This window comes from Ascaphus truei, chromosome 6 (genome assembly GCF_040206685.1).
Source record: "Ascaphus truei isolate aAscTru1 chromosome 6, aAscTru1.hap1, whole genome shotgun sequence".
Lineage (NCBI taxonomy): Eukaryota > Metazoa > Chordata > Amphibia > Anura > Ascaphidae > Ascaphus > Ascaphus truei.
Window position 1 is genome coordinate 124,728,603 of NC_134488.1, and position 288,358 is coordinate 125,016,960.

The following is a 288,358-nucleotide window of genomic DNA, read 5'->3' on the forward strand; positions in this document are numbered from 1 at the left end:
CATTACAGAGGAAAATAAATGAAGAATACAAGGTGTGAGAGGTCTTCCAGCATCTAAAGGGGATTTATGATAGAAAAAGAGAAAAAGGTCGATTCAAGCTCTAGGAAAGGCAATGTCGATGGACAAATGTAGTCCAATGAGGTAGCATAGAAATATACTGGGTAAAGTCTATAGAGGAATAAGTGCAGATATACTTATCCAGCCACCAGTATTAGAACACTTACCGGAGAAATTCCTGGGAGATTCTGGGACAGTCTCACAGTAAATGCCTCAACATTGCCTCAACGTTTCTGTAAAATTCTTAATGGCCTATCGGATTAACACAGCAGGGGGTCCCTGCAGTCCCATTCAGTTTGCAAGGACCACCCTGCTGTGTTAATCCTATGGGCCATTAAGAATCTCATAGAAATGTTGAGGCATTTACTGTGAGGCTGTCCCAGAATCTACCCAGGCAGAGTTCTAATACTGGTTGCTGCATCTGTATCTGTGGTATGTTGAAATAAACCAATTAAAGTGGATAACGGAGATAATGGATCAACATATTAAGGGAGCAAAGTAAAGCTCAAGAGGAAAAACCGGTATAGGTAATGGCTATAGAGGAAGATGAAATACCTCTAAATCACGACCGGATTGGGAATTTCCTCCTCTGTTTGTAGTCCTCAGTGGTGAGGAGTGGTGTCAGCTACTCCGTGTGATCACCGTCTCCGATCCAGCTGGCTGTTTAGTTCTGCCCTCGGCTTGTATCGAGGGGCGGGTGTGCAGACCACAGAACTGTATGACCTCAGCGCGTCCCTCCAATCAGGTTTAAGCTACAGCGAAACAGCAGGATTTTTTGAGATTTTTCTTGGATCTCGCTGTCCCACCAATCTCCTGCTGTTTCGATTTATGATAGAAGACTGCTTAGTAAACATTGGCCTAGATCAACAGAACTCCTTTATTTACTTAACGATGCGCCAACTGGAGTTAATAAATCGGCAAGTGCTAACGGAGATCTTCGAATCTACAAATCTGTGCTAGTAAGGTCACACTTCAACTTGGAGTAAATCACATCCAGACATTTACAAAGCTTCACATTATAGGACATTTCCCAAGCCAAGTCCAGTCTGTTTTTCGCCCAAAACACGCCACGGTAACTACCCTGCTAAAAGTTTGCAATGATATGCAATATGGAATGGAACAGGGACAACTCACTGGTTCAATATTCCAAGATTTTGCCAAGGCTTTTGATACTGTTGATCATGTTATCTTGCTAAACAAACTCCAGTGCTCTGGAATAGGGAAGCATGCTTTAATACTGGTTTCATTCCTACCTATCAGGTAGATCCCAACATGTGTCAATCTCGGGCACTAAATCCAACCCCTTGGATATCACCTGAAGTGTCCAGCAAGGCTCTGTTCTGGGCCCCCTACTCTTCTCAGTATTCATTAATGATCTTCCTACAGCTTGTTAGGAAGCTTCAATACACATGTATGTGGATGACACAATCTTATATGCACACAGCCCTAGCCTCCCCGTCCTTGAACACATACTTCAATCTGACTTTCTGAGACTTGAAAATTGGATTTCCCAAAACAAACTGTTTTTAAACACTGACAGGACTGTAACAATGGTATTTGGGACCAATGTTACATTTCTAAAGCTTCCAATGAATAAGCTCCAGATCAGAACCAAGTCTAATACTATCCTAGACCCTGTTACTAGTTTCAAATATTTCGGCATATTGTTTGACTCCCATTTAACATTTGGGTTGCACATTGATACCCTGATACCCAAAACATATGCCAAACAAGGTGTACTATATAGGATCACATCTTTCCTAAGTCTGCTGGTCAGAAAGAGCATAGCACTTGATGCCAATTATAGACTTTAGGGACATAGGGGGCTATGCACTAAGCAGTGATAAGTCGTTTTAAGAGCGCAAAGTGCTCATAGAACGTGAAGTTCCGCCGAGCGCTATTCACTAAGCCGCGCAAACAGGCACTTTGCGCTCTAAAACTGACTTTTTCCTAGAAATTTTTCAAAGTCCAACTTTGCTCGTATGATGAGCTGTTTGCGCTGAATCCTGCCCTTCTGCGGGGTTCACCAAGCAACGCAAACTTATCGTACGTGAAAGTTGCCCTGAATAAAGCTCACCAGCTAAAGGCAGGTGATAAAAAAAGCAGGACATAGAAAAAATTCTTTGTTTACCTTTTTGCAGGCGCAAAACACATATAATAGGCCGGTGGGTGTCCCCGGTTGACCCCGCGGGGGTCCCCAAGGGAGGCTGGGGGTCGCACGGGTGTCCCCGGCTGACCCCGCGGCCGTCCCGGGTCCCCGCAGGCCTGAGGTACCAATGTTGTGCCTACAAAAATACTAAACATTATTTCTAACTAAATACACCCCCCTAACACATACAGTACAATAATGTGCAAAATAACTATTATCCAGATATGGATAATAGATTATTTGCCCATTATTAAACACTGCATTAGCATACCTAAATAAAGTCAATAAAAACAGTAGCCAGCTAATCCAATGAATACAAGCAGTAACAACATCAACAATGAATTAATTAAACCATTAACCAATGAAACCAATTAATTCCTAAACCAACTCAAAATTAATAGTAACACTAACCAATCAAACCAATGAATTACTACAACATTAATGAATGTAAACATTAAAAGACAAAGAAATAAATTCAAACAATATTTGAAATAACCATAAAATGCATTAGCTAACATAATACAACATTAACTACAAACGAACACCAATCGCAAACATTTTATTACCATTAAGCAGGAAAAAAACAAACAATCACATCCACATAAGAAATTGAAATTAAAAAAACCAACAGCAATGCCAAGCCACAAATGCCCCTCAGTAAGGGAAGTTAAAATGTGGTATTCATTACCCATGGAGACTGTGATGGCAGATACAATAGATTTGTTCAAAAAAAGATTGGACATCTTTTTAGATGGGAAAGGTATACAAGGATATACCAAATAAGTATACATGGGAAGGATGTTGATCCAGCGATTAATCCGATTTCCAATTCTTGGAGTCAGGAAGGAATTATTTTTTCCCCTTAATGGGGTTTTTTGTTTGCCTTCCTCTGGATCAATAAGTAAGTATAGATATAGGATAAGTATCTGTTGTCTAAATTTAGCATAGGTTGAACTTGATGGACCTACATCTTTTTTCAACCTCATCTACTATTAACTATGTAACTATGTAAATATTGTCATAATAATTTATTAATTTATACCCTAAAGTGGTACAGATTAATATATTATCAGTAAATGTGCCTCCCCCAAAAAATCAAAAAACACATCCAAAGAATAAACCTGTAAAAAGAGACATTTACTGTCGCTGCCGAGTTTATTCTAACATTTGCCCGGTCTCGGCCGCGACAGATACCGCGCGCGCGCCGGGTTGTCCCGCACGCGCGTCGAAGCCTCGGAGGATCGGTCCGCCGATCGAGGCATCCCGCTCCCCTCTCCGGGTCCACCGGGTCCCCCGGAGCCCCCCACCGCCATCCCCCACATCTCAGGACACCAGGGCTCCCTTCGGGGAGCCCTGGGCACGCACGCCATGCGCGCAAGCTCCCGATGAAGCGTGACCGCGCATCGGTGACGCGCGGCACGCCGAGGGAATTTAATAACAAAGCCGGGAAACCTCGCGGCTTGCGGCTCTAGCCGCATTAGAATAAAGTGTGTCGCCACTGTACAAACATTCAATATATTACTTACCATTAGAAGCGGTGGCCCTCCGACTCCCGGGGTAACAGGAAGCTCACGTACCTTGAAGGCCTCCAACAGCATCCGATGCCATCCACCATGAAGATCCGGATCAGGTACCCAAATCTTCTTTTTTCTTTCTTTAATCACCTTCTTCTATCTTCACCTGTCACCATTTCTTGATCTTCTTTATCTTCTATCTTCATCTGTTAATCCAAAAAACCCCATGGTAAATACCAACCGATGTTGTCTCGTCGTCTTCTTGGGCTCAAATGAGGCGTCACTGCCTTAAATAGGGCTTGTGACGTCACATTTAGCCTCAAAAGGGTTAACAGCCACCTGATTGGCTGTTCAAACCATGTTCCGACTTTAATTTTTTTTTTTACATGACGTCACTTAAAGGGAATGATGCCAGCCAATCAGAATGGCTGTGCTTCATTTGCCTTTAAGATGACGTGACGAAACTGGCGTCACATGGTATTTCAGCCAATCAGATCGTGGGAACCAATTCCACACTCTGATTGGCTGAAATACCATGTGACGCCGGCCATCTTGGATTTAGTGAAGTCATCTTAAATGGTCACCGCTTCTAACGGTAAGTAATATATTGAATGTTTGTAAATGTCTCTTTTTACAGGTTTCTTCATTGGATGTGTTTTTTGATTTTTTGGGGGGGAGGCACATTGACTGATAATATATTAATCTGTGCCACTTTAGGTTACAGATTAATACATTATTATGACAATATTTGGGGGGCATTTGTGGCTTGGTATTGCTGTTGGTTTTTTTAATTTCAATTTCTTATGTGGATGTGATTGTTTGTTTTTTCCCTGCTTAATGGTAATAAAATGTTTGCGATTGGTGTTCGTTTGTAGTTAATGTTGTACAGTATTATGTTAGCTAATATGTTTTATGGTTATTTCAGATATCGTTTGAATTTATTTCTTTGTCTTTTAATGTTTACATTCATTAATGTTGTAGTAATTCATTGGTTTGATTGGTTAGTGTTACTATTAATTTTGAGTTGGTTTAGGAATTAATTGGTTTCATTGGTTAATGGTTTAATTAATTCATTGTTGATGTTGTTACTGCTTGTATTCATTGGATTAGCTGGCTACTGTTTTTATTTTCTTTATTTAGGTATGCTAATGCAGTGTTTAATAATGGGCAAATAATCTATTATCCATATCTGGATAATAGTTATTTTGAACATTATTGTACTGTATGTGTTAGGGCGGAGGGGGGGGGGGGTCGTGTATTGATGTTTGTTCAATCTTTTTTTAATATACATGTGTTTCATAGTGTAGATGTGCAGGGGGTCTCCGGAGCTGAACCGCAATGTTTCAGGTGTGAGGAACCCCTACTTCAGGAGATAGAGGCCCCGTTATGGGGTGCTGGTATCCCCTGCACTTTCAAGAGTCCGCGCCACGTGACTGGGACATTGAAATTCTGCAGGGGATACCGGCACCCCATAACGGGGCCTGTATCTCCTGAAGTAGGGTGTCCTCGGACCTGAAACCAATGCTGTTCAGCTCCGGAGACCCCCTGCTCATGTACACTATTATTGAAATGTATTTATTTAGTGCACGATCGCCTGTAACAGCCTTGCATGGAGATGGCAAATCTCCATGCAAATGTTACATGCAGCTTTTTTTTCTATCAGCTAGCGTATGGGAAGTTTCAGTGCACTAGCAGAGGGAAAAAACATTGCACGCACGATAAGCCAGTTTTGGGTACGTCCGGTAGAAAATGGGCTGAGGGCCTTAGTGAATCGCGCCACTGGCTTCATTTTTTATTGGACGTGATAATTTTTTTCAGCTCGGCGCGAAAGCACGGAGCTTAGTGCATAGCTCCCATAGTATTGGCACGGCACCCCAAACTTGATACCCTCTACAACTCAATATGCCGCTTTGTCCTCCACTGCAATTACAACACAAATCACTGCGAAATGCTCAAATAACTAGATTGGTTATTACTTGAGTCTGGACGCAAAGTTCAACTCTCCTGTCTTGCCTTCAAATACTTTCTGGACATGCTACCCGCCTATCTGAATAAACTCCACACTCCTACCACATGCAGCACTTATCATCTGAGATGTGATTTCAAAAGATAGTTCATGGTCCCAAGGTTCAGCCTCCTCTTACCGTTCACCCCATAACTGGAATAATCTACCGGAGAATCTCACAACCGCCACCAGTCTAAGTTCTTTTAAAACTGAAGCTGTCTCACATTTTAATCTGTTTGCAACTGTTACATACACCTATAATATATATTATCTCTAACTGTGCATGCAATGTCTTGTATATAATGTATACCCTGTTCACTTAATGTAACTATGTATTTGTAACCTTGTATTTGTCATCATAACTCTGTGCCCATGACATACTTGAAAACGAAAGGTAACTCTCAATGGGGGCTATGCACTAAGCTGTGATAAGATAATAAAAAATGCACAAATGCGCACCAGGGATTAGTGGAAGGTAATTTATTAAAAATACACAAAAACTGAGGGGATCCAACCCCACCTCAGAACAGCTGTGGAGCTGGACGGCTAAGTACTACCAAGGAGAACACCTGATGGTGACTAAACCCTAAGCTGCACAGTATACAAATACAGTAAAATTTATATAAAAAACATGAAAGAAAAAAACAAACATGAAAACAACCTATCAACAGATTTGTATAGAAACCGCCATAGGGTTATGCACTGGCAAGGGGAAACGGACACTCACACTGAGACAGTCAGCAGACTCGCGGTGGCTGCACAGGATCCGGATCTCGGCACCGCGGAGATGGATAAAACCGCTGCTGTCTCCTGCAGGCTCCGTCTCAGCTTACCAGCATACACGCGCAGGATGACCTGTCGTGACCTCTACGCGTTTCGTACCAAGTACTTCGTCAGGAGGTCACGTACAGCGTCATCCGCGCGTATATATAGACGGCAACTGATTGAAGAAACCAGCCCCCTCAGAGAAACACCCTTACTTTGCCTAATTGCTACGCTGATTGAAACACCTTGAAATAAGGTTACTAGGCAACAGGGTGTATGGCAACTCATGTGGGGGATGTGTGCAATTATAAATTAATCATTGCACTCACCCCTATGAAAAAATACAGGAATAAGACCGCTAACAACATAAATGATATACTATGTAAACAAATCATGCTGAAACCTGTATATGAATAAAAGAAAAAAGAACAAATGATTAAATAAAAACAAATAAATATAAAAACATACATAAATGTTAATGCAAATAAATGTTAATAAATTCATTTTATTAAAATCATTTTATTAAAAACGGAATACCTTATCTTAAAAAAGGAGTCAATTCAATTAATTAATTGAAACCATAAGGATGTCTGGTATGCATTTCATAAATCCAAAATTGCTCCAGTTTCAATAAATGATTATCTCTATTTCCCTGTCTACTACCTAGTGATACACTTTCAAGTCCCTTAAATTTAATACAACCAGGTTCACTGTTATGCACTTCTTTAAAGTGTTTCAAAAGCGGAGTTAATGGCATACCCTTTGCTATTATTTTTGGTATGTTTTTAACATTTCTCAGGTGCTCTAACATGCGCATTTTAAACGGTCTTTTTGTCTTACCAATGTACTGTAAATTACAGCTACACTGTAAGGCATAGACCACATGCGTTGTCTGACAATTAATGAAACTTGTAATATTGTAGACCTTGTTAGTAACTCCTGATGTAACTGTTTTCCCTTGACAGATATGGTTACACGCTTTACACTTTCCGCATTTGTACATGCCTTTAACTCCTATGCGAGTTTTAATATCTCCAGATACGATGGCCTCTCTGGAGACTTGACTTGGAGCCAAAATGTGTTTAAGGTTAGGTGCTCGTTTGAACACTATCCCTGGTTTGGACTTTAGTTGGGGACCCAAAATGGGATCAGCTTTTAATATCCCCCAATGTTTTTGCAGAATTTTTCTAACATTGTAATGGGTATCACTAAATTGAGTAATAAATGCTGGGATTTGATTTTGTCTCTTCTCACTTTTTTTATGATGATATTTCATCAAAGATTTCCTAGGAATCCTTTCTAGTTTTTTGAGCGAAGAGTTTACTAAATCGCTATCATATTCTTTGTCTGGAATCTTTTCTTTAAAAAGAAAGATTGTTCTTCATAATCCACAGCCTTAGAATCATTTCTCTTTAACCTGAGAAATTGATTAAAGGGAATATTTTGGACCCATCTCTTATCGTGACAACTAAATGGGTCTAAATATGAATTTACATTTGTAGCCTTAAAATGCGTTTTAGTATGTACAGTTTTGGCCTCAATGTAAATCTCTAAATAGAGATAATGAATGCTTACTGAGCTATTTTCACCACTAAATTTTAAATTAAAATCATTATTGTTCAGATTTGTGACAAACTCAAGATAGGAATCTTCTGTCCCCTCCCACACAATAATAATATCATCGATGTATCTCCTCCACAGCTTAAGCTGCGGAGGAGTACATCTAAAGATCACAAGAGACTCCCACTGTCCCATATACAAATTGGCGAATGACGGGGCAAATGTTGTGCCCATCGCCGTCCCCAAGATTTGCAAAAAATAAAGGGAATCTAACAAAAAATAATTGTGACTGAGGATGAACTCAATTGAGGATAAAATGAATTCAACCTGTGTAATGGGAAGTGTTTGTGGGGTCAATAAAAAGTGTCTAATTGCTTCTACCCCTTTTTTGTGAGGGATACTGGTGTATAGTGATTGAACATCTAATGTGGCTAATCTATAATTATCTTCCCAAACGAAACCATCAAACAATTGTAAAACCATATTGGTATCTTTAAGGTGAGATGGTAGTGAGGTGACCATTGGTTGTAGAAAAAAATCAATATAGGTGGATAAATTAGAAGTGAGGGAATTAATCCCGGAAATAATATGACGTCCGGGTGGGGAAGTGAGAGATTTGTGTATCTTGGGGATATAATAAAATATTGGAACAGTGGGAGTCTCCGTGAACAAATATTGATACTCCAACTTAGAAATAATACCAAATTCCAGAGCTCCATACAAATGCGTTTTAATGAGACTCAAAAATTCCTTTGTGGGGTCCCTCTTTAATGTGACATATGAGATGGGGTCCTGTAAAAGGCGACGAGCTTCCTTAAAATAGTCCTCAGTATTCAAGAGGACTATTCCGCCTCCCTTATCAGCTGACCTTAATACAATGTCAGGATTGGACTTTAGTTGTTTAATACTTTTTTGTTCATCCCAAGTTAAATTGGAATATAATCCTAGTTGTTTTTTCTTACAAATATCTCTGAAATCCTGTTCAACCAGTTTTCCAAATAATTCTATATTGTGTCCTCTTGAGGCATATGGGAAAAATACAGAATTTGGTTTGAAACCAGTATGTGTGTAACTTCCAAAGTTGACAAAGTCAGGATCACTCTCTTTCAGTAGTGCTTCTAGATCTTCAATAATAGCCATCTGATCAACTGTAATATCAATTGCCTCATTGTGAGAAACTTGATCTGATGTAGCCTTATTGCTACTATAATGACGCTGTAAAGTAATTTTTCTTAAATATTTTTGAAAATCAATATAGAGATCAAATTCATTTGATTCTCTAGAAGGGGCAAATATAAAGCCCTTCTTAAGCACTTGAAAGAGATCTTTATCTATAATCAATGAAGATAAGTTAAAGATCCCATTACTGGTTAGTGTCAATGGCTCAGGGATCCCCTCTTTGTGGGCGGGCTTTCTCCCTCCTCTCTTACCTCGTCTGAGTAACCCCTTTTTCGATTCATTTTTTGCAGGGGTTTTGAGGGGGGATTGTCTAGATCCCAACTTGGTCTGTTGGGCTTTTTTTTGATCGATTTCTGAAAAAAACAATCATTATTATCTTCATTTATATCACTTTCATTACCGTCAGCTCTATCTTTTAATTGATGAAACTTATTTGAAACTGGTAATTGAAATGCAATGCTTTTGTCCCCTCTACTGGCATATTGGTTTTTCCTTTGATGTTTATATTTATGTTTTACATCCTTGGATTTACTATTTTTGCCTACCATTGACCAGTTGTCACGTCGACTCCTCTCTCTATATTTATGTTGATTAGAGGGTCTATTATTAGAGTGATCTCTTTTGATATTTTCATTTACTGGTCTATGTAGATCTTTGTTAGATCTTTGAATATTCTCTACATAATGAGATTTCTTCAAATTTTTGGGTTTTTTAGGTATTGCACCCGCTGACATAGGCTTTTTATTATTTTTTTGGACCTCTTTTTTGGATTGTTCTAAACTTGCAGATTTCTTTGAAATCTGTTAACAGACATTTCTGACTGTTTTGACAACTTGATCTGACTTTTTGTCTTTCCAGTCCTTTTGCCTATTTTCCAAATAGTCAACCTTATCTCTAAGGAACTTTTTATTTTTCCTTATCATTATGCCTTTCTCATGTTTTCTCAATTCCCACCATATCTTCAACTAATTTGGGCAACCCTTCTAGTGTTGGTAAACCCCAATTTATGCTGCGTGATTCACTAAGCAGTGAGAACAGCGGTTTATCAGCCTAAAAAGACATGTTCAGGTCTGTGAAAAAAATCCACCTGATCAGGCAAACAACGGCGCGTTTGACGGATTTTTTTCACAGTTACCTAACAAGGGTGCCCACTACCATACTTTAGCACAGTGTTTACAAGTACCATATGTGACAGTGCCGCTGAGGTCACTACATGGCATTATATCCCTATACTGTGGACCTCAGGAGGTTACCTAAGGTCAGCTTCACACAGCACTGTGCTCACACCCATTATTACTGAGGAGGATTCTCTCTGACTGCACATTGAGACCTACTGGTGCACATTATATTTGTTTCACAGTGCACCAGTCACTACTAGTCACACAACTGCCATTCATGGTCTATGCATACATTGCCTAATGTGACTTGTAGATACAGTACCCTACGGAGTACACCCTACTTATTCACCTTTACAGAGGTCTATATCAGGATTTTTGGTTTAGTTTCCTGTGTGATACTTGATACATACAGGACACATATACCATGGTGATCTCGAGCCCCATGGCTGTCAGCATCATGATCCTATGACCTCCAGTACGTCATTTTAACACCCATTATTTTATATACGTGTTGTATTAAATAAAGTTTATGTTTTAAATCATACACTTATCACCAGAGGGTGAATTTGAGTGCTACACTGGGTTCTTCTCTACCCTTTCTACTTATTCAGTGTATACCCAGAGCACCGTTCACCGTTCATTTTCTATGAGGCAGCAGCAGGGGCTCCCCTATTACCTTTTCTGGGGTGGTAGCCTCCATGCTTTCTTAGTGGTGCAGCGCCTCCATCTTCTATACTCCCAGAGATATGGGATAGGACCTGTACAGAAGAATGAACCCTGGTCCCAGGGTGATTGCTCCAGATTCAAACAACAGTCTTTGTATAAAAGTACTGTCTCTTTATTGGTCAGATCAGCGACTCCAAATGTAGTGGCGACCAGCAGCCACAACAACAAAAGCAAAGTCCCGCCACTTACTCCACTCTCCTCCCTTTAATGTCTTTCCACCTCTCCTTCCCTCCAAGTCTCTCCTCCGACAGGATGGTCTGGGCTAGGGCGTCAATACCCCACAGCCCACCTCCGAGGTTATCCTCGCGGTGGGGAATGGATTCTCCCCATCACCCCAGACCTAGGGTGAGGGGCATTGGTCCACCTGGTCTATCGTGCTATCAGCTCTACTCAAAGTGGCTGAGTCTCTCCTCTCTCGGCTCCTGCACGACTGCAAAGGTGAGATCGCACTGTCTCCTCCAACTCCTCGGACAGAACAGACAGTCACTCACAGAAGCTGGCTGCTAAATAGACTCAGCCCCACCCCTCATGATGTCAGCAGAGCCTCCCCTCCGTCTCATGCCTGCAGCAGAGTCAGAGGCCTGCATCTACCACTCAGGGCAGGGCTTGGAAGGGGGAAAATCCATGATGACTACTGGTGCCTGTCCTTAACAGGACTTACCACAGTAGGAGGAAGATACGTATAGCCTGTGCTGTTTACAGGGGGCTACATTAGCAAATATAGTTATGAAGTCTGCTTTATAATTGTGAAGTCTGCTTTGTATTTAGCAAATATTTGATGTATTTTGTATATTAACTTTTTCGTTTGCTATTCTAGCCTCTTGGTTCATAAATAAATGAATATGTCATCATGCAAAGAAGTACCAACACTTTTCTAATGATAGGTTATGTACTATATTGCTATTCTCTTAGTTTAACATCTTGTTCCATTACTATCAGCATGTATAGGGGTTAAATTATCCCCATTAATACATCTGCATTCAATTTTCTAATTAGCCTTTTTGTTATTTGATTGGTCAACCTGACTATAAATATGTGTTCCACACCTATGCTATTAACCCCTGAAGAAGTCTCTGTCCGAGATGAAACGCATAGGGACTGATTCATGATATACTGTCTAGTTTTTTATTATTCATAAGCCACTCCGACATATGGGACTTTTATTGTCTGGTACTCAATACCCCCGATATCCTTGCGGGGATCGCCGCAGCTTATCCGGAAAGCCCAGTGATGTTACAAGCTCTCGCAAGACTGCTACAAGGAGCTCATTGCGGTGATGAAGGGCTGGAAGTAGAGAGACACTGCTCACTTGCTCCAGCATATGGAGTAGAACTGCAGTGTTGCTGTGTTCCGTCTCATCGGACGGTGTTACTGGAGCGGCTGTATCCTGCACCTGGGCTGGCGATTGAGTATAACTCATGAATGCTTTTATTTCCCTTCTGTTTGTGAGTGTGCATTTTTACACATCCTACCCCATATCATTTGTAAACCTTAATACGCTATGAGTGCGCCTGTTTTTTGTTTGTTTTTTCTGTAGATATACATATATATGTATGTGTATATATATGTGTGTATATATATAAAAATGCACACTCACAAACAGAAGGGAAAAAAAGCATTCATGAGTTATATATATATATATATAATAATCAAAAAATAAATAGATGATACCGTTCTGTGGCTAACAAAATGCTTTTATTTGTGCGAGCTTTCGAGATACACTGATCTCTTCTTCCGGCGATGTTACAATGAATAAAGCAAGCAAAAGCTATACTATAAACAGTGTCTATTGGAATGTTATCTGTGCCGGTCCTTCCCCCGGTGTGGATGTGTTTTATGGCTGGAGGTGTCAAAAGGTTCCTGAAAGCAAGTGATGAAAGAGTGTGTATGTGTATCAGTGTGAATTAACATGAATGGAGAGCCCACAGTATATACAGTGCTTTACAAAAGGTGTGTGTGGAGTTGGAGCGGATATAAATGGTGTGGGTGGGTGTGGAAATGTGAGAGTTAGTAGCATAACTAAAAGTGTGTGTGGATACTATGTGGTCCCTATTGGTGTATAGGGATGGAAAAACAAGGAGTATAAGTATGTGTGAGAGACAGCTGTGTGTGCATACATATAGCACAGTATGTACAGACATGGCCTATAGCGCTCATGGGAAGAGAGTTCACTTGTGTCAGTTGTAGTTATGCTACTAACTCTCACATTTCCACACCCACCCACAGCATTTATATCCGCTCCCACTCCACACACACCTTTTGTAAAGCACTGTATATACTGTGGGCTCTCCATTCATGTTAATTCACACTGATACACATACACACTCTTTCATCACTTGCTTTCAGGAACCTTTTGACACCTCCAGCCATAAAACACATCCACACCGGGGGAAGGACCAGCACTGATAACATTCCAATAGACACTGTTTATAGTATAGCTTTTGCTTTCTTCATTCATTGTAACATCGCCGGAAGAAGAGATCAGTGTATCTCGAAAGTGTGCACAAATAAAAGCATTTCGTTAGCCACAGAACGGTATCATCTATTTATTTTTTGATTATTGAAGCTCGGCTAACACGGTACTGATACCTCTACATGTATATATATATATATATATATATATATATATATATATATATATATATATATATATACACAGATAAAATAGTGACAGTGCTTGTAAATACTAATAAATGTGTGTGAGATACACTAATATAAAGAGGTGCAATGGGTGTAGACAATAAGTGAAGGTGTTGTAAATAAACTGTGGTACTCACAATTCTTAGGAATTTCCTTGCAACTTAATGTCCACGGTTTAAAATCCAAATGTGTATAACAATAGCAGTGGCAGTTCTGCAGCTTTTAGGAGAAATGCACCACAGCCACGATAAATCTAAAAGCAAGGGAAGAGAAAAAGTGCGCGCCACGTAGCGGGATTCTGAGTATAACATTTATTACAAAATAAAAACCTTTGAAAAGGCACACTCGCAAGTGTAGTGAGGAAAAGCGTATTTGGAGAGAGAATATCACGATGGAATGGTGGTGGTGAGAACCAGTCATCTTACAACATCAAACATGGTCATCCACAATGTCCAGTCACCTGGACAAACACCAACAGACACCAAGCACAGTCCCAGCAAATGAACACACGGCAGGCAGAATCAGAGAAGGTGAGCAGTATCTCACAAGATCACCTAACGGTCAGCTGCGACGTTTGTCTGAGCTGCGTATCTCAAGCTGGGATTCCAAAAGAGATGGAGGACAGCACCAAGGAGGCGGCAGGACACATGGAAGTGACTTTTCATTAGGCCCGATAGGCCTGAGAGAGCAGCAAATTCATATGGGGAGGAAATTTTTGTCGCCCCAAAATTTTGCCGCCCTATGACCGGGCCTAATGGGAAATCCCTAAACTGGATCCTGGGATGAGGAAGTTCTGTTTAAGTATAAAGAGTCACCCCTTGTTACCTCAGCACCAGAGGATTGGGTGTGAAGTGAGCAAAGTGATGTATTGAGTCCTTGTCCTACCACTGTAAGAAAGGATGATCCCCCGCAACTGGGACCCTGGAAAGCTATAGGTAGGGAAGGTTACCAAGAGCATGCTTACGTATGGTCTTCTCTAAATGCAACCAAACTAAATGCCAAAAGCAAGGTGCCTCGTCAGGACTGTAGGTATGCTGTGGATGAAGTGTTGTAACAAAAAATGTGAAAAAAGACTGTTCATTGAAAAACTACAAAATTCCTGGTGTCCATCTGTACCATCTGCATATATGCCTATCTAGCGTGGACCCGCACCGCTGATGAAGGTAATGCACCATAAGTAACCCACAATACAGACAATTTGTAACCTCCCTTATAGCCGGACAGGGAGGGTTACAAATGATGCACCAACGTGGGGCTGGGCAAGTATAAGGAAAATGTGCTGTTTTTTGCTCATTTTGGAACGAAGATATTTGTTTTTATGTACTGTAAATACAATGTGCATTTTTATCAAAATTACTATTAAAATGGCCGATGGCAAAGGGTGGCTACACAAATTCCTGCACAAACAAAATGGCTCCCCTACATGAAACAAGAGGGGCAGCGACATAGTGAAGAAAGGTTTATAAAAATGGCAGCTAGTGGCAGCATGCATACGGGGATTGTGTAGTTAAAATGGCGAGCCCTTGCAAACGGGACGCTGAAGATGTGTTATTAACTATTAAAGAGTCCCAAAGAAAAAACACAGTAAACTGATGTGTAATAATTTTCCAGTTCAGAAAATTGCAAGATTAAACTTGTTCTAAGTAAATAAATGACAGCATGGACTGTGAGCACACAGTGTGTAAGGTGCAAGGCAGTGGGCAACCAGCCAAGTAAAGAGAGTGCCATGAGCAACCCTGCTAAGTGAAATTTGTGCAGTCAGCAAACCGGCTAAAGGACATAGACGCGATGAGCAACCAGCTAATTAGTGACTACATTAGGTGCATAGAGACTGCGAGTGGTGATATTGTGTGCTCAGTCTATGAGAGACAATGGAGTGGCAAAATTGTGGTGAGCTCTAACTCTCTGCTACCAAGAAGATTTTTGCCTGATATCAGAGGGGACTGAGTTCCTGCCAAGTAAACAGGATCGAGATTTCCCGCCGAAACGAACAGTTTGTTTTTAAGTGTGCTAGGATGCAAATATCTGCAAAGGTCCGTGGAGCATGGCGCCAATCTTTAGCTCCGCCTCTCAGACATTCCAACGACTGTCTGCTACAAGTGAGGGAGCCAATCAGCGTGCCTATATCTTTGTAAGGGGAGGAGATGAGAACAGCGTCCCCTTCCCTCTGGAGCGAATGGTGGGAAGTGGAAAAAAGCCGCCCCCAAGCAAGGGGACAGATACCGAGAGTGATTCCTATCTAGTGACCTGTGTTGGAAGCATTACCCAAAAGTCGTTATGTTACGAAAGGCAACTCTGTATAGATACGCTTTCCTACCAAAATGGCCATTGTCAGCATGCCTGAACCACGCAAAGCAACAATTCACCACTATCGGGTCCCTGTGGGGTTCTAGCGGTGTCTATGCTTGGAAAGAATACGTGCAGGTCATCTGTGAGACCCGTGGAAAGCCAAGAGAGGAGCTGACCCAGTTGGCTAACTGTCCGCAATGTAAGACACATTACCTACAGTCCACAGAACGGTGGGATCTGTGTTCAAGCCCTGCACTTCTGAAGGAGGATGCAGTGGAGACGGAGGTCTCCACCACTGTGGTTGATGATCATGCGCCCCCCAAGATGGATCGTGTGCCTGGGCCTGAAGAAAGGGCTGTGGCAGCGGAGGTCGTTACTCCAGACGTGGTCATCAAGGAGTCATCCTTCCCTTCGCCAGAGGATTCAGAAGAAGAGGTTGTGATCTGGTGCACGGGACCAATGCTGGATAGTGTGGGACCGGCTGGAGCTTTGCTGTCTGCAGATCGGCCCTAGAAAAAGATAACAGAGGTGAGCCTCTGGAAAAGGGGGGTTGAATCAACACCTGAGACATCCCCAGTTGCTGCTATAGCGCCTTGCTGTGTGCCAGATGCTGAGCCTACCACAGATATTTGCCATTAATGTGGTGGCACCCGAGAGTGGTGCACTCAGAAACGTCCCACCCTGAGCAGCGAGGAATTTGCCCTGATATGGCCGCCGAGTGTGCGCCAATGGCAGAGGGTATCGCCGTGTCTAGAAATCAGTTGAATATTGTGGGGCCCGTACATTGTGAGCCTATGATTAAAGTCACAGATATGACCAATTATGCCCAAAGAGTAGACTAAACACTAAAGACTATACATTTGCTCTTTTAGATAGTTATCTACCAATGACCAGGCAGCTTAGTTCCTCCTCTTTCTTGCCCCGAGACTGGGGGGAAGAGGGGGCGGAGAAGGGTGGCAAAAGTCAAGAGCAGGAGGATTCTGGGAGACAGTTGCAGGGAGTAGAGATCAGGGAAGGATCTAAATTGTGAGTATTTAGGTTAGGTAGAAGCCCTCATTAGTGTTTTCCATAGTAGGGATGTTTCCCTTACAGTGAGGCCCTTAGTGAAGGAAGCCAAAGAACTGTATGTCTCCACAGAGGGGGTTGCTCTGGCTAAGGTCCTAAGACCAAATCTGAAGCCAGGAATAACAGGAATTGCACAGTGCCCTAAGCAGGATCCTGGGATGAGGAAGTGCTGTATAAGTATGAAGAGTCACCCCATGTTACCTCTGCATGGATGGGGTGTAAAGTGAGGTACAGAGAAGTGAGTCCCTGTCTTACCACAGTAAGAAAGGGTGCCCCCTGCTGGTACCCTGGGAATATATAGGTAGGATAGGTTACCAAGAGCATGCTTACGTATGGTCTACCCTAAATACAACCAAACTGAATGCCAAAAGCAATGTGCCTCATCAGGACTGCAGGTATGCAGCGGAGGAAGTGTTGTAAAATGTGAATAAAGATTGTTTTTTTTTTAACTAAAAATTGTCTGGTGCCCATATGTACCATCTACATATATGCCCAGCCTGCGCGGACCAGCATTCCTGATGAAGGTAATGCACCATAAGTAACCTACAACACGGACAATTTGTAACCTCCCTTATAGACGGGCAGGGAGGGTTGGACTATTGTTAGTTCAAACGAAAAAAAGGTATCACCTAATACTGAAGTACTCATTTACTCTGCACTATCGCAACTGGACTAATATTTCTACATAATATATTATATTAATATATTAAATCTAAAATTTAATAATCACTGTTTTAGGCTCTGAATTTTGCATGTTTTTTGAAGAGAGTAACTGCATTTTCTTATACATTTTGCTACAATAGATTTTTGTGTGTTAATAACATTTTTTTCTTAGTAAATGGGGACCATGGATCCCAAGTGATAAAACGTTTCTTTATCCTTGGTGGTGGCAGCGATATCAGTTTATATTTGGGATGGATGGAGGGGAGATATTACTCATTTGAGGGACCGTGCAGGGGGAAAAGTGTGTCAACTAGATAGTTACGTATACAAGTCATGTGCTTGTCACGTATACAAGTCATGTGCTCACAGGTGTGCCGTTCGTGACAATCATCCATCTCTAACTAGGACCAGTCTTGTACAGTATCTCAGTGTTGGTCCCTAGTTAGAAACAAGATGCTGCTAATCCCGATACCAGTGCTTTGAACCATCCTTTTTTTTTTTTATGACAAGGAATGTATTCTGGTTCTTGTTCATCGAGGTTTTTAATCCAGATCTTGTATTTCTTTGAGCCTAGCAAGTACAATATCTCTGTTTTCAGAGGAGCATTGAACCTGGCAAAAAACAAAAGCCCGGGGGGAGAAGCACTGTGCAGTAATTATGTGTTCTCTATCTATGGTAGGTGTAGTCTCTATCTGCACATGTTGTAATATACTGTGGATCGTGCAATAATCCAAAGACAGGTTGAAAACAACAGACTAGTTTGTCAAACACGTTCTGACTTGAAGAATATGCTGAAATTAGCAAAAATGTTAACAAGGTTTATTAAATGAGTGAATTGTTTGGGTTACCGGCCACTTCTGTACTTGTGTCAGTATATAAAGTGGGTCAGTCAAAATGATCTGTTCTGCTGTGCACCGTATGCCATCTGTACATGTGTTATTTAATAGGGTGCGAATTTGTTGTGATTCTTGTTACGGGACAAACATAGAGGAAATTATAGGGGCAAATTGGCATTATTTGGTCTTTGGCGCAGGAAATTTGTGCACTAATCTAATATTTCTTTATCTGCGCTAACAGCGTCAAAATGAGATATTTTTCTATTTTATGATGCACAGAAATACACTGCAGTAGGCGTAAAGATGCAAATGGTAAATACGACGACGATATAGATTTGATAAGCCTAAGGCATCAACCTAATGACTGAAATGGTATCAGACCCAACTGGACTAGTACCCAAGGTGAAGCACAGAAAATCCTACCCTATGTAAACATATGCTAGAAAGGGAGGGATACAAATGTATTTGTGCTCACATGTATACACTTACATAAATATTTTCATATAATTACTGATCATTATATTGACTCTGAAGGAACTTCCCACTGGCGAAACGCGTGGGATTGACTTTGTGAGGCCACCATACTTTTCAGTCTCTGAGCAGAGAGACACAGCGAGGTTTGCAACATGTGCTGTGGAGACACACAGCACAAGAACAGCAGAGACACCAGGACGCTCCGGTAAAGAAACACCTGGAAGGCACCAACTCCTGTATACATCCAACGGGAAACACGCACAGACAGTCAGACACAGCTGATACCCTGGAACGCTCCGAGCGACAGACACCAAAGATGCTCTGTGTGGCTGCGATTCTCCTCCCTGCACCCGATGGAGGGAACATATTCAGAGACAATATATATATATATATATATATATATATATTAAACAGTATTATACTTTATTTCTTTGTAAAGGTGCATTATAAAAATATTTATTATAAATTATGTGATGCAGATATATAAATGAGAATTAATAAGATCACCACATCTGATTCTCTAAAGGCTAAAAAGGATGAACCCAAAAGTGAGTATGATACGCACCTGATGAATAATATTGTCCCATTGTTTGCAATAACACACTATTTTTCTTTTTTCTCCTTTTTCTTTCTTTCTGTTCTTCCCTGGATATATGCGCCACAAGACTTCCCTTTTCATCAAATCATCAAAAGGACTTTAAACACCTAGAGCTGCAATTTTTTCGGGACATTACAAGACGTTTCATTATTATATATTATATGATTGATATGTTTTGCTGTGTTAACACGCTAAGATTGTATTGAACTATCTACATTTTTCCACAAATGTATTTGTGCTCATATATATACATTTACATAAACATTTTTATACAATCACTGATCATTATGTTGCCGCCGAAGGACTTAATCATCGTGTGTTATATTTTGTTTTCATTCTGCCCATAATAAAATCAATGTTTTTTTGACTGTCCTGTACAGGGTAACACCCAGGGGAAAGTTGTGAAATAGACATTTGTTCCAGATATTTCCTGATAAGTCATTCCCTTTACCCTGAACAACGCCCATAGATCCACATCGTATAAAATACTGCAGATCAGAGTAGAAGTCTCTCACTGAAAGAAGGAATTATCCAGGTATATCATCTATACAGGTATGTACCGTACTTTTGATGCAATGTATGCCAATCTGCAATGGGAACAAGGCAATATTACCTGATATATAAACTGGTAATTGTAGTTAATCAGGTAATTATTACTGGTTATTAACAGCTGCATGTGTATGATGTGAGCTAATTACTTGATAATGTTCGAGCTGGTGAAGAAGTTAAGTTTGATAATAGAGTCAATGACATCACACCAATCCTATGGTGTAGAAGGTATAGAATCGCTACTGTGTATGAAGGGTCATGGGTTCGATTACTGCATGGTACGCTAAAATGATTAGTGTAGGAGGGAGGGGTGTGTGTGCCTCAATTAGTAATAAAGCATGGAATGTTATATATTAAAAAAAACCCTGGGAGATGTGGGCCGCGCACGTGGACGCAGCCTGATGAAGCAGGGAGAGAGCTGCAGATGCTGGGTAAGTCTTTGCGCAGCAGCCATTTCACGATCCCGATTAACGGTGGACCCCGAACGCTGTGCTATAATGGGGTTCAGGTGTGCGCGTGCGAAGCGGGATAAGCTCACAGGAACCAAATAGCACAGATATATAATAATGGGTTTTACTGAACATATGTCACGGCAGCCTGTACCACACAGTGTGTATGTGTATGTGTACCTCTGCAAGTGGCACTAGAGAACTGGAGTAGCCAGTCAGGCACCCAACGTGTACCAATATTCACAGAAGGTAGCGCTACCTCACATTCGGGTGGGATTGCTGGGACAGACACCAGGGGTTATTGGTGCCACAGCACTCTCAGTTCTTTGGAGGAACCACTAAGTGTTGGGGTCACTGCACTATATGGTGTCACGTAGTATTGTGTGTTATATGTGTAGTATTGTGTGTTATATGTGTAGTATTGTGTGTTATATGTGTAGTATTGTTACAGTAAAGATCAGTTATATATATATATATATATTGTTGTGTTATTGCTAAAGGCTGTTGTATCGGTTCCTGTGAGGGGTTATCCCGCCAACGCAGGGACCCCTCATAGGTGGAGCCGCTGTGCCAAGGAGATAGAGCTCACTCCAGGCTCCCAGAAGTGGAGGCTTAGGTCTCCTGTGAGCATGCAGGTACAGCAGCACGTGTAGTTGTTCGCATATTTCCCTTAGGCATAGGGAAAGGGGGCTATATATATATATATTACTGTGGTGTCCTTTTCCTGGACGCCCCACTCTCATAAGGGCTCATAAATTGCATGGACTCAAGCCCCCATCTCATAGACAGAGGTATAGTAAGATAAGAGGGGTTACATGCATATCTGAATAACTGGCCTGGGTATACTCGTGTGTGTATACAGATATTATAAAGTGTGCGCTGGCATCTGCTATAGGATAAGATAAAGAGAGTTGTTATAATACTTGTTAATATGTTACAGCTTAGGGAGAAAATAGACAAATTACACATTTTCAGTCAGTTATCAGTGAGTCCCCTAATAACGATTGTGAATTGGCAGGTCGATAACTAAATTGTAATGAAATTCTAGTCATCATTGAGTTTAGCCAAAGATTTTTTAGGTCTTCCAAATCAGTTTATTCAACAGAAAAAACACCCATTCCTTTTGATTTTTAATTAAAAACATCACCATCACAAATACAATTTCTATGACACAATAGTAACAAAAGACAAAGACGTTTCACTTAAAATACGAGTGCTCGGAGCACACACACTTTTTTATATACAAAGTCTACCTGAAATAGAAAAAAATGCATTAAAACCGTTTATAAGAAATGTTGCTTGTCTGTTATAACTTGATTGACTGAATAAGTTTATACAATTGCTTGATATTTCATTTACTGACTTTGTTAATTGCAAATACATGTGTGTGCATTACTGTTACCCAAGAGAATTGCTTTTGTGCAGGAATCACAAACGGTCTTTGAAGTAGATATCTGCACCTGGATACACATTCCATTGAGATGCAAGAAGTGAGAGAATTTGACAAACAAAAGGTTTATTTACTCCACACCCTGATAAAAAAAAATCTTTTGTTTATTATCTATAACTTCAACACACAATACTTGTGTTTTCTGAATTAAGATTTAGACCCCAGGAGAAACAGATGCTATGTTATCAATCAGATCAAACTTCGGTATTGTTGACCTGTCCAACATTTATTGCCATCATTTAATAGATCAGGTATTACTAGGTTTTCCATCAACTTCAAAGAAACACACACATCATTTAGTTTGAGTATCGTTTCCCAACCAATCAGAAATTGCCCTACATGTTGATCAGTGGGTATAGAAACACATTTAAACCTCAGAAAGTCTATTAGTTACTTTGGAGAGAAGCGATTTGGAGGGAGAGCAGAAAGAGCTATTGGAATTCCAATATACATAATTTAAGGTAATTATGATCATAATTCTTGTGCACTTGTAAATCTGTACATATACCTGTATCTTTGTTTTATATAAATGTATCGTTAGATAGGATGAACTGTATTGTATTGTTTTGTAACGCCTGTAATAAGTACTGTTTATTTGTACAATTGTGTATAATCTTTTTTCAATAAATTAATTTTATAAACTCTTGTGTTTCTGTCTGGCGAGTTGATCCCTGGTATTAGTCCTGGTCTCCCGCGACACTATATATTTAGGGAACTTCTGTTAGGGAGAAATTAGACAAACGACACATTTTTTCAGTCAATTATCAAGGAGCCTCCCTGATAACGATCGGCAATTGGCAAGTCGATAACTAAATTCTAATAATATTCTACTCATCACAGACTTTAGCCAGAATTCTATAAGGTCATCAAAATGAGTTTATTCAACAGAAAAAGCACCCATTCCTTTTATACACAAAGTCCACCGGAAATAGACAAACATGCAGTAAAACAGTTTATAAGAAATGTTGCTTGGCTGTTATAACGTGATTGACGGACTGTGTCAGTTTATACAATTGTTTGATATTTCATTTACTGACTGTGTTAATTGCAAATACATATGTGTATATTACCCACAAATCAGTTCTCTCTCTGTATCTGTATCCCTACTCCTAATGTATATTCTCCCTTTATCTCATCCTAGCCAACTGATCAACCTGGGACTTATAATTAAAGATGGAATTTAGGTTAACCCTCCTGGTGCTGACATTGGGTAAGTATATAATTTTCCATATTACCAAGGACTCCATGTCATTGTATTTTATCGCTTCTCACCTACAGTATATGTATTCATGTTATACAAAGACAGATCCTGTAATCCCATGCAGCACTTACTGGTATCACTCTTTGTATCGTTGCCAGTGTACAACACACTATGCTATTATAGACACTCTTCCCATCCCTGTAAGATTACCTACAAAGATGAGGACAGATATATACAGTACTGTATATAAATGCTGCTAGTATTTTTTTTATGTACTTCATAAACTGGAGGTACTGTAAGGAGCTTCACTCCCCTTACTATCCTTCCCTTTGCTGGTCCACAGCAATTATTACACCCACAGAAACCTTTAATCCCAGGATTAATACTGAATTTTATACTCTGTTTAGAGAAAGGAGTGTGCCTAATAATTTATTTTAATACCAGGTCCTGTAACGATTACAATGAGAAAAATGTGTAAAAATCCGTAACCCTTCCATTATCAGATGGGATTCCAACTGATTACTTTTGTGGATCCAACTAGCAGCAATGCGGATAGACGTTGTGCTACAATGTAATGCATTACTGGGCCCCATCACAGAAAAGAGGTTAAAGCAGCATTCCACCCAGCAGGGGGTCATCCAGAGCTGAACTGCGCTAATTTCAGCTCCTGGGACCCCTTAATTCCAGAGATACAAACTCTGAAGACGCTATCGGTGCTGCATGATTGAGAGTTAAACCTCCACATTGTTTACCCAGCTGGATTGTTAGTATCTCAGGAATCAGGGGGTCTCCAGAGCTGAAATTAACATAGTTCTGCTCTGGAGACTCCCTGTTTCCCACATAGACGATTTAAAAAAAAAACTATGAGGAAAAACATCTTTAACTCACTGCTATTTTTTTTTTTGGAAACTTCAAACCATCATTTTGCAAATTGCCAGAAGGATAAAGCAAAGCAGAAACCTACACAAACAAAGATAAGGAACGCATTCAAAGTATATATCGCTGCGTGATAATCTCCAGCAGTGATTAAATCAGTGCCTCAGACAGATTGCTGCAGTACTACAATGTGATTACGTACTGTATGGATCCCAATGTAATCTCTAGTTTAGGTTCTGTATAAAATGTAACATTTCCATGTTTGCACAGTTGATGCTGTGAGGCAGGCAGCAGACATGGATCCTAACACTCCTATTAGCTAACACCTGGCGGTTTAATTGGCCCACATAAGAGTTAAGGTAAAAATAGTGGAGATGCAGAAACTAGTACATGGTATTGTTATATGAAATAATTGGTTGTTTTTACTCCCTATGATCAATCTCCATATTGCTTTGTGATACGGAGAAAGTGCTAATACAAAATACCTTGATCCATTGCTGATAAGTGAAGCACATTCTGATTTGAAGTTCAACTGAACGGCGATTCAATGTAAAAAGCATTACAGCTAGTCCTGCAGATTGATACAATGTAATTTTAAATGTATATATTTTGTAGCTTAACACTATTAGGCCGTGATTATACCAAAATTTGTGCGCGACGCCGCGCTCTTGAAAAACCAATAGAAGCGCTCATACCTGTTGTGGCGTGTACGCCGCGTGGAACTGCAGAGTGGATGACTCCTGGCGCGAGCCTCAGATTTGTTCTTGGCTGGCGACGGCCGCGTCACGTGAGCGGTTCCAGCCAATGAGAGCTAACCGCTCACGGCCACGCCTCCCTGTCTCATCTCCTGTCTTCTCCACCGGCTCCCTGGAATAATCACGATGCCGCTGGGTGGCAGCGTGAGGGTGACGTCACTGGATCGCCTGCCGCTGAGCTGCATCTGGTATAATTGAGGCCTTAGTGTCACTGTACTGGGACTTCACTGCATGTAACTGCCAGTCATTCCATGCCGACTGGCAACAATAAGAGAATTAATTTCAACACTTCTCCTGCGTATAACAGAAAAGACCCAGCGATCGGCCTAACTATATCAGTCAGATAAGAACCTGTGACAATGTTCTTTGCCTTGGGTCAAACTGCAGAGTAGGTTTTCAGCTAATTGGTAAATACTAATGCACTGTGCCCACTCTTACACTATGCAGAACAATAGCTACCAAACGCTTCAGTGCTAAAGGGGCCGCTGATTCAGCGCTTCTGTCAACCAGCATTGAAAAGGTTGCTTTATAGCGGTATTTCATGATAATAGTAATATATTTATAAATCTAATACAAAGAGTGGGACACAGACACAAATGCATAAAGATTTACAACATTAATTGCAAACATTTCTCCTTTTTTGCAGGTCTGCCATTCCTGATGGTGAATGGACAAACAACCCAAACACCAAGTAAGCATATAATGTATAGTGAATAAGTGTATTTACACCATACCAATGCTGCACACACTAGAATTCATGTCAGTGTGTAACACCCAAATTAGCCATTATGGCTGCGGGGTCACCAATGGAAAGTCGCAATGTCATCTTCCAATGATGTTGCAGCTTTCTTTTGGCAGGTGTTGCAGAATGACACATGCTAATAGGGGCACAAAATGACACTCGGGGTGGGAGGACAGAATGACACAGTGAGGGCGAGGCAGAGGATGATGGGACAGAGAATGGCACACAGGAGAAGGGGCACCTGAATGACCCACAGTCCCAAATAGAGGTGGATATACAGATAATGAATATAACGCTATTATAAAACATAAGAGGATAAGACTACCACGTGTATAAGAAAATATAGCACAATGTACATTTTTGACTGAAGAGCTCACAATCAAAACATTCACTTGCATTTCATAGTTGGAACGTTGTAGACATAAAGAAATGTAGAAATATAATAAATGGAGCTAGTATATAAGTGTGTTGCAAAAATCTTTGGCACTGAAAGGGTGAGTCCAAAGATTAGCTTGTTAATGTCCCCATCATGAATGGTTTGACCAGACTATCTTGGGATCGTAATCACCAGGCAGAACACAGGTGTGCAACGACCAACACAAGGGTGACTTAGGCCTCGGTCCCGCTGCGCTCGTTGGCGCGGGCGGCGGGTCGCGAGTTCCCCACCAGCAGGGGAATCCTCGCGAGCTGGTCCCGGTCCCCACTGGCTGCACAGAGCACTACACGCTGTAGCGCGTCAGCCGCTGGAGACACCAGAGAATGGTGTTTTCTAGCTTTGACGCGTGACGTGTGTGGCTGTGAGCCAATGGGGAGGGGAGGCTGCGGGAGGAGGAGAGGCTTCGGGGAGCGGGGAGGAGTGTGGAGTGAAAGCAGGTGAGTGCCTTTCTCTGTGTGTGTGTCTGAGTGCCTGTGTGTGTGTATGTGTCTGAGTGCGTGAGTGCCTGTCTGTGTGTGTGTGTGCCCGAGTGCCTGCCTCTGTCTGTGTGTGTGTGTGTGTGTATGAGTGCGTGAGTGCCTGCCTGTGTGTGTGTGTGTGTGTGTGCGCGTGTATGAATGAGTGCCTGCGTGTGTGTGTTTAAACTTACCTTCCAGCTCCAGCCCGAGTCCGTGGAGGGAGGGGGGGGGAGAGTAGCGGGTCCCTCCGCTCAAGCCACGCCCCCCCTCCCTGTCAAACCGCCCACCTCCCGCTCCGGCTCCCGCTCCCTACAGACCGCAGATCGCGGTCTGTGTATCTCAGCGCACCGCCTGTCAGCAGCGCAGGTGCGCTGACTCTGGGAGCGGGGCCTTAGCCTTAGGGGGCTTCTAACTAGCTAGTTGCAGGGCCTGCAGAAGCAATCTTACTATGGTTGCCAATAGTCCATAGAAAAGTACTTAATCCCTGGTAGGCTCTGTGGGGAGGAGCGCCAACTGCCTAAGCCAGTTGCCTCCAATAGAGTCCTTGGTCCTGAAAACATTTGGACTTCTCCACAGTCCATAAGTTCAGTCACAGGGTTCTCTTGTCACAATGAGACCAACTCTGAGAACTCTTGGAGTCCAGATCGATGTCGGCTTGTACAGAGCCCCGGTCTCCATACTGAATAATGGAGAGCAGTGTGCTGACCAATAAACAATGTTCTTTTCATCGCCCAGCCAATCCTGAGTGAGGAGGGAGTCGGGAACGGGCCTATCCAATGAGGTGGTGGAGCCAAGTGCCAAAAGACAGCCCAAAAAGGCGTAGACCGGGAGAGTGGGAAATTGGAAGTGACTAATAAAAATAGCGTAGACGGGAATAGGACCTGACTGCCAATCCCTGATGACAGTTCCAAGCACACTGCAGTGCCTGGCGCTTACCCACAGTGGAAGAACACAGTCGGCACTTCCCCAGGAGGCGGCCACGTCTCTCCCAACATTCCAATTGTCCTGTGCATACAGTGCCTGGCCCCTGTTCATAAACATCCATTGTGTCAGTGTATGCCTGATACACAGCCATTGTTTGTGACCTAGGCATAAAATGAGCTCAACATGAGCTATACTAAGTAATAACAAAAACAACAATAATTAAATGGTTACACAGTAACCTAGGACTGTGTTCCGTCTTCCAGGAAATAATATTAACCCTTACAGCAGGGTAGCCCTGATTACATTGGCAGGCCAAGGTAGCACCCAGTCTTAACCTTTATTGTGTGTGCCATGCTGCCCCTGCCATCACATACACCATTCAAGTTTCAATATTCTGCTTTTACAGCTACCCCAGCAGATTGTGGAGAGAACAGGATATTCAATGAATGTGGCAGCGCCTGCCCTGCAAACTGCACCCACTATGACCCACCCCCCGTTTGTACCAAGCAATGTGTGCGGGGCTGCTTCTGCAAAGAAGGTCTTGTAGAGGATGGTTCAGGTGGCTGCATCCCACTGAAAATGTGTGCATCCTGCACAGGGAACACCACGTTCACCACGTGCGGCACCGCGTGTCCTAGTAACTGCACTAACTATATGGATGAAGATAGGATTTGTACCCTGCAGTGCGTTATTGGCTGTGTCTGTAAACCGGGCTATGTGCATCTGTCTGGGAAAACAGGGCCGTGTGTGAGTCCCTGTGACTGCCCAAAAACAGTCAAATATATTAAGCAATAGAGCATTGGAGGAAACACCCTGTTGTAAATTTGTACTTTCAATGGGAACTACCTGCCAGCAGACTCCAGGTCACCTGTTTGGTTAACCTGGAGTCTGCTGGTCAAACGTGCCAGCAACGTATTCCTTTGCTCTGCCTCTGTGGTAGCAAAGGGTTTAAGATCCAGGCCAGTTTGTCAATCTTACTCTATTACACCAATGCTGACAACAGACAATTAAATATATAAGTACAAGACTAAAACTGAAATATTTTTATTATTATTATACAAATGAGCAGACATCAGTTGGAAAGTATGATGTGTTATAATAACCCTACAGTATGCCATATCTTTAACCCTACAGTATGCCATAGCGTTAACCCTACAGTATGCCATAGCGTTAACTTTACAGTATGCCATAGCGTTAACTTTACAGTATGCCATAGCGTTAACTTTACAGTATGCCATAGCGTTAACCCTACAGTATGCCATAGCGTTAACCCTACAGTATGCCATATCTTTAACCCTACAGTATGCCATAGCGTTAACTTTACAGTATGCCATAGCATTAAAACTACAGTATGCCAAAGCGTTAACCCTACAGTATGCCATAGCTTTAACCCTACAGTATGCCATAGCGTTAACTTTACAGTATGCCATAGCGTTAAAACTACAGTATGCCAAAGCGTTAAGCCTACAGTATGCCATATCTTTAACCCTACAGTATGCCATAGCTTTAACCCTACAGTATGCCATAGCTTTAACCCTACAGTATGCCATAGCGTTAACTTTACAGTATGCCATAGCGTTAAAACTACAGTATGCCAAAGCGTTAAGCCTACAGTATGCCATATCTTTAACCCTACAGTATGCCATAGCTTTAACCCTACAGTATGCCATAGCTTTAACCCTACAGTATGCCATAGCGTTAACTTTACAGTATGCCATAGCGTTAACCCTACAGTATGCCATAGCGTTAAAACTACAGTATGCCAAAGTGTTAACCCTACAGTATGCCATAGCGTTAACCCTACAGTATGCAATAGCTTTAACCCTACAGTAGGCCATAGCTTTAACCCTACAGTATGCCATAGCTTTAACCCTACAGTATGCCATATCGTTAACCCTACAGTATGCCATAGCGTTAACCCTACAGTATGCCATAGCTTTAACCCTACAGTATGCCTTAGCTTTAACCCTACAGTATGTCTTAGCGTTAACCCTACAGTATGCCATAGCGTTAAGCCTACAGTATGCCATAGCTTTAACCCTACAGTATGCCATAGCATTAACCCTACAGTATGCCATATCTTTAACCCTACAGTATGCCATAGCGTTAACCCTACAGTATGCCATAGCGTTAACCCTACAGTATGCCATAGCTTTAACCCTACAGTATGCCATAGCTTTAACCCTACAGAGGGACAAAGGTCTTTGCATCAGGAGAACAAGTTCATTCAATGCTGTTTCCTTTTACTTTTACCATAAGACATGGTAGGATCTATAGCACTGTTTTCCTACAAAGTAATAGGAACTGTGACTGGTTGATCCTGTTCCCCACTGTAATCTCCTGTATTCCTACAGTATGTAGCAGATAAAACCTGCAGGGACAAAGAGGCTCACATTTTCCTTTTCAGTGGAAGTCTTAAAGCCTTCAAATTCCAGTTCAGTTGTTTTGTTAATGCATTGAAGTGTTTTACCAGGTCTTCTTGTAATTATTCTCTCGTAAACTAACCTTTTTAAGGAGTTTTAGAGACATTTTCACTTGACAGGGACTTTACATTAAATCACTGTATTGTTTGTAGTGTCTGTAATGTTGATGCACAATGATCTGCATACTATCGCCCTTCAGTCTTTTATATACATGTATACTGAATAAAAGTATGTTTCTTCACTGTGTGTCATCACTGATTCTCACAATCACAATTTCCACGACAATAAAAAATGTGCCGTCCTTTTGTGTACACAGTACACTGCAGAAGATCTACATCTAGTACATATATTACATATATTTCGGTACTTGTATTAAAGACAGTGTATATATATTACATAAATATCTAGTACAACTCACTGGTGCAATATTCCTAGATTTTGCAAAGGCTTTTGATACTGTTGAGCATGTTATCTTGCTAAACAAACTCCAGTGCTCTGGAATAGGGAAGCATGCTTTAAACTGGTTTCATTCCTACCTATCAGGTAGATGTCAACGTGTCTATTTTAGGCTCTAACTCCAACCCCTTGGATATCACGGTTTCCCGCAAAGGCTCTGTTCTGAGGCCCCTACTCTTCTCAGTGTTCCTCAATGATCTTCTTCAATCTTGTAAGGGAGCGTCAATACACATGTACAGTATGTGGATGACGCAATATTATATGCACACAGCCATAGCCTCTCTAACTTTGGATACCGACTTCAATCTGATTTTTTTGAGACTTGAAAATTCGATTTCCAAAATAAACTGTTTTAAAACACTGGCAAGTCTGTAACAATAGTATTTGGGACCAAGGCTAAATTTCTAAAGCTTCAAATGAAAGATCTTCAGATCAAAACCAACTCTAATACTATCCTAGGCCCTGTTACTTGTTTTAAATATTTAGGCATATGGTTTGACACTCATCCTTCTCGTACCATGCACCTCACACAACTGGAACAATCTACCAGAGACTCACATCCGCCATCAGTCTAAGTTTTTTCAAAACTAAGTCTGTCTCACATTTTAGTCTGGTCTGTAACTGTTACATACGCCTATAACATATATTATCTTTAACTGTGCATGCAATGTCTTGTATATAATGTATGTATCACCCTACCCCCTGATATTAGGGTATTATGGTGCTGTGGGGCTCACCTGTTCCCAGGAGGCTGAATCTCCGCAATGTAGTAGGGAGCTTGGGGTACAGTATTGCTTGGGGTGGTGCAGCGCCTCCATCCTGTAAGGGCTCTGCCATAGGCAGGGGTTAATCACCACAGGAACTCTCATACAGGATAGGACCAAGGAATCACTCTGGAGTGCAGCAACTATTCAACCAGGTTTATTGGGGTAACCGCAGATACATCATATCCATCTCATGCAAGTGAGGTACATCCCCTGGACTTATCTTAACCGAAGATGATGCCAATTCGCAGCTTCCATGGGCTTCCATCTGCATACATCCTGGCCCAGGGGTATCCTCCCTTCCCTGGGCAGGACAGGACTAGACCTCCCAGGAGCTTGGGGCACCCAGGCTAGTCTGGACATCCTCACCCCCTAAGGGGCAAGGCAAGAATGCAGAACTCCCCAAATTAGCACAGGAGTCCCCTTTTATACCAGGGGTGTGACCATCTCCTAAGCCCCGGCAACTGGGCAGGACCACCAGAGCAAGCCCACCCCCCTGGCATGGGACTCCAACTGTTTTCGGGCATGTGCCTGGAAACTGCAACCATATAACTTAAGGGGGGTGAGGTTCACATGCTAGGAGAGGGGCTTAACAATAGCAATGCCTGCTGTTACCAGGACTTATAATACTAGGGCAGAGAAATATATAGCCAGGGGCTATATGGTTACATTCTCCCCATGCTGAAAATCCTCATCTGCCCCGAATGAGGCAACATTATATAACCCCATACCATCATATTTTATATAATGAAAAATACAATAAGGCAGGATACAAATACACAACAATAAGGAAGGTAGCTTCAATCGAAGAAGCTTGACCACATCTTATTTAACATGTTACTTCCATTAAGAAGAACCAAAAACATAGCAGCATATATATTTTTTTCAGGCACTCAATAGTAGTGAGCAGGGTCTGGATTTTTGATCAATTTGCCTGCTTGGTCAGGTACTGTCACAGAATAGTTATACCTAGTGGGGAAAATGGGAGAGGGGGAAGGAAAGGTAGAACCCTGTGCTCAGCTAATGGTCTGAAAATAAGGTTGTGTTTTATGATGCTTCTACCGGGATATAATTAAGTAATAATCCCAGAAGGACAGAGCATTACTGGCCAATAATGACCTGGCTGGAAGAGTTGAAGGCCTGAGGCGAAGCCGAGGGACTTTAACCCAGCCAGGGCATTATTGGCCTTCAGGGATTATTACTATTATAGGCTAAATGTAGACTTTTTTCATAAATAATAGACACTTTTGTATAGTTATACAGATTTTTTTATTAAAATAAAATGGTCAATACATGAAACCACCTCTATATACACTTACACTGCAGCTATCTATATCCACACACTGCCGCCCCCTCTGTGTACACACACACACAAACTACTGCTACACACACGCACACACACAACAGCACACCACACACAACACAGCACCTCTACACTCCCCCCTTCTCCTCCCCCCTCCTCCTCCCCCTCCTCTCCAATTCAACTGAATCTGCTCAGAAAATCTCAGTCAGCTCGGGAGGGGGAGGAGTCAACCCATGGGTGATACTTTCTGACCAATTCCCTGCCCTGTCTCAGAGCTGTTACTTCATTCTGACCAAGCCCCTGCCCTGTCTCAGCTGTTCTGAAAGCTGATTGGCTGGAAATAAGCACATTGAAAACTACACATTGCAAGCTGCGTAAATTCCGGGCATTACTGATTGGAGTATTCGGGGACACAAGCAGAGGTCGGAGGCAGGCGGCAGATAGCGTGGTCGGGGTCACAAGCAATGGTCGGATGCAGGCGGCAGATAGCGTGGTCGGGGTCACAAGCAATGGTCGGAGGCAGGCAGCAGATATCGTGGTCGGGGTCACCTCTGTCGGCAACGAGGAAATAGCAACAGGACTGGGTCTGAGGAACAGGGCAACAGTAAATAGCAACAGCAGCAAAAGCAGCAGCAGTGAATGCAGGAACCTAGCAAGTGCTGGAGAAACCAGTATAAACAGGCAAGGGAGGAACAGGCAAGGGAGGAACAGGCAAGGGAGGAACATGAAAGGGAGGTTTATATAGGTCTGGTTGGAGGCATGGTACAGGTGCAAGGGTGTCAGGTTTCAGAATCAGGAAGCAAGAGCAGCAGCAGTCCCGGTGGATGTTCATGGGTACTGCAGGCTAGATGTAAAGGGGGTTTAAGGCTGCACACCACAATATAAATAAATACATACAGTTTACCGGTGCTGCTGGTTCAAGGAAGTACCTGCCAGGCAAATTCCAATGTACACTGAGGAAAAAAGAGAGATCCAGCGCTCCACGGATTTCAAGATAAATGAATTTATTGTGGCACAATAAATTAATTTATCTTGAAATCCGTGGAGCGCTGGATCTCTCTTTTTTCCTTACTGCAGGCTAGAACCTTACAGTATATTGTACATGTAAAAATAAACGTTATTATCCAGTGGGTGATTATTCAGATTCTTCTTCCAATAATTATGATGACACAGGATTCTTTGCAGTTTCAAATATATCATTTATTTTTGAGGCATTTTACAATAACAAACTTCATCTAGTACAGGTATTTACAGGTTAACAATGGAGAGGAAACTTGAGCATTATATTTTCTGTTCTGCTGTGATGCATTCTCTAAGAAATGGATTCCTATAGTAATTCCTAGCTATTACTTTAACCTATTACAATTAAGCAGTGATAAGATTAGGAAGCCGAGAACTGCCAACTGTATAATAACAAAAAGAATGTGTAAACAAAAGCCTGGCCGTACAGACCATATTCTTATCTAAACCTTGGGCAGACTTCATCTTGTCTCCAAAATGTACTAAAAACCATTCACATATTCTAAGTTGCTACAAATGATTACAGAATAATGTGGAGAAACAAATAAATACAAACAGACAACATGGATTCTGAATCACTTGAATTCTGTTTTCAAAACCCCCTTAAAAAGAAATAAAAGATTTTTCTGGGACATGTGATTCGGCCATTATGTTTTTGGTAATAAAAATGTTAGTGACATAATTAATCTAATATAATAATGCTAAAAAAAAAAAATTAATACAGCATTGATACAAATAGCTATACAATAGAATAGATAATAAAATGTAACTTATCCCAATCCCTTTCTGTATTGTCATATGGCAGATCCTTGGTGTTATAGAGTTACTTCTTTTAGACACTAATTAGTTGTTTTTACTTGTGTCAGCTCTGTATCTGATAAAACCAAAACACTCACATTGACCTTCTCCGCTAACATCCCTATGTCTTGTTTACCGTTCCACTTGTACATTTTGTAACAGTGGCAATGATAGAGTGTAAGCTCTTCTGCAACTAGAGAATAGTTGTACTGTGATTGAAACAATGTAAAAATAATGGTGTTTAACTTTAAAATTAGCCATTTTTTCTGGTATTCGTGGGACTCAGCAATAAGGCACTGGATAATTCCAATTGAGGACTTTCATTTACAATACTAGTGTAATTGAATAGCAAACATTACTACTGTTCCTACTATAAAATCTATGATTGGGTGTATCATACAATTTAACACACTAGTGGCTGTTGGACTATATCCAAAAAGGCTCTCAAACCAGGATAATTTTGCATCTTTATGTAATTCGGTGATCATATCAATTATTTTCTCCCTGTCATGCAAAACGTTAATTCTGGAGATATTTTTTGCAAACGACCTTCCAATCTCAATGGGACATTGCAATTAGTTAACCATTGTTTCAGTTGTTTTGTGTGATTTATAAGGAGAAATACCAAGTGAGAACCGTGTTTTTATGGACTGCACTTGAAATGCGGTGTATGTTGTACAATTAACATATTTGGAAATAACCAACCAATCTCTAGGGTTAATTTTCCAAGTAACCTATGTGTATTTCACCTCCCTTGGTCCTGGTGTAAGTGTGTCTAACTTAATTTGCACCGGAGCTCCTTCTGTAAATGTTGATTCTGCCAAAGTAACACTATAGTAAGAGTGAGCATCATTGCCTAGAATATGTACTGCACCGACACACTTTATTCGAGCAAATACCCAGTATGTACCTGGCAGATACCTGGAATCCGCCGCTCCTCACCTCTGACAAGCCCCGTTGCGTTTGCCTTCCCAGCCTGGGTTCATGCCTGGCTGACGGGCGGCTGATCTGTTAAATGATAATGATTAGGATTTAATAGGCTGCAATGCTTCGCGTGTCTACCAGATGGCATAAATTCATGAATTGTAATGCAGTATATATATATATTGTGCAGTATTGCAGCCAGCGGGAATAAAATGCTTCAATCCCTGCCTGGAAAATAACCCAATGCACTCGGGCAGAAAACAGTCACAAACCTCAATACACCCGGGTATACCCGAATTCGTGGGACTAGCCGAGCTCGAATAAAGTGTGTCGCCAGTGTAGGTTTATTGTACAGTAGATTGTGTTCTGGGCTAGTGCAAGAGTTTTCAGCAACCTACTGTTGTTATTTTCCTCTGTAGTTTGTGTCAGTTTCTTTGGCCTGGGACATAGTAAATTCAAGCTCGCTGAGCCACGCTGAGCAGATGCACAAACACCCTGCATCTGTCATCAGTGCGGTTATAGTTTCCCCTTCCGCATGCATGCTGATGCGTGCGGAGGCTCTGAAACTTTGCCGAGACAGGCAAGTTTCAAATTTGCCGCTCGGGGAAGCAGAGGAGCGGTCACGGGACCACTCCCATCCAATGGGAGCGGGGGACTAGCTCCGCCTCCTGACACCCCTTCGCTCCGCCTCTGCCCCGCCTCCGTCCCGCCTCCGCCCCCAGAGCGCGCTCACTGCCTCGCCTGCAATGACAGAAAAAAGCACAATTTTCAGCAGGCGAGGCAGAGCAGGAGCGCGCCTCAATGAGCTTCAATTTACTATGTCCCAGGCCTTTGGCTGCTGTTACATTTTGACACTACAAGCAGGGTCAAGCTTAGGGCAGTTTATAGAGCAGATCACTATGTTAGAACTCATGATCCCCCTCTCTGCTCCTCTGGGCCTCTGTTTGAGGAATGGGAGAATGCTCTGCAGAGGGGTCTCCACCTGTAGCAGGTCCCTGAGACCCTGCAGGGAGATGTGGCTGTAACATTCCTTGCTGGAGAAGATGGCAGGGATATCCTGGTGCTTCCCCCTGAGCAGTAGGGGGAATTGTACCTTTAAAGCATATTATATTGTGTTGCCTAAGAGAAAACCATAATGTGTCTTCATTAACTAAACAGGAGAAAGAAAGAAACCCAGAGGAGGAAGGAATAATATGGAATTTATTATTTAAAAAAAACTAACACACATTGTATTTATTCAAAGCTGTTTTTATTCATTTCCAATTAGTATGTCTCATGACATCCACACAGCTGCCCATAAGAGAATTAACATTCTTTAGCAGGGACACAATCACCGTTGCGGTTAGATAGGAACATATCCTTGCAGAAACAGCCTGGAACACACATCCGAATGCAAGATTCAGGTTCTTTGTTGCGGTTGGCACAGTTTTTAGGGCAGGGGCTGCCACACTTCTTATACTCTCTGTGCTTTCCTTCACATCCTAACTCTGCCAGCAAAAAGGAAAACAGAGATAAGGAAGATAGAAAACAGAATACCTGTCACCAACATAACATATATACCACAGGCAAATGTAGGACATATCCCTCCCCAATACAGATATACATTATAGGCTTTATTTACTAAGCAATGCTACTCTATAAGTATAGACTGGCCTTCATCACCCATTCACATGAAAGGGGCCATAAGGTGTCTTCTAGCATGCAAAGTGGCTTATGGAGTGGCACTCCACAGTTATTATGGCCCAATATCCTGGACTCCAACATACAGTGGCGGCCGCCTTTACTCTAAAGCGGCTGCCACCACGGGAATTTTTAACCCGCGGATGGCGCGCGGCTCTTTTCGGCTCTTTTCGGCCGGTTTTCCCGCGCCTCGGGTGCTTTCAATGATAAGCGCCATGAGCGCTTATCTGTTGAAGCGGCCGCCGCGCGGGAAACTCCGTTCAAATCGGAGAAAAGCCCCGCATTTAACCCTGGCAAGCTTTAGAATAAAGCTGGCCGGGACAGTACATTACAGACACAGGGATGGAGACGGAGATGGAGATCATCTAAAAAGTTAATATCAGTTTTTGATTACCTGGGAGGATTAACGCGGCGGGTCCCATTCCCAAGCAGGGACCCCGCAGGGATAATCCACCAGGGCCACTTACTTTTTGGGCATTGTGCGTGACTGTGGTGCGTTCCAGCGACTATACGCGATCGCTGCACCGAAAACAGCAAGAGTGGCTACATCTGCATTGTAAGAGAAAAGGGTGGAGTACTAGCCACAGGGCCTGCGGTGCCTTTCCACCAAACTACCCCTTGCAGTGCACTCTCCTACGTGAATAAACTAGTATATTACATCTGGACTGGTCGTGTGGTAGTGGTACCGAGAATTGTTTAATTAAACATATTATGACCCCTAATTTGTGTATTGCTTGTTGGGTTATAAATAAAAACAATACTTTAATAAACTCAATCTGTAAGAGACGTGTTCAGAGGTACGCAATGGAGACTGTTTTAAGGTGAAATTAAAATAAGGCTTTATTGCGCCTGTCACTTTAAACACAGCAAACATGTAAATCAGCAAACAAAATCCGCTCCACTTTGGAGTATATATACTGTACACTTGTAGTCCAGCTCTCTTTACTGTAACTGCATGGTTACGATTCACCGGCCCAAATCATAAGGACATTATATATATATTTATATATATATATATAAAAAGACATAGATAACAGTCTTATAAGAAAAGTCTTATCTGTCTCGTAGTTGTTGGAGGAAGGCTTCTCTCTTTCCTAGGTTACTGCCTTTTCCTCAGGTTATCTCAGCATTCTGGTGTAGAAGTCTTGTGAGCTCCAGACATCTGTGATCCCTCTGTCAGTCTCATCTGTGAGACTCAGGAACCTCTGCTCTGTCTGTTTACTTGGTCAGCCCAGTTGTGGACTAAGGAATCTCTCTTCCTGTCTCAAAGGCAGGCTTTTCTAACCAACCTCTAATCAGCCAGGTGGTGTTGGTTAATTGACTACCAGCAGTTAACCGCAACACGGCTGGATTAGAGGCACTTTTTTGAACAGGGACAAATCCCCTGTTACACAATCACTAAAATAAAGTTGGGCAATAATTCCTATGCACAAACAAACATGAACAATGGTGTATTTATAATATAAACACCTTAGAGGGATTGTAAGCCCCTCTTAACATATAACCTCCTTGTAATTAAATATTGATCATTATAGCAGTACAGTCTCTACATAGAGATTGCTATTGAGGGTTAATATACCCTCCGTATGGTTAAGTGTTTATCAATACAGTGTTACAGTTCCTTCGTGAAGATGGCTGTTTGGAGGTATGTACAGTATGGACAGATGGTCTGAGTGACCCGCGTCCTCAATATGTCTACAGTATATCTAATATTCGCATATCACTAAAAACCTGATTACCTAATAGACATATGGTTAGATGAGCCCCATGTAGTAAATGGCGACATATCTCAGTTTAAATATATGTTGAGCTGGTATTATTATCTACTAGTATATGTTCACTAGGAGCTAGGTGACTATATCCTAGTACTATTAGGCGCTTGTCGCAAAGTATCTCAACATGTTGTATATACAGTAGTTGAAATGTACTTGTTAAAATGTACTATTAAACCGAGGTATGTCAACATTTACTACATGGGGCTCATCTAACCATATGTCTGTTAGGTTATCAGGTTCTGAGTGATATGCCAATATTAGATATACTGTAGATATATTGAGGACGCGGGTCACGCAGACCATCTGCCCATACATATCTTCACGAAGGGACTGTAACACTGTATTGATCAACACTTAACCATAACGAGGGTATATTAACCCTCAATAGCAATCTCTACTTAGAGACTGTACTGCTATAGTGATCAATATTTAATTACAAGGAGGTTTTATGTTAAGAGGGGCTTACAATCCCTTTAAGGTTTTTAAATTCTAAATATACCATTGTTCATGTTTGTATGTGCATAGGTTTTATTGCCCCGCTTTATTTTAGTGATTGAGTTTATTAAAGTATTGTTTTTTTTGTAACCCAACAAGCAATACACAAATTAGGGGTCATGTTGCAGGGTACATGCAACCACACACGCGGGTTCTCTTGATAAAGCTTATTTGCCAAACAGACCTTATAGCAGTAATCTCTTCAGTATTTCACTCCTGTCTCCTGACCAGCTAGCCTGCATGTGTGTACAGAGGCGGCACATTTTATTTGAGTGCGGCTAGCTTCGCAAGCCTGGGGATGCCCCGGAATGCTAGCCGCACTCCCTCGGCGTGCCGCGCGTCATCGACGCGCGGTCACGAGTCATCGGGAGCCTGCGCCCCCTGCACGCTCGTCTAGGGCTCCCCGAGGGAGCCCTGGTGTCCCGCGATGTGGGGGACGGTGGCAGGGGGTTCCGGGGGACCCGGCGGACCCGGCAGCGGGAGGGAGAAAGCCCGATCGGAGGGCGCTCCTCCGTGTCTTCGGCGCACGCCCGGCATCCTCTGGCGCGCGCCAGGTTACTGCTGCGGCCGAGAACGGGCAAATGCTCGAATAAACTCGGCCGCAGCAGTACATCCTGGGGTTTTTTAAACACCTTGATTATGCAGCTGGGGTCAGACTAATTAAGCAGCCCTTCTCAACTGAAACTTAACCTCCTCACTGCTACACTGCAAGGCTAAACATAGGTTTGCCAGGAATATGGCTGGTGACGTTTATTCACCCTGTCACATTCCTCTCCTGTTAGTGTGTGGCTGGGGCCACGCACGGCTGAAGCCCGACCATCCACCCCTTCTCTAGAAAAGAAGTCAGCATTTGCATTTTCTTTTCCAGGCCTGTGCTGAATCTCAAATGAGAAGGGTTGGAGGGCCATATACCACCTGGTCAATCTAGCATTGGAGTCCTTCATACTATTTAACCACTTCAATGGAGCATAGTCCGTCACCAGAGTAAAATGGACTCCTGCCAGGGAATGCCTCAAAGCCTCCATTGTCACTCCTTATCAATCACTGAGTAGTTTTTTCCCTGGGGAACAATTTCCTACTCAGAAAAAGGATCAGATGTTCAACTCCCTCAAACTGTTGTGACAACACTGCCCCTAGCCCTATCTCTGATGCATCGGTTTGCACTACAAAAGGCCTGTCTGGCTTCTAAGGACGGGACCCTCTGATAGACACCTTTTTATGTCCTCAAAGGCTCTCTGACACTCCCTTGACCATACCACTTGTGTAGAGGCACACTTTTTTGTGAGGTCCGTTAATGGGGCTGCAACTTCCGAGTAGTTGGGGATGAACCGCCAATAGTATCCTCCTAAACCCAGCAGAGAGCGTACCTGCGTTTTTGTTTGGGGGGTCGGAACTTCTTTCAGGGCAGCTACTGTACCTTGTCGGCTAGTGGCCTTACTTTTCCATCTCCCACTGCATACCCCAAGTATTTGGTTTCCGCCTTACCTAAGGCACATTTCTTAGGGTTGGCTATGAGCGCTGCCTCTCTTAGAGATTTGAGGACCGCTTTCAGCCTATTTAGATGGTTTACTATACATGACAATGTCATCTAGGTAGGCTGTGGCATAAGCCCTATGGGGTCTCAGGATAAAGTGCATCTCTGAAATGTGGCTGTGGCTTCATGCAGTCCAAATGGCATTGTCATAAACTAGTATAAACCCATGGGAGTGGCAAAGACTGTTTTGCACTTGGACTTTTCCTCTAAAGGTATTTGCCAGTATCCTTTTGTTAAGTCCAGCGTGGATATATATTCCGCGTTACCAAGGGCGTCAATTAACTCGTTCACCCTTGGCATCGGATATGCGTCAAACTTGGATACCGCATTGACCTTTCGGAGGTCCACACAAAATCTTACCTTACCATCGGGTTTAGGGATCATAACTAGTGGACTACACCACTCACTGCATGATTCCTCAATCACTCCTAAGTGTAACATTTCTTGTACCTCCTTCTCTACCAGGGCCCTACGACTTTCAGGCAACCTATAAGGACGGGAACGTACTTTTACCCCGGGTGCTGTCTCGATCACATGTGAAATTAAAATAGTTTGCCCTGGCAAATCAGAAAAAACATCATGGAATTGTGTAATTATTTCTAACAAGTCCCCTTTTTGTTCAGAGGACAACTGTCTACCCATTGGGATTTTAGTGTCACCCACAATGTTCTCCCATGGGGGCTGAGGACCCAAGTCCGTTTCCTCCTCCGCAAGGTGGATGAATAGAGACCGCTGCATCTTCCAGGGTTTCAGCAAGTTGACATGGTAAATTTGTTTACCCTTCCTGGACCCTGGTTGAGCGATCTCATAATCCACATCACCCGTGCGGTGGAGTACTTTGAATGGGCCCTGCCATTTGGCTAGGAGTTTGCTCTCACAACTGGGTAACAACAACATCACCTGATCTCCTGGGTGAAACACTCTCATACGAACATTTTGATTGTAATGTCTCTCCTGACTGTCCTGGGCTGATCTAAGATTCTCCCTAGCAAAATGGCCGACCACATCTAGGCGCTTCCTAAAGTCAAATACATATTGCAGGGTATTCTTAGAAGGGGACCGCTGTTCCTCCCAGGACTCCTTTGGGAGGTCTAGGATACTCCGGGGTTGGCGGCCATACAGCAGTTCAAATGGAGAGAATCCCGTGGAGGCCTGGGGAACTTCCCGCACTGCAAACAGCAGAAAAGGGAGAAGTTCATTCCAGGTTCTCTTCCCTGAATCTACAAATTTTCTCAGCATCCCTTTTAGAGTTCGGTTAAATCTTTCCACCAATCCGTCAGTCTGTGGATGGTAGACCGATGTCCGAACCGACTTGACCTCTAGTAATTTTAAGACATCCTGCATTAGTTTAGCCATAAAATTTGTACCTTGGTCTGTCAACAAAACCTGGGGAAGTCCAACACGTGAGAACAGCTTCAACAACTCGTTGGCCTCTTGCTTCGCCATTGCTGTTCTCAGGGGGAACGCCTCAGGATATCTTGTTGCATAGTCAACTATTACAAGAATAAACCTGTGTCCTTTAGCAGAAGGTTCTAGAGGTCCTACCAAGTCTACCCCAATCCCCTCAAAGGGAACTGACACCAAGGGTAGAGGTACCAAAGGGGCTGGTTTTTGTCCCTTCGGACTAGTTAGCTGGCAATCCGGACATGCCGCACATAACTTTGCAATATCACTATGCATCCCTGGCCAATAGAATCGGGACAAAATACGATCCAATGTTTTATCCCTGCCCAGGCGACCACCCCAAGGGACAGTATGGGGTAGAGTGAACACAGATTTAACAAACACCTTGGGAACCAATATCTGCCTGGTGACCTCCCCTGTTTGTGTCTGCCTATTCACCATATACAGGATATCATTCGATAATTCAAAATGGGGGAATACTATCACCCCCTGTGCATTCAATATCTGCTCATCAATTTTGACTACTTTATCATACTGTCTAACAAGGATTGGGTTTTCCCTTTGCCTCTGGCGAAAATCAGGGAGGTATAGGTCTGGTAAATCTCCAGGGCCCATATCCCCCTCCCTCTGGCCATCCCCAGTCATCACTTGTGACTTCTGGCTACTAGAATGGTCACCGTGAGACTCAGATTTCTGCAACCAGTCCTGTTTGTCGGAGCGTCTTTGCTTCCGAGTCTTTTGAACCCGGTGTCTACTGGGAAAAAGGTCTGCCGAGAAGGGGAACAGTTTGCCTGGGTTCTCCTGAGCCATAGAATAAGGCTCCTCGTGAGAGACTGGAGCCATTTGGTCCAAAAAGAAAGGCCAGTCCCGGCCGAGCACAATGGGGGCATGGAACCAAGGAGTGACTCCTACTTTGAGGTAGGCCTCCTGACCTTATACCTGTAGCCGGATTTTGGCCGTCGGATACCGTTTTACATCGCCGTGTATACATTCTATACTCCATGGGGAGTCAAAAGAACACACGTTAGGCGGTAACAGTTCCTGGAAGACCAGAGCTTTCCCAGAGCCCAAATCTACAAGGGTCTGGACATTTTTCCCCCAACCTGGGCTGGAAGTAGCCAGGGCTTGTAACTTTCTCCAGTGAAGGCCGAGGCGACGGTCCTGCTGAAGGAACAATTCATCTGTGGACAGTCCACATGCCGGTGGCCTTGTTCTCCGCAGGCGGAACATGGAGAGGGTTCCCTCGCAGGAGGGTGCCGCGGATAGCACTCCGCTGGACCGGATACTGGAGACCAGGCATCTGGTGGGTCCTGAGATACAAGAAAAGATGGGGGAGCACAGTTTCAAGAAAAGGGCGGTTAGTGGTGTGTCCTAATTGGACTAGTAATTGATATAGTGAGAGACACCTCTATTGAGGCGACAATCTATTGAGCGGACTCCATCTAAGAGTAATGCACATACAGTAATGTGTGTATGTAAGTAGGATGATACAAGGATAATAGAAATATGTACAAAAGACTTACACGGCCTTGTGTAAGTTCTTGCACATCAAGGTATCTTTGGATGGGTTGTCTTCTTTGCAGGGTCTGTTCTTTTACGGTCGTGACTTCTCTCCTTGCTGTCCCTTCCGCTTTCCTCGTTGAATGAGTATCTCCCTCCATGGGGTTTTTATCTCATGGAAACGAAAAAATGATTAGTTCAATATAAATATACAGCAATTTTAATATGGCGAGGGTGATTGAACAATCAACCATTGCTATGCAATGGTATACTTAAACACTCACACGGGCCAATGTGAGCGTTCTCCTATCATGGTATCTTGATATTTCCCGTTTAGGAGGTCAACACAGGGCTTCAGATGATGTTGTCTATAAGTATCTGGCTTCTACATAGAAATAAAAACAAGGGGAGTGGCTTCTTTGTTTTACATTCATTTGTCTTGTACATGTACAGTCCATTGTTTTTTATCCTTAATAAAGTTCTATACCCCTTGGACCTTAGTGTCCTATAGTCGACCCTCATTCCTCCACTTAATCATAAGGGGACCTCACCAGGAACATCAGGAATACCAGAAGGGAAAAAGAAACCCCTACAAGTGTGTACTCACACTGGCCCGTGTGAGTATTTTGCTATATCGCTTTTACTCCCATTCACTCTAAATATCAGGCTATATACATATGTATATCTGCCAGATACTTATAGACAACATCATCTGAAGCCCTGTGTTAACCTCTTAAACGGGAAATATCAAGATACCATGATAGGAGAACGCTCACATTGGCCCGTGTGAGTGTTTAAGTATACCATTGCATAGCAACGGTTGATTGTTCAATCACCCTCGCCATATTAAAATTGCTGTATATTTATATTGAACTAATCATTTTTTCGTTTCCATGAGATAAAAACCCCCTGGAGGGAGAAACTCATTCAACGAGGAAAGCGGAAGGGACAACAAGGAGAGAAGTCACGACCATAAAAGAACAGACCCGGCAAAGAAGACAACCCATCCAGAGATACCTTGATGTGCTAGAACTTACACAAGGCTGTGTAAGTCTTTTGTACATATTTCTATTATCCTTGTACCATCCTACTTACATACACACATTACTGTATGTGCATTACTCTTAGATGTAGTCCGCTCAATAGATTGTCGCCTCAATAGAGGTGTCTCTCACTATATCAATTACTAGTCCAATTAGGACACACCACTAACCACCCTTTTCCTGAAACTGTGCTCCCCCATCTTTTCTTGTATCTCATTGCCAACAAGGGTCCTGGATAGATCCTGCTGGGGTTCCGAGTCACAGGAGGACATCTTAAGAACATTGTACTCAGGCTGTATTACATTACTTTTCTTTGTACACCTTATACACGTCATGCGGAGATAGCGCCCGGGTACTTTTTCGAACAAAATTCCCATCTGGTGGGTCCTGTGGGTGACGTCCTCGGAAGTTCCTCTCATTTGGCGACCAGCCGACATCAGGAAGGGGATGAGGATCTCGGTGGTGCCCGGCGTTTTGACGTCTTCCTTGTTGGAAGGACTGCTCCTTTCGTGGCACTTGGCGGTTGCGTATGGAGGGGCCGTAGTTTCCCCGTTGTTCCAATCTCCCTCTTTGGGTATCCGCAAGTGCTGGTGAAGTTGGATCCATCGGGTCCAAGGCACTCGCCTGATCCTCAGCCCCAAGGAAGTTCTCAACGAGTCGGAACGCCAAAGCTAGGGTTTCAGCAGCATGGCGTTTTACCCACGAGCGTACAGAAGGGGGTATTATCTGTAGGAATTGTTCCAAAACCACTTGCACAAGATTTGCCTCCTTAGTGCGCTCCTTGGGTTTTATCCAGCGAGTACACAAGTCCAATAACCGCTGAGCGAGGACCCGGGGTCTCATCTTAGCGGTGTACTTCAGGTTCTCATCTTAGCGGTGTACTTCAGGTTCTGGAACTGCTGCCGGTAGGTCTCTGGGGTCAGACCAAAGCGATCCAGTATGGCGGCTTTTACTTGTTGGTAGTCCATTGCCTGATCTGCTGGGAGGCCCTGATATGAGGCCTGGGCTTCTCCTATGAGGAGCGGGGCCAAAGCAGTTGCCCAGCAATCTGCAGCCCAGCCCTGAGCTTCGGCAACCCTTTCAAATGTCAGTAGAAAAGCCTCTGGATCCTCGTTGAGAGCCATTTTCCTCAGGAGGACCGGGGGTTTGTTCGCAAGTTCAGGACTTGCAGACCCCTGGAATTGGGTCAGCAGCTTGGCCATGCACTCATCCTGTGCTGCCTGCTGCAGGGTTAGGCACTGGGTTTGCTGCTGCAATAGTAGTTGGGCCTGCTCCTGCATTAACAGTCCCTGCTGTTTGGTCTGCTCCTGCATTAATAGTCCCTGCTGTCTAGTCTGCTCGCACAGAAACTCTTTTAAAAATTCTTCCATTTTTCTCATTTTTGTGTGTTTTTGTGGCCCTTCAACTGCAAGGGCCTCTCAAAATCCTGGCACTTCTGACACCATATGTTGCAGGGTACATGCAACCACACACGCGGGTTCTCTTGATAAGGCTTATTTATTGAGCCTTAAAAACATACAGCACACAAAAACAAAATAGCTTCTCTTCAGCATACAAAAACAAAATAGCTTCTCTTCAGCAGACAAAAACAAAATAGCTTCTCTTCAGCATAGTAAACAAGGCAGCTTCTCTTCAGCATGCAGGACACAGACAGTTCATCACATATGTACTTTGACAAACAGACCTTATAGCAGTAATCTCTTCAGTATTTCACCCCTGTCTCCTGACCAGCTAGCCTGCATGTGTGTACATCCCGGGGGATTTAAAACACATTGATTATGCCCCTGGGGTCAGACTAATTAAGCAGCCCTTCTCAACTGAAATGTAACCTTCTCATTGCTGCACTGCAAGCCTAAACATGGGTTTGCCAAGTATATGGCTGGTGACGTTTATTCACCCTGTCACAAGTTATAATATGTTTAATTAAACAATTCTCAGTACCACTACCACACGACCAGTCCAGTTGTAATATACTAGTTTATTCACGTAGGAGAGTGCACTGTAAGGGGTACTTTGGTGGAAAGGCACCGCAGGCCCTACGGCTAGAACTCCACCCTTTTCTCACTCAAATTAATTTAATTACCCTAGTGCACCCCTATTTATGGTAATAGGTAGAGCTGATGAGTTCATACATCTGTATTGTACTTCATATAAGGTTCTTGGTGTAAGAATAAAGTGTATGTCTTTGGTAACTTATATTGCAGTTACATACTGTACATATTTTTTAGGGACTGGATCTTTTCCAGACAGATACAGTATCTGAGGAAACACTTTCCAACACAAATCCACCATTGGACTGACCCACGTTGGTGCCTGTACACTCATGGTGCTTCCTTTCACCAGGTCTCCTCCTCTTCCATTTACCAGCCCTGGAGCAGCTATCAGCTCTGATCTGCCGTACGTGCTTTGTGAGAATCTTCTCAATTCCTCAAGAGAAACAGGCATGGCTACCTGGTCCCTCTAAATAGCAGGATTATCCCTTAGGTTATTAGTTTATAAATTACTAAAAGGATCGCCTGTATTGTTTGGGGGGAAATGGGTAATGGAAAAGTGAGACAAATCTCATGAAATGCAAAGGGCAGATAGGAGCTGAAGCGGTTCTCTTCCTTGCGGCCAGCGGTCCTCATAAGTGCTGGTGAAGCATCGGTGAATGGAGAGAGGAGACTCGGCGAGGAGGTGCACTGTGGGAGTATTAACACAAAGGTGAGTCAGCCACAGCCTACAATTGGAAGCAGTGGGCATTGTTAGATGTGCTTGTGATGAAAGAAATCCCATTGTGAGCGCATATATTTATTTTAAACCTGATTTATTCATTGAAGGTGCTACAACATGAGAAGCTGTGTAATTTGCAGTTGAAAAGCAAGACATTAATTGTATATGTTTGTATTGATGTTACGTATGTTCTTCTTTAGATCAGAAACAACCCCGGAACACAGAGTGCTTCACATGTGGGGGGTGGATTAAATTGCTTAGAACAAGTGATGGGACAGGCAGAGCCACACTCATTATAAACTCTGTGATCACCAACACATTCTGTTAAGAAGTAAGGCAAACCCAGTGATGAGGTGTCCGGGTATGGAAGACACAACCCCCCACTCCTTATCGCAGTTAAGATAAAACTGGAAGGAAAGCCAATCTTATTTGTGCACTGAGCTCTTACATACAGTATGGTGAATACCGGCACACTGGTTCCAAGTCCTGACACTATGTCCAGACATTATGTCCTAATACTATACATGCACAGAATATAGAGAAAACTATGCCACTTTGGAACCTTGACAGGCTGCATGGACCCTGCTTCTCCTCTATACCTATAGTATGTTCCGCTATAGATTGCATCTTACTGTATGAACCTTTCGGTCCACAATACCAACTAAATAATTCAATCCTGCACCAGTATTTGTATATTACCTGTGCAAATAGGACACTGGTTCTTATCCACACAAATAGAGGTTCCGTTATAAAGCAGCACAAATCCGTCATTACAGAAGCATCCAGCATTGCAGGTTTTGGTACAAACAGGGGGTTCTTCGTAATTATCACAAGACAAAGGGCAAGAGGGCCCACACTTCTCATAATGCATGTTCCGTGCGCAACCTGTTAGGTGTTAATAAAAAGGAAATGTTAGACACACTATAAATTCACTCACTGGAAACATGATACAGAGCATTTATCTATCCGAAAGTCTTCCCATACCCTCCAATACTAGAGGGTCCTGTAGTACAGTAAGGGCTATACTGTAGTTACTTAGCTGTGCGATTCCATAAGGGACTGTCCCCTCCAGTGCCACAAGATACCTTATTGGTCCATTCACTTGATTGGATGGTAAGTTTCTTCCTTAAACAGAAGAGGGTCTATATACTAAAGTCTCCCAGCTGCAAAAATAGGGCAAAGACAATGAAAACAGAGCCATATTTATCATGGAAAAGGAATCCCACTGAAAGTAATGAGATTTTCCTGTATAAATCTGGTCCAATTATTTTGCATAGATGTTTCCCCAGTTTTGGAACTGGGAATCTTTAGTAAATAACTTTGAAGGTATATTATGGAATAGCACCACTTAGCGAATATGGGACAAAATATGTTACAGTCCTCTCCAGCAATGTAGAGGGTTATTAACTCAATTATCCCGACTGTTACCACAAAACTGACACCAGATTTATCAAAGAAAACAATGCATTCAATAGTATTCCTTTTATTTAATGAATATGGTGTTTTCTGCCCTGGTTTTGCCAGTCTTTAGTAAATAGACCCTATGGTATTCCGTCATAGCGAGCTATTTACTTAGAGTGGGGTTTAGCGTTAGCACCTACAGGCCAAGGCATGTTCTGCTGTAAATAGTGCAGAGGTGTAAATTTTACAAATAGACAACTAAATGCAATCTTACATGTATTTGTTAAAATCACAATATAGCCGTGATAGGATTAAAGTGAGTGGGCCGTACAGCCACCAAGGAGTTAATCTTTTTAAGAGAGCAGTTCTAGTTCCGTTTCTTGTGGTTTCCCCATGGAATGTCGCGGGTCCATGACTCGGGTGACAATAACACCATTAAGGAAAGTGTTTCCATGCCCACGGGAACGCCACGTGATGTAACCGCATCACGTGACCTCCGTTGCTATGGCAACGAGAAGTGACGTCACAACGTTACGCAGCGTCACGTTGTCATGGCAACGGACATCACTTGATGTGGTTATGTCACGTGGTGTTGCCGTTGGCATGGCAACGTTTCGTCATTTGACGCCACGCTGCCATATTGACTGAGATGAAAGCAGGGAAAAGATGCTGGTAGCTGGTACATGCCGCCCGACTCCCGCCGCATGAAGGTTAGAACCGGTTATTAAAATTTTAGAATCCCACCACTGAAAATAATAATCTTCCATTACTTTGAATTAGTACAAGTACATTAAAGCTGGTAAAATATCTAGCACTCTGCACTCAATTAACACAATGACACTATACCTATGAGACTAGTGAGGCACTAACGCCAGCTCCGAGCTTTCTGCAGCCGGACAGAATAGTGCAAACGCCAATAACCACTCGGCTTTTTTTCTTTAGTAAATCACACGTTTCAATGAACGTTCTCACGCAGGACATACAAACACGGAAGAAAATACGGAACACGGTATTAGTGTTTTAGTAATCGAACGGTACAATACAGCCAAAAGAACTTTGGAATTAAAAATGTATGAAAAATATATTTTTAAAATAGCTTAAAACTCTTTGGAATTAAAGAACCTTGGTAATTAAAAGTAAATATATGAAAAAATATATTCTAAAATAGCTTAAAAATCCTTAAATAAAATCCTTAGATAAAATTTAAATGGAATTGTGTGTTTTTTTTGTGAACAGAAGCAGAATACGTGCTATATGTGGATGACTAACAGGGTGTGTTTATATAGCCTGTTGTTGGTCTGAGGTAAAAAGGGGATAATGGGGCTGGTTAGCAGAGTTTAATGCGCAGTCTTTCCTTCACGGAATGCTGCTAAAAACAATAGCTTTCTCACCCTCCTGGTGGGGGCAGTACGTGAGTTGCTTCTCTCCCGGGGGCCCAAATAGGAAGAAAAGGGCCGAACTCGGTGAGTGAGCAAAATAGAATTTATTAGGTACAGAAAACAAAGTAACACTCACGGTACAGCTTTAAAACAGCCCAGCATCAGCCTGATCGTCCGGTGATATTCCTCTCACCAGTACAGCTCCCGTGGTCGCGTCCGACGGCGGGACCGGAAGAGGAGGTCTTACCGGATGTCAGCAGGCTGGCTGGGTCCTTCAATCAATGGGCTCCGGCAGGGAACAACTAGTTTCGCAATAATGCTTCGTCAGGAACCTGACGAAGCATTATTGCGAAACTAGTTGTTCCCTGCCGGAGCCCATTGATTGAAGGACCCAGCCAGCCTGCTGACATCCGGTAAGACCTCCTCTTCCGGTCCCGCCGTCGGACGCGACCACGGGAGCTGTACTGGTGAGAGGAATATCACCGGACGATCAGGCTGATGCTGGGCTGTTTTAAAGCTGTACCGTGAGTGTTACTTTGTTTTCTGTACCTAATAAATTCTATTTTGCTCACTCACCGAGTTCGGCCCTTTTCTTCCTATTTGGGCCCCCGGGAGAGAAGCAACTCACGTACTGCCCCCACCAGGAGGGTGAGAAAGCTATTGTTTTTAGCAGCATTCCGTGAAGGAAAGACTGCGCATTAAACTCTGCTAACCAGCCCCATTATCCCCTTTTTACCTCAGACCAACAACAGGCTATATAAACACACCCTGTTAGTCATCCACATATAGCACGTATTCTGCTTCTGTTCACAAAAAAACCACACAATTCCATTTAAATTTTATCTAAGGATTTTATTTAAGGATTTTTAAGCTATTTTAGAATATATTTTTTCATATATTTACTTTTAATTACCAAGGTTCTTTAATTCCAAAGAGTTTTAAGCTATTTTAAAAATATATTTTTCATACATTTTTAATTCCAAAGTTCTTTTGGCTGTATTGTACCGTTCGATTACTAAAACACTAATACCGTGTTCCATATCTTCCTATCCTCTTATCTCTACGTTTGAGCAAAATCCCGTGCGCTGACCAACCCTCCACCTCCACTGCAACTACAAGAAGATTCCGGGCTTTATCTTCTCTACTGGTCCAGCTGCAGAAAACAACAAGGGCAAGTATACACTACCCTTTCTTTGGTTACACACTACCACACAGGCAACATCACAAGCCTATACAAATAGGGAGCGCCCCAACCTCTTTTCTTTTTGTCACGGAAGAAAATACATCAGAATAAGCTTGATACATGTTAATCGGTGGACACACAAGGTATTCTGGGATTTCTGTGTTTGTTTTGTAGATGTAGCCAGGTCCCCCTCTGTCTGTTAACCTCCCTCACCTTGCTGGCGATTGCGGGTGCCGCCGAGCCCAATGTCATGGAAGAAAATACGACCAAATAAGCTCATACAGTACATGTTTATCGGCGAACGCAAAAGGTATTTTAGGATTTCTTGTTTGCTTGTAGGATTTTGCCCTTTGTATGTATATTTGTATATCTTTTTTTATATAGCGCTATCCATGTACATAGGGCGTCACAGCAGTAATACACGTAATATAATAGCAATAAGCGCTTCATACATAGGGACAAATAAGTCCTGGCCCTGATGAGCTTTTAAAAAGAAAAATTAACAATATAAAATAAAATATAGTGTTACAGATTTAGCAGAGGTTATTACCCCCGTTAACATGATAACATGTGGGTTCTCAGCCTTGCAGAGAACCGCTCGCTCACCCAGGGATAGTGGCAACTTATGCATGGTGAGTATCACCTCTTGGCTCCCTCCACCTTGCTCACTCCGCATGAGCCCAGCTCGGTCATCTGTGAGCAGAGTATCAGTGTGCTGCCGCAATAACCCGGGCTGGCCCCTACCTGCTATCCTCTCTGGTGTACACCCCTCTCCGCCTGGTCCTCTTTTCAGCCTGCCTCCCTCTCCCATCTCTGGCCTGCACCTCTCTCCTCCTGCAACTCAGCAGTCTCAGCGCTCTCAGGGCTGCACTTCCACCGGACTTACATACTCATCCTCCAGGTGCCGGTCCCTCTGTCCTCCTCACTGAGCTCAATGTGGGAGGTTTAGGTCTCCCAGGGAGGCACCAGCAGGAGAGACCACAGTCACAGATAGGTGCGTGTTTGTCTATGCTTGCATCCATTGTCATTTGGGACTGTGTGTCATTCTGCGCCCCTTCCCCTCTGTGTCATCGTCCCCCAACGTGGGACCATTTTGTGCTCCCACCATGTGACATTCTGCTCTGGCAGCAAAAAGAAAGCTGCAACATCGTAGGAAGATGACATTGTGACTTTCCTTTGGTGATCCCGCAGCCATATTAGCTGATTTTCCTGTTACACACTGACACATGAATTCTAGTGTTTGCAGCATTGGTATGGTGTAAATACACTTATACACTATACAGTATATGCTTACTTGGTGGTTGCGTTAGTTGTCCATTCACTGGCAGAAATGGCAGACCTGCAAAACAGGGGAAATGTTTGCAATTAATGTTGTAAATCTTTGTGCATTTGTGTCTGTGTCCCACTCTTTAGATTAGATTTATAAATATATTACTATTATCATGAAATTCCGCTCTATGAAGTAACCTTTTCTATGCTGGTTGATAGAAGCGCTGAATCAGCGGCCCCTTTAGCCCTGAAGCGTTTAGTAGCTATTGTTCTGCAGAGTGTATATCTGTAAGAGTGGGTACAGTGCATTAGTATTTACCAATCCAGTAAAAAACCTAGTCAACATAGAGCAAAAAACCTAGTCCACAGTTTAAGACCCAATGCAAAGAACATTGTCACAGGTTCTTATCTGACTGATGTAGCTAGGCCAATCATTGGGTCTTTTCTGTTATATGTATGAGGAGTGTTACAATTAATTCTCTTAGTATTGGCAGTCGGCATGGAATGACTGGCAGGTATTGTACATGCAGTGAAGTCCCAGTGCAGTGACACTAATAGTATTAAGCTACAATATAAATGTTTCAAATTACATTGTATCAATCTGCAGGAATAGCTGTAATGCTTTTTATATTTAATCGCTGTTCAGATCAACTTCAAAATCAGAATGTGCATCACATCTCCAATGGATCAAAGTACAGTATTTTGCTTTGTATTAGCACTTTGTTCATATCACAAAGCAATATGGAGGTTAGTCATAGGGAGTAAATGCAACCAATTATTTCATATAACAATACCATGTATTAGTTTCTGAATCTCTCACTATTATACCTTAACTCTTATGTGGGCCAATTAAACTGGCAGGTGTTAGCTAATAGGAGTGTTAGGATCCATGTCTGCTGCCTGCCTCACAGCATCAAATGTGCAAACATGGAAATGTTACATTTTATACAGAACCTAAACTAGAGATTACATTGGGATCCATACAGTATGCAATCACATTGTAGTACTGCAGCAATCTGTCTGAGGCACTGATTTAATCACTGCTGGAGATTATCACGTCAGCTATTCAGTAAGCCTCGATAAGTGGGCGATAAACGCATGAATTGCCAACAATTTCAGCCGTCATAAACAAATCGCCGGCGAGCGGCAACAAGCCACTTATCGGCAGGTTCTGAAACTCATGCAATTCTAGAGCCGCGATTAGGTTATCGAGGCCTATTGAGGCTAATCGTGGCTCTAGAATAGAGAGTTTATCCAAAATCCTCACGCCAGGAAAAGTTAGCATGAGGCCGGTGAGAAGCTGCAGAGAGGATACAGGACTTAGAAAAAAAATGCTTTTTTTTCTGAATCGGATTGATACCGGGGGGCTAAGGCAATTAAATGGTTAACCCCTCCCGCTACCCACCAAAGGTCAAATACCCCCTTCACCCACCCCTGCTACCTACAAAAAATACTAATTCCCACCTACTCTACCCCCACATGATTGATGCCAGAGGCCGCAGGGGTCCACAGGTTGTCCCCTTGGGTGTTAATGGGCCCTTGGGTGGTCCCCGTGGGTGTCCAGGGGTCCTCAGGTGGCCCGGCGGATGTCTGTGGGCCCTCGGTTGGTCCCCACGGTGTCTGTGTGTCCTCCGGTAATCCATGTGGGTGTCTGTGGGCTCTCAGGTGGTCCCGTTGGTGTCTGGGGGCCCTCAGGTGGTCCACGCGGGTGTCCGGGGTGCCTCGGGTTGACCCTGCATGTCCCCATTGGCCTGCGGTACAAATCCTGTGGCAAGTTTTTTTGCAATACATAGAAATAAATACACCCCCTCCCAGCCCCCCCGAACACATACAGTACAGTAAGGGGAACAATAACTATTATCCAGATATGGATAATAGTGTATTTGCCCATTCTAAAATAAAACATTCAGACAGACAGCATAAATAAACCTTTCTACTTACCCCTGCCATCATGAAGGGCGTGCTCGTCAGCATACTGCAGGTCCATGTCCTCCGATGCCTGCAAGAATACATGAAAACATGCATACTAATGGCCCCTAACGCCTTAATCACCTTAGAGGTTAATAACCACTATAGTAAGAGGTTAAACCACCCTCCCCCGCTACCCACTTGAGAGGCCGAACCACCCACCCCAGGACCACTATACCCACCCTGTAACCATTTATTGGCATAGTAGTACATAATACCCATATAAAATGGGTATGATAAGCCACTAGAGCAGTCAATGGTCACCCTAATAAAAAAGCATGAAGGTCACAAATACACAATAATAAAAGATATACACAAGCAACTAAACACCCCAATTAAATAAATAAAAGCACTAGCCAACCAATGAAAAAAAATAAAAGCCCTAGCCAACCAATTAAATACATAAAGCACTAGCCAACCAATCAATTTAATAAATAAAAGCACTAACCAACAAAATAATTAATGTATTTAAACCAGTAGCCAACAAATAAATAATTAATTTTAAACGCTAACCTATCCTAAAATGTTCTAAAAACAAGCCATCCAAAATCCAAATAATTGAATCCAAACAATATAAACAAATAGAAAAAATTACAATCAATTCAAAACAAGCATTTTCCAAAAATATATTGGCTGTTACTGTAGTTATCTGTACCCTGAAGGGGCACAGATTAATACATTATCAGTCAATGGGCAATCACAAACATAAACAGTCAATGGGCAATCACAAACATAAAAATAAATAAATACAATGAAAAAACCTGAAAAAAAGACATCTACATACATTCAATATTTTACTTACCTTTAGAAGTCTTCACCCTCCGAATCCCATATCTGCAATCTCTTGTACCGCAACGCCAACCACCTTGAGGACCAGCATCAGGTAAAAAAAAATCTTCTTTCTTTTGTCTTCTATCACCGTCTTCTTTCTTCATCTGTGATTATTTTTATCTTTTCTTTAATCTTCCCTTCATCTTTAAATCCAAAGCCCCATGGCAAATCCAGAACAGGATGCTCTCTCGTCGGCATCTTGAGGTAAAATGAGATGTACAGGCCTTATATAGGGCCTGTGACGTTAGATTTTATGGTCAGATGGTACAGCTCCAATTCAATTGGATGCCGTTTCATGTGCCCGCCTCTTTTTTTTTTTAAGGTTGTGATGTCATCTTCAAGGGAGGTACGTCACATCCTTAAAACCACATGACTATATCACGTGGTATTACAGCCAATTGGATTAAAGATAATCCCATTGGTTGCTGTACCATGTGATAGGTTACATTAGTTCAAAAGGATGAGACGTCACTTTAAGGGATGATGTCACATCCTTTTGAACTAATGTGACCTATCACATAGTACAGCAACCAATGGGATTGTCTTCAATCCCATTGGCTGTAATACCATGTGATATAGCCATGTGGTTTTAAGGATGTTACGTACCTCCCTTGAAAATGACGTCACATCCTTTAAAAAAAAAAAAAGTCGGGCACATGATACAGTATCCAATCAGATTGGAGCTGGACCATCTGATCATAAAATATGACATCACAGGGCATATGTAAGGCCTGTACATCTCATTTTACCTTAAGAAGCTGACGAGAGAACACCCCGTTCTGGATTTACCATTGGGTTTTGGATTGACAGATGAAGATAGAAGAATAAAGAAAAGATAAAAATAATGACAGATGAAGAAAGAAGATGGTGATAGGAGATAAAAGAAAGAATATTTTTTTTACCTGATGCTGGTCTTCAAAGTGGATGGCGTTGGATTGCGGGTGATGATGTCGCGGTACGAGAGATTGCAGATACAACGGGATTCGGAGGGTAAAGACTTCTAAAGGTAAGTAAAATATTGAATGTATGTAATTGTCTTTTTTTCAGGTTTTTTCTTTTTATTTATTTATTTTTATGTTTGTGATTGCCCATTGACTGATAATGTATTAATCTTTGCCCCTTTAGGGCAGTGACAGCCAATGCATTTTTTTTGGCAAATGCTTGTTTTGAATTGATGGTAATTGTTCTATTTGTTTTTATTGTTTGGATTCAAATGTTTGGATTTTGGATGGCTTGTTTTTAGCACATTTTAGGATTTGTTGGCATATAAAATTAATTACTTGTTCTGATGGCAACTGGTTTAAATTCATTAACTGTTTTGTTGGCTAGTGTTTAAAATGTATTAATTGATTTGTAGGTTAGTGCTTTTATTTATTAAATAGAATGGTTGGCTAGTGCAGCGGTGCGCAAAGTGATGGGTGCGCCCCCCAGGGGAGCACGAGATTCTCTGCGGGGGTGAAGGGGTTTACAGAGGCCCCACACGCTTCCCGAAGGCATTTCAATTAATGCCGGGGGAACTGCAGGGCCTCTGTAAACTTTACTAACCTAGATTCAGATGCCCCTGGTTATGAATCGCCATGGCAACGCAGCATCAAATAACACAGCGGGGTCATGTGACGTCACATTGCCATGACGTCATGACGCCAGGACTTATGAATCAAGTTACCTTGATTTGAGGGGGGTTGGGGGGGGGGCGAGGAGAGGGGGAATGCCATCAGGGGGGTGCAGGGGTAAAAACTTTGCACCCCCCTGGGCTAGTGCTTTAATTTATGTATTTAATTGGTTGGCTAGTGCTTTTATTTATTTAATTGGTTGGCTAGTGCTTTAATTTTTTTAATTGGGGAGTTTAGATGCTTGTGTATATCTTTTATTATGGTGTATTTTTAGCCTTCATGCTTTTTTATTAGGGTGACCTTTGACTGCTCTAGTGGCTTATCATGCCCATATTATATGGGTATGATGTACCACTATGCCAATCAATGGGTACAAGGTGGGTATAGTGGTCCTGGGGTGGGTGGTTGGGCCTTCCTGGTGGGTAGCGGGGGAGGGTGTGTTAACCCCTTAATTACTTTAGCTGTTATTAACCGCTACGGTGATTAAGTGATTAGGGGCCATCAGATTGTATTTTTTCATGTATTCTTGCTGGCATCGGAGGACATGGACCTGCAGTATGCTGACGAGGGTGCACTTAATGATGGCAGGGGTAAGTAGAAAGGTTTATTTACTTTATTTATGCTGGCTGTCTAATGTTTTATTTTAGAATGGGCAAATGCAGTATTATCTATATCTGGATAATAGTTATTTTGCCCATTACGGTATTGTATGTGTTGGGAGGGGGTATTTATTTCTATGTATTGCAAAAAAAAGATTTGCCACAGGATTGGTGCCGATGGCCAGCAGGGACCCGCAGGGACAACCCGAGGGCCCACAGACACCACCTGAGGACCCCCACAGGGATCACCTGAGGACCTCCGGACACCCCTTGGGATCACCCAAGGGCCCACAGACACCGGTGAGGACCACCTGGGAACCCCCAGAGACTACCCAAGGGCCCCCAGACACCCACGTGGACCACCTGAGGACCCCCAGACACACGCAAAGACCACCCGAGAGCCCCCAGATACCCATGGGGACCACCCGAGGGCCCCCATGCACCCGTGGGGACCACCTGAGGGGCTACAGACACCCACAGGGACCACCTGAGGACCCCTGACACTGGTGGGGTCCACCCAAGGGCACACAGACACCTGCAGGGAACACCTGTCGACCCTGGGCACCCGCAAGGACCACTAAGGGCCCACAGACACCCACTGGGAACACCTTAGGGCCCCCGGACACCTGCAGCCTCTGGTATCAATCATGTGGGGGTAGAGGAGGTGGGTATTAGTGTTGTTGTGTTTTTAATGTTTATTGTGGGTAGCAGCTGCTTTAATATACATTTTAATATTAGGGTAGTTGAGCAGGGGATCTCCGGAGCAGAACAGCATTTGAGGTCCGGGGACCCCCTGCTTCCAGAGATAAAGGCCCCGTTATGAAGTGCCGGTATCTCCTATGCATTTTAATGTACCGCGTCACGTGACAGTAGGAATAAAATGCATAGGAGATACTGTCACCCCATAACGGGGCCTGTATCTCGGGAAACAGGGAGTCCCCGGACCTGAAATCAACGCGCTTCTACTCCGGAGACCCCCTGCTCATCTACACTAGTATTACATTTTTTATTAAAATAAAAATTAATTTCGGGCGAGATTTGCGCAGGGAGAGGCGGTTCTCTCTGTGCAGCTCTCTCTGCTGCTGAAAGAAATCACCGGGTAAGGCCTTTTCAGAGAGACGATCATCACGCCGCCGGCTACTCACCCGTTTTGTGAATTTTGCTATCACATTTAATCGAGGATTTCTGAATACCGTGATAGCAACGCTCAAAAAACAGGCGTTTTAAATGGCCCGGCCCTTTTCTTTATGAACTCTTATAGCATAGGCCCCTTTGGGTCTCTAGAATCAAGGGGTCCAATGAGATGAAATTATCGCAGTTCAGCTCTGGAAACCCACCTGCTTCATATGTATTTTTTAAAGCAGTGGTTAGAATGCGGCTTTAATCTATTTTCTGTGATGGGGCCCAGTAATGCATTACATTGTAGCACATCGTCTATCCGCATTGCTGCTAGTTGGATCCACAAAAGTAATGAGTTGGAATCGCATCTGATAATGGAAGTGTTACGGATTTTTACACATTTTCCTCATTGTAATACTTATATGACCTTGTATTAGAATAAATATGTAGTCACTCTTCTTTGTTTAAACAGAGTATAAAATTCAGTAGATGAAAGAAATCCAGTAAGAAAAAACGCGTCAGAGTACCTGCCAGGACTACTCATGTATCTGTTTTTTAATCAATAAATCTTTTTCTACAAGTCCTGTGTTAACCACGTCTTTTCGGAAGCTGCGCTCCAGTTTTTTCCTACCGGATTTCTTTCACCTAGCTATGTGCGTGCTTGGATGCACGCCACGCTGAAGATCTCCTGGATTCTTACTACAACCTCCTGCACTGTGCTCCCATGCAGGGGGAACTACACAAGCCAAGCCACACGGTGCCCAGCTGATTTCCCCGGCGTTCCAGTCATCACGACGTCACACGTCAGTGTAGGAGACGCAGATGGAACACATACCGGAGGAGCTGGCGGCAAACGGTCAGCTCATTGAGGACTTCCTTCATCTCTATTGGGCTTCTCTCAACCATCAGTACAGAGCTACGCAGCTTACACCGCGCTGTTCCCCTCCTCCCCCCAGGTTCCACTACCACTCAATCGTGAGTATATGTCAGGCACACTCTTAGTGCTATACGTGCATAGCCAGCTGCCCTGATCATTTAAATGTTTATGTAACACTGGAGGACGTGAGGAGGGGTTACATATTCATATTTACATTACTTTATGGACTTACATTCCTCTCTTTAAGGATCTTCAAGCACCAAATGTACAAATGCATATGTATTCATTGAGCACCAATATTCTCTAGGGCAGACCTTAGGCCTGGATTCAAACTTTCGTATAAAATTCAGTATTAATCCCGGGATTAAAGGTTTCTGTGGCTGTAGTAATTGCTGTGGGCCAGCAAAGGGAAGGAGAATAAGTGGAGTGAAGCTGCTTACCTTCAGATTATGAAGTTTGTGAATACAATACTAGCAGCATTATATATCTGTCCTCATCTTGATAGATCATTTTATAGGGATGGGAAGGGTGACTATAATAGCATAATGTGTTGTACACTAGCAAGGATACAAAGAGGGATAGCAGTAATTGCTGCATGGGATTACAGGATCTGTGTTTCTATACCATGAATAAATATAGGTGAGAAGTGATGAAATACAATGACATGGGGTCCTTAGTAATATAAAAATATATATACTCACCCAATGTCAGCACCAGGAGGGTTACCCTAAATTCCATCTTTAATTATTCGTCCCAGGTTGATCAGTTGGCTAGGATGAGATAAAGGGAGAAAGTACATTAGGAGTAGGGATACAGATACAGAGAGAACTGATTTGTGGGTAATACACACACACATTTGCAATTAACAAATTCGGTAAATTAAACATCAAACAATTGTATAAACTTACACAGTCAGGCAATAAAGTTATAACAGCCAAGCAACATTTCCTACAAACTGTTTTACTGCATGTTTGTCTATTTCCGGTGGACTTTGTGTATAAAAGGAATGTTTTATTTTTTTTTCTGTTGAATAAACTCATTTTGATGACCTCATAGAATTCTGGCTAAAGTCTGTGGTGAGTAGAATATCATTAGAATGTAGCTATCGACTTGCCAATTGCCGATAGTTATGAGGGAGGCTCCTCGATAATTGACTGAAATACATGTGTCATTTGTCTATTTTCTCCTTAACAGAAGTTCCCTAAATATATAGTGTCCCCGGAGACCAAGACTAATGTCAAGGATCAACTCGTCAGACAGAAACAAATTGTTTATAAAATTAATTTATTGGAAAAAGATTATCCACAATTCTACAAATAAACAGACACTCATACTTACAACTGGGGAAACTGTTGATACCTTGCAGACCTCCTTGCAGAGATATCTCCTGTCCTTATTCCTGCACAATGCCTATAGGGACTGGTTTTCAGACCTAGGACAAGCACTGGAGCTCTGAATCTGCAGATGGAAATCACCACCAGAACTGGAGCTTAAGCTACTAACGGTCTCCCTCCCCACCTTTTTATACTCTTAACCCACAACTTTGAAACATTCCGGGCCACGTGCTGTCTTCATGCCAAACCCCTGACTGGTGGGTAGAAATGCAACATCAAAAAGAGAAACGTACAAACTGCTCAAGGGAAAGGTCATAGACACGTTTGCAACATTTCTCCTGCAAAACAAATGAACCCCTGGTCCATGAGGTGCTGGAACCAGGCTTACAATACAGATATACATACATACAGTATATAACATAATACCAATGTATTATTAACAGGTAGTGGTAATGGCAGACTTGACCATTATTAGCAGCAGTCATATTTACACCTACCATCACATATAGCTCATTGAAAGATCAACATATCTCATTTTCCTCTCTCTAATTCCCTTTATATAAGCTCTATCATGTTGCCAAGTACTATAACAACTCTCTTTATCATGATCCCGTAACAGATGCCAAATACTAGTCCTTATTATATACCATCTAAAATACATTTACCTGCTCCCAGCACACAGTGTGTAATATATACTGTATCTTTGTACACACATGAGGGTACTGTTGAAATGGACTGCGCGGGTCCCTGGAGATTAATTATTAGTAGTATTCAGAATCAATTTTGTCTGTGATGTCGTGTCCCAGAATCCATTTCTATGTGAAAGAATGTGTTCTTTGTAAGAATGAGTTTCGCTGACAGTAGATTTTCACTCTGTGCTTATGGCTCAATGCCCAGAATTATAGTGATAAGAATAAGACATATTCTGTTGTTGTTCAGAATTATAGTGATATGATGTACCCTGGCGTACCTTGTTGTTGTACTTAGCTGTTTTAAAGCAGTTTTTACGTACTTTTAGTGACCTTTTAAGATGCAAGGTTTAGAATAGGGAGTTGTCATTATAATCTGCCTAGTAACCAGTTAGACTTACCAGAACTCCCTCCTACTGTCTCTGTACGTTCTCCCTCCCTACCTACCAATTAGATTGTAAGCTCCTCGGGGCAGGGACTCCTCTTCCTTAATGTTACTTTTATGTCTAAAGCACTTATCCCCATGACCTGTTATTTATATTATCTGTTATTTATTTGATTACCACATGTATTACTACTGTGAAGCGCTATGTACATTAATGGCGCTATATAAATAAAGACATACAATACAATACAATACTATGAAAATGAAAAGTGTATATAAAGCCTGCTTGGAACCTCCCCTTGTAAACTCTCATTTACTTTTTTGTATGATCATACTGTATGCTATATATATCAATAAATTACTCAATGTAAAAGAACCTGTGTTGACTCTTGTTCGTGTGCATAGAAGCTGTCATCCACAGTACCCAGGCCAGTTATGCAAGTATACTGATTTTTTTTAAGTTGCCTTCATTGATCAGGCCCATTTAGATGCAAGGTAGTAAGGTGAAGAAACAGAGCACAATCGCAAATCGGAAAAAGGAAGCAAAGAGGTGAACAAACAAAAATAGCATTTATTAAAGTATCATGGACAAAAGGGAAAAACCCACCACCTAAGCATTTCACACTTACATGCACTTTATCAAGGTTGCATACAGCAATTTATTAGAAATACGTATTGCTTGTATAGTATCTGAACTGGTTACAGTATGTCTGGGTATACTGTAGTACTCAGAACTTATTAAAATAATCACATATTCATGAATCATGATATACTGTACTTTATATGGTTATTGGTTTGCAGCAAACAAATGTGTAACTAGTTTTTACCTCATACCTTTCTTAACAGATATACTGTAACTAGTTGTAATTAGCTGTTGTTATCACACACATGTAACAGGCAGTGGTATTTACTAGTGGCGGTGGATTCTTCACAGGCCTTGAAACTTGGCAAATTTTACCCTTTTCTCTCAAACGCTATTGCCATTGCCTCGGCTCTCAGTGGAACCAAGGCCTACTTATCAGCTCTAATAATACAACACAATAGTATGAGAATTAAGTTGCCAGACATTATCGTTTTTATCGAAGTTTGACAATACTGGAACAATTTGATGACAAAATCCAGAAATGAATGGTGTTTCAAATGTTGTTTTCCCCATTTTTCAGTCTGTGTTATGAATCTTTATCCTATTAGGTTTACTCACCCAATCCAGTTTGCAAAAAAAGTTTGTTTGTTTCTATCCAAAAGTTCGCAACATGTCAATTGATGCTAAAAAATGAATAGGCACTGCATGCATTTTCGCTTAATTTCACTTACAAAACATTTTTTAAGTTGCTTGACTGCTATTTCACCACTTTGAACAAGTGAAATAGTGAATTTTCAACAATTTGTGACAATTAGCTAGACCATTTGGCTCCAACATTGAAGTTCAATATTTGCGGTTTCACCAAATTTTCTAAAGTTCATTCTTGTAATAGCTTACTGTTACCAGCAAAAAGTATCCACGCTACAACACTTAACTGAAAAATTGCCAAGATGCTATCAGTGTCAGTATCTATTAGATGGGTGGTGGGGGCTTTCCTACAGTGACCTGGAGCAAGATCCTCACATCTGGAGGAAGATGCTGACATAAGATTGCTGACGGTGTTGCTGCCAGATGTAAAGGTGATTCCACTTGAGATAGTGTTGCAGTGCAATCGATCCCAGGTGGCACCAACTCCTGCTCTCGTACTGCTGCATCGCAGAGGATGCAGTAGGACACCAAAGAGTCACTCACAATGGCATGGTAAATCAACGAATTCTCACACGAGGGGGTGGTTCCTCTGGGTGCACTAAAAAGTGATGCTGGTGGCTCGGGGAGACAGATGGAATGCCAACCTGGGGCCCACTACCATGACATCTGAGAGGGGAACTGCCATGCTCTTCCACCTCACCTTCCCCAGGACACTCCTCACTAAAAGAGCCACCAGCATTATCAATGTCACCCTTACCTTCTTCAGCTACCACTTGTGCACCTGACCCGGTTTGACTTCCAGGAGTCGCGTTACTTAAGGAAGTACTCTCCCAACTTCTGTTCTACTAATTACTAAATACAGAAGAGAGAGGTCCAGGAATGTACAGGGGTCATAACACAGGTCAGGCAATCACAGCAACAGGCAACACTCAGAATGCAGCAAGCACAGTACATAAACCAAAGTTTATAATCAGCAACAAGCAGAGGGCTGACAGTATAAAAAGGAACAAGAACCTATAGGAAGGCAGCAGGATAAGTGATGTCCCACGTAAGCTGGGAGGCGATAGGAGGAAGCTAAATGGCATCAGGTGAGAGACACCTGATTTCAGTCCTGACATGACCTGCCGGGCGGGGTTCACGTGCAGGGGGTGCTCAACGTGAGGCGACTGCTTTGCCAATGGGGTTGTTCACCCTGTGACATAACAGAAGTGAGATTGCGCAATCTGCCGATTACTGCCGCGTCTGTGCTCGTCCCTGGTGTTTGTGTGTGACATGGCTGGGGGGCGGGGTTTAGCCGTGATCCTGACACAACTCCCTGAAAGGAATCCCCATGCGACCTCTCAAGTCGGGTCAGCTCTACGTCACTAGTACAAGTACCGATTGAGGGAATTTACGCTTCTACACTATTGGAAACCGGTTCACAGGTAACCATCATTTACCAGTCCTTCCATGATCTCCAGCTACAAAATCCACCTCTGCAATCAGCGGAGAAAATTATGTTATGGGGCCTCAGCAGCCAGGACTATCCTATAGATGAAGTGATCAAGGTACGACTGAACATACCCCCACTTAACACTAATATGACACCCCATGGAGGTAGAAGAACTGGTGTGTCCAGAACCCAGGGAACACCTGAATTCTCCCATCATTTTGGGGACCAATGCCGATGTGGTGTGCTAGCTACTTAGAGCTTTCCTTAAAGATACAGGGGAAATGCTTTTGTCTTCTCAGAAGATCCATCCCGCCTCATGGAAGAGTGCCACGAATTACGGCCTGAGAGCGCTTTGGACAGTTCTTCAATCAGGAAAAGTGGGTGGCAGAGATTTTGCCAGGGGGAGTGCGGCCCTTGATGGCAGAGGCCAGCTATCCTAGCGATGATGGAAGCGATTAGTACTTCTCTCTGGAGTCAACACCAGAGGAGGATAAGAAAATAGGATGTAAGGTGGTAACGGAAGTAAAGGAATGGAAATCTAGGTCTCCTTGCCGATTTGCCGTGTCCATCCAGATTATTTCTCTTCACCCTGTCCAGCTTAACTTCAATCAAGAACTGGGTAAAATATATACCCCGTAACTGAAGTGAAATCTCTGGTTCACATGAATGCTGCTTCAGTGCAGAAAGTTTCTTTTGAACTACAGTTCTATTTCAGAGGATCATCCTTACCGGCAGTGGAAGAAACGTCTTAGTGATAAACTGGATGAGCAGAAAGAAGTGTTCTCCACCTGTGAGATGGATGTGGGTGGTACTAAAAGTGCCCAACATACAATTCGGTTCAATGACACCACTCCCTTTCGCGAAGACCTAGGCGAATAGCTCCAAGAGATTTGGAGGATGTTAGTGACATCCTGAAAGAAATGAAAGCCGCTGGCATTGCAGCTGACTCACGTAGTCATTATGCATAACCCATTGTGGTGGTGTGGAAGAAAAATGACTCTGTGCGTCTATACGTGGACTATCACACTCTGAATCGCCGAACGGTTCCAGATCAATACACACTACCCCGAATTGAGGAGATCCTCAGTGTACTATCAGGCAGTCGATGGTTTAGTGTTCTAGATCTACATTCTAGATATTACCAGGTTCCTATGAGTCCAGTCAACCAAGAGAAAATGGCGTTCATCTGTCATTTAGGGTTCTATCAGTTCACCCGGATGTGTAAAAGTATCTGTGGAGCCCCCACCACTTTTCAACGGTTGATGGAGAAGAACATCAGTGACATGAATCCCAGAGAATGTCTAGTCTATTTGGATGACATTATAATCTTTGGGCGGATGCTGGAGGAGCATGAGGAATGCATCCTGAAGGTTCTGGATCGATTGCAACAGGAGGGTTTGAAGTTGTCTCATGACAAGAGCAAATTCTGCTGAACCTCAGTCACCCACGTGGGCCATATTGTGTCCAGGGAAGGGGTGGCAACCAACCCTACCTAGGTGGAAGCAGTAGTGAACGGCTTCGCCCTGAGAACTTCGATCCTTCTTAGGGTTCTGCGGCTACTATATAAGATTTGTAGAAGGATATGCTTGTATCGCCAAAGCAGTGAAAGCCTGCTAAAGATCTATTCTGATGATCAGCGTTGGACAGCTATGGATCAGAAAACACTGTATGGCGAGAACTGGACTCTCACCTGCGAGGAGGCCTTCTTGAAACTAAAGAAAAGTCTTACCGAAGCTCCTGTGTTGGCCTATGCAGATCAAGATCAACCGTATGTGTTGCATGTGGATGCCTGTTTTGATGGGCTTGGAGCAGTACTTCATCAAAAATATCCTACGGTGCTCCACCCAGTTGTTTATGTGAGTCACAGCTTGATACTAAGTGAATATAATTACCCTGTCCATAAATAGGAATTTCTGACGTTAAAGTGGGCCATCTTTGATAAGCTGCACAACTACCTCTACGGTTTCCTTCGAAGTAAGAACGGACAATAATCCTCTTACATACATCCCGACATCCGCCAAATTAGATGCCACTGGTCACAGGCTGCACTATGCAACTACAGCTTCACTTTAAAATGCAAGCCTGGGCCCAAGAACATTGGGTCCGATGCTCTGTCCAGGATGCCTGGATTAAACCCAGCGCCTGAAGATGAAGAATGGGAAGAGATTCCTGGTCCAGGGATTCATGCCATGTGTTCTACTGCGGCCATACTGGAAGGAAAGGTAGCCTTCTCTGAACTTCGAGTTGTGGATTCTCTGGGATGTCAATCCAATGCGCTTCCGGCTGAATATTGTTATCCTGAGTCAATGTCAATAACCAAAGGGTCTGTAATGAGGTGGAAAGACATAATTGAAGCTCAGTTAAGAGATCCAGTGGCCGGGCCCCTGCGTCGGGCAGTACAGAAACAGAATTCCACCTTGATCAAGAATGCTCCTGTGGATACGGTTGCCCTCCTTATGAGAGAGTTGGACAAATTTCAAATAAACAATGGCCTACTCTATCGAGTTTTTCCGTATCATAACCACCATGACAGGAGACAGCTGCTTCTCCCCAGAAGACTGCAATATATGCTCCTGAGATCTTTGCATGACGACAATGGCATTTGGGAGTGGAAAAGACCATCGGACTACTAAAATACCGGTTCAACTGGCTGAAAAAGGAGGGAATCTGTGGAGCGGCATTGCCGGAAATGTCTGAGATGTGTTCTGATCCAATGGACTTAGAGTGAACTGTATGTCCAATGGACTTAGGGTGTATGGACATTCTGTGTATAGAGCCAGATTTCTGGGGCATTGGAAATGTTCTAGTAATAAAATTTTCTACTATGTAAGATGAAGAGACCGTAAGGTTTCGAAACGCGTTGGATTAAAGGATCGAATTGTTTTATGCAGATGCACTTACCAGAACTCCCTCCTACTGTCTCTGTACGTTCTCCCTACCTACCAATTAGACTGTAAGCTCCTCGGAGCAGGGACTCCTCTTCCTTAATGTCTAAAGCACTTATTCCCATGATCTGTTATTTATATTATCTGTTATTTATTGGATTACCACATGTATTACTGCTGTGAAGCACTATGTACATTAATAGCGCTATATAAATAAAGACATACAATACAATACAATGTACTCTGGACTCTATTCCACACTATTGCTGGCTCACTTTGTGATTGAAAAGATCGCGACGCGCTGTCGCTTCTGAGTGACGTCACGAATCTGGAAGCGCCGGATCGGTGAGCTGAGAAGCGTGTATCCAGCTGTTGCAGAAATTGTCTGATACAAGGACATTACTCGTGTACATCACGAGCTCGTTGGACTTTTCACCACTGTGTTTGAGACCATCCAGGCTCCACCTTGGGATCGAGAGGTCGTGACACGGGAAGCTGCGTGTATCTCCGCTGATGACATCTCCACTGGCGTCCTGAATGGTGCATGGGTAACATTAACCCTTGACATGCCTGTTTAATTTTGTTTTAATGAACGCACAATACTTACCCTTATTTGTTGGTTATTAATATATCTTTTAATGCACTATGAGCGTTGTGCGCTGTGTTTTTTGTGTATTTGGGCCATTAGTTTGTTTGCAAAAATGTCAGAGAAATGTTGCAGCATTACTGGGAGATTACCCCAGATTTTCAAAGGCAAGTGTTCGGATACTCGTTGCTGCATCTGTATGTATAGATGTAGGATAAAGAATCTGGTCTAAATTTAGCATAGGTTGAACTTGATGGATGTACGTCTTTTTTCAACCTCATCTACTATCTAACTATGTAACTATGTAACAGACCATTATACCCGATACGCACAAGCTTTCCCCACTAAAGATCAAAAGGCTTTAACTGTGACTAAAGTACTATAGGAGAAAAACTTTATTCATTATGGCTTACCCAGAGCTAACTTATACAAGAACTGTTGAAATTATTCAAGATTTAGAAATCACGTACCACTCCCTATCATCCTGAAGGAGATGCTCTACTTGAACGGTTCAATAGGACACTGCTTGATATGCTAGGTACATTGAAAGAGCCTGAAAAAAATAGTTGGAGCAAGCATGTTGAACATCTGGTTCATGCTTACAACTGCACCCGACATGAGTCCACAGAGTTCTCACCTTATTTTATGATGTTCGGAAGGGAAGCTGGATAGTCGGTCGACATTCGATTAGGAATATCTACTGATGGAGTACCCAATGTGGCGCATTACCAATATATTCGAAGATTGAAAAATAATCTTCATCAAGCATATCAGCTGGCAGAAGAAACAACTGCTAAATTGAATCAAAATAATAAGAAGCGATATGATTGCAAGGTATGCTATCGTGAACTTCGACCTGGAGATAAGGTGCTTTTGAGAAATCTAGGAATACCGGAAAGGCACAAGCTGGCTGATAGATGGAGGGACAGTCCCTTTGAAGTGGAATCTCAGATGCCTGAGCTCCCTGTCTACCGTATCAAAGATTCTGAGGGTAGGATAAAAGTCTGGCATTGGAATCACCTGTTGCCTATTCAACAAGTGGATGAAGATAATGGGGTTGACCCTTCTATCGAGATGTCACAAGTAGGAAGGGAAGCCCCCAAAGGGATTACAGCTTGCTCGTCTAATGAGAGTCTAGATTCAGAGGAAAATGGCTCCAAGATTGGAGAAGAAGGGAGTCAGCAATTTGAAAATGAAGAATGGTGGTTAATATCTGAAGATGAGTCTGGCACTGGTTCTGACAACCATACGTCTTCTCCAGCCATTTCAACAAACAGGCCTCTTAATCCTAGGAGTCCGATTTTCCCGCTTAAAGAAGACTGTTCTGAAACAGAGCAAAGCTCTATGAGATGGCCAGGGCCTCAAGCCACTGGAAGCCTCTCCGACCAAGATGAAAGTCAAGAGATGTTTGATTCATTAGATAGGCCAGTTCAAGAACTATGGATGTCAGAGCATAAAGCACCCTCTAATTAGGATTGCTTATCATTCAGTAGGGCAACCCCATTATGAGTCTCAGCAGTCGTCAAAGCAGCAGTTTGCTTCGACCATTTCTGTATTAAGTGAAGTGTTCAATGCTATTTTAGTGTTCTGCTATGTATGTTATGTATGTTATGTATTGTTGCCTCGCGCGGTGGCCAGAGTTTTTTTCCAGGGGGAGAGTATAGCAGGGTATTCCTCCTGACCACTGGGGCATTTATACAGCTCCTCAGACTGACTCTGAGGAAGCAGGGATAGACTTAAAGAAACTCTATGTCCTTGAACTCTGACACTGAGCAGGGAATGAAACGTGCCTATGCCATGTGGTCAGAGCTGCCAGAGCACATGAGGTGCTAGGACTGTCCTGGGAGCCAGTAAGGCTGCCTGGGATTAGGCTAGTGTTGCTCCCCTTGGCCTCAGCTAGTTCCCTAGTCACATTAGCCTGAGTATTGTAGGGAAGGCCATAGTTAGAGACCCTTTCACATTAGTGACAATCCGGTGACTAAGTGGAGTGGGACGGACTCCAGTGAAGGCCTCCTCACTCTTCACAGACCACATGTGCGGCTGCCGGTGGTGAGGAGAGAAGGGAGTTGTGTCTGAAGCCCCCATCGTGAGGCCTACATTGCACGAGTTGCACAAAGGGAGGTAGACAATGTGCACCAACAAAACTAAGTGGGGTAGCACTACCATCCACACACTATTGCACCTCGTGGGTGACCTGTGTTTTCCCAGGATGCTTGGGAAAAGGGAAGGGGGATTGACATTGCAAGTGCATTATTATTGTGTTGTGTATGGTTGTTACTATATGTGTTTATGCCCCATTGGTAAATTAGGTTATGGTTTACACTATTGTGTGCGTGGTTATTCACCCCAAGTATATTGTCCTGTGAGAGGTCATCCTGTCCATGGTGGGATCCTCACAGGTGGAGGCGCTGCACCTTGTACCCCAAACTCCCTATGAGCTGAGGCTGAGGCCTTCTGCAAACCTACAGGTTAGTACCATAACACCCAATTACCTAGAAATCTCCCTAAGGCCTCGGACATGGTGACATTCACAGCGCTGAGCAGCGCTGACGCTCATGCTCTCCTGCTCAAGCAGGAGCTTTTTTGTGTCCCTGAATGAGTGTCAGCGTGCACGCTTGTGAGCCGGGTGGGAGCCGGGAGGGAGGCGGGGCAGTAGGCGGGCTAGCGCGCCACATCACGGCGCCGACGTCACTGACTGCCATTGGCTTTTGGCGGTCACGGGACCGGTTCTGCGCTTCCCTCAGTAGGAAAACTTAAATGTCTCTGTCGGCTGCAATTCCACAAGCCTCCGCACGCCTGCGGAAGCGTGCGGAAGCGCCATCTAAAGCCATGCTCAATAGGGATGATGTTTCCCCTCAGCGTGGCTCAGCGCGGGTCAGAACGGTCTTTTTGACCATGGCCCTGGCCTAAGGGGGATAGGGGTGTTACATAAGCATCAAGCAAACTTGTTGCAAACTTTTAGATAGAAGCAAACAAACATTTATGCGAACTGGATTGAACGAGTAAACCTAATAGGATAAAGATTCAGAACACAGACTGAAATACACGGAAAACAACATTTGAAACGCTATTCATTTCTGGATTTTGTCATCAAATTGTTCCAGTATTGTCAAACTGTTAAAAACGATAATGTCTGGCAACTTAATTCTCATACTATTGTGTTGTATTGTAAGAGGTGATAAATAGGCCTTGTTTCCACTGAGAGCCGAGGCAACGGCAATAGAGGCAATAACGTTCAAAGAAAAGGGTAAAACTTGCCAAGTTCTCTTAGGCCTGTGAAAAATCCGCCCGTTTCTAGTAATTACCCCGCCTGTTACATGTGTGTGATAAGAACTGCTAATTACAACTAGTTACATTGTCCATTAAGCAAGGTGTATGAGGTTAACAACTAGTGGCACATTTGTTTGATGCAAACCAATATCCATATAAAGTATATCATGAATATGTGATTATTTTAATACGTTCGGAGAACTACAGTATACCCAGACATACTGTAACCAGTTCAGATACTATACAAGCAATATGTATTGCTAATAAATTGCTGTATGCAACCTTGATAAAGCACATGTAAACAACAGACGACAGTGAAGCCCAATGCTACATCCAACATGGCAAAAATACACAGTAAAATACCTATATATTCTCTTCAAAAAGGGTCATTTAGTTTAACCCTTTGGCCAAAGCGTTGTAAGCTTACGAGCCACAGAAGGCAGACACCCGTTCACAAGTCCTAACACTACCAGATAAAATACTAATATACCTCTATTAGGATTAAAATTCTCATTTACCTCTATTAGGAGGGAGAAAGACCACATTGGATCTATATCCAGTAGATTGTGTGATTTTGTTAAAGCGCATGTAAGCCTGAAATGCGTAGGTGGTGAGTTTTGATCTCTTTTGTCCATGAGACTTGTATTGCTTCCTTTTTCCTATGTGCGGTTGTGCTCCGTTTCTTTACCTTACTACCTTGCTTCTAAATGGGCCTGATGAATGATGGCGACTTGAAAAATCAGTATACTTGCATAACTGGCCAGGGTACTGAGGCTGTAAGCTTCTTTGCACACAGACTAGAGCCAACACAGGTTCTTTTATCTTGAGTATTTTATTGATCTATATAGCATACAGTATGATCATACAAGAAAGTCAATGAGACTCTGCAAGGGGAGGGCCCAAGCAGGCTTTATATACACTTTACATTTTCATTGTCTAACATTGGTTACTACTCCTTATTCTTAACCTATCATCTTAAATATAACTAAAAGTAAGCAAAAACTGCTTTAAAACCACTCAAGGTACAAACTCAAACAACAAGGTACGTCAGGGTACATCTTAACATTATAATTCTGAACAACAACAGAATACGTCTTATTCTTATCACTATAATTCTGGGCATTGAGCCATAGGCACAGAGTAAAAATCTACTGTCAGCGAAACTCATCCTTACAAAGAACACATTCTTCCACACTGAAATGGTTCTGGGACATGACATGACATGACAGACAAAATGCATTCTGAATACTGCTAATAATTCATCTCCAGAGACTTCCCCCCAGTCCATTTCAACAGTAACCTCATGTGTGTATATAGATATATATCACACACTGTGCTGGAAGCTGGTATATGTATTTTAGATTGTATATATTAAGGACTAGTATTTGGCATCTGTTACGGATCATGATAAAGAGATGGCAACATGATACAGCTTATATGAAGGTAATTACCTGTAAATTACACTTTGGTATCATGTTATATATGTATATACAGTATATCTGTATTGTAAACCTGGTTTCAGCACCTCAGGGACCAGGGGTTAATTTGTTTTGCAGGAGAAATGTTGCAAAAGGGTCTATGACCTTTCCCTGTAGCAGTTTGTATGTTTCTATTTTTATTGTTGCATTTCTGCCCACTAGTCTGGGGCTGAGCATGTAGATAGCACCTGGCCCTGAATGTTTAAAAATGGTTGTGGGTTACGGGTATAAAAAGGTGGGGAGGGAGACCAACTAGATAGCTCAAGCTCCACTTCTGGTGGTGATTTCCAGCTGCAGATTCAGAGCTCCAGTGCTGGTCCAAGGTCTGAAAACCAGTCTCTGTAGGCACTGCGCAGGAAGAAGGACAGGGGAAATCTCTGCAAGGAGGTCTGCAGCACACCCCCAGTTTTCCCCAGTTGTAAGTATGTGTGTCTGTTTATTTGTACAATTGTGGATAATCTTTTTCCAATAAATTAATTTTGTAAACTCTTGTGTTTGTCTGGCAAGTTGATCCCTGGTATTAGTCCTGGTCTCCCGTGACACTATATATTTATGGATTTTCATTTAGTAAGAAAATAGACAAATTACACATTTTTTCAGTCAATTATCGAGGCGCCTCCCTGATAACTATCGGGATTGGCAAGTCGATAACTACATTCTAATGATATTATACTCAACACTGACTTTAGCCAGAATTCTATGAGGTCATCAAAATGAGTTTATTCACCAGAAAAATAACATTCTTTTATACACAAAGTCCACCGGAAAACGACAAACATGCAGTAAAACAGTTTGTAAGAAATGTTGCCTGGCTATTATAACTTGACTGACGGACTGTGTCAGTTTATACAATTGCCTGATATTTAATTGTCCGACTTTGCTAATTGCAAATACTGTACGTGTGTGTATATTACCCACAAATCAGTTCTCTCTCTGTATCTGAAACCCTACTCCTAATGTAAATTATCCCTTTATCTCATCCTAGCCAACTGATCAACCTGGGACTTATAATTAAAGATGGAATTTAGGTTAACCCTCCTGGTGCTGACATTGGGTGAGTATATTTTTTTTTATATAATAAATGAGGGGATTAAGGGAGAGAGAGGAGAGCAGTCTATGCTAGGTTGGTGGTGCCACGGTTATAGGTATAACGAACAGCAGAAACTTGCCAAGGCAAGTGAAAAAGACTCCTATTAGAGACAGCACAAGCCAAAATAATTATGTGTGAAAAAATTAAAACGTAACCTTTAATGGGTATAATAGTTAAAATGGGGTTGGAAACAACACAATAACAAACAGCACATAAACGAATGATCACTAAACCAGTGATACAGAATAAAACACTATTAAATTAATACTCTCTTCTGGTCTATGGTTATGAGTGTGTGTATATATACTAAACATGGACCAGGAAATGGTGGAAAAATAGGGCCATCTAGCTGCTAGATCACAATGTCCAATTTAGGACCACTATTATTAGTAATGCGCATGTACTAGTAAATGTATTCAGCCTACTGTAGTGTAATAATGAATGCATAACATATATACATGCTGAACCAGTAGTCGTAGCATATGATTGGCATTTGATGCTGCGCAGCACCTTTAGCTCTTAAAACCAAAGTTCAAAAGGCCTCTTGATGATACATCTGGCAATCAAACTATTAGTGCCAAATATGTCTCCAAGACCCTTGGTTATGCAGTCATTGAGCATGCATAGCTGAACATATAAGTGTGTGCATATAGTACAACGGATAGTGCGGTCAGTTTTTGTAACTTTGGGTTTCAACTATAGCCCAAATAAAGGGGAGTAGATTGCAATACTTACCTGAATTGTATGAGCTAATCACCCCTTTGTGATTTTATTCACACCAATTGAGCCACTAAGTGACCTCAAAGCTACTAAACTGCGTTGTTGTTCTATTTTTTACAATTCTCTTTCAGGGGGCTAATTGTGTACTGACTAGGACTAAACGAGCAATCTACTCTCATTACCTGTTTACTATAAGCTGTTGAATCATCAGAAATAATATACTTCCCATTGGAGAATTCATTCCGCTCAGCTATGTAATTATAAGTGGTGTTCATCAATACATCAAGCTGAGTTGGATCACTCTGTGATATCACTGCGCACTTAATAATAAGAGCTAAAGGTGCTGCACACCATTAAATTCCAATCATATGCTATGACTACTGGTTCAGCATGTGTATATACTGTATGTTATGCATTCATTATTACACTAGGCTGAATGCATTTACTAGTACAGTACATGCGCATTACTGATAATAGTGCTCCTAAATTGGATATTGTGATCTAGCAGCTAGCTGGCCCTATTTTCCCACCTTGCCTATACAGTATACCCCCATTTCCTGGTCCAAGTTTACTGTATATACTCATAAAAATAGACCAGAGGAGAGTACTAATTTAATAGTTTTTTATTCTGTATCACTGGTTCAGTGATCATTCGTTTGTGCTGTTTGTTATTGTGTTGTGTCCAACCTAATTTGAACTATTATACCATTAAAGGTTATGTTTTAATTTTTCCACACATCATTGTTTTGGCTTGTGCTCTCTCTAATAGGGGTATTATTTTTTTTATATTACCAAGGACCCCATGTCATTGTATTTTATCACTTCTCACCTATATTTATTCATGGTATACAAACACAGATCCTGTAATCCCATACAGCAATTACTGCTATCCCTCTTTGTATCCTTGCTAGTGTACAACACATTATGCTATTATAGACACTCTTCCTATCCCTGTGAAATGACTGTCAAGATGACAGTATATATATATATATATATATATATATATATATATATATATATTGCTGCTAGTATTTTATTCACATAGTTCATAATCTGAAGGTAAGGAGCTTCACTCTTCGTATTCATGTTCGATTTTTGCTTTTACAGCAGTTACACCTAAAGGATCCTTTCATCCCGGGATTAATGCTAAATTATATACTCTGTTTAGACAAAGCAGTGTGCCTAATTATTTATTCTAATACCAGGTTCTATAAGGATTACAATGAGGAAAATGTGTAAAAATCCGTAACCCTTCCATTATCAGATGGGCTTGTAACGATGTGCTACAATGTAATGTTGGGCCCCATCACAGAAAAGAGATTAAAGCTTTCATCCCAACCACTGCTTTAAAAAGTACATATGAAGCAGGGGGTCTCCAGAGCTGAACCGCGATCATTTAATCTCCAGGGACCCTTTGATTCTAGAGACACAATCTCTGGAGGTGCTTCATGATTGAGATTTAAACCTCCATATTGTTTACCGATCTGGGGATGCTACTGGGAGGTTACAATCTCGGGAAGCAGGAGGTCTCCAGAGCTGAAATTAACATGGTTCTGCTCTGGAGACCCACAGCTTCTCACTTAGAAGAAGAAAAAAACCGTACGAGGAACCACACACTTAACTGAGTGTTATTATTTATTGCAAAGCTCAAACCATCATTTAGATAATTGTCACAGGAATAAAGCATAAAGCAAAACAGAAACCTACACTATCAGATAAGGAACGCATCTAAAGTATATATAGCTGCGTGATAATCTCCAGCAGTGATTAAATCAGTGCCTCAGACAGATTGCTGCAGTACTACAATGTGATTACACACTGTATGGATCCCAATTTAATCTCTAGTTTAGGTTCTGTATAAAATGTAACATTTCCATGTTTGCACATTTGCTGCTGTGAGGCAGGCAGCAGACATGGATCCTAACACTCCTATTAGCTAACACCGGGCGGTTTAATTACCCACATAAGAGTTAAGGTAAAAATAGTGGAGATGCAGAAACTAATTCATGGTATTGTTATATGAAATAATTGGTTGTTTTTACTCCCTATGACCAATTTCCATATTGCTTTGTGATACGGAGAAAGTGCTAATACAAAGTAAAATACTGTACTTTGATCCATTGGAGATGTGATGCACATTCTGATTTTGAAGTTGATCTGAACAGCGATTAAATATAAAAAGCATTACAGCTATTCCTGCAGATTGATACAATGTAATTTGAAACATTTATATTGTAGCTTAATACTATTAGTGTCACTGCACTGGGACTTCACTGCATGTACCTGCCAGTCATTCCATGCAGACTGCCAATACTAAGAGAATGAATTGTAACACTCCTCCTACATATAACAGAAAAGACAAAATGATCGGCCTAGCTACATCAGACAGATAAGAACCTGAGACAATGTTCTTTGCATTGGGTCTTTAACTGTAGACTATTTTTTTTGCTCTATGTTGACTAGGTTTTTACCTGATTGGTAAATACTAATGCACTGTGCCCACTCTTACAGATATACGCTGTGCAGAACAATAGCTATTAAACGCTTCCGTGGTAAAGGGGCGGCTGATTCAGCGCTTCTATCAACCAGCATAGAAAAGGTTGCTTCGTAGATGGGTATTTAATGATAATAGTCATGTATTTATAAATCTAATACAAAGAGTAGGACGCAGACACAAATGCACAAAGATTTACAACACTAATTGCAAACATTTCTCCTGTTTTGCAGGTCTGCCATTCCTGCCGGTGAAAGGAAAAATAATCCAACCACCAAGTAAGCATATACTGTATAGTGAATAAGTGTATTTACACCATACCAATGCTGCAAACACTAGAATTCATGTGTCAGTGTGTAATACCCAAATCAGCTAATATGGCTTCTGGATCACCAATGGAAAGTCACAATGTCATCTTCCTACGATGTTGCAGCTTTCTTTTGGCTACCAGAGTAGAATGACACATGGTGAGAGCACTAAATTGTCCCACGTTGGGAAACGATGACACACAGGGGGAGAGGAAGGGGGCTCAGAATAACACAAAGTCACAATTCACAGTGGATGCACACAAAGACAAACACACACCTGTCTGTGACTGTGGTCACTCCTGCTGGGGCCTCCCTGGGAGACCTAAACCTCCCACATTGAGCTCAGTGAGGAGCACAGAGGGACCGGCACATGGAGGATGGGGGTGTAAGACCAGGGGAAGAGCAGCCCTGAGAGGGCTGAGACTGCTGATTTGCAGGAGGAGACAGGTGAGGGCCAGAGATGGGAGAGGAAGGCAGGCTAAAAAGAGGAGCAGGCCGGAGAGAGGTGTACACCAGAGAGGAGAGCAGGTAGGGGGCCAACCTGGGCTATTGAGGCAGCTCACTATTTGCTCACAAATGGCCAAGCTGGGCTCATGCGGAGTGAGCAAGTAGGAGGGAGGGAGCCAAGAGGTGATACTCACCATGCAAAGCTGCCACTTGACTCCAGAAAATAAGGGGAGCAGTGGCTGTACCAAATGACAAAAAAAATTCTACATATAGAGCAGTACCGTACGGATATCAATGAAAAAAATGTTCCTAACACTTTGGACGTAAAATCAAGACTTTTCAAAACTGTGGCAATGGTGTAAAGATGTGGATAATCCGATGTGCTCCAAAGAAAAGAAAAACAACATTAGTGTAGATCGAAAAGCAAACAATTTACTCTCACACAGACCCTTAGATTCAAGGCTTACATCAAGGTTGAAAAAGCCAAGCAGTGAGAATGATACCCCAAGATCGCGTTTGCGCTCTCCGGCGTCCTTTTACGTCACTTCCAGTTCCTATTCTTGCTGTTCGGCGGGGGCAGCTTGAAGCTGCTGATCTCCAAATCATGGGCATTCACTGATCGACTCCAAACACTCAACCCGTTTCGCTAGAATCGCTTCGTCAGGAGTATTGGTCACCACCCACATCGAACGGGCTTATTGACCCTTTAGTCTAATTGGAGCCCACCATTCGCCCATTAATCTGTCTATCACTATGATGCATCACTTAGTTAATAATGACAATAATCCGTATTGATAACATTGATGTGTGAGAGTATAGCATATAAAATATTACACATATTTATACAAACATATATTGGTCCATAATTGAAACCACACTGGAGAGGGAGAGACCACAACGTAGAACTCACTAAGATCTGTGGTCCCCCTAGGGCTCAATGTGGAAATAGACTTAGGTGTATTTCTCCAATAATTTTCACCAGCGATAATAATGGTACCTCTGATGCTTTTTGGCGTTCAGCTCTGATTGAACTGACCATACACATTAGATTCAAGTCAGAAATCTGGAGATGGCTGTTCAAGTGTATGCTGGCACACTGTTCCAGGAACAGTATTACAATTTATAATATCCATCATTTTGAGGGTTTTAAGAGTGAGCTGATCTGTGTTTTATTATCTGATACACTGTGATGTGGATTACTGGTGATAGGAACTATTTTCATTTGTTTATTTGAATTTGCCTATTACCTACATTCAGTGTTGTATAATACTATTTTTGTATTTCTTCACTTTTTATATGCTACTGGAGTTCAATTTACAGAACCCCCTTCCGTCTCCCTCTAGTTTAAAACCACATGTTTTTGTGCTAAATGTATAATATTTACTGGTAGACGTGAGTGTAGGCAATTTTTGGAATTATCTCCTGTGTAGCTATATACTGTATGTATGTTTATGGACCAATTAGGTCTTTTTATGAATATGTTTGTATAAATATGTGTAATATTTAATATGCTATACTCTCACACATCAATGTTATCAATATGGATTATTGTCATTATTAACTAAGTGATGCATCAAAGAGATAGACAAATCAATGGGCGAATGGTGGGCCCAATTAGACTAAAGGATATAAAAGCCCATTAGATGTGGGTGGTGACCAATACTCCTGATGAAGCGATTCTAGCAAAACGCGTTGAGTGTTTGGAGTCCATCAGTGAATGCCCAGAATTTGGAGATCAGCAGCTTCAAGCTTCCCCCCCCCCCCGCCGGACAGCAGGAACCGGAAGTGACATAACAGGACGCGGGAGGATGTGGATGCGCCTGATGCAGCCAGGGCGACTGGTGAGACTGCCGCACACCCGGCTCTTGGGGTATCATTCTATACTTCTATATTTTTCAACCTTGATGTAAGCCTTGAATCTAGGGGTATGTGTGAGAGTAAATCATTTGCTTTTCGATCTACACTATTGTTGTTTTTCTTTTCTTCGGAGCACATCGGATTACCCACATCTTTACACTATTGCCACAGTTTTGAAAATGTTTGATTTAACGCCCAAAGTGTGAGTAGGAACTTTGGAACATTACTGCCATTTTTTTCACTGATATCACTACTTTTCTGCTCTATGTACGTTTTATATTTTTGTCATTTGGTACAGCCACTGCTCTCCTGATTTTTTGGAATCTATTGTTTGGAGAAGACTTGTGGGACAGTCTTAAGAAGGGTCGAGTAGAGGATTACATTTATTCCCGATTTATTTTTTATCACTTCAATCACCTATAATGTTTTGAATTCACTTTATTATCACTGAGTTGCAAATTCACTTGAGTGTATAGAGCGCAGCCATTTGTTTTTTGTGCTATAAATTGCCACTTTCCCTGGGTGAGTGAGCAGGTCTCTGCAAGGCTGAGATAACCCACGTGTTATCATGTTAACGGGGGTAATAATCTGTAACACTATATTTTATTTTATATTGTTAATTTTTCTTTTTAAAAGCTCATCAGGGCCAGGACTTATTTGTCCCTATGTATGAAGCGCTTATTCCAATTATGTTATGTGTATTTCTTCTGTGACGCGCTATGTACATGGATGGCCCAATATAAATAAAACATACATACAAACATACATACAAAGGGCAAAATCCTACAAAATAAACATAGAAATCCTAGAATAACCTGTGCGTCCATCGATAAACATGGACTGTATGACGTTGATTTGGGTGTATTTTCTTCCGTGTTTGTATGTCCTGCGTGAGAACTTTCATTGAAACATTATGTGATTTACTAAAGAGAAAAAGCCGTATGGTTATTGGCGTTTCCACTATTCTGTCCGGCCGTAGAAAGCTCTGAGCTGGAGTTAGTGCGTCACTATTCTCAAAGGTATAGTACCATTATGTCATTAGCTTCATTTGAGCGCAGAGTGCTAGATATTTTACCAACTTTAATGAAATAGTATTAATTCAAAGTACTGTAATGGAAGATTATTCTATCTCTCTCATCTATCTCCTCTTACCCACCCCCCTCTCCCCCCCTCCCCCCAAGAGGGAGATCTGGCTGTTACTGGTGTATGGGCACACCTGTTGTCTGTCAGGAAGCCTGAGGTTCCACGTTTTATATGGGGAAAGGCAAGGAAACTCATCTGGTGCAGCACCTCCATCCTGTAGGAATCCAGGGGCAGAGAGTGACCCCACAGGAACCTCTTTCCAGTAAATTAGACCAGGAGGCAGGGAACGTTGTACCATTTATTGGCAGGCTAGCAGATTCTCCCACGCAAAAGAGGTACTTTGTTACACCCTACAGATGGACACTTCCCTCACATCTTGTGATTACTTTGTCCCTGACTAGGCCCCCCCAAAGGCTTGAGGCTAGTAGTTACCACCTAATGGGGTCAGGTAGAACCACCTCGCTCACTAGGCCCTAGGCTACATATGAGAAGAAAGAATGTAGTCCAGATAAGAAATCAAAGATGATAACAAAGTGTTAATAAAAATTAACTCCCTTTTAAAAGTTCCTGCAATTATATTCATGCACTTGCAATTTGAGAATAACTTGTACTGTAGTTCTCTTTCTCTCCGGAGTATCAGCAGTTAATCAAGACAGGCTAGACCTCCAGTATATACAGAGTATGCAAAGGAAACAAAAGAGAAAAAGATCATGGCACAATAAATTACAAAAGACTTGTCAGTACAATATTGCACTTACAGCCAGTATGATCAAAATAGCTTCACAGCGTGTGGTACTAGACTCTCCACTTCAGCAATAATTCTGCTCACATTCTAAGCTATGCAGAGTCCACAGTCCCCTTCCGCTGTATGCCTGCTGTATCCACCACCTGCCTCTGATTTTGTTGAGGGGAGACACTGCACCTTTGCTACTCCCCGGACCTTGCGCATGGTCAGGGTTGCGGGAGGAGATATTCAAACAGCGGTGCCTACTCACACTCGTACACGGGTGTTCACGGATCAACAGCCTCAGCAGAGGGGAATCCTCACCATACATCACCCATCACAGGGAGCTACGGAGGCTTAGTAAGTCCAGATCTAACATGTTTCGCTACTGCTTTATCAGAGATATAGCTAGGGGTAATGTGTTGTAGGTTGAAATACTGTTCCTGATTGTTTGAAAGTCTTTATAGCTGATTTCAAATGTCTTTGCACCCCCAGATTCAGCTGATTACTCCAAAAAAAGCACAGGTGCCTTAATTAATGACTAAACATCAAACAATTGGAATACATAAAACATTTAAAACAATCACATCTAAAATATAAATACATTAAATAGATAAAACTTGCAGGAATCCATAGGTGGCATTAAATCAGACCTTAAAAATAGATTGATAAATCATGAGCTGTTATGCACTGATGTATTGTACTATATGTTGTGTCTTTTTGTATGTTGCGCTGGCCTTTCCGTTTATGTTTGTTAAATCAAAAATAGTTCTATCTATAGATATACATGTAGCGCTCTTTCCCCCACCCCCTTGGAGATATAGCGGCTATGGTGCATGTGGTGCGTTACCTGCAGCTCACAGGAGGCCTGAACCTCCGCTACTGGGAGCCTGGGATGTACCTGATCCGGTTGATGACAGCCTCCACCTGCGCGGGTTCCTAACAATGTGGGATAACTCCGTGCAGGACAATATAATAAACACACACTAGTAGAATATAACAGATTTTACTGAACACAATATAATACTACCACCCCACAATATATACACATACACTAAGTGAGTGTCCCCACAGTACAAAGGGTGCTTGGCACCAATACCCTGATGTCCTTTTACTCAATATCAAGGCCCACCCAAAAGCTGTGAGCCATTGGTGCACTTTAGTTGAGGTATCTGCCGGGTACTCCAATTCCCGGAGCAGCCGATTAACAACAGGGATCCTGGAGATCCAGCACCGTCGCAGTCAGCTAATCCTGTGCCTAGGGTGGGTGGTGATGGTCCCACCAATAAAATAGTATTTAAATCATGTATGCCTGGATCGGGTCCCAGACTGCAGGCTATGCTTCACAACGTGGCGTCTTCACTGGCACTGTAAACTAACTATGTACAGCTAATGGAGAAATGTCCCTAGCTAGGGGTTTCCCTGAAGCAGCCACAATCTAATTGGGTGATTGGGAACTATCTTGGACCTAAAGGTGTTAATATGACCTAATCTGGGTGCCACTGACACCCAGATCTTATCGTCCCTGTCTCAGTCCTGGCTCCAACTGAACTAACTGTCAACTTGCACTTCAAGCACTCCCAAAGTTCCAATCTCCCCTCTGGAGATTCTACCAGCCCTATTGTATTATATGTCTTTATTTATATAGCGCCATTAATGTACATAGCGCTTCACAGCAGTAATATACGTGGTAATCAAATAAATAACAGATAATATAAATTTCCTGGAACCAGGGTCACGAATGATGTATGATTAGTTCCAGTAAGCGTAACTCGTGTCTCACCTCTTCCAAAGCACAAACAAGTCCTTTTCTCTTTCTTAATTTTATTGAGGGAAAATCACAGGGAGATAGGTGCTTGTAGATGTAATGTAGATAGAGAGTGCTTCTCTGTTTGAAGTGCAGTGTATCAATGATGAGACAGTGTAAAACAAAAAGGCCTTGCTGGGGCAAATAGGCAGCTACTCACTCAGAGTCCAGGGTAAAAGGAAGTGCCAGTGTATTCTGGGTAGCAAGATAGCCTGGGGACAGACCATCTGTCAGCAAGGCAGAGGGGGAGAGGGCAGACTAACCCATTCTGACAGAAAGGCTGAGGTTGCTGTAGCAACTCACTGGCATAATGGAGAGGCAGGGATCGCAACACTGTGTCTAACACACAAGCACTGTGAGTGCACAGAGCAAAATACATGCAGCTGGAATTAGAACCTGACAAGCAGAAACTGCAAAGGAAAGGGGGTGGGGGGGTGAAACAGAAATGTGGTTCTTGTTCCATGACAATAAATAATAGATCATGGGAATAAGTGCTTTAGACATAAAAGTAACATTAAGGAAGAGGAGTCCCTGCCCCGAGGAGCTTACAGTCTAATTGGTAGGTAGGGAGAACGTACAGAGACAGTAGGAGGGAGTTCTGGTAAGTGCGTCTGCAGGGGGCCAAGCTATATGTATCATGTGTTCAGAATATCCACAGTGCTATTCATATGCTTCTTTAAGCAAGTGTGTCTTAAGGTGGGTCTTAAAGGTGGATAGAGGGTGCAAGTCGGGTACTGAGGGGAAGGGCATTCCAGAGGTGTGGGGCAGTCAGTGAAAAAGGTTTAAGGCGGGAGAGCGCTTTAGATACAAAGGAGGTAGAAAGAAGACATCCTTGAGAAGAATACAAGAGTCTGGATGGTGCATAACGAGAAATTAGGGCTGAGATGTAAGGAGGGGCAGAAGAGTGTAAAGCTTTAAAAGTGAGGAGAAGAATGGAGTGGGAGATGCGGGATTTGATTGGAAGCCAGGAGAGGGATTTCAGGAGGGGAGAGGCTGAGACAGATCTAGGAAAGAGTAGAGTGATTCTGGCAGCAGCGTTTAGGATAGATTGTAGGGGAGACAGGTGAGAGGCAGGAAGGCCGGACAGGAGGAGGTTACAGTAATCAAGACGGGAGAGAATGAGGGCCTGAGTCAGAGTTTTAGCAGTCAAGCAACAGAGGAAAGGGCGTATCTTAGTTATATTGCGGAGGAAAAAGCGACAGGTTTTAGAAATGTTTTGAATGTGAGGGGCGAATGTGAGAGAGGAGTCGAGTGTGACCCCTAGACAGCGTGCTTGGGCTACTGGGTGAATGATCGTAGTTCCAACAGTAATGTGGAAGGAGGTAGTAGGGCCAGGTTTGGGAGGAAGTATGAGGAGCTCTGTTTTAGCCATGTTGAGTTTTAGTCGGCGGAGGGCCATCCAGGATGATATAGCAGAGAGACATTCAGAAACTTTGGTTTGTACAGCAGGTGTAAGATCGGGTGTTGAAAAGTATATTTGTGTGTCGTCAGCATAGAGGTGATAATTAAACCAAAAAGATGTTATTAGGTCACCTAGAGAGAGTGTGTACAGAGAAAAAAGAATAGGTCCCAGGACAGAGCCCTGGGGTACCCCCACAGAGAGATCAATAGAGGAGGAGGTGTTAGCAGAAGAGACACTGAAAGTACGATGGGAGAGGTAGGATGAGATCCAGGATATAGCTTTGTTCCGAATACCAAGAGTATGGAGAATGTGAAGGAGAAGAGGGTGGTCCACGGTGTCAAATGCTGCAGAGAGGTCGAGTAATATGAGCAGAGTGTAATGACCTTTGTCTTTGGCAGCATGGAGGTCGTCAGTTATTTTAGTGAGGGCTGTTTCCGTGGAGTGAGCAGTGCGGAAGCCAGATTGTAGAGGGTCTAGGAGAAAATGGGTGTTGAGAAAATGGAGCAAGCGAGAGAATACAAGACGTTCAAGGAGTTTAGAGGCAAAAGGCAGGAGGGAGACAGGTCGATAGTTAGAAAGACAGGTAGGGTCAAGCTTGCTGTTTTTGAGTAATGGCATGACTGTTGCATGTTTGAAGGAGGATGGAAAGGTTCCAGAGCAGAGGGAGGAGTTAAAAATGTGTGTGAGCATAGGGATTATAGTAGGAGCAAGAGGTTTTAGGAGATGGGAGGGAATGGGGTCAAGAGGGCAAGTGGTAGAGGGAGAAGAGGCGATCAACAGCGACACATCCTCCTCTGAGACAGTGGAAAAAGAGTCAAGGAAGGCAGGAGGAGAGTTAGGAAGAGGTGTAGGATGGGAGGACGAAACAGAGGGGATGTTCTGACGTATGGATTCCACCTTTTCCTTAAAATAGTCGGCAAAGTCCTGAGCGGAGATGGAGGAAGGAGAGGCAGCTGAGGGTGGTTTGAGTAGAGTATCAAAGACAGAGAACAGTCGGCTTGGGTTAGACTTGTGCATGTTGATTAGTGAAGAAAGTAGGCTTGTTTAGCTAGTGAGAGGGCAGAGTTGAAACAGGCTCTACTGTGTCACATGACCTCAGCTCCTGGGGCATTCTTGGTAGTGTAGTTCCCTACGGAGCAACATAGTGCGGAGGAAGGGGGGGGCAGATGGACACATGGCTACATACATAAACTCCATCTAACATCTGAATCAGCATCAAAAAAGAGAAAAAAGATAGCGCACTGCAAAATAATGAGGGACTGGAGGCAAAAAGTAGAAAAATATAAAAATGCTTTAATAAAGATGCATGATAGCCTAAGCTAAGGTGAACAAAAAAGAAAAGGTATCCCTAACGCGTTTCACGCCATAGGGGCGCTTTATCAAAGGGTATTATCCGTTAGCAAGTGCTTACCTTATGTAGCTGCTCGAACACGGAAGTAAATTCGCGCCAAAACCATCATGACGTCAGATGGTAAGAGACTGTGGTGGAGGAGCTATGGAAGTTCTATAGGGTAAAAATACTTCCATGTTCGAGTGCAAAACAAGGAAGTCATGAGTATACATAGATTACAGATAACTATCAGATGATCTAAAGGGACAAAACATCATATATTAAAACAAGAAAAAGAAGGAATGATCAAACAATAAAATAAAAGATCCTAAACAAGAATTATACAAAACAGAAAATAAATAAAAAATGGAACCTCTAGTTACCATTGTGACCAATGATAAAGAAGTGAAAAAAAGTTAAAACAACAACTTTATACAGACATAACAAATAAAGAATATCTAATAGAAAAACTCCTACTATATGAAGATATGCACATGTATATTTAAGCCATTACTAATTCTAAATAATTATATGAAAAAATATATATTAAACAAATATAAAAATAAAGATAAGAATAAATAATGTGCATGCATAAATATTAAGAAAAGATATTAGCCAAATTGTGCAAAAATCTATAAGATATTATATAACATATGAATACACTAATAAATATTTAATAATGTAGAGAAATGATGGCATATGACAAATAAGGAAAAAATCAATACAAAAGAAACAATAAAGAAGCTCAATGTATGAAGCATTATAATGAATTCAAAAAATATATATCCACTTTACAAGAAATGAATGAGCTCCCAATCTTGATTGATTCCAGCAGAAAATAATGAATCCATGCTATATATCCAGAACATCTCACGTCTGTTGAGCATGTTTAACCTATCGACCCCCCTAATGGGGGGTGAAACATGCTCAACAGCCGAGAAAGAGAAGCCCTGGATGCCCCCCATAAGGCACTGTGAAAAATGTCTGGAGACCGGGTGTAGAGCAGTATGTTTTTTGATAGCCCTGACATGTTCCATAATTCTGATCTTTAGATTTCTTATCGTGCGGCCAATGTAGTGCTTGCCACAACCACAGTTCAAAATATAAATAACATAGGTTGTATTGCAATTAATAAAGGTATTAATCTTGATGTTCCGCTTAGGTAGAACTGTATTAATGTTATTAAGGGGAATGGCATATTGACAAACACTGCAATGGCCGCATTTATAGAAACCCTTTGGGATATTGGAAATTGGTCTCTGATGGTGTGAGTCAAATAAACTTGGTGATAAGAAGCCAGCTAATGATTTAGCTTTTTTAAAAACCATTTTCGGTCTTTCTAATACATAATTGGCCAAGTCCTTATCCAAACTAAGGGTATCCCAATGTTTGTGGGTGATATTCCTAATGAGATCAGCTTGTCTAGATTGATTAGTGACAAAATAAGGGACATTAGAATTCCCTTCTGAACGTTGTGTACCAACACGAGAGAGAAGATCTCCCCGATTGAGTGACTTAACCACATCAAGTGCTTCTGTAATGTGTGACTGACTATATCCCCTCATCAAGAAACGTTGCTCTAGGTCTCTAGATTGTATCTCAAAAGACTCTTGAGTAGAACAGAGTCTTTTTAGTCTCATAGACTGACCCTTGATGATGCCTCGTTTGAGAGGCCTAGAATGCTCACTATCATACAGAAGAAAAGCATTGCGGGAGTTGGGCTTCCTGTGGATGTCTGTCTGAATGGTCTTGTTAACATCAATGTACAGCATAATGTCCAAGTAACAAATGTGTTGATAATTAATTTCATAGATGAAAGTGAGATTGTAATCATTGATATTAATAGTGTTAAAGAAAGAGTGAGCAAATAGGCAGCTACTCACTCAGAGTCCAGGGTGAAAAGGAAGTGCCAGCGTATTCTGGGTAGCAAGATAGCCTGGGGACAGACCATCTGTCAGCAAGGCAGAGGGCAGAGGGGGAGAGGGCAGACTAACCCATTCTGACAGAAAGGCTGAGGTTGCTGTAGCAACTCACTGGCATAATGTAGAGACAGGGATCGCAACACTGTGTCTAACACACAAGCACGGTGAGTGCACAGAGCAAAATACATGCAGCTGGAATGAGAACCTGACAAGCAGAAACTGCAAAGGAAAGGGGGGGGGGTTGAAACAGAAATGTGGTTCTTGTTCCATGACACTCCCCGTCTGGTATCTGGAGATACCACTATATAACTTGAAGGTGTGGAACATATGTGCAATGCATACAAACATAACATAATAATGCAAACTCCATGTCCACATAACGAGGTGATACCGGCCGGTACCACTGGCGTTGAAATCCCTTGGCAAAGTCTTTTAGTAAAGGATGTTGGGTGGATGAACCGGTCCAGGTTAGCTGGGTTCACCACAATGTCTCTCTGTGAAAGTCTCTGGCACTGTTTCTTTTTAAACTTATGGAAGAACAGTCCTTTTGTCTCTGTGGTTTTACCTACAGAGTGCATCCCCTTGTAGGTATGCCAGTTGTGGCAGCCTGTCGCTCTGACACCTGGCGTTTGGCAGAAGGAGATGGCCTTTGGCTCCTTGCAGAAGCGGATCGACACTCCTGAAAGACCAGTTGTCGAATCTAGTCCAGTAAAGAGGGCGTCATTCGGGGAGACTCCCTGGAGCTGAGCACTGGGGCTGAACACTACACGATTTGACCGGGTTCCTGAGGGTGGTAGACCCCAGATGACTGGAGGTACCAGCATTCTTCACCTTTCTTTATTAGAGGTGCTGGCTTTGCGTGGCCGGTAAGGAATATTTTCTGGATGAAGGCCACAAAGTTGTTTTTGGTTTCCGGTTCCCTTTGTAGGTCGCAGAGGTACGAAGTGAACCTAGAGATGGCATGTTCTCCATTGTTCGGGAGGCGCCTTCTTGATGAACGGAATGGTAGCGGGTTCACCCAACTGCCCGGTCCGTCTTTGACGAGCTCCTTGACCATTAACATCGGGAATCCTCTATCTCCCATCGATGGTGTTTGCTTGTCGTCGTCCCTTGTGGTCTGGAACGCTGTGCACCCTAAGTCATTGGTGCATTCCTCTTGCAAGAGAACGTCCCCACGTCCTGGACATGATGAAAAACAGTCTCTTGTGTCCTTGTAAATCCCTTTGTGAAATGTCTCTGCGACTGTCTCTTTTTTGACGTGTGAAAGGACAGTCTTTTTGACACTGTGGCTTCACCTGCAGGGCGCCATTTTTTGCACCTATGCCAGCCGTGACAGATGGCTGCTATATCGCTTGATAATCTGTGGAGAGGAACAACTGTACATATTAGCCGTGCCATTGCTCGCGGGAGGATCGTCCTATTGTTTATTGTCTTTTGGACGATCCCTTTGTCGGTCACCTTTGGGAGGTTACTTTCTTCCTTCAGTGGAGTCGACTCATCATCCTTGGTTGTCTGAACCACTAAGCATCCCAGGACATTGTCACATCCCCCTGATGTGAGGATGTTCTTGTCGATCTCAGGGGTATGACCGTGTCTCTTCTCTTCCCTTGGCCCTCCTGTCACTTGGAGATGACCAAGACATGGGTCAGAGAGGGATGTGTGTCCACATTTTGTTATCACAGTTCTGCGGGCGTCAACATAGTCTTGTCCATGCTCTTTGTCAGTGCACGCATTGCCCATCCATCCATCCTAGGTCAAGTCTTTGGGTGTATGGTGCGTTGTGGGGTCCGTTATGCTGTTTACAGACTTTATGTACCCTCATGATGTCCCTACCGAGCAGCAGCAAGATCTTGGCGCCTTGTTCTACCGGCAGGATGTAGTTAGCTATTCCTCTGAGGTGCGGGTGATGGCGTGCCACGTCTGGTGTGGGTATCTCGTCCCTGTTTGTGGCCATGTGGTTGCACTCAATGAGTGTGGGGAGAGCTATCTTCACTCTGTTATCCACTCAACATATGACGTAACCGCTTGCTCTTCTCCATGTTGTCTCAGTTGACCCTGCACAGGTTCTGAGGGTGTAGGGTGAGGCATTGTCTTGTAAGTTGAATAAGTTGAAGAACTTCGTCTTCGCCAATGATCTGTTGCTTTGGTCGTCGAGAATTGCATACATCCGAATAGCCTTCTCAGGTTGTCCCTGGGGTACACTGCGACAAGGCATATTTTGGAGCAGGACATTTTGTCACTTTCTTTTCCGCAAACCTCAGTGCGCTGAGACGTGACGGATGTTGGCTCTCCTTCCTCCCCGCCATGCTCCGCTACAGAGGATGGGTTGTTGAGTTGGTGGAGTGTCAGCGCCTCTGGATGTAAAGATGTTACGTGCTTGTCACTTTTGCACACTGTACATTTGATTTCTTCTTTACAGTCTCTGGCTAGGTGAGTCGTGGAACCGCAGCACCTGAAGCAAACTCTGAATTCTCCAAGTAACCTCTTGCATTCTTCTAGGGACTTCATCCTGAAACCAAAGCACTTGTTAAGTGGGTGTGGCTTCTTGTGTATGGGACATTCCCTATTTGGGTCCCTTGGTTCCTCGTCTCCGGCGACCGACTGATCGGGAGTAGTTTGGGTCGTGGGGGACACGTCGGTCCTGTGGACCGAGATGGGTGTTTGAGTGTTACCGTATCTCGCCACTGGTCTCGCATTCCTCAGGCCGCTTGCACTGTGTGTGGCTTGCGCACCCAAGATGAAACTGGAATTGTTCCTTGTCCTTGCCGCTTCGCGGATGAAGCTCAAGAAGAATGAGAATGGGGGGAAGGCGACTTGCTTCTCCCTTTTGTATTTGGAGCCTTGTGAAATCCATCTTTCTTGGAGGTTGTAGGGTAGCTTCTCCAAGATGGGTCTCACTCCACAAAGCTGAGTCCAAGTCGTTGAGACCTGTTAAGGAATGGTCTTTCCTTGCAAACTCCAGCTCTTGCAGCAGGTCCCCGAGCTCTCGCAACTTCGAGAAGTCTCTAGTTGTGATCTTGGGAAAGCAGTCGACTCTTTTGAAGAGCGAATCCTCAACTGCTTCGGGGCTACCGTAGCACTCTTCTAGCCTTTCCCACACTAGGTCAAGACCTACTTGGGGGTGGTTCGCGTTTGCCGTCCGAAGCCTCTTCGCGTGCTCTCTGGATTTGTTTCCCAGCCATTTGAATAGCAGGTTGAGCTCTTCCCTTGCTGAGAAGCCCAGGCTGTTGATTGCGTCCTTGAACGTGAACTTCCACACCCGGTAGTTCTCAGGACGGTCGTCAAAGTTGATGAGTCCTGTCTGCACCAGGTCACGCCGGATCATGTACTTGGCAATGTCTGTCAGGCCAGAGGCATCGGCGTGCTGATCACGTTCTGAGGTAGTTGCTGGGAGGGTCCGTGCGGTTGCCTCTTCTTTGGCGTGGACGCGTGCTGACTGCTGGTCAGTGTGATGGGCTGGTTTCTCCCGTGTGGGTGTACCTGGATTGCGAGCCTGTTGTGGTGCATCCGTGTGCGCGCTGGCGTGTGGATCACCGTTGCGGCTGTAGCTGTCCCAGGTAGCATGCACCATTGAAGGAACAGCGTCTTGTCCTCGTGGACCTAGCAAGTCTTCGGTGTCTGTGGAGTCACTCCCTCCGTGTTGAGATGTTGCGCTGGTGTTTACACTGAAGAGGCTCCTTACGTAGTCTTCAGTGCGTTGGGCTGGATCCTCTGAGGCTATCTGTCTGTATGGTTGCTCCCCGCCATCCTGTCTCGTGGCTGCTTCTAGGACTTCAGCTTGGGCTAAGGCGGCGGCGGCTTCCTTCTCTTGATTTAGGCCCTCTAGGTTAACATCCACCTCTGTCTTTTTCCGTGCAGTGGCTGCAGCGGCGGTGGCAGCGGCTGTATGCTCCTCCTCTTCTAAGCGGGCCCTTTCTAGTTTCATGACTGCCTCTTTCTGAGAGTATGCGGCCCTGGCACGTGCGGCCTCTGCGTGGCTCACGCTTTGGTGGCGTTTGCGCTTGACGCGTGAGATTGCGCTGATCTTGCTGACCTTGATGAGTGCCCGGATGCGCTGGAGCGCTGTGATGCGGTTTCCAGCAAAAGGTCTTTCCTCTTACTCTCGGCTTCCGTGATAGAGATTCGCACGCGGCTGTCACGTGTCAAGACAATGTTATGTTGTAAGTCCCTTTCTTGCAGGCTTTCCCCGGTGTTAGCCCTGGCCAAGTAAGTGACGTATGCCTCTGATAGCTCTTGGTAGCATGCATGATCTATCTTTAATTGAGTTATTGCCTGCTCGAGCTGTTGAACATAATTGCCAGCGCCGGCGACATTGCGTATCCCAAGTGTGGTTGTTTCCCAGGCCAACTCTAATTTAGCGCGGTGCGCTTCAATGTCCGTCTCATATTTTTCGCGGGCCTTTTGTGTCAGTGTGACTGTCCGTTTAGGCCTTGCGTCTGCCTGCGCCTGTTGCAGTTGCGCAGCGGTCTCTGTATCTGAGTGATCACTCTCCTGCGTGATGTCTGGTGAGGCTCTGAGTTCTGCCATGCTGTAGGTGTATGTAGGCCTTTAGCCAGTGCGTGTGGCGTGCGGTCTTTTACCTGTGTCAGCGATGGGCAACTGTCTCAGATGATGCCGAGCGGTGTCCTGCAGCGTTCAGCGTAGGGATATCTGTACTCACAGGTGTCCGGTGGCTCGGAACCGTGTCCTGGCGGGTGTCCGGTGGCGTGGCCCTTTGTGGCGCTAGCCGTGGGGACGTGCGCAGGGTAAGGTGAGATGGTAATCCCTCACTATGGAGCTGTGCAGAGGGTGAACTCAGACAGAGAAAGGCAATCAGGTTTTGTGTAAGAAGCACCGTCTGTCTGCAAAGCTGCTGCCTTGTGTGCAGGGTTGTTTGCTGGCTGTGACCAGTGTAAATCTGTTTGCTTGTTGGTAAGGCTGCAGGCTGTATGCAGTTTGCTGTATAAGTTTGCTGCCCTGTCTGGCAGTGTAAAGCTGTTAGCTTGTCCTGGGGTGCAGAGACTATTCTGTATAGTATAAAGTCTTTGAGTAGTATCTCCTGTGTGATACCCCAACACACGGTCTTTGTTTTACTATCCTGGAACCAGGGTCACGAATGATGTATGATTAGTTCCAGTAAGCGTAACTCGTGTCTCACCTCTTCCAAAGCACAAACAAGTCCTTTTCTCTTTCTTAATTTTATTGAGGGAAAATCACAGGGAGATAGGTGCTTGTAGATGTAATGTAGATAGAGAGTGCTTCTCTGTTTGAAGTGCAGTGTATCAATGATGAGACAGTGTAAAACAAAAAGGCCTTGCTGGGGCAAATAGGCAGCTACTCACTCAGAGTCCAGGGTAAAAGGAAGTGCCAGTGTATTCTGGGTAGCAAGATAGCCTGGGGACAGACCATCTGTCAGCAAGGCAGAGGGGGAGAGGGCAGACTAACCCATTCTGACAGAAAGGCTGAGGTTGCTGTAGCAACTCACTGGCATAATGGAGAGACAGGGATCGCAACACTGTGTCTAACACACAAGCACTGTGAGTGCACAGAGCAAAATACATGCAGCTGGAATTAGAACCTGACAAGCAGAAACTGCAAAGGAAAGGGGGTGGGGGGGTGAAACAGAAATGTGGTTCTTGTTCCATGACAATAAATAATAGATCATGGGAATAAGTGCTTTAGACATAAAAGTAACATTAAGGAAGAGGAGTCCCTGCCCCGAGGAGCTTACAGTCTAATTGGTAGGTAGGGAGAACGTACAGAGACAGTAGGAGGGAGTTCTGGTAAGTGCGTCTGCAGGGGGCCAAGCTTTATGTATCATGTGTTCAGAATATCCACAGTGCTATTCATATGCTTCTTTAAGCAAGTGTGTCTTAAGGTGGGTCTTAAAGGTGGATAGAGGGTGCAAGTCGGGTACTGAGGGGAAGGGCATTCCAGAGGTGTGGGGCAGTCAGTGAAAAAGGTTTAAGGCGGGAGAGCGCTTTAGATACAAAGGGGGTAGAAAGAAGACATCCTTGAGAAGAGCGCAAGAGTCTGGATGGTGCATAACGAGAAATTAGGGCTGAGATGTAAGGAGGGGCAGAAGAGTGTAAAGCTTTAAAAGTGAGGAGAAGAATGGAGTGGGAGATGCGGGATTTGATCGGAAGCCAGGAGAGGGATTTCAGGAGGGGAGATGCTGAGACAGATCTAGGAAATAGTAGAGTGATTCTGGCAGCAGCGTTTAGGATAGATTGTAGGGGAGACAGGTGAGAGGCAGGAAGGCCGGACAGGAGGAGGTTACAGTAATCAAGACGGGAGAGAATGAGGGCCTGAGTCAGAGTTTTAGCAGTCAAGCAACAGAGGAAAGGGCGTATCTTAGTTATATTGCGGAGAAAAAGCAACAGGTTTTAGAAATGTTTTGAATGTGAGGGACGAATGTGAGAGAGGAGTCGAGTGTGACCCCTAGGCAGCGTGCTTGGGCTACTGGGTGAATGATCGTAGTTCCAACAGTAATGTGGAAGGAGGTAGTAGGGCCAGGTTTGGGAGGAAGTATGAGGAGCTCTGTTTTAGCCATGTTGAGTTTTAGTCGGCGGAGGGCCATCCAGGATGATATAGCAGAGAGACATTCAGAAACTTTGGTTTGTACAGCAGGTGTAAGATCGGGTGTTGAAAAGTATATTTGTGTGTCGTCAGCATAGAGGTGATAATTAAACCAAAAAGATGTTATTAGGTCCCCTAGAGAGAGTGTGTACAGAGAAAAGAGAATAGGTCCCAGGACAGAGCCCTGGGGTACCCCCACAGAGAGATCAATAGAGGAGGAGGTGTTAGCAGAAGAGACACTGAAAGTACGATGGGAGAGGTAGGATGAGATCCAGGATAGAGCTTTGTTCCGAATACCAAGAGTATGGAGAATGTGAAGGAGAAGAGGGTGGTCCACGGTGTCAAATGCTGCAGAGAGGTCGAGTAATATGAGCAGAGTGTAATGACCTCTGTCTTTGGCAGCATGGAGGTCATCAGTTATTTTAGTGAGGGCTGTTTCCGTGGAGTGAGCAGTACGGAAGCCAGATTGTAGAGGGTCTAGGAGAAAATGGGTGTTGAGAAAATGGAGCAAGCGAGAGAATACAAGACGTTCAAGGAGTTTAGAAGCAAAAGGCAGGAGGGAGACAGGTCGATAGTTAGAAAGACAGGTAGGGTCAAGCTTGCTGTTTTTGAGTAAAGGCATGACTGTTGCATGTTTGAAGGAGGATTGAAAGTTTCCAGAGCAGAGGGAGGAGTTAAAAATGTGTGTGAGCATAGGGATTATAGTAGGAGCAAGAGCGATCAACAGCGACACATCCTCCTCTGAGACAGTGGAAAAAGAGTCAAGGAAGGCAGGAGGAGAGTTAGGAAGAGGTGTAGGATGGGAGGACGAAACAGAGGGGATGTTCTGATGTATGGATTCCACCTTTCCCTTAAAATAGTCAGCAAAGTACTGAGCGGAGATGGAGGAAGGAGAGGCAGCTGAGGGTGGTTTGAGTAGAGTATCAAAGACAGAGAACAGTCGGCTTGGGTTAGACTTGTGCATGTTGATTAGTGAAGAAAGTAGGCTTGTTTAGCTAGTGAGAGGGCAGAGTTGAAACAGGCTCTACTGTGTCACATGACCTCAGCTCCTGGGGCATTCTTGGTAGTGTAGTTCCCTACGGAGCAACATAGTGCGGAGGAAGGGGGGGGCAGATGGACACATGGCTACATACATAAACTCCATCTAACATCTGAATCAGCATCAAAAAAGAGAAAAAAGATAGCGCACTGCAAAATAATGAGGGACTGGAGGCAAAAAGTAGAAAAATATAAAAATGCTTTAATAAAGATGCATGATAGCCTAAGCTAAGGTGAACAAAAAAGAAAAGGTATCCCTAACGCGTTTCACGCCATAGGGGCGCTTTATCAAAGGGTATTATCCGTTAGCAAGTGCTTACCTTATGTAGCTGCTCGAACACGGAAGTAAATTCGCGCCAAAACCATCATGACGTCAGATGGTAAGAGACTGTGGTGGAGGAGCTATGGAAGTTCTATAGGGTAAAAATACTTCCATGTTCGAGTGCAAAACAAGGAAGTCATGAGTATACATAGATTACAGATAACTATCAGATGATCTAAAGGGACAAAACATCATATATTAAAACAAGAAAAAGAAGGAATGATCAAACAATAAAATAAAAGATCCTAAACAAGAATTATACAAAACAGAAAATAAATAAAAAATGGAACCTCTAGTTACCATTGTGACCAATGATAAAGAAGTGAAAAAAAGTTAAAACAACAACTTTATACAGACATAACAAATAAAGAATATCTAATAGAAAAACTCCTACTATATGAAGATATGCACATGTATATTTAAGCCATTACTAATTCTAAATAATTATATGAAAAAATATATATTAAACAAATATAAAAATAAAGATAAGAATAAATAATGTGCATGCATAAATATTAAGAAAAGATATTAGCCAAATTGTGCAAAAATCTATAAGATATTATATAACATATGAATACACTAATAAATATTTAATAATGTAGAGAAATGATGGCATATGACAAATAAGGAAAAAATCAATACAAAAGAAACAATAAAGAAGCTCAATGTATGAAGCATTATAATGAATTCAAAAAATATATATCCACTTTACAAGAAATTAATGAGCTCCCAATCTTGATTGATTCCAGCAGAAAATAATGAATCCATGCTATATATCCAGAACATCTCACGTCTGTTGAGCATGTTTAACCTATCGACCCCCCTAATGGGGGGTGAAACATGCTCAACAGCCGAGAAAGAGAAGCCCTGGATGCCCCCCATAAGGCACTGTGAAAAATGTCTGGAGACCGGGTGTAGAGCAGTATGTTTTTTGATAGCCCTGACATGTTCCATAATTCTGATCTTTAGATTTCTTATCGTGCGGCCAATGTAGTGCTTGCCACAACCACAGTTCAAAATATAAATAACATAGGTTGTATTGCAATTAATAAAGGTATTAATCTTGATGTTCCGCTTAGGTAGAACTGTATTAATGTTATTAAGGGGAATGGCATATTGACAAACACTGCAATGGCCGCATTTATAGAAACCCTTTGGGATATTGGAAATTGGTCTCTGATGGTGTGAGTCAAATAAACTTGGTGATAAGAAGCCAGCTAATGATTTAGCTTTTTTAAAAACCATTTTCGGTCTTTCTAATACATAATTGGCCAAGTCCTTATCCAAACTAAGGGTATCCCAATGTTTGTGGGTGATATTCCTAATGAGATCAGCTTGTCTAGATTGATTAGTGACAAAATAAGGGACATTAGAATTCCCTTCTGAACGTTGTGTACCAACACGAGAGAGAAGATCTCCCCGATTGAGTGACTTAACCACATCAAGTGCTTCTGTAATGTGTGACTGACTATATCCCCTCATCAAGAAACGTTGCTCTAGGTCTCTAGATTGTATCTCAAAAGACTCTTGAGTAGAACAGAGTCTTTTTAGTCTCATAGACTGACCCTTGATGATGCCTCGTTTGAGAGGCCTAGAATGCTCACTATCATACAGAAGAAAAGCATTGCGGGAGTTGGGCTTCCTGTGGATGTCTGTCTGAATGGTCTTGTTAACATCAATGTACAGCATAATGTCCAAGTAACAAATGTGTTGATAATTAATTTCATAGATGAAAGTGAGATTGTAATCATTGATATTAATAGTGTTAAAGAAAGAGTGAGCAAATAGGCAGCTACTCACTCAGAGTCCAGGGTGAAAAGGATGTGCCAGCGTATTCTGGGTAGCAAGATAGCCTGGGGACAGACCATCTGTCAGCAAGGCAGAGGGCAGAGGGGGAGAGGGCAGACTAACCCATTCTGACAGAAAGGCTGAGGTTGCTGTAGCAACTCACTGGCATAATGTAGAGACAGGGATCGCAACACTGTGTCTAACACACAAGCACGGTGAGTGCACAGAGCAAAATACATGCAGCTGGAATGAGAACCTGACAAGCAGAAACTGCAAAGGAAAGGGGGGGGGGTTGAAACAGAAATGTGGTTCTTGTTCCATGACACTCCCCGTCTGGTATCTGGAGATACCACTATATAACTTGAAGGTGTGGAACATATGTGCAATGCATACAAACATAACATAATAATGCAAACTCCATGTCCACATAACGAGGTGATACCGGCCGGTACCACTGGCGTTGAAATCCCTTGGCAAAGTCTTTTAGTAAAGGATGTTGGGTGGATGATCCGGTCCAGGTTAGCTGGGTTCACCACAATGTCTCTCTGTGAAAGTCTCTGGCACTGTTTCTTTTTAAACTTATGGAAGAACAGTCCTTTTGTCTCTGTGGTTTTACCTACAGAGTGCATCCCCTTGTAGGTATGCCAGTTGTGGCAGCCTGTCGCTCTGACACCTGGCGTTTGGCAGAAGGAGATGGCCTTTGGCTCCTTGCAGAAGCGGATCGACACTCCTGAAAGACCAGTTGTCGAATCTAGTCCAGTAAAGAGGGCGTCATTCGGGGAGACTCCCTGGAGCTGAGCACTGGGGCTGAACACTACACGATTTGACCGGGTTCCTGAGGGTGGTAGACCCCAGATGACTGGAGGTACCAGCATTCTTCACCTTTCTTTATTAGAGGTGCTGGCTTTGCGTGGCCGGTAAGGAATATTTTCTGGATGAAGGCCACAAAGTTGTTTTTGGTTTCCGGTTCCCTTTGTAGGTCGCAGAGGTACGAAGTGAACCTAGAGATGGCATGTTCTCCATTGTTCGGGAGGCGCCTTCTTGATGAACGGAATGGTAGCGGGTTCACCCAACTGCCCGGTCCGTCTTTGACGAGCTCCTTGACCATTAACATCGGGAATCCTCTATCTCCCATCGATGGTGTTTGCTTGTCGTCGTCCCTTGTGGTCTGGAACGCTGTGCACCCTAAGTCATTGGTGCATTCCTCTTGCAAGAGAACGTCCCCACGTCCTGGACATGATGAAAAACAGTCTCTTGTGTCCTTGTAAATCCCTTTGTGAAATGTCTCTGCGACTGTCTCTTTTTTGACGTGTGAAAGGACAGTCTTTTTGACACTGTGGCTTCACCTGCAGGGCGCCATTTTTTGCACCTATGCCAGCCGTGACAGATGGCTGCTATATCGCTTGATAATCTGTGGAGAGGAACAACTGTACATATTAGCCGTGCCATTGCTCGCGGGAGGATCGTCCTATTGTTTATTGTCTTTTGGACGATCCCTTTGTCGGTCACCTTTGGGAGGTTACTTTCTTCCTTCAGTGGAGTCGACTCATCATCCTTGGTTGTCTGAACCACTAAGCATCCCAGGACATTGTCACATCCCCCTGATGTGAGGATGTTCTTGTCGATCTCAGGGGTATGACCGTGTCTCTTCTCTTCCCTTGGCCCTCCTGTCACTTGGAGATGACCAAGACATGGGTCAGAGAGGGATGTGTGTCCACATTTTGTTATCACAGTTCTGCGGGCGTCAACATAGTCTTGTCCATGCTCTTTGTCAGTGCACGCATTGCCCATCCATCCATCCTAGGTCAAGTCTTTGGGTGTATGGTGCGTTGTGGGGTCCGTTATGCTGTTTACAGACTTTATGTACCCTCATGATGTCCCTACCGAGCAGCAGCAAGATCTTGGCGCCTTGTTCTACCGGCAGGATGTAGTTAGCTATTCCTCTGAGGTGCGGGTGATGGCGTGCCACGTCTGGTGTGGGTATCTCGTCCCTGTTTGTGGCCATGTGGTTGCACTCAATGAGTGTGGGGAGAGCTATCTTCACTCTGTTATCCACTGAACATATGACGTAACCGCTTGCTCTTCTCCATGTTGTCTCAGTTGACCCTGCACAGGTTCTGAGGGTGTAGGGTGAGGCATTGTCTTGTAAGTTGAATAAGTTGAAGAACTTCGTCTTCGCCAATGATCTGTTGCTTTGGTCGTCGAGAATTGCATACATCCGAATAGCCTTCTCAGGTTGTCCCTGGGGTACACTGCGACAAGGCATATTTTGGAGCAGGACATTTTGTCACTTTCTTTTCCGCAAACCTCAGTGCGCTGAGACGTGACGGATGTTGGCTCTCCTTCCTCCCCGCCATGCTCCGCTACAGAGGATGGGTTGTTGAGTTGGTGGAGTGTCAGCGCCTCTGGATGTAAAGATGTTACGTGCTTGTCACTTTTGCACACTGTACATTTGATTTCTTCTTTACAGTCTCTGGCTAGGTGAGTCGTGGAACCGCAGCACCTGAAGCAAACTCTGAATTCTCCAAGTAACCTCTTGCATTCTTCTAGGGACTTCATCCTGAAACCAAAGCACTTGTTAAGTGGGTGTGGCTTCTTGTGTATGGGACATTCCCTATTTGGGTCCCTTGGTTCCTCGTCTCCGGCGACCGACTGATCGGGAGTAGTTTGGGTCGTGGGGGACACGTCGGTCCTGTGGACCGAGATGGGTGTTTGAGTGTTACCGTATCTCGCCACTGGTCTCGCATTCCTCAGGCCGCTTGCACTGTGTGTGGCTTGCGCACCCAAGATGAAACTGGAATTGTTCCTTGTCCTTGCCGCTTCGCGGATGAAGCTCAAGAAGAATGAGAATGGGGGGAAGGCGACTTGCTTCTCCCTTTTGTATTTGGAGCCTTGTGAAATCCATCTTTCTTGGAGGTTGTAGGGTAGCTTCTCCAAGATGGGTCTCACTCCACAAAGCTGAGTCCAAGTCGTTGAGACCTGTTAAGGAATGGTCTTTCCTTGCAAACTCCAGCTCTTGCAGCAGGTCCCCGAGCTCTCGCAACTTCGAGAAGTCTCTAGTTGTGATCTTGGGAAAGCAGTCGACTCTTTTGAAGAGCGAATCCTCAACTGCTTCGGGGCTACCGTAGCACTCTTCTAGCCTTTCCCACACTAGGTCAAGACCTACTTGGGGGTGGTTCGCGTTTGCCGTCCGAAGCCTCTTCGCGTGCTCTCTGGATTTGTTTCCCAGCCATTTGAATAGCAGGTTGAGCTCTTCCCTTGCTGAGAAGCCCAGGCTGTTGATTGCGTCCTTGAACGTGAACTTCCACACCCGGTAGTTCTCAGGACGGTCGTCAAAGTTGATGAGTCCTGTCTGCACCAGGTCACGCCGGATCATGTACTTGGCAATGTCTGTCAGGCCAGAGGCATCGGCGTGCTGATCACGTTCTGAGGTAGTTGCTGGGAGGGTCCGTGCGGTTGCCTCTTCTTTGGCGTGGACGCGTGCTGACTGCTGGTCAGTGTGATGGGCTGGTTTCTCCCGTGTGGGTGTACCTGGATTGCGAGCCTGTTGTGGTGCATCCGTGTGCGCGCTGGCGTGTGGATCACCGTTGCGGCTGTAGCTGTCCCAGGTAGCATGCACCATTGAAGGAACAGCGTCTTGTCCTCGTGGACCTAGCAAGTCTTCGGTGTCTGTGGAGTCACTCCCTCCGTGTTGAGATGTTGCGCTGGTGTTTACACTGAAGAGGCTCCTTACGTAGTCTTCAGTGCGTTGGGCTGGATCCTCTGAGGCTATCTGTCTGTATGGTTGCTCCCCGCCATCCTGTCTCGTGGCTGCTTCTAGGACTTCAGCTTGGGCTAAGGCGGCGGCGGCTTCCTTCTCTTGATTTAGGCCCTCTAGGTTAACATCCACCTCTGTCTTTTTCCGTGCAGTGGCTGCAGCGGCGGTGGCAGCGGCTGTATGCTCCTCCTCTTCTAAGCGGGCCCTTTCTAGTTTCATGACTGCCTCTTTCTGAGAGTATGCGGCCCTGGCACGTGCGGCCTCTGCGTGGCTCACGCTTTGGTGGCGTTTGCGCTTGACGCGTGAGATTGCGCTGATCTTGCTGACCTTGATGAGTGCCCGGATGCGCTGGAGCGCTGTGATGCGGTTTCCAGCAAAAGGTCTTTCCTCTTACTCTCGGCTTCCGTGATAGAGATTCGCACGCGGCTGTCACGTGTCAAGACAATGTTATGTTGTAAGTCCCTTTCTTGCAGGCTTTCCCCGGTGTTAGCCCTGGCCAAGTAAGTGACGTATGCCTCTGATAGCTCTTGGTAGCATGCATGATCTATCTTTAATTGAGTTATTGCCTGCTCGAGCTGTTGAACATAATTGCCAGCGCCGGCGACATTGCGTATCCCAAGTGTGGTTGTTTCCCAGGCCAACTCTAATTTAGCGCGGTGCGCTTCAATGTCCGTCTCATATTTTTCGCGGGCCTTTTGTGTCAGTGTGACTGTCCGTTTAGGCCTTGCGTCTGCCTGCGCCTGTTGCAGTTGCGCAGCGGTCTCTGTATCTGAGTGATCACTCTCCTGCGTGATGTCTGGTGAGGCTCTGAGTTCTGCCATGCTGTAGGTGTATGTAGGCCTTTAGCCAGTGCGTGTGGCGTGCGGTCTTTTACCTGTGTCAGCGATGGGCAACTGTCTCAGATGATGCCGAGCGGTGTCCTGCAGCGTTCAGCGTAGGGATATCTGTACTCACAGGTGTCCGGTGGCTCGGAACCGTGTCCTGGCGGGTGTCCGATGGCGTGGCCCTTTGTGGCGCTAGCCGTGGGGACGTGCGCAGGGTAAGGTGAGATGGTAATCCCTCACTATGGAGCTGTGCAGAGGGTGAACTCAGACAGAGAAAGGCAATCAGGTTTTGTGTAAGAAGCACCGTCTGTCTGCAAAGCTGCTGCCTTGTGTGCAGGGTTGTTTGCTGGCTGTGACCAGTGTAAATCTGTTTGCTTGTTGGTAAGGCTGCAGGCTGTATGCAGTTTGCTGTATAAGTTTGCTGCCCTGTCTGGCAGTGTAAAGCTGTTAGCTTGTCCTGGGGTGCAGAGACTATTCTGTATAGTATAAAGTCTTTGAGTAGTATCTCCTGTGTGATACCCCAACACACGGTCTTTGTTTTACTATCCTGGAACCAGGGTCACGAATGATGTATGATTAGTTCCAGTAAGCGTAACTCGTGTCTCACCTCTTCCAAAGCACAAACAAGTCCTTTTCTCTTTCTTAATTTTATTGAGGGAAAATCACAGGGAGATAGGTGCTTGTAGATGTAATGTAGATAGAGAGTGCTTCTCTGTTTGAAGTGCAGTGTATCAATGATGAGACAGTGTAAAACAAAAAGGCCTTGCTGGGGCAAATAGGCAGCTACTCACTCAGAGTCCAGGGTAAAAGGAAGTGCCAGTGTATTCTGGGTAGCAAGATAGCCTGGGGACAGACCATCTGTCAGCAAGGCAGAGGGGGAGAGGGCAGACTAACCCATTCTGACAGAAAGGCTGAGGTTGCTGTAGCAACTCACTGGCATAATGGAGAGACAGGGATCGCAACACTGTGTCTAACACACAAGCACTGTGAGTGCACAGAGCAAAATACATGCAGCTGGAATTAGAACCTGACAAGCAGAAACTGCAAAGGAAAGGGGGTGGGGGGGTGAAACAGAAATGTGGTTCTTGTTCCATGACAATAAATAATAGATCATGGGAATAAGTGCTTTAGACATAAAAGTAACATTAAGGAAGAGGAGTCCCTGCCCCGAGGAGCTTACAGTCTAATTGGTAGGTAGGGAGAACGTACAGAGACAGTAGGAGGGAGTTCTGGTAAGTGCGTCTGCAGGGGGCCAAGCTTTATGTATCATGTGTTCAGAATATCCACAGTGCTATTCATATGCTTCTTTAAGCAAGTGTGTCTTAAGGTGGGTCTTAAAGGTGGATAGAGGGTGCAAGTCGGGTACTGAGGGGAAGGGCATTCCAGAGGTGTGGGGCAGTCAGTGAAAAAGGTTTAAGGCGGGAGAGCGCTTTAGATACAAAGGGGGTAGAAAGAAGACATCCTTGAGAAGAGCGCAAGAGTCTGGATGGTGCATAACGAGAAATTAGGGCTGAGATGTAAGGAGGGGCAGAAGAGTGTAAAGCTTTAAAAGTGAGGAGAAGAATGGAGTGGGAGATGCGGGATTTGATCGGAAGCCAGGAGAGGGATTTCAGGAGGGGAGATGCTGAGACAGATCTAGGAAATAGTAGAGTGATTCTGGCAGCAGCGTTTAGGATAGATTGTAGGGGAGACAGGTGAGAGGCAGGAAGGCCGGACAGGAGGAGGTTACAGTAATCAAGACGGGAGAGAATGAGGGCCTGAGTCAGAGTTTTAGCAGTCAAGCAACAGAGGAAAGGGCGTATCTTAGTTATATTGCGGAGAAAAAGCAACAGGTTTTAGAAATGTTTTGAATGTGAGGGACGAATGTGAGAGAGGAGTCGAGTGTGACCCCTAGGCAGCGTGCTTGGGCTACTGGGTGAATGATCGTAGTTCCAACAGTAATGTGGAAGGAGGTAGTAGGGCCAGGTTTGGGAGGAAGTATGAGGAGCTCTGTTTTAGCCATGTTGAGTTTTAGTCGGCGGAGGGCCATCCAGGATGATATAGCAGAGAGACATTCAGAAACTTTGGTTTGTACAGCAGGTGTAAGATCGGGTGTTGAAAAGTATATTTGTGTGTCGTCAGCATAGAGGTGATAATTAAACCAAAAAGATGTTATTAGGTCCCCTAGAGAGAGTGTGTACAGAGAAAAGAGAATAGGTCCCAGGACAGAGCCCTGGGGTACCCCCACAGAGAGATCAATAGAGGAGGAGGTGTTAGCAGAAGAGACACTGAAAGTACGATGGGAGAGGTAGGATGAGATCCAGGATAGAGCTTTGTTCCGAATACCAAGAGTATGGAGAATGTGAAGGAGAAGAGGGTGGTCCACGGTGTCAAATGCTGCAGAGAGGTCGAGTAATATGAGCAGAGTGTAATGACCTCTGTCTTTGGCAGCATGGAGGTCATCAGTTATTTTAGTGAGGGCTGTTTCCGTGGAGTGAGCAGTACGGAAGCCAGATTGTAGAGGGTCTAGGAGAAAATGGGTGTTGAGAAAATGGAGCAAGCGAGAGAATACAAGACGTTCAAGGAGTTTAGAAGCAAAAGGCAGGAGGGAGACAGGTCGATAGTTAGAAAGACAGGTAGGGTCAAGCTTGCTGTTTTTGAGTAAAGGCATGACTGTTGCATGTTTGAAGGAGGATTGAAAGTTTCCAGAGCAGAGGGAGGAGTTAAAAATGTGTGTGAGCATAGGGATTATAGTAGGAGCAAGAGCGATCAACAGCGACACATCCTCCTCTGAGACAGTGGAAAAAGAGTCAAGGAAGGCAGGAGGAGAGTTAGGAAGAGGTGTAGGATGGGAGGACGAAACAGAGGGGATGTTCTGATGTATGGATTCCACCTTTCCCTTAAAATAGTCAGCAAAGTACTGAGCGGAGATGGAGGAAGGAGAGGCAGCTGAGGGTGGTTTGAGTAGAGTATCAAAGACAGAGAACAGTCGGCTTGGGTTAGACTTGTGCATGTTGATTAGTGAAGAAAGTAGGCTTGTTTAGCTAGTGAGAGGGCAGAGTTGAAACAGGCTCTACTGTGTCACATGACCTCAGCTCCTGGGGCATTCTTGGTAGTGTAGTTCCCTACGGAGCAACATAGTGCGGAGGAAGGGGGGGGCAGATGGACACATGGCTACATACATAAACTCCATCTAACATCTGAATCAGCATCAAAAAAGAGAAAAAAGATAGCGCACTGCAAAATAATGAGGGACTGGAGGCAAAAAGTAGAAAAATATAAAAATGCTTTAATAAAGATGCATGATAGCCTAAGCTAAGGTGAACAAAAAAGAAAAGGTATCCCTAACGCGTTTCACGCCATAGGGGCGCTTTATCAAAGGGTATTATCCGTTAGCAAGTGCTTACCTTATGTAGCTGCTCGAACACGGAAGTAAATTCGCGCCAAAACCATCATGACGTCAGATGGTAAGAGACTGTGGTGGAGGAGCTATGGAAGTTCTATAGGGTAAAAATACTTCCATGTTCGAGTGCAAAACAAGGAAGTCATGAGTATACATAGATTACAGATAACTATCAGATGATCTAAAGGGACAAAACATCATATATTAAAACAAGAAAAAGAAGGAATGATCAAACAATAAAATAAAAGATCCTAAACAAGAATTATACAAAACAGAAAATAAATAAAAAATGGAACCTCTAGTTACCATTGTGACCAATGATAAAGAAGTGAAAAAAAGTTAAAACAACAACTTTATACAGACATAACAAATAAAGAATATCTAATAGAAAAACTCCTACTATATGAAGATATGCACATGTATATTTAAGCCATTACTAATTCTAAATAATTATATGAAAAAATATATATTAAACAAATATAAAAATAAAGATAAGAATAAATAATGTGCATGCATAAATATTAAGAAAAGATATTAGCCAAATTGTGCAAAAATCTATAAGATATTATATAACATATGAATACACTAATAAATATTTAATAATGTAGAGAAATGATGGCATATGACAAATAAGGAAAAAATCAATACAAAAGAAACAATAAAGAAGCTCAATGTATGAAGCATTATAATGAATTCAAAAAATATATATCCACTTTACAAGAAATGAATGAGCTCCCAATCTTGATTGATTCCAGCAGAAAATAATGAATCCATGCTATATATCCAGAACATCTCACGTCTGTTGAGCATGTTTAACCTATCGACCCCCCTAATGGGGGGTGAAACATGCTCAACAGCCGAGAAAGAGAAGCCCTGGATGCCCCCCATAAGGCACTGTGAAAAATGTCTGGAGACCGGGTGTAGAGCAGTATGTTTTTTGATAGCCCTGACATGTTCCATAATTCTGATCTTTAGATTTCTTATCGTGCGGCCAATGTAGTGCTTGCCACAACCACAGTTCAAAATATAAATAACATAGGTTGTATTGCAATTAATAAAGGTATTAATCTTGATGTTCCGCTTAGGTAGAACTGTATTAATGTTATTAAGGGGAATGGCATATTGACAAACACTGCAATGGCCGCATTTATAGAAACCCTTTGGGATATTGGAAATTGGTCTCTGATGGTGTGAGTCAAATAAACTTGGTGATAAGAAGCCAGCTAATGATTTAGCTTTTTTAAAAACCATTTTCGGTCTTTCTAATACATAATTGGCCAAGTCCTTATCCAAACTAAGGGTATCCCAATGTTTGTGGGTGATATTCCTAATGAGATCAGCTTGTCTAGATTGATTAGTGACAAAATAAGGGACATTAGAATTCCCTTCTGAACGTTGTGTACCAACACGAGAGAGAAGATCTCCCCGATTGAGTGACTTAACCACATCAAGTGCTTCTGTAATGTGTGACTGACTATATCCCCTCATCAAGAAACGTTGCTCTAGGTCTCTAGATTGTATCTCAAAAGACTCTTGAGTAGAACAGAGTCTTTTTAGTCTCATAGACTGACCCTTGATGATGCCTCGTTTGAGAGGCCTAGAATGCTCACTATCATACAGAAGAAAAGCATTGCGGGAGTTGGGCTTCCTGTGGATGTCTGTCTGAATGGTCTTGTTAACATCAATGTACAGCATAATGTCCAAGTAACAAATGTGTTGATAATTAATTTCATAGATGAAAGTGAGATTGTAATCATTGATATTAATAGTGTTAAAGAAAGAGTGAGCAAATAGGCAGCTACTCACTCAGAGTCCAGGGTGAAAAGGAAGTGCCAGCGTATTCTGGGTAGCAAGATAGCCTGGGGACAGACCATCTGTCAGCAAGGCAGAGGGCAGAGGGGGAGAGGGCAGACTAACCCATTCTGACAGAAAGGCTGAGGTTGCTGTAGCAACTCACTGGCATAATGTAGAGACAGGGATCGCAACACTGTGTCTAACACACAAGCACGGTGAGTGCACAGAGCAAAATACATGCAGCTGGAATGAGAACCTGACAAGCAGAAACTGCAAAGGAAAGGGGGGGGGGGTTGAAACAGAAATGTGGTTCTTGTTCCATGACACTCCCCGTCTGGTATCTGGAGATACCACTATATAACTTGAAGGTGTGGAACATATGTGCAATGCATACAAACATAACATAATAATGCAAACTCCATGTCCACATAACGAGGTGATACCGGCCGGTACCACTGGCGTTGAAATCCCTTGGCAAAGTCTTTTAGTAAAGGATGTTGGGTGGATGAACCGGTCCAGGTTAGCTGGGTTCACCACAATGTCTCTCTGTGAAAGTCTCTGGCACTGTTTCTTTTTAAACTTATGGAAGAACAGTCCTTTTGTCTCTGTGGTTTTACCTACAGAGTGCATCCCCTTGTAGGTATGCCAGTTGTGGCAGCCTGTCGCTCTGACACCTGGCGTTTGGCAGAAGGAGATGGCCTTTGGCTCCTTGCAGAAGCGGATCGACACTCCTGAAAGACCAGTTGTCGAATCTAGTCCAGTAAAGAGGGCGTCATTCGGGGAGACTCCCTGGAGCTGAGCACTGGGGCTGAACACTACACGATTTGACCGGGTTCCTGAGGGTGGTAGACCCCAGATGACTGGAGGTACCAGCATTCTTCACCTTTCTTTATTAGAGGTGCTGGCTTTGCGTGGCCGGTAAGGAATATTTTCTGGATGAAGGCCACAAAGTTGTTTTTGGTTTCCGGTTCCCTTTGTAGGTCGCAGAGGTACGAAGTGAACCTAGAGATGGCATGTTCTCCATTGTTCGGGAGGCGCCTTCTTGATGAACGGAATGGTAGCGGGTTCACCCAACTGCCCGGTCCGTCTTTGACGAGCTCCTTGACCATTAACATCGGGAATCCTCTATCTCCCATCGATGGTGTTTGCTTGTCGTCGTCCCTTGTGGTCTGGAACGCTGTGCACCCTAAGTCATTGGTGCATTCCTCTTGCAAGAGAACGTCCCCACGTCCTGGACATGATGAAAAACAGTCTCTTGTGTCCTTGTAAATCCCTTTGTGAAATGTCTCTGCGACTGTCTCTTTTTTGACGTGTGAAAGGACAGTCTTTTTGACACTGTGGCTTCACCTGCAGGGCGCCATTTTTTGCACCTATGCCAGCCGTGACAGATGGCTGCTATATCGCTTGATAATCTGTGGAGAGGAACAACTGTACATATTAGCCGTGCCATTGCTCGCGGGAGGATCGTCCTATTGTTTATTGTCTTTTGGACGATCCCTTTGTCGGTCACCTTTGGGAGGTTACTTTCTTCCTTCAGTGGAGTCGACTCATCATCCTTGGTTGTCTGAACCACTAAGCATCCCAGGACATTGTCACATCCCCCTGATGTGAGGATGTTCTTGTCGATCTCAGGGGTATGACCGTGTCTCTTCTCTTCCCTTGGCCCTCCTGTCACTTGGAGATGACCAAGACATGGGTCAGAGAGGGATGTGTGTCCACATTTTGTTATCACAGTTCTGCGGGCGTCAACATAGTCTTGTCCATGCTCTTTGTCAGTGCACGCATTGCCCATCCATCCATCCTAGGTCAAGTCTTTGGGTGTATGGTGCGTTGTGGGGTCCGTTATGCTGTTTACAGACTTTATGTACCCTCATGATGTCCCTACCGAGCAGCAGCAAGATCTTGGCGCCTTGTTCTACCGGCAGGATGTAGTTAGCTATTCCTCTGAGGTGCGGGTGATGGCGTGCCACGTCTGGTGTGGGTATCTCGTCCCTGTTTGTGGCCATGTGGTTGCACTCAATGAGTGTGGGGAGAGCTATCTTCACTCTGTTATCCACTCAACATATGACGTAACCGCTTGCTCTTCTCCATGTTGTCTCAGTTGACCCTGCACAGGTTCTGAGGGTGTAGGGTGAGGCATTGTCTTGTAAGTTGAATAAGTTGAAGAACTTCGTCTTCGCCAATGATCTGTTGCTTTGGTCGTCGAGAATTGCATACATCCGAATAGCCTTCTCAGGTTGTCCCTGGGGTACACTGCGACAAGGCATATTTTGGAGCAGGACATTTTGTCACTTTCTTTTCCGCAAACCTCAGTGCGCTGAGACGTGACGGATGTTGGCTCTCCTTCCTCCCCGCCATGCTCCGCTACAGAGGATGGGTTGTTGAGTTGGTGGAGTGTCAGCGCCTCTGGATGTAAAGATGTTACGTGCTTGTCACTTTTGCACACTGTACATTTGATTTCTTCTTTACAGTCTCTGGCTAGGTGAGTCGTGGAACCGCAGCACCTGAAGCAAACTCTGAATTCTCCAAGTAACCTCTTGCATTCTTCTAGGGACTTCATCCTGAAACCAAAGCACTTGTTAAGTGGGTGTGGCTTCTTGTGTATGGGACATTCCCTATTTGGGTCCCTTGGTTCCTCGTCTCCGGCGACCGACTGATCGGGAGTAGTTTGGGTCGTGGGGGACACGTCGGTCCTGTGGACCGAGATGGGTGTTTGAGTGTTACCGTATCTCGCCACTGGTCTCGCATTCCTCAGGCCGCTTGCACTGTGTGTGGCTTGCGCACCCAAGATGAAACTGGAATTGTTCCTTGTCCTTGCCGCTTCGCGGATGAAGCTCAAGAAGAATGAGAATGGGGGGAAGGCGACTTGCTTCTCCCTTTTGTATTTGGAGCCTTGTGAAATCCATCTTTCTTGGAGGTTGTAGGGTAGCTTCTCCAAGATGGGTCTCACTCCACAAAGCTGAGTCCAAGTCGTTGAGACCTGTTAAGGAATGGTCTTTCCTTGCAAACTCCAGCTCTTGCAGCAGGTCCCCGAGCTCTCGCAACTTCGAGAAGTCTCTAGTTGTGATCTTGGGAAAGCAGTCGACTCTTTTGAAGAGCGAATCCTCAACTGCTTCGGGGCTACCGTAGCACTCTTCTAGCCTTTCCCACACTAGGTCAAGACCTACTTGGGGGTGGTTCGCGTTTGCCGTCCGAAGCCTCTTCGCGTGCTCTCTGGATTTGTTTCCCAGCCATTTGAATAGCAGGTTGAGCTCTTCCCTTGCTGAGAAGCCCAGGCTGTTGATTGCGTCCTTGAACGTGAACTTCCACACCCGGTAGTTCTCAGGACGGTCGTCAAAGTTGATGAGTCCTGTCTGCACCAGGTCACGCCGGATCATGTACTTGGCAATGTCTGTCAGGCCAGAGGCATCGGCGTGCTGATCACGTTCTGAGGTAGTTGCTGGGAGGGTCCGTGCGGTTGCCTCTTCTTTGGCGTGGACGCGTGCTGACTGCTGGTCAGTGTGATGGGCTGGTTTCTCCCGTGTGGGTGTACCTGGATTGCGAGCCTGTTGTGGTGCATCCGTGTGCGCGCTGGCGTGTGGATCACCGTTGCGGCTGTAGCTGTCCCAGGTAGCATGCACCATTGAAGGAACAGCGTCTTGTCCTCGTGGACCTAGCAAGTCTTCGGTGTCTGTGGAGTCACTCCCTCCGTGTTGAGATGTTGCGCTGGTGTTTACACTGAAGAGGCTCCTTACGTAGTCTTCAGTGCGTTGGGCTGGATCCTCTGAGGCTATCTGTCTGTATGGTTGCTCCCCGCCATCCTGTCTCGTGGCTGCTTCTAGGACTTCAGCTTGGGCTAAGGCGGCGGCGGCTTCCTTCTCTTGATTTAGGCCCTCTAGGTTAACATCCACCTCTGTCTTTTTCCGTGCAGTGGCTGCAGCGGCGGTGGCAGCGGCTGTATGCTCCTCCTCTTCTAAGCGGGCCCTTTCTAGTTTCATGACTGCCTCTTTCTGAGAGTATGCGGCCCTGGCACGTGCGGCCTCTGCGTGGCTCACGCTTTGGTGGCGTTTGCGCTTGACGCGTGAGATTGCGCTGATCTTGCTGACCTTGATGAGTGCCCGGATGCGCTGGAGCGCTGTGATGCGGTTTCCAGCAAAAGGTCTTTCCTCTTACTCTCGGCTTCCGTGATAGAGATTCGCACGCGGCTGTCACGTGTCAAGACAATGTTATGTTGTAAGTCCCTTTCTTGCAGGCTTTCCCCGGTGTTAGCCCTGGCCAAGTAAGTGACGTATGCCTCTGATAGCTCTTGGTAGCATGCATGATCTATCTTTAATTGAGTTATTGCCTGCTCGAGCTGTTGAACATAATTGCCAGCGCCGGCGACATTGCGTATCCCAAGTGTGGTTGTTTCCCAGGCCAACTCTAATTTAGCGCGGTGCGCTTCAATGTCCGTCTCATATTTTTCGCGGGCCTTTTGTGTCAGTGTGACTGTCCGTTTAGGCCTTGCGTCTGCCTGCACCTGTTGCAGTTGCGCAGCGGTCTCTGTATCTGAGTGATCACTCTCCTGCGTGATGTCTGGTGAGGCTCTGAGTTCTGCCATGCTGTAGGTGTATGTAGGCCTTTAGCCAGTGCGTGTGGCGTGCGGTCTTTTACCTGTGTCAGCGATGGGCAACTGTCTCAGATGATGCCGAGCGGTGTCCTGCAGCGTTCAGCGTAGGGATATCTGTACTCACAGGTGTCCGGTGGCTCGGAACCGTGTCCTGGCGGGTGTCCGGTGGCGTGGCCCTTTGTGGCGCTAGCCGTGGGGACGTGCGCAGGGTAAGGTGAGATGGTAATCCCTCACTATGGAGCTGTGCAGAGGGTGAACTCAGACAGAGAAAGGCAATCAGGTTTTGTGTAAGAAGCACCGTCTGTCTGCAAAGCTGCTGCCTTGTGTGCAGGGTTGTTTGCTGGCTGTGACCAGTGTAAATCTGTTTGCTTGTTGGTAAGGCTGCAGGCTGTATGCAGTTTGCTGTATAAGTTTGCTGCCCTGTCTGGCAGTGTAAAGCTGTTAGCTTGTCCTGGGGTGCAGAGACTATTCTGTATAGTATAAAGTCTTTGAGTAGTATCTCCTGTGTGATACCCCAACACACGGTCTTTGTTTTACTATCCTGGAACCAGGGTCACGAATGATGTATGATTAGTTCCAGTAAGCGTAACTCGTGTCTCACCTCTTCCAAAGCACAAACAAGTCCTTTTCTCTTTCTTAATTTTATTGAGGGAAAATCACAGGGAGATAGGTGCTTGTAGATGTAATGTAGATAGAGAGTGCTTCTCTGTTTGAAGTGCAGTGTATCAATGATGAGACAGTGTAAAACAAAAAGGCCTTGCTGGGGCAAATAGGCAGCTACTCACTCAGAGTCCAGGGTAAAAGGAAGTGCCAGTGTATTCTGGGTAGCAAGATAGCCTGGGGACAGACCATCTGTCAGCAAGGCAGAGGGGGAGAGGGCAGACTAACCCATTCTGACAGAAAGGCTGAGGTTGCTGTAGCAACTCACTGGCATAATGGAGAGACAGGGATCGCAACACTGTGTCTAACACACAAGCACTGTGAGTGCACAGAGCAAAATACATGCAGCTGGAATTAGAACCTGACAAGCAGAAACTGCAAAGGAAAGGGGGTGGGGGGGTGAAACAGAAATGTGGTTCTTGTTCCATGACAATAAATAATAGATCATGGGAATAAGTGCTTTAGACATAAAAGTAACATTAAGGAAGAGGAGTCCCTGCCCCGAGGAGCTTACAGTCTAATTGGTAGGTAGGGAGAACGTACAGAGACAGTAGGAGGGAGTTCTGGTAAGTGCGTCTGCAGGGGGCCAAGCTTTATGTATCATGTGTTCAGAATATCCACAGTGCTATTCATATGCTTCTTTAAGCAAGTGTGTCTTAAGGTGGGTCTTAAAGGTGGATAGAGGGTGCAAGTCGGGTACTGAGGGGAAGGGCATTCCAGAGGTGTGGGGCAGTCAGTGAAAAAGGTTTAAGGCGGGAGAGCGCTTTAGATACAAAGGGGGTAGAAAGAAGACATACTTGAGAAGAGCGCAAGAGTCTGGATGGTGCATAACGAGAAATTAGGGCTGAGATGTAAGGAGGGGCAGAAGAGTGTAAAGCTTTAAAAGTGAGGAGAAGAATGGAGTGGGAGATGCGGGATTTGATCGGAAGCCAGGAGAGGGATTTCAGGAGGGGAGATGCTGAGACAGATCTAGGAAATAGTAGAGTGATTCTGGCAGCAGCGTTTAGGATAGATTGTAGGGGAGACAGGTGAGAGGCAGGAAGGCCGGACAGGAGGAGGTTACAGTAATCAAGACGGGAGAGAATGAGGGCCTGAGTCAGAGTTTTAGCAGTCAAGCAACAGAGGAAAGGGCGTATCTTAGTTATATTGCGGAGAAAAAGCAACAGGTTTTAGAAATGTTTTGAATGTGAGGGACGAATGTGAGAGAGGAGTCGAGTGTGACCCCTAGGCAGCGTGCTTGGGCTACTGGGTGAATGATCGTAGTTCCAACAGTAATGTGGAAGGAGGTAGTAGGGCCAGGTTTGGGAGGAAGTATGAGGAGCTCTGTTTTAGCCATGTTGAGTTTTAGTCGGCGGAGGGCCATCCAGGATGATATAGCAGAGAGACATTCAGAAACTTTGGTTTGTACAGCAGGTGTAAGATCGGGTGTTGAAAAGTATATTTGTGTGTCGTCAGCATAGAGGTGATAATTAAACCAAAAAGATGTTATTAGGTCCCCTAGAGAGAGTGTGTACAGAGAAAAGAGAATAGGTCCCAGGACAGAGCCCTGGGGTACCCCCACAGAGAGATCAATAGAGGAGGAGGTGTTAGCAGAAGAGACACTGAAAGTACGATGGGAGAGGTAGGATGAGATCCAGGATAGAGCTTTGTTCCGAATACCAAGAGTATGGAGAATGTGAAGGAGAAGAGGGTGGTCCACGGTGTCAAATGCTGCAGAGAGGTCGAGTAATATGAGCAGAGTGTAATGACCTCTGTCTTTGGCAGCATGGAGGTCATCAGTTATTTTAGTGAGGGCTGTTTCCGTGGAGTGAGCAGTACGGAAGCCAGATTGTAGAGGGTCTAGGAGAAAATGGGTGTTGAGAAAATGGAGCAAGCGAGAGAATACAAGACGTTCAAGGAGTTTAGAAGCAAAAGGCAGGAGGGAGACAGGTCGATAGTTAGAAAGACAGGTAGGGTCAAGCTTGCTGTTTTTGAGTAAAGGCATGACTGTTGCATGTTTGAAGGAGGATTGAAAGTTTCCAGAGCAGAGGGAGGAGTTAAAAATGTGTGTGAGCATAGGGATTATAGTAGGAGCAAGAGCGATCAACAGCGACACATCCTCCTCTGAGACAGTGGAAAAAGAGTCAAGGAAGGCAGGAGGAGAGTTAGGAAGAGGTGTAGGATGGGAGGACGAAACAGAGGGGATGTTCTGATGTATGGATTCCACCTTTCCCTTAAAATAGTCAGCAAAGTACTGAGCGGAGATGGAGGAAGGAGAGGCAGCTGAGGGTGGTTTGAGTAGAGTATCAAAGACAGAGAACAGTCGGCTTGGGTTAGACTTGTGCATGTTGATTAGTGAAGAAAGTAGGCTTGTTTAGCTAGTGAGAGGGCAGAGTTGAAACAGGCTCTACTGTGTCACATGACCTCAGCTCCTGGGGCATTCTTGGTAGTGTAGTTCCCTACGGAGCAACATAGTGCGGAGGAAGGGGGGGGCAGATGGACACATGGCTACATACATAAACTCCATCTAACATCTGAATCAGCATCAAAAAAGAGAAAAAAGATAGCGCACTGCAAAATAATGAGGGACTGGAGGCAAAAAGTAGAAAAATATAAAAATGCTTTAATAAAGATGCATGATAGCCTAAGCTAAGGTGAACAAAAAAGAAAAGGTATCCCTAACGCGTTTCACGCCATAGGGGCGCTTTATCAAAGGGTATTATCCGTTAGCAAGTGCTTACCTTATGTAGCTGCTCGAACACGGAAGTAAATTCGCGCCAAAACCATCATGACGTCAGATGGTAAGAGACTGTGGTGGAGGAGCTATGGAAGTTCTATAGGGTAAAAATACTTCCATGTTCGAGTGCAAAACAAGGAAGTCATGAGTATACATAGATTACAGATAACTATCAGATGATCTAAAGGGACAAAACATCATATATTAAAACAAGAAAAAGAAGGAATGATCAAACAATAAAATAAAAGATCCTAAACAAGAATTATACAAAACAGAAAATAAATAAAAAATGGAACCTCTAGTTACCATTGTGACCAATGATAAAGAAGTGAAAAAAAGTTAAAACAACAACTTTATACAGACATAACAAATAAAGAATATCTAATAGAAAAACTCCTACTATATGAAGATATGCACATGTATATTTAAGCCATTACTAATTCTAAATAATTATATGAAAAAATATATATTAAACAAATATAAAAATAAAGATAAGAATAAATAATGTGCATGCATAAATATTAAGAAAAGATATTAGCCAAATTGTGCAAAAATCTATAAGATATTATATAACATATGAATACACTAATAAATATTTAATAATGTAGAGAAATGATGGCATATGACAAATAAGGAAAAAATCAATACAAAAGAAACAATAAAGAAGCTCAATGTATGAAGCATTATAATGAATTCAAAAAATATATATCCACTTTACAAGAAATTAATGAGCTCCCAATCTTGATTGATTCCAGCAGAAAATAATGAATCCATGCTATATATCCAGAACATCTCACGTCTGTTGAGCATGTTTAACCTATCGACCCCCCTAATGGGGGGTGAAACATGCTCAACAGCCGAGAAAGAGAAGCCCTGGATGCCCCCCATAAGGCACTGTGAAAAATGTCTGGAGACCGGGTGTAGAGCAGTATGTTTTTTGATAGCCCTGACATGTTCCATAATTCTGATCTTTAGATTTCTTATCGTGCGGCCAATGTAGTGCTTGCCACAACCACAGTTCAAAATATAAATAACATAGGTTGTATTGCAATTAATAAAGGTATTAATCTTGATGTTCCGCTTAGGTAGAACTGTATTAATGTTATTAAGGGGAATGGCATATTGACAAACACTGCAATGGCCGCATTTATAGAAACCCTTTGGGATATTGGAAATTGGTCTCTGATGGTGTGAGTCAAATAAACTTGGTGATAAGAAGCCAGCTAATGATTTAGCTTTTTTAAAAACCATTTTCGGTCTTTCTAATACATAATTGGCCAAGTCCTTATCCAAACTAAGGGTATCCCAATGTTTGTGGGTGATATTCCTAATGAGATCAGCTTGTCTAGATTGATTAGTGACAAAATAAGGGACATTAGAATTCCCTTCTGAACGTTGTGTACCAACACGAGAGAGAAGATCTCCCCGATTGAGTGACTTAACCACATCAAGTGCTTCTGTAATGTGTGACTGACTATATCCCCTCATCAAGAAACGTTGCTCTAGGTCTCTAGATTGTATCTCAAAAGACTCTTGAGTAGAACAGAGTCTTTTTAGTCTCATAGACTGACCCTTGATGATGCCTCGTTTGAGAGGCCTAGAATGCTCACTATCATACAGAAGAAAAGCATTGCGGGAGTTGGGCTTCCTGTGGATGTCTGTCTGAATGGTCTTGTTAACATCAATGTACAGCATAATGTCCAAGTAACAAATGTGTTGATAATTAATTTCATAGATGAAAGTGAGATTGTAATCATTGATATTAATAGTGTTAAAGAAAGAGTGAGCAAATAGGCAGCTACTCACTCAGAGTCCAGGGTGAAAAGGATGTGCCAGCGTATTCTGGGTAGCAAGATAGCCTGGGGACAGACCATCTGTCAGCAAGGCAGAGGGCAGAGGGGGAGAGGGCAGACTAACCCATTCTGACAGAAAGGCTGAGGTTGCTGTAGCAACTCACTGGCATAATGTAGAGACAGGGATCGCAACACTGTGTCTAACACACAAGCACGGTGAGTGCACAGAGCAAAATACATGCAGCTGGAATGAGAACCTGACAAGCAGAAACTGCAAAGGAAAGGGGGGGGGGGTTGAAACAGAAATGTGGTTCTTGTTCCATGACACTCCCCGTCTGGTATCTGGAGATACCACTATATAACTTGAAGGTGTGGAACATATGTGCAATGCATACAAACATAACATAATAATGCAAACTCCATGTCCACATAACGAGGTGATACCGGCCGGTACCACTGGCGTTGAAATCCCTTGGCAAAGTCTTTTAGTAAAGGATGTTGGGTGGATGATCCGGTCCAGGTTAGCTGGGTTCACCACAATGTCTCTCTGTGAAAGTCTCTGGCACTGTTTCTTTTTAAACTTATGGAAGAACAGTCCTTTTGTCTCTGTGGTTTTACCTACAGAGTGCATCCCCTTGTAGGTATGCCAGTTGTGGCAGCCTGTCGCTCTGACACCTGGCGTTTGGCAGAAGGAGATGGCCTTTGGCTCCTTGCAGAAGCGGATCGACACTCCTGAAAGACCAGTTGTCGAATCTAGTCCAGTAAAGAGGGCGTCATTCGGGGAGACTCCCTGGAGCTGAGCACTGGGGCTGAACACTACACGATTTGACCGGGTTCCTGAGGGTGGTAGACCCCAGATGACTGGAGGTACCAGCATTCTTCACCTTTCTTTATTAGAGGTGCTGGCTTTGCGTGGCCGGTAAGGAATATTTTCTGGATGAAGGCCACAAAGTTGTTTTTGGTTTCCGGTTCCCTTTGTAGGTCGCAGAGGTACGAAGTGAACCTAGAGATGGCATGTTCTCCATTGTTCGGGAGGCGCCTTCTTGATGAACGGAATGGTAGCGGGTTCACCCAACTGCCCGGTCCGTCTTTGACGAGCTCCTTGACCATTAACATCGGGAATCCTCTATCTCCCATCGATGGTGTTTGCTTGTCGTCGTCCCTTGTGGTCTGGAACGCTGTGCACCCTAAGTCATTGGTGCATTCCTCTTGCAAGAGAACGTCCCCACGTCCTGGACATGATGAAAAACAGTCTCTTGTGTCCTTGTAAATCCCTTTGTGAAATGTCTCTGCGACTGTCTCTTTTTTGACGTGTGAAAGGACAGTCTTTTTGACACTGTGGCTTCACCTGCAGGGCGCCATTTTTTGCACCTATGCCAGCCGTGACAGATGGCTGCTATATCGCTTGATAATCTGTGGAGAGGAACAACTGTACATATTAGCCGTGCCATTGCTCGCGGGAGGATCGTCCTATTGTTTATTGTCTTTTGGACGATCCCTTTGTCGGTCACCTTTGGGAGGTTACTTTCTTCCTTCAGTGGAGTCGACTCATCATCCTTGGTTGTCTGAACCACTAAGCATCCCAGGACATTGTCACATCCCCCTGATGTGAGGATGTTCTTGTCGATCTCAGGGGTATGACCGTGTCTCTTCTCTTCCCTTGGCCCTCCTGTCACTTGGAGATGACCAAGACATGGGTCAGAGAGGGATGTGTGTCCACATTTTGTTATCACAGTTCTGCGGGCGTCAACATAGTCTTGTCCATGCTCTTTGTCAGTGCACGCATTGCCCATCCATCCATCCTAGGTCAAGTCTTTGGGTGTATGGTGCGTTGTGGGGTCCGTTATGCTGTTTACAGACTTTATGTACCCTCATGATGTCCCTACCGAGCAGCAGCAAGATCTTGGCGCCTTGTTCTACCGGCAGGATGTAGTTAGCTATTCCTCTGAGGTGCGGGTGATGGCGTGCCACGTCTGGTGTGGGTATCTCGTCCCTGTTTGTGGCCATGTGGTTGCACTCAATGAGTGTGGGGAGAGCTATCTTCACTCTGTTATCCACTGAACATATGACGTAACCGCTTGCTCTTCTCCATGTTGTCTCAGTTGACCCTGCACAGGTTCTGAGGGTGTAGGGTGAGGCATTGTCTTGTAAGTTGAATAAGTTGAAGAACTTCGTCTTCGCCAATGATCTGTTGCTTTGGTCGTCGAGAATTGCATACATCCGAATAGCCTTCTCAGGTTGTCCCTGGGGCACACTGCGACAAGGCATATTTTGGAGCAGGACATTTTGTCACTTTCTTTTCCGCAAACCTCAGTGCGCTGAGACGTGACGGATGTTGGCTCTCCTTCCTCCCCGCCATGCTCCGCTACAGAGGATGGGTTGTTGAGTTGGTGGAGTGTCAGCGCCTCTGGATGTAAAGATGTTACGTGCTTGTCACTTTTGCACACTGTACATTTGATTTCTTCTTTACAGTCTCTGGCTAGGTGAGTCGTGGAACCGCAGCACCTGAAGCAAACTCTGAATTCTCCAAGTAACCTCTTGCATTCTTCTAGGGACTTCATCCTGAAACCAAAGCACTTGTTAAGTGGGTGTGGCTTCTTGTGTATGGGACATTCCCTATTTGGGTCCCTTGGTTCCTCGTCTCCGGCGACCGACTGATCGGGAGTAGTTTGGGTCGTGGGGGACACGTCGGTCCTGTGGACCGAGATGGGTGTTTGAGTGTTACCGTATCTCGCCACTGGTCTCGCATTCCTCAGGCCGCTTGCACTGTGTGTGGCTTGCGCACCCAAGATGAAACTGGAATTGTTCCTTGTCCTTGCCGCTTCGCGGATGAAGCTCAAGAAGAATGAGAATGGGGGGAAGGCGACTTGCTTCTCCCTTTTGTATTTGGAGCCTTGTGAAATCCATCTTTCTTGGAGGTTGTAGGGTAGCTTCTCCAAGATGGGTCTCACTCCACAAAGCTGAGTCCAAGTCGTTGAGACCTGTTAAGGAATGGTCTTTCCTTGCAAACTCCAGCTCTTGCAGCAGGTCCCCGAGCTCTCGCAACTTCGAGAAGTCTCTAGTTGTGATCTTGGGAAAGCAGTCGACTCTTTTGAAGAGCGAATCCTCAACTGCTTCGGGGCTACCGTAGCACTCTTCTAGCCTTTCCCACACTAGGTCAAGACCTACTTGGGGGTGGTTCGCGTTTGCCGTCCGAAGCCTCTTCGCGTGCTCTCTGGATTTGTTTCCCAGCCATTTGAATAGCAGGTTGAGCTCTTCCCTTGCTGAGAAGCCCAGGCTGTTGATTGCGTCCTTGAACGTGAACTTCCACACCCGGTAGTTCTCAGGACGGTCGTCAAAGTTGATGAGTCCTGTCTGCACCAGGTCACGCCGGATCATGTACTTGGCAATGTCTGTCAGGCCAGAGGCATCGGCGTGCTGATCACGTTCTGAGGTAGTTGCTGGGAGGGTCCGTGCGGTTGCCTCTTCTTTGGCGTGGACGCGTGCTGACTGCTGGTCAGTGTGATGGGCTGGTTTCTCCCGTGTGGGTGTACCTGGATTGCGAGCCTGTTGTGGTGCATCCGTGTGCGCGCTGGCGTGTGGATCACCGTTGCGGCTGTAGCTGTCCCAGGTAGCATGCACCATTGAAGGAACAGCGTCTTGTCCTCGTGGACCTAGCAAGTCTTCGGTGTCTGTGGAGTCACTCCCTCCGTGTTGAGATGTTGCGCTGGTGTTTACACTGAAGAGGCTCCTTACGTAGTCTTCAGTGCGTTGGGCTGGATCCTCTGAGGCTATCTGTCTGTATGGTTGCTCCCCGCCATCCTGTCTCGTGGCTGCTTCTAGGACTTCAGCTTGGGCTGAGGCGGCGGCGGCTTCCTTCTCTTGATTTAGGCCCTCTAGGTTAACATCCACCTCTGTCTTTTTCCGTGCAGTGGCTGCAGCGGCGGTGGCAGCGGCTGTATGCTCCTCCTCTTCTAAGCGGGCCCTTTCTAGTTTCATGACTGCCTCTTTCTGAGAGTATGCGGCCCTGGCACGTGCGGCCTCTGCGTGGCTCACGCTTTGGTGGCGTTTGCGCTTGACGCGTGAGATTGCGCTGATCTTGCTGACCTTGATGAGTGCCCGGATGCGCTGGAGCGCTGTGATGCGGTTTCCAGCAAAAGGTCTTTCCTCTTACTCTCGGCTTCCGTGATAGAGATTCGCACGCGGCTGTCACGTGTCAAGACAATGTTATGTTGTAAGTCCCTTTCTTGCAGGCTTTCCCCGGTGTTAGCCCTGGCCAAGTAAGTGACGTATGCCTCTGATAGCTCTTGGTAGCATGCATGATCTATCTTTAATTGAGTTATTGCCTGCTCGAGCTGTTGAACATAATTGCCAGCGCCGGCGACATTGCGTATCCCAAGTGTGGTTGTTTCCCAGGCCAACTCTAATTTAGCGCGGTGCGCTTCAATGTCCGTCTCATATTTTTCGCGGGCCTTTTGTGTCAGTGTGACTGTCCGTTTAGGCCTTGCGTCTGCCTGCGCCTGTTGCAGTTGCGCAGCGGTCTCTGTATCTGAGTGATCACTCTCCTGCGTGATGTCTGGTGAGGCTCTGAGTTCTGCCATGCTGTAGGTGTATGTAGGCCTTTAGCCAGTGCGTGTGGCGTGCGGTCTTTTACCTGTGTCAGCGATGGGCAACTGTCTCAGATGATGCCGAGCGGTGTCCTGCAGCGTTCAGCGTAGGGATATCTGTACTCACAGGTGTCCGGTGGCTCGGAACCGTGTCCTGGCGGGTGTCCGGTGGCGTGGCCCTTTGTGGCGCTAGCCGTGGGGACGTGCGCAGGGTAAGGTGAGATGGTAATCCCTCACTATGGAGCTGTGCAGAGGGTGAACTCAGACAGAGAAAGGCAATCAGGTTTTGTGTAAGAAGCACCGTCTGTCTGCAAAGCTGCTGCCTTGTGTGCAGGGTTGTTTGCTGGCTGTGACCAGTGTAAATCTGTTTGCTTGTTGGTAAGGCTGCAGGCTGTATGCAGTTTGCTGTATAAGTTTGCTGCCCTGTCTGGCAGTGTAAAGCTGTTAGCTTGTCCTGGGGTGCAGAGACTATTCTGTATAGTATAAAGTCTTTGAGTAGTATCTCCTGTGTGATACCCCAACACACGGTCTTTGTTTTACTATCCTGGAACCAGGGTCACGAATGATGTATGATTAGTTCCAGTAAGCGTAACTCGTGTCTCACCTCTTCCAAAGCACAAACAAGTCCTTTTCTCTTTCTTAATTTTATTGAGGGAAAATCACAGGGAGATAGGTGCTTGTAGATGTAATGTAGATAGAGAGTGCTTCTCTGTTTGAAGTGCAGTGTATCAATGATGAGACAGTGTAAAACAAAAAGGCCTTGCTGGGGCAAATAGGCAGCTACTCACTCAGAGTCCAGGGTAAAAGGAAGTGCCAGTGTATTCTGGGTAGCAAGATAGCCTGGGGACAGACCATCTGTCAGCAAGGCAGAGGGGGAGAGGGCAGACTAACCCATTCTGACAGAAAGGCTGAGGTTGCTGTAGCAACTCACTGGCATAATGGAGAGACAGGGATCGCAACACTGTGTCTAACACACAAGCACTGTGAGTGCACAGAGCAAAATACATGCAGCTGGAATTAGAACCTGACAAGCAGAAACTGCAAAGGAAAGGGGGTGGGGGGGTGAAACAGAAATGTGGTTCTTGTTCCATGACAATAAATAATAGATCATGGGAATAAGTGCTTTAGACATAAAAGTAACATTAAGGAAGAGGAGTCCCTGCCCCGAGGAGCTTACAGTCTAATTGGTAGGTAGGGAGAACGTACAGAGACAGTAGGAGGGAGTTCTGGTAAGTGCGTCTGCAGGGGGCCAAGCTTTATGTATCATGTGTTCAGAATATCCACAGTGCTATTCATATGCTTCTTTAAGCAAGTGTGTCTTAAGGTGGGTCTTAAAGGTGGATAGAGGGTGCAAGTCGGGTACTGAGGGGAAGGGCATTCCAGAGGTGTGGGGCAGTCAGTGAAAAAGGTTTAAGGCGGGAGAGCGCTTTAGATACAAAGGGGGTAGAAAGAAGACATCCTTGAGAAGAGCGCAAGAGTCTGGATGGTGCATAACGAGAAATTAGGGCTGAGATGTAAGGAGGGGCAGAAGAGTGTAAAGCTTTAAAAGTGAGGAGAAGAATGGAGTGGGAGATGCGGGATTTGATCGGAAGCCAGGAGAGGGATTTCAGGAGGGGAGATGCTGAGACAGATCTAGGAAATAGTAGAGTGATTCTGGCAGCAGCGTTTAGGATAGATTGTAGGGGAGACAGGTGAGAGGCAGGAAGGCCGGACAGGAGGAGGTTACAGTAATCAAGACGGGAGAGAATGAGGGCCTGAGTCAGAGTTTTAGCAGTCAAGCAACAGAGGAAAGGGCGTATCTTAGTTATATTGCGGAGAAAAAGCAACAGGTTTTAGAAATGTTTTGAATGTGAGGGACGAATGTGAGAGAGGAGTCGAGTGTGACCCCTAGGCAGCGTGCTTGGGCTACTGGGTGAATGATCGTAGTTCCAACAGTAATGTGGAAGGAGGTAGTAGGGCCAGGTTTGGGAGGAAGTATGAGGAGCTCTGTTTTAGCCATGTTGAGTTTTAGTCGGCGGAGGGCCATCCAGGATGATATAGCAGAGAGACATTCAGAAACTTTGGTTTGTACAGCAGGTGTAAGATCGGGTGTTGAAAAGTATATTTGTGTGTCGTCAGCATAGAGGTGATAATTAAACCAAAAAGATGTTATTAGGTCCCCTAGAGAGAGTGTGTACAGAGAAAAGAGAATAGGTCCCAGGACAGAGCCCTGGGGTACCCCCACAGAGAGATCAATAGAGGAGGAGGTGTTAGCAGAAGAGACACTGAAAGTACGATGGGAGAGGTAGGATGAGATCCAGGATAGAGCTTTGTTCCGAATACCAAGAGTATGGAGAATGTGAAGGAGAAGAGGGTGGTCCACGGTGTCAAATGCTGCAGAGAGGTCGAGTAATATGAGCAGAGTGTAATGACCTCTGTCTTTGGCAGCATGGAGGTCATCAGTTATTTTAGTGAGGGCTGTTTCCGTGGAGTGAGCAGTACGGAAGCCAGATTGTAGAGGGTCTAGGAGAAAATGGGTGTTGAGAAAATGGAGCAAGCGAGAGAATACAAGACGTTCAAGGAGTTTAGAAGCAAAAGGCAGGAGGGAGACAGGTCGATAGTTAGAAAGACAGGTAGGGTCAAGCTTGCTGTTTTTGAGTAAAGGCATGACTGTTGCATGTTTGAAGGAGGATTGAAAGTTTCCAGAGCAGAGGGAGGAGTTAAAAATGTGTGTGAGCATAGGGATTATAGTAGGAGCAAGAGCGATCAACAGCGACACATCCTCCTCTGAGACAGTGGAAAAAGAGTCAAGGAAGGCAGGAGGAGAGTTAGGAAGAGGTGTAGGATGGGAGGACGAAACAGAGGGGATGTTCTGATGTATGGATTCCACCTTTCCCTTAAAATAGTCAGCAAAGTACTGAGCGGAGATGGAGGAAGGAGAGGCAGCTGAGGGTGGTTTGAGTAGAGTATCAAAGACAGAGAACAGTCGGCTTGGGTTAGACTTGTGCATGTTGATTAGTGAAGAAAGTAGGCTTGTTTAGCTAGTGAGAGGGCAGAGTTGAAACAGGCTCTACTGTGTCACATGACCTCAGCTCCTGGGGCATTCTTGGTAGTGTAGTTCCCTACGGAGCAACATAGTGCGGAGGAAGGGGGGGGCAGATGGACACATGGCTACATACATAAACTCCATCTAACATCTGAATCAGCATCAAAAAAGAGAAAAAAGATAGCGCACTGCAAAATAATGAGGGACTGGAGGCAAAAAGTAGAAAAATATAAAAATGCTTTAATAAAGATGCATGATAGCCTAAGCTAAGGTGAACAAAAAAGAAAAGGTATCCCTAACGCGTTTCACGCCATAGGGGCGCTTTATCAAAGGGTATTATCCGTTAGCAAGTGCTTACCTTATGTAGCTGCTCGAACACGGAAGTAAATTCGCGCCAAAACCATCATGACGTCAGATGGTAAGAGACTGTGGTGGAGGAGCTATGGAAGTTCTATAGGGTAAAAATACTTCCATGTTCGAGTGCAAAACAAGGAAGTCATGAGTATACATAGATTACAGATAACTATCAGATGATCTAAAGGGACAAAACATCATATATTAAAACAAGAAAAAGAAGGAATGATCAAACAATAAAATAAAAGATCCTAAACAAGAATTATACAAAACAGAAAATAAATAAAAAATGGAACCTCTAGTTACCATTGTGACCAATGATAAAGAAGTGAAAAAAAGTTAAAACAACAACTTTATACAGACATAACAAATAAAGAATATCTAATAGAAAAACTCCTACTATATGAAGATATGCACATGTATATTTAAGCCATTACTAATTCTAAATAATTATATGAAAAAATATATATTAAACAAATATAAAAATAAAGATAAGAATAAATAATGTGCATGCATAAATATTAAGAAAAGATATTAGCCAAATTGTGCAAAAATCTATAAGATATTATATAACATATGAATACACTAATAAATATTTAATAATGTAGAGAAATGATGGCATATGACAAATAAGGAAAAAATCAATACAAAAGAAACAATAAAGAAGCTCAATGTATGAAGCATTATAATGAATTCAAAAAATATATATCCACTTTACAAGAAATGAATGAGCTCCCAATCTTGATTGATTCCAGCAGAAAATAATGAATCCATGCTATATATCCAGAACATCTCACGTCTGTTGAGCATGTTTAACCTATCGACCCCCCTAATGGGGGGTGAAACATGCTCAACAGCCGAGAAAGAGAAGCCCTGGATGCCCCCCATAAGGCACTGTGAAAAATGTCTGGAGACCGGGTGTAGAGCAGTATGTTTTTTGATAGCCCTGACATGTTCCATAATTCTGATCTTTAGATTTCTTATCGTGCGGCCAATGTAGTGCTTGCCACAACCACAGTTCAAAATATAAATAACATAGGTTGTATTGCAATTAATAAAGGTATTAATCTTGATGTTCCGCTTAGGTAGAACTGTATTAATGTTATTAAGGGGAATGGCATATTGACAAACACTGCAATGGCCGCATTTATAGAAACCCTTTGGGATATTGGAAATTGGTCTCTGATGGTGTGAGTCAAATAAACTTGGTGATAAGAAGCCAGCTAATGATTTAGCTTTTTTAAAAACCATTTTCGGTCTTTCTAATACATAATTGGCCAAGTCCTTATCCAAACTAAGGGTATCCCAATGTTTGTGGGTGATATTCCTAATGAGATCAGCTTGTCTAGATTGATTAGTGACAAAATAAGGGACATTAGAATTCCCTTCTGAACGTTGTGTACCAACACGAGAGAGAAGATCTCCCCGATTGAGTGACTTAACCACATCAAGTGCTTCTGTAATGTGTGACTGACTATATCCCCTCATCAAGAAACGTTGCTCTAGGTCTCTAGATTGTATCTCAAAAGACTCTTGAGTAGAACAGAGTCTTTTTAGTCTCATAGACTGACCCTTGATGATGCCTCGTTTGAGAGGCCTAGAATGCTCACTATCATACAGAAGAAAAGCATTGCGGGAGTTGGGCTTCCTGTGGATGTCTGTCTGAATGGTCTTGTTAACATCAATGTACAGCATAATGTCCAAGTAACAAATGTGTTGATAATTAATTTCATAGATGAAAGTGAGATTGTAATCATTGATATTAATAGTGTTAAAGAAAGAGTGAGCAAATAGGCAGCTACTCACTCAGAGTCCAGGGTGAAAAGGAAGTGCCAGCGTATTCTGGGTAGCAAGATAGCCTGGGGACAGACCATCTGTCAGCAAGGCAGAGGGCAGAGGGGGAGAGGGCAGACTAACCCATTCTGACAGAAAGGCTGAGGTTGCTGTAGCAACTCACTGGCATAATGTAGAGACAGGGATCGCAACACTGTGTCTAACACACAAGCACGGTGAGTGCACAGAGCAAAATACATGCAGCTGGAATGAGAACCTGACAAGCAGAAACTGCAAAGGAAAGGGGGGGGGGTTGAAACAGAAATGTGGTTCTTGTTCCATGACACTCCCCGTCTGGTATCTGGAGATACCACTATATAACTTGAAGGTGTGGAACATATGTGCAATGCATACAAACATAACATAATAATGCAAACTCCATGTCCACATAACGAGGTGATACCGGCCGGTACCACTGGCGTTGAAATCCCTTGGCAAAGTCTTTTAGTAAAGGATGTTGGGTGGATGAACCGGTCCAGGTTAGCTGGGTTCACCACAATGTCTCTCTGTGAAAGTCTCTGGCACTGTTTCTTTTTAAACTTATGGAAGAACAGTCCTTTTGTCTCTGTGGTTTTACCTACAGAGTGCATCCCCTTGTAGGTATGCCAGTTGTGGCAGCCTGTCGCTCTGACACCTGGCGTTTGGCAGAAGGAGATGGCCTTTGGCTCCTTGCAGAAGCGGATCGACACTCCTGAAAGACCAGTTGTCGAATCTAGTCCAGTAAAGAGGGCGTCATTCGGGGAGACTCCCTGGAGCTGAGCACTGGGGCTGAACACTACACGATTTGACCGGGTTCCTGAGGGTGGTAGACCCCAGATGACTGGAGGTACCAGCATTCTTCACCTTTCTTTATTAGAGGTGCTGGCTTTGCGTGGCCGGTAAGGAATATTTTCTGGATGAAGGCCACAAAGTTGTTTTTGGTTTCCGGTTCCCTTTGTAGGTCGCAGAGGTACGAAGTGAACCTAGAGATGGCATGTTCTCCATTGTTCGGGAGGCGCCTTCTTGATGAACGGAATGGTAGCGGGTTCACCCAACTGCCCGGTCCGTCTTTGACGAGCTCCTTGACCATTAACATCGGGAATCCTCTATCTCCCATCGATGGTGTTTGCTTGTCGTCGTCCCTTGTGGTCTGGAACGCTGTGCACCCTAAGTCATTGGTGCATTCCTCTTGCAAGAGAACGTCCCCACGTCCTGGACATGATGAAAAACAGTCTCTTGTGTCCTTGTAAATCCCTTTGTGAAATGTCTCTGCGACTGTCTCTTTTTTGACGTGTGAAAGGACAGTCTTTTTGACACTGTGGCTTCACCTGCAGGGCGCCATTTTTTGCACCTATGCCAGCCGTGACAGATGGCTGCTATATCGCTTGATAATCTGTGGAGAGGAACAACTGTACATATTAGCCGTGCCATTGCTCGCGGGAGGATCGTCCTATTGTTTATTGTCTTTTGGACGATCCCTTTGTCGGTCACCTTTGGGAGGTTACTTTCTTCCTTCAGTGGAGTCGACTCATCATCCTTGGTTGTCTGAACCACTAAGCATCCCAGGACATTGTCACATCCCCCTGATGTGAGGATGTTCTTGTCGATCTCAGGGGTATGACCGTGTCTCTTCTCTTCCCTTGGCCCTCCTGTCACTTGGAGATGACCAAGACATGGGTCAGAGAGGGATGTGTGTCCACATTTTGTTATCACAGTTCTGCGGGCGTCAACATAGTCTTGTCCATGCTCTTTGTCAGTGCACGCATTGCCCATCCATCCATCCTAGGTCAAGTCTTTGGGTGTATGGTGCGTTGTGGGGTCCGTTATGCTGTTTACAGACTTTATGTACCCTCATGATGTCCCTACCGAGCAGCAGCAAGATCTTGGCGCCTTGTTCTACCGGCAGGATGTAGTTAGCTATTCCTCTGAGGTGCGGGTGATGGCGTGCCACGTCTGGTGTGGGTATCTCGTCCCTGTTTGTGGCCATGTGGTTGCACTCAATGAGTGTGGGGAGAGCTATCTTCACTCTGTTATCCACTGAACATATGACGTAACCGCTTGCTCTTCTCCATGTTGTCTCAGTTGACCCTGCACAGGTTCTGAGGGTGTAGGGTGAGGCATTGTCTTGTAAGTTGAATAAGTTGAAGAACTTCGTCTTCGCCAATGATCTGTTGCTTTGGTCGTCGAGAATTGCATACATCCGAATAGCCTTCTCAGGTTGTCCCTGGGGTACACTGCGACAAGGCATATTTTGGAGCAGGACATTTTGTCACTTTCTTTTCCGCAAACCTCAGTGCGCTGAGACGTGACGGATGTTGGCTCTCCTTCCTCCCCGCCATGCTCCGCTACAGAGGATGGGTTGTTGAGTTGGTGGAGTGTCAGCGCCTCTGGATGTAAAGATGTTACGTGCTTGTCACTTTTGCACACTGTACATTTGATTTCTTCTTTACAGTCTCTGGCTAGGTGAGTCGTGGAACCGCAGCACCTGAAGCAAACTCTGAATTCTCCAAGTAACCTCTTGCATTCTTCTAGGGACTTCATCCTGAAACCAAAGCACTTGTTAAGTGTGTGTGGCTTCTTGTGTATGGGACATTCCCTATTTGGGTCCCTTGGTTCCTCGTCTCCGGCGACCGACTGATCGGGAGTAGTTTGGGTCGTGGGGGACACGTCGGTCCTGTGGACCGAGATGGGTGTTTGAGTGTTACCGTATCTCGCCACTGGTCTCGCATTCCTCAGGCCGCTTGCACTGTGTGTGGCTTGCGCACCCAAGATGAAACTGGAATTGTTCCTTGTCCTTGCCGCTTCGCGGATGAAGCTCAAGAAGAATGAGAATGGGGGGAAGGCGACTTGCTTCTCCCTTTTGTATTTGGAGCCTTGTGAAATCCATCTTTCTTGGAGGTTGTAGGGTAGCTTCTCCAAGATGGGTCTCACTCCACAAAGCTGAGTCCAAGTCGTTGAGACCTGTTAAGGAATGGTCTTTCCTTGCAAACTCCAGCTCTTGCAGCAGGTCCCCGAGCTCTCGCAACTTCGAGAAGTCTCTAGTTGTGATCTTGGGAAAGCAGTCGACTCTTTTGAAGAGCGAATCCTCAACTGCTTCGGGGCTACCGTAGCACTCTTCTAGCCTTTCCCACACTAGGTCAAGACCTACTTGGGGGTGGTTCGCGTTTGCCGTCCGAAGCCTCTTCGCGTGCTCTCTGGATTTGTTTCCCAGCCATTTGAATAGCAGGTTGAGCTCTTCCCTTGCTGAGAAGCCCAGGCTGTTGATTGCGTCCTTGAACGTGAACTTCCACACCCGGTAGTTCTCAGGACGGTCGTCAAAGTTGATGAGTCCTGTCTGCACCAGGTCACGCCGGATCATGTACTTGGCAATGTCTGTCAGGCCAGAGGCATCGGCGTGCTGATCACGTTCTGAGGTAGTTGCTGGGAGGGTCCGTGCGGTTGCCTCTTCTTTGGCGTGGACGCGTGCTGACTGCTGGTCAGTGTGATGGGCTGGTTTCTCCCGTGTGGGTGTACCTGGATTGCGAGCCTGTTGTGGTGCATCCGTGTGCGCGCTGGCGTGTGGATCACCGTTGCGGCTGTAGCTGTCCCAGGTAGCATGCACCATTGAAGGAACAGCGTCTTGTCCTCGTGGACCTAGCAAGTCTTCGGTGTCTGTGGAGTCACTCCCTCCGTGTTGAGATGTTGCGCTGGTGTTTACACTGAAGAGGCTCCTTACGTAGTCTTCAGTGCGTTGGGCTGGATCCTCTGAGGCTATCTGTCTGTATGGTTGCTCCCCGCCATCCTGTCTCGTGGCTGCTTCTAGGACTTCAGCTTGGGCTAAGGCGGCGGCGGCTTCCTTCTCTTGATTTAGGCCCTCTAGGTTAACATCCACCTCTGTCTTTTTCCGTGCAGTGGCTGCAGCGGCGGTGGCAGCGGCTGTATGCTCCTCCTCTTCTAAGCGGGCCCTTTCTAGTTTCATGACTGCCTCTTTCTGAGAGTATGCGGCCCTGGCACGTGCGGCCTCTGCGTGGCTCACGCTTTGGTGGCGTTTGCGCTTGACGCGTGAGATTGCGCTGATCTTGCTGACCTTGATGAGTGCCCGGATGCGCTGGAGCGCTGTGATGCGGTTTCCAGCAAAAGGTCTTTCCTCTTACTCTCGGCTTCCGTGATAGAGATTCGCACGCGGCTGTCACGTGTCAAGACAATGTTATGTTGTAAGTCCCTTTCTTGCAGGCTTTCCCCGGTGTTAGCCCTGGCCAAGTAAGTGACGTATGCCTCTGATAGCTCTTGGTAGCATGCATGATCTATCTTTAATTGAGTTATTGCCTGCTCGAGCTGTTGAACATAATTGCCAGCGCCGGCGACATTGCGTATCCCAAGTGTGGTTGTTTCCCAGGCCAACTCTAATTTAGCGCGGTGCGCTTCAATGTCCGTCTCATATTTTTCGCGGGCCTTTTGTGTCAGTGTGACTGTCCGTTTAGGCCTTGCGTCTGCCTGCGCCTGTTGCAGTTGCGCAGCGGTCTCTGTATCTGAGTGATCACTCTCCTGCGTGATGTCTGGTGAGGCTCTGAGTTCTGCCATGCTGTAGGTGTATGTAGGCCTTTAGCCAGTGCGTGTGGCGTGCGGTCTTTTACCTGTGTCAGCGATGGGCAACTGTCTCAGATGATGCCGAGCGGTGTCCTGCAGCGTTCAGCGTAGGGATATCTGTACTCACAGGTGTCCGGTGGCTCGGAACCGTGTCCTGGCGGGTGTCCGGTGGCGTGGCCCTTTGTGGCGCTAGCCGTGGGGACGTGCGCAGGGTAAGGTGAGATGGTAATCCCTCACTATGGAGCTGTGCAGAGGGTGAACTCAGACAGAGAAAGGCAATCAGGTTTTGTGTAAGAAGCACCGTCTGTCTGCAAAGCTGCTGCCTTGTGTGCAGGGTTGTTTGCTGGCTGTGACCAGTGTAAATCTGTTTGCTTGTTGGTAAGGCTGCAGGCTGTATGCAGTTTGCTGTATAAGTTTGCTGCCCTGTCTGGCAGTGTAAAGCTGTTAGCTTGTCCTGGGGTGCAGAGACTATTCTGTATAGTATAAAGTCTTTGAGTAGTATCTCCTGTGTGATACCCCAACACACGGTCTTTGTTTTACTATCCTGGAACCAGGGTCACGAATGATGTATGATTAGTTCCAGTAAGCGTAACTCGTGTCTCACCTCTTCCAAAGCACAAACAAGTCCTTTTCTCTTTCTTAATTTTATTGAGGGAAAATCACAGGGAGATAGGTGCTTGTAGATGTAATGTAGATAGAGAGTGCTTCTCTGTTTGAAGTGCAGTGTATCAATGATGAGACAGTGTAAAACAAAAAGGCCTTGCTGGGGCAAATAGGCAGCTACTCACTCAGAGTCCAGGGTAAAAGGAAGTGCCAGTGTATTCTGGGTAGCAAGATAGCCTGGGGACAGACCATCTGTCAGCAAGGCAGAGGGGGAGAGGGCAGACTAACCCATTCTGACAGAAAGGCTGAGGTTGCTGTAGCAACTCACTGGCATAATGGAGAGACAGGGATCGCAACACTGTGTCTAACACACAAGCACTGTGAGTGCACAGAGCAAAATACATGCAGCTGGAATTAGAACCTGACAAGCAGAAACTGCAAAGGAAAGGGGGTGGGGGGGTGAAACAGAAATGTGGTTCTTGTTCCATGACAATAAATAATAGATCATGGGAATAAGTGCTTTAGACATAAAAGTAACATTAAGGAAGAGGAGTCCCTGCCCCGAGGAGCTTACAGTCTAATTGGTAGGTAGGGAGAACGTACAGAGACAGTAGGAGGGAGTTCTGGTAAGTGCGTCTGCAGGGGGCCAAGCTTTATGTATCATGTGTTCAGAATATCCACAGTGCTATTCATATGCTTCTTTAAGCAAGTGTGTCTTAAGGTGGGTCTTAAAGGTGGATAGAGGGTGCAAGTCGGGTACTGAGGGGAAGGGCATTCCAGAGGTGTGGGGCAGTCAGTGAAAAAGGTTTAAGGCGGGAGAGCGCTTTAGATACAAAGGGGGTAGAAAGAAGACATCCTTGAGAAGAGCGCAAGAGTCTGGATGGTGCATAACGAGAAATTAGGGCTGAGATGTAAGGAGGGGCAGAAGAGTGTAAAGCTTTAAAAGTGAGGAGAAGAATGGAGTGTGAGATGCGGGATTTGATCGGAAGCCAGGAGAGGGATTTCAGGAGGGGAGATGCTGAGACAGATCTAGGAAATAGTAGAGTGATTCTGGCAGCAGCGTTTAGGATAGATTGTAGGGGAGACAGGTGAGAGGCAGGAAGGCCGGACAGGAGGAGGTTACAGTAATCAAGACGGGAGAGAATGAGGGCCTGAGTCAGAGTTTTAGCAGTCAAGCAACAGAGGAAAGGGCGTATCTTAGTTATATTGCGGAGAAAAAGCAACAGGTTTTAGAAATGTTTTGAATGTGAGGGACGAATGTGAGAGAGGAGTCGAGTGTGACCCCTAGGCAGCGTGCTTGGGCTACTGGGTGAATGATCGTAGTTCCAACAGTAATGTGGAAGGAGGTAGTAGGGCCAGGTTTGGGAGGAAGTATGAGGAGCTCTGTTTTAGCCATGTTGAGTTTTAGTCGGCGGAGGGCCATCCAGGATGATATAGCAGAGAGACATTCAGAAACTTTGGTTTGTACAGCAGGTGTAAGATCGGGTGTTGAAAAGTATATTTGTGTGTCGTCAGCATAGAGGTGATAATTAAACCAAAAAGATGTTATTAGGTCCCCTAGAGAGAGTGTGTACAGAGAAAAGAGAATAGGTCCCAGGACAGAGCCCTGGGGTACCCCCACAGAGAGATCAATAGAGGAGGAGGTGTTAGCAGAAGAGACACTGAAAGTACGATGGGAGAGGTAGGATGAGATCCAGGATAGAGCTTTGTTCCGAATACCAAGAGTATGGAGAATGTGAAGGAGAAGAGGGTGGTCCACGGTGTCAAATGCTGCAGAGAGGTCGAGTAATATGAGCAGAGTGTAATGACCTCTGTCTTTGGCAGCATGGAGGTCATCAGTTATTTTAGTGAGGGCTGTTTCCGTGGAGTGAGCAGTACGGAAGCCAGATTGTAGAGGGTCTAGGAGAAAATGGGTGTTGAGAAAATGGAGCAAGCGAGAGAATACAAGACGTTCAAGGAGTTTAGAAGCAAAAGGCAGGAGGGAGACAGGTCGATAGTTAGAAAGACAGGTAGGGTCAAGCTTGCTGTTTTTGAGTAAAGGCATGACTGTTGCATGTTTGAAGGAGGATTGAAAGTTTCCAGAGCAGAGGGAGGAGTTAAAAATGTGTGTGAGCATAGGGATTATAGTAGGAGCAAGAGCGATCAACAGCGACACATCCTCCTCTGAGACAGTGGAAAAAGAGTCAAGGAAGGCAGGAGGAGAGTTAGGAAGAGGTGTAGGATGGGAGGACGAAACAGAGGGGATGTTCTGATGTATGGATTCCACCTTTCCCTTAAAATAGTCAGCAAAGTACTGAGCGGAGATGGAGGAAGGAGAGGCAGCTGAGGGTGGTTTGAGTAGAGTATCAAAGACAGAGAACAGTCGGCTTGGGTTAGACTTGTGCATGTTGATTAGTGAAGAAAGTAGGCTTGTTTAGCTAGTGAGAGGGCAGAGTTGAAACAGGCTCTACTGTGTCACATGACCTCAGCTCCTGGGGCATTCTTGGTAGTGTAGTTCCCTACGGAGCAACATAGTGCGGAGGAAGGGGGGGGCAGATGGACACATGGCTACATACATAAACTCCATCTAACATCTGAATCAGCATCAAAAAAGAGAAAAAAGATAGCGCACTGCAAAATAATGAGGGACTGGAGGCAAAAAGTAGAAAAATATAAAAATGCTTTAATAAAGATGCATGATAGCCTAAGCTAAGGTGAACAAAAAAGAAAAGGTATCCCTAACGCGTTTCACGCCATAGGGGCGCTTTATCAAAGGGTATTATCCGTTAGCAAGTGCTTACCTTATGTAGCTGCTCGAACACGGAAGTAAATTCGCGCCAAAACCATCATGACGTCAGATGGTAAGAGACTGTGGTGGAGGAGCTATGGAAGTTCTATAGGGTAAAAATACTTCCATGTTCGAGTGCAAAACAAGGAAGTCATGAGTATACATAGATTACAGATAACTATCAGATGATCTAAAGGGACAAAACATCATATATTAAAACAAGAAAAAGAAGGAATGATCAAACAATAAAATAAAAGATCCTAAACAAGAATTATACAAAACAGAAAATAAATAAAAAATGGAACCTCTAGTTACCATTGTGACCAATGATAAAGAAGTGAAAAAAAGTTAAAACAACAACTTTATACAGACATAACAAATAAAGAATATCTAATAGAAAAACTCCTACTATATGAAGATATGCACATGTATATTTAAGCCATTACTAATTCTAAATAATTATATGAAAAAATATATATTAAACAAATATAAAAATAAAGATAAGAATAAATAATGTGCATGCATAAATATTAAGAAAAGATATTAGCCAAATTGTGCAAAAATCTATAAGATATTATATAACATATGAATACACTAATAAATATTTAATAATGTAGAGAAATGATGGCATATGACAAATAAGGAAAAAATCAATACAAAAGAAACAATAAAGAAGCTCAATGTATGAAGCATTATAATGAATTCAAAAAATATATATCCACTTTACAAGAAATGAATGAGCTCCCAATCTTGATTGATTCCAGCAGAAAATAATGAATCCATGCTATATATCCAGAACATCTCACGTCTGTTGAGCATGTTTAACCTATCGACCCCCCTAATGGGGGGTGAAACATGCTCAACAGCCGAGAAAGAGAAGCCCTGGATGCCCCCCATAAGGCACTGTGAAAAATGTCTGGAGACCGGGTGTAGAGCAGTATGTTTTTTGATAGCCCTGACATGTTCCATAATTCTGATCTTTAGATTTCTTATCGTGCGGCCAATGTAGTGCTTGCCACAACCACAGTTCAAAATATAAATAACATAGGTTGTATTGCAATTAATAAAGGTATTAATCTTGATGTTCCGCTTAGGTAGAACTGTATTAATGTTATTAAGGGGAATGGCATATTGACAAACACTGCAATGGCCGCATTTATAGAAACCCTTTGGGATATTGGAAATTGGTCTCTGATGGTGTGAGTCAAATAAACTTGGTGATAAGAAGCCAGCTAATGATTTAGCTTTTTTAAAAACCATTTTCGGTCTTTCTAATACATAATTGGCCAAGTCCTTATCCAAACTAAGGGTATCCCAATGTTTGTGGGTGATATTCCTAATGAGATCAGCTTGTCTAGATTGATTAGTGACAAAATAAGGGACATTAGAATTCCCTTCTGAACGTTGTGTACCAACACGAGAGAGAAGATCTCCCCGATTGAGTGACTTAACCACATCAAGTGCTTCTGTAATGTGTGACTGACTATATCCCCTCATCAAGAAACGTTGCTCTAGGTCTCTAGATTGTATCTCAAAAGACTCTTGAGTAGAACAGAGTCTTTTTAGTCTCATAGACTGACCCTTGATGATGCCTCGTTTGAGAGGCCTAGAATGCTCACTATCATACAGAAGAAAAGCATTGCGGGAGTTGGGCTTCCTGTGGATGTCTGTCTGAATGGTCTTGTTAACATCAATGTACAGCATAATGTCCAAGTAACAAATGTGTTGATAATTAATTTCATAGATGAAAGTGAGATTGTAATCATTGATATTAATAGTGTTAAAGAAAGAGTGAGCAAATAGGCAGCTACTCACTCAGAGTCCAGGGTGAAAAGGAAGTGCCAGCGTATTCTGGGTAGCAAGATAGCCTGGGGACAGACCATCTGTCAGCAAGGCAGAGGGGAGAGGGCAGACTAACCCATTCTGACAGAAAGGCTGAGGTTGCTGTAGCAACTCACTGGCATAATGTAGAGACAGGGATCGCAACACTGTGTCTAACACACAAGCACGGTGAGTGCACAGAGCAAAATACATGCAGCTGGAATGAGAACCTGACAAGCAGAAACTGCAAAGGAAAGGGGGGGGGGTTGAAACAGAAATGTGGTTCTTGTTCCATGACACTCCCCGTCTGGTATCTGGAGATACCACTATATAACTTGAAGGTGTGGAACATATGTGCAATGCATACAAACATAACATAATAATGCAAACTCCATGTCCACATAACGAGGTGATACCGGCCGGTACCACTGGCGTTGAAATCCCTTGGCAAAGTCTTTTAGTAAAGGATGTTGGGTGGATGAACCGGTCCAGGTTAGCTGGGTTCACCACAATGTCTCTCTGTGAAAGTCTCTGGCACTGTTTCTTTTTAAACTTATGGAAGAACAGTCCTTTTGTCTCTGTGGTTTTACCTACAGAGTGCATCCCCTTGTAGGTATGCCAGTTGTGGCAGCCTGTCGCTCTGACACCTGGCGTTTGGCAGAAGGAGATGGCCTTTGGCTCCTTGCAGAAGCGGATCGACACTCCTGAAAGACCAGTTGTCGAATCTAGTCCAGTAAAGAGGGCGTCATTCGGGGAGACTCCCTGGAGCTGAGCACTGGGGCTGAACACTACACGATTTGACCGGGTTCCTGAGGGTGGTAGACCCCAGATGACTGGAGGTACCAGCATTCTTCACCTTTCTTTATTAGAGGTGCTGGCTTTGCGTGGCCGGTAAGGAATATTTTCTGGATGAAGGCCACAAAGTTGTTTTTGGTTTCCGGTTCCCTTTGTAGGTCGCAGAGGTACGAAGTGAACCTAGAGATGGCATGTTCTCCATTGTTCGGGAGGCGCCTTCTTGATGAACGGAATGGTAGCGGGTTCACCCAACTGCCCGGTCCGTCTTTGACGAGCTCCTTGACCATTAACATCGGGAATCCTCTATCTCCCATCGATGGTGTTTGCTTGTCGTCGTCCCTTGTGGTCTGGAACGCTGTGCACCCTAAGTCATTGGTGCATTCCTCTTGCAAGAGAACGTCCCCACGTCCTGGACATGATGAAAAACAGTCTCTTGTGTCCTTGTAAATCCCTTTGTGAAATGTCTCTGCGACTGTCTCTTTTTTGACGTGTGAAAGGACAGTCTTTTTGACACTGTGGCTTCACCTGCAGGGCGCCATTTTTTGCACCTATGCCAGCCGTGACAGATGGCTGCTATATCGCTTGATAATCTGTGGAGAGGAACAACTGTACATATTAGCCGTGCCATTGCTCGCGGGAGGATCGTCCTATTGTTTATTGTCTTTTGGACGATCCCTTTGTCGGTCACCTTTGGGAGGTTACTTTCTTCCTTCAGTGGAGTCGACTCATCATCCTTGGTTGTCTGAACCACTAAGCATCCCAGGACATTGTCACATCCCCCTGATGTGAGGATGTTCTTGTCGATCTCAGGGGTATGACCGTGTCTCTTCTCTTCCCTTGGCCCTCCTGTCACTTGGAGATGACCAAGACATGGGTCAGAGAGGGATGTGTGTCCACATTTTGTTATCACAGTTCTGCGGGCGTCAACATAGTCTTGTCCATGCTCTTTGTCAGTGCACGCATTGCCCATCCATCCATCCTAGGTCAAGTCTTTGGGTGTATGGTGCGTTGTGGGGTCCGTTATGCTGTTTACAGACTTTATGTACCCTCATGATGTCCCTACCGAGCAGCAGCAAGATCTTGGCGCCTTGTTCTACCGGCAGGATGTAGTTAGCTATTCCTCTGAGGTGCGGGTGATGGCGTGCCACGTCTGGTGTGGGTATCTCGTCCCTGTTTGTGGCCATGTGGTTGCACTCAATGAGTGTGGGGAGAGCTATCTTCACTCTGTTATCCACTGAACATATGACGTAACCGCTTGCTCTTCTCCATGTTGTCTCAGTTGACCCTGCACAGGTTCTGAGGGTGTAGGGTGAGGCATTGTCTTGTAAGTTGAATAAGTTGAAGAACTTCGTCTTCGCCAATGATCTGTTGCTTTGGTCGTCGAGAATTGCATACATCCGAATAGCCTTCTCAGGTTGTCCCTGGGGTACACTGCGACAAGGCATATTTTGGAGCAGGACATTTTGTCACTTTCTTTTCCGCAAACCTCAGTGCGCTGAGACGTGACGGATGTTGGCTCTCCTTCCTCCCCGCCATGCTCCGCTACAGAGGATGGGTTGTTGAGTTGGTGGAGTGTCAGCGCCTCTGGATGTAAAGATGTTACGTGCTTGTCACTTTTGCACACTGTACATTTGATTTCTTCTTTACAGTCTCTGGCTAGGTGAGTCGTGGAACCGCAGCACCTGAAGCAAACTCTGAATTCTCCAAGTAACCTCTTGCATTCTTCTAGGGACTTCATCCTGAAACCAAAGCACTTGTTAAGTGGGTGTGGCTTCTTGTGTATGGGACATTCCCTATTTGGGTCCCTTGGTTCCTCGTCTCCGGCGACCGACTGATCGGGAGTAGTTTGGGTCGTGGGGGACACGTCGGTCCTGTGGACCGAGATGGGTGTTTGAGTGTTACCGTATCTCGCCACTGGTCTCGCATTCCTCAGGCCGCTTGCACTGTGTGTGGCTTGCGCACCCAAGATGAAACTGGAATTGTTCCTTGTCCTTGCCGCTTCGCGGATGAAGCTCAAGAAGAATGAGAATGGGGGGAAGGCGACTTGCTTCTCCCTTTTGTATTTGGAGCCTTGTGAAATCCATCTTTCTTGGAGGTTGTAGGGTAGCTTCTCCAAGATGGGTCTCACTCCACAAAGCTGAGTCCAAGTCGTTGAGACCTGTTAAGGAATGGTCTTTCCTTGCAAACTCCAGCTCTTGCAGCAGGTCCCCGAGCTCTCGCAACTTCGAGAAGTCTCTAGTTGTGATCTTGGGAAAGCAGTCGACTCTTTTGAAGAGCGAATCCTCAACTGCTTCGGGGCTACCGTAGCACTCTTCTAGCCTTTCCCACACTAGGTCAAGACCTACTTGGGGGTGGTTCGCGTTTGCCGTCCGAAGCCTCTTCGCGTGCTCTCTGGATTTGTTTCCCAGCCATTTGAATAGCAGGTTGAGCTCTTCCCTTGCTGAGAAGCCCAGGCTGTTGATTGCGTCCTTGAACGTGAACTTCCACACCCGGTAGTTCTCAGGACGGTCGTCAAAGTTGATGAGTCCTGTCTGCACCAGGTCACGCCGGATCATGTACTTGGCAATGTCTGTCAGGCCAGAGGCATCGGCGTGCTGATCACGTTCTGAGGTAGTTGCTGGGAGGGTCCGTGCGGTTGCCTCTTCTTTGGCGTGGACGCGTGCTGACTGCTGGTCAGTGTGATGGGCTGGTTTCTCCCGTGTGGGTGTACCTGGATTGCGAGCCTGTTGTGGTGCATCCGTGTGCGCGCTGGCGTGTGGATCACCGTTGCGGCTGTAGCTGTCCCAGGTAGCATGCACCATTGAAGGAACAGCGTCTTGTCCTCGTGGACCTAGCAAGTCTTCGGTGTCTGTGGAGTCACTCCCTCCGTGTTGAGATGTTGCGCTGGTGTTTACACTGAAGAGGCTCCTTACGTAGTCTTCAGTGCGTTGGGCTGGATCCTCTGAGGCTATCTGTCTGTATGGTTGCTCCCCGCCATCCTGTCTCGTGGCTGCTTCTAGGACTTCAGCTTGGGCTAAGGCGGCGGCGGCTTCCTTCTCTTGATTTAGGCCCTCTAGGTTAACATCCACCTCTGTCTTTTTCCGTGCAGTGGCTGCAGCGGCGGTGGCAGCGGCTGTATGCTCCTCCTCTTCTAAGCGGGCCCTTTCTAGTTTCATGACTGCCTCTTTCTGAGAGTATGCGGCCCTGGCACGTGCGGCCTCTGCGTGGCTCACGCTTTGGTGGCGTTTGCGCTTGACGCGTGAGATTGCGCTGATCTTGCTGACCTTGATGAGTGCCCGGATGCGCTGGAGCGCTGTGATGCGGTTTCCAGCAAAAGGTCTTTCCTCTTACTCTCGGCTTCCGTGATAGAGATTCGCACGTGGCTGTCACGTGTCAAGACAATGTTATGTTGTAAGTCCCTTTCTTGCAGGCTTTCCCCGGTGTTAGCCCTGGCCAAGTAAGTGACGTATGCCTCTGATAGCTCTTGGTAGCATGCATGATCTATCTTTAATTGAGTTATTGCCTGCTCGAGCTGTTGAACATAATTGCCAGCGCCGGCGACATTGCGTATCCCAAGTGTGGTTGTTTCCCAGGCCAACTCTAATTTAGCGCGGTGCGCTTCAATGTCCGTCTCATATTTTTCGCGGGCCTTTTGTGTCAGTGTGACTGTCCGTTTAGGCCTTGCGTCTGCCTGCGCCTGTTGCAGTTGCGCAGCGGTCTCTGTATCTGAGTGATCACTCTCCTGCGTGATGTCTGGTGAGGCTCTGAGTTCTGCCATGCTGTAGGTGTATGTAGGCCTTTAGCCAGTGCGTGTGGCGTGCGGTCTTTTACCTGTGTCAGCGATGGGCAACTGTCTCAGATGATGCCGAGCGGTGTCCTGCAGCGTTCAGCGTAGGGATATCTGTACTCACAGGTGTCCGGTGGCTCGGAACCGTGTCCTGGCGGGTGTCCGGTGGCGTGGCCCTTTGTGGCGCTAGCCGTGGGGACGTGCGCAGGGTAAGGTGAGATGGTAATCCCTCACTATGGAGCTGTGCAGAGGGTGAACTCAGACAGAGAAAGGCAATCAGGTTTTGTGTAAGAAGCACCGTCTGTCTGCAAAGCTGCTGCCTTGTGTGCAGGGTTGTTTGCTGGCTGTGACCAGTGTAAATCTGTTTGCTTGTTGGTAAGGCTGCAGGCTGTATGCAGTTTGCTGTATAAGTTTGCTGCCCTGTCTGGCAGTGTAAAGCTGTTAGCTTGTCCTGGGGTGCAGAGACTATTCTGTATAGTATAAAGTCTTTGAGTAGTATCTCCTGTGTGATACCCCAACACACGGTCTTTGTTTTACTATCCTGGAACCAGGGTCACGAATGATGTATGATTAGTTCCAGTAAGCGTAACTCGTGTCTCACCTCTTCCAAAGCACAAACAAGTCCTTTTCTCTTTCTTAATTTTATTGAGGGAAAATCACAGGGAGATAGGTGCTTGTAGATGTAATGTAGATAGAGAGTGCTTCTCTGTTTGAAGTGCAGTGTATCAATGATGAGACAGTGTAAAACAAAAAGGCCTTGCTGGGGCAAATAGGCAGCTACTCACTCAGAGTCCAGGGTAAAAGGAAGTGCCAGTGTATTCTGGGTAGCAAGATAGCCTGGGGACAGACCATCTGTCAGCAAGGCAGAGGGGGAGAGGGCAGACTAACCCATTCTGACAGAAAGGCTGAGGTTGCTGTAGCAACTCACTGGCATAATGGAGAGACAGGGATCGCAACACTGTGTCTAACACACAAGCACTGTGAGTGCACAGAGCAAAATACATGCAGCTGGAATTAGAACCTGACAAGCAGAAACTGCAAAGGAAAGGGGGTGGGGGGGTGAAACAGAAATGTGGTTCTTGTTCCATGACAATAAATAATAGATCATGGGAATAAGTGCTTTAGACATAAAAGTAACATTAAGGAAGAGGAGTCCCTGCCCCGAGGAGCTTACAGTCTAATTGGTAGGTAGGGAGAACGTACAGAGACAGTAGGAGGGAGTTCTGGTAAGTGCGTCTGCAGGGGGCCAAGCTTTATGTATCATGTGTTCAGAATATCCACAGTGCTATTCATATGCTTCTTTAAGCAAGTGTGTCTTAAGGTGGGTCTTAAAGGTGGATAGAGGGTGCAAGTCGGGTACTGAGGGGAAGGGCATTCCAGAGGTGTGGGGCAGTCAGTGAAAAAGGTTTAAGGCGGGAGAGCGCTTTAGATACAAAGGGGGTAGAAAGAAGACATCCTTGAGAAGAGCGCAAGAGTCTGGATGGTGCATAACGAGAAATTAGGGCTGAGATGTAAGGAGGGGCAGAAGAGTGTAAAGCTTTAAAAGTGAGGAGAAGAATGGAGTGGGAGATGCGGGATTTGATCGGAAGCCAGGAGAGGGATTTCAGGAGGGGAGATGCTGAGACAGATCTAGGAAATAGTAGAGTGATTCTGGCAGCAGCGTTTAGGATAGATTGTAGGGGAGACAGGTGAGAGGCAGGAAGGCCGGACAGGAGGAGGTTACAGTAATCAAGACGGGAGAGAATGAGGGCCTGAGTCAGAGTTTTAGCAGTCAAGCAACAGAGGAAAGGGCGTATCTTAGTTATATTGCGGAGAAAAAGCAACAGGTTTTAGAAATGTTTTGAATGTGAGGGACGAATGTGAGAGAGGAGTCGAGTGTGACCCCTAGGCAGCGTGCTTGGGCTACTGGGTGAATGATCGTAGTTCCAACAGTAATGTGGAAGGAGGTAGTAGGGCCAGGTTTGGGAGGAAGTATGAGGAGCTCTGTTTTAGCCATGTTGAGTTTTAGTCGGCGGAGGGCCATCCAGGATGATATAGCAGAGAGACATTCAGAAACTTTGGTTTGTACAGCAGGTGTAAGATCGGGTGTTGAAAAGTATATTTGTGTGTCGTCAGCATAGAGGTGATAATTAAACCAAAAAGATGTTATTAGGTCCCCTAGAGAGAGTGTGTACAGAGAAAAGAGAATAGGTCCCAGGACAGAGCCCTGGGGTACCCCCACAGAGAGATCAATAGAGGAGGAGGTGTTAGCAGAAGAGACACTGAAAGTACGATGGGAGAGGTAGGATGAGATCCAGGATAGAGCTTTGTTCCGAATACCAAGAGTATGGAGAATGTGAAGGAGAAGAGGGTGGTCCACGGTGTCAAATGCTGCAGAGAGGTCGAGTAATATGAGCAGAGTGTAATGACCTCTGTCTTTGGCAGCATGGAGGTCATCAGTTATTTTAGTGAGGGCTGTTTCCGTGGAGTGAGCAGTACGGAAGCCAGATTGTAGAGGGTCTAGGAGAAAATGGGTGTTGAGAAAATGGAGCAAGCGAGAGAATACAAGACGTTCAAGGAGTTTAGAAGCAAAAGGCAGGAGGGAGACAGGTCGATAGTTAGAAAGACAGGTAGGGTCAAGCTTGCTGTTTTTGAGTAAAGGCATGACTGTTGCATGTTTGAAGGAGGATTGAAAGTTTCCAGAGCAGAGGGAGGAGTTAAAAATGTGTGTGAGCATAGGGATTATAGTAGGAGCAAGAGCGATCAACAGCGACACATCCTCCTCTGAGACAGTGGAAAAAGAGTCAAGGAAGGCAGGAGGAGAGTTAGGAAGAGGTGTAGGATGGGAGGACGAAACAGAGGGGATGTTCTGATGTATGGATTCCACCTTTCCCTTAAAATAGTCAGCAAAGTACTGAGCGGAGATGGAGGAAGGAGAGGCAGCTGAGGGTGGTTTGAGTAGAGTATCAAAGACAGAGAACAGTCGGCTTGGGTTAGACTTGTGCATGTTGATTAGTGAAGAAAGTAGGCTTGTTTAGCTAGTGAGAGGGCAGAGTTGAAACAGGCTCTACTGTGTCACATGACCTCAGCTCCTGGGGCATTCTTGGTAGTGTAGTTCCCTACGGAGCAACATAGTGCGGAGGAAGGGGGGGGCAGATGGACACATGGCTACATACATAAACTCCATCTAACATCTGAATCAGCATCAAAAAAGAGAAAAAAGATAGCGCACTGCAAAATAATGAGGGACTGGAGGCAAAAAGTAGAAAAATATAAAAATGCTTTAATAAAGATGCATGATAGCCTAAGCTAAGGTGAACAAAAAAGAAAAGGTATCCCTAACGCGTTTCACGCCATAGGGGCGCTTTATCAAAGGGTATTATCCGTTAGCAAGTGCTTACCTTATGTAGCTGCTCGAACACGGAAGTAAATTCGCGCCAAAACCATCATGACGTCAGATGGTAAGAGACTGTGGTGGAGGAGCTATGGAAGTTCTATAGGGTAAAAATACTTCCATGTTCGAGTGCAAAACAAGGAAGTCATGAGTATACATAGATTACAGATAACTATCAGATGATCTAAAGGGACAAAACATCATATATTAAAACAAGAAAAAGAAGGAATGATCAAACAATAAAATAAAAGATCCTAAACAAGAATTATACAAAACAGAAAATAAATAAAAAATGGAACCTCTAGTTACCATTGTGACCAATGATAAAGAAGTGAAAAAAAGTTAAAACAACAACTTTATACAGACATAACAAATAAAGAATATCTAATAGAAAAACTCCTACTATATGAAGATATGCACATGTATATTTAAGCCATTACTAATTCTAAATAATTATATGAAAAAATATATATTAAACAAATATAAAAATAAAGATAAGAATAAATAATGTGCATGCATAAATATTAAGAAAAGATATTAGCCAAATTGTGCAAAAATCTATAAGATATTATATAACATATGAATACACTAATAAATATTTAATAATGTAGAGAAATGATGGCATATGACAAATAAGGAAAAAATCAATACAAAAGAAACAATAAAGAAGCTCAATGTATGAAGCATTATAATGAATTCAAAAAATATATATCCACTTTACAAGAAATGAATGAGCTCCCAATCTTGATTGATTCCAGCAGAAAATAATGAATCCATGCTATATATCCAGAACATCTCACGTCTGTTGAGCATGTTTAACCTATCGACCCCCCTAATGGGGGGTGAAACATGCTCAACAGCCGAGAAAGAGAAGCCCTGGATGCCCCCCATAAGGCACTGTGAAAAATGTCTGGAGACCGGGTGTAGAGCAGTATGTTTTTTGATAGCCCTGACATGTTCCATAATTCTGATCTTTAGATTTCTTATCGTGCGGCCAATGTAGTGCTTGCCACAACCACAGTTCAAAATATAAATAACATAGGTTGTATTGCAATTAATAAAGGTATTAATCTTGATGTTCCGCTTAGGTAGAACTGTATTAATGTTATTAAGGGGAATGGCATATTGACAAACACTGCAATGGCCGCATTTATAGAAACCCTTTGGGATATTGGAAATTGGTCTCTGATGGTGTGAGTCAAATAAACTTGGTGATAAGAAGCCAGCTAATGATTTAGCTTTTTTAAAAACCATTTTCGGTCTTTCTAATACATAATTGGCCAAGTCCTTATCCAAACTAAGGGTATCCCAATGTTTGTGGGTGATATTCCTAATGAGATCAGCTTGTCTAGATTGATTAGTGACAAAATAAGGGACATTAGAATTCCCTTCTGAACGTTGTGTACCAACACGAGAGAGAAGATCTCCCCGATTGAGTGACTTAACCACATCAAGTGCTTCTGTAATGTGTGACTGACTATATCCCCTCATCAAGAAACGTTGCTCTAGGTCTCTAGATTGTATCTCAAAAGACTCTTGAGTAGAACAGAGTCTTTTTAGTCTCATAGACTGACCCTTGATGATGCCTCGTTTGAGAGGCCTAGAATGCTCACTATCATACAGAAGAAAAGCATTGCGGGAGTTGGGCTTCCTGTGGATGTCTGTCTGAATGGTCTTGTTAACATCAATGTACAGCATAATGTCCAAGTAACAAATGTGTTGATAATTAATTTCATAGATGAAAGTGAGATTGTAATCATTGATATTAATAGTGTTAAAGAAAGAGTGAGCAAATAGGCAGCTACTCACTCAGAGTCCAGGGTGAAAAGGAAGTGCCAGCGTATTCTGGGTAGCAAGATAGCCTGGGGACAGACCATCTGTCAGCAAGGCAGAGGGCAGAGGGGGAGAGGGCAGACTAACCCATTCTGACAGAAAGGCTGAGGTTGCTGTAGCAACTCACTGGCATAATGTAGAGACAGGGATCGCAACACTGTGTCTAACACACAAGCACGGTGAGTGCACAGAGCAAAATACATGCAGCTGGAATGAGAACCTGACAAGCAGAAACTGCAAAGGAAAGGGGGGGGGGTTGAAACAGAAATGTGGTTCTTGTTCCATGACACTCCCCGTCTGGTATCTGGAGATACCACTATATAACTTGAAGGTGTGGAACATATGTGCAATGCATACAAACATAACATAATAATGCAAACTCCATGTCCACATAACGAGGTGATACCGGCCGGTACCACTGGCGTTGAAATCCCTTGGCAAAGTCTTTTAGTAAAGGATGTTGGGTGGATGAACCGGTCCAGGTTAGCTGGGTTCACCACAATGTCTCTCTGTGAAAGTCTCTGGCACTGTTTCTTTTTAAACTTATGGAAGAACAGTCCTTTTGTCTCTGTGGTTTTACCTACAGAGTGCATCCCCTTGTAGGTATGCCAGTTGTGGCAGCCTGTCGCTCTGACACCTGGCGTTTGGCAGAAGGAGATGGCCTTTGGCTCCTTGCAGAAGCGGATCGACACTCCTGAAAGACCAGTTGTCGAATCTAGTCCAGTAAAGAGGGCGTCATTCGGGGAGACTCCCTGGAGCTGAGCACTGGGGCTGAACACTACACGATTTGACCGGGTTCCTGAGGGTGGTAGACCCCAGATGACTGGAGGTACCAGCATTCTTCACCTTTCTTTATTAGAGGTGCTGGCTTTGCGTGGCCGGTAAGGAATATTTTCTGGATGAAGGCCACAAAGTTGTTTTTGGTTTCCGGTTCCCTTTGTAGGTCGCAGAGGTACGAAGTGAACCTAGAGATGGCATGTTCTCCATTGTTCGGGAGGCGCCTTCTTGATGAACGGAATGGTAGCGGGTTCACCCAACTGCCCGGTCCGTCTTTGACGAGCTCCTTGACCATTAACATCGGGAATCCTCTATCTCCCATCGATGGTGTTTGCTTGTCGTCGTCCCTTGTGGTCTGGAACGCTGTGCACCCTAAGTCATTGGTGCATTCCTCTTGCAAGAGAACGTCCCCACGTCCTGGACATGATGAAAAACAGTCTCTTGTGTCCTTGTAAATCCCTTTGTGAAATGTCTCTGCGACTGTCTCTTTTTTGACGTGTGAAAGGACAGTCTTTTTGACACTGTGGCTTCACCTGCAGGGCGCCATTTTTTGCACCTATGCCAGCCGTGACAGATGGCTGCTATATCGCTTGATAATCTGTGGAGAGGAACAACTGTACATATTAGCCGTGCCATTGCTCGCGGGAGGATCGTCCTATTGTTTATTGTCTTTTGGACGATCCCTTTGTCGGTCACCTTTGGGAGGTTACTTTCTTCCTTCAGTGGAGTCGACTCATCATCCTTGGTTGTCTGAACCACTAAGCATCCCAGGACATTGTCACATCCCCCTGATGTGAGGATGTTCTTGTCGATCTCAGGGGTATGACCGTGTCTCTTCTCTTCCCTTGGCCCTCCTGTCACTTGGAGATGACCAAGACATGGGTCAGAGAGGGATGTGTGTCCACATTTTGTTATCACAGTTCTGCGGGCGTCAACATAGTCTTGTCCATGCTCTTTGTCAGTGCACGCATTGCCCATCCATCCATCCTAGGTCAAGTCTTTGGGTGTATGGTGCGTTGTGGGGTCCGTTATGCTGTTTACAGACTTTATGTACCCTCATGATGTCCCTACCGAGCAGCAGCAAGATCTTGGCGCCTTGTTCTACCGGCAGGATGTAGTTAGCTATTCCTCTGAGGTGCGGGTGATGGCGTGCCACGTCTGGTGTGGGTATCTCGTCCCTGTTTGTGGCCATGTGGTTGCACTCAATGAGTGTGGGGAGAGCTATCTTCACTCTGTTATCCACTGAACATATGACGTAACCGCTTGCTCTTCTCCATGTTGTCTCAGTTGACCCTGCACAGGTTCTGAGGGTGTAGGGTGAGGCATTGTCTTGTAAGTTGAATAAGTTGAAGAACTTCGTCTTCGCCAATGATCTGTTGCTTTGGTCGTCGAGAATTGCATACATCCGAATAGCCTTCTCAGGTTGTCCCTGGGGTACACTGCGACAAGGCATATTTTGGAGCAGGACATTTTGTCACTTTCTTTTCCGCAAACCTCAGTGCGCTGAGACGTGACGGATGTTGGCTCTCCTTCCTCCCCGCCATGCTCCGCTACAGAGGATGGGTTGTTGAGTTGGTGGAGTGTCAGCGCCTCTGGATGTAAAGATGTTACGTGCTTGTCACTTTTGCACACTGTACATTTGATTTCTTCTTTACAGTCTCTGGCTAGGTGAGTCGTGGAACCGCAGCACCTGAAGCAAACTCTGAATTCTCCAAGTAACCTCTTGCATTCTTCTAGGGACTTCATCCTGAAACCAAAGCACTTGTTAAGTGGGTGTGGCTTCTTGTGTATGGGACATTCCCTATTTGGGTCCCTTGGTTCCTCGTCTCCGGCGACCGACTGATCGGGAGTAGTTTGGGTCGTGGGGGACACGTCGGTCCTGTGGACCGAGATGGGTGTTTGAGTGTTACCGTATCTCGCCACTGGTCTCGCATTCCTCAGGCCGCTTGCACTGTGTGTGGCTTGCGCACCCAAGATGAAACTGGAATTGTTCCTTGTCCTTGCCGCTTCGCGGATGAAGCTCAAGAAGAATGAGAATGGGGGGAAGGCGACTTGCTTCTCCCTTTTGTATTTGGAGCCTTGTGAAATCCATCTTTCTTGGAGGTTGTAGGGTAGCTTCTCCAAGATGGGTCTCACTCCACAAAGCTGAGTCCAAGTCGTTGAGACCTGTTAAGGAATGGTCTTTCCTTGCAAACTCCAGCTCTTGCAGCAGGTCCCCGAGCTCTCGCAACTTCGAGAAGTCTCTAGTTGTGATCTTGGGAAAGCAGTCGACTCTTTTGAAGAGCGAATCCTCAACTGCTTCGGGGCTACCGTAGCACTCTTCTAGCCTTTCCCACACTAGGTCAAGACCTACTTGGGGGTGGTTCGCGTTTGCCGTCCGAAGCCTCTTCGCGTGCTCTCTGGATTTGTTTCCCAGCCATTTGAATAGCAGGTTGAGCTCTTCCCTTGCTGAGAAGCCCAGGCTGTTGATTGCGTCCTTGAACGTGAACTTCCACACCCGGTAGTTCTCAGGACGGTCGTCAAAGTTGATGAGTCCTGTCTGCACCAGGTCACGCCGGATCATGTACTTGGCAATGTCTGTCAGGCCAGAGGCATCGGCGTGCTGATCACGTTCTGAGGTAGTTGCTGGGAGGGTCCGTGCGGTTGCCTCTTCTTTGGCGTGGACGCGTGCTGACTGCTGGTCAGTGTGATGGGCTGGTTTCTCCCGTGTGGGTGTACCTGGATTGCGAGCCTGTTGTGGTGCATCCGTGTGCGCGCTGGCGTGTGGATCACCGTTGCGGCTGTAGCTGTCCCAGGTAGCATGCACCATTGAAGGAACAGCGTCTTGTCCTCGTGGACCTAGCAAGTCTTCGGTGTCTGTGGAGTCACTCCCTCCGTGTTGAGATGTTGCGCTGGTGTTTACACTGAAGAGGCTCCTTACGTAGTCTTCAGTGCGTTGGGCTGGATCCTCTGAGGCTATCTGTCTGTATGGTTGCTCCCCGCCATCCTGTCTCGTGGCTGCTTCTAGGACTTCAGCTTGGGCTAAGGCGGCGGCGGCTTCCTTCTCTTGATTTAGGCCCTCTAGGTTAACATCCACCTCTGTCTTTTTCCGTGCAGTGGCTGCAGCGGCGGTGGCAGCGGCTGTATGCTCCTCCTCTTCTAAGCGGGCCCTTTCTAGTTTCATGACTGCCTCTTTCTGAGAGTATGCGGCCCTGGCACGTGCGGCCTCTGCGTGGCTCACGCTTTGGTGGCGTTTGCGCTTGACGCGTGAGATTGCGCTGATCTTGCTGACCTTGATGAGTGCCCGGATGCGCTGGAGCGCTGTGATGCGGTTTCCAGCAAAAGGTCTTTCCTCTTACTCTCGGCTTCCGTGATAGAGATTCGCACGCGGCTGTCACGTGTCAAGACAATGTTATGTTGTAAGTCCCTTTCTTGCAGGCTTTCCCCGGTGTTAGCCCTGGCCAAGTAAGTGACGTATGCCTCTGATAGCTCTTGGTAGCATGCATGATCTATCTTTAATTGAGTTATTGCCTGCTCGAGCTGTTGAACATAATTGCCAGCGCCGGCGACATTGCGTATCCCAAGTGTGGTTGTTTCCCAGGCCAACTCTAATTTAGCGCGGTGCGCTTCAATGTCCGTCTCATATTTTTCGCGGGCCTTTTGTGTCAGTGTGACTGTCCGTTTAGGCCTTGCGTCTGCCTGCGCCTGTTGCAGTTGCGCAGCGGTCTCTGTATCTGAGTGATCACTCTCCTGCGTGATGTCTGGTGAGGCTCTGAGTTCTGCCATGCTGTAGGTGTATGTAGGCCTTTAGCCAGTGCGTGTGGCGTGCGGTCTTTTACCTGTGTCAGCGATGGGCAACTGTCTCAGATGATGCCGAGCGGTGTCCTGCAGCGTTCAGCGTAGGGATATCTGTACTCACAGGTGTCCGGTGGCTCGGAACCGTGTCCTGGCGGGTGTCCGGTGGCGTGGCCCTTTGTGGCGCTAGCCGTGGGGACGTGCGCAGGGTAAGGTGAGATGGTAATCCCTCACTATGGAGCTGTGCAGAGGGTGAACTCAGACAGAGAAAGGCAATCAGGTTTTGTGTAAGAAGCACCGTCTGTCTGCAAAGCTGCTGCCTTGTGTGCAGGGTTGTTTGCTGGCTGTGACCAGTGTAAATCTGTTTGCTTGTTGGTAAGGCTGCAGGCTGTATGCAGTTTGCTGTATAAGTTTGCTGCCCTGTCTGGCAGTGTAAAGCTGTTAGCTTGTCCTGGGGTGCAGAGACTATTCTGTATAGTATAAAGTCTTTGAGTAGTATCTCCTGTGTGATACCCCAACACACGGTCTTTGTTTTACTATCCTGGAACCAGGGTCACGAATGATGTATGATTAGTTCCAGTAAGCGTAACTCGTGTCTCACCTCTTCCAAAGCACAAACAAGTCCTTTTCTCTTTCTTAATTTTATTGAGGGAAAATCACAGGGAGATAGGTGCTTGTAGATGTAATGTAGATAGAGAGTGCTTCTCTGTTTGAAGTGCAGTGTATCAATGATGAGACAGTGTAAAACAAAAAGGCCTTGCTGGGGCAAATAGGCAGCTACTCACTCAGAGTCCAGGGTAAAAGGAAGTGCCAGTGTATTCTGGGTAGCAAGATAGCCTGGGGACAGACCATCTGTCAGCAAGGCAGAGGGGGAGAGGGCAGACTAACCCATTCTGACAGAAAGGCTGAGGTTGCTGTAGCAACTCACTGGCATAATGGAGAGACAGGGATCGCAACACTGTGTCTAACACACAAGCACTGTGAGTGCACAGAGCAAAATACATGCAGCTGGAATTAGAACCTGACAAGCAGAAACTGCAAAGGAAAGGGGGTGGGGGGGTGAAACAGAAATGTGGTTCTTGTTCCATGACAATAAATAATAGATCATGGGAATAAGTGCTTTAGACATAAAAGTAACATTAAGGAAGAGGAGTCCCTGCCCCGAGGAGCTTACAGTCTAATTGGTAGGTAGGGAGAACGTACAGAGACAGTAGGAGGGAGTTCTGGTAAGTGCGTCTGCAGGGGGCCAAGCTTTATGTATCATGTGTTCAGAATATCCACAGTGCTATTCATATGCTTCTTTAAGCAAGTGTGTCTTAAGGTGGGTCTTAAAGGTGGATAGAGGGTGCAAGTCGGGTACTGAGGGGAAGGGCATTCCAGAGGTGTGGGGCAGTCAGTGAAAAAGGTTTAAGGCGGGAGAGCGCTTTAGATACAAAGGGGGTAGAAAGAAGACATCCTTGAGAAGAGCGCAAGAGTCTGGATGGTGCATAACGAGAAATTAGGGCTGAGATGTAAGGAGGGGCAGAAGAGTGTAAAGCTTTAAAAGTGAGGAGAAGAATGGAGTGGGAGATGCGGGATTTGATCGGAAGCCAGGAGAGGGATTTCAGGAGGGGAGATGCTGAGACAGATCTAGGAAATAGTAGAGTGATTCTGGCAGCAGCGTTTAGGATAGATTGTAGGGGAGACAGGTGAGAGGCAGGAAGGCCGGACAGGAGGAGGTTACAGTAATCAAGACGGGAGAGAATGAGGGCCTGAGTCAGAGTTTTAGCAGTCAAGCAACAGAGGAAAGGGCGTATCTTAGTTATATTGCGGAGAAAAAGCAACAGGTTTTAGAAATGTTTTGAATGTGAGGGACGAATGTGAGAGAGGAGTCGAGTGTGACCCCTAGGCAGCGTGCTTGGGCTACTGGGTGAATGATCGTAGTTCCAACAGTAATGTGGAAGGAGGTAGTAGGGCCAGGTTTGGGAGGAAGTATGAGGAGCTCTGTTTTAGCCATGTTGAGTTTTAGTCGGCGGAGGGCCATCCAGGATGATATAGCAGAGAGACATTCAGAAACTTTGGTTTGTACAGCAGGTGTAAGATCGGGTGTTGAAAAGTATATTTGTGTGTCGTCAGCATAGAGGTGATAATTAAACCAAAAAGATGTTATTAGGTCCCCTAGAGAGAGTGTGTACAGAGAAAAGAGAATAGGTCCCAGGACAGAGCCCTGGGGTACCCCCACAGAGAGATCAATAGAGGAGGAGGTGTTAGCAGAAGAGACACTGAAAGTACGATGGGAGAGGTAGGATGAGATCCAGGATAGAGCTTTGTTCCGAATACCAAGAGTATGGAGAATGTGAAGGAGAAGAGGGTGGTCCACGGTGTCAAATGCTGCAGAGAGGTCGAGTAATATGAGCAGAGTGTAATGACCTCTGTCTTTGGCAGCATGGAGGTCATCAGTTATTTTAGTGAGGGCTGTTTCCGTGGAGTGAGCAGTACGGAAGCCAGATTGTAGAGGGTCTAGGAGAAAATGGGTGTTGAGAAAATGGAGCAAGCGAGAGAATACAAGACGTTCAAGGAGTTTAGAAGCAAAAGGCAGGAGGGAGACAGGTCGATAGTTAGAAAGACAGGTAGGGTCAAGCTTGCTGTTTTTGAGTAAAGGCATGACTGTTGCATGTTTGAAGGAGGATTGAAAGTTTCCAGAGCAGAGGGAGGAGTTAAAAATGTGTGTGAGCATAGGGATTATAGTAGGAGCAAGAGCGATCAACAGCGACACATCCTCCTCTGAGACAGTGGAAAAAGAGTCAAGGAAGGCAGGAGGAGAGTTAGGAAGAGGTGTAGGATGGGAGGACGAAACAGAGGGGATGTTCTGATGTATGGATTCCACCTTTCCCTTAAAATAGTCAGCAAAGTACTGAGCGGAGATGGAGGAAGGAGAGGCAGCTGAGGGTGGTTTGAGTAGAGTATCAAAGACAGAGAACAGTCGGCTTGGGTTAGACTTGTGCATGTTGATTAGTGAAGAAAGTAGGCTTGTTTAGCTAGTGAGAGGGCAGAGTTGAAACAGGCTCTACTGTGTCACATGACCTCAGCTCCTGGGGCATTCTTGGTAGTGTAGTTCCCTACGGAGCAACATAGTGCGGAGGAAGGGGGGGGCAGATGGACACATGGCTACATACATAAACTCCATCTAACATCTGAATCAGCATCAAAAAAGAGAAAAAAGATAGCGCACTGCAAAATAATGAGGGACTGGAGGCAAAAAGTAGAAAAATATAAAAATGCTTTAATAAAGATGCATGATAGCCTAAGCTAAGGTGAACAAAAAAGAAAAGGTATCCCTAACGCGTTTCACGCCATAGGGGCGCTTTATCAAAGGGTATTATCCGTTAGCAAGTGCTTACCTTATGTAGCTGCTCGAACACGGAAGTAAATTCGCGCCAAAACCATCATGACGTCAGATGGTAAGAGACTGTGGTGGAGGAGCTATGGAAGTTCTATAGGGTAAAAATACTTCCATGTTCGAGTGCAAAACAAGGAAGTCATGAGTATACATAGATTACAGATAACTATCAGATGATCTAAAGGGACAAAACATCATATATTAAAACAAGAAAAAGAAGGAATGATCAAACAATAAAATAAAAGATCCTAAACAAGAATTATACAAAACAGAAAATAAATAAAAAATGGAACCTCTAGTTACCATTGTGACCAATGATAAAGAAGTGAAAAAAAGTTAAAACAACAACTTTATACAGACATAACAAATAAAGAATATCTAATAGAAAAACTCCTACTATATGAAGATATGCACATGTATATTTAAGCCATTACTAATTCTAAATAATTATATGAAAAAATATATATTAAACAAATATAAAAATAAAGATAAGAATAAATAATGTGCATGCATAAATATTAAGAAAAGATATTAGCCAAATTGTGCAAAAATCTATAAGATATTATATAACATATGAATACACTAATAAATATTTAATAATGTAGAGAAATGATGGCATATGACAAATAAGGAAAAAATCAATACAAAAGAAACAATAAAGAAGCTCAATGTATGAAGCATTATAATGAATTCAAAAAATATATATCCACTTTACAAGAAATGAATGAGCTCCCAATCTTGATTGATTCCAGCAGAAAATAATGAATCCATGCTATATATCCAGAACATCTCACGTCTGTTGAGCATGTTTAACCTATCGACCCCCCTAATGGGGGGTGAAACATGCTCAACAGCCGAGAAAGAGAAGCCCTGGATGCCCCCCATAAGGCACTGTGAAAAATGTCTGGAGACCGGGTGTAGAGCAGTATGTTTTTTGATAGCCCTGACATGTTCCATAATTCTGATCTTTAGATTTCTTATCGTGCGGCCAATGTAGTGCTTGCCACAACCACAGTTCAAAATATAAATAACATAGGTTGTATTGCAATTAATAAAGGTATTAATCTTGATGTTCCGCTTAGGTAGAACTGTATTAATGTTATTAAGGGGAATGGCATATTGACAAACACTGCAATGGCCGCATTTATAGAAACCCTTTGGGATATTGGAAATTGGTCTCTGATGGTGTGAGTCAAATAAACTTGGTGATAAGAAGCCAGCTAATGATTTAGCTTTTTTAAAAACCATTTTCGGTCTTTCTAATACATAATTGGCCAAGTCCTTATCCAAACTAAGGGTATCCCAATGTTTGTGGGTGATATTCCTAATGAGATCAGCTTGTCTAGATTGATTAGTGACAAAATAAGGGACATTAGAATTCCCTTCTGAACGTTGTGTACCAACACGAGAGAGAAGATCTCCCCGATTGAGTGACTTAACCACATCAAGTGCTTCTGTAATGTGTGACTGACTATATCCCCTCATCAAGAAACGTTGCTCTAGGTCTCTAGATTGTATCTCAAAAGACTCTTGAGTAGAACAGAGTCTTTTTAGTCTCATAGACTGACCCTTGATGATGCCTCGTTTGAGAGGCCTAGAATGCTCACTATCATACAGAAGAAAAGCATTGCGGGAGTTGGGCTTCCTGTGGATGTCTGTCTGAATGGTCTTGTTAACATCAATGTACAGCATAATGTCCAAGTAACAAATGTGTTGATAATTAATTTCATAGATGAAAGTGAGATTGTAATCATTGATATTAATAGTGTTAAAGAAAGAGTGAGCAAATAGGCAGCTACTCACTCAGAGTCCAGGGTGAAAAGGAAGTGCCAGCGTATTCTGGGTAGCAAGATAGCCTGGGGACAGACCATCTGTCAGCAAGGCAGAGGGCAGAGGGGGAGAGGGCAGACTAACCCATTCTGACAGAAAGGCTGAGGTTGCTGTAGCAACTCACTGGCATAATGTAGAGACAGGGATCGCAACACTGTGTCTAACACACAAGCACGGTGAGTGCACAGAGCAAAATACATGCAGCTGGAATGAGAACCTGACAAGCAGAAACTGCAAAGGAAAGGGGGGGGGGTTGAAACAGAAATGTGGTTCTTGTTCCATGACACTCCCCGTCTGGTATCTGGAGATACCACTATATAACTTGAAGGTGTGGAACATATGTGCAATGCATACAAACATAACATAATAATGCAAACTCCATGTCCACATAACGAGGTGATACCGGCCGGTACCACTGGCGTTGAAATCCCTTGGCAAAGTCTTTTAGTAAAGGATGTTGGGTGGATGAACCGGTCCAGGTTAGCTGGGTTCACCACAATGTCTCTCTGTGAAAGTCTCTGGCACTGTTTCTTTTTAAACTTATGGAAGAACAGTCCTTTTGTCTCTGTGGTTTTACCTACAGAGTGCATCCCCTTGTAGGTATGCCAGTTGTGGCAGCCTGTCGCTCTGACACCTGGCGTTTGGCAGAAGGAGATGGCCTTTGGCTCCTTGCAGAAGCGGATCGACACTCCTGAAAGACCAGTTGTCGAATCTAGTCCAGTAAAGAGGGCGTCATTCGGGGAGACTCCCTGGAGCTGAGCACTGGGGCTGAACACTACACGATTTGACCGGGTTCCTGAGGGTGGTAGACCCCAGATGACTGGAGGTACCAGCATTCTTCACCTTTCTTTATTAGAGGTGCTGGCTTTGCGTGGCCGGTAAGGAATATTTTCTGGATGAAGGCCACAAAGTTGTTTTTGGTTTCCGGTTCCCTTTGTAGGTCGCAGAGGTACGAAGTGAACCTAGAGATGGCATGTTCTCCATTGTTCGGGAGGCGCCTTCTTGATGAACGGAATGGTAGCGGGTTCACCCAACTGCCCGGTCCGTCTTTGACGAGCTCCTTGACCATTAACATCGGGAATCCTCTATCTCCCATCGATGGTGTTTGCTTGTCGTCGTCCCTTGTGGTCTGGAACGCTGTGCACCCTAAGTCATTGGTGCATTCCTCTTGCAAGAGAACGTCCCCACGTCCTGGACATGATGAAAAACAGTCTCTTGTGTCCTTGTAAATCCCTTTGTGAAATGTCTCTGCGACTGTCTCTTTTTTGACGTGTGAAAGGACAGTCTTTTTGACACTGTGGCTTCACCTGCAGGGCGCCATTTTTTGCACCTATGCCAGCCGTGACAGATGGCTGCTATATCGCTTGATAATCTGTGGAGAGGAACAACTGTACATATTAGCCGTGCCATTGCTCGCGGGAGGATCGTCCTATTGTTTATTGTCTTTTGGACGATCCCTTTGTCGGTCACCTTTGGGAGGTTACTTTCTTCCTTCAGTGGAGTCGACTCATCATCCTTGGTTGTCTGAACCACTAAGCATCCCAGGACATTGTCACATCCCCCTGATGTGAGGATGTTCTTGTCGATCTCAGGGGTATGACCGTGTCTCTTCTCTTCCCTTGGCCCTCCTGTCACTTGGAGATGACCAAGACATGGGTCAGAGAGGGATGTGTGTCCACATTTTGTTATCACAGTTCTGCGGGCGTCAACATAGTCTTGTCCATGCTCTTTGTCAGTGCACGCATTGCCCATCCATCCATCCTAGGTCAAGTCTTTGGGTGTATGGTGCGTTGTGGGGTCCGTTATGCTGTTTACAGACTTTATGTACCCTCATGATGTCCCTACCGAGCAGCAGCAAGATCTTGGCGCCTTGTTCTACCGGCAGGATGTAGTTAGCTATTCCTCTGAGGTGCGGGTGATGGCGTGCCACGTCTGGTGTGGGTATCTCGTCCCTGTTTGTGGCCATGTGGTTGCACTCAATGAGTGTGGGGAGAGCTATCTTCACTCTGTTATCCACTGAACATATGACGTAACCGCTTGCTCTTCTCCATGTTGTCTCAGTTGACCCTGCACAGGTTCTGAGGGTGTAGGGTGAGGCATTGTCTTGTAAGTTGAATAAGTTGAAGAACTTCGTCTTCGCCAATGATCTGTTGCTTTGGTCGTCGAGAATTGCATACATCCGAATAGCCTTCTCAGGTTGTCCCTGGGGTACACTGCGACAAGGCATATTTTGGAGCAGGACATTTTGTCACTTTCTTTTCCGCAAACCTCAGTGCGCTGAGACGTGACGGATGTTGGCTCTCCTTCCTCCCCGCCATGCTCCGCTACAGAGGATGGGTTGTTGAGTTGGTGGAGTGTCAGCGCCTCTGGATGTAAAGATGTTACGTGCTTGTCACTTTTGCACACTGTACATTTGATTTCTTCTTTACAGTCTCTGGCTAGGTGAGTCGTGGAACCGCAGCACCTGAAGCAAACTCTGAATTCTCCAAGTAACCTCTTGCATTCTTCTAGGGACTTCATCCTGAAACCAAAGCACTTGTTAAGTGGGTGTGGCTTCTTGTGTATGGGACATTCCCTATTTGGGTCCCTTGGTTCCTCGTCTCCGGCGACCGACTGATCGGGAGTAGTTTGGGTCGTGGGGGACACGTCGGTCCTGTGGACCGAGATGGGTGTTTGAGTGTTACCGTATCTCGCCACTGGTCTCGCATTCCTCAGGCCGCTTGCACTGTGTGTGGCTTGCGCACCCAAGATGAAACTGGAATTGTTCCTTGTCCTTGCCGCTTCGCGGATGAAGCTCAAGAAGAATGAGAATGGGGGGAAGGCGACTTGCTTCTCCCTTTTGTATTTGGAGCCTTGTGAAATCCATCTTTCTTGGAGGTTGTAGGGTAGCTTCTCCAAGATGGGTCTCACTCCACAAAGCTGAGTCCAAGTCGTTGAGACCTGTTAAGGAATGGTCTTTCCTTGCAAACTCCAGCTCTTGCAGCAGGTCCCCGAGCTCTCGCAACTTCGAGAAGTCTCTAGTTGTGATCTTGGGAAAGCAGTCGACTCTTTTGAAGAGCGAATCCTCAACTGCTTCGGGGCTACCGTAGCACTCTTCTAGCCTTTCCCACACTAGGTCAAGACCTACTTGGGGGTGGTTCGCGTTTGCCGTCCGAAGCCTCTTCGCGTGCTCTCTGGATTTGTTTCCCAGCCATTTGAATAGCAGGTTGAGCTCTTCCCTTGCTGAGAAGCCCAGGCTGTTGATTGCGTCCTTGAACGTGAACTTCCACACCCGGTAGTTCTCAGGACGGTCGTCAAAGTTGATGAGTCCTGTCTGCACCAGGTCACGCCGGATCATGTACTTGGCAATGTCTGTCAGGCCAGAGGCATCGGCGTGCTGATCACGTTCTGAGGTAGTTGCTGGGAGGGTCCGTGCGGTTGCCTCTTCTTTGGCGTGGACGCGTGCTGACTGCTGGTCAGTGTGATGGGCTGGTTTCTCCCGTGTGGGTGTACCTGGATTGCGAGCCTGTTGTGGTGCATCCGTGTGCGCGCTGGCGTGTGGATCACCGTTGCGGCTGTAGCTGTCCCAGGTAGCATGCACCATTGAAGGAACAGCGTCTTGTCCTCGTGGACCTAGCAAGTCTTCGGTGTCTGTGGAGTCACTCCCTCCGTGTTGAGATGTTGCGCTGGTGTTTACACTGAAGAGGCTCCTTACGTAGTCTTCAGTGCGTTGGGCTGGATCCTCTGAGGCTATCTGTCTGTATGGTTGCTCCCCGCCATCCTGTCTCGTGGCTGCTTCTAGGACTTCAGCTTGGGCTGAGGCGGCGGCGGCTTCCTTCTCTTGATTTAGGCCCTCTAGGTTAACATCCACCTCTGTCTTTTTCCGTGCAGTGGCTGCAGCGGCGGTGGCAGCGGCTGTATGCTCCTCCTCTTCTAAGCGGGCCCTTTCTAGTTTCATGACTGCCTCTTTCTGAGAGTATGCGGCCCTGGCACGTGCGGCCTCTGCGTGGCTCACGCTTTGGTGGCGTTTGCGCTTGACGCGTGAGATTGCGCTGATCTTGCTGACCTTGATGAGTGCCCGGATGCGCTGGAGCGCTGTGATGCGGTTTCCAGCAAAAGGTCTTTCCTCTTACTCTCGGCTTCCGTGATAGAGATTCGCACGCGGCTGTCACGTGTCAAGACAATGTTATGTTGTAAGTCCCTTTCTTGCAGGCTTTCCCCGGTGTTAGCCCTGGCCAAGTAAGTGACGTATGCCTCTGATAGCTCTTGGTAGCATGCATGATCTATCTTTAATTGAGTTATTGCCTGCTCGAGCTGTTGAACATAATTGCCAGCGCCGGCGACATTGCGTATCCCAAGTGTGGTTGTTTCCCAGGCCAACTCTAATTTAGCGCGGTGCGCTTCAATGTCCGTCTCATATTTTTCGCGGGCCTTTTGTGTCAGTGTGACTGTCCGTTTAGGCCTTGCGTCTGCCTGCGCCTGTTGCAGTTGCGCAGCGGTCTCTGTATCTGAGTGATCACTCTCCTGCGTGATGTCTGGTGAGGCTCTGAGTTCTGCCATGCTGTAGGTGTATGTAGGCCTTTAGCCAGTGCGTGTGGCGTGCGGTCTTTTACCTGTGTCAGCGATGGGCAACTGTCTCAGATGATGCCGAGCGGTGTCCTGCAGCGTTCAGCGTAGGGATATCTGTACTCATAGGTGTCCGGTGGCTCGGAACCGTGTCCTGGCGGGTGTCCGGTGGCGTGGCCCTTTGTGGCGCTAGCCGTGGGGACGTGCGCAGGGTAAGGTGAGATGGTAATCCCTCACTATGGAGCTGTGCAGAGGGTGAACTCAGACAGAGAAAGGCAATCAGGTTTTGTGTAAGAAGCACCGTCTGTCTGCAAAGCTGCTGCCTTGTGTGCAGGGTTGTTTGCTGGCTGTGACCAGTGTAAATCTGTTTGCTTGTTGGTAAGGCTGCAGGCTGTATGCAGTTTGCTGTATAAGTTTGCTGCCCTGTCTGGCAGTGTAAAGCTGTTAGCTTGTCCTGGGGTGCAGAGACTATTCTGTATAGTATAAAGTCTTTGAGTAGTATCTCCTGTGTGATACCCCAACACACGGTCTTTGTTTTACTATCCTGGAACCAGGGTCACGAAAGATGTATGATTAGTTCCAGTAAGCGTAACTCGTGTCTCACCTCTTCCAAAGCACAAACAAGTCCTTTTCTCTTTCTTAATTTTATTGAGGGAAAATCACAGGGAGATAGGTGCTTGTAGATGTAATGTAGATAGAGAGTGCTTCTCTGTTTGAAGTGCAGTGTATCAATGATGAGACAGTGTAAAACAAAAAGGCCTTGCTGGGGCAAATAGGCAGCTACTCACTCAGAGTCCAGGGTAAAAGGAAGTGCCAGTGTATTCTGGGTAGCAAGATAGCCTGGGGACAGACCATCTGTCAGCAAGGCAGAGGGGGAGAGGGCAGACTAACCCATTCTGACAGAAAGGCTGAGGTTGCTGTAGCAACTCACTGGCATAATGGAGAGACAGGGATCGCAACACTGTGTCTAACACACAAGCACTGTGAGTGCACAGAGCAAAATACATGCAGCTGGAATTAGAACCTGACAAGCAGAAACTGCAAAGGAAAGGGGGTGGGGGGGTGAAACAGAAATGTGGTTCTTGTTCCATGACAATAAATAATAGATCATGGGAATAAGTGCTTTAGACATAAAAGTAACATTAAGGAAGAGGAGTCCCTGCCCCGAGGAGCTTACAGTCTAATTGGTAGGTAGGGAGAACGTACAGAGACAGTAGGAGGGAGTTCTGGTAAGTGCGTCTGCAGGGGGCCAAGCTTTATGTATCATGTGTTCAGAATATCCACAATGCTATTCATATGCTTCTTTAAGCAAGTGTGTCTTAAGGTGGGTCTTAAAGGTGGATAGAGGGTGCAAGTCGGGTACTGAGGGGAAGGGCATTCCAGAGGTGTGGGGCAGTCAGTGAAAAAGGTTTAAGGCGGGAGAGCGCTTTAGATACAAAGGGGGTAGAAAGAAGACATCCTTGAGAAGAGCGCAAGAGTCTGGATGGTGCATAACGAGAAATTAGGGCTGAGATGTAAGGAGGGGCAGAAGAGTGTAAAGCTTTAAAAGTGAGGAGAAGAATGGAGTGGGAGATGCGGGATTTGATCGGAAGCCAGGAGAGGGATTTCAGGAGGGGAGATGCTGAGACAGATCTAGGAAATAGTAGAGTGATTCTGGCAGCAGCGTTTAGGATAGATTGTAGGGGAGACAGGTGAGAGGCAGGAAGGCCGGACAGGAGGAGGTTACAGTAATCAAGACGGGAGAGAATGAGGGCCTGAGTCAGAGTTTTAGCAGTCAAGCAACAGAGGAAAGGGCGTATCTTAGTTATATTGCGGAGAAAAAGCAACAGGTTTTAGAAATGTTTTGAATGTGAGGGACGAATGTGAGAGAGGAGTCGAGTGTGACCCCTAGGCAGCGTGCTTGGGCTACTGGGTGAATGATCGTAGTTCCAACAGTAATGTGGAAGGAGGTAGTAGGGCCAGGTTTGGGAGGAAGTATGAGGAGCTCTGTTTTAGCCATGTTGAGTTTTAGTCGGCGGAGGGCCATCCAGGATGATATAGCAGAGAGACATTCAGAAACTTTGGTTTGTACAGCAGGTGTAAGATCGGGTGTTGAAAAGTATATTTGTGTGTCGTCAGCATAGAGGTGATAATTAAACCAAAAAGATGTTATTAGGTCCCCTAGAGAGAGTGTGTACAGAGAAAAGAGAATAGGTCCCAGGACAGAGCCCTGGGGTACCCCCACAGAGAGATCAATAGAGGAGGAGGTGTTAGCAGAAGAGACACTGAAAGTACGATGGGAGAGGTAGGATGAGATCCAGGATAGAGCTTTGTTCCGAATACCAAGAGTATGGAGAATGTGAAGGAGAAGAGGGTGGTCCACGGTGTCAAATGCTGCAGAGAGGTCGAGTAATATGAGCAGAGTGTAATGACCTCTGTCTTTGGCAGCATGGAGGTCATCAGTTATTTTAGTGAGGGCTGTTTCCGTGGAGTGAGCAGTACGGAAGCCAGATTGTAGAGGGTCTAGGAGAAAATGGGTGTTGAGAAAATGGAGCAAGCGAGAGAATACAAGACGTTCAAGGAGTTTAGAAGCAAAAGGCAGGAGGGAGACAGGTCGATAGTTAGAAAGACAGGTAGGGTCAAGCTTGCTGTTTTTGAGTAATGGCATGACTGTTGCATGTTTGAAGGAGGATTGAAAGTTTCCAGAGCAGAGGGAGGAGTTAAAAATGTGTGTGAGCATAGGGATTATAGTAGGAGCAAGAGCGATCAACAGCGACACATCCTCCTCTGAGACAGTGGAAAAAGAGTCAAGGAAGGCAGGAGGAGAGTTAGGAAGAGGTGTAGGATGGGAGGACGAAACAGAGGGGATTTTCTGATGTATGGATTCCACCTTTCCCTTAAAATAGTCAGCAAAGTACTGAGCGGAGATGGAGGAAGGAGAGGCAGCTGAGGGTGGTTTGAGTAGAGTATCAAAGACAGAGAACAGTCGGCTTGGGTTAGACTTGTGCATGTTGATTAGTGAAGAAAGTAGGCTTGTTTAGCTAGTGAGAGGGCAGAGTTGAAGCAGGCTCTACTGTGTCACATGACCTCAACTCCTGGGGCATTCTGGGGAGTGTAGTTCCCTACGGAGCAATATAGTGCGGAGGAAGGGGGGGGGGCAGATGGACACATGGCTACATACATAAACTCCATCTAACATCTGAATCAGCATCAAAAAAGAGAAAAAAGATAGCGCACTGCAAAATAATGAGGGACTGGAGGCAAAAAGTAGAAAAATATAAAAATGCTTTAATAAAGATGCATGATAGCCTAAGCTAAGGTGAACAAAAAAGAAAAGGTATCCCTAACGCGTTTCACGCCATAGGGGCGCTTTATCAAAGGGTATTATCCGTTAGCAAGTGCTTACCTTATGTAGCTGCTCGAACACGGAAGTAAATTCGCGCCAAAACCATCATGACGTCAGATGGTAAGAGACTGTGGTGGAGGAGCTATGGAATTTCTAAAGGGTAAAAATACTTCCATGTTCGAGTGCAAAACAAGGAAGTCATGAGTATACATAGATTACAGATAACTATCAGATGATCTAAAGCAGGGCTGCACAACTCCAGTCCTCGAGGGCCGCAAACAGGCCAGGTTTTCAGGATATCCCTACTTCAGCACAGCTGGCTCAATTAGTGGCTCAGTATTACTAAGCCACTAATTGAGCCAGCTGTGCTGACGTAGGGATATCCTGAAAACCAGGCCTGTGTGCAGCCCTCGAGGACTGGAGTTGTGCAGGCCTGATCTAAAGGGACAAAACATCATATATTAAAACAAGAAAAAGAAAGAATGATCAAACAATAAAATAAAAGATCCTAAACAAGAATTATACAAAACAGAAAATAAATAAAAAATGGAACCTCTAGTTACCATTGTGACCAATGATAAAGAAGTGAAAAAAAGTTAAAACAACAACTTTATACAGACATAACAAATAAAGAATATCTAATAGAAAAACTCCTACTATATGAAGATATGCACATGTATATTTAAGCCATTACTAATTCTAAATAATTATATGAAAAAATATATATTAAACAAATATAAAAATAAAGATAAGAATAAATAATGTGCATGCATAAATATTAAGAAAAGATATTAGCCAAATTGTGCAAAAATCTATAAGATATAATATAACATATGAATATACTAATAAATATTTAATAATGTAGAGAAATGATGGCATATGACAAATAAGGAAAAAATCAATACAAAAGAAACAATAAAGAAGCTCAATGTATGAAGCATTATAATGAATTCAAAAAATATATATCCACTTTACAAGAAATTAATGAGCTCCCAATCTTGATTGATTCCAGCAGGAAATAATGAGTCCATGCTATATATCCAGAACATCTCACGTCTGTTGAGCATGTTTAACCTATCGCCCCCCCTAATGGGGGGTGAAACATGCTCAACAGCCGAGAAAGAGAAGCCCTGGATACCCCCCATAAGGCACTGTGAAAAATGTCTGGAGACCGGGTGTAGAGCAGTATGTTTTTTGATAGCCCTGACATGTTCCATAATTCTGATCTTTAGATTTCTTATCGTGCGGCCAATGTAGTGCTTGCCACAACCACAGTTCAAAATATAAATAACATAGGTTGTATTGCAATTAATAAAGGTATTAATCTTGATGTTCCGCTTAGGTAGAACTGTATTAATGTTATTAAGGGGAATGGCATATTGACAAACACTGCAATGGCCGCATTTATAGAAACCCTTTGGGATATTGGAAATTGGTCTCTGATGGTGTGAGTCAAATAAACTTGGTGATAAGAAGCCAGCTAATGATTTAGCTTTTTTAAAAACCGTTTTCGGTCTTTCTAATACATAATTGGCCAAGTCCTTATCCAAACTAAGGGTATCCCAATGTTTGTGGATGATATTCCTAATGAGATCAGCTTGTCTAGATTGATTAGTGACAAAATAAGGGACATTAGAATTCCCTTCTGAACGTTGTGTACCAACACGAGAGAGAAGATCTCCCCGATTGAGTGACTTAACCACATCAAGTGCTTCTGTAATGTGTGACTGACTATATCCCCTCATCAAGAAACGTTGCTCTAGATCTCTAGATTGTATCTCAAAAGACTCTTGAGTAGAACAGAGTCTTTTGAGTCTCATAAACTGACCCTTGATGATGCCTCGTTTGAGAGGCCTAGAATGCTCACTATCATACATAAGAAAAGCATTGCGGGAGTTGGGCTTCCTGTGGATGTCCGTCTGAATGGTCTTGTTAACATCAATGTACAGCATAATGTCCAAGTAACAAATGTGTTGATAATTAATTTCATAGGTGAAAGTGAGATTGTAATCATTGATATTAATAGTGCCTGATCAGTCCACAATGGATGGAAGTCCAGTAGAAATAGTCCCAATTCCAAGATGTGCTACAGTCACTGAATCTTTGAGTGCTCCGTTAGGAATTCATGCAGGGGATGTGGAACATGAAATAAAAGAAGAGAGAATTTAGTGCAACACAGCTAAACAGATTACACAGACATAAAAATGCAAGCTGGCTGACACAGGGGGACAAGACAGACAGACACAACTAGACAGACAACATTAAAGCAAAGCTAGTGATAAAAGTTAATTTATTATAACTGAAAATAAAAAGTAGGACAGGTTGCTGATATGCCGCTCCGGTGGGTTAAAATCTGAATAACACTCACAGGACGGCAGATGTAGATTCGCATAAGTCAATGTGAGCCGAAATCCACGTGTGGGGGGGTCGCAGGGTTCTCAGGATGCCGTGTATTCGCTCTGTTGCTCCTTACTGGTGAGGACCGGAAATGACGTCTCCGTTGCGCCGAAACCGGAAATGACGTCGCCGGGTGTGACGTCAGGACTGGTGAATCCAGTGAAGCCTCAGGGAAATGGCGATCCGCACCTCCTTGCCCCTACTTCGCTCAACAAAAGCGCTCAGCGATATAACAGCTTGTACTCAGCAAAAGTGTCCAAAATAGAATAAAACAGCCCTACGCGTTTCGTGTGGGTAACCACACTTCCTCAGGGGATATAAAGTTATGGCAGTGAGCCCTGGTATATATATCCTTAGCTTGGCTCCGATTGGTCTGTCAATCAGGGCAGTCAAGGGGATACACCAATTAGCTTAATAGATCACTGACATTTGATTCAGCTTTGCAAACATAAAAAAACAGCATGACACAACATTTAACATGACATAAAAACAGATAAGATAGTGGATGGATAAGTTAATTGCATAGGCAATGAACAGTAGAGTAGATAAAAAAAAAAAAAAAAAAAAATATATATATATATATATTAAAAAAAGTCCCATTCAAAGGGTGCAGGAATAAAAGAAAACATACGCCTGATGTTATTAGAACGCTCCTAGCTCAAAGTCTATATTCAACCCTTGAGGTGATAATGTTTTAAGCTCGTATATCCAGTAAGCCTCACGCATACTAGATTTATGTAATCTATCACCACCTCTTGCACTAGCAGGAATTGTCTCAATGGCTTGACATTTAAGACAGCTAGGATTTTTATCATGATGTGTGAGGAAATGGTGGGATACGCTATGGGTTATCAGTCCTCTTTTGATATTGTATATGTGTTCATACACTCTCCTCTGGTATGTTCTTCCGGTCCTTCCCACATATTGCAGGCCACAAGGACATTGTAACAGATATATGACAAAACACATATGACAGTTAATATGTGACTTGATAGGATGTTCTATCTTAGTGACGTTAGATTTAAAACTCTTAGCATTACTACTGTATGCACACGCCATACACTTGGAGCATTTAAAAAAACCTTTATTCAACACAGCTCTATTCTCTTTTAAATGAATCAGTGGACAACTAGGAGCTACCCTAGATTTTAAATTGGACGCCCTAGTAAATATAATTTGCGGTTTCACAGAGTTTTATTCATTAACATTTATTATATTTTCTTTACATGTGTTGCTTTTTCATTTTATGTATTTTCTCTCTTTATTAAGTGTGTTACAATCTATCTATTTTATTTTTTTATTTTTGGGTAAAGTCTGAGTCGGGTGTCGTCATCAGATTCATTAATCTGACTGTGTATGCAGCTTTTTGTATTTCCGCCTTTGCTTTTTCAGCATGGAGGTCTTTCTACCCTATGAGGCCACCGTAGTTTTTTACGGGGATTCAGCTTCAGTCAGAGTTTTGACTGATTTTTGGCGCGAAATCACCTCCGTGGTGAACAGCATATAAGGGGGATCAGGGGAGACATGAGGTACTCTTTGATAAAGCGCTGCTAAAGCGCGAAACGCGTTAGAGGACCCTTTTAATGTAGCTGTTGCTACCATGCATTTGGATTAAAGCATTTTTATTTTTCACGGATCTGCCTCCAGCCCTATTTTTTTGTAGTGCTCCACCATCTTTCTACGTAGCACGAAACATGTTAAATATTTTTATGGATAACGCACCTTCCTTCTAATTATTTTGTGGATATTCCTGGTTGTGCTCTGCCATTTCTTTTTTTTTTATGGCTAATTTAAAGTGGTAAAGATCTTTAACTCCTAAATAGGCAGATGTATATCGATTACCCAATTTGGGGCTAACATAAAGGTAGTAAATACCCACCTATCACCTGCCATAGAATAAGATGTAACTTCTAACTTCTTAATGGACCATAGGAATAGCTAGGCAAAAGCACATGTTGGAAGCAACCTTTTAACCCTTTCCTTCCATCGTTCAAAAAGTAAAGCCTCTAAAACCTTTAAAGACAAAATATATACAAACAGATAAAGGACACATTTGGGGCCAACGTGGAGGTGGCAGGTCCCCGCGTTTAACCCTTACCTATTAGTACTGAAATGGATAAAACGACAATTTAAACAGATTTAGAGAAATGATGCAATATCCATGTCTAAATTTAATCCAGCAGGAGCTAATGTCTGGAGGGTAAAAATCCAATAGATTCCCTTTGGGAAATCCCTTGGATAAAATCAACCCCCCCCGCCCCCATCCAATTATGAGTTACTTGCTCTATCCCATACAATTTGAGACATTTTGGATCACTATGATGTTTCAACTTATAGTGATTAGACACACTGTGTGTTTCTAGTCCCTGCATAATGTTCCTCACATGTTCCCCCAGTCTAACTTTTAGTTTCCGAATAGTTCTGCCCACGTACTGGAGTCTGCAGCTGCACTCCAGTACGTAGACAACCCTTTTAATATTGCATGTTATGTTGGACTTGATTTTGCTGGGTTGGTGGGAGGACCTTTCCATCTGGTCAAATAACATCTATGGCGCAAACCTGGTGCTATGGCGGAGGTACAGCTAAACTCCGTTTTAACTCGATGCTCTGGGGACACAGAATGAGACCACATTATAACCGGATCGTGTTATAATCACAAAATGGCCACAGCTCGAGGACTTCCCGGCATCTGCAGCTCTCTCCTCTCCCTGCTTCATCAGGCTGCATCAACGTTCGCAGCGCACATCTCCAGGAGTTTGTTTTTTAAAATGTATTATAACATTCAATGCTTTACTGCTAACGGACACACATACATACCCACACACCTCCACTAATAATTAGTGTAGGGGGAGGCGTGTGGGTATGTATATGTGGCCTTTACAATAAAGTATTGAATGTTATAATGGGTTTGATTCCTGCATGGAATGGTATAATTTATAAATTATTATTTTGGACCAATAGGGTGTCTTGTGGCACAAGAGGGGACAGTCCCTTATGGAATTGCACAGCTAAGTAACTACAGTATAGCCCTTACTGTACTACAGGCCCTTCTAGTATTGGAGGGTATGAGATGACTTTCATATAGATAATTGCTCTGAATCGTGTTTCCAATGAGTGCATTTATAGTAGTTTAACACTTCCTTTTTATTAACACCTAACAGGCTGCTCACAGAATATGCATTATGACAAGTGTGGGACCTCTTGCCCTTTGCATTGTGAAAATCAAGAAGAACACCCTGTTTGTAACAACGACTGTAATGCTGGATGCTTCTGTGATGACGGATTTGTGCTGCTTCATAGCGGCTCCTCTATTTGTGTGGAAAGAAACCAGTGTCCTATTTGCACAGGTAATCTACAAATACTGGTGCAGGATTGTATTATTTCGATGGTAACGTGGTCCTAAAGGTTCATAAGATGCAATCTCTAGGGGAACATATGTACAGTTGAGGAGCAGGATCCATGCAGCCTGTCAAGGTTCCAAAGTGACATACTTCTCTCTCTATGTTCTGTGCATGCATAGTGTCTGGACATAGTGCCTGGACATAGTGCCTGGACATACTGTAGTGTCAGGACTTGGAACTACTGTGCCGGTATTCACCATACTGTATTTAAGAGCTCAATGCACAAATAAGATTGTCTTTCCTTCCAGTTTTATCTTATCTGCGATAAAGAGTAGGGGGTTGGGAGGGGGGTTTGTCTTCCATACCCGGACACCTCATCACTGGGTTTGCCTTACTTCTTACAGAATGTGTTGGTGATCACAGCATATAATGAGTGTGGCTCTGCCTGTCCCATCTCTTGTTCTAATCACTTTAATCCACTCCCCACATGCAAAGCACTCTGTGTCCTGGGGTTGTTTCTGATCTAAAGAAGAACACACGTAACATCAATACAAACATATACAATTAATGTCTTGTTGTTTCAACTGCAAATTACATAGTACCGACCTAAAGAAACCCAAATGTACTAAAACATAGATTTCAAAGAGTATAGTCTGATATATTAATAACAGATAAATATACACGTTATTTGGTACCAGGTAGCCATTCCTGTTTCTCCTGAGAATTGAGAAGAGTCTCACAAGGCGCGTAGGGAAGATCAGAGCTGATAGCTGCTCCAGGGCTGGTAAATGGAAGAGGAGGAGACCTGGTGAAAGGGAGCACCATGAGTGTACAGGCACCAACGTGGGTCAGTCCAATGGTGGATTTGTGTTGGAAAGTGTTTCCTCAGATCTCTGTCTAGAAATAGATCCAGTCCCTAAAAAATATGTACAATATATAATATTGCGGTAGCATTGCTATATAGGTTATCAAGAACCCACATTTCTATTCTTACACCATGTACCTTTTATGAAGTACAATACAGATGTGGTCACACTTACTGTTTTCGGTGCAGTGTCGCGTGTGGTCGCTGGAACGCATCACAGTCACGCACGATCCCCAAAACAGTAAGTGGCCCGGGAGGATTATGATTGTGAATGGGACCCACAGCGTTAATCCTCCCGGTTCACCAGAAACTGATATTAACCTTTTAGATCTGCGCATCGTCTCTGTGTATGTAATGTATGTTAGTGCATATAGAGTATCAGACGTTGTTGCATCTGTGCTGCCACTGCACGTGCATTTCAGTGCACTTTAGAAGAGAGAGAGATATTAATGACGGGTATTCTGCTTTCTATCTTCCTTATCTTTGTTTTCCTTTTTGCTCACAGCGTTAGGATGCGACAGACAGCACAGAGAGTATAAGTGTGGCAGAGCCTGCCCTATAACCTGTGCCAACCACAAGGAAAAAACCCCAGCTTGCACTCGGCTCTGTGTTCCAGGCTGTTTCTGCAAGAAAAATTACCTACCCAACAGCAGCGGCGATTGTGTCCCTGTTAGAGACTGTTAATTCTCTTATGGGCAGCTGTGTGGATGTCATGAGACATACTGTACTAACTGGAAATGAATAAACACAGGCTTGAATAAATGCAATATGTATCTGTTTTTTAATCTTAAATTCCATACTTATTCCTTCCTCCTCTGGGTTGCTTTCTTGCTCCTGTTTTTGCATATGGTTTGACTCCCAGTTAACATTCGGGATGCACATTGATACCCTGACATCCAAAATCTATGCCAAACTAGGGGTACTTTACAGGAACAAATGCACCCTAAGTCTGCTGGTCAGAAAGCATATCGCACAGCAGGTGCTAATGTCAATTATAGACTATGGGGACATAGTATACGGCTCGGCACCCCAAACTCACATTAGCCAACTGGACACCCTCTACAATTCAATATGCCGTTTTGTTCTCCAATCAACTATAACACACATCACTGCGAAATGCTCAAAGAACTAGACTGGTCATCACTTGAGTGTAGGTGCAATGTTCACCTCTCCTGTCTACACATCTATCTGAACAATCTCCTCACCCCTACCACATGCAGCACTTATCATCTGAGATCTGACTCCAGAAGACTGTTCATGGTCCCAAGGCTCAACAAAGTATCCGGCCGCTCCTCCTTCTCTTACCGTGCACCCCAAAACTGGAACAACCTACCGGCGATTCTCACAGCTGCCACCAGACTAAGGGCCTCATGCAGTAAGCGACGATTATGTGAAATCGGCAAGCTTATCGATTAGTCATGTTATTGGCGTTTTTCCCTCTCCGTATGCAGTAAGTGCCGAATACATTCAAAATCAACCAGAAAACAAATCCGCCCACTCTCACGATGATGAGCCGATCACACACAGGTGTATCGGCGTGCGTGGCGGGGTGCTGTTAGGTTGCACAATCACAAATCTTGCTGAATCAGGCGAAACAAGCATGTTTTTGATTGCGCGCCATATTTAAAGGCAACGTGTACTGCTAATCATTCTCTGTGTTGTTGGGAGTGAGAGAGAGAGAGACGCACAGAGCTGGACGATTGAAGATTTGCATATTGACTGAGAGACTTGTTGTGTATTGGGTGAGCTTTGTCCTTTGTTGTTTTGTTTACATCTTTGTCTTGTTTTATATGTGGAAGTGGGTCGTGTGATTGCCTGTACATTTCTTGTCTGTTTTTTGTGAGTGCTGGAAGTATGCCCGCAAAGCGTGGGAAGAGTGATGCTGGTGGGAGTGGGAGTGCTACTCGTGCGAGTACGCGTCGGAGTGAACGTTCTGTTCAGGGGAGTGATGTTGCTGGTGCACCGAGTGGTGTTGCTGGGAGTGGGAGTGCTGTTGTTGGGAGTGGGAGTGCTGGTGCTGCGAGTGGTGTTGCTGGGAGTGGGAGTGCTGTTGTTGGGAGTGGGAGTGCTGTTGTTGGGAGTGGGAGTGCTTTTGCTGTGAGTGGGAGTGCTGGTGCTGGGAGTGGGAGTGCTGTTGCTGTGAGTGGGAGTGCTGGTGCTGGGAGTGCTGGTGCTAGGAGTGTGAGTGCTGGTGCTAGGAGTGTGAGTGCTGGTGCTAGGAGTGTGAGTGCTGGTGCTAGGAGTGGGAGTGCTGGTGCTAGGAGTGGGAGTGCTGGTGCTGGGAGTGCTGCTGGTGGCGCAGTTGCTGATGGGGTGTCTGGTGGTGGCGTGCTTGCTGGTGGCCAGCTTTTGGAGGCTCTTCCATTGGAAGAAGGAGAGTCCAGTCAGCACCAGCCAAGCTCTGACCCTAAACCTGCTCGGAAGAAACGTGTGGAGAAGCCACGTAATCCTCGCTTCAATGACCAGGAAAATAGGGCTCTTGTCACTGGCATTCTGGAGCACTATGACAGTCTCTATGGACATTTAGTAGGTAAGTGTAACTTTACATTTATTATTCAAATACATGTGATCCTAGGTCATCTGAGTTTTGTTCATATGCAAATATGGGTACACAATATCTTTCTATGTTCATTAGTGTGGAAACACAGCTTTTTATCATGCCTTACAAGGACAAATAAACACAGGCGGTCAATTTGCCAGAACTGCATACAATATGAATGCAACCTTGCTTACATGTATAGGTTTAGTAGTGAATGCTCATGTGCTGCACATATTACACATAAAACAGCATGTTTGCTATCTCTTGGAACAGCTAGCAGTGTAGGAAACTGGTGCTTATATTATTATTAATTTACCTCATATCTTTTATATGTTTTTCAAGGGCGGACAAGTGCAGCAAGCAAAAAAGAAATGTGGGACACAATAGTCATTGGTGTCAATGCCTGTGGGAATAGTGTCAGGGACAAGTATCATTGTCGGAAAAGATTTGATGATATTAGGTCCAAATTGAAAAAGAAAATACAAGACCAACGCGTGCATGCTACTGGCACTGGAGGTGGGCCCACACCACAACGTCTCATATTGACTCCATTGGAGGAGCTGCTTCGGCCAAAATTACTTACCGTCGTCGTGGAAGGCTTGGCTGGTGACCGTGACATTGGAATTTATCCGTCACAATTTCCAGCAGGTGATAAATATTACTGTACTAGGCGTGTCGTTGCTTACAGTTATTTTGCATATTTACACTGCTTTTTATACTGTCTTCACAATATAAGCATACCTGCATCTATATATGTATATGTCTGATTCTGTATATATATATCTCAAAATAGACATATATGTAGTAGTCCTACTAAAAGCATTAACTAATATAGCACGTGCCATTGCGTGCTCATTTACATGTGAATTCCCAAAATGCATAGCTGCAGTGGAAGCAATTGATGGTGGGCGAAGATGGGGAACAACAGGGTAGTACACATGTGTAACACATGTTCATGAGAAATTATTAGTAGCTACAGGTACAGAACAGAAATATGTATCATATTATTGTGTATTTTATTGATTTTACTCCGACAAACATGACATTACTGCCTATTTTAAGCATGCATCAAAGAAATTGCATGTAACGGCCTACAAACATCACTGGCACTAACACATCTATAGTTGCTTATGAAAAGGTCCATTTTTGCTTTATGTCATATACAGACAGCATAATGAGGCACACGTATCATATGTTATGTCATTGTTTTCATAACTTAAACACTGCAGATGACTACTTAGCTCATCTACCATTGTGTTAAAGCAGCTGCAATTAATATCTCATCACAGCATACACTTCAACAGAGGGGGTGGGGTTCAGCACACACACTAATTACAGCCTCATTTCACGGTCAACTTAGTTCACACCATTTGCACCTGTTTCAAGTCATTGAAAGGTGTGGCTGATTAGGCTTTTTGGGGAAGGGAATACCTTTCTTACAACCTGAATAGCACAACTGAAGTTAATCACACTCATTTGAAAGCTTAACTCTAGCTACTAAATGCCCCAACAACTCATTACTTATCAAAGCGTACGTCACACATTAGTTCACTCATATCTATAGTTGAACTACTATGAAAGACACATTATCACACACTGCATGTGTTGTCTTGTTGAGTCACAGCCACATTCAGGTGTGCCACATCTTCGATTAATGTACCACACATATCCTCTACCAAAAACAACACTTTTTGCAATATGACCACCTTCATGATAACCATTGTGAATGGTCATCTCATGATAGTTATGTACATTATGATACTGATATCACTACACAACATATGATTTTTATGTACTCATTTAATCTATTTATCCTCACGCATTACTGCAGAAACATAGTATGTTGTATGTTAGGGAACTCAAAAATTCTAAGTACACAGGCATGTACAGTGTTATTACAACTATTTATGTTCACTTTCACACACATTTTCGGTTAAGGAACTGATGTTGTTAGTTAATCATAAATACAGAACATACAATAAGTGTTTGTTCAATATTTACACATGTAAATGTAAAACTTATGTTATTGTTATATATAGTTGCCCCTGGAGGACATGTGTCACCTGAGATGGAACAAGTGTCTTCACCTGGGTCAGCCAGCTCAACACTACTAGAAGGTGAGTGTATCATTTGCTGGCCATATAATATGTGCTCTTCTATATGTTATGTTGTCATGTGCATTATTTGTTTTGCACATCTTCTTTAAATAGGATTACTTAGTGTCAGTGAAAATTAAGTGTAAGGCAACATGTATTGTGTTAGTGATGTTAATTATCATGTAGGACTTCTGAGTTTAGAGCAACTTTTCATTCATTCATATTTCATACTGAGTCCAAACATTATTCGTAAGTCAAGGTAGTTTTTAATGAGGTTATAAAACGTATGCTAACATGTTAGGTGTTACTTAGGACACAGTACAATTACATAGTAACACAGCATACATTAACATGCCATTTAATAATGTGTACATTTCTTTTTAGAACATCATGGTGATGAGGATGATGAGTATGATGAGGATGACGCCACAGAAGAGACTGAAATACAATCATGTGACCATGAAGAGGTGCCAATAGAAACTGTTGTACCGCCAAATCGTCCATCAACTTCCACATACGATGCAATTGTAGCTTCAGAGGGAAAAATAGTGGACGCAGAAAATCGTCGCCATTCAGACATGATGACAGTGCTGGAAAGGATGATTGGACTGCAGGAAGAAACAGTATCACAATTGGCACATCTACACAGAGTCTTCATTGAAGTGCCTAAACAGTTGCAAAAAATCAACACCTCATTCGAAGCATTAGTTGTTCAGCAAACACAAGCTAATTACTGGAGAATGACTAATGTACCACAATTCAACACCTCCCAGCCAGGATCTGTTCATGCAGGTCAGTTTTCACCACATTCATCTGATATTCATTCACCAGGCCCAAATGTTACCGGTCAAGTAGCAGACATTGCTGTGCAGGTTCCTGATGACATCCTACCGCTGCCATCTGTACAAATTCAGCAGCAGACACCTACAAAGGAGGCGACAAAAACAAAACAAGACACACATGAAACAGACCAACCATCACTTGTGCAGTGTCTACCAACTTGCTCACATGTGTCACTGGGCACAAGCCCTGTCCGTGAACAGTCACTACCCAAAAGCCCTGTAGGTGAGTCGCTGCCCAAAAGCCCTGTAGGTGAATCGCTGCCCAAAAGCCCTGTAGGTGAATCGCTGCCCAAAAGCCCTGTAGGTGAATCACTGCCCAAAAGCCCTGTAGGTGAATCACTGCCCAAAAGCCCTGTAGGTGAGTCACTGGCCACAAGCCCTGTAGGTGAGTCACTGGCCACAAGCCCCGTAGGTGAACAGTCACTGGCCACAAGCCCTGCCCGTGAAGTGCCAGAGGCCACTCAAAGTGGCTCTGTTGTGCCTAAAGTTGGTGGCAAAAGAAAAAGGAAAATTCAAGAGACAACAAGCAGGCCTGTTACTCGCTCGCAAAAGGAACAAAAAAAATAAATGTTATAATTCAGAAAATATGTCTTTGGCCTTGTTTTGTTGACTTCAGATTATCTAATTACTATTGTATGTATGCTGAAGACTGTGTTGTTTCCAAACTTTCAACTATGTTCTTGTACACGTGAAGTTTTGGAAATGTTAACACTCATAATTAATTGTGTTATAAATATTTATGTTGTAATCGTCTGTTCAGTAATGGTCCACCAGGAGCCAGTTGCTAAGTTTAGAGAAGCTGCCATTGACTTTGCAGCAAAACATTGCATTTGGGTGTGTTAATTGATGTAAGAATTGCATATGCATATTAGTCACATGCAATTATTAAAACACCTAAGTAAGTGCAAACATCTTTCTTGTACGTGTACAGCAGGATTATGTGTAAATTATTACTTACCTTTGCCTTGCTTGGCCATTGTAATTTTGTCCTTTAATCAGTTGTGTGTTCGTTTCTATAACATCTCAGAATGTATAATAATATATATACACACACACACACACACACACACACACACACACACACACACACACACACACACACACACACACTGAGTGAGTGTGAGTGTGAGTGTGTGAGTGTGTATATATATATATGTATATGTGTATATATATATGTATATATGTGTATATATATATGTATATATGTGTATATATATGTATATATGTGTATATATATATGTATATATGTGTGTATATATATATATATATATATATATATATATATATATATATATACTGAGTTAAGTTATGGTGAGTAAAAAAGTGACAAAAACCCTCCACAGGAAACTAAGACATGCAGATGAGCATACAGCTATATTTGCATATATATATATATATATATATATATATATATATATATATATATATATATATAGTACTATATAAACTGGTATACACAAACTAATACACTTCATGCTTCCTTGTGAAAGCACACTATTTTAATAATACAGGCCTAATGTTTGAGAAATATCCTAAGTATGAGACTCTAACAGTATTGTGCTTAAACAAATGTTTATTACTTCATTCAATCATGTTTCTCACCATTTAAATAGGTTTCATACAAGGTATACTTAATGCCATCAATGTTGTGTGTACTCCTGCAATATAAAAAAAAATAAAATATTATATATAAATATATATATATTTTTATAAGAGATATATTTATATATATATATATATATATATATATATATATATATATATATATATATATACACACGTATTTAAACTCATGCAGACAGGGAGTTAACCAGACTTTCACATACACACAGAAATGTAAGCGGGGAAAAAACATTTCTTTTTGCAGGTGTGTTTTTACTGATATGCCTGGCTAAGAAATATTTTCACACACTGGTCTTTGTTAGTTTTCAAAAAAACACTATGTGAACGCATTCACAGTCTAGGGATGTTTTTCACAAACGAGATAAAAGAAGGAGAAATGTTTCTCCCACAGTCCCATATCACGAACCACAACTGTTAACCCAATTAGACAAACAAATCCAATTGGCGTTTGAAATAAGGAGTCAAAGTAGTTACTTTTGTTGACCTTGACAAGGAAAAACAGGAGTTTGTTAGCCATTCAGCACATTCATTTTGATGAGCAAATAACACAGACCTGCACACAGCTTTTGTGCTACTCAGACATGGCTGATGAATTCGTTAACAATATTAATCCCCTTTTAGGGTATAAGTACATGATCTGTGAAGCCATCTTGAACAGTCGCGGACAGAAAGCAAGCACACGCCAAATCGATGATTTCATTCGAGCAAAATATCCTTATTACCAAGACCGTAAGCATGCACGGAATTTTAATTCCTCAATAAGATTCACTTTATCAAGTAATGACTTTTTTGAACGTGACCAGGATAAGCTACAACACACCTATGGTTTCTGGAAGATTGCCCCGGAAAAACAATTTATCCTGAAAGACGGCACTTATATTGTCGTGAAAGGCATATTTATTCCTAATGGCAATAGCAATGTATCCGCTACTACTGATCCGTTTGAATCGATACGTGCTGCAATATCTGCAGCCTCCATTCCTGAAACCCACATTGTACAAGAACAAAAGTACTATGATTATGTACCAAGCCTTTCAGCTGAAATTGCATTGGAATGGGAACCGGAAGAAATGAACCTACCTCCCGACCAATTATTTGAAGAAAGCAGTGGCGATTCCTATGAGCGCATCCTGGAGGAGATATGTGCCATACTGGATTCAGCGGTTGGGTTAAGCGTGGATGAAAATGGCTTGCATTTCTGGAGCGACCAGTTGCAGCCAGGCGAAGAGTTAATTCTAGAAGAATGGTAAATATAACAATCGTTATGCGTTGACTCTGCGTTTAAATTTTTTTTTTTTTGTAACCACCATTTTCACTTTCAATGCGTGGATACAGCGTAACATTGCAGACTGCATAACATGTAGCGATCACAAACAAATTGTTTCCTAATACAATATAGTAGGACCTGAAAGAGTAGTACACATTGCTGACGGAATAAATATACGTACTTTCCTATCCCTTTAAACATATTAGCAACATTTTACCATTACTCTAACACATACCTGTTTTGTTATCATGCAACATCTACAACATTGAAAACCGGGTCCACCACGTATGACGTGGGACCCTTGTCATGGGCCAAGGCGTCCTTAAAAAGGATTAGTGATGTAAGTCCCGCCCCCAAGCGACGTGCGCGCCTCAAAGCCTATTGGCTGTCATGTTTTGTTATAGTAACGGTAACTGCAGTGTGTGATGCGTGCGGCTCAGTGTTTGTAGGCGTACCCTGGGCGTTAGCCGAATGTTAATTGAGTGGGAGGAGTGTTAGCGTGCGTTTCACGCTGGCTTAACATGACGTCACACGTATTGCATTTGCGCATTGTGTTATCGGCCGTGCTTTCTGTTCAAACACGTCTGTTTAAAAAGAATACAGATGTACTCGTTTAGAACGAATGTAGTTTCGTCTTCATTGTATTTGAAATAAAGATGTTATGTTTACTGGTATTTTCAACATGTATTGAACGCACAACGTACGCTTTGTTTTGCGCATGCGCTAACAGTTAGTGGAGCCAAGCGTGAAGTGCGTGCGCACACAAAGATGTGCGCGCACATCTTTCAGTATACAGGCAACGTTCACTTCTTATACATAGTTATGCCTGCTACAAATTTAAAGAAACATTACATACTGATGAACAGTTTTACTTCTAACATATAAGTGAGTGACGTGTGTATCTACACAATCATATAGAGCTGCGTAACGCGTTGTCACGGATGCATATCTAGTAAGGTGCCATCTTTGACCATCATGTGTTTGCTGTATTTCAGAGATGTCGGGGAAGATACAATCGGATCAATGTATGATTTCAGAAGAGTCTACCTTTATATGAGATGATTGTGAGGAGGAGCCACCGACTACTATACTACATATGGAACTAATTTTATATTGCTTGCAGCGCTTATTAACAAACAATTAAAAATGTGATACCCTTATGCCTATATTGCATAAGCACTTAATTAACATAATGATGTTGCAAAAGAGTGCCTCATGAATTTTTATTGAGTGTTCTTTAATGACTACTAACATTTTATGACATGGTGTGTTTTATATATAACAACCATTCCCACTCTGCTAACACATTTGTGTATTCTAATATGTAATGGAACGTATGACTGTCGAAACTATGTAACAATAATAATAATAATATGAGCATGTTCATGTATAGGGCTGCTAGTTGTACGCAGCGATTTACAGACACATGTTTCAGCCTGAGGTCCCTGGCCCGTGGAACGTACAAATGTTTTTTTGCCGCATGAGGCACAGGGAGATAAAGTGACTTGGCCAAGGTCACAAGGAGCCCACACCGGGAATTGAACCAGACTCCCCTGCTTCAAACTATCAGTGCCAGTGTGTGTCTTTACTCAGTGAGCCACTCCTTCTCCCAATGTAAAGGACACTTACAACCAAGTAGCCATTTATTTTTAAAATCTCTTGTTACATGGGTATGTAGATAAAATGGTTTGGGACTGTAGCAAATAATGTTAGTGGCCAGATGTTATGGTCCCCTCCAATGCATGATGTTCTGAATATGACATCACCATCATGTTATGAAGTACGTTTCTGTGTATATTTCATTAACCTAACTAACTATAGTTTACTGTGTTTATTAATCGTTTAGAAATACATAGTATAGTCAATATGATGATATAAGCTACCATAATAAAGCTGGTGTTATCATTTGTCGGTGTTATACAAGGATCCTACACCAATTGATAGAGACACAAACAGTTGTCTTAAAAAGTGTGTCTATGCTAGTGATGAATGTGCTCCCGTAAGTAAACAAATAAGTACAGTTATCCCCTTTTCTCCAACCACCTCTATATTACATTAATGGAAATTATAAGGAAACATACATAAAATGTGATGAAATGTGAGTAATCATTTTGTAATACAATGCACATGAAAGCTCAAGAGTAGCTAAATGCATATACATGATACAGAAAGTACATATATGTAACATTTGTGTTTAAACCAATATGTTGGGTTTTTAGTTCCAATAATTATAGGAAGATTGAGGTAGCCACATCTTATGAGAGATGTCAGCAAATATACATACCATGATCAGTCATACTGGAGATATACCTATAATGCAAAGGAACAATATATAAATTGCAAACATTGACATGCCATCTTCAGTACCGTAAACAACACAGCAAAGTGTGTATTTGGTGTTAAATGTACAACACCATGTATATTTCATGACATTCAAAATGTAAATCAGCCTGGTGTACACATCATATGGATGTACATGTTACACTGCACCAATAACATTGTATGTAAGCATACTAGAAGCATGAATGATTATGGGCATAATATGTGTTTTGTCTTAGCATAAGGAATAACACAATGCTAAAATATTATTGCTTTGTTACCCAAGTTGTATTCACATACACACAACTAAAGTACAATTGAAGAGGGATTATATAACCTGTGCAACAATAACATACCGGTGCCACATCCCTTTGTGCACACAGCAGAGAAAAGAAAGGTGTGCAACCCATATTCATCTGTGTCCTAACAGAAGGTTATATAAAGAAACATTATTGTTAATATAACATAATTAAACTATAAAAGTAGTACTAGGAACATATGAGTTTGTACTTACAAGAAAAAAATGAATTGATGAGATTCTGTCGTGTCTGGCCACCACTGGCTGTTTGTTCATTTTCAGCAGCTACATGGGTGGGATGCTCGTCTACCAAAGCCTCAGCTAGGTCTGACTGTACATTGTGCCTGAGTGCAACATTGTGCAAAATGCAACAGGCAAGGATAATATCAGACACTTTTTGAGGCTTGTATAGAAGAGCCCCACCAGTTCTGTCCAGACACCTAAACCTGGTCTTGAGTAGGCCAAATGTCCTCTCTATAACAGATCTTGTAGATATATGGGCTGCATTGTACCTGTCCTCTGCTTCAGTTTGAGGGTTTAGCACCGGAGTCAAGAGCCACGGCCTAATTCCGTATCCTGAGTCACCTATAATGAATGGAGCACACATAAGCTGACATTAGTGATCAAATTGTACAATGCCAACATTCCTAAATCAACATGTGTTTTGTGTTAGAACATGTAAATATGTACTCACCCAGCAGCCAACCAGGTTCAAAATGTCCCTCTTCGAACGCATGGAAGACTGAAGAGTTCCTCAGGATAGAGGAATCGTGACTGGAACCAGGGAACTTGGGTACCACATGCATTATCCTCATCGTGGCATCACATACCACCTGTACATTGAGTGAATGGTAGTGCTTCCGATTGCGGTACACATGCTCACTCTGACTAGGTGCAATCAAAGCAACATGTGTGCAATCGATTGCACCCAGCACACATGGTATCCCTGCTATATTATAAAAGCCAGTCCTGACTTCCAGCCACTCTGTCGCCTCTGTAGGAAAATGAATATAATTCCTAGCGCGTCTATTGAGTGCATAGAGAAACTGGGTCAAGGCCCGCGAGAATGTAGATTGCGAGACCCCGCCCACTATGCCCACAGTTGTCTGGTATGACGCGGAAGCAAGATAATGTAATGAGCACAGCATTTTAACAAGCCCAGGGACTGCACGACCTCTGGCTGTGAAAAAATCTAAATCCCCCCTTATCTCCTCATAAAGAGCTAAGATTGCTGCTGAACTCAAACGATAGCGACTTACAATCTCCTCCTCACTCATCCCATCTAACAGGGTTCTCTCCCTGTACAGACGCGGACGAGGCACAAGTTGTCTCCTCTGTCTTCTCCTCTGATCTCCTGTCCCTCTACCTGTCCCTCGGCCTGTCCCTCTCCCTGTCCCTGTCGTATCCGCGTCACTGTCACTGTCCCTCGGTGTGTCCCTCCCTTGCCCTATATGATTGTCTTCATCATCAAGCATGTCATAGAAAAGAATGTTCCTCCGTCTCCTAAACATTCGCAACATTTTGAAATGAGTAGCTGTGAATGAGCAGGTAATGTGCGTCCTTTAAATAGGTATGTGATGATGTCAGGTGACATAGTAAAATGCAAGGTGTTACATTAACATAATAAAGTACTTCTGTGGCAAGCTGTGTGCACTTGTTGTTCTAAGTATTTGTTGTGTGTATTCTGCAGGGAATGATGATATTTGGCAATGATGTGACGTGAAGCTTTGTACAAAGATTGCTTGCAAATAAATAGTTGCATGTGCAATGCATGTAACACTTGTGAACGCAAGAGTCAGTCATGTAATGAGACAAAAAGGCTGAGATTGACGTGGGAAAAGTTTTGTGTAACATGTGTAATTATCCATGTTATTGTGACATGTTGGCAACAATGAATAGTCGTGTGCATATGCATGCATTTGTGTAAGGAGGATAGTTGGTATAGAATGAGTTTACAAGGTGTCCCAATGATGAATTACTGTACATGTGTGTATAAGTTAGGTTGAAGTGCTTGTAATGCAACGGTTACAATGTAAACATGCAATGTGATTGAGCGTCCAATAAGTGACGTCATGAAAATAGGGAGGACCCAAAAGTATATGTAAACATGAGAAGACAGATGTACATGAACGTTTAAAGATGCGTGTCACATTACAAGCATTGTGTAATGTAAAGGAAGATGAATATACTGTGTATGAGTGACATGTGTGACATGTGTGACATCATGTAAATAATTGTCGCTGAGTTGAGTAAAATGTGTGATATGATGTGAGGTTCTCCTTTAAGAGTGTAGTATAGTATTTTCCCTTGCCACATCATCACATGATGAGTAATGTGACCCGCAAATGCTGAAAACATGTAAAAGTCGAATGTTATGCAAATAAGACACATCAGCTGTGACACAATGCAGGGAATGCCCCCACACTGTAATGCAAATCCCCCTTGTATTGTGAGCAATGAAACGTAAACAGTACTATACTGTTATACGTCCCCGCTCCATTGACTTCCATTGATGTACAGAAGATGTTTTTTTTCTAAGTGCCGTTCCGGCAGCCTTAGCGATCGTTCTCCCGTCCAAACTGCCAACTTTAGTTGGCGGGAGAAATCGGCCATAACATCTCAATTTCGTAGTGCCGATCAGCCCCGATAAGCTGTTTTTTTTTGTTGAATCCAGCCGATTTAAAAAAGTGGCGATCAGTGTCGAAAACAGGCTTATCGGCAGGCGACTGGCCATAACCAAATTATCGGCTCCGAAACCTGGCGATATGAAGCACTTATCGGCGCTTACTGAATCTCAAACCCAATTTTGGCTATAACATGGCCATATTTCCCTTATCAACGCTTACTGCATGAGGCCCTAAGTTCTTTCAAAACTAAAGCTGTCTCACATTTTAACCTGCTCTGTAACTGTTACATACGCCTATAATATGTATGATCATTAACTGTGCATGGTATGTCTTGTATATAATGTATATATACCCTGTTCACTTACTGTCCCGGCCAGCTTTATTCTAAAGGATGCTGGGTTAAATGCGGGCCAACCGCGGGGCTTTTCTCCGATTTGAATCGGAGTTTCCCGCGCGGCAGCCGCTTCAATAGATAAGCGCTAATGGCGCTTATTATTGAAAGCGCCCGAGGCGCGGGAAAACCGCCCGAAAACGGCCGAATATAGCTGCGCGCGTCCGCGGCTATTTTTAACCCGCGGAGGCCTGCCGCTTTAGATTAAAGCTGGCCGCCACTGTATGGAACTGTATTTGTAACCATGTATTATTTGTCATCTTAAATCTATGCCCAGGACATACTTGAAAACGAGAGGTAACTCTCAATGTATTACTTCCTGGTAAAAACATCTTATAAATAAATAAAATGAAGACACATTATGACTTTCTTTTAGGTAAAACAATATAATATGTTTTAAAGGTGTGTGGCCATGTATCCTTAAGACATCAGGCTAGTGACTTGTGGAAAGACTATATTTGTAGCAACAATGTTGCAACTTTCACTGGGGAGAGCTGGCAGCCTGAGAGCAGAGAAAAGACACAATCCTGTTCCAGGACACCCCCAGTCTGGTATCTCTAGATATCCCTATCCAGATCAGCGTTGTGCAAGCTGGGGGGCGCGAGATTGTCTGCGGGGGGCGCGGGGTTTTCAGAGGCCCCGCTCGCTTCCCGAAGGCACTTAAATTAAGTGCTGGGGAAGTGCCGAAGGCCTCTGTAAACTGCACTTACCTTGCTTCTGGAGACGCATCGCCATGGCAACGTGACGTCATGACGCCAGAGCTGAAGTAAGAGGGGGGGGGCGTGGGGGTGTGATGAGAGGGGAACAGCCGGCAGGGAGGCGCAGGGGAAAAAAGATTGCGCTCCCCTTGACCTATAGGGTGACCAGATCTTCAAAATTAAAAACCGGGACACATAAAAAATGTATTTAAACAATAAATGACATTACTAAAAAATTCATATTATAATGATATTTGTCTAATAGCGTCACTATTGATGCTGTATTATTCATTCTACTTCTCCCTTGCCTTCCCCCATTCTCTCTTTCCATTCCTCCTCCCATTCTCTCTTATTCCCTCACCCCCATTCTATCTCCATTCCCTCCCCCCATTCTATCTCCCTTCCCTCCCCCCATTCTATCTCCCTTCCCTCCCCCCATGGGAGGAGATACACACAGGAACTGCTACTCACAACCCTTATGCTATACACTATATACAGAATAGTGTCTGCACCCCAGAACAAGCAAGCAGCTTTACACCGCCAGACAGAGCAGCAGGCTTTTTACCAAAGAGCACAGACTTTCTACAGCAAAAGCCTTACAAACAGCAAGCAGTTTACACTGCACACAGCCTACAGCAGTACAGCAAGCAGTTTACACTGCACACAGAGCCAAGCAGTCTTTACACCAGGCTACAGCACTGCAGTCAGACAAGTGCATTATACACAGAATTTTGATTGCTCTTTTCTGTCTTTGAGTTCACCCTCTGCACAGCCTGACAGTGAGGAATTACCATCTCACCTTACCCTGCGCACGTTCCCACGGCTAGCACCATGAAGGGCCACGCCACCGGACACCGCCAGGACACGGGTCAGAGCCACCGGACACCTGTAAGTACAGCTACCCCTACGCTTACCGCTGCAGGACACATACCGGCACTATCCGAGACAGTCCTCCATCTCTGACGCAGGTAAACAGACCGCACACCACACACACAGGCTAAAGGCCTACACACACCTGCAGCATGGCAGACCTCAGATCCTCACCAGACATCACGCAGAGAGTGACCACTCAGACACAGAGACCGCTGCGCAACTGCAACAGGCGCAGGCAGACACAAGGCCTAAACGGATAGTTACACTGACACAAAAGGCCCGCGAAAAATATGAGACTGACATTGAAGCGCACCGCGCTAAATTAGAGAAGGCTTGGGAAACAACTACACTTCAAATACGCAATGTCGCCGGTGCTGGCAATTCCGTACAACAGCTCGAGCAGGCAATAACTCAATTAAAGATAGATCACTCATGCTACCAAGAGCTGTCGGAAGCATACGTCACTTACTTGGCCAGGGCTAACACCAGCGAAAGCCTGCAAGAAAGGGACTTACAGCATAATATTGACTTGACACGTGACAGCCGATGCGAACCGCCATCACGGACGCCCAAAGCGAGAGAAAAGAGCTCCTCCTGGAGACCGCATCGCAGCGCTCGAGCACATCCAGACACTCGTCAAAGTCAGCAAGATCAGCGCAATCTCACGTGTCTAGCGCAAGCGCAAATGCCACCAAGGCGCGAGCCACCGCAGAGGCCGCACGTGCCAGGGCCGCATACGCTCAGAAAGAGGCAGCCATGAAACTAGAATGGGCCTGCATAGAAGAGGAGGAGCAGACAGCCGCTGCCACCGCCGCTGCAGCCACTGCCACCGCTGCAAGGAAAAAGACAGAGGTGGATGTTAACCTAGAGGCCCTAAATCAAGAAAGGGAAGCTGCTGCCGCCATAGCCCAAGCTGAGGACTTAGAAGCAGCCACGCAACAAGATGGTGGGGAGCAACCGTACAGACGGATACCCCCAGAGGATCCAGCCCAACGCACTGAAGACTACGTAAGGAGCCTCTTCAGTGTAAACACCAGTGCACCATCTCAACACGAAGGGAGTGACTTCACAGACGTCGAAAACTTGATAGTTTCACGTGGAGAAGACGCCGTCCTTTAAGGGTACACGCTACCTGGGATAGTCACAGCGGCAAAAGTGACCCACACGCCAGCGCGCACACGCATGCACTACAACATGCTCGCAATCCAGGTACACCCACATGGGAAAACACAGCCCCTCACACTGACCAGCAGCATCCACACCAAGGAAGAGGCGACCGCAAGGACCCTCCCAGCAACTACCTCAGAACGGGACCAACACGCCGATGCCTCAGGCCTGACAGACATGGCCAAGTACATGATCCGGCGTGACATGGTGCAAACAGGACTCACCAACTTTGACGACCGTCCTGAGAACTACCGGATGTGGAAGTTCACGTTCAAGAACGCAATGAAGAGACTGGGCTTCTCAGGAAGGGAAGAGCTCAACCTGCTATCCAAATGGCTGGGAAACGAATCCAGGGAGCACGTGAAGAGACTTCGGACGGCAAATGTGAACCATCCCCAAGTAGGTCTCGATCTAGTATGGGATAGGCTAGAAGAGTGTTACGGTAGCCCTGAAGAGGTCGAAGATTCGCTCTTCAAGAGAGTCGACAGCTTTCCCAGGATCACAGCTAAAGACTACTCAAAGTTACGAGAGCCCGGGACCTGCTGCAAGAGCTGGAGTTTGCAAGGAAAGACCATTCATTAACAGGTCTCAATGTCCTAGACTCAGCTCGCGGAGTGAGACCCATCTTGGAGAAGCTACCCTACAACCTCCAAGAAATATGGATTTCACAAGCAGTACCCACTGTCTTTACTTCCTGACATTCGCAGAGTGAGTACATTCATGTTACACCCCTATGGCAAGGCCAATTCTTTTCACCTGCCCTTACTACAAAATACCCACAGAAATACACCTTTCCAACACAAACATCTTATCCACAAGTGCCTGTTTTTATTGCTGCCTTCCTAAATAAAGTGAAGAAAATATACAGGACTTGTTGTGCTTTGGAAAGAGGGCTGAGATGAAGCTAGCTGGGTTCATTCATACCCCAGACATGACCCTGGATCCAGAACATATATATAGAAGACTACGCTGTTTTATTTCTGTTGTTTTCATATCACTGTTCAACAAACTATACTGAGGACCAGCGCCAAGGAGGACTTTTTCTTCAATCGAGTTCTAGGAAGGATTTTGGATAATCCAGGAGTCATCCCGGCTGCAGGACTTCAATTCACCTTAAGGTGTTTTTTGTATTAGGACATTATTGATCACTACACGTGTTCCTGTTGGTGTTAGCGCTAGGTTGTGTATTTTCCACCACAGGACTAGGACCTGACTGCCAATCCCTGAAGACAGTTCCAACAGTGCCTGGCGCTTAGCTCCTGTGGTTGGAACAATGCTCCGCTTTGGAGTATAAGGCCACGGCCATACTCTGGCACGCCTCCCCGTCGCTGTGGATCACAGGCCACCGCTTCTGCGGCAGACAGGCGCACGCGCCCACTGTATCCAAGGCCTAAGCTTTCCCAGGAGGCGGCCACGTCTCTCCGTACAATTCCAATTGTCCTGTGCATACAGTGTCTGGCCCCTATCATAAACAACTATTGTGTCAGTGTATGCCTGGTACACAGCCATTGTTCATGACCCAGGCTCAACATGTTATAACAAACACAATAATAACTAAATGGTTACACAGTAACCTAGGACTGTGTTCCTTCCAGGAAATAATATTAACCCTTACAGCAGGGTAGCCCTGATGACAGGCCACGGTAGCACCCAGTCTTAACCTTTATTGTGGGTGCCATGCTGCCCCTGCCATCACATACACCATTCAAGTTTCAATATTCTGCTTTTACAGCTACCCCAGCAGATTGTGGAGAGAACAGGATATTTGATGAATGTGGCAGCGCCTGCCCTGCAAACTGCACCCACTATGACCCATCCCCTGTTTGTACCGAGCAATGTGTGGGGGGCTGCTTCTGCAAGGAAGGTCTTGTAGAGGATGGTTCAGGGGGCTGCATCCCACTGAAATGAAGAGGCAGAGGCCCCAGCATGGGGTCGTAGGCTCCTTAAGGGCTGCGACGCCCTGATTGGTGTGAGCTGGGGGGTCGGCTAACCCCTCCCCTTTCCCCTCGTAGTGGGGAAGGCTGCTGTCCCCTCCCATGCAGGGGGATGGGGGAGAGGGTATAAAGAGTGGGTCCCCAGGGGAGAGAGACACAGAGCTAACAGAATTCCCACCCACCCATCCCCAATGTTTTGCTATTGTATTAAACTGTTGGGATGTTATATTAACATGGTTTTGTATCACACAGGAGCAGTTTGTCTCCTCGTCACAGCGGAGCTGCCGCGCCAGCCAAGCTCAGGAGACGGAGAACGGGCGAGGACTTTAGGGTCCGCCTGTCAGCTGGAGCCCCTAGAACAGCGCGGCAGGCTGGAGGCGCCAGCTTTAGGGCCGGGCCGGCCTATGCCCAATCAACGCTAGTAAAAGGCTGGGCGCCTGCTTTGGGGCTGGGCCTAAGCTGACCCTAGGGGCGGGAGGGGGAGGGAAGCAGCCCAACATCAGCTGAATGAGGATCTCCCCCTCCCATTTTACAGTGCTTTGGGCGGGGGGAGGGAGCAGGCCAATTGCTGGTCGCTGGGCAAGGATCTGGTAGGATATTAACATCGGATATTAAAATAAAGCTGTGACCTTTTCTTCCAACATTGTGTGGTCTCCATTATTTTGTTTAGCGTCACAAAGGAGGGGCGGCGCATAAAGCCTTTAATGTGTGCATCCTGCACAGGGAACACCACGTTCACCACGTGCGGCACCGCGTGTCCTAGTAACTGCACTAACTATATGGATGAAGATAGGATTTGTACCCTGCAGTGCGTTATTGGCTGTGTCTGTAAACCGGGCTATGTGCATCTGTCTGGGAAAACAGGGCCCTGTGTGAGTCCCTGTGACTGCCCAAAAACAGCCACACAGATTAAGCAATAGAGCATTGGAGGAAACACCCTGTTGTAAATTTGTACTTTCAATGGGAACTACCTGCCAGCAGACTCCAGGTCACCTGTTTGGTTAACCCCTTCACTGTCAAACGTGCCAGCAACGTATTGCTCTGCTCTGCCTCTGTGGTAGCAAAGGGTTTAAGATCCAGGCCAGTTTGTCAATCTTACTCTATTACACCAATGCTGACAACAGACAATTAAATATATAAGTACAAGACTAGAACTGGAATATTTTTATTATTATTATTATACAAATGAGCAGACATCAGTTGGAAAGTATGATGTGTTATAATAACCCTACAGTATGCCATAGCGTTAAAACTACAGTATGCCATAGCGTTAACCCTACAGTATGCCATAGCGTTAACTTTACAGTATGCCTTAGCGTTAACTTTACAGTATGCCATAGCGTTAACCCTACAGTATGCCATATCTTTAACCCTACAGTATGCCATAGCGTTAACCCTACAGTATGCCATAGCGTTAACCCTACAGTATGCCATAGCATTAACCCTACAGTATGCCATAGCGTTAACCCTACAGTATGCCATAGCGTTAACCCTACAGTATGCCATAGCGTTAACTTTACAGTATGCCTTAGCGTTAACTTTACAGTATGCCATAGCGTTAACCCTACAGTATGCCATATCTTTAACCCTACAGTATGCCATAGCGTTAACCCTACAGTATGCCATAGCGTTAACCCTACAGTATGCCATAGCATTAACCCTACAGTATGCCATAGCGTTAACTTTACAGTATGCCATAGCGTTAACTTTACAGTATGCCATAGCGTTAACTTTACAGTATGCCATAGCGTTAACTTTACAGTATGCCATAGCGTTAACCCTACAGTATGCCAAAGCGTTAACCCTACAGTATGCCATAGCTTTAACCCTACAGTATGCCATAGCGTTAACTTTACAGTATGCCATAGCGTTAAAACTACAGTATGCCAAAGCGTTAAGCCTACAGTATGCCATATCTTTAACCCTACAGTATGCCATAGCTTTAACCCTACAGTATGCCATATCTTTAACCCTACAGTATGCCATAGCGTTAACTTTACAGTATGCCATAGCGTTAAAACTACAGTATGCCAAAGCGTTAAGCCTACAGTATGCCATATCTTTAACCCTACAGTATGCCATAGCTTTAACCCTACAGTATGCCATAGCTTTAACCCTACAGTATGCCATAGCGTTAACTTTACAGTATGCCATAGCGTTAACCCTACAGTATGCCATAGCGTTAAAACTACAGTATGCCAAAGTGTTAACCCTACAGTATGCCATAGCGTTAACCCTACAGTATGCAATAGCTTTAACCCTACAGTAGGCCATAGCTTTAACCCTACAGTATGCCATAGCTTTAACCCTACAGTATGCCATATCGTTAACCCTACAGTATGCCATAGCGTTAACCCTACAGTATGCCATAGCTTTAACCCTACAGTATGCCTTAGCTTTAACCCTACAGTATGTCTTAGCGTTAACCCTACAGTATGCCATAGCGTTAAGCCTACAGTATGCCATAGCTTTAACCCTACAGTATGCCATATCTTTAACCCTACAGTATGCCATAGCGTTAACCCTACAGTATGCCATAGCGTTAACCCTACAGTATGCCATAGCATTAACCCTACAGTATGCCATAGCGTTAACTTTACAGTATGCCATAGCGTTAACTTTACAGTATGCCATAGCGTTAACTTTACAGTATGCCATAGCGTTAACTTTACAGTATGCCATAGCGTTAACCCTACAGTATGCCATAGCGTTAACCCTACAGTATGCCATAGCGTTAACCCTACAGTATGCCATAGCGTTAACTTTACAGTATGCCATAGCATTAAAACTACAGTATGCCAAAGCGTTAACCCTACAGTATGCCATATCTTTAACCCTACAGTATGCCATAGCTTTAACCCTACAGTATGCCATAACGTTAACCCTACAGTATGCCATAGCGTTAACCCTACAGTATGCCATAGCTTTAACCCTACAGTATGCCATAGCATTAACTTTACAGTATGCCATAGCTTTAGCCCTACAGTATGCCATAGCTTTAACCCTACAGAGGGACAAAAGCCTTTGCATCAGGAGAACAGGTTCATTCAATGCTGTTCCTTTTACTTTTACCATAAGACATGGTAGGATCTATAGCACTGTTTTCCTACAAAGTAATAGCAACTGTGACTGGTTGATCCTGTTCCCCACTATAATCTCCTGTATTCCTATGTAGCAGATAAAACCTGCAGGGACAAAGAGGCTCACATTTTCCTTTAAACAGTGGACGTCTTAAAGCCTTCAAATTCCAGTTCAGTTGTTTTGTTAATGCATTGAAGTGTTTTACCAGGTCTTCTTGTAACTATTCTCTCGTAAACCAACCTTTTAAGGCGTTTTAGAGACATTTTCACTCGACAGGGACTATAAATTAAATTACTACTAGTATATTGTTTTTAGTGTCTGTAATGTCTCCCGTTGGTCTTTTATGAAAATGTATACTGAATAAAAGTATGTTTCTTCACCGTGTATGTCCACACTGATTCTCACCATAGCCATTTTCATGACAATAAAAAATGTTCCGTCCTCTTGGGTGCACAGTACACTGTAGAAGATCTACCTCTAGTACATATATAAGTAGGCCCATGTCCAACGACTCCTGCTATTATGTGCCCAAGGGTTTGGGCATGAATTATTTTTCAGATTATGTTTATAGTCTACAGCAGTGGTTTTCCAGATTTTTCTTCTCTCGGGGCGCCCCTAACCGCAGGGCTCAGTTGCTGAGGCATCCCCACAACAGGACAGGGCAACAGAAAACACAGGACAGAGAGACTGTCACAGGAGAAAGAGACAAACGGAGCAGGGAGTCAGAAGCTAGAGGGGGAAGAGTCAAAGGATTCACACCCCAGGCTCCTGATTCCCCCCCCCCCCCCTCCTGATTGACTGCAGCCCCTTTTGATTCGCTAACGGAACCTCAGGGCAGGGCCCCGGAACTCCTGGGCAGGGCCGCGGAACCCCAGGGCAGGCCGTGGAACCTCAGGGCAGGGCAGCGGAGCCCCGGTTGGGAAACACTGGTCTACAAAGAAGGTGTAATGGGACATGTGGCATAAAGAAAGAATAATGTAAATACGTTTTAGGTATCACTCAGTACTTTGCTTCAGTTTATGCATATCTGGGGAAGTAAAAACTACCTTTTCCCTGCAGCTGGAGAAAATCAAAAGTAGACACAACCTCATAAATAACTAGGCGATGAACAGTCTCTCTTTCCCTCACATACTTTAATACTCTGCCCTCTAGCTTCTTTACAGCATGTTGCAACCTGCATGGTACCTTACATTTATATCAGGGCTAATATACTGAACCAATTCCATATGGCGGAGGAGGCTGCCACCTTGTGGCCAGACTCAAAATGACACAGTTTGATCTCCCAACAAAAGCTAGCAAACTATGAAAATCTAAACTATGCAGGTAAAGGTATGAAATGTTTAATCTGTGCATACTGTACCTGGAAAATTCTTTATCTGGTATTTGATAGGACTCTCTTAAGTTTGCAAGGGATTTTATGCTAGGGCCAATCAGGAGATCTTATGCTCTGTTGAAGTTGTTCTTGGTCCACCAAGAGAATTGTTTACTTTTATAGCCGGGTGGAAAGTCAGGGTTGTCTATTATCGGTAACGTGCCTGAGTTCGTGCTGACTCATCAGCCCTCTATTTGGTCCTACCTTGTCCCAGATTTTAAGGGAGTGCTTTATCATCGGCATCGGCTACACAGTAGTAATACATGTGGTAATCAAATAAATAACAGATAGTATAAATAACAGGTCACGGGAATAAGTGCTACAGGCATAAAAGTAACATTAAGGAAGAGGAGTCCCTGCCCCGAGGAGCTTACAGTCTAATTGGTAGGTAGGGAGAACGTACAGAGACAGTAGGAGGGAATTCTGTTAAGTGCGTTTGCAGGGGGCCAAGCTTTATGTATCATGTGTCCAGTATTATTCCCAGTGCTATTCATACGCTTCTTTAAGCAAGTGGGTCTTAACGGTGGATAGAGAGGGTGCTAGTCGGGTACTGAGGGGAAGGGCATTCCAGAGGTGTGGGGCAGTCAGTGAAAAAGGTTTAAGGCGGGAGAGAGCTTTAGATACAAAGGGGGTAGAAAGAAGACATCCTTGAGAAGAACGCAAGAGTCTGAATACAAATGTGTGGTACTATAATTAGCGCTAGATCTTAATAAAACAGTGCAGTGCACGGTGGTGAAGTGAATGAAAGTGATAAATGCTGCCTGGATACCTAGTGCAGAGACTATCTCAAAATAGCCTCAAAATAGTCTCCAAAAGAACTGGTATTACAAATAAAAAGTTAACAACCCTGGCGCAACATATACAGTGAATAAATTAAAAAAATTATAATATAGTGATAAAAGTCCTCAGAGGATATAACCAGAGTCCTTAGATGAAATAAGAGAGTCGTTTCTTCTTGATGCGAATTTTAGTCCCCAATGTGATGTAAATCCTCTCTTGCTGCAAATATGACCCTAACAGATAAAATAAAAACAGGGACAAACCATTGCGCAGTATTGTATGAACAATGAATGCCCTCCCATGTGGATATCCCAAACAGTGCCTACTTACTAGAAATAGCAATGAGACACGCAGTGGATAGAATCTGTATGATGAGTCCTCTGGATCCAAGGTGGCACGAACCCCACGTGATATCCTTGGTTCCGACTGGTCTCAGAGATGCCCGTTTCCACAGGTGATAGATGAACCTCCGTGGAATGGGATAAAAAAGAAGAAAAAAGGGGGGATTGCGCAATAACGTTTAAAATTTTTATTGAACAAGACCTCCCATGTACAGAAATATACTCACAATATTCCTATGAGTTAAAAGCAATGGATAGAAGTGCCGGGACAACTTGGGACATCCACACAGCCTGTAACAGTTCTCATATGTCCTGTGTTCTCCGTGTGAGTTCCACACAATTCCGGCCCGCAGTGATGACGTCACTGTTCCTCTGATGGACGGATCACTTGACCGGCACCTCACTTGGTTCCTCCCTACGCGTTTCATGACGGAGAATCGTCACTTCCTCAGAGGATTGAGGAGCCAAAACAATCCCAAGTCTTAAATACCTTTAAATTAACCCTATAGTTCCAGGAATCCTGATTCACAAATCAGAGTGACTTGTACCGTTGAACGTCATTAGGCATCATCAGTGGGGTTAAACATGCACAATGATTTGTGAGAATGCATGGGGACAAAGGACTAACATATATAAAATTAAATAAAATACATCAAAAAATGCAAAAAAGAAAAAAGAATGAATGACCTAAAATCAGGAATAAGAATACATTGGGAATACATTTGAAAACCATGACCTGCATTACCTGAGAAAAGATGCCAGATCAAAGTCAATGTTTAAACCTCTAGTTGAGAGGGTTTTTAAGGTGTAGATCCAGAAGCTCTCTTTTTGGGAAATCATCTGCAGTCTATCACCCCCTCTAACATTGACCTTGGGGCAAACAGAGTTTTAGCAGTCGAGGAACAGAGGAAAGGGCGTATCTTTGTAATATTGTGGAGGGAAAAGCGGGTTTAGAGGTGTTTTGAATGTGAGAGGAGAATGTGAGAGAGGAGTCGAGTGTGACCCTTAGGCAACGTGCTTGGGCTACTGGTTGAATGATGGTACTTCCAACAGTAATGTGGAAGGAGGTAGTAAGGCCAGGTTTGGGAGGAAGTATGAGGAGCTCAGTTTTAGCCATGTTAAGTTTAAGTTGGCAGAGGTCAACCCAGGATGATATAGCAGAGAGACATTCAGAAACTTTGGTCTGTACAGCAGGTGTAAGGTCAGATATTGAAAATTAAATTTGTGTGTCGTCAGCATAGAGATGATATTTAAACCCAAGGGACGTGATTAGGTCACCTAGAGAAAGTGTGTACAGAGAAAAGGGAAGAGGTCCCAGGACAGAACCCTGCATCACCCCCACAGAGAGATCTATTGAGGAGGAGGAGGTGTTAGCAGAAGAGACACTAAAAGTACGACGGGAGAGGTAAGAGGAGATCCAGGCTAGAGCTTTGTTACGAACACCAAGACTATGGAGAATGTGGATGAGAAGAGGGTGGTCCACTGTGTCAAATGCTGCAGAGAGGTCGAGTAACATGAGCAGAGTGTAATGACCTCTGTCTTTGGCAGGATGGAGGTCATTAGTTATTTTAGTGAGGGCTGTTTCAGTCGAGTGAGCAGTGCGGAAGCCAGATTGTGGAGGGTCTAGGAGAGAATGGGTGTTGAGAAAGTGGAGCAAGCGGGAGAATACAAGACGTTCAAGGAGATTAAAGGCAAAAGGCAGGAGGGAGACAGGTCAACAGTTAGAAAGACAGGTAGGGTCAAGCGTGCTGTTTTTGAGTAATAGTATAATGGTTGCAGGCTTGAAGGAGGACGGAAAGGTACCAGAGTAAAGGGAGGAGTTAAATATGTGTGTGAGTGAAGGGGTTATAGTAGGAACAAGATATTTTAGGAGATGGGAGGGAATGGGGTCAAGAGGGCAAGTGGTAGAAGGAGAAGAGGAGATCAGCAGTGAAACATCATGCTCTGTGACAGCGGAATAAAGAGTCAAGGAAGGCAGGAGGAGAGTTAGGAAGCGTTGTAGGATGGGATGAGGAAATAGAGGGAATGTTCTGACGAATGGATTCCACCTTTTCCTTGAAATAGTCATCAAAGTCCTGGAGGAAGAAGAAGAGGCAGCTAGGGGTGGTTTGAGTAGAGAGTCAAAGACAGAGAAGAGTCGTCATGGGCTAGATTTCTGTGTGTTGATTAGTGAAGAAAGGTAGGTTTGTTTAGCCTGAGAGAGGGCAGAGTTGAAACAGGAAAGCATACATTTGTAGTGAAGGAAATCTGCGAGAGTATGGGTGTAGTACCTGTTCCCCCCTCCCACGAGAGATCTGACCACTACATGGGTGTTTCTCTGGTGATGTAGCTCACCTGCTTGTTACAGGAGGTCTGAGTGTCTCCGCTGATGTTGGATGGGAGCGGCAACAGGGCAGGCTTTTCCTCCTTGGGTGCAGTGCCTCCATCCCATGAGGATCCTGCTAGAAGCAGGATGGTCCTCACAGGCAATTCTCCTCTCCACAGACAACACAGCATGTTGGGTACAATGATGTCTTTATTGGGTACACGGTATGGCATCCTCCATTTTCCCTGGAGCTTGAGGCCCCAAGCATTCCTCCTAAACTCCATCACCCACTTATGGAATGAGGGGGAACACTCCCACTCCTTTGCGGAAGGAAGATACACACCAATCACACCAATCAATTTGGTGGAGTGTCAGTTTTTATACCCTGGGGGGAAAGGGCTTATAATCCCGCCCCATAAAAGGTCAGGTCTAGGTACTGCTATACATCACACCACATACATGTGACCCAGTCAGTACCCTTCCCAGGTATGACACTCCAACTGTTGGTTTAGGCCTGCCCCTGGATATTGAAAAGTAGTTCCCATCCAGGCTGCAACTGCAGGCTAGGCCCTGCCCAGGAGTTTAAGCCCAACACTGCCTGTTCCTATCAGGACTTAGAGTGTTGAGGCCAGTGAAAGGCTATAGACAGGGGCACAAGCTACATGGGTAATGTTCTAAATAGGAAGAGCTTTTTTGGCAAGAGGGACATTTTTAAAGTGTAGATTCTGCCAGGCATAATATGGAGTATCTAAACCAGGTTTCTATGCTTTTCTGGAGCTTTTGAATAATATAAGGATACTGTAATTGACCTGGTATAAATCAGTATAGGAGTTAGGGATTTTAACTCCAAGGTACGTTATGGTTTCTTTCTGTCATTTGAAACTAAAGTTTCATGTTGTTTGCCTGAGTGAGTGTTACGATTGTGCTCGCCACAAACCGGGACCGGACCGCGGGGCTGAGGTGGGGTTTTATAATCACCGACCTTAGTCCGCGCAGACTGATCCGGAGTGCGCAGTTTGTAGTCGTACATAGCAGGGTCAGGATTGGAGAAGGCAGGATCGTCGTTATTGAAGCAGGAGTTCGGAAAAAGGTAGTCAGAAGTTCCCCGCTTCAGCCTAGGAGCGTGAGTGCGGGAGTGGCCTCTGCGTGAGGAGTGGGCTCGGCCCATGACGCCGGTCTCAGCAGGGGGAGACAGCAGGCTGGCTGAAGTACACCAGGGGGCAGCATCGGGGAAAACCAACGTTTAAGCACAGAAGTCCAAAGCAGGCCTCTGCGTGGAGAATAGCAGCAGACCTCAGGAAACGAAGGGTAACCTCTGCTAGGGGAGAATGCAGCAGGTACCAGGAACCAATGCTGGCTAAACAACGCTTCAGCACAGGAGTCAGGATCAGGCCACTGCGTGGAGAGTAGCAGCAGACCTCAGGATACTCAGGAAACACAGTCCTCTGCATGGAGATTAGCAGCAGGCCTCAGGGTACTCAGGCCTCTGCATGGAAATAGCAGCAGGCCTCAGGAACTCAGGAACTATTAACGAGAGTAGAGGTTATTACACAAGGAAACAAGCCAGACGGCTTGTGGCAGAGACAGTAACGTCCAGAGAAGGATTATGCTCGGCAGAGAGGGATAGTGGGAATGCAGTACTTAAAGGCCAGCGGGCCAATCTCAGGTGGAGGGTGTGAGGGCACTGCTCCAATGACTGAGTACAAGGCTAGGTTGCAGTGATAGCCCACACAGCTGCTGTTGATTGCAAAGAGGGAATTTAGTGAGAACAACAGCACCCTGCAAGGCTACGAGAAAAGCCAGGAGTGGATTCCTCACAGTGAGTAATCTGGGAGATTTATATTTAGATCTTCAGATTACTTGTGTTAATTTTAAATCCCGATATAGTCCCGAAGCGCACCAGCTTCGTGTGTAAATTGAGCAGTGAGGTAAGAGGCTTGTCAGGGTCAGGATTATGTAATCTACAAATAGACTGAGTTTATATTCTAGCTCACCAAGCCTGATGCCTGTAATATCTTGGTTACTGCGAATCATTGCTGCCAAGGGTTCTATAGTAAGGGCGCATAGCAAAGACGATAGAGGGCAGCCCTGTCTAGTGCCATTTTTTATGGAAAATTGATCTGGGATGTGTGCTGCATTTTTAATATACTGTATTCCTTGGGAGATTTGTAGAGCAGTCTGATCCAGCTGGCAAAATTTCCTCTGAATCCAAACACTCAACATTGTCAATAGATAGTCCCACTCTACCCTATCGAACACCTTCTCTACATCTAGAAATAAGAGAATAGTCTGGGTATCAGATAGTTTGGCTGCATGGATAAGATTTACTATTCTCCTGATATCTGGGGCTTGTATACTAAGTATGAAGCCTACTTGATACGATTGGACCAGTTTTGTGATTAGGCCATTTAATCTAACTGCCAATATTTTTTATAGTAACTTTATATCTTTTTTTTATCAGCGATATTGACTATAGGTTTTGCAGTCTAATGGGTTCCTACCTTTTATGGGTATCAGTAAAATCTATGCCAACTGCATTTCTAGCGGAATCTTGCAGTCTTTCAGAAAAGTATTGAAGAGAATAGCGTAACGGAGTGCTCACCACAAACCGCAGGGCCAAGGTAGGGATTGTGAAGACACCAACTTCCAGCCGCGAGGACGCGTCCGGAGTGTAGATTGGTGGTGGGTAGCTGGGACTGGGTTAGAGAGGTCAGAGTCGTTGAAGGTACTTGCCGTGATCAAGGTTGGATAGGTGCGAATCGTCGTTGCTAAAGCCGAGGTCAGGAGCAGAAAGGTACGGAGTCCAGGTAGTAGCTAAGGTCAGACACGAAGAAACACAGGCTCTAGGAAGCAAGGTGCAAGGCAGGGAGGCAGGGATGCAGTAAGCACTTCATACTGAATCAAATCTTATGCTCAGCCATCTACCAAAGGGCTGACTGAGCATATATACTACCAGGGACCAATGGGAAGCCAGCAGGGAAGAACCTCAGCAGTAGGTTGTGTGATAGGTGGGGAAGGAGTCTGCAAGGGATGTGATATGTACCAGAGAGGCCAGGCTCCATTTATCTGTGTGCCATCCATGCACGCCGCTGACACCAGCATGGGCCCGGAGGGCGGAGACAGAACCCGCGGCAACCATTTCTCCAGCTGCATGACACCTGTGTGCGGGGTGAGTCCGGCGGTCAGAATCCATGGGGCTGCAGGGGGAGCCCGGGAGAGGTGGCTCAGGGAGGCACCCAATCGCGAGCTGTGGCAGGCTTGACCCTTAAGTGCGCGGCCCCAACCCCCGTGGACCCTTACAAATAGTTAGTTTAGGGGCTATTATTGTGCAAAATCTTTTCTAGTATGCTCCCGGTAATCCATCTGACGGAGCTTGATAAATAATCCCCCTTGTATATTGCTAACTTGTAGTTGTACCATGGTATAACAATGTGGTAATGAGACAAAATAAGTTGTGGGGAGGTTTTTGTTACTTTTGTTTTGAATACCTAACTATGGGAGGTACATTAAGGCCCAGAATAGGTAATAGTTAAATAGTTACATAGTTGGTGAGGTTGAAAAAGACATATGTCCTTTGAGTTCAACCTACTGTGCAGTATGTTAAATGTAGATGACAGATTCTTATCCTATATTTGTTTTTATAGAATATTGATCCAGAGGAAGACACACCTAGTGAAATATTATACAATGCTGTCTCATAAAGGGAAAATGTCCTTTCTTCCTGATTCCAATAATGGCAGTCAGAATTTTCCATCGATCAACATCCTTCCCACGTTTACTTATTTGTTATGTCCCTGTATACCCATCGTTTCTAAAAAGATAAACAACCTTTTAAAAATGTATCTCTATTGCATATGCCATAACAGTTTCCATGGGTAATGCATTACACATTTTAAGTCCCTTACTGTGAAGAACCCTTTCCTTTATTGCTTGTGAAATATTCTTTCCTCCAAACTTAAGGATTGACCCTGTGTCGTTTTTTTTAACTGCCGTTGGGATGAATAGTTCTTTTGAAAGCTCCTTGTATTGTCCCAGAATATATTTGTATTTAGTTATCATATCCCATCTTAGATTCCTCTTTTCTAATGTAAACAAATTTAATTTAGCTAGCCTCTCCTCATAAGTTAGATTGTCCATCCGCTTTATGAATTTGTTGGCTCTGCAATTTTTCTAGTTCTATAATGTCTTTTTTTATGGAGTGGTGCCCAAAATTTACTAATGCTTTATAGTGGGGCATAATTATGCTTTCTTCCCTTCCATCCATACCCCATGTAATGCAAGATAAGAGCTTGTTTGCCTTTGCAGCTGACACTGTGCACCATTGCTAAGCCTGCTGTCTACAAGCATTTATAAATCCTTCTCCATGAAGCAGAACTTAGCTCCCTAAAGCAGCAATCCTGCCTTCCTTTTTTTTAATTTAATTAAATCTCTTCCCTTTTACAGTAGGTTTGAAGCAGGGGGTCTCCGAACCTGAACCACATTCGTTTCGGTATCCCCACCTTCCCGAGATGCTTATCTCCATAGGGGGTGCCCAACGCATCTCGAACTGATCTGTGTGGGGCTATTGAAATGGCAGCTTTAATGTCCTGCATCACTTGGGCCAACAGGAAGCCGTGACATTATCCCTTGCAGATTCCTATTGGCCTGTGTGACCGGGAAATGTAAACCTCAGCAGGAGATACCTGCATCACCTATTGAGGTAAGTATCTCGGGAAGCAAGGGGTTAACCAGAGCTGAAATGAACGGGATTCACCTATTTAAAAAATTAAACATGTCCTGCTGCTTTAAGAACTTTTGGATATACCGTTATGCCATAATGGCCAGGTGCTTTATTTACTTTAATTTTATCAAGCAATCTATGCACTTCTTCCTGTTAACCAATTGTTCATTAATATAGAGGTTGTGGCTTCCTCCTGTTGCAATATTTTTGCTGTTGACTCTTCCTTGGTAACTACAGAGCCTATAATTAATGTAATACCTCCGCCTTTTCCTTGTCTGCAATAATTTGCCTGCTCATTTCACACTGAAAGAGCCCTGGTCTCTTTTCTAATGTTTTGGTTATTTAGGTCCTTGAAGAACTTTTTAGGGTCGATCTTATTTTCTATTCCAATCCTTTTTTAGTTTTTAATTTCTTGCTGATTTAATTGCCCCTTTGCATCTTTTGTTACATTCCTAATAATTCTGATATGACGCCACCGTCCCTTCTGACTTTAAAAATCTAAAAGCCTGCTTCTTCTTTTCCATTCCCCTACCTTTTTATTTAGCAACATTGGTTTAGACTTGTTTCTTTTATATTTATTACCTGACTTATAAGTGTACTTATCTAACAATGTTTTAAAGACTGCCCATTTATCTTCCACATTTTTTCCTGCAAAAACATCATCTGAATGTTTTTCTTTTACATTGCTCCTTAGTTTATTCAAATCTACTTTTCTACAATTTGAAGTCTTTGTTGAACCTGTGTAGTATGGCTTTTGATAATTTATTTCAAATGAGACCATGTTATGATCACTGTTCCCTGATTTGAATATTTCTTAATATGTCTACATTGTTTGATGTTACCAAATACAGTATTGCCCCTCTCCTGCTTGGGTGCTCAGTAATCTAGGTCACATCTTTATCTTTTAACACCCCCACAAACCTGTTTCCTTTCGTTGCACTGCTAATCTCACTGCTCCCGTCTATTTCGAGTGTATTAAAAACACCCATTATGCAAACATGACCTAGTTTTGCGGCTTCTCCCATTTGCAAAAGTTTTTTTGGCTTCCTCAATCTCACAGATATTTGGTGATTTATAGAATATTCCTACAAAAATGTTTTTGTGGAAGGCGCATGCGCGACTGATTAGGGTATGGCGGCAAAGATCTAAAGCTCCGTCTGACCCAGCACGATTAAACATAAAACCAACCCAATAAACTGCCAAGAAACAGAGAAAAAGGATAGATCCCGGCAGCGGAACATCCCAGGATGCCGATGAGATCTCTTAAGAAGAAAACCTATTTGAAAAACTACCTCCATAAAACTGGAATGGCTGGAGTGGGAAGAAAGGCAGCTGCAGCACCTCAGTATGGCTCCGATTCTGAACATGAATCGGGGAGGGAAGACAGCGTCGGTCTAAAAAGTGAGCTGGTCACAAAAGCTGACCTGAAGAGCCTCTTCATAGATCTTAAGTCCCTGTTTCAGTCGGAGATACAAGATCTGAGACGGGACATCTCCAGCATAGGGACGCGGACCGAAGACTTAGAAAAAAAAAATAGATGTTACTATAAGAGCCATGAAAGAAATCGGAAAAAACTACTAACTACTTAAAAACACAAATGTCAGATTTGGCTGACAAAACAAGAGGACTTGGAGAACAGGGAGAAATGGAACAACATAAGGATAAGAGGCGTCCCAGAATCTATTACAGATTATGATGACTTTATTTCCAAATCGCTAACTTCTATTGTGCCAGATAAAACAGAGGCTAAACTGCAAATGGACAGGTGCCACAGAGCGTTGAGAGCAAAGCCACAGGCTGAGGACATGCCGAGAGATATAATAATGCGTTTCCATTACTATAAATCAAAAGGATCCCTGAGCCAGATTACCAGAAACACAAACCCAATCATCTTTGAAGGCACAAGGTTGCAAATATTCCAGGACTTAACCCAGTGAATCTGGGCCGACGCCAAAACCTGCAGTCCATCACCAAGTTACTAAGGGATAATGGGGTGAAATATCGGTGGATTTTTCCATCCGGTTTACTGGTAGTTAAAAATGGTAAATCCATCTCCATGAGAACTTAGGATGAAGGGAACATATTCCTGAAAAAGGTGGGAATAAAAGGAAAAGTTACTCACCAAGAGGAAGAGGATCCTGGGCCCGAAACGTCCTGGAGAGAAGCAATTAGCTCACCATGAGGCAGCAGGTAAAAGGACTTTTATGGGACACAGTTACAGTTAGAGCCTTTCAATTAAAAATTAAAGCTACAACACCCCTTTTCTCAACAATTTGGCTTCCCTTTGCCCGAGGTGGATTTCAGTCCGGGTCTTCGTCTGAGGAGCGGGGTAGAGGTGGAAAGTTAGTGACAGCCGAGCAGTCGAGACCCCTGCCGAGGCCGTGGAGGGAGAGGAAGAAGCCTGGTGATCGGAGCGGCGCTGCCTGGAAGGAGGACGTGGACCCGACCGTCGGAGATGGTATGCGTGGCAGCAGGAGCAGCGAGCGACAAGGAAATAGTGGGGAGCCCATGAGAGATCCTGGAGAGAGCGCGAGCAACAGATCGGAGCAAAGAGCGGCACCCCGGGGACCAGTCACAGAGAAGGGAGGAGTGAAGAAAACCGGGAGACAATTCAGAAGGACCAAACCAGGACTTGCTGGACCTTCCCCTCTCCCGACCCACTAGGTCTGACAGGAGGTTGCAGATGGAGGTTTTGGGGGGAGACAGGCGGGCTTTTAGTAGGGGCGAGTTAGTCAAGGGTAAGCTAACATTAGCATGAAAGGTATCGAAAGGCAGAGGGAGGGCTGGGGGTTGATGGGGAAATTAGGGGGAAATGGTGGAGAGAAGGTAAAATAAAATGGATAAATGGAGAGAAAGGAGGAGGCAGAGGAGGGGGGGGGGAACGCAGGGGAGATGGCGGGCTGAGAGTTAGGAGGCTGTGGGATCAGGGGACAGATCCTTTTAGACAGGAATACCACGACAGAGGAGCTAGGGGGGACACATGAGAAGCGGGCAAATCCAGTTCAAAAAGGGCCCACAAGCATTAGATGATAAGTTCCTGAGGAGGAGGTAGGGACGGGGAGTATGAGGATTACCTTATACACAGTGAATTAATAAGGTAAGGGAAAGCCGGGGTTCACAGTTCCATGAAGAGATAGGGCGAGTCATAGGGTTTAGTGTGCTAGGGAGAAGAGGCAACTGTGTCACGATCCTGTTACTTTCAGAAAGGGCTCACCCAAGTTCTAAGTTACAGTACAAGTTAGTGTAGTATGTTAGGCTTTTTGGTTCAGAGAATATAATGCAGTCTTTCTATCATGAGGCAAGGTTGAGGTGGTACTAGAGAGGTAAGGCAGGTAGTCGCGAAGTCCACAAGTGAAGCTAAGGATACAGCTTCATTTGAAAACTTGAGAAAACGTCGCCACCTGCTGGCTTTATAGAGGTACTATAATATGATAATCTTTCTCCATCAAGGATTCCCCCAATTTATCCCCATTTAATTTGTAAGTCCCCTTTTTATTCTTGCTTCCCAAATGCATAACCTTACATTTATCTGTATTTAACCTCATCTGCCATTTACCTGCCCAAGTTTCCAATCTCTCCAATTCCTTCTGGAGAGAAATTACATCCTGCTCTGATTCTATTACCTTACACAATTTCGTATCATCAGCAAAGATGGAGACTTTTCTCTCGATGCCAACCTCAAGGTCATTAATAAACAAGTTTAGAAGCCGGGGCCCCAGTACCGATCCCTGAGGTACTCAACTCATGACCTTAGCCCAACCTGAAAAAGTTCCATTTATGACAACCCACTGTTGTCTGTCCTTCAACCACTTTTCAATCCAGGTGCATATATTATTACTGAGTCCAATTTGCTTTTTTTTGTACATCTACGTCTTGTGTGGGACCGTATCAAAAGCCTTTGCAAAATCTAAGAAGACCACATCAACTGCATTACCGTGGTCTAAATTCCTACTTACCTCCTCAAAGAAACAAATAAGGTTAGTTTGGCATGATATATCCTTCTTAAATCCATGCTGACTATTACTAATAATTTTGTTTTCCATTAGGTATTCCTGAATATTATCCTGTATTAAACCTTCAAGTAGCTTCCCCACTATTGAAGTCAGGCTTACAGGTCTGTATTCCCCGGTTGTGTTTTAGCTCCCCTTTTAAATATAGGCACCACATCTGCTTTACGCCAATCTTGTGGTACTGAGCCTGTGGAAATGGAGTCCTTAAATATAATGGTTTGGCTATTACTGAACTTAACTCCTTGAGAACTCTTGGATGTATGCCATCGGGGCCAGGTACCTTACTTACTTTAATTTTTTCAAGCCGCCTATGAACTTCTTCCTCAGTTATCCAATTGTTCATTAATATGCAGGTTGTGGCTTCCTCCTGCGGCACTACTATTGAAATCGATTCTTCCCTGGTAAACACAGAGACCACTGTTTTTTCTTTATCTCCAATAATCTGCCTGCCCATCTCACACTGAAAGTGTCTTATTTTTTCTTTTCTGATTTTTTTTAGTTATTAAGGTACTTAAAGAACTTTTAACGGTTTATCTTACTTTCTATTGCAACCATTTTTTTATTATCCATTTTTGCTAATTTGATTGCCCTTTTGCAATTTTTGTTACATTCCTTATAATTCTGATACGATATCTCTGTCCCTTCTGACTTCAAGAATCTAAACGTCTGCCTCTTCTTTTCCATTTCCTCCCCTACCTTTTTATTTAACCACATTGGTTTTGACTTATTTCTTTTATTATTATTACCCAAGGGTATACACTGATTAGTGTGCTTTTCTAACAATGTTTTAAAGACTGACCATTTATCTTCTACATTTTCCCCTGAAATCGCACCAGATTTCTCAAAGACTAGTCACCATGCAAATGTATGGGCGTTTTCCTTGATTGACTGTAAATCTGGATCTGTTTTTATTGCCTTATTTATTTGCAGTCTGGGAATTTTGATAAATAATCCCCATGTCTTATCATATAGCAAACTCGGTTGGGTTTGGTCATTCTGGCACTGTTTTTACATTTCAAGCAGGGAAACCTATGGTCCCTATAATGATATTTTGGGGAGATATCCCTAGGGTTGGAAGCAGTCTCTTAAAGCTTTACTGATGTACTGTACTCACAGATATGTCCCTAAAGATTACAATAGAGACATACATTTACCCAGTGCCAGCAACAGGACAACTTTTCCGGGTTTAATCATTTAGATTTTATTAATGGGATCTAAAACAAAATATACATTGAAAAGATGACGCAGAAATAGTAATGTTATTAAACTCTGTATTTTATATAAAATACAGAAAATACAGTCACCACTAGTGCAATTGAACATATATTATATTTGCTCTTTTCAGTGTTTTATTTTTTTAACTCTCTATAAACTTTGAGACTATAGACTTTTATACAGTAGCTAGAAACCTGTGAGGTGAATAATGAACAGAGATGGTCGTATCAGCCCAAATCCGTGTCCCGGATTTTGCGCTGATGTTACCCCCCCCCCCCCCCAAAATCAGTCTCGCGGTGTAAAATCCGCAAACGGATTTGGGCGGTTTTAATCCGCGCGGATCAAAAATCACCAACCCGTGGATGGAATTTGCAGAATCCAGTCAGCGTATTCAGCAATCCGTTTGCACAGATCCGGAAGAATCCGCTAACGGGTCGCGGAATCCGCAGATTGGATTCTACAAATCCGTCCACGGGTTGCGGAATCCGCCGGAGTGTATTGGTAATCACAATAACAATTCCGCACAGCGCCAAATCGCTCTTTTTGATATTAATCCGCTGACATCCGCTGACATCCCGGCTGATCTGCTGCGGATCCAGATTCACTCAAATAATCCGCCCATCTCTTATTATGAAAACGATGTCGAGATACGGTACAATTGGCATAATGTTATTTTACGTTTGTCTGATTGCATACTCATCAGAGACAAAGTCGGATGCTTCACATGAAAACCATCTATAAATATCCTAAGGGCTGGGTTACCAATTTTCAGTTTATTAATAGACATCAAACCAAAGTGTGCTAAAGGCAATGGAATGTATAACGAGTTAAATATAGGCCACTGACACCATTTATTTTAAATCAGATGAGTATTAAAACATTTGGTTATTATGGAGACATTAAAGATTAAAAAATGAAATAAAATATTTACAGATGTATCCAACATTGTAGAAACCCGTGGCACGCTCCCACGGGTGAAATATCACATTAACCACGTCCCCCTCCTCATGCGGGGTGGCTGTTTCAAACCCACGGCCACCTCTCCTGCTGGTGCGCTGTGTATGCCCCGCTGCGGAGTGCCATGGGCAGCAAAACGTTGGCTACGTATGTAAACATTTTTCGGAAACCTGCAATGTCTCCATAATAGTTGATGGGGTTTTCTTGGCTTTTTTTTTTTTTTGAACCTCATCTCTGTTGCGATAGGACTGTGTTTATAAACTGCTGTTTAAATTGTCGATCAAGACTTTTTTCCTTGTGTTGTTTTGTTTAACCCTTTGAGGACCAGATGGCGGAATGGTTGGTGATGGAAAGTGGAGGAATCCTTGTTCTCTTCCACTTGCCTGAACGCCAGATTGCGTGCTGCTGATCGCCTCCTGAAAAACAAGGAGTTAAAGGCCATGGTGGCTATGGCATGGGGCGCTTGAAAGGTGAATCCCATGATGCTTTGATAAGAAAAATAAATAATCTTTATTGTTTGCCTGTTAAGTGGGGCTTCTCCAGTAAAATGTGAATATACTGTCTATAGCACCATCCTCTCTTTTTCTCCTCCATCCTCTCTTCTTCCACTCCATACTCCTCTCTTCTTCTCCTACAGCATGCACTCTCCCCCATTCTCCCTCCCCCATCCTCTCTCTTCATATCCCCCACATCATCTTAACCTGTCAGTCACCGTGGGTCACGGTCCTGCAATGACGTTGCGGTAATGAAGCAGGATCTGACACTCTGTTGCTGGTCATGGTGACTGACAGATTAAGTCATTGCAGCAGCACAGGCGCTTGGGGGGGATTTCTGAGCCCCCTATCAGGCTGCCACCTGCCACGCTTGCAAGGATTCCTCCTATATAAAGTAGCACATCACAGCATTCGAGTCTATTGTGAATAACACAATAATCTTTTTTATAAAGATTTCCATCTGCAAAATGTGGGCAAAATTGTTTGAAGTGGATCTCCGGTATTTTATTTACCTGGCATAGTGTAATTCCTGGAAGACAATGGGTTTTCATTAAAACTTCATTCTCTGTTCCAGAATTCCAAATCTCATTGATGAAGGTCCTTGGAAGTAGATAACTTTGGAGTTCTGGATTGAAGTCCAGGGGAGGCATTGTGTAAAGAATTACTGCAAGAGATTTGCCGTAAAGCAGACAAACAGGAAAAAGGTAAGTTAGCGTATCCGTGTGTGTCAATATAATATATTTTTTTATATATGTTGTGCGGCGAATGCATCAGCTTATTTTTCACTAAGAAAAAAAAATGAGACGAGGGGGTAGAGTTCGGTAGTTGTCTGAGCCACACGTATGTAAATGATATGTAATATTTAGAGATGGGCGAACCTGTCGGAAGGCGTTCCGTGGATTTTCGGGACTGTTTTTTTTCCAAAATCAAACCCACACACTGGAGGATTCATGGTATTCACCATTGGATTCTGTCTTGATTCTGATTCTGGATTTGTACAAATCAGGAGGTGGAATCAGAATCCCTGAAATATGGTGAGAGAGAGACCTAGTTTACAAGTCTTAAGTTCTATATTTATGCCCTGAAACCTCCCTCCAAAAGCATAGAGAGAGACACCCGTGCTCAAAAAAGGAGCACAGCAGGCGTACCTGGGAGATATACTGAGATATGCAAAGTATATTTTAATAACTCCCAGGCTTCTACCTAAATCTCCTTCTTCCATTTTTAACTCCTTTTCTCCTTTTATAGAGTTTCTAAGCTGATCTTCTGTTCTCCCTCTACCACATGCCCTCTCGATCCTATCCCCTCAAACCTTATAAGAACTCTTACTCCTGTCTTAGTCCCCACTCTCACCCACATATTCAATTCTTCCCTATCCTCTGGTATTTTCCCCTCTTCCGTTAAGCATGTGGTGGTCATACCTATTCTCAAAAACACCCTAGAACATGTGTACCTTACTAACAACTGCCCTTTGTCCATCCTGCATTTTGCCTCAAAACTGCTAGAACGTCTTGAATTCTCCTGTATGAACAACTTCTTAATTCACATGCCCTCCTAGACCCTTTAGAATCTGGGTTTTGTACAGCTCACTCTACAGAGACTGTGCTCACTAAAGTAGCCAATGGTACACATGAAGCCAATTCCATAGTAATTTTGCCCTAGTTATCCTGTTTGATCTCTCTGCTGCCTTTAATATTGTGGATCACCCTGTTCTATTTCATATTCTAAACTCCCTTGGTACCCACAACAAATCTCTATCCTGATTCTCATCATACGACACCTCTCCCATTGCAGATTTTCGGTCTCTGTTGCTAACATGTCTTCGTCTCCTATTGATCTGTCTGTTGGTGTACCACAGGGCTCTGTTCTATCACCCCTCCCTTTCTCTCTCTACACAGTTTCACTTTGTGATCTTATTAACTATTTTGGCCATAGATATCATCTCTATGCAGATATATCTATCCACCCCCTACCCTCACTTCTGCAATCCAGTCCCAAGTCTCTTATTGCCTCCTGGCTATATCCTCCTTGATTGCACTCCATCATCTTGAACTTAAAATATCTAAAACTGAGCTTATCATATTTCCCCTCTAGCCCAATATCCCTTTTCCCCCCCATCAGCGTAAATGGTTATATCATCTCTTCGGTCGCTAAAGTACGTTGCCTAGGAGTAACATTTGATTCTTCCCTTTCCTTCTCCATTCACATTCATGGCATGGCTAAAACTTGTTGCTTCTTCCTTCATAATAATGCTAAGATCTGCACTTTCCTCTGTCACACTACTGCTAAAACTACACTGGTGACACACTTTATTCGAGCTCGGCTAGTCCCACGAATTCGGGTATACCCGGGTGTATTGAGGTTTGTGACTGTTTTCTGCCCGAGTGCATTGAGGTATTTTCCAGGCAGGGATTGAAGCATTTTATTCCCGCTGGCTGCAATACTGCACAGTATATATATATATACTGCATTACAATTCATGAATTTATGCCATCTGGTAGACACGCGAAGCATTGCAGCCTATTAAATCCTAATCATTATCATTTAACAGATCAGCCGCCCGTCAGCCAGGCATGAACCCAGGCTGGGAAGGCAAACGCAACGGGGCTTGTCAGAGGTGAGGAGCGGCGCATTCCAGGTATCTGCCAGGTACATACTGGGTATTTGCTCGAATAAAGTGTGTCGGTGCAGTAATGCATTCCCTTAGCCTCTCCCGTCTGGATTATTGTAACATGCTACTAACAGACCTTCCTGCATCACAACTTTCTCCCGTGCAATCTATCCAAAATTCGGCTGCTAGTATAATTTCACTTTTTCTCAAAACAGCCTCTACTCATTTCCTTTTTAAATCCCTTTCCTGGTTCCACCCTGTATATCAGCTGTGATCTCTTGCAACGCCTCTGCCGTCGCCAGCATTCTACCCAAAACGGTCTACTTTCCATCCCTCCTATACTCTCTCGTCTTAAATCTTTTCCCCCTTAGTGCCCCTTACCTGTGGAACTCTCTCACACTCAGTTTATTCCAAGCACCTTCTCTCCCCACCTTTTAAGACTAACCTTAAACCTTACCTCTTAAATGAAGCAATTAATTAGACTAGACTCATGGCTACTGTACATGCCCACAGTCATTCCTACCAATGACTCCCATCTACTGCAATGATTCCCTCTGCTGTCTCTGTTAGTTGCCTATCGTAACACTTAGATTGTAAGCTCTCCGGGGCAGGGATTTCCTTTCCTACTGTCTGATTTTATTTGGTGCACTTATTGTACTATAGTTCCCTGTACTGTATTGTCTCTTTTGTAAAGTGCCAATACAGCTGTATGCGCTATATAAATAAAAATATACATACATCCCACACATCCTAAAATTATTTCAATAAGAACTATATTGACATGACAAGTCTAAAGCACCTTGAGGAGTTGGTTATTGGTGTGAGTCCAAAACAAGATTAGAAGCCACAACGTCTGTTATTCTGGGCAGCAGTTCTAGTAGTGTGAGCTAAACCTGCTGCTATTTAGCATTACGGTCACAACATACCCAGCATTCTTTTGAGCTGCTCACGGTTCACACATGCAGCCCCCTCCCCCTGGCTTCCTTTAAAAGCAGACACTTCCACCTATTGGTTGCCATTGTCAGTTCAATGTTCCTTGTGCACAAAAAGGAGCTAATAGCTGGATTAGATACAGGTGTGAGCAGTACAATTAAAAAAAAATGCTGTGGTACGGTATTGCTGTATATGGGATGCTACCCATCAGTTGGTTTAGCACACACTGCTAGAGCTGCAGCCAAGAATAGCAAAGGTTATGGGTTCAACTCCTATTGGGCATGACACTAGTACCCAGTTTCTTACAAGGTGCCTTAGGATTTTGAATTCATTATAGTTCTTATGGAAATCCTTATAGGAAGTATGGGATGTGAGTCATCATGAGCCAGGTGTTCGTTGGCACCTCTGCCACTTCCGTGCCATGTGACAGCTTTAGGGGCAATCATGATGAGACCAGGGCCCAAATTCGACAAGTGGATGGGGCTTTACTTTCATTATGACCCCGCTAGCCCTTTGATCCCCTAGAAAACAAGCAAGTGCCTATGATGTAGCAGTTATGTCTATATATACAGTAATTTCAACTTTAAGTATGCACCACTTTACGTGACCTAAATATGTCAAAGTTGTCTATCAAGTTTGTCTTTGTTTAAAAGATAAATGCAAGTAGACACAGGCAATGCCTAATGTGTTCATATGTGTAAGCATGATGCACACTATACAAACACTAAGAACATGGGTGCCAAATAATTTTGGTTGAGAAATTTATTTTGTGCTGGAATGCACTGCACTGTGTGAGAGTGCCCATCCACAGTGTGTAACTTTAGAATTAGACATTAGTTCCTTGGGATTATGAAATTCCCTTTGTGTGAATATATTCAACCTAATACTTTTATTTTATTTTGGAAGGTGATAAACTGGTTAGATAGGATATTTGAACGAAAACAAGACATATTTTTTTCTTTGGTTACAGATTACAGGAATCCCTCGCTATTCGCAGATACTGTACGTTCCTGAAAAGTTGTCCATAAAGCAAAATTCTGCATATTTAACCCTATTTTCCCAATGATTTCCATTATATAGCTGGAGATGTGTTCCTACAGAATGCAGGGAGATATGGTGATCACCGTGTGAGGTGGTGCAGGGAGATGTGGTTATAACCGTGTGAGGTGGTGCAGGGAGATGTGGTGATCACCTGTGAGGTGGTGCAGGGAGATATGGTGATCACCGTGTGAGGTGGTGCAGGGAGATATGGTGATCACCGTGTGAGGTGGTGCAGGGAGATGTGGTGATCACCTGTGAGGTGGTGCAGGGAGATATGGTGATCACCGTGTGAGGTGGTGCAGGGAGATGTGGTGATCACCGTGTGAGGTGATGCAGGGAGATGTAGTTATAACCGTGTGAGGTGGTGCAGGGAGATGTGGTTATCCTCGTGTGAGGTGGTGCAGGGAGATGTGGTTATCCTCGTGTGAGGTGGTGCAGGGAGATGTGATTGTTGGGTTCTTGCCAGTTAAAATGGGCCGGGAACCTCAGGTTGTCCCGGGCACCTGTAAGATTCTTAAACTCAATACGGGCCGGGGACCTCAGGTCAGCCGGCCGTGACTTAGCCACGCCCTGGGTTTTTGTAATCTGATCTGATGACGTACGAGCGCTCGGAAAATGAAGAAAGAGGCACAGAGAGTGATTCTGATTCTTCATCTCAACTTTATTACGGAAGAGCAATGCTTTTTATACAGAGAAATAATGTGTTAATTAGAGTCGTAAATTAGAGGCGTAACAACATTAGCATATTACTAAATAACAGCGCAGCTGGGAATTTTCCACTCATACACATTATCTGTAGCCTTGGTTTCTGTAAGCAAAAGTGGTGGCCAAGCAGATTCCAAGAAAACACAGTACTGGTGTCCAGACAACAGAACAGTGCTGTTTTTCTGACAATAACTGGCGAAAGCTGATAAAACAGCCTGCATGTTTGGAGGTCGTTTCTTGCGTACATATATCACTTAGTTCAGGGAAAAGTTCAGGCAGAAATGGTGTTCCTGACAAAATGGGGGCTTGGAGATTCTGGCCTTTATTTTAACCCTTTCAGTGATGATCACCGTGTGAGGTGGTGCAGGGAGATGTGGTGATCACCGTGTGAGATGGTGCAGGGAGATGTGGTGATTGCCATGTGAGGTGGTGCAGGGAGATGTAGTGATCACCGTGTGAGGTGGTGTAGGGAGATGTGGTGATCACCATGTGAGGTGGTGCAGGGAGATGTGGTGATCACCGTGTGAGGTGGTGCAGGGTGATGTGGTGATCACCGTGTGAGGTGGTGCAGGGAGATGTGGTTATCCCCGTGTGAGGTGGTGCAGGGAGATGTTGTGTGAGGTGATGCAAGGAGATGGGTGATTGCCATGTGAGGTGGTGGAGGGAGATGTTGTGTGTGAGGTGATGCAGGGAGATGGGGTGATCGCTGTGTGAGGTGATGCAGGGAGATGGGTGATTGCCATGTGAGGTGGTGCAGGGAGATGTGGTGATCACCATGTGAGGTGGGGCAGGGAGATGTGGTGATCACCATGTGAGGTGGTGCAGGGAGATGTGGTGATCACCGTGTGAGGTGATGCAGGGAGATGTTGCATGTGAGCTGGTGCAGGGAGATTGATGATTGCTGTGTGAGGTGGTGCAGGGAGATGTGGTGATTGCCATGTGAGGTGGTGCAGGGAGATGTGGTGATTGCCATGTGAGGTGGTGCAGGGAGATGTGGTGATCACCGTGTGAGGTGGTGCAAGGAGAGGTGGCGATTGCCGTGTGAGGTGGTGCGGGGAGAGGTGGTGATCACCGTGTGAGGTGGTGCAGGGAGATGGGGTGATCGCTTGGAAGGTGGTGCAGGCTAATGGGTGATTGCCATGTCAGGTGGTGGTGCAAGGAGATGGGGTGGTCACCATGTGAGGTGGTTGGTGCAAGGAGATGGGGTGGAATGGGGGTTACTGGGAAGGACTGAGAGCTAACAGGCATAAGCAACTCAAAGGAACTAACCAAGCTTTGACGTCATAAATAGGATTGGGAAACCAGTGCAATATTAAAAGTGCGCACGAACGTGATCTGCGCTAGGAAAACAACATACCGTACATTGTATGATTTCCCCCCTCCTCCCCTGACAATGTACAGTTTAGAGATTCAAAATGACGTAAATTTGATTGTAACATTCTGTATATTGAATTTATTCCATCATTTATTCATTTCTTAATAGCGAAATTCCACACACTGAGTTGCCATATATCAAAGGATGCGTGTACCGCCATGATTACGGAGGGGCAGTTTATCAAAAGAAGAACTGGATGTGAAAATTGGCAGTCTACGTGGGCCCAATTGGTTCTTATCTGACATCAAATTCTATGTTTGTATGCTCACTGGCGCTAAAACAGCCCCAACAATCTTATCGGAAGGAAAGGGATTTGTTTTGACAAATTTGGTGCTGTTTGATTTCCAAGTATTAACACCCTCAAAATAAAAATGCTGTAAGATAAAGTTAGAATCCTCATCTCACAGAACGTGCCACTAGGTGGCGATAATAAATGTAATTCTTTGTTTTCATTAGGATTTGCTGCACAGTTGTACCACCTTTTTATCGACTCACATGTAAGGGGGTCACTCCCGGTTTCCCTGATTTCCCTTTGCCCCCTGTCTTACCCCTGTGGCAGTGGGGGAAGGGGACGGCGACTTCTCCCGGTGGGCGCCGCCATCTTGGTTGTGATGCGAGGTTCGCGCAATGCGCAGAGGTTGGCAAGGGTAGCGGTGGCCATTACAAGTGTGCAGGAGCTCTGGGAGGTTGCGCCTGCGCAGTTAAGCGTAGCGGCGGCCATTACAGCTTCGCACAGGCGCAGGAGAGATCGTGCACGCGGTTACCATAGGAAAGAGGTTCTCAGTGGACTACATCTCCCAGCAGCCTCTGGGGAATGCCCTATGATCCCTGTCACCTGCAGCCAGCCAGCCCCTGAGACTTGCAGATTCTCTGCAGCAGGGAATTGGATGCAATGTTGTGTGCAGACAGGGATTGTTCAGTCAGACTGAGGATACAGAGGGGGAAAGAAGGGGGTCAGAGAGCTGCAAGCTTCTGCCCTAGGTCAGAAATCCCCAGGCTAGAGTTGAGGCCCTGACTCCCCACTAGTGAGGGTGGGTGTTCACAGGGACAGGCCCTTAGGTAAAGACCCTGTGCCCCTTCAGCTGTGTGCTAGGCAGGGACCTAGTGACAGATCCTGTGCAGTTCATTAGTGTATGGAGAGAGAGAGACCCTGCTGCAGTTCCTTAGTGCAGGGACCCAGTATAGTGTATGCTGCATGTTCCTGTAAGCTGTGTTGCTGATACAGAGACTGTCCTTATGGTGGGATGTTCGGCTGGACCCCCATCCACGTGGAGGTACAGATCAGCGCTCGACCAAGCGGCGCCGGTAGATCCTTTGCGAAGACACCCAGGTGTAGAGACACCTGGGCAGGTATTTACAACCTACCACACATGCACCAACTTTAACTTGCTCCTCACATGTGACAGGCCTGTTCACACACTTGGGTGGGCTTGGAGTCTTTAGACACGGGGTTGGGAAAGGGGTGTAAAGGTATAGCCCAGTTAGGGGCTAAGGAGGTTATAGCCCAGTTAGGGGCAAGGTTATAGTTGCCAGCTAGTGGCAGAGGGTGGTACATATATCTTGTTGTGTGTTGCTGATGTATGTGTTAAGTTACATTCTGCATATAGTAAAGACCGTTGCTATTTTACATCCAGTGTATGTGTTCATTTGTATGTGTCCTGCGAGGAGCAACTCCCGCTCTGCTGGGAGCCATTGCAGGTGGAGGCGCTGCACCATATAGTAGTAGTAAGAGTAATTCACCCCAGGTTTCCCGTGGCGGAAGCTCATCCCTCCTGGTTGCCAAACAGGTACAGCACCACACTGATAAGTAGTCAGATAAACCTACCCACCTAAATCTCACTTAGGGTGGGGGTAAGAGGGCTACACACATATAAGTTCTTCATTAATGAAATTGTATCACAGAGAGCTTTTGAAACCTTGCAGGTCTCTTCTTCCTGTTTACCAAATGACTTATTTGTGTGCAGGTTTTCCTGTGAAACCTGTTAGCTGTCAATAGTTCTGTATGCAATAATTTCACCTATAAATAATTCTCACGTTGGTTCATGAATTGGCATTTCAACCTACAACAAGTCTACATTTCCCCAGGACCAAATCAGCTTGTCCAGCTTCTGACGAGTACACAGGCAAATATTTCAGGAAAAAATCCCCAGACCGGGCATTACCTGGCTATTAATGCTCTTGTAAGAGTTGAAGGCCTGTGACATGACATCTACGGCCAGGATATACCCTGCCCTGGGGGGATTACTACTATTATAGTCCATATTTTTCCCTTTGAAAGTAAAACAAACATTCCCAACGTGCAGTCCACCCCCCTCCCCCTTGCTGCACCTCTAACCAGCTCCTCCTCCATCTCCCCACTTCTTCAGAACGCCGCCACTGCACCTCTAACCCGCTCCTCCTCCGCCCCACCATTTGGCCCGGGATTATCTCACCTGCCCAAATGCCCTCATATGATCTCCCCATGCAGATTATCCCCTTGTCTCCTACTCTCTGTACGATCTCCTTATCCCCCACATTATTTCCCTTGCCTCACACCCTCAGGATGATTTCCCTTGCCCCCCATACTTCCACCCCCTGGATAATCCCTTCGGCCCCACAGATTATCTGCCTTCCCTCCACCCTGCCATCCGCTCCCCTGGTTCGCCAACTGAGATCTCTCCCACCGGCACCAGAAAGGTAAAGTAAGTGATGAAATCCCTGCTCTCTGATTTGGCACCGCAACAAGCATTCCAGACATAAGAAGTCAGTAATGCCTGGAATTTGTGGCACAATGCCTATAAGATTTACTAATGTACTACAGCACTATAAACCGCTTAGGGGAATTCCAAATAGTTTGGCTTATTATATATGGTAATTATATGGCAATTGCAATATGAAGACAACATCAATCCTTCTCACCCAGGTGGATACAGCCGTATTAATGTGGTGTTTCCTCAGCCCCACCCTCTGCAATTTGTATTGCCCTTAACTAAGGACTTTCATAGCACAGCCAAATTAAATCAGAACCTATTCAGCCTACATCTGCCCCAAAGGTAGACTTCAGAAAGGGATCCCCAAGAGCTGCTCCTCTCTGCACAGACACAGAATGCTAAAGGGTAACATCTGAAATTGCTTGCACTGTGTTTCTGTAGCCCCGCCCTCTACAGTTTGTATTGTTCTGGACTACAGAACATGCATAGCCCAGCTGAATTCCTTCAGAACCTCTTCAGCCGACAGTACATATGTGTCGCCCCAAAGGCGGCAGCCAAAGGGTGTCGGCCGTTTGCTGATATTACAGCTGCTCTGTATAATTCCAAAACACACCAACCTTCTCATCCCCCTGTACCCTCTGCTTCTGCTTATCATTAAGTAGATTGTAAGCTCATAGAGGCAGGACCCCCCTTACCTACTGTAACAGCGTATGTTAATGCTTCTTTTATTGTCTTTCCAACCCCACGGAATATGTTGGCACACTATAAATAAATGATATCAATAAATTACACCCTGATTTGATCGTATGTTTAAACACAGTTTCAAGTTTATGTTTTGTGCTGTGCATGGTTGGTTATTAAGAAGAAAGCAACTAGCCCAGTTAACCTGTGTGCATATATTATGTGTATGTACCATATGTTTTGTTTCATACACGCCATAAAAAAGACATTATGGAACTAGAAAAAGTGCAGAGAAGAGCCACCAAATTAATAAAGGGGATGAAAAAATCTGACTTACGAGGAGAGGCTCGCTAAATTAGATTTATTTACATTAGAAAAGAGGAGTCTAAGAGGGGATATGATAACTAAATACAGATATATTCGGGGACAATACAATGAGCTTCCAAAATAACTATTCATCCCAAGGGCAGTACAAAGGACTCGGGGCATCACTTAAAGCTGCAGTTCAAACAATATTCTACATGTGTGTTTTTAAATAAATAAGTTCAATACTATGAGAAAATACTTGTAGCATTTTTCTTTTTTTTTAAAACAATTTTTAAAGTAATTTTTAATGTATTCTAATGCAAGAAGCCTTTTTGTTTCTATAGAAACCATTTACAAAGTCACACCCCCTTCCTCTTCTGAAACAAGCTCTGGCTCTTGAGCCCTGACCTCTCTCTAGCAGTGCAGCAATTATATCTAGTAACTTCCTGGTCACATGATTGTCCCCACAGAACTTTGCATTGTGAGTACTGTTTTGCAGCAATAACTGAATTAAATAAACCTGAGCAAAGCGATCGATTACAGGAGAATGGATCAATCTGCAGTTTAGTTAATCACTTGTCAATGTGCAGATTATATTGATGCACATATTGAATGGATTTTTTTTTTTTTTAAATTAAACGGCCGCTTGAACTGCAGCTTTAAGGTTGGAGGAAAGATGATTTCACCAGCCCCAAAGAAAAGGGTTCTTTACAGTAAGGGCAGTTAAAATGTGGAATTCCTTACCCGTGGAGACTGTGATGGCAGATACAATAGATATCTTCAAAAAAAGGCTGGACATCTTTTTAGAAAGGAAAGGTATACAGGGATATACCAAATAAGTAAACATGGGAAGGATGTTGATCCAGGGAGTAATCTGATTGCCAATATTGGAGTCAGGAAGGAATTAATTTTCCCCCTTATGAGACATTATTGGATGATATTTCAGTGTTTTTATTGTGTTTGCAGTCCTCTGGAACAAAATACTGTAATTACAAATATAGGATAAAGTATCTGTCATCTAAATTTAACATAGGTTGAACGTGGTGGGCGTATGTCTTTTTTCAACCTCATCTACTGTTTAGCTATGTAACTATGTAACCATCCTGATGCAATCACTTCATTAGTTACGAGGTTAATTTGTTTGCCTACTCTACCAAACAGACATTATAGTGTTAACCAGTCCACTGCCAAAAGAGTCTGCAATAATTTGTCACATTTATAAAAATAATATAATACATACAAAGTAAAAACATGGGATAAAACCACCCATGTCTCCATAAAGCGATAGCCAAAGAGAAGAGAATGAACAACATATTGAGACCAAAAATCAATGTGATCAGAAAAGATGTAAAGAGGTCCAGAAAAACAGCCAAAATAATAAACTATTCCAAAATAAAAAATAATATAACTGCAGTATGAATAAAGCCTCGTATATGAGCGCACAGATAAACCAAATTAAAGTGCAACCCTATATAGCGGAAGGACAGTATTTCCACATGAAATCAGATAACCCCCCCCCCAGTCACAATCCCTAATTCTACGACCCCAGTGCGCGAACAACGGACACGACAGAATGCGAGCGATCTCAAGGACTTCAGATCACTCACAATTGGGAGGCATGCGGGGCGTGGCCATGATGTCACATGGGTGGTTCGCCCGCATTGACTGAACCACTGCCGTGATGTAAAGGTGGTCATGCAATGAGCTTTCTGCAGGCGCGCAGAGGCAGTTACTGGGGCCGACCCCATAAATGGCCGTACTTTGTGTGCGCAAGACAAGGCAAAGGCAGGACAGCAAGAAGCTAGAGGTAAGCACAAGAACAAATGTTATACTCAGCCCGTTTGTAGGAGGGCTGGCCGAGTATTTAAAGGGCAGCCAACCAATGGAAAGGCAGCACACAGAGTCAAGGTAACGAATGCAGGACAGCCCACAGCTGCAGGGTAATGAGCAATCAGACATAGGCTGTCCACTGATAGGCTGGGGCGGAGTGCATAGCAGCTGAGGAATAATTGTGAGAATTAACCCCTTGTTTTCTTGTGTCCGTGCGGTGTCTGCGCGTAGCTAGCGTGCGCCGTAGGTTGCTCATGTCATCACGGAGGCGGAGCCTGGAGTAGGTTCCTGCGGGGTTTTCCTTCCTGGCAGCACGGCGACTGCGCAGGCCGCAGATTCCGGCTGACGCGCGTCACTCGTGACGTCGCGAGATGCGGCACGGGAACGGGGCCCAAGCCCGATCCTGACAGTTTGCTTGTGTGGCAACCCTCACTCACCCAACAAATCTCTTGTGATTGTTCTATTTTTCTGGTGCTGCAGCATTGGCTGTGCCCAGGCAGGGATGAAAACGGCAGCAGCTCTAGGTCAGCTAGCAGAAGGGAGTCAAGTGGTGGCAGCAAACAGGTACCTGCACTACAGGTATTGTCCGCTGTCCCCTCTCCTGGGATATTTAAACACCTTTCCTCCCCTCCTGCCCCCATGCACACCCTCCTTTGTGCTCAAGTGGATCTGGGCGAGAGACACTAGGCAGGCGACCCCCTGCATGTCCTTAATGATAGCCCTGATGGCCATTTTTATCACTTATGCCCAGCAGCAACCAATGTAGAGGGCGAGGGATGGGAGCCACCACCAGGTCACCTGACCATGCCACTGATGTGGATTTAAACCCATGCTAGACACTCGTTTGTCTTAAATAGAAGGGCTCACTTGGCTATGTTAGCATGGGTGGTTTGAATTTTCAGGTCTTGTGGTTCTGGCTTCTTCAGGGATTGTAGTTGTCTATACCATATCCTGGGATGTATTCATCAGCCCACCAATCATTTCAGATTTTCAGTGAAATAAATTGAAAAATAAATAAATACGGAGCCACATAACTACATTTAGAACAGAGGGACATCAAAGCACCAATAAAATAAAAACATTTAAACATTGAGGCCATTAAGTTGAAGTGTCCAAGCAGTAAAGCTACTTTGTCTAGTATTATGAGAACACCATCCAGACACCCACCCCCATATCTTAGATTTAACATGCGCTATACCAAAGAAAGTATATTCCTTAGGGTCACTCATATGATATATCTAAAAATGTCAGAAATGTTCTGAATTGAATGCATTTTCTCCATTCATGTGGTTCTGCCTATACTGTACATATGTTGGTATTTGGCAGTCACAGAGGCTAATAGCGGAAAACTACAGATCCCCATAACTGTTACTTTTCTATCATTAATACTTCATATTAGTGAAATTACCAGGTAGTTTTCTGGCAGTGCTCACTATAGCTGAAATACGTCCTTGGCCTTCTAAAGGAGAGGATCCCCACGAGCTAAATACCATTATTTACAGCTTTGGGGACCCCCAGTTACCTGAGATACTGGTGAAGTTGCCAGGTTTAAATCACTCTTAGGCTGCGCTTATAGTAAAGGCAAATGTATTGCCGTCGTCACGTGCGCTTAAAGTAGAAGCGTCGTGCCAAAGCGACAGCTTGGTGGAAGTCAAGTCAATTTGATTTTTCCAGCGACCGCAGCATGACGTCGCCGCCGCGTCGCTGTCGTCGGCATTATAAGCGCAGCCTTAGGGGAAACAAAATGGCTGCCAAATCTCAGGCCAAAAGAAAGCTACATTATCATCAGTTGTGGCTTCCTATTGGATGGCCATTTAAAGCCTCTTTAAAGACCAGGAAGTAATACTCGTAGCCTCATCAGTAAGTGTCTCTGAAACTAGGATATCCCCAGAGCTAAAAATAAAGTGTTTCAGCACTGGAGGACACCCTGGTACCAAGCCTATAAATAAGAAATGGAGGTTAGGGTGGATTGTTTAATAAAAGTTGCCATTGTGACGTTTCTAAGGACTGACTCATAGCTTACTCCTAATCACCGCAACTCTGCAGGAATCATTGCATCATTCATTCTTCACTTTGTAGTGAACTGCTAACTAGTCCAACATACTAATTAAAGGAGGATGGTTGGAATATTATGTATTATTTGTTATTATATTGTTTGGGTGAGCAAAGTGAATGCTATGTATGCCTTTTTATGAATTATAAGCCCTTAATAAGTGACCCCACAAATATTGAACTAGCACGAATCACTGCATATTGTATTTAATATTTTCATACGTTAAGCATTATGGTACAGTATGTGATATCCGATAAACATGTTCTGCAGCATTTTAATAAAACTCACTTTAAACATTTCAATTACGTGAATGCCATTGTGCAGTTTTTCCTAGTAACTATAAGAAGACCCATAAGATCAGGACAGGCCTTTTTCTCCAGTTCTTGGTGCTGGTACTTGTGGGACACACACAAACTGTTTCTTATATGTAGCACATGTTCCCCCACCCTAAGGGAGATTCACTACTGTTACCTGCTGTTGGTGCTACCTGTTAGGCTCATAGAAGGCCCTGAGCATCCGCCATTGGGGGTGGGATAAACAGGACAGGGTTTGTTTTTGTTTTGCTTGGTTAGTTCTTTTCTCGGTGTTGCAGCGCCCCCATTCCTACAGGGCCTATCGTAGATAGTTGTAGTCCCCTGTGGAAAACCCTCTCACCCTCTCCCTGAAGAAATTGCAGCCTCAGGCAAGAGTATAAAACAGAACTGGTTCTTTATTCTTTAGTACAGCTACAGCATACCAACTGTACACTCTTTCCTCTGATCACAGCAAGAGAGATTATCTCCCATTGGACCCTACATAACCCAGTGGAGTGTCACCTCCCAGCTTGCTCTTCTCTTGGTCCCTGGACTCAACCCCCAGGGCTTGCGTCCCCAAAGGTCGTTGTTCCCTGACTCCCGTACTCCTGGTGGAGTATGGGGTAGATGCTCCTACTCCTCTGAGGGAGGGGATGGAAGATGAACCAGAGCCCTGATTCCACACTTCCACACACAGTCAATTTGGAACTGCAGTTCCTTTTTGTTTCCAGGGGAGGGTCTCCAGCTCTCAGCCCCATATGGTTAGTAACCATGCCATAAGCCACCCCCCCTTTCACTCAAGGGAGCTGCTTACTACAGGAAGGGCAGATTGAACCCTAACACTGCTTGCGCAGGTACCAGGACTTACGTATTAGGCAGGGAATCTAGTAGCCAAAGGCTGCATGGCTACAAATATATAAATGTATTGTATTGTATGTCTTTATTTATATAGCGCCATTAATGTACAAACGCAGCCACCTGTATTAGTCCACTTGCCTTAGAAAATCTGTGGCTATCTCGCTGTAATTCGTGAGATCGTCCAAAGCAGGCTGAAATGGGCATACATAAGTAATACACATGACAATCATACAAATAATACAAATAACACATAAAGGGAAGAAGTGGTTCAGACATAAAAGTATTTAGGAAAAGGAGTCCATGCTCCAAAGAGCGTACAATCGAATTGTTTAGTATGAAGAATGTAAGGAGACAGTAGGAGGGCGTTCTGGTTAGTGCGTCAACAGGGGGCCAAGCTTTAGAGTATGTATGAAGTTTAAATTATAAGCGATGGAGCTACTCACATGCTTCTTTAAGCAGGTGGGTTTTAAGGTTGGTCTTAAAGGTAGATAGAGAGGGTGCTAGTCAGATATTGAGGGGAAGGACATTCCAGAGGTGTGGGGCAATCAGTAAGAAAGGTTTAAGGCGGGAGAGGGCTTTAGATACAAAAGGGGTAGAGAGAAGACATCCTTGGGCAGAACGCAAGAGTCGGATGGTGTATAGCGAGAAATTAGTGCTGAGATGTAAGGAGGAGCAAAATAGTGTAAAGCTTTAAAAGTGAGGAGGAAAATTGAGTGTGTTTTATGGAATTTGATAGGAAGCCAGGAGAGGAATTTCAGCAGGGGAGACCCTGAGACAGATTTCGGAAATAGTAGAGCAATTCTGGCAGCAGCATTTAGGATAGATTGTAGGGGAGACAGGTGAGAGGCAGGAAGGCCGGACAGTGGGAGGTTACAGTAATCGAGACGGGAGAGAATGAGGGCCTGTGCCAGAGTTTTAGCAGTCGAGCAAAAGAGGAAAGGGTGTATCTTTGTAATATTGCGGAGGAAAAAGCGACAGGCTAGAGACGTTTTGAATGTGAGAGGAGGATGTGAGAGATGAGTCGAGTGTGAACCCCAAGCAGTGTGCTTGGGCTACAGGGTGAATAATAGTACTTCCAATCGTAATTTTGAAGGAGGTAGTAGGTCCAGGTTTGGGAGGAAGTACGAGAAGCTCTGTTTTTGCCATTTTAAATTTAAGGCGGCTGAGTGTCATGCTGTGCTGCCCGCAGACCAGACTAACCCCCAGTACTGAGGTGGAGAGTGAGTAGACCATGCACCTGCAGTAGTGAGGGCGTGCGGATTTGGTAGTGTGGCCAAGGCCAGGGGTACAAGGGACTAGCCGTAGTACTTGCCAGATCCGGGCATAGAGAGGGAAGCTTAGTGATGTCCGTAGCCAAGGGTCGAGGGCAGTAGAGATCCGAGTCGTAGAGGTCCGTGAGCCATGTCCGTGGGGTCCGAGAGGTAAGTGAGGTCAAGAGGTTGCCGGGGTCGAGGAGCCAGAGAGGGTTAGTAGATTGCTAGATGTCTACTAATCCCTCCTGGTCTCACAGCTCCTGCACTAGCGCACCTTATTTATAATTTATTTATAAAATATTTTACCAGGAAGTAATACATTGAGAGTTACCTCTCGTTTTCAAGTATGTCCTGGGCACAGAGTAAAACAAATAATACATGGTTACAAGTACAGTTACATAAATGAACAGGGTATACATTATATACAAGACATTGCGTGCACAGTTAAAGAAAATATATATTATGAGCGTATGAAACAGTTACAGACCAGGTTAAAATGTGAGACAGCCTTAGATTTGAAAGAATTTAGACTGGTGGTGGATGTGAGAGTCTCTGGTAGGTTGTTCCAGTTTTGGGGTGCACGGTAGGAGAAGGAGGAACGTCCGGATACTTTGTTGAGCCTTGGGACCATGAACAGTCTTTTGGAGTCTGATCTCAGGTGATAAGTGCTGCAAGTGGTAGGGGTGAGGAGCTTGTTCAGGTAGCTGGGTAGCTTGCCCATGAAGGATTTAAAGGCAAGACAGGAAAGGTGAACTTTGTGCCTAGACTCTAGTGTTGACCAATCTAGTTCTTTGAGCATTTCGCAGTGATGTGTGTTGTAGTTGCATTGGAGAACAAAACGACACATTGAATTGTAGAGGGTGTCAAGTTTGCTAAGGTGGGTAGTCAATAATTGGCATTAGCATCTGCTGTGCGATACGCTTTCTGACCAGGAGACTTAGGGAGGATTTGTTCCTGTAAAGTACCCCTAGTTTGGCGTAGGTCTTGGTTGTCAGGGTATCAATGTGCATCCCGAATGTTAAGTGGGAGTCAAACCATACTGTAAGCCCAGGTATTTAAAACTAGTGACAGGTGTTAGGGTGGTGTTAGCGTTGGTTCCAATCAGGAGCTCAGTCACTGGAAGCTTTACAAATTTAGTCTTGTCCTAAATACCATTGTTACAGTCTTGTCAGTGTTTAAAAACAGTTTGTTTTGGGAAATCCAGTTTTCGAGTCTCAAAAAGTCAGACTGAAGTATGTGTTGAAGGTCAGAGAGGCTATGGTTGTGTGCATATAGGATTGTGTCATCTGCATACATGTGTATTAAGGCTTCCTTACAAGCTGCGGGAAGATCATTAATGAACACTGAGAAGAGTAGGGGCCCCAGAACAGAGCCTTGCGGGACACCACAGGTGATATCCAGGGGGTTGGAGTTAGAGCCTGAGATGGACACATGTTGGGATCTTCCTGATAGGTAGGACTGAAACCAGTTTAAAGCATGCTTCCCTATTCCAGAGCTCTGGAGTTTGTTAAGCAGGATAGCATGATCAACTGTGTCAAAAGCCTTTGCAAAATCTAGGAATACTGCACCAGTGAGTTGTCCCCGTTCCATTCCACACTGGATTTCATTGCAAACTTTTAGCAGGGTAGTTACGGTGGAGTGTTTGGGACGAAAGCCAGATTGGAATTGGCTAGGGAAATTTGTTTTGGTATAGAAATCGCTTAGTTGGGAGTGGACACATTTTTCCATGACTTTGGATAGAATTGGGAGAAGTGAGATTGGCCTGTAGTTTGAGACAGTGTTTTTGTCCCCACTTTTGAAGATTGGGACAACTCTGGCAGTTTTCCAGGTCTTAGCGATATGGCCTGCAGACAGGATAGAGTTGACTATGGAAGCAATTGGTTTGGCAATGGCTGGGGCACCAAGTCGTAGGAACCTAGATTGTAGTAAGTCAGGTCCACATTGGCTGCTTAGTTTTAGTTTGAGGAGCGCTTGTATAATCTCCTCTTCAGATACTGGGCCAAATTGAAAATTGTGGGCAGTGTTGGGAGGGGGTGGGATTATGGGGGTACTCATAGGATGAGATTCAGGTTTGTGGTTTGGGCTGCGTTTCGCTAATAAGTTAGTGGCGCACCCCACAAAGTAATCATTGAATGCATTTGCAATGTCAGTGGGGTTTGTCAGAGTAATATCCCCCTTAGTGATATTACTTGGCTGTTGATGGTTAGGAGGCTGGAATATATTGTTGATAACCTTCCAGAAGTTAGCTGGGTTTGATGTATTTTGGTGGAGATTGTCAGAGTAATATTGTGCCTTTGCATGCCTTGTTTGCCTTGTGCACATGTTCCTCATGCATCTGTAGTGATTGAGATCCTTGGTAGTGTCAGTTACTTTGTAGCTTTTCCACAAGGCATCCCTGAACTGGTAGAGTGCTATAAGGTCAGGTGTAACCCATGGAAGGTGGGCCCCCCGTACCTTTATTTTGCGTAGTGGAGCATGGGTTTCGCAGAGTTTTAAGAACTCAGATTGGAAATAGTCGAGCGCAGAATCAGGGTCGGGAATTAAATCGATTCTGTGCCATGGGCAGTTGGTAAGGTCATCCAGAAACTGTTGTGGGTTAAAGTTTCTAAATGTTCTAGTGAGGAGAACTTTAAGGCTTGAATGGGGCGGTTTAATTTTCCTTACACAGTACACTATTGCATGGTCACTGAAAGTATCCGGAAGGATGCCAGAGGATTGGATTCTGCTGGGGTTTGAGGAGAGAATCCAGTCTAGCAAGGAATGGTTATGCGATTTCAGGTTTATCCGTGTGGGTTGGGAAATGAGTTGCGATAGGTTAAGTGACTTGAGTTGTATCTGGATTTTGTGGTTTTTAGGGTCAAGCCAATTGAAGTTGAAATCCCCAAGAACTAGCAGCTCACTCTTCTCATTCAGAGAGGAAATGGAGGCAAGAAACTGGGTGATATCAGTCAGGGATTGTAGAGGGGCTTTAGGGGGGCGGTAGATGCCAGCGAGCAAGATGGGCTTAGAAAAGGGGAGGCAGATTTTGCCAACTAGAATTTCAAAAGAGGGTGGGCTTGGTGGGCAATTTAGCAGTGTAAATTGTAATGTGTCTGCAATATAAAATAACACCCCTCCTCCTCTCTTTGACCTATCTCTCCTAAAAATGGAGTATCCCTGGATGGCGATATTTGCATCAGGGGTTTTAGGGGATAGCCATGTTTCTGTAAGAACGATGGCTTTGGGTTTATGCATAAGGCACCATGCCCTTAGTTCGTCCAGTTTGGGCAGCAGGCTCCGGATATTTATATGAGCGACAGATAGCCCTTGTCTCCTTATCCCTCCTGGTCTCACAGTCTCTGCACTAGTAAACATCTGCTTGTTTTCAGGGGGTTTTCCTCCCTGGTCATCCTTATAATCATTCTTAAGGCTGGTGAGCTGAAACCTACCAAATGTGAGTTCAATTCCAACATCGTGATTATAACAAACTATCAGGTTAAAAAAAAATCTTCCTGTCCTGCTACCCCTTATTTACCACGTTATTGTGTCAGTTTAGAACAGGTTTCTATAAACTGCTGTTTTACTTTCATATACAAACTGAAAGTTATTAGCAGGGACAGTCCTGTTTTTTGTCCAAACACATGTGTGGTCATGCCATGTGACCGCTGACATTATATATAGCCCAGGAGTAAGCCCTTCTGTGTGATAGCAGTAACGCTGAGCCCTTCTGTGTGATAGCTGTAAGGCTGAGCCCTTCTGTGTGATAGCAGTAACGCTGAGCCCTTCTGTGTGATAGCAGTAACGCTGTGAGCCCTTCTGTGTGATAGCAGTAACGCTGAGCCCTTCTGTGTGATAGCAGTAACGCTGAGCTCTTCTGTGTGATAGCAGTAACGTTGAGCCCTTCTGTGTGATAGCAGTAAGGCTGAGCCCTTCTGTGTGATAGCAGTAACGCTGAGCCCTTCTGTGTGATAGCAGTAACGCTGAGCCTTTCTGTGTGATAGCAGTAAGTCTGAGCCCTTCTGTGTGATAGCAGTAACGCTGAGCCTTTCTGTGTGATAGCAGTAACGTTGAGCCCTTCTGTGTGATAGCAGTAACGCTGAGCCTTTCTGTGTGATAGCAGTAACGTTGAGCCCTTCTGTGTGATAGCAGTAACGCTGAGTCCTTCTGTGTGATAGCAGTAACGCTGAGGCCTTCTGTGTGATAGCAGTAAGGCTGAGCCCTTCTGTGTGATAGAAGTAACGCTGAGCCCTTCTGTGTGATAGCAGTAACGCTGAGCCCTTCTGTGTGATAGCAGTAAGGCTGAGCCCTTCTGTGTGATAGCAGTAACGCTGAGCCCTTCTGTGTGATAGCAGTAACGCTGTGCCCTTCTGTGTGATAGCAGTAACGCTGGGCACTTCTGTGTGATAGCAGTAACGCTGAGCCCTTCCGTGTGATAGCATTAACGCTGAGCCCTTCTGTGTGATAGTAACGCTGAGCCCTTCTGTGTGATAGCAGTAACGCTGAGCCCTTCTGTGTGATAGCAGTAAGGCTGAGCCCTTCTGTGTGATAGCAGTAACGCTGAGCCCTTCTGTGTGATAGCAGTAACGCTGAGCCCTTCTGTGTGATAGCAGTAAGGCTGAGCCCTTCTGTGTGATAGCAGTAACGCTGAGCCCTTCTGTGTGATAGCAGTAACGCTGAGCCCTTCTGTGTGATAGCAGTAACGCTGAGCCCTTCTGTGTGATAGCAGTAACGCTGAGCCCTTCTGTGTGATAGCAGTAACGCTGGGCCCTTCTGTGTGATAGCATTAACGCTGAGCCCTTCTGTGTGATAGTAACGCTGAGCCCTTCTGTGTGATAGCAGTAACGCTGGGCACTTCTGTGTGATAGCAGTAACGCTGAGCCCTTCTGTGTGATAGCAGTAAGGCTGAGCCCTTCTGTGTGATAGCAGTAACGCTGAGCCCTTCTGTGTGATAGCAGTAACGCTGGGCCCTTCTGTGTGATAGCAGTAAGGCTGAGCCCTTCTGTGTGATAGAAGTAACGCTGAGCCCTTCTGTGTGATAGCAGTTGTGTGATAGCAGTAACGCTGAGCCCTTCTGTGTGATAGCAGTAACGCTGAGCCCTTCTGTGTGATAGCAGTAAGGCTGAGCCCTTCTGTGTGATAGCAGTAACGCTGGGCCCTTCTGTGTGATAGCAGTAAGGCTGAGCCCTTCTGTGTGATATAAGTAACGCTGAGCCCTTCTGTGTGATAGCAGTTGTGTGATAGCAGTAACGCTGAGCCCTTCTGTGCGATAGCAGTAAGGCTGAGCCCTTCTGTGTGATAGAAGTAACGCTGAGCCCTTCTGTGTGATAGCAGTAACGCTGAGCCCTTCTGTGTGATAGCAGTAACGCTGAGCCCTTCTGTGTGATAGCAGTAAGGCTGAGCCCTTCTGTGTGATAGCAGTAATGCTGTGAGCCCTTCTGTGTGATAGCAGTAAGGCTGAGCCCTTCTGTGTGATAGCAGTAACGCTGAGCCCTTCTGTGTGATAGCAGTAACGCTGAGCCCTTCTGTGTGATAGCAGTAAGGCTGAGCCCTTCTGTGTGATAGCAGTAACGCTGAGCCCTTCTGTGTGATAGCAGTAACGCTGAGCCCTTCTGTGTGATAGCAGTAAGGCTGAGCCCTTCTGTGTGATAGCAGTAACGCTGAGCCCTTCTGTGTGATAGCAGTAACGCTGTGCCCTTCTGTGTGATAGCAGTAACGCTGGGCACTTCTGTGTGATAGCAGTAACGCTGAGCCCTTCCGTGTGATAGCATTAACGCTGAGCCCTTCTGTGTGATAGTAACGCTGAGCCCTTCTGTGTGATAGCAGTAACGCTGAGCCCTTCTGTGTGATAGCAGTAAGGCTGAGCCCTTCTGTGTGATAGCAGTAACGCTGAGCCCTTCTGTGTGATAGCAGTAACGCTGAGCCCTTCTGTGTGATAGCAGTAAGGCTGAGCCCTTCTGTGTGATAGCAGTAACGCTGAGCCCTTCTGTGTGATAGCAGTAACGCTGAGCCCTTCTGTGTGATAGCAGTAACGCTGAGCCCTTCTGTGTGATAGCAGTAACGCTGAGCCCTTCTGTGTGATAGCAGTAACGCTGGGCCCTTCTGTGTGATAGCATTAACGCTGAGCCCTTCTGTGTGATAGTAACGCTGAGCCCTTCTGTGTGATAGCAGTAACGCTGGGCACTTCTGTGTGATAGCAGTAACGCTGAGCCCTTCTGTGTGATAGCAGTAAGGCTGAGCCCTTCTGTGTGATAGCAGTAACGCTGAGCCCTTCTGTGTGATAGCAGTAACGCTGGGCCCTTCTGTGTGATAGCAGTAAGGCTGAGCCCTTCTGTGTGATAGAAGTAACGCTGAGCCCTTCTGTGTGATAGCAGTTGTGTGATAGCAGTAACGCTGAGCCCTTCTGTGTGATAGCAGTAACGCTGAGCCCTTCTGTGTGATAGCAGTAAGGCTGAGCCCTTCTGTGTGATAGCAGTAACGCTGGGCCCTTCTGTGTGATAGCAGTAAGGCTGAGCCCTTCTGTGTGATATAAGTAACGCTGAGCCCTTCTGTGTGATAGCAGTTGTGTGATAGCAGTAACGCTGAGCCCTTCTGTGCGATAGCAGTAAGGCTGAGCCCTTCTGTGTGATAGAAGTAACGCTGAGCCCTTCTGTGTGATAGCAGTAACGCTGAGCCCTTCTGTGTGATAGCAGTAACGCTGAGCCCTTCTGTGTGATAGCAGTAAGGCTGAGCCCTTCTGTGTGATAGCAGTAATGCTGTGAGCCCTTCTGTGTGATAGCAGTAAGGCTGAGCCCTTCTGTGTGATAGCAGTAACGCTGAGCCCTTCTGTGTGATAGCAGTAACGCTGAGCCCTTCTGTGTGATAGCAGTAAGGCTGAGCCCTTCTGTGTGATAGCAGTAACGCTGAGCCCTTCTGTGTGATAGCAGTAAGGCTGAGCCCTTCTGTGTGATAGCAGTAACGCTGAGCCCTTCTGTGTGATAGCAGTAACGCTGAGCCTTATTGAATTCCAGAAACCCTAGAAAGACATTGGATACATCACGCTCCCAGATTAAAAATAAAAATAAAGTATGTTTATCTTTAAAATTCCATTATACTGTAACTGTGTGGAAACGGTAGGTCAGAGGGCGGCTAACTATAGTCTTCAAAGGCTACCATCAGGTTTGGTTTTCAGGATATCCCTGCTTCAGCATAGGTGGCTCGTTAAGTGGCTCAGTTGATGTAACATACTCCCCCCATGTGTTTTACAAATAATGGCAGCCGGTGCGACTAGATTTATGCCACACCCCGGGACATGCGGTATTGTGTGTGCCCTACCAAATGGTTCATCTAAAGGCTTGATGGATGCATTCTAATGAGTGTAAGGTGACTATTTCTCCCTATGAAATGGAGAATACAATATTCTATTTAGGCCGTGGCAGAATGTGTTTCCATCTGCAAAGGGAACAGATTGGGACATACACGGACGGATTCCGAATATTTTAAGCAATCTGGTACTGCAGGGGTTAATGTGGTTACAATTTCTCTTAAAAACATTTATTTGTGGGGTTTTTAATGTCCTATTAACCCCCTGGCCAGGCCTAGCTGATGACTGATAGAATGTAGAGATAAGAACAGATGACGTTGCAGCTTCCTATTGGCCCGCGAGACCCGCACAATTTGTAGGGCATTTTGTTTCTTCTAGAGGGAGATTTAAAACCGGTCACTTCACTGAAAAGCAATCCCCCCACCCGGACAATGTCTCCTAATCCCTCCTGGTCTCACAGCTTCTGCACTAGTAAACATCTGCTTGTTTTTAGGGGGTTTTCCTCCCTGGTCATCCTTATAATCATTCTTAAGGCTGGTGAGCTGAAACCTACAGTACCAAACGTGAGTTCAATTCCAACATGGTGATTATAACAAACTATGAGGTTACAATTCTTCCTGTCCTGCTACCCCTTATTTACCACGTTATTGTGTCAGTTTAGAACAGGTTTCTATAAACTGCTGTTTTACTTTAATATACAAACTGAAAGTTATTAGCCGTGACAGTCCTGTTTTTTGTCCAAACACGTGTGGTCATGCCATGTGACCGCTGACATTATATGTAGCCCAGGAGTGGCCAACTCCAGTTCTCCAGGGTCACCAACAGGTCAGGTTTTCAGGATATCCCTGCTTGGTGTTGAAGAAGAGATATCCTGAAAACCTGACCTGTTGTTGGCTTTTGAGGACTGAAGTTGGCCACTCCTGTTCTAGCCCAATTATCTTGCATACAAAGTCATAAAAGGTAGTTAGGAAAGTGGCAACAATTATATCAGTTAACAGCGGTGGCAACAGTTCTACAATCGCCTGCGGAGGCAGAAAAGTAATAATCCCTTTTCTGAGCAGTGTTCAATACAGCGGTTTCCAACCTTTTTATTGTTGTTGTTAAGGTTCCTATCTATCTATATACTTCTCAAACCGTCGTATGTGTGTTTGCCTGTCTGTATGTTTCTCCCTGTGTCTAGGGGCAATCGCATTGGACCTTTGGCCCGTCACTCCGCATCAGTCCAATGAGATGGCTCCCTTGGCCCGCCCGCCCCCGCACACCTCTCATTGGCCGGTGTGGTCACACACACACACACACTCACTCACCCTCACACCGCGTGCTCCTCTCCAAGATGGCCTACCACACGATGTGCAGCAGCCCAGGTAAGACAGTACACCCTGCGCCTCACACCCCTCCCGCAGGCGTGTCGCCTCACACCTTACACCCTGCGACTCACACCTTACACCCTGCGACTCACACCTAACACCCTGCGCCTCACACCTTACACCCTGCGCCTCACACCTTACACCCTGCGCCTCACACCTTACACCCTGCGCCTCACACCTTACACACCGCGCCTCACACCTTACACCCCGCGCCTCACACCTTACACCCTGTGCCTCACACCTTACACCCTGCACCTCACACCTTAAACCCCTGCCGCAGAACACCCCTGCGCGTCCCGCCTCAACCGCCCAGGAACAAGCGGCGGAGCAGCCGGCCGGGGGAGCGCACCATTACCCCGCGCCTCAGGCCACGAACACACATGGCGCTTCCTGCTGCTGCCTGCACGCGCCTCCATTGGCTGGACGAACCATCGGGGGAGCAAGCGGCCGGCCGGGGGGGTAAGCGGCTGGCCATCGGGGAACGGGGGGGAGGGAGAGGCCCGAGCCATCGAAGAACAAGCAGGGGGGGCGGCCAGCCACCCAGCCAGCGGGGGAATGGATGCCCGGACGGGGGGGCAACCGGATACATAAATTATGACTATACATATGCCCCCTGCTCCCCCCTACCCTCCCCCCCTCTCCACTCCCCTCCCCCTCTCCCCCCTACACTCCCCTCCCCAGCCAGCGGGGGAATGGACGCCCGGACGGGGGGGGCAACCGGATACATAAATTATGACTATACATATGCCCCCTGCTCCCCCCTCCCCCTCTCCCCCTCCCACCAATCCACTCCACCTCTCCCCCCCTCCACTCTCCCCCTCCACTCCCCCTCTCCACTCCCCCTCTCCCCCCTCCACTCTCCCCCTCCCCCCTCCACTCCCCCTCTCCACTCCCCCCCTCCACTCCCCCCCTCCTCCCCTCCACTCCCCCCTCTCCCCCTCTACTCCCCCTATCCACTCCCCCTCTCCCCCTCCACTCCCCCTCTCCCCCCTCCACTCCCCCTCTCCCCCCCTCTACTCCTCCATTCCCCCTCCTCTCCCCCTCCTCTCCCCCCTCCACTCCCCCTCTTCTCCCCTTCACTCCCCCTCTCCCCCCCTCCACTCCCTCCCTCCACTCCCCCCCTCCCCCCTCCACTTCCCCTCCTCCCCTCAACTCCCCCCCTTCCCCCTCCACTCCCCACCTCCCCCCCCTTCCCCAACTCCCCCCCTTCCCCCCTCCACTCCCCCCCATGCTCCACTATGCAGAATAAGAGTATGGAGGCCCATCTTCCGTGGGTTACAACTGACCTTATAGCCCTCTACGATTTCAGGGATGCATTGTGGAAAAGCTACAAAGTAACTGGCACTACCAAGGATCTTAAGTTCAGATGCCTGCGGAATATGTGCACAAGGCAAACAAGACATGCAAAAGCACAATATTACTCTGCCAATCTTCACCAGAATACATCAAACCCAGCTAACTTCTGGAAGGTTATCAACAATATATTCCAGCCTTCTAACCATCAACATCCTAGTAATATCACTAAGGGTGATACTGTATTACTCTGACAAACCCCACTGACATTGCAAATGCATTCAATGATTACTTTGTGGGGTGTGCTACTAACTTACTGTATTAGCGAAACGCAACCCAAACCCCATACATGAACCTCATTCTGTGAGAACCCTTATAGCCCCACCCCCTCCCAACACTGCTCACAATGTGTCCAAGTATCCGAAGAGGAGATTACACAAGCGCTCCTCAAATTAAAACTAAGCAGCCAATGTGGACCTGACTTACTGCAATCTACAGTAAGTTCCTAAGACTTGTGCCATTACCAAACCAATTGCTTCCATAGTCAACCCTATTCTGTCTGCAGGCCATATCCCTAAGACCTGAAAAACTGCCAGAGTTGTCCCAATCTTCAAAAGTGGGGACAAAAACACTGTCTCAATCTACAGGGCAATCTCTCTTCTCCCAATACCATCCAAAGTTATGGAAAAATGTGTTCACTCCCAATGAAGCGATTACCACACCAATACACATTTCCCTAGCCAATTCCAATCTGACTTTCACCCCAAACACTCCACGGCACCAACCCTGCTAAAAGTTTGAAATTAAATCCAGTGGAATGGAATGGAGACAACTCACTGGTGCAATATTCCTAGATTTTACAAAGGCTTTTGCTACTGTTGATCGTGTTATCTTGCTTAACAAACTCCAGTGCTCTGGAATAGGGAAGCATCCTTTACACTGGTTTCATTCCTACCTAAAAGGTAGATCCCAACATGTGTCCATCTCAGGCTCTAACTCCAACCCAATTGGATATCACCTGTGATGTCCCGCAAGGCTCTGTTCTGGGGCCCCAACTCTTCTCAGTGTTCATCAATGATCTTCCTACAGCTTGTAAGGGAGCCTCAATATACATGTATGCAGATGACACAATCTTATATGCACAAATCCCAAGCCTCTTCGACTTGAACACATACTTCAATCTTACTTTTTGAGACTTGAAAAATGGATTTCCCAAAACATACTGTTTTTAAACTAGACTGTAACAATGGCATTTGGGACCAAGGCTAAATTTGTAAAGCTTCCAATGCCTGAAATGGTCACCTGATAGCCCTCATTCATGTCAGGACGAGGGTACTCAAGGAGAACTCCGGTACTCCGTCCGCCCTAACACCTTGGCATCTCTGTGGCTTTAAAGTCCGGGACCCGAACAGACTTAGTGGCACCAGCTTGGTAGCCAGCTGGTCTCTCAGAACCACTACTTAGAAATTCCCAGCTCATATACAGTACACCAAGAATTACACATTTTAAACATACCCGTTTATTAAAATATACTTGGATAGAGTGTCTTGCTAATAATGTCTAAGTCAATCTTTGGTGTCAGAAATAGAATAAGAATTCCTACTAGCTATTCTCACTAGTCATATCCCTGCCACACTGCAAAAACCTGACTTTACATTTTTATACCAAATAAACCTTGCAGCTTTATCCTATAGCTGGAGCACCCCTTGAACCCCAATACCAGGTTCAGGGTGTCTTGGGCATGAACTGAGCACCCCCCTCTAGACTAGGGACCTCTGTACCGTTCTGGGGATACCATGATCCCCTATGCCCCTTTTACCTTTCTGGTCTGTGTTGAAGCAGGGACACCTGGCGTTAGCTGCAAGAACGTTGGTCAGGGTAGGATTTTGACTGGAGCATTGTGCTTCATTGTATCCGAGAGTCATACCTGATTTCCGGGTACACCTTCGGGGTATCCAGTAACCCTGGAACCCCGCTACATAGCCACAATTTGTAAAGACTTTCTCCGCAAAACGCACCCTGAACCTCATAGCCTAGAAATCTCTGCTTGCTGGCACTCCTGGAAAGGCAAAAACATAAAAATTATTTATTGTTGCATATTTTACATACCGGCACAGCAGTACATATACAACAGTCAGTTCCAAGAGCTGACACTCTAGGACCCCAAAACATGAATCAGACGATAGAGATTTCCCGGCAGTGGATATTCACAGTTGAGTGCAAATAGCCGCACGGCTATTCGCACTCAGTAAACATCCCAGCCTGGAATCGAACCCTTGTCCCCTTACGGCTATTCGCACTCAGTAGAACTTAACTGAGTGCGAATAGCCAAGCTGTTATGAACAGGTTTCTATGCCATTATTCACCAGGAAAAAATCAGAAAGTCTTATAGCTCAGTGGTTATGCTCCAGGCCATTCGCATAGTGGACCAGGGTTCCATTCCTGGCAGGGATGTTTATTTTTTTCCATTTTATTTCCTACTGAGTGCGAATAGCCGTGCGGCTATTTGCACTCAGTAGAACATAACTGAGTGCGACTAGCCGAGCTAGTAGAACTTAACTGAGTGCGAATAGCCGAGCTGTTATGAACACGTTTCTATGGAACTTAACTGAGTGCGAATAGCCGAGCTAGTAGAACTTAACTGAGTGTGAATAGCCGAGCTGTTATATACAGGTTTCTATGCCTTTATTCACCAGGAAAAAATCAGAAAGTCTTATAGCTCAGTGGTTATGCAGCAGGCCATTCGCATAGTGGACCAGGGTTCCATTCCTGGCAGGGATGTTCATTTTTTTCCATTTTATTTCCTACTGAGTGCGAATAGCCGTGCGCCTATTTGCACTCAACTGTGAATATCCACTGCCAGATTTCCCCTGTTCTTTCTTCCTTCCCTCCACAGCTTCTCCAAGTTACTCCCAGCTTCTTTCCAGCTGCCTCTGCTAAAGAACTCTGAACTCACAGCTAAAGCTGTGCTGATCTTATCTAGCACCCCCAGGTGTTTGCAATATGACCCAGCCCCTGACTGGTGGGTGGAAATGCAACAACAAACACAGTTACATGCAAAGAGTTACTTGGAAAGATCACAGAGCACTCTGCAACATTCCAGCTGAACATAACATTAACCCCTGGTTACACACACACACACACACACACACACACACACACACACACACACACACACACACACACACACACACACACACACACACACACACACACACACACACACACACACACACACACACACACACACACACACACACACACACACACACACACACACACACACACACACACACACACACACACACTACAGATGTATTACTGACAGGTAGGGATAATGGCAGGCTTGACCTTTATTAAAAGCAGTCACATTTACCGCTACCTTCACACCTCCTACTCGTTTTTTGTTTATAACAATATGGGAACCAGGTATCTCCCTGAGCTAAATGCCATTATTTACAGTTCCGGGCCCCCAGGTACCTTAGATACCTACTGTATTGGTGAAGTTGTCAGGTTTAAATCTCCCTTAGGGGTAATGAAATGGCTGCCAAATCTCTGGCCAATAGGAAGCTGCAATATGAAGGGGAACCTGGTTCAATTCCCGGTGTCGGCTCCTTGTGACCTTGGGCAATGCACTTTATCGTCCTGTGCCCCAAGCTCCAAAAACATAGATTGTAAGCTCTTCGGGGCAGGGACTGTGTCTGCAAAATGTCTCTGTGAAGTGCTATGTAAAACTAGCAGCGCTATAGAAGAACAAACTATTATTATTATTAATTATATCATCAGTTGTGGCTTCCTATTGGATGGCCCAATTTAAAGACCAGGAAGTAATACTCGTAGCTTCATTAGTAAGTATCTCGGAAACTAGGAGATCCCCACAGCGTTTCAGCTCTGGAGGATACCACAGTACCAAGCCTGTAAATAAAAAATGGAGGTTAGTTAGGGTGGATTGTTTAATAAAAGTTGCCATTGTGACGTTTCTAAGGACTGACTCATAGCTTATCCTAATCACCGCAACTCTGCTGCATTAATTGCATCATTCATTCTTCACTGTGTAGTGAACTGCTAACTAGTCCTACATACTAATTAAAGGAGGATGGTTGGAATATTATGTGATATTTGTTATTCTATTGTTTGGGTGAGCAAAGTTAATTATATTTATCCCTTTTTTTTATCAATTATAAGCCCTTAATTAGTGACCCCACAAAGATCGAACTATAATGAATCGCTGCATATTGTATATAATATTTTAATAAACCAAGAATTAGGACAGTTTCGTACAATATATGGGATAGCTATAACCAATAAACATGCTCGGCAGAATTTTAATAAAACTCACTTTAAGCATTTCAATTAAATGAATAGACGTTGTGACTGTAAGAAGACCCATAAGATTGTGACAGACCTTTTTCTCTGTTTTTTTTATGCTGATACTTGCAGGGACACACAACCCGCTTCTTACTGTATATATATATGTAGCCCTTTTTGTGAATCCCAGATCTAAGGGAACTACTGGTGTGCTGTGTATACCTGTGGTTTCAGGAGCTCTGAGCCTCCGCCATGGGAGAGCCTGGGGTCATACCCTTAACTATCATGGTGCAGCGCCTCCACTTACCCAGGATCCCCATATTAGAGAATCTGCCCTGAGTAAGAAACATACAACGGTATTGTGCAACAGGCAACCTTTTACTATTGCAATAGGTAACGAAAGCTTAGAGAGTATACATGACACGTCTTAACCCTTATACTCTATATATCACATCATGTAACACACACACAGTGGCTCAGCCACACCTTGTTAGGTATAATGTTCTGTACACAGGTGGCTCTGCCACTCTCCCTAGGAGTATGTCCTGTAACTAGTGTCTGTATAGCATAGTACGCTGGCACACTGGTGCCCCCAATTAGTTAGTGGGAGGCGGGATCAGCGCCTGATGACCGGTGTAGGTGCACTTGCTGATTAAAGATACCTTCCGGTCACTACGGTGACCACACCACTTCACACAGATACCCAGTGTTGCTCCAGCCTTTCGCCGACACTCCGTTATGCTGTGCGGTCTGTCCTCCAGACCAAGATGGCGTCCGCAACTCCGCAGCTGAACCGCACTATAGGGTGGGTCCCTAACTACTACGGCCATCCCTACAATGACAGGGGTAATGCTCCTGGGGGCTGGGGAATGTCTCTCACCTAAGCGGAAGGGTCACCGACCCTCCGCTCGCGCACACGAGGTTCCGCCACCTTTCTCCTTCACCTCTCACTCGTGTCTCCCACCGCCCACACGCATCCTGTCTTCTCTATCCAGAGTCTCGCACCCTATTGGTCCCCAGCCTCAGCTGACTCTCCCACAGTTCAGAGTTCAAAGTGCAACCCCCAAAGTCTCTCCAGATTGGTTGCCGTTCGCACGCTTTACTCGCGCATGCGCAGCCTGACTCTTACTCAGTGACCTTACTGGCAACAGAACAGTATGGCGCTTCCTATGTCAGTGACAGCGCGGAACCATCCTATATATGTATACACATACTTACATTCTCCCCTCTCCAGATTCCAACGTCCCCGCTGGACTACCTAACCAACATATATGTGAACTTATTTACACCGCCCTCTCTTTCCTAGATCAGGTTACACATTTCGTTGAACAGTGTCACCATAGCTTGCATTCTATGCCGAGCCCACTGCTGAGCCTCATAATGGGGTGCCCCAAATTGATCGTATGCCATTCGCATGGGAGGCTGACTGGTTCTTTGACTTCGCCGAGGTTGATTCTCCTCTGCTTCCTCTGCAGAGTATCCAGTCTCATCTGGTATTTCCATCTCTACCCTTGAGGGGTTTTCAACATTATTAAAGTCTCTTTGGGGTGTGAAACATGGGCTTTGTGGATCTAGGGACTGACTCACTGGAGTCAGATTATCAATGTTCGGGCCAAGAGGCTCTTTACCCGTAGCTCCTTCGGGAGATGCCCCCACGGCCGGAAGGCCCCTTTGAGAGGTTCCTTCCATCGGATCCTCAGAGGTGGCAATTTTTACAGTCTCTAGGCCATCCTCTGGAGTTTCAGCTTCTCCATCTATTGGCGTAGCAGATAATTCTAACTCATTGTTCCCTACTTGAGGTATGGGAAGTAGATGATTCCTATGCCACACTTTTACGCGGCCTTCAGAGTCCTTGATCCGATACACAGGAAGGCCAGGCATTTGTGACTCCACCTCGTACACACCTTCTCGCCACCGGTCCGCCAATTTATGTTTCCCAGGAACACCTAAGTTGCGTAAGAGGACCGCATCCCCGGGGTGAATTTCCTTGTGACGTACTTTGTGATCGTAGCGTCTTTTATTTCCCGCATTCAATTGTGCTGCCGTTCGTTCAGCCAATTTATAAGCCAGCTGCAAACTGTCCCTCAGTCGCTGTACATATCGAAAATGCGTCCTATTGGATACCCCATCGGTAGATATCCGTAGTCGCACATCCACCGGTAACCGGGCTTCCCTTCCGAACATCAAAAAGTACGGGGTGTACCCAGTGGACTCATGCCGGGTACAATTATACGCATGCACCAACGCTTCGACGTGCTTACTCCACTCCGTCTTTTGTGGGCTTGTCAGTGTCCCCAACATGTCTAACAAGGTGCGATTGAACCGTTCGGGCAACGCAGCCCCTTCGGGGTGGTACGGGGTAGTCCGCGACTTGGCAATGTTTAGTAATGTGAGCAGTTCCTTTATCAGTGTACTCTCAAAGTCCCTGCCCTGATCAGAGTGAAGACGATTTGGTAATCCATAATGAATGAAATACTTCTCCCACAGGACTCGGGCCACCGTTACGGCCTTCTGATCTTTCGTAGGGAACGCTTGGGCGTACCTGGTGTAGTGGTCAGTGATCACGAGAACATTACTAACGCCCCGACTGTCGGGCTCAATACAGAGAAAGTCCATACACACCAGATCCATGGGGCCCGAACTTTTCAAGTGTGCCATGGGAGCCGCCCTGGTGGGCAGTGTCTTCCTTTGTAGGCAGCGGGTACACCTTCGACAATGCTGCTCCACGGACTCCCTCATCCTAGGCCAGTAGAACCTATCCTGTAGCAGCCCAAATGTCTTATCAATGCCCAAATGGCCATGGTCATCGTGAAGGCCCCAAAGGACTAGGGTCCTCAAGCATTCCGGTAGAAACAGCTGACGCCGATCGGGATGGTTATGATATGTATCACCCGATATAACAAACAATTGTCCATTTCGAACTTCCCAAACTCGTTCAACAGGAGTTTCACCAAGTTCTTGGGGGCTTGCTTCAGTATAGAAGGATCATCTCGTTGCACCGCTTGACGAGCCATCTCCACTATGGGGTCTTGAGTTTGGTAATGCACTAGATCCCTCCAGGAGATGATATTGTCTTCCGTGATATTCATCCCTTCTCGACCTTGATAGGCCCGAGGAATGGCTCGTGAATGGCATCCCAAAGAGTCAGCAACCCGTAATTCCGAGAATGCTACCTGATTGTCGACTATCGCAGCCACGGAACAGAGAGCACGAATCCCGGGACCCGGTATTTCTTCCCATACTTCCTCATCAGGGGTAGATTGAAGGCCAGGTCGACGAGATAGAGCGTCGGCACCTATGTTGGTGGGTCCGGGTTTGTATTTGAGGTTGAACCTATAGTTGGCCAGGGCAGCTAACCAACGGTGTCCAGTGGCATCCAATTTGGCTGATGTATTTATATAGGTCATGGGGTTGTTGTCCGTGCGTACCTCGAACTGTACCCCATACAGGTAGTCATGCAGCTTGTCCACCACGGCCCATTTTAGGGCCAAGAATTCCAGTTTATGGACCGGATAGTTCTGCTCGCTAAGGGTCAAGCTTCGGCTCGCATAGGCTACCGGACGTAGCCCTGTCTCATACTTCTGATGCAATACCGCTCCCAGCCCGCTAAGGCTAGCATCGACATGTAGGACATATTCCCGTTCTGGATCCGCATAGGCCAAGACCGGAGCCTGAGTGAGGCTAGTCTTTAAGTTCAGGAAGGCCTGTTCACATTCTGGGGTCCATTTCTCCCCAAAGGGCGTCTGCGCCGTGACCCCCTTCCTCTCGGTTTCTCCTGGGTACACCCTTAGAAGATCGTTCAGCCGCTTTGCTTTGCTAGAGTAGCCTTCCACGAACCGCCGATAATAGCCACAAAATCCCAAAAACGACCGCAGCTCCTGAATATTTTGAGGCCTAGGCCAGCTCACCACCGCTTCTATCTTCCCAGGATCGGTGGACACCCCTTCGGCCGATACGATGTGGCCCACATACGTCACAGAGGACCGACAGAATTTACATTTGTCCAGGGACAGTTTTAGGCCTTCCCCCTGAAGCCTATCCAGTACCTTCATTAGTCTCTCGGAGTGTTCTTCTAGAGTCCGCCCAAACACTATAATGTCGTCCAGGTACACCAGGCATTCTTGCGGGTTCAGGTCTCCGAGAGTTTTTTCCATTAATCGCTGGAACGTGGCGGGTGCCCCGCAGATCCCTTGCGGCATGCGTGTGAACTGATAAAACCCCAAGGGGCAGATGAAGGCCGTCTTTTCTTGGTCCTCCTGGCCCATGGGTACCTGGTAATACCCCGACCGGAGGTCGAGTACACTGAACCAAGTACTTCCCGTCAGAGCGTTCAATAAATCTTCGATTCGGGGTAGCGTGTATTGATCGGGAATGGTGCGGGTATTTAGGGTTCGGTAGTCCACGCATAGGCGTACGGTCCCGTTCTTTTTGCGGACTACCACGATGGGTGAGGCGTAAGGACTCCGGGACCCTTGCACGATCCCAGCCCTCTCCATTTCGGCGATTAACCTTCTCACTTCGTCTACGTCCCGTGGGGCGAGTCGTCGAGAAGGTTCCCGGAAGGGAGTAGCATCACTCATTCGGATGGTGTGGCGGGCACTGCGGCTGCATCCCACATCCATGTCACTGGTGGAGAACACCTGTTGGCGCTTTTGTAACTCGATCCGCAGCCTTTCCCTCCACGCCTCAGGGAGCGGAGAATCCCCAAAGTCGAATTCTAGCCGGGATCCGGAGGTATGACCATAGTTATGGGGTCGCCCCGTTACGCTCTTTTCTTCGGGAGTCACGGGGTATATTCTGCCTAGTGGCTGGCGTCGATCAATGCTCATGGGATATGGGGAGATATTTTGCACGTATACCCAGGTGCGCTCAGGGATTTTTCCAGGCCACTTCTTGACGGAGGCCAACACTTCGTAGCCCAGCCGGTGCTCATCCTGGGCCACACTTTCTAAGGAGAAGAGCTGATCCTCCGGGCGTCGACCCGGGTAGTGGCATGCGGCGACCATCATTCTTCCTTCCCCCGGGGGAATTTGAGTCAGTCCCCACTCTTGACTAAAGAGCATCCCATGCTCTTCTTCTGTCGCGATTTTCCCGCAGACCTCTTGGAGAGCAGGGCAGTCGGCCAGGGCCAGCAGCGGGGCTTCTCCCGCCTCTTGCAAATACATGCGGAACACCGCGCGCACAATGTCAGCGTTAGTGCCCAAGATGATCGGTGCACTGGGGTGATCCTGCGGTTCAGGGCACACTAGGGCCTCCACTTCCATGGGATGATGTTTACCAGTGTTCAGCTGTGGGATGTCTAACTGCACCTTTACTACGCCGTCTATGGGGTAATCCTCATGACTCAATCCCCTCAGTCGCAAGGCATCCGCAGAGAGTAACGGTAATCGATGGAGGTGTTGATCGTAGAAGGGCCGGTATACGATGGTCACCTGAGATCCCGTGTCCAGTAATGCGGCGGCGTAGATGCCTTCGATAACCACCCGAATGATGGCGGCGGGGCCGATTCGGCTGCTTGGGGATGGCGGCGACGTTCCTCCATCCTCCAGAGTCTTGCACGGCATTGACTGCGCGGGCCGGGATGCCGTTTTCCGTAAGGTGGGGCAACGGGCACGCAGATGTCCCATCTTCCCGCACGCGTAGCACTGAATCTGGCTGAGGTAATTCTCGCTTTTCCCGGTTGGTGAGCTTTGAACAGTCGAGAGACGAGAGCGGGGCGCCACTGGCGTGCTGGCGTCCTCGTGGTCGGGATCGAGGTCCCCAGGTTCAGGTCCGTCGGCCTTGGGTTCCACTTTCTTGACTTCCTTACTGCCAGGCGGGGGCTTTTTCCCAGGAGCCAGGTCACGTCCTAACAACACCGTCTCGTGCGCTTGGACCCGATCCATTAGGTCGTGAAACGATAAGGCTTGCCCGGGAGTTAGACAGCTACTAACCCGTACCGACACGGGGTGTAGGGGCAGGAGCCCCCTCAACAGCTGAGTGGTGCGCAGTCCATTGGCTTCTATCCTTGGCAACACGCCCTTCCTCATCAGATTCCATAAGTCCAGGTGTAGTCGCCTGAGGAAGTCGGATACCATTTCCCCTTCCTTCTGGGCTAACGCGTGAAATTTGGCCATCAACGCATAAGTATCCACCGGAGCCCCATACGCCTTTGTCAGACAGTAGATGAGATCTGCTGCATCAGCCTCCGGATTGTCATCTCGGTAGTAGTGCACCATGTGGGACGCGGGGGGCCGTAATCACTCAACGATGCGTTGTCTCCGGACCGCGTCCGTGCAGGTCCATTCAGGCAGCACTTGTTCTGTGTGATCTAACCAGTCCTCTATCCCTACTTCCCCTTGGGGCGTGGGTTTCTCGCCGGAGAAGGCCTTTAACTTCCTATACTGGAGCGACTGGGTTGTGTTGTGGAGAGCGGCTGCTATCGCGGGAATAGAGGTGTCTCCCGGTAAGCTATCCCCGACTGCGGGGTAAGTGTCCAGTCTGGATAAGCTAAGTCGGTTGAGGCCGGACCGCAGGCCTGGCGGGGTGGCCGAGGAGCCTAGGTTCAGGGCTGCTGGCCAGCGTGGTTGCAGGCCACGGTCAGGGGAATGGTCTGTGACCCCAGTCGCGGCACCTACTGCGGCTGTATACTCTCTCTGTGGGGTGGAAGTGGCCAGGGGCGCAGGGGCGTCCGCCTGGACTATGGGGCAGCGCACCCCTGGGGCCTCGGGCAACAGCAGTATACGGGGCAAGGCCTCGGGGCATATATCTTGTTCAGTGGCATACAAGACCCGGCGCCAGGCCTGGTCGCGGTCATAGAAATGGTCTTGTACTTGGGCATTGTCCAGGAGCGGGAGTTTGCGGACTTGCTCGGTCACTGTACCTAACGAGATTGTGGCGGGAACATGGCCCAGCGCGAAAGCACGATTTAGGGGAATCCCGCGCCGCTGGGCCCACTTGCGCACCTCGAGCGCCGAGGGCACCGACATGATGTGTTTTGGTTGCACAATATGAGAAAAAAAATGAGGGGCACCCCAGGTCTAAGTATCTCAGCAGCGCCTCCAAATGTAGCCCTTTTTGTGAATCCCAGATCTAAGGGAACTACTGGTGTGCTGTGTATACCTGTGGTTTCAGGAGCTCTGAGCCTCCGCCATGGGAGAGCCTGGGGTCATACCCTTAACTATCATGGTGCAGCGCCTCCACTTACCCAGGATCCCCATATTAGAGAATCTGCCCTGAGTAAGAAACATACAACGGTATTGTGCAACAGGCAACCTTTTACTATTGCAATAGGTAACGAAAGCTTAGAGAGTATACATGACACGTCTTAACCCTTATACTCTATATATCACATCATGTAACACACACACAGTGGCTCAGCCACACCTCGTTAGGTATAATGTTCTGTACACAGGTGGCTCTGCCACTCTCCCTAGGAGTATGTCCTGTAACTAGTGTCTGTATAGCATAGTACGCTGGCACACTGGTGCCCCCAATTAGTTAGTGGGAGGCGGGATCAGCGCCTGATGACCGGTGTAGGTGCACTTGCTGATTAAAGATACCTTCCGGTCACTACGGTGACCACACCACTTCACACAGATACCCAGTGTTGCTCCAGCCTTTCGCCGACACTCCGTTATGCTGTGCGGTCTGTCCTCCAGACCAAGATGGCGTCCGCAACTCCGCAGCTGAACCGCACTAAAGGGTGGGTCCCTAACTACTACGGCCGTCCCTACAAAAGCGGCACCCTACGATGACAGGGGTAATGCTCCTGGGGGCTGGGGAATGTCTCTCACCTAAGCGGAAGGGTCACCGACCCTCCGCTCGCGCACACGAGGTTCCGCCACCTTTCTCCTTCACCTCTCACTCGTGTCTCCCACCGCCCACACGCATCCTGTCTTCTCTATCCAGAGTCTCGCACCCTATTGGTCCCCAGCCTCAGCTGACTCTCCCACAGTTCAGAGTTCAGAGTGCAACCCCCAAAGTCTCTCCAGATTGGTTGCCGTTCGCGCGCTTTCCTCGCGCATGCGCAGCCTGACTCTTACTCAGTGACCTTACTGGCAACAGAACAGTATGGCGCTTCCTATGTCAGTGACAGCGCGGAACCATCCTATATATGTATACACATCCTTACATTTATATATAGAAATGTAAGTGACATTTGAAAACACCGAACACAAAAATCAAGTCACATAACCTGTGATGCAAACATCACCAAGTACAAGAGGCACTATACAGACAGAGCTCGGAAACAAGATACCGTATGTGAAGACAATGGTTAGAAACACGTTAGATGGCGTTGGAAGGTCATGGGAGCCGTAATCCCAGTCCCAGATGAAGTGGCAATCTCATCCTTCTCTTTGACAAGTCTTGTGGTCTAGTGTTAAGGCTGTTGTCTCCACGATTAGTCGACAGACATCCAGGAACAAGGGTGCAGCTGTATCCTACATTTCAACAGCACAGAACTGCCCCATTTGCTCTAACTACTTCAGCACCCTCCTCATATACTCCTCCTCTGGAGGTTTTCAGGTTTACCGGTCCACACAAAACATTAGTATTGTTGCAATTCCTTCTAGCACGTTCCATACCACTCCTTCTATTCATCACACGGTAACAATTAAGCACTGTTACCACTCTAACTACTCCTAATGGATCTATTTGCCAAGTACCTACTGTAAGAGTATTTTCACAAAATAAATGTATATTACTTTAATGTGGAAAACTAAAAGCAATGCAAAATATTGAGAACATAGAAAATGTTAAAGGTGAAAAGTTAAAGGAGGAGTTCCTCTTACGCTTTATCCCCCTACCCCCCAACCAGTGGTTCCCCAGAGCCAAATGCCACTATGTTCAGATGCAGGGACACCCTGGTTCCTGGGACACTTCCCAGTGACGTTAGCTGGTTTAAATCTCCCTCAGGGGACACAGCTTGCTGCCAAATCTCTGGGCAATGGAAAGATGCAACATCATCAATGGATGGCCAGTTAAAAACCAGGAAGTGATTCCGGAAACTTCAATAAGTATCTCGGAAACCAGGTGGAGGAGGGGGGGGGGGGTGAAAATAGTGCTGTTCAGTTCAGGAGAACCCCCTGGTTCCAATCATATCAAAAAGAATACAGGTTAATTCGAGTGGATTTCTTCTTTAAACTGTTTTAATTTAGGAACTGGTGAGATGAACTATAATTTGAATAAATTCCTTCAGATGAGCGACAAAGTCGCTTTCCAGAGAACTTTCTCAAATTGAATAAAAGCATTTAATGTGGAAAGATCGACGTTTCGGTACGTAACTCGGACCTTTGTCAAGACAAGCCACGTGACTGCACCTTTCTTCCTACACCCACAAGCTAAACCATAAACCGTAATGATTGTTGAAGGTTATAGGTTACAATCCTTGGTAACTGCCACTTGAAGATGTTAGGTATTGAAGCATCAATCCATGCTGTTCTGGGGCGTTTCCTCGCCCTCGTACCAAAACCAGGGTTACTCCAGAATTGCTTTGTGGTCTCCTGGCATCCCGGGAGCTCACTTCCAATTCCGTGGTGCCAAAAATATCTGCCAGTCAACTAAACAAATGGTTGCAGGTTCTGGGCTCACTCTTGTGGTTAATAGAAGGCCAGGAGACTATTGGGAGATATGTTGCGGCTTTCTATTGATGACAGGTGGGCGTGTTTGTATTATTTTTTTGGTGTTTTCACATAGAAACAACAAATAATTAAAACTCCTTTCCGCTTGGGAACCTTGGAATTGAAAGGTCGGGGGAACACGCATGAGCTCAGGTGGTTAAAATACGCTGCAAAAAAAGGAAAAAAGTTTGGGTGGTGGGCAGGAATGCTGATGTAAAGAGTAAGCATGTTTGTCTTTGCTTTATGTGCCTACAGTGCAGTAAAGTTACTGGCCTCACAGTAAAAGGGTTAATATTTGTGCATCATTAATATTTATTAATATGGTTAGGTGGGTGGGTGGATGGATGGGTGGTTGTTATGTGTACTTTATACAAATGCTATTATATTAATTAAACCATTCATTGCTTTTTATCCGTATACATGTTTCAATTACGTACCCGGAAAAGGGTTGTCATTTTAATTAAAACGATCCCTTTAAATTAAATTACTTAAACGTATGGTACTGCATGTGTTGCGGGTCAGGATCACTAGAACATGGTGTTATATCATCATTGTATGTTGGAAAGTGTTAGACAAAAGGTGAGTAGGCTGTGCAAATGGCCCAATAAAAGATTGCATAATGCGGTTTCATGCACTCTGCACTCTCCCCTCTCTCGTTATTACTCCCTCTTTCACTATTTATCACTCACTCACTTTGTGTTTGTATTGTGTAATTGAATGTACCTTTTGGGGTGTTTCGGTGCAACCTGGTCTCTTAGTTATAGTGGGCTTAAACAAGCAAATTCCCCCAAAAAATGAAATTCCCTCTAGGTGGAAAGCAGGGGTTCCCGGAGATGAGCTGCATTCATTTCAGCTCCACTGACCCCCTGCTTCCCGGGATACGTAGCTCTGTAGGGGGTTCCGGTAGCAGCGCTGCAGATTTAAATGTCCTGGTCACGCGGACCAATAGGAACCCGCAAGAGAGGACATCATGACTTCGTCTTGGCCCGCATGACATGGGAGCTTTAAGTCTGCCATTTCAATAGCCCCACAAAGCCCAGCTGGAGATGCTATCAACTATGGAGGTAAGTATCTCTGGAAGCAGGGGTTCCCTGGAGCTTAAATTACCACAGTTCCGCTCCGGAGACCCCCTACTTCAATCTTATAGCTATATAAAAAATACAACAATTAAAAAAAGGAGCTTACAAAAAGGAGTAGACATCACTGAGGGAAATAGGAAGTTTTTAATTCAGCTTTAATGCTGCTTATATGATGTGTGATTTCCATGACATCTTAAGGAGATGGATATAAAATTCCTGAAACAACCTTTTTCCTGTGTTTTAAACACTTGTCACGTATACAGTATGACAAGTATTTATTTGAAGGAAGCCCTGTAGTCCAGTCATGGAATTAAAGGGACTAACAAGTCAAACTTTCTCTAATGCTATTTACAGCGGTTTTCAAAACATAGGGAGAGGACTACGAAGGGACAATAAGAAACAGAAGTGCCAGAGATAGAGAGGTGGGGGTTTTAAAAGAACGTCTGTCACACATTAACAAGTATGGCCCAGCTCCACAGGTCTCCGTTAACACAGGGCCCATAATCATTAGTAGATATTATTTTCTCTGAGGTTAACGCACATCCACAAAGCTCACTGTACGCAAACAGGATAAAGGCGTTCTGTAGAAGTGGGTGTAAGTGTACTATAAGTGAATGAAACTTTACATTTAGTCTTTAGGCTTCACGTTTTGTATCACGGTATAAAGGACTTAACTGTACACGAAAGGCGAAGTTCTAAAGCTTCATACTATTGTAAGCAATCAATGAGTCCTGGTTCTCTATATCACAGGGGCTCAACTACAGCCCTCAAGACCCCACAACACGTCAGGTTTTAAGGATATCCATGCTTCAGCACATGTGGCTCTATCATGGCTCAGTCGAAGACTGCACCACCTGTGCTGAAGCTGGGATATCCTTAAAACCTGACCTGTTGGGGGTTCTTAAGGACTGGAGTTGAGCCCCCTTGCTCTATATCATTTACTTTAAGCATGTATACAGTATAATACAACTGTGAGATTTATAAGGGCTCTGTGGATCTGGCCTCTAGTAAGTACACTGCAGGTTTTGGCGCCTGTGAAGGTAATAGTTGACTGTAGCATTTACAGACAGTTGGGATATGGTGGTAAATTCAATGCATATACATGCCCATGTAAGGCAAGATGTTACGAAATCATATTATAGATTGTACTCCATCACTTCTTATTTATATCAAATATAATTATTCTTCTAAACAAGTATCCAGGTCATACAAGTAGAACTATAGTTAGTGTAAAAGAAGAATAAAAACCCTGGAGTTCCTTCATCCTTACAACTACCTATCAAGTTTCTCCCATTTGGAGTGAGTTTCACTCATCCCAACATTCAAGTCAACACTCTTGGAGAATTCAGTGTAGCCTCATCATTACTTCCATTCACCTGCAATTGACAGTTCCCATCTCCAGTGGTCTCACTTTATATTTGTTTTGACATTTCACATACTCAGTTGTTCTACAAATAATGATTTCCCTTTAATAACTTCACTATCTTCCCATAACAGCTGTTTCTTTATGCAATTGAATGACATACTGTAGGGTCATATTTACTACGCAGTGCTAGTTCATAAAAGCATAGTGTGTGCTGGAAGTCACCTTATGGCCCATTGAAGAGAACGTGCTAAAAAATATTTACTGGTGTTCCTCCATAAGACACGTTCCAGACAGGAAAACAACTTATACTGTAACTCATTCACTTGAATGGACCATATGTGGACATATTGACTAAGGTGAGTTGGAAGGTGTCATATGAAGAGACACTGCTTAGTCAATATGGATCTAAATCTGCGGACGCCTGATGGGCTTCCCCAAGAGCTGCTCCCCTATGCGCAGAACAAGTGTGCTATGGGTTAATATTTGCATGTGCTTACTGCTGTGTTTCATCAGCCCCACCTTCTGGAGTTAATGACCCTGGAGAACAAAGGACTTTGAAATCAGAGCTGCATTCAATCTGAACCCCTCAGTCTATATCTGCATCACACCCATAGCCTTTGGTGCAGCCGAAGGCTCACACCTTTTAGCTGCCATTCACTGATGTTTGTTGATGTTAAAGCTGCTCTATTTCAATCTGAAGCTCACCAGCCATTTTATTCCGTGTACCCAATTTTCCAGCTGTTACTGTCCATAAAATGTCTGTGAATTGACTGTGTAACCTCTGTTCATTTAATGTAACCATGTATTGTTATCATAACTCTGTGCCCAGTACATAATTGAAAACGAGAAGTAACCCTCAATGGATTACTTCCAGGTAAAACATTTTATAAATAAATAAATCAATGTGTATATTGTGCACTGTGTATGTATTGTATTGACATCTCTCCGGTGGTGTTAAAACCCTATAACTGCATAAAAAACACTCCTCGAGACTATACTTTTATATAGACAATTTGATTTGGAGAGACACATTCCTATACATATCACCAAGGAATCCTGTACTTGTTGCTCACTGCTTCAATGCAGTATAAGGACATTCTTAATTTATTTTAAATGAATCATTTTATTTCTCAATAAGAATGTCAAAACCAGTTAATAATAGAGTATATCTTATTACACTCTCAAGCACAGATCTTCGCACTCACTTGAAAAAAGGCAGAAGAATGACATTTGATTATTATGCAAGAAAGCTTTGGTGTAAAGAATAAGACAGTAGACATGTCGGAGGGCACTGCATTAGCTAACGTTGCAAACCTTCTTTGTCATTCATTCAAGTATAGATATAGATTTCCTTGAAATGACATCTTGCCTAAAGTTTTGCTCGCTATTATTTTCTTTTGCAAAAAATATCCCACAACATATTTGCATCTTTGAGTTTTGAAATTAATGCAGGTTCAATGTTATGCCAATACATGCACTTGTGATGTGACACATTGTTGTAGCCCTGCTTCCTAGCGAACGCAGGCCACTACCATATGCTGTATTACCTGTAGGCTCACAGGGTCTGAGCCTCTGCCACGGAGAGCCTGGGGTACACACAATATCTAGAACTTGGTGCAGCGCCTCCACCTGCGACAGCTTCCGCCCGAGGGGAAGTGGGTCTTCGCAGGACTTATATACAACACACACAGCAATATCCCTTAACCAATTATCTTTACTTGCATGTAACATAGCGATTATACCAACAGGTGTCCCTCCCTAGTGCGGCTACAATCTTCACAAAGGATCAGCGAGGTGTAGATGATGTCACCTGTAGGTGTCTAGGGCGATCCCACCCAGACACGCTGCGGCTCGATAGCGGGGTCTGAGCCCAAACCTCCTGCCAACTTAGAACTGTCCCAGCGGTAAAATGGTGGCAAATAAGGGAACCGGAACCTAGCTATGGCCAGTCCCTAGCTCTGCTTGTCTCTACGGAGACTCAGGGCCTAATTGGGCCTGGGGCATGCGGCCTACGTAGGGGGCGGTCTGTCTCCCCGCACCGAAGCTCCTTCTCCTCTCCTCTCCAACCAACTCTGCCTCAACGTGCGCGCAACCACTTCCTTTTCCCCCTGGTCTCGCACCTCATTGGCCCAGGTGCATCACGGGGACCCGCGGGGGCTGCTGGGACTCGTCGGGCTCTACCTCCTTCGCGGGCTTTCTCTCTGCGCATGCGCAACCTCTGCTAGGCTAAGTCTGTGCGGGCGCCAACCACAACATGGCGGCTCTCTTGCGCGGAACCTCCGTTATCGGAGTGTGCCCTAACTGCAACATTCCCACCCACAACGCAAAAGGGTGGAAAAAGGGGGTCCCGGCTACATTGTATTTACACACAATATGAAATTATATTTTCTAATTAAATGATACAACACAGGCGAACTAACTTAAGTTATATGTATTTCATGTGCAGGTAACCAGCTGGTTGAATGGCACTTGGCAACTGGTTGCATGAGAATATTTATGACACAAACTGTAGTCTTATAGACATGCAAACTGTTCCTACTCCCAAGTATGCAACAGTGTGTAATGGGAAAAATTGCTGAAACCTGGAGGTGTGAGAGACAACATGTGTTTACATTGGTATGGTATATATGAAGGCAGAAAATAAATGGGTATGGAGTGTTTAACTATATGTGTCTGAACTGGTAAGTGGAAGTTGAGGGGGATTCATCAATGGTGTGTGTGAAGGTAGGGGGAAACCAGGCTCTCAAATAAAGATTAAGCCTGTTTTTGGGTACCCCTGATCCGAGCATAAGGGTTAGCTCTTGGACCCAGTAACATTGTAACTTTCCAATGCATGTGAAACCCAGTGACTTGGAAAGGCGCTTAACAACTATAAAGGTGCTCAAAAAAATAAAATTAAAAGTTTGTGAAACTGACGAATTCTCTCAACCTTTCAGGGAATATGCACTGATTCCCTTACAACAGTTTAGGATCCAGGGCAGGAGGGAGCAGCATCATTAGGAACACCCAGAAAAAAAATATACAAAACTCATCATAGTGTGGTATGAAAAATAAATATATGTCAATATGTGAAACTTGGCTCTTTAGATAACCTACTTACAAAATGTAAACATTACATTTTGTAAGTAGGTTATCTAAAGAGCCAAGTTTCACATATTGACATATATTTATTTTTCATACCACACTATGATGAGTTTTGTATATTTTTTTTCTGGGTGTTCCTGATGATGCTGCTCCCTTCCTGCCCTGGATCCTAAACTTTCCAATGCATAACATGTAATAAAAATAGTGTACAGTATGTGTTTTCCCTTTCCGGGCGTGCCAGCGAGCAGGGATTGCTAGGGGATGAGTTTCAGGGGGGATTTTGTGGAGGAATTGTTGTCAGAATGTGCCTAGGTAGTTGGTGTCCGGAGTTGTCGGTTCCCATAAAAATGTACATTGGAATCATGCCTGATTCTCGGATACATGTAGGCACATTGTCCCGGCAATATCTCCCCTTGAAAACGCAAGCGCGACTCACCACTAAGGCACCCTGCTTCAGCACAGCCCAGAAAGGTGAATGGGGCACAGGGATGAAGGTGTCCCTATAGCTTAGGGGATCCCTGGGTTAGGGGGACTCTCAGAGTCCAAACTAAGTCCAAAAGCTAGAGTAAGGGGAATAAGGCTGACAGAAAAAAGGTACATCTTTTCTATTCTATTCCCCATACCCAGAGACTTAGGAGTGTATGAAAGTATATTTTAGTAATACTGTAAAGTACTGCATATACTGTAATGTGTTTGTGACTTTCGGAACTGATGTCCAGGCAGGCTGCCAGGGCTATCCCATAGACGCCAGTAAGTCTGCTGGACATCGGAGTTAAAAGTAGCTAGATTAATTTAAAGTAGCCATCAGCGTTCAAAGAGTAATTGGTTGGCAGGGAAGGGCTCAAGAACCCAGGTCCGGAGAACCCTGGCAATCGTCCGGGTAACCATTTACCCTGCCAGACCTAGTTTAGCCTGACCCAGTGGGTGGCATTGAGATAGCCGGGACGGAGGGGGCAAACTTGCGCATGTCCCTTGGCAATTAAATATTTCCCGCTGACCCGTTTTTCATACCGACATAGCTCTGATTGGCTGCTGAGAAAGTTCCCACACGATGATTGGCTGCTGAGTTTCATGAATGAAACTCAGAATACTGTAAAGATTCTGTGAGCCAATGAGATTGTAGATCCTCAGTAGTAAGAGCGCGGGTGGGCTTTTCAAGGTTGCTCTTGTGCAAATAGCAGAGCATCCAGCTTCGATTTCAAGCCTGAAAAGTCTGCCTGCCAGATTCTAAGTCCCGATCTAGCGTCCAAGTTCTCAAAATCGAACGTAGCGGTGGTGGCTGGGATTTCAAGACGATTTTTGTTCCAGAAGTTTAGTTCTAAGTCGCGGTCAAGAAAGTCCAAGTTCTCAGAAGAGAAGGGAGCGGTGGCGTGTGGAACTTCACGCCGATTTGGGAACCAGGAGATTTTGTGCCAAGTCCCAGTCAGGGTAAAACTCTTATTTAGAGTTCCCTGCACCTAGGAAAGTCTAGTTTTCGACCCCAGACACCAGTAAGTGTGTCGTTTTGTCTGTATTTTGTGTTCCATTGTGTGTAAGCGAATTTGTGAGCATGAACTACAATTGATTGCATTTCCTTGTTTTGCTCAGTGAATGATCCTGGTTAAAAAAGGTGTAAATTGCCTGGTCTCTCAGTGTGCAATATGAACTATTAGTTGTAATTAGTTGCAAATGTGAGTGTGGTAGAGGAAACTATGCCTAGGAGATTAAATATACCCTAACTAGCCAGCCAAAAGTGGTTTTAACATGTTTTTTGAGATACTGTAAACATGTTGACTGTCATAACGGTCTATAGCCCTACTATCTATAGCCCTACTGTACATTCCTGTTCCAATTAACAGGGAGTCATCACAGATGCTGCATTATTCTACACCCAGTCACATTGACATGGAGCCACCTCAGGGTATTTCTAACACAGACCACACTTTCCCTGTTACACATTTCAGAACAAACTATTTCACTGTTTGAACCACCTTTGTTCTATCTCACTATAGCACTATATGACTAGTACTATAGTATAGTCATTGTGGCTGATACATAAGTTTAAAAGACGAAGACATACAATATACTGTATATATAATTACCAATACAAATGTATCACATGGTGGCTAACACAACTCACTGCTTAAAGGTGTGTTGTGTTAAACCCATTGTGGCAACATAGTATATACTGTAGATGTAAAGGTGCTACAAACCCTTCAAGCAGACAGTGCATCATGTGTATACTGTTTTTATTATTTCTCCATGGAAATCATGTGTTACAGTATGCAAATCATCACTCCTTATGAGATAAAGCAACCATTTTATACACTTCCTAAAAATGAGACTATACAAATAGATGTTTAGAGCAGCTGGCAGCTGATGAGATGGTCTTTGGATCCTTCCTGCATCACCTTCTTACAGATTAAGAATCCATATGTCACATTGTGGCTACGGGACTTTTTTTGCCTCTTGAAAGGAAGTACCATGTTTTTGTGGGAATGGGACAAGAAGGGCTAAGTGCCCGAGAAGTAACCACCCCACTTGATTTTGGACTGTGTTTTCCTCTTTTTTTGCTTTTTTGTGATTTTGACTTCTTGCATTGGGTAGCACCTTTTTGGACTTTATTGTGTTGGTTACATGTGTTATAGTATGTGGATTAGTGTGTTGTTTGTTCCCTTTGTCCCCTTTCCCCAGTCTCTCAGGTGGAGTATTTGTTAGGGTAGTTGCCTTTTGACAATACCTTGTTAGCATGTTTTGCTTAAAAACCTTTATTCTCTCTTTGCATTATACTGCTTTCTGGTTGACATTAATTAGTGTCTTAGCTGCTTCTGAGTCTTGCGGGTACTCCTTTACTTGTGTATCTGGTGAGGGTTTAGGGAGACCCTCATACCTGCGTGCACCACTTTTCCCCCTGTTCTATACTGTATGTGTAGTAGTACGGCTGGCTGACCCTAGGAATAGAACACCCTAACTCATGAAACTATACCTATTAATTTAACTCTTAAAGTTCCTTAGAAACAATTGGTACCGAGATTTCCAAGGACAATACAATGTATAGATTCAAATATAAAATGGAATAAAAATACAATAGTTGTAGTTGTAGTCTTTAGTCTAGTCTTAATTAAATTAACTTACACTAACGCATAGGCATGACAAGACCCTGTTGAAAAAACCATCTGTGTTAATATGCCTCACATGTGCTAATTAAGGTGGTAGCGCTGAAATAAATTCTGTCAGGTGACTTATTAGGCCTTTATAAGAGCAACCAGAGCAGCCCTAGCTGTGAAAAGCAGCCCAAGATTCAAAGTGGCCCAGTTTTAAGTGGCATGTCGAGTTTAACTGGGAGTTCAACAGGAGGGAAACAAGGGGACTACAGAACACCTACGGACCCTCAATCCTGGATGTGAACTACGCTGGCAAGGTGGACATTTTCTATCCCAGACCACACATCTCAGCACTAAACTACTGCTGCCATGCCGCTGCTACTATTTATATTTGCTCTGACCTCGCTTCTTTTCAAAATACACATTTCTTTCTATCAGCCCTATGTCTCCAACTCTATTCATATATCTCCATCTTCTTTACCCCTCAATAAAAAACACCCACACAAATCCTCTATTTACACCCTCTATCTACTTCTTCCTGCTGCTGGGGATCTCCCCTAAGCCTGAAGCCAGACATACACACCTGATCTCACCTATGCCTCCCTGCCACCTCTTCCCCTGTAAATGGTGTTAACCTTTTCATTTAACACCCATCTACAGCACTTATTCCCTCACCTGCTGTCTCTGTAAGTTTCCCCTCAAACCTCTTAGATTGTAAGCTCTTCGGGGCAGGGATTTCCTTTCCCATTGTCTGATTTTTGCTGCACTTATTGTATTTTTAAAATTCCCTGTACTGTATTCTTTGTGAAGCGCTGAGTACACTTTTGGCGCTATACAAATAAAGACATACAATACGATACAATACAATAATTTTACAAAACTTGATGACAGCAAACCATGCGTTTGGGAAACCTAGACCTTGTTCAAGCTTGAACACAATCATCAACTAGCAGCAACAAACAGTAAATAAAACAAACATATCATCATATTCTTAATGACAGAAGGACTATTAAATGCAATTCAATGGCATGTGGATATTGATTCCCAAAAAAAGTCCTCACTGTTTAGTGAATTAAATGTTTCACACAAAACATAAGTTAAAAAGTATCCAATATGGAAGTATAATTTGTTTCTACTTTGTATCTCTGAAATATACTTCATTTCCACGTTGTGTCTTTCAGAAAGGGTTTACTTCCCTCCTCCCTGATTGCTGGGAAATGGATATTTGCGTTTTTGATTTTATTAGATAAAACTTTGTGATTATATTTGTAAAACAATATGTTCAAACTCCGTGATGATGGAGTGATTAATTGTATCTAGTAAATAGTATATTTATAATACCTCTCTTCAGTTGAAGTAATGAGATTGTTTGATTGTGTATGCTCTCTCAGTGGCTGTTTGTTACATGAATGTACCGGCAGTCTTACCCCAGGGCACTGCTCCACAGACCTCAAGAATCCTTGATCCCTGCATCCACCCGGTGCTGCTCTGGTGCCTCTTCTGGTACGTCTGTTGTGGCCTTTTTTTTTGTCGATTGGAGTGTCAGTTCCTTTGATCGAACCGTCGGGGGAACTCTCCTTCCCCACTGCTTCCGATCCAATGCCTGAAAAGCTGCAGTCTTTTCGCTCGGCTACCGCCAGATTACTGGCACTCCAGGCTCCAGGCTCCTGTTTACACCTGCAGGCTACCCTAGCCTCAGGCCTGGTCCCCGCTGGCTACTGCAGTGCCCGCTGTGGCGGACGCTGCAGGGACAAGAGCCGTCCCCTCAATGGTGCTGGGCCCGCTGCAAGGGGGGGCCGCAGCGTTGTGGCGAGAGTTGCTCCTGCTCTCAATAGAATTGAGAGCAGGACTCGCGACGGAGCACTAAGCCACGCCCCCCAGCGGTTCAGCCAATGAGGGCGAACCTGCCGGGTGATGTCATGGCCGCGCCCCCGTCACTCCCCCGCCACGCCCCCCCGGTCTCTCTTCCTGCAGCTCACTGCAGACCGGGGAATCGGCTGCACGCGCTGCACATTACAGCAGAGGTACTGGGGCCTCAGCCTCACACTGCGACCCGATCACCAATCTCTCCAAATGACTCCTCAGGGCAATAAACCCTGCTTCCCCACTGTTTGATTGTTGTCTGTTTGGCGCCAAACACTAGAGAAAGCTTGAAGAAGGTCAATTATGGATCCTCACAAGGTTAGGTTGTCTCACCCTATTACCCTACGCGTTTAACCAAACACTTGGCTTCGTTAAGGGTTCAATCTGCTGTAGTATGCAATAAGCTTCATATGCATCCATAATTGACAAGCTTTCCCTAGTGGATTCGAGGATTCGTGATGTCCGTGGAGCAGTGCCCTGGGGTAAGACTGCCGGTACATTCATGTGAAGAAAACAGCAACTGAGAGAGCATACACAATCAAACAATCTCATTACTTCAACTGAAGAGAGGTATTATAAATATGCCATTTACTAGATACATTTAATCACTCCATCATCACAGAGTTTGAACATATTGTTTTACAAATATAATCACAAGGTTTGACCTAATAAAATAAAAAATGCAAATACCTATTCCCTGCAATCAGGGAGGAGGGATGTAAACCCTTTCTGAAAGACACACAGTGGAAACTAAGTATATTTCAGAGATACAAAGTGGAAACTAATTATACTGTACTTCCATATTGGATACTTTTTACCTTGGGTTTTGTGTCAAACATTTAATTCACCAAACAGTGAGGACTTTTTTTGGAAATCAATCATCCACATGCCATTGAATTGCATTTAATAGTCCTTCTGTCATTAAGAATATGATGATATGTTTGTTTTATTTACTATTTGTTGCTGCTAGTTGATGATTGTGTTCAGGCTTGAACAAGGTCTAGGTGAACAAAACGCATAGTTTGGTGTCATCAATTTTTGTAAAATGATTGTATTTTTATATTTGAATCTATACATTGTATTATCCTTGGAAATCTCAGTACCAATTGTTTCTAAGGAACTTTAAGGGTTACATTAATAGGTATAGTTTCATGCACTAGGGTGTTCTATTCCTATCTATTCTACATTTGTTCCAGGGAACTGAGAATCTACCATTCACCCAAGCAGCAGGAATTAACCAAATTACATGGTAGTGCGCCCAAACCACCATATTGTAGATTATTCAAATCAACGCCTCCTATTTTTCTCTATTGACTGACCGTAGACTTTACAAAACAAAAAGAAAAAACATCCTTCTATTCAGAATTAAAATCTTTTTGCATCAGCAAAAATTTTTTTTTAATTGAATATAATAGATTGCAATAAAGCCTTGAGTGTTCTAACCATTATAAGACTACAGATACAAAGGATGGTAGGCTGCTTAAAATGTTCACAACCTTTAAGACATCATAAAAACAGAGACAGTCGTAAGACTGTGTTTCAGACGTCATATGAGTCATTAAAATTCAACTTACATCAAATACATGCAGTAACTATGTTTAATAACCTATGTTTAATTGGCATCAATTATCAGACATCACACTAATTCTTTTTAGGCTTAGTGCTGTTCAACATATTTTTTTAAATCACTAATTTCACCTGGTAACACATGGGAACGGTCACATGTAGGGAGGCAAAGCTTCAATGGTCTCTGAAGCATTCGCATGAAGCCATAACCCATGGTATGTTAATAATGGTCACACCAGAAGACACAAGCCAAGAACAAACTTTATTAATATAGTAATAATAAAATAATGGTAGACTAAACAACAAAAGTTCCCTAGTTAAATCACTTTCCTAAATAGTGCTTCACAACATCATATCGAAATGATGTAACGGTCTATAGTGTGTGGTGTTCACCATTGGGAGTGCAACAATAGGGGCCTTCTTTTCAACTCCTATGTTCTTTCATAGGGTTCCTATGACCACATGTTATTAGTCCCAGCACCCCAACTCTATCTAGACAGCAGCAACAGTGTTTCCTCCTCCTCCTCTGTCCCCTTCCCTTTTCAAATCTAACAAGCCAAGAACACAAGGAAATCCTGGATCAACACCCAACAGTGGACACTGGTGGAGTTCTACTCTCCAGCAGTCCTAGAAAATTAGAATGCCCAATGCAATGTTGAAGTATAGCAAGCCAGGGAATGAATGGGGCGTTGCAGTGATACAGTACAGTATATGGAATTCCTGTCACTCACTATCTTTTGGGTTGGATCGGGGCTTTGAACATTAACTTAATGTTTCCAGGGGTAGGAGAAAAAAAAAAATAATAAAAAAAGATTTAAATCAAATATCACATGTATCAGCTTCCCTGATGAAAATAGGTTGTATTGTAGAAAAATCAGTACCAATGTGATACATGGGACATGACGTTCAATGCCTGGCAGGCTCCATTTGATAACTAGACTTTGTGTTGGGCAAATATTCTCGTTGCAGTGACACTTTTATATTTTTGTACCTAACTCAATAACATTTCTGTGTTCAACAGTGAAGAGTGCTGAAATTCTCATTAGCATGAGCCAGTAAAAAAGAACTGGGACAAATGCTTTAAATGGTGATGAATACCTCTAGAGCGTGAAGTTATCTAGAAAAAACACCAGTGATAAATATCACTTTACTTGTGAATGCCGAGAGCCGATTTTTTTCTGCGCGCAGAGGTAGCGGGAACGCACAGGAATTGGAGATTTGGATAAAACATTCTGTGCTGTTGAAGATCAGCGGTGAACAAGTCCAGTCCTCAAGGGCCACCAACAAGTCACGTTTTAAGGATATCCCTGCTTCAGCACAGGTGGCTCAATCAATGGCGCAGTCAACGACTGATTGTCCATAGTTTGGGACTCTTTCACGTATATTTTTATTGTTTTACTGCATTTCCTTATAGAATGTTGTACTTCTCTTTTGGGTAATTTCCTGCGCTACACCGATCCAAAGGAATCCACGTTTGCTAAAGAAGACTGAAGACAAAGTGTGTATCCAGGTCGGAGATGTAACACGTTTGTGTATCTCTTTTTATGTTGTATTATCACACTATCCAGTTGTGGATTCTATACAGTACATTGATGTCACTATTGTGGATTGTCACTGGGAGCACTTTTCTGTCTGTGTTCATATATATCAAGGCAAACGTTGTGCAATTATGGGGCAAAACACTGCTCTAGAAATGCATTGAAGAAAAAAATCCTATTGATTTCAATAGGCTTTTTCCATTGATACAAAGGTATAGATTTCATGCCCCAGAATTGCACCACTTTTACCTTGATAAACGGGAGGGTTAGTTAGTAAAGTCTCCTGGCTTCTCAATTCAGGAAACCCCAGTGCAAAAAGTTAAACAACGTTTTCATGGACACTGACACACTGAAAAAAATGTCCATTCTTTTCAATGGTGAACATTTGCTCATTAGATGGGTGCAAATAAATGTCCCACCTTTCAATATATATCAAATAGTTCACGGTCCAGTTATTTTCTCAATTTATTCAGGGCAATAGAAAACATGTTTAACAGCATAATTTTAGTCAGTTTTATCATTCAGGCAGGTAGAATTTAGTTATAGAGGGGGGAACCTTTAGCTTGGTTGCTCTTAGCTTGATGATAAATGATTCTGAATTCTCTTAAATCCAAATACAATCTTCACACATTTTCCTCAAGCAGTCTTAACAGAGCAATCACCTGTTTATCTCACTGTCAGCCCAATCTTCTTAGTCAATCATCAAAATTAGAACACGGTTTCGTCATTTGGCAATATTTACTTTGATTTACACAACACTGTTTGTTCTGTCACTAGGTAACTATAGAATTAACTATGTTCCTAATCTTTTAAGATCTATCTCTATTGTATTGTCTTTTACTACTAATGAACTACTTAACTAACCTTTGATTCCAAACTCAAGACCATATATTATTAAACTCAGCAGACATTAAAGATACCAAGTTTTATACAAAATGAAAATAACTAAAACAAGATAGATTCTTATGTCACATAAAACATTTCTACACCTGCCTGTGTTCAGACTGATTTATCTTCTTATCTTTGCAGTGGCAGTTAATCATTTTCCAATATAATTTCAAACGTATTACTATATTACGTATTGTAACTTGTTACATGCTGAATATTTATGTATATAGACAGTATACAGTAGCCTCTTTATTATTTAGGCTTGAAATCGTCCTTTCTTCAATTGGGACCTCTGGCGGCATTAATCCTTTGGGTTGCATCCGGCGTGGTCACGGGACCGTGCACGCTGTCAGCCACATGAACTTCCACTACTTCTGTATATGTGAGAGATGTGGGTGTATATGTGAGGGATGTGGGGGTGTATATGTGAGAGATGTGGGTGTATATGTGAGGGATGGGCGTGTATATGTGAGGGATGTGGGGGTATATGTGAGGGATGCGGGTGTATATGTGAGGGATGGGGGTGTATATGTGAGAGATATGGGTGTATATGATAGGGGTGGGGTATATATCTGAGGAATGTGGGGGTATATGTGAGGGATGTGGAGGTATATGTGAGGGATGTGGGGTACATGTGAGGGATGTGGGTGTATATGTGAGTGATGTGGGGGTATATGTGAGGGATGTGGATGTATATTTCAGGGATGTGGCTGTACCTGTGATGGATGTGGGGGTATATGTGAGGGATGTGGGGGTATACTGTATGTGAGCGATGTGGGTGTATATGTGAGGAATGTGAGGTATATGTGAGAGATGTGGGTGTATATGTGAGAGATGTGGGTGTATATGTGAGGGATGTGGGGGTATATGTGAGGGATGTGGGGGTATATATGAGGGATGTGGGGGTATATGTGAGTGATGCGGATGTATATTTCAGGGATGTGGCTGTACATGTGATGGATGTGGGGGTATATGTGAGGGATGTGGGGTATATGTGAGATATGTGGTTGTATATGTGAGGGATGTGGGTGTATATGTGAGGGATGGGGGGTATATGTGAGGGATGTGGGTTTATATGTGAGGGATTTGGGGGTATATGTGAGGGATGTGGATGTATATTTCAGAGATGTGGCTGTACATGTGTAGGATGTGGGGGTATATGTGAGGGATGTGGGGGTATATGTGAGGGATGTGGGGGTATATGTGAGGGATGTGGAGTACATGTGAGGGATGTGGGTGTATATGTGAGTGATGTGGGGGTATATGTGAGGGATGTGGATGTATATTTCAGAGATGTGGCTGTACATGTGTAGGATGTGGGGGTATATGTGAGGGATGTGGGGGTATATGTGAGGGATGTGGGGTATATGTGAGGGATCTGGGGATATATGTGAGAGATGTGGGTGTATATGTGAAGATGTTGGGGTATATGTGAGGGATGTGAGTGTATACAGTATGTGAGGGATTTGGGTGTATATGTTTACTGCATGAGGCCCATTATCGTCTATAACTGAAGTTTTACAATACTAGGACAATTTGATGACAAAATCCCCAAATTAATAGCGTTTCAGATTTCGTTTGCCCGCGTTTCATTCCGTGTTATGAATCTTTGTCCTATTCGGTTTAATCCCTCATCCCACAGCGTGGTATAAAATATAGTACTATATAAAATAGCATTTTCCTAGTATATGTATATATTTATTTGTGTCAACTGGAGCACTACTGGGAAAGTGACCTCAAATAAACAACAGTAAACAAACAAGCCCTAATGCACGTCCAATTTGACTAATTATTTAGTTAATTTCTGTATGTGTTTTTTTTTTAATAAGAATGTGTCATGTAATTAAATCCTTTGCCAAACATTGTAAGCCTGTAACCACAGCAAGGTGACCTTATCAGCAGGTCCTGCACTACCACATGTATACAGTGTCTTTTGTGTCTTTTCCACTGCATAGAGAAAAGAGGAGACAGCACAATAATACAGCCAACACCATGGTATGCGCCTAAGAGGTTAAAATGTAGGAGGCGCACTTTATGTGCTGTTTGTGAGCTGCAGTTACAACTAGTTACAACCAGAAGACTAATATATAAAGAGAAAATTTAAAAATGGCAAGAAAAGTGATAGATAGATAGATAGATAGATAGATAGATACTGTAGATAGATAGATACTGTAAATAGATAGATACTGTAGATAGATAGATACTGTAGATAGATAGATACTGTAGATAGATAGATAGATAGATAGATAGATAGATAGATAGATAGATAGATAGATAGATAGATAGATAGATAGATAGATAGATAGATACTGTAGATAGATAGATACTGTAAATAGATAGATACTGTAGATAGATAGATACTGTAGATAGATAGATACTGTAGATAGATAGATACTGTAGATAGATAGATAGATAGATAGATAGATAGATAGATAGATAGATAGATAGATAGATAGATAGATGATAGATAGATAGATAGATGATAGATAGATAGATAGATAGATAGATAGATAGATAGATAGATAGATAGATAGATAGATAGATAGATAGATAGATACTGTAGATAGATAGATAGATAGATAGATAGATAGATAGATAGATAGATAGATAGATAGATAGATAGATAGATAGATAGATACTGTAGATAGATAGATACTGTAGATAGATAGATAGATAGATAGATAGATAGATAGATACGATAGATAGATAGATAGATAGATAGATAGATAGATAGATAGATATGATCTAGGGAAGGCGCGCAAGAATACAGAACACACTTTAGGCACTAAATACAAACAGTTTATTGCAATATAACACAAATACTGTACTGCAGGGGAGCGCAAACTTAGCCTTGGTCCCAAATAGCATTGTTACAGTTTTGTCTGTGTTTAAAAACAGTTTTTTGGGGGTATTCCAGTATTCAAGTCTAGAAAAATTAGATTGAATTACTGTATGTGTCCAAGGTCAGAGGGTCTGAGGCTGAATATAAGATTGAGTCATCTGCATACATGTGCATTGAAGTTCCCTTACAAGCTGTAGCTAGATCATTAATGAAGACTGAAAAGAGAAGGGGCCCCAGTACAGAGCCTTGCAGGACGCCACAGGTGACATCCAAGGGGTTGGAGTTAGAACCCAATATAGACACATATTGGGATCTACCTGCAGGTATGAGTAAAGTCAGTTTAAAACATGATCCCCATTTCCAGAGCACTGAACCTTATCTAACAATATAACATGATCAACAGTATAATAAGCCTTTGCAAAATCTAGAAATATTGCACCAGTAAGTTGTCCCAGTTTCATTCCACATGGGATCTCAGAAAAAGTGAGGGGTACAGTGGTTTGTACACCAAAAGAAATTCACTTGCATGCACACTACCCAAAATTTAAAATTTAACCTTTAATAGTCAATACTTAAAACATATATTACCAATTTATAAATGTGAAAACATATAAAAATGAATTAAATGAATAAATAACTAGGGCAACTCAGCAGTCTCTAATGTTGAAATATATATGCTTGATGCTGGAAAATGAGAGACTGCAAGGGTGCAAAACAGCCTAAGTGAGCAAGAAAAGCCCACTAATACATTGATCAGTCTAATAGATAATAGCCATCATGAGGGTTGTTGGCTTGAACTCTTGAACAGGACCTTGACTAATGCAGCAAATCCTGCCTGGCCACTACCCTATTTTTATATAATTGACTGATCTAATGAATGGCTGCCTAGTACTGTATTAAAACCCCATGAAGGGGGCTGACATCACCAAACACGCGTCCAACGCGCGTTTCCCTCCTACTACGGAGCTTCCTCAGGGACAAAATTTGCAGTGGGGCTCTAGCGGACGCTATTTAAGGCATATAGTTACCATGGTAACTTAATCAGCGTCCCGCTACTGCGCGTGCGCAAAGAAGCGCTAGCGTATCTACTGTAAAACATATCTTTAACACTGATTTACATCTTGTTGTCATCAAAGGCTCTTAGGGTATATCAAATGTTTCCCAAGTTGGATAAAAGTCAGGTATGTACTGTCCTTCTAAGTCATATCGATCCCGTCATTTGTGAGCATGCATGGAACATTTGATATACCCTAAGAGCCTTTGATGACAACAAGATGTAAATCAGTGTTAAAGATATGTTTTACAGTAGATACGCTAGCGCTTCTTTGCGCACGCGCAGTAGCGGGACGCTGATTAAGTTACCATGGTAACTATATGCCTTAAATAGCGTCCGCTAGAGCCCCACTGCAAATTTTGTCCCTGAGGAAGCTCCGTAGTAGGAGGGAAACGCGCGTTGGACGCGTGTTTGGTGATGTCAGCCCCCTTCATGGGGTTTTAATACAGTACTAGGCAGCCATTCATTAGATCAGTCAATTATATAAAAATAGGGTAGTGGCCAGGCAGGATTTGCTGCATTAGTCAAGGTCCTGTTCAAGAGTTCAAGCCAACAACCCTCATGATGGCTATTATCTATTAGACTGATCAATGTATTAGTGGGCTTTTCTTGCTCACTTAGGCTGTTTTGCACCCTTGCAGTCTCTCATTTTCCAGCATCAAGCATATATATTTCAACATTAGAGACTGCTGAGTTGCCCTAGTTATTTATTCATTTAATTCATTTTTATATGTTTTCACATTTATAAATTGGTAATATATGTTTTAAGTATTGACTATTAAAGGTTATATTTTAAATTTTGCGTAGTGTGCATGCAAGTGAATTTCTTTTGGTGTACAAACCACTGTACCCATCACTTTTTCTGATTCACTTCAGTTCACAGTTGCACCTACCTCTCATTATCAATTGCATCATTATTATTAAGTTTATACACATTTAGTATGGTTTAAGTCGATCACTCCCTTACTCCCCGCTTTCTGTGTCACATGGGATCTCATTGCAAACTTTTAAGAGGGTAGTTACTGTGGAGTGTTTGGGGCGAAAGTCAGATTGGAGCCAGATTAGAGTTGATTAGAGTGGCAAATAGTGTTGCAATGACTTGGGTACTATGTCGTAAAAACTTTAAATGCACTAGCTCAGGTGCACATTGGCTGTTTAGTTTTAATGTGAGGAGCGCCTATGTAACCTCATCTGCAGATACTGAGACAAGTTAAAAATTGTGAGCACTTTTGGGATTGGGTGTGGCTATAGGGGTTCTCACAGGTTGAGCTCCGTAATTGCAGTTAGGGTGGTGCTTTGATAGTAGGGAAGTAGCACACCCCACAAAGTATTCAGTGAATACATTTGCAATGCCAATGTGATTTGTCAGAGTAGTATCATCAGTCTTGGTTTTAGATGGTTGTTAATGGCTAGAAGGCCATACAGTTTATATTGTTGATGATCTTTCTGAATCTTGTTGGATTTTATGCATTTTGGTAAAGATTGTCTGTGTAGTATTGGGCTTTTGCCCTATAGTCTTGTTTACCTTGTGCATGTATACTGCAGGCATCTGTAGTTATTAAGATCTTTGGTAGTACTATTTACTTTGTATCTTTTCCACAAGGCATCTCTAAAATGGTAAAGTGCAATAAGGTCAGCTGTAACCCCCATTCCTAATTGCTAGGGGCTTCTCTTTGTTTTTTTTTTACAGTGCTGGAGGCAGAACATAGAGGCCCAGATACATCAAGAAAAAAAATGGAGATGTTATCGCCAAAAACTAGTACAAAAGTTTACTAATTTTAAGAGATAACGTCTCCACTTTTCCTTACCACTGCTTGATGTATCTGGGCCAGAGAGAGCAAGTGAAGCAACAGAGGCACAGAGGCTATTGTAAGTAGAGATGGGCTAATAAGGCCGGTTCCTTTGGTCCGCTTTTTTCAGCGGATCAATATCAAAACAGGCCATTTGCTTTTTGCGGATTTTTTTTATTATTATTACCATTATGCTCCACGAATTCCGCCACCCTGTGGACGGATTTGTAGAATCCAATCCGTGGATTGAGCAATCCGTTGGCGGATTCTTAAGAATTGGCACAAAGAATTGCTGGATCCCCGGGATGGATTTTACAAATCCGTCTACAGGTTGGATCCAATGACGGATGTTGATGAATCCGCACGGATTGATGCCACCCAAATCCGTTTGCGGATTTTACACACCCAAAACTAATTTTGGAGGTTACCAGCGAAAATCCGGGAAACAGATTTGGGTGGATTCACCCATCTCTAGTTGTAAGTAATGGGTGTATTGCATCCACCCCTGCAGCTGTCTGGCAATGCTACAGAGAACTGGGGAAGTTCAGGCAGAGATTTGAACGGTAGTTGGTGGCCATAAAAACTGAGAAGAAAGAAGAGAAATTAAATCATTGATATCTTCACATGCTGTGGGGGAGGAAGATTTGGATATTTACAATTACTTAGCGTTTGAAGCAGATACAAGTATGGAGTTAAGGGAGATGTGCACCTGGGATTTTATGTACAGTATACTGTAGTGCCGACGAGTATTCTAAAACCAATCTGGGCCAATCACCAACAAGACCCAGGTACATACTGGGTATATGCTGGGTACATGCTGGTACATGCTGCAACATTTCTGCAGACAGACTAATGGCCCATCGGATTAACAGCGGGGGTCCCTGGCAGTCCCATTCAAACTGAATTGGACTGCCAGGGATCCCTGCTGTGTTAATCCGATGGGCCATTAGTCTCTGCAGAAATGTCACTGAAATGTTTGCAGCATGTATGCAGCATGTACCTGGATCTTGTTGGTTATAGCCCCAGATTTTCCAAGGCAAGTTTAAGGCAAGTGTTAGAATACTCGTCAGCGCACCTGTATGTGTTTGAAACCAGTGCAGCTGATGAGATGGGCTGGATACCACCAATAACACTGAATCAAACACGCATTCCTGTAACTGCACACTGAAAAAGAACAAAAGAGACAGAACACAACACCACAACTGAAACCAACTAAAATAAAAGTAACATGTTATTCTGGAGCAGATATTGGAGACAATGCAGATATACCAGTTAAGGGAAGATCTACTGTGAGCATTCATCATACAAATACCACATACTGTTTTATTCTGCTACCTAAGGATGTTAGGAATTTCCATTTGGTAAAGCAGGTACTCTCAATTGTATTAAACCTAGTCATAGGACATAGTGGGTGCAGATATTCTCCAGAGGCACCATGATTTTTCCCAACCCAAGGATTCTGCCTCCAGATCATTAACTGATGCAGAAATCATTGAGCTTTTAGCATAAATTGAGCTTTTAGGAACATTGTTTGGCTGTCAAGATAACAGATCACAAGCCCTTAATTCACTAAAGGGTGTTAACCATTAGCACACCTTAACTCCCAATTAAATGAATACAGTTTAGCACCTTTTATGGAATCAGGCACTGAATGATTGCATTTTGAGGTTTTATTTGCAATTTATATGCCAGAAAACTCATGCTTACAGCAGATGTATTTGTCCAGAACAGAGGATCCCTCAATGACCTACGAGAAGATGGCAAATAAATCAAGAAATTACTAATGTCCTGGATAGGAGCTGGACACCTACTAGTAGAGCTAAATATGCCCCAAACTGAGCTTCTCACCATCCCACCTATATCAAGCCCCATAACTGTATGTGCTTTAGCTTCACAGTCAGTAACACTAACATTGCTAGAAGACAAGCTTTTCTCTGCTTCTCTCTTCCTGAAAGCTGTCAGTTGGATCCCTATAAGCCCGCACACATAGTTAGCACGACGCCGCACTTGAAGTTGCGCACGTAGCACACAATAGCCGCATACACGAGGGCGACGGCACGACCGAATCTTTTGATTTTGTCTCGCGATGGACTAGGTCACGTGTGCGGTTCAGCCAATGTGGCTAAACTGCTCACGTGACATCACGGGCACGCCCCCCAAACATTGAATTAGAGCTGCTCTTGGCCACGTCTCCTCCTCCAGATCCCACGGGCCACAGATCGCCTGTGCAGCAAACGCACGTGACGTCACATGCTCTGTTGCGTGCGCCCGCACACCTACTATGTACAAGGCCTTAAACTCCCCATTCACCAGATTATTCTACTGCTCTTTTTCAAGGCTTTCCACTGCCCTTCCTCTCTGTATATTTCAGATGTAATCACTCGCTCTGTGCTTAACCCCCTCTGTGCTCTCTACGCTCTGCTCAGTCCTCTCTCCTCTCTGCCTCCTCGTCACTACAGCTCTCTTGCACCTTTTACCAGTGCCGTCTTAACGCATGGGCACGCTGGGCAGTTGCCCGGGGGCCCCACGAGCATAGGGGCCCCACGCTAATCTATGCACAGACCAGAATTTAGCACTAATTTTCCGATTACCCGCCTCAACATGCAAATCTCCCGCTAACTCGGTAGAAGGAGAAAAATTACGACTTGTAGCGGAGAGTTGGCGTGTCTGCATTCGCCAGAGAAATGTTGCCGTATTTATTGGTTGTGCCATCTCCGTCAGTATGATTTACCAACTAAGTTCCATTTTTATGTTGAAATTTTTGATTTTAAATGCTTTGGAGGTACCAATAAATATAAGTTTATTTTATCGATAATTTACATTTTTATTCCTGTGAGTGGTTGTGTAGGCAGGGCCCAGTGCACTGCTTTGCCCGGGGGCCTACAATGCTGTTAAGACGGCCCTGCCTTTAACCTGTTCTCACATGCTCCTCTCTCTAACTTCAGTATTGCAGTATCGCGGAGGGAGAAAGGAGAATTTTCGAAAGGTTGTCTTATAATATCTATTGTTAGGCCAATTAAAAAAAGTATCACCTAATACTGAAGTACTCTCTAACTTCAAAACCCTTCTGAAAACATACCTGTTTAATTTAGCATTTAAAGAGTGAATGACCACTATTCCCTAAACCAGGGGTTCGCTAACTTTGGTGTTGCGCCCCTCTGCCTGCTCTCTCCAAGTGCTCGCGCTCCCCCCCCCCCAACTTTGTGCTGCCATCAAATGATGCAGCGGGGTCATGTGACGTCACATCACATGACACATGACTCTGCGTTACCATGGTGATGCATAACCCAACGCTGGCTGAATCAAGGTAAGTGAGTTACAGAGGCCTCGCGCGGTCCCCTGGCATTTAATTTAAATGGCTTGGGGAAGAGTACGGGGTCTCTGTAACCACCATGCCCCCCCCCAAAAAAAATCTCACGCCCCCCAGTTTGCGGACCCTTGCTCTAAACTACAGGTTGCTCTTATATACAGTACACTCTAACCAATGCACTCAAATGTACTCCTACTATTTCTGTTAGTTTCCCCACATCCTCATTAGATTAGATGCTCTTCACCACATGTATTCTTTCCCCCAATATTACATGTATGTTTTGATGGAAAAAATATACAAAAGCCCTGAGTTCCTCCCAAATTGGCTGGCAAATGATCAGTAAAATTCCACATTTGCATCCTAAGTCTTATCCCAAGGGCTGCCAACTCCAGTCCTCAAGGGCCTCCAACAGGTCAGGTTTTCAGGATATTCCTGCTTCAGCACAGGTGGCTGAATGGAGCCACCTGTACTGAAGCAGGGATACCCTTAAAACCTGACATGTTGGGGGCCGTTGAGGACTGGAGTTGGCCACTCCTGTCTTATAACAAAGGAGTTTGATTTAAAAATATATATATGATAAAGCCTGCTAACACCATCAAGGTAAACTCTGTTTTAGCAGGACTAACCATTCTGAAATATGTGAAATTCCTTAAGGGTTAAATGAATGAAGCATGTATGCTATCTGTGATGCTATGCAATTAAAACTGGCAGAAACCAGAAATAAAATTCCCTTAGCATTATGAGAGAAAAATTGAGGGCTCAAATTCCTTAGTGAAAAGTAATAATATATATATATATACACACACATACTTTTGTTTATCTGTCGCAGACACTCACCTCCTTCTACTATACAGAGTGAACGTCACATTGCAAAAGTGTTGTGTTGCTAAATAGAGAATTGTAAAACATACTGGACACCTAACAAGTTCCTATTGAACCCCCAAAATAACCACAACATATATATAAGCATATGAGTGTCACAGAGGAGTGCTACTGAGCATGGCAATATATATTTAAAATCAGAGACATTACAGATACACAATCTGTATTAGAGTTGTCACAACCATACTGCAAGCCAGCAAGTTCCCCTGAGTGGAAGATGCTATGGAGTGAGCCCTTAACCATTTAAATGTGGGAGGGGGTGAGCTACAATTAGGTAGGAGGTTGCCACCCTCCAATCAGCCAAGACTAGCTGAACAACAATTGTAAAACATACTGGACACCTAACAAGCTCCTATTGAACCCCCAAAATAACCACAACATATATATAAGCATATGAGTGTCACAGAGGAGTGCTACTGAGCATGGCAATATATATTTAAAATCAGAGACAGAACATAAAACACAGAAAGAGCTCAGTTTTTAGCACATCCAGTGAAACTCATACACGGTACAGTGCCTAAATATATATGTATAAATATCAAGTAAAATGGTCTTTTAGGTTAACCTTTTTGGCCAAAATTGTTGTAAACCCCTGAGCCAACTGCACGGCAGACCACAATTCAGGGGTCCCTAACGCTAATATAAATTCTTAATAACCTGTGTAGTAACAGGAAGAATGATTTATAGTAAATTTTGGCCAAAAATGTTAAACTGAAAGACCATTTTACTTGTTATTTATACATATATATTTAGGCACTGTACCGTGTATGAGTTTCACTGGATGTGCTAAAAACTGAGCTCTGTCTGTGTTTTATGTTCTGTCTCTGATTTTAAATATATATTGCCATGCTCAGTAGCACTCCTCTGTGACACTCATATGCTTATATATATGTTGTGGTTATTTTGGGGGTTCAATAGGAGCTTGTTAGGTGTCCAGTATGTTTTACAATTGTTGTTCAGCTAGTCTTGGCTGATTGGAGGGTGGCAACCTCCTACCTAATTGTAGCTCACCCCCTCCCACATTTAAATGGTTAAGGGCTCATTCCATAGCATCTTCCACTCAGGGGAACTTGCTGGCTTGCAGTATGGTTGTGACAACTCTAATACAGAGTGCTTTCCTGGTAATGTACAGGTTAATAAAAGCTTCAATCAGACTTAGAACTTTGCAACTAATATTGACAGATTTACTATAAATCATTCTTCCTGTTACTACACAGGTTATTAAGAATTTATATTAGCGTCAGGGACCCCTGAATTGTGGTCTGCCGTGCAGTTGGCTCATGGGCTTACAACAATTTTGGCCAAAAATGTTAAACTAAAAGACCATTTTACTTGATATTTATACATATATATTTAGGCACTGTACCGTGTATGAGTTTCACTGGATGTGCTAAAAACTGAGCTCTGTCTGTGTTTTATGTTCTGTCTCTGATTTTAAATAAATAGAGAATTGGTAAGAAGCTCAGAACATAAAAGTAGGGGCCAAACACCTTGAAAAAAACCCTGTTTATTAAAATTAGGTGAGCTCAAACCTACTGTACCCCTATAACCAGGGCTGCCAACAACTTTCCCAGGGCCAATTCAAGTTTCCAACTGTGCACCCCATGTCAGACACCTTGTGAGCACCACCCCTACCCCACACCTCCTTGCTGTCTCACCCCTCTATTTCTCCCCCCTTTTCACACTCCGCCTCTCATTCTCCCCCTCCCCCCACTCACTGTCACCATATCTCTGTCCCCTCTGTCTCTCATTCCCTCTTCCTCCCCGCTCTCACTCTCACTTTTCCTCTCCACCTCTATTACTCTCCTCATCTCTTACTCTTTCCTCCCTCAACCCCTCTCTTACAACCAAACTGCACTCTCCTCCTTACTCCTCTCTCCCTCCTCCTCTCTCTCTTCCTTAACCCCCTCCTCTCTCACTCAATGTCCTCCCCTCCTCCCCTAGCCCCCCACCTCTCACACTCCTCTAAACCAATCATCTCTCTCTCACTCAATTCCCGCTGTATTCTCACACTCCATCTCCATCCTCTCAAACTCAATCTCCCCTCCTCACACTCAATCTCCCCTCCCATCTCACTCAATTTCTCTACTCAAAATTACCCCTCCCGCACACAAACTCAAAACACACAACCCACTTTCTCCCCCAGCCCCCACAAGAATGTTACCTTGTGGGGGGGGAGAGGCCTCTGGTTTCGTGTTGGAGGATGCAGAATTTCCCTGAAACAGCTGTGCCCATATCATTATCACTATATATCTCTATGCCTTTATGGAATATGCTGCTACGGAGAGATACAGTAATTGGCCATGCTGTACATTTTTGGAAAACAAATACAAAAATATGATGTGTTTTGTGTGTAACCCTCTTACTCCCACCCTAAATGAGATTGAGGTGGGTAGGTGTATCTGACTACTTATCAGTGTGGTGCGGTACCTGTTTGGCAACCAGGAGAGCTGAGCTTCCACCACTGGGAACCTGGGGTATATACTTACACTTGGTGCAGCGCCTCCACTGATGAGGGATCCCAACGTGGTGGGAGTGTGCCCTCATCAGAACAACATACAGTAAATACACACCGTGTGAATAAACAGTATTTACTGAACATGAACAATAACTTCAATGAAACTCTCTTTGCATAACATCAATACATCATATGAATAACAGTGCATCACCCTGAATGCAAAGCATCCCCTCACCCACATGTCCATCATCACATCACCCTCAGTCCCTTGAGTGTCCACAACAATAAAGAAAGTGTGAGTGTGTTGGGGCCCGGTGGTGCACTTAATATATACAACTTCCCTGTGTTGGGGCCCGGTGGTGCACTTAATATATACTACCTCCCTGATCAGTCCTGATCAGGAAAATCCTTGGAACTTAGCAACACTGCACAGTGATCCACGCCGCACTGCACTGCTCTCTGCAGGAATGGATACACACGCTGACTCCACAGGGGAAGGATCCCCAGCTAGAATGATCCTTTATCACAGTCTCTGTTACACGCTGTACTGACAGTCAGGCACTGTCATGCAGCATTCCTCTTGCTCTCTGAGTATGGTGAAGGAGTCCCTGTCCTAAGGCAGACCCTATACCATACAGTATCCTCTAGTGTCTCAGGGAACTAACTGGCCCCTGGGGTATACCTCTACCCTAGTCACTGCATGCAGAAGATCTCTTACTGTAGATTCTGTCTGATCCCAGACTCTGGCAGCTCACCACGTGCACTGGCACTTGTGATATTACACACTCTGTATAACTTGGAAAGCAACCCCCCTTCTTCCTATGAGGGGCCTTTCACTGACACAAAGAAAGCTAACTGCTATGGCTGCACTTAAAGCCACACTGTCTCTCCTTGTCAGAGCATACAGCACTGCAGCTGTGTCACTGACAAGACTTACACACACCTAAGTGCAGGGTCCCTACCTAAGGGGCCTTCCCTATGAACTTACCCACAAACCTAGTGGGGAGTGGGACCTACCTGGGGCCTGAGGGTAACCTGGCCTAGTGTAAGAGCCACGTGCTCCTTACACACATCCTCCCCCTTCCTGCTCCTAGATCCAACTGCCTAGCATGGTCCCCGCAACATTGTATTCTTCTATCCACAGGAGAAGCTGCAAACCCTATTTGCTGGCTGGCTGCACGTGATGTGGGTGAAAGGGCAGTCCCCAGAGGTTGCTGGGAATTGTAGTCCACTCAGGACCTCTTTAGCATTGGGACCGCGTGCGCTCTCTTTACTGCACCTGTGCGAAGCTGTAATGGCTGCCGCTATGCTTAACTGCGCCTGCGCGACCTCTAGAGAGCCTTCATGCCTCTCTGCCTTATCAATGGTGAACCGGGGAGGCAAAGGTGACCAGGCTACATTCTCCCCCTGGTGGAAATACCAACATCCCCACTTGGAGGACAGCGTCACACAGCACAGAGTTATATAATAAAAATGCAGGGCATAGTATATACAACTTATCACAGGTGCTTTACCATCAACAGTGCATAACTTAATCATAACCGTTATACCCGAGGCCAGTGAAGTGTTTGCTGCTTGCTGAGACCAATTGTGGGGTGCCCCTAACTGAGAACGTGGGGGTACCTCACTTTGACTTTTGTGAGCCTCCGCAAACTCATGGTCAGGTGCAACAGTCACTGGTTCCATACTACTTCCTCCCCCTGGTGGAAGGAATAGCACAGTGTCTCTTGGCCAGACTTTTACCCGGCCATCCGCGGCATGGATGCGGTAGGCCAGGAGGTCTTGACCTTTTCCACGGTCCACCACATGGTGAATGGAGCGCTCCTTTTTGTGCTTAAAGGAGGCAAATTTCACTGGATCACTCACAACACAGTCCTTGTCCCTAAGACCTTGGGAGGCTTCCACTGGGAAGCGAGTGATTAGCAAAGTCTCTGTACTCAAAGTCTCTGTTACATCCTGCAGAGGGTAAAGGATTGATACCTTACCACTGCATTGATTCATGGTGTCCAGCAGGTCATCAGGATCACTGACGGTTACCACCTCAGCTGCACTGGACATCAGGGTAGAGTTGAATTGTCCCTCCACTTGGCAGATGGCCGGTACACACCGTTGATCCTGTACCGCCTGGTTGCAATCACTTTCTGTAAACTTTGGAGCGTTGGATCCCAGTCCTGGGACCATTTGAGTTGGAACGCACGGGCTCCCAGGTTGACGAGAGCCGCCATTTTGGATTGGGTTCCGCACGTAACTTCTTCTTCTACTTTTGGCGCCTCCATCGGAGCCTGTGGGGAGTAAGAGGGTATCTCACCACTCCGCTGGCTTGCGATGGGATCCTCTTCCTCCAGTCTCTTCTTCGGCTGTTCCACCGACACACTGGGAGTCGCCACGGCCGTAGGACTCTTCTGCGGTTCCGGCCGCACCAGCGCTTGCTGTGGGGGAAATTCAATGTACAATGGGCCCACCGCCAGGTCATGAGCGATCTTACCTCGGGCCCACGGGCCCACCGCAGAGCACGCGGCAGCATCTGAATTCACCTCATCTAGGGCCCACGGGCCCACAGCAGGCTCTGTATCCGCCGAGATAGTTGACTCTTGATCTTTGCAGGAGTGGTCCGCCGGCTGGCGCATCACCACGAGTTTTTGGTCGCTGGAATCACTAAAGATGATGGGGTTAGAGACACCTGTGATTCCGGAATCTGCGGTTCTGGAATCGGCACTGAGTCACTCACATTGCGGGGGCGGAGCTCTGGTTTTCCCGCCAGTCCTGGGCAGATTTTTGCAACACAATTTAGTGCAGGCTTGCAGTCAGCAGCACGTGTGCTCTCCTGATTTGTCGGAGATGCCATTTAAGGTGTGACTCACTGGATGAGGGAGCCTCCATTTTGATCACAGTTCTGTTAATTTCACTAGGGCTCTCTGCGTATATAAGAGGGTAGCCTTCTGGTGGGGCCTCTGGGGAATGTAAAGTCAGAGGGGCATTTTCCCGGCATATTTCCTGATCCGCCACTAGCCATATTCTACTCCACTGTTCAGTGGTGTCGTACTCTTGCTCTATCTTCCTCCACCTTTGGTCTAGGCCCAGGAGTCCATTGAGGGCCTCCCAAATTTCCTTCAACTTCACCGCACGAGTAGGAACATTCCCTACTACTACCACATGTCGCGGGGATACTTTTGTCCACCAAGCCCATTCGTGGATCTCATGGCTTGAGGGCAAAAACATGGTTGGGACTTAACTGGCACAATTGGACACAAAAATAGAATAGGGCACCGCAGGTTGGGATCTCAGCAGCGCCTCCAAATGTAGCCCTCTTACCCCAACCCTAAGTGAGATTGAGGTGGGTAGGTGTATCTGACTACTTATCAGTGTGGTGCGGTACCTGTTTGGCAACCAGGAGAGCTGAGCTTCCACCACGGGGAACCTGGGGTATATACTTACACTTGGTGCAGCGCCTCCACTGATGAGGGATCCCAACGTGGTGGGAGTGTGCCCTCACCAGAACAACATACAGTAAATACACACTGTGTGAATAAACAGTATTTACTGAACATGAACAATAACTTCAATGAAACTCTCTTTGCATAACATCAATACATCATATGAATAACAGTGCATCACCCTGAATGCATACCATCCCCTCACCCACATGTACATCATCACATCACCCTCAGTCCCTTGAGTGTCCACAACAATAAAGAAAGTGTGAGTGTGAGGGATAGCGCTTCCCTGTGTTGGAGCCCGGTGGTGCACTTAATATATACTACCTCTCTGATCAGTCCTGATCAGGAAAATCCTTGAAACTTAGCAACACCGCACAGTGATCCCACACCGCACTGCACTGCTCTCTGCAGGAATGGATACACACGCTGACTCCACAAGGGAAGGATCCCCAGCCGGAATGATCCTTTATCACAGTCTCTGTTACACGCTGTACTGACAGTCAGGCACTGTCATGCAGCATTCCTCTTGCTCTCTGAGTATGGTGAAGGAGTCCCTATCCTAAGGCAGACCCTATACCATACAGTATCCTCTAGTGTCTCAGGGAACTAACTGGGCCCTGGGGTATACCTCTACCCTAGTCACTGCATGCAGAAGATCTCTTACTGTAGATTCTGTCTGATCCCAAACTCTGGCAGCTCACCACGTGCACTGGCACTGGTGATATTACACACTCTGTATAACTTAGAAGCAACCCCCCTTCTTCCTATGAGGGGCCTTTCACTGACACAAAGAAAGCTAACTGCTGTGGCTGCACTTAAAGCCACACTGTCTCTTCTTGTCAGAGCATACAGCGTTGCAGCTGTGTCACTGACTAGACTTACACACACCTAAGGGCAGGGTCCCTACCTAAGGGGCCTTCCCTATGAACTTACCCACTAACCTAGTGGGGAGTGGGACCTACTTGGGGCCTGGGGGTAACCTGGCCTAGTGTAAGAGCCACTTGCTCCTTACACACTTCCTTCCCCTTCCTGCTCCAAGATCCAACTGCCTAGCGTGGTCCCCGCAACATTGTATCCTTCTATCCACAGGAGAAGCTGCAAACCCTATATGCTGGCTGGCTGCACGTGATGTGGTTGAAAGGGCAGTCCCCAGAGGTTGCTGGGAATTGTAGTCCACTCAGGACCTCTTTAGCATTGGGACCGCGTGCGCTCTCTTTACTGCGCCTGTGCGAAACTGTAATGGCCGCCGCTAAGCTTAACTGCGGCTGCGCGACCTCTAGAGAGCCTTCCTGCCTCTCTGCCTTATCAATGGTGAACCGGGGAGCCAAAGGGGACCTGGGTACATGTGTAAGTACAGTACATGCTAAAATGGAGTTTACCTTGATGGGGTTAGCAGGCTTAATTATTTTTTGATCAAAAGATATAACTACGTGACTAATTTATTATTAGACTAAGGATCAAAATGTAGAATTTCCATCATAAATTGCAAGAAAATTTGGAAGGAATGCAGGATTTTTGTATTTATTTTCCATAAAAGTCAGGTCAATTATCGCTTCCTTGCAGCAAACTCCAGTAAGGTATTAATACATTCTGTTGTGGAAGTTGGTCTGAGCTCACCCGACTCTGTTTTGATAAATATTGTACAGTATGTCTTGAAGCACTAATCCCATCTGTGTTATTATATCCCCTGTATTATAACTGTATTGTAATGTTTAAAATGTGAAGACCTGCATACCTGATTGGCACAATAAAAATACACATACAGACAAAGAACAGCGGAAATGTAAACACAAATATTACTTTGACAGAGCAGCCTGCAATCTTCCACACCTTCATCCAGGAGATCCAGTTCTTCTGATGAATCACATGACTAATACTGAGGGACAGAGAGATACCTTCATTGAATAAGTGCAAACACAGTGCTATATAGACCACACAGACACATTTTGGAGAAATCCAAAGGATTTAAGGGTTATACAGGCAGTCCTCGTTTTAACCGCTTCGCTTTACAATGAATGGCTTATCCAACGCTATCCAATGCATACCTATGTTCATTTTTACAACGCCAAAACGGCTTATCCAACGCTCTTACAACGCTTTGCAAAGTTGTTTATGTGTATATAATATATATAAAATGTAATATAATATTATATTATACTATATAATATATTATATTATTATATTTTATGTTATATTATATATATAATACAGTATATACACTATATAATTTGTGTGTGCTGCATATCTTATTGCCTGCATAAAATATTTGGTGTATTTTAGTGTTAAAAATGCCCTCAGGAACCTTTCATTTAAACAGTGTTCCTATGGGAAAACGTGTTTCGCTTTAAGACGTTTCGCTATCCAACGCCATTTTGAGTAACGCATTGTGTCGGATAACAGAGGGCTGCCTGTACTGTACATGAAAGTACAGTATACAAATATATTACATGTAGGTATTTGTCGACCGAACCCCACAATACATTCAGGAATTGCTCCACAACCTTACGCACAAAAAGGGTGCTTTCAATATAAACTAACCACAAATATACACATATAGATATACAGTATATATACACACAAGATACATGGTATTAGCTAAATATATGTGTATATATTACAGTATGGATTGCATAGTGTAGAGTCCCAAAAAGATATTTAAAAAACACAGTATAACTATCTTTTTCTTTCCAGAACGCGTTGTTGATCCTTCTGCTGCTGTGATTCGTGGGTGTTACTGCCTACTCCAGTTTAAATATATATACATAAACAGTATATACTGTATATGTGTAGCCCTCTTTCCCCCTAGTGTAGAGAGGCTACTGGTGCTGAAATTACCTGTTGGCTCACGGAGATCCCAAGCTTCCACCACGGGGAGTCCAGGGTGATTTAGCAACAATAATCTCAGTGCAGCGCCTTCACCTGAGAGTGTTCCCAATGTAGTGGGAGGAGCCCCTCACAGGAACCAAATGTACTAACACACACACACTGTATAAAATAACAATAACCTTTACTGATGACCATATCATAACGGTAATAAGAATAATAATGCTACTAGTTTCAGCTACCCCTCAAGCCTCGCATGGCCATAACCCACCACCGTGTAACCCACACCGTGTCCCAAAGAGTCCCACACCCAAACCCAATGTGTGAGACAGCGCTGCCCACTAGTCTAGGTGTAAATGGTTGGTGCCCTGGTGTATAGGTACCTGCCGGGTGCTCCAGCATCCGGGCACGCCGGCTGATAGATATACAGGATCCGCTGATCCAGCGATGGTATCTGCACCCACGATGAGTCCTCCTCCGCGTGGGTGGTTTCCAGCTGGAGGGTCCCACATGCAGATAATCTCTATACACTTTCAGTGTGATCTGGTCCCAGACCACAGACAGTCAGAGATGTGCAGTGTGCAACTGTATCCCTAATGTTTACTCAACTAATGGGGCAGTATAGCTGCCTAAGGGCCTGTCCCTGTAGCAGCCACAAACTTGCAGGGGAGTTGGTGCCTTGCTGGTGTCTATCAGGGGGGTCTCTGGCCTAGTGCAGGGGCCACTGACGCCCTGCACATACACCCTCACCTCTCTGTGTCCCAGCTCTGACTAACGTGGTCCTGAAGGGCCAAATATATCCATTCCAGTCCTCCGTGAATACTGCAGCCCTATTGGCTGTGTTTGAACACCTGACTACATGCCCCTCTGCATGCTAGGGCCTGTAGTCCCCTCGGAACCTCTTCCCTGTACTGACTGCTGCTTGCGCTATCTTCTGCGCATGCGCGCTCTCCCCTGACATGGCTGCCGGCTCAGGGGGCTATGCATGTGCGCCAGCTTTGTGCATGCGCGATGCGATACACAAAATGGCGACATCCTGCAGAAGGAGCCGCCGGAGCTTCCGATGATCTGATCCCCACTGCAACCGCCCCCACTGTACCAACGCTCACCGGGCACTCGTGCACTCAGCAGAGGTGAAGGGAAACAAGGGGGACTCCCAGAGGGGACCTGGCTACATATACATTTTCCGTTATTTATTTATATATATATATATATATATATATATATATATATATATATTTTTTTTTTTATACATACATATATATATACATACATATATATACATACATACATACATACATACATACATACATACATACATACACACATACATACACAATTCCTGATACCTGATAATGTGAAGTAATCTTCACGAAACGCGTTAGAAGTCTATAAACCAACCAGACGAGCACTGGGAGGTACCAGAGGAGCTCTAGCCAACAGGGGAAACACGGACAAGCAGCAGTGGGAGTGTGGAGACCCAATGCACAAAGAGTCAGGGTAATGATTCTTACGAAATCCAGGGGGAGCATGGGGTAGAAAGAGTCAGGGTAGAAATTGCAGGAAGAGGAGTTTGGACCCTATTGATGCGAAAATATACAGGAATATCTGGTTAGTGAAATCAGTGTTAGTGCAGAGAATACATCTGTGCGTGAAATTACTGCACGTAGAATCCTTTCTTCTTTTTTCTCTTAATACATGAAAGTCCAGACAAACTGACCACAAATGTGGAATCTTCAATTGTAATACCTGAAACAAAGAATGGGGGAAATAGCATGCAACAAGATGACAACTTGGATTCAGTCGAATGGCCAACATTGCGAGGGACATGAAAAGTCCTGGAAGACTAAACGAGACTTGTTAACTTTACAGGCGACAAGGCAGTTTCAAAATTAAAGAAGAAACAGTTTTCAATATGTCGGAGTCAAATACTGTTGTGTACAGTATGTGCTTTAGAATAGATTAGTATTTTCTCTGCAAATATATTTCTGTTGGATTTGTTGTTTTCTTGGTGGGAGGGAAGATGTGGAGATATGCACATTGTATAAGACAGTATCATTTTTAGATGTTCCCTTTTATTGAATAGTTTTATTAATAAAGGTATTTAGACAATCCCTAGCAGTGAGGAATTAGGGGTTGTCACGTGATGCAACTAGGAAGAAGCTATGAAGATTTAGATCACATTACACAACTCTCCTCCTGCATTCCTTGACCCTTTTTCCGCTGTCTCAAAAGAAGATGTGTCGTTGCTAATATCCTCTTCTTCCCTACCACCTGCCCTCTGGACCCCATTCCCTCCCATCTCCTAAAACCTCTAGCTCCAAATATAATCCCTATGCTCACATGCATTTTTAACTCCTCACTCTACTCTGTTACCTTTCCCTCTTCCTTCAAACTTGCAACAGTTATACTGTACCATTTCTCAAAATCAAGCTTGACCCTACCTGTCTTTCTAACTATCAGCCTTTTGCCTCTAAACTCCTTGAACGTCTTGTATTCTCTCGCTTGCTCCATTTTTTCAACACCTATTCTCTCCTAGAGACTCTACAATCTGGCTTCTGCACTGCTCACTCCACTGAAACAACCCTCACTAAAATAACCAATGACCGCCATGCTGCCAAAGACAGAGGTCATTACACCCTGCTCACATTATTCGACCTCTCTACAACATTTGATACTGTGGACCACCCTCTTCTCCTTCACATTCTCCATACTCTTAGCATTAATAACAAAGCTCTACCTTGGATCTCCTCTTACCTCTCCCATCGTACTTTCAGTGTCTCTTTTGCTAACACCTCCTCCTCCTCTATCGATCTCTGTGGGGGTACCCCAGGGCTTTGTCCTGGGACCCCTTCTCTTTCTGTTTACACACCCTTTCTAGGTGACCTAATCATATCTCTTGGGTTCAAATATCACCTCTATGCTGATGAAACACAAATTTACTTTTCTACCCCGGACATTACATCTATTGTACAGACTAATGTTTCTGAATGTCTTTCTGCTATATCATCCTGGATGGCCCTCCAGTGACTTAAACTTAACATGGCAAAAACAGAGCTCCTCATACTTCCTCCCAAACATGGTGCTACTACCTCCTTCCACATTACTTTTGGAAGTACTATCATTCACCCAGTAGCCCAAGCACACTGTTTATGGGTCACACTCGACTCCTCTCTCCTATTTTCTTCTCAAATTCAAAAGGTGGCTAAAACCAGACATTTTTTCCTCCACGATATTTCAAAGATACACCCTTTCCTCTGTTGCTAGACTACAAAATCTCTGACACAGACCCTCATTCTCTCCCGTCTCGACTACTGTATCCTCCTGCTGTCTGGCCTTCCTGCCTCTCACCTGTCTCCCCTACAATCTATTTTAAACACTGCTACCAGCATCACTCTACTATTTCTAAAAACTGTCTCAACATCTCCCCTGTGGAAATCCCTCTCTTGGCTTCATATTAAATCCAGCATCACACACTCATTTCTCCTCCTCACTTTTAAAGCTTTACACTCTTCTGCCCCTCCTTACATCTCAGCCCTTACTTCTCGCTATACACCATCCCGACTCTTACGTTCTGCTCAAGGATGTCTTCTCTCTACCCCTTTTGTATCTAAAGTGATCTCCCACCTTAAACCTTTCTCACTGACTACCCCTCACCTCTGGAACGCCCTTCCTCTCAATATCCGACTAGGACCCTCTATATCCACTTATTAGAACCAACTCAAAAGACACCTGATTAAGGAAGCATACTGTATGAGTAGATCCATGGCTGATAATTAACACCTCATACATAAACCTTGGCCCCTTGCAGATGCACTTACCAGAACGCCCTCCTACTGTCTCTGTACGTTATTCCTACCAACCAATTAGATTGTAAGCTCTTCGGAGCAGGTACTTCTTTTTCTAAATGTTACTTTTATGTCTGAAGCACTTCTCCCCTTTCTGTGTAATTTATATTATTTTTTATTTATATGATTCACATTTGTTACTGCTGTGATGTGTTATGTACATTAATGGCACTATATAAATAAAGACATACTGTACATACAGTACATACATACACATTATATTTTGGCGTAACACGCCAAAATGCATCATATTGTAGGTCACAGCTCTATTTGTTTGAATTGATAATGGCATAATAAAGCTAGCGACGTGGGTGAGGTGTTATAGTGAAATAACGCATGTGACACGTCTGCTACATCTACATTCCACAAGTAGTCTGTTGTTTGTTATTAAAAGTTTGTCTTTCTCATTAAAATGCTGTACGGTTTTATATAAACCCTCAAAGATTATCACAAAGGTTTTGCCAATCAATGTGCCAAGGCTGTATTTCGTTACTGTATAAGGGATATGCTTAGTCACTGCATCCCACTGGGAAAAGAGAGATCAGGCAAACAGAAATGTCTGGCCAAACGTATAAATGGATATGGAAACTGGGAATTGTTATTTGCTTATGGAAAAAGTTATTGCTCCAAGTTGTAGTAGCATATTAGTGCTGAGGAAGTGTATATTTAGTGCAAACTGTGATACCCATCAGGGAACAAACAGGAGAGTTCTTCGTCGATTTCAATTACAATGTACTGAGCTTTCTGGACCTCGTAGCTTTTTTTCTTCAAGTGTACTGAGAATAGGTAGCAAACGAATGGGCCACAAGTTTAAATGGATATGACAACTGGAATTTTGCTATTTCTTTAAGGAAATTGTTATTGCACCAAGTTGTAAGAGACATATTAGTGCTGAAGACATGTATATACTGTATAGTGCAGGTTTGATACCCTTCAGGGAACAAACAGGAGCGTTCTTCAAATATTCAATTATAATGTACAGTACAGAGCTTTCTAAACCTCATACGTAGGTCTTTTCTTCAAGTCTACTGAGAAATGGTAAAAAGTAGTTACATATAAGCACTTTTAAGGCGCGCTGTTTACTGGTCTAGGTAACCTGCAATACTTTAGCTGCAGGTAGGTTGAATAAATGACAGTAAACCTAACTAGAGACTGTAACGTGTCACTGGCTCCTAAACCACCAAGCAATTACATGAATTCCAGATTCCAGCCCCTTCCTATTTTCGTAACTGAAAGTTAACAGTTCCAGTCAAACCTGTCTAGTTAATTGAAGTTATAGCTTATCAACTCCCACCATGTTGTCATAGAACTAGTTACAATAAAGGTTTATAATTACACACACATAATGCTACCTGCAGATACTCGTTCATGTCACACACACACAAACAGTTTCCGGTAGTGCTTTAGCAGGCCACAGGTCAATAAGACAGAATGTCACTTGACATAGTAACACAGGTAAACGAAAGAGTTCTAGGTGGAGTGCTTATAGTAATTGCATCACCTGTGAGACTCAGACAGGGTAACTCATAATGCGTCCCAGGTATGATTTTATAATAAAAACTGGCACACCCTCCAATGCGTAGATGAAAAAAACGAATCCTATTTTTAGTTCTCTGTGACCTGTCTCTCACTCCTTTCTAGTAATATCTGTCTGAGAGGTATTTTGCGTATTCCTTTCATTAGTAGTATTCTCCTCATTTCACACATACAGTACTGTATGTGTGGACAATCCTCTCAGTAAGACAGGTTTAGACAAATATACAAAATTATGTCAAAGTTGTTTTAAGAAACAGGAAATAAGTCCTGGTATTAATGTAATGTATGTATTTGTCATGTTGGATGTAGCATTGGGCTTCTCTGTCGTCTGTTGTATACATATGCCACGCTCAATAGCACTCCTTTTTGACACTAATATACATATATATATATATATATATATATATTTTGTGGGGGCTCAGGGGTTCCCAAAAAGAGCTTGCTGGGGTTTTGTGTTTTATTAATGTAATGACCAAGACGCCTAAAATATTAAATCTTCTGCAGGAAATATATCGACACATTGGGCAAAATAGTTGTTTGTCTCATTATTTTCTATATATCTACTGTACATCTGCTGTTATTCTTGTGTAACTTCCTCTTTTCTTTACTTTCCTCTATTTGTAATTTTTTTACTTTTTACATTTCTCGGCTATTTTCTTCCCTCATCGGTCCCTGGCTATTGTTCCTAGGCAATTTTCTCTACATTTG

At 44.4% G+C, this 288,358-nt stretch overlaps 3 protein-coding genes across 3 annotated transcripts; 2 read left to right on the top strand and 1 right to left on the bottom strand.

Annotated features, from left to right (window-relative positions):
* Window positions 1-36,456: 36,456 nt before the first annotated feature.
* Window positions 36,457-61,063, bottom strand: LOC142497837 (von Willebrand factor-like). The gene is made up of 5 exons (XM_075606198.1): window positions 60,887-61,063; window positions 60,250-60,318; window positions 52,567-52,611; window positions 48,009-48,194; window positions 36,457-36,653 (listed from the first exon to the last, which is right to left on the bottom strand). Exons 2-5 carry the CDS (start codon window positions 60,284-60,286, stop codon window positions 36,472-36,474), a joined length of 450 nt encoding a protein of 149 aa, XP_075462313.1. The 5' UTR covers window positions 60,287-60,318; window positions 60,887-61,063; the 3' UTR covers window positions 36,457-36,471.
* A 12,014-nt stretch (window positions 61,064-73,077) lies between these two features.
* On the top strand, window positions 73,078-171,538 carry LOC142497838 (inducible metalloproteinase inhibitor protein-like). The gene is made up of 5 exons (XM_075606199.1): window positions 73,078-73,256; window positions 73,824-73,892; window positions 77,376-77,420; window positions 169,732-169,917; window positions 171,282-171,538. Exons 2-5 carry the CDS (start codon window positions 73,856-73,858, stop codon window positions 171,458-171,460), a joined length of 447 nt encoding a protein of 148 aa, XP_075462314.1. The 5' UTR covers window positions 73,078-73,256; window positions 73,824-73,855; the 3' UTR covers window positions 171,461-171,538.
* Window positions 171,539-173,766: 2,228 nt separating this feature from the next.
* LOC142498157 (uncharacterized) lies at window positions 173,767-176,820 on the top strand. The gene is made up of 3 exons (XM_075606666.1): window positions 173,767-173,963; window positions 175,355-175,432; window positions 175,796-176,820. Exons 2-3 carry the CDS (start codon window positions 175,384-175,386, stop codon window positions 176,818-176,820), a joined length of 1,074 nt encoding a protein of 357 aa, XP_075462781.1. The 5' UTR covers window positions 173,767-173,963; window positions 175,355-175,383.
* The last annotated feature ends 111,538 nt before the right edge of the window (window positions 176,821-288,358 follow it).

What these genes read in the sequence shown, in the direction of transcription:
- LOC142497837 (XM_075606198.1), bottom strand. Translation starts at nt 60,286, where the DNA reads ATGGAATTTAGGGTAACCCTCCTGGTGCTGACATTGG. An exon ending in CCTCCTGGTGCTGACATTGG is followed by an intron (nt 52,612 to 60,249) that starts GTGAGTATATAT and finishes CCTGTTTTGCAG; the next exon opens with GTCTGCCATTTCTGCCAGTG. An exon ending in ACAACTAACGCAACCACCAA is followed by an intron (nt 48,195 to 52,566) that starts GTAAGCATATAC and finishes AACACCTAACAG; the next exon opens with GTTGCGCACGGAACATGCAT.
- LOC142497838 (XM_075606199.1), top strand. Translation starts at nt 73,856, where the DNA reads ATGGAATTTAGGTTAACCCTCCTGGTGCTGACATTGG. An exon ending in CCTCCTGGTGCTGACATTGG is followed by an intron (nt 73,893 to 77,375) that starts GTGAGTATATTT and finishes CCTGTTTTGCAG; the next exon opens with GTCTGCCATTCCTGCCGGTG. An exon ending in CCAGTGTCCTATTTGCACAG is followed by an intron (nt 169,918 to 171,281) that starts GTAATCTACAAA and finishes TTTTGCTCACAG; the next exon opens with CGTTAGGATGCGACAGACAG.
- LOC142498157 (XM_075606666.1), top strand. Translation starts at nt 175,384, where the DNA reads ATGGAACAAGTGTCTTCACCTGGGTCAGCCAGCTCAACACTACTAGAA. An exon ending in CAGCTCAACACTACTAGAAG is followed by an intron (nt 175,433 to 175,795) that starts GTGAGTGTATCA and finishes ATTTCTTTTTAG; the next exon opens with AACATCATGGTGATGAGGAT.